At 45.7% G+C, this 252,845-nt stretch overlaps 4 protein-coding genes across 9 annotated transcripts; 1 reads left to right on the top strand and 3 right to left on the bottom strand.

Moving 5' to 3' along the window:
- Window positions 1–9,933: 9,933 nt before the first annotated feature.
- On the bottom strand, window positions 9,934–29,716 carry acer1 (alkaline ceramidase 1). Its single transcript, XM_078423875.1, has 6 exons — window positions 29,624–29,716; window positions 24,994–25,108; window positions 21,514–21,652; window positions 16,182–16,319; window positions 14,692–14,829; window positions 9,934–10,111 (listed from the first exon to the last, which is right to left on the bottom strand). Exons 1-6 carry the CDS (start codon window positions 29,714–29,716, stop codon window positions 9,934–9,936), a joined length of 801 nt encoding a protein of 266 aa, XP_078280001.1.
- A 5,251-nt stretch (window positions 29,717–34,967) lies between these two features.
- LOC144607085 (acidic leucine-rich nuclear phosphoprotein 32 family member D-like) lies at window positions 34,968–53,331 on the bottom strand. The gene is made up of 7 exons (XM_078423674.1): window positions 53,148–53,331; window positions 45,436–45,585; window positions 42,591–42,713; window positions 40,762–40,978; window positions 39,229–39,344; window positions 38,370–38,412; window positions 34,968–36,534 (listed from the first exon to the last, which is right to left on the bottom strand). The coding sequence occupies exons 1-7, from the start codon at window positions 53,199–53,201 to the stop codon at window positions 36,461–36,463; spliced, it is 777 nt and encodes a 258-aa protein (XP_078279800.1). The 5' UTR covers window positions 53,202–53,331; the 3' UTR covers window positions 34,968–36,460.
- A 5,340-nt stretch (window positions 53,332–58,671) lies between these two features.
- Window positions 58,672–138,802, bottom strand: LOC144607264 (excitatory amino acid transporter 1-like). Of its 2 annotated transcripts, none has more exons than XM_078423985.1 (10): window positions 138,719–138,802; window positions 92,417–92,679; window positions 83,745–83,882; window positions 78,147–78,351; window positions 73,768–73,810; window positions 72,865–73,169; window positions 71,109–71,342; window positions 69,283–69,477; window positions 66,782–66,916; window positions 58,672–65,305 (listed from the first exon to the last, which is right to left on the bottom strand). In XM_078423985.1, exons 1-10 carry the CDS (start codon window positions 138,796–138,798, stop codon window positions 65,107–65,109), a joined length of 1,797 nt encoding a protein of 598 aa, XP_078280111.1. In that variant the 5' UTR covers window positions 138,799–138,802; the 3' UTR covers window positions 58,672–65,106. The 2 variants fall into 2 exon arrangements, with proteins under 2 accessions (XP_078280111.1, XP_078280112.1); XM_078423986.1 differs by lacking the exon at window positions 138,719–138,802 and adding an exon at window positions 112,724–113,192.
- A 19,628-nt stretch (window positions 138,803–158,430) lies between these two features.
- LOC144607265 (ran-binding protein 3-like) lies at window positions 158,431–247,933 on the top strand. 5 transcript variants are annotated; one of them, XM_078423987.1, is made up of 19 exons: window positions 158,431–158,448; window positions 161,959–162,025; window positions 172,851–172,909; window positions 180,482–180,526; window positions 184,339–184,375; window positions 185,030–185,119; window positions 190,527–190,598; window positions 190,931–190,996; window positions 201,457–201,549; window positions 206,588–206,706; window positions 213,890–214,039; window positions 218,655–218,764; window positions 221,383–221,467; window positions 222,027–222,147; window positions 224,538–224,662; window positions 231,198–231,318; window positions 233,128–233,270; window positions 237,862–238,045; window positions 246,562–247,933. In XM_078423987.1, the coding sequence occupies exons 2-19, from the start codon at window positions 162,001–162,003 to the stop codon at window positions 246,603–246,605; spliced, it is 1,689 nt and encodes a 562-aa protein (XP_078280113.1). In that variant the 5' UTR covers window positions 158,431–158,448; window positions 161,959–162,000; the 3' UTR covers window positions 246,606–247,933. The 5 variants fall into 5 exon arrangements, with proteins under 5 accessions (XP_078280113.1, XP_078280115.1, XP_078280114.1 ...); XM_078423989.1 differs by lacking the exon at window positions 201,457–201,549 and having other exon boundaries at window positions 158,432–158,448; XM_078423988.1 differs by lacking the exons at window positions 158,431–158,448; window positions 161,959–162,025 and adding an exon at window positions 164,044–164,155.
- The last annotated feature ends 4,912 nt before the right edge of the window (window positions 247,934–252,845 follow it).

Raw genomic sequence — 252,845 nt, 5'->3', positions numbered from 1 at the left:
CCCCCTTCTCAGTGTACCTTCCTGTATCTAACCACTTGCCAAATGAATCTCCAATCTCACCTTTACCCACATAAAAGGCATGGTTCTACTCACTCACTCACTCACTCACTCACTCACTCACTCACTCACTCACTCACTCACTCACTCACTCACTCACTCACTCACTCACTCACTCACTCACTCACTCACTCACTCACTCACTCACTCACTCACTCACTCACTCACTCATTCACTCACTCACTCACTCAACCATCAGTAAAAAGGCAATTTGAATTAATTGTGCAATTTTAATTTTAATTTATTGTGCAAAATACAAAGAAGATAATTGTCGCTGTATGTAGCACTATATTGATTCTGGGGAAGTGTATCTCAGGAAGGATCAATATGTTTTGGAATGGGTGTAACAATGAACGATATCCCAGCAGAATAAAGGTCAATTAAAAAGGAAGAAAGAGAGCTTTGGCCCATGGTCAATCTTTGGTTCTGGGCAAATTATTGACTAAATTCTAGGGAACAATAGAAATCAACAGAGAGTTCAGATTAATCACAATCAGTGTGGATTCGTTTAGTTTAGTTTAGAGTTACAGCGTAGAAACAAGTCCTTTGGCCCACCGAGTCCACTTTGACCAATGATCACCTGTGCACTAGTTATACCCTACACACCAGGGACAATTTACAGCAGCCAATTAACCTAAGATAGACACAACAAGCTGGAGTAACTCAGCGGGACAGGCAGCATCTCTGGAGAGAAGGAATGGGTGACGTTTCGGCTCGAGACCCTTCTTCAGACTGGGGACCAAGGGAAAGGGAAACGAGAGGGGCCGTATGGCCTACTCCTGCACCTATTGTCTATTGAGAGATATAGACGGAGGTGTAAAGAGATATAGAAGAAATCACCTACATGTTTCCCAGTCAACATATTTCTTAGCCAACAAATTCACAACAAAAAACTTTTCACTGTATGTGATAATAAACTAAACTAAAGACAAAAAATCTAGTTCTATATAATTAGTGGAGCAAGTGAAAAGTAATGGAACAAATGGCATAACCACTGTAATTTTATGTTAGAGAGAATATATTTATGCTAAAGTTATCCAATTGTAAACACACAAATTATAATGTAATAAATGCTCAGATTAAATGACGCACAAAGATGGAGTGGGAAGACGTGCAGGTTTGTAGATTAATTGGCTTGGCATAAGTGCAAATGGTCCCTATTGTGTGTTGGATAGAGTTAATGTGCGAGGATCGCTGGCCGGTGCGGACTCGTGGGCCGAAGGGCCTGTTTCCGCGCTGTATCTCCAAACTAAAAATAAAATGTAAACCATTATCAATGGGAAATTATTAAACAAGGCAAGGTACAACTCAAATAGTTTCAGAGGTCTTACATTCCGCTGACTGGTTAGCACGCGACAAAAGCTTTTCACTGTATATCGCTACACGTGACAATAAACTGAACTCAACGTTTAGACATTATCTGGAGCTCAAAGTCAGTGGACGGTCTCTTTCTCGATTAGAAGTGCATTTTTCTTGTCCAATATTGTCATCTGTAGAATTCTCTGCCATAGAAGGCAGTTTTAATGGCCAATTCACTGGATGTATTCAAGAGAGAGTTAGATACCGTTCTTCGGGCTAACAGAATCAAAGGGATATGGCGAGAAAGCAGGAAGGGGGTACTGATTCTGGATGATCGGCCATGATCATATTGAATGGCGGTGCTGGCTCGAAGGGCCGAATGGCCTACTACTGCACCTATTTTCTATGTTTCAAACTGCAACGTAAGGTGGGGAGTGGAAGCATTTTTGCTGCATATTCATAACAGCTACGTTATACATGCCATTATATACAGTTCCTTGTCTTTATGTGTAGGAAAGAACTGCAGATGCTGGTTTAAATCGAAGGTAGACACAAAATGCTGGAGTAACTCAGCGGGTCAGGCAGCATCTCTGGAGAGAAGGAATGGGTGACGTTTCGGCTAGAGACCCTTCTCCAGAATCATTCATTCATTCCTTTGGATTTATTCTCCAGTTGGAATCTCACAATTTAGGAACACGAAAACACTGTAAACGAGCAAAATTGTAATGCCAGTAAAAAATCTACAATGTCATCCAGGCAAAATACTAAAAATCAGTTGGGGAAGGGCAGAACAGAGATGAGGTGCCAAATGAGGCAGGGGCTGAGAGAATGGCAAAGATACCACAGTAACTGCGATATCGCAGCTCCTGCAGAAGGGTTAGCAAGCGATATTGTGGAACCGCCTGCAGTGAATTCCAGGAAACCCTGCAGAGCTCATAGCAATGGTGTAAGGAAGCTGAGGTCTGAAGGTGGTGAGATGCAGGAAATCACACTAGAGAGAGGCAACAAGTTGCCGACACAGGGACTGTCCATGTCGTAAAACCGACAGCGAGCCAAGAGACAGATTGATGGCCCCACGATTGTTTGTGAAGTTAGCCATGAGATAAATAACAGAGCTGGTTTATGGCCCTCTATAGCTGATTGATCTGAGACACAGTGCGTGCTGAGGGAACGCACTGAAGCTCAGTGCAGCCAACGCCAAGGCTCTGTGGGGGAGGACCACAGTCTAGGGTCTTTCCGCTGTTGCACATTGGGGGGGGGGGGGGCAGGGTGTGGTGGAGACACCCCTCAAACAAGTCAAGTCAAGTCAAGTCAAGTCAATTTTATTTGTATAGCACATTTAAAAACAACCCACGTTGACCAAAGTGCTGTACATTTGATTAGGTTCCAATAGAAAAAAAAATGAAAACATACAGTAGCACGCAAACAGTTCACAGCGCCTCCTCAATGAGCCTCAAACGCTAGGGAGTAGAAATATGTTTTGAGCCTGGACTTAAAGGAGTCGATGGAGGGGGCAGTTCTGATCGGGAGAGGGATGCTGTTCCACAGTCTAGGAGCTGCAACCGCAAAAGCGCGGTCACCCCTGAGTTTAAGCCTAGACCGTGGGATAGTGAATAGCCCCAAGTCGGCCGATCTGAGGGACCTGGAGTTAGAGAGGGGGGTTAGAAGATTTTTGATGTAGGGGGGGGAGTGTCCATTTAGGGCTTTATACGTGAATAGGAGGAGCTTGAAGTTGATTCTGTACCGTACAGGGAGCCAGTGGAGAGAGGCCAGAATCGGGGTGATGTGGTCCCTTTTACGGGTACCCGTCAGGAGTCTCGCTGCGGCGTTTTGGACCAGTTGCAGGCGGGACAGGGAAGATTGGCTGATCCCAGTGTATAGGGAGTTGCAGTAGTCTAGGCGGGAGGAAATGAAAGCGTGAATGATTTTTTCTGTGTCGTCGAATTTGAGGAAAGGTTTGATTTTAGCTATGGTTCGAAGTTGGAAGAAGCTGGTTTTTACCACAGCGTTGACTTGCTTATCAAATTTTAATGCAGAGTCAAATATCATGCCGAGGTTTTTGACATGCGGTTTGACTAGGCAGGATAGGCTTCCAAGACTGCCTGTTATCAATTTGATGGAGTCGGGGGGGCCGAATAGGATGACCTCAGACTTGCTCTCATTTAATTGGAGGAAGTTCTGTGCCATCCAACATTTTATGTCCTCAAGGCAGTGTGACAACAAGGGACGGGATATCACCCCAGTGGCCACATGAGTGGCAAGGGTGACAGGTATAATTATGATGTTTGGGAACACAACCAAATGGAACGACAGATAGTCTGAAGAAGGGTCTCGACCCATTCCTTCTCTCCAGAGATGCTGCCTGTCCCGCTGAGTTATTCCAGCTTTTTGTGTCTTTCTTCAGTTTAAACTAGCATCTGCAGTTCCTTCCTACACATTCAGTTTAGTTTAGTTTAGAGATACAGTGCCGAAACAGGCCCTTCAGCCCACCGAGTCCGCTCCGACCAGCATTAACACTATCCTACACACACTAGGGACAATTTTTAAAAAACATTTTATACCAAGCCAATTAACCTGCAAACCTGTACGTCTGTACAGGGTAAATGGTAGGGAATTGAGGAATGCAGTGGAACAGAGGGATCTGGGAATAACTGCATTGTTCCCTGAAGGTGGAATCTCATGTGGATAGGGTGGTGAAGAAGGCGTTTGGTATGCTTGCCTTTATAAATCAGAGCATCGAATATAGAAGTTGGGATGTAATGTTGAAATTGTACAGGGCATTGGTGAGGCCGAATCTGGAGTATGGTGTGCAGTTCTGGTCGCCAAATTATAGGAAGGATGTCGACAAAATGGAGAGGGTACAGAGGAGATTTACTAGAATGTTGCCTGGGTTTCAGCACTTAAGCTACAGAGAGAGGTTGAACAGGTTGGGTCTTTATTCTTTGGAGCGTAGAAGGTTGAGGGGGGACTTGATAGAGGTTTTTTAAATTTTAAGAGGGACGGACAGAGTTGACGTGGGTGGGTTTTTCCCTTTGAGAGTGGGGAAGATTCCAACAAGGGGACATAACTTCAGAATTAAGGGACAAAAGTTTAGGGGTAACATGAGGGGTAACTTCTTTACTCAGAGGGTGGCGGCTGTATGGAATGAGCTTCCGGTGGAAGTGGTGGAGGCAGGCTCGATTTTATTATTTAACAGTAAATTGGATAGGTATATGGATGGGAGGGGATTGGAGGGTTATGGTCTGAGAGCAGGTAGATGAGACTAGGTCAGAGAAAGTGGTCGGCGTGGACTGGTAGGGCCGAACGGGCCTGTTTCCGTGCTGTAATTGTTATATGGTTATATGGTCTTTGGAATGTGGGAGGAAACGGAAGATCTCAGAGAAAATCCACGCGGGTCACGGGGAGAACGTACAAACTCCGTACAGACAGCACCCGTAGTCGGGATGGAACCCGGGTCTGGCGCTGTGAGGCAGCAACTCTACCGCTGCACCACCGTGCCACCCCTTCTATCCTTCCATTCAGAGTTGCTGCCTGTCCCGCTGAGTTTCTCCAGCATTTTGTGGCGAACGAATGTATGTATAGCCGTGGGGAACATTGGAGGAATTTTGCACATTTCTAGTTTTGTACATATTTTAAATTTTGATTAAAGTTTTTTTGATTATTAAAAAAAAACATCGGAGACGCTAAGAGACGTGAACAAGCTAGGGAAGTGTAGCTTTCATTAAAAAAATGTTGTGTTTGCTGGAGCAAAAGATTACATCATAGCCAATGTTAACTGTTCATCATAGTAACTTCATCATTGTTAATTTTTACTGCATTATCCCAAATGATGACTGCTGACCAAACTGTAATATTTTTTCCTAAACTGTAATATTCGTTCTTAGGACACAAGACACTACAGATGCTGGAATCTTGAGCAAAACATAAATTGCTGGAAGAACTCAGCAGGTCAGGCAGCATCTGAGGAGATGGAAAGGCGATGTTTCGGGTCAGGACCCTTCTTCAGACTGATTGTGGTAAGGGGGGGGGGTGGAGAAAGCTAGAAAAAGAGGGGGGAATGGAAAAATGTAGCTTTCTCCTTAATGACCCGTGATATACATGGAATGGAGTTAAACTTAGAAGAAAAGGGGTGGCACGGTGGCGCAGCGGTAGAGTTGTTGCCTTACAGCTAGGGGTGTCAGCTATCTCACTCCCAAATACGGGACAAGGTAACATCACCGCCCCCGCGCCCCACGTGACCTCACCCAGCCGGGCCGGGAGGCGGGTTGCTATGCAACCTCCACTAGGCGGCGCCCGGGTCTCCAGGCCGAGAATGTCCAGAGCTAAAATGTCGGAAACCTAGAGTGTCGGGATCTAAACTGGCGGGACCTACAGCGTTGGGGTCTAGTGTCGGGGCCTACAGTGTCGGGGCCTACAGTGTCGGGGCCTACAGTGTCAGGGCCTACAGTGTCGGGGCCTACAGTGTCCGGACCAACAGTGTCGGGGCCTACAGTGTCTGGGCCTACAGTGTCGGGGCCTACAGTGTCGGGGCCTAGTGTCCGGGCCTACAGTGTCCGGACCTACAGTGTCGGGGCCTACAGTGTCCGGACCTACAGTGTCGGAGCCTACAGCGTCCGGGCCTACAGTGCCCCCCGGGCCTAATACGGGACAAGGGCGGTCAAATCAATTTAGCCCAAAATACGGGATGTCCCAGCTAATACGGGTCAGTTGGCAACCCTACTTATGGCGCTTGCAGCGCCAGAGACCCGGTTCAATCCCGACTACGGGTGCTGTCTGTACAGAGTTTGTACGTTCTCCCCGTGGCCTGCGTGGGTTTTCTCTGAGATCTTCGGTTTCCTCCCACACTCCAAAGATGTGCAGGTTTGTAGGTTAATTGGGATGGTGTATGTGTAAATTGTCCCTAGGGTGTGTGAATGTGCGGGGTTGCAGACTTGGTGGGCCGAAGGGCTTGTTTCCGTGCTCTAAACTAAATTAAACTAAAAATGCTGTGGAGGCAGCAAACACTCAGTAGGCACCTGGCATGTTCTATATATATTGATATTGCGGGCCAATAATCTTGTACCAGAACTAGAAAAATCTATAGACTTAATACAGAGGATGTACACCAAGATTTAAGATTCAGGGAAAGAGGGAAGCTGGAATGTGACAGGGTGGAAAGCACAATAGACAATAGGTGCAGGAGGAGGCCATTCGGCCCTTTGAGCCAGCACCGCCATTCAATGTGATCATGGCTGATCATTCACAATCAGTACCCCATTCCTGCCTTCTCCCCATACCCCCTGACTCCGCTATCTTTAAGAGCTCTATTTAACTCTCTCTTGAAAGCATCCAGAGAATTGACCTCCACTGCCTTCCGAGGCAGAGAATTCCACAGATTTACAACTCTCTGACTGGAAAAGTTTTTCCTCATCTCCGTTCTAAATGGCCTACCCCTTATTCTTAAACTGTAGCCCCTGGTTCTGGACTCCCCCAACATTGGGAACATGTTTCCTGCCTCTAACGTGTCCAATCCCTTAATAATCACGGTGGCACAGCGGTAGATTTGCTGCCTCATTGCACCAGAGACCCGGGTTCTATCCTGACTACGGGCGCTGTCTGTACGGAGTTTGAATGTTCCCCCCGTGACCTGCGTGGGTTTTCTCTGAGATCTTTGGTTTCCTCCTACACTCCAAAGACGTGCAGGTTTGTAGGTTAATTGGCTTGGTTATAAATTGTCCCCAGTGTGTGCGCGCAGGGTAGTGGTAATGTGCAGGGATCGCTGGTCGGCATGGACTCGGTGGGCCGAAGGTTCTGGGATTTTGCACTGTATGTCCATACTAAACTAAGCTAAACTAAACCAAGTACTGCTATGCAAATGTGTAGGGAGGAACTGCAGACGCTGGTTTACGCCGAAGTTAGACACAAAGTGCTGGAGTAACTCAGCGGGCCAAAAATGAATGTTGAAATGATTCTGTGGTCAGTCGCAGTGAGTGCAATTTACAGAAATGTAGATTTACAGCAAAGAGGGAGGTCAACCTTCTCCTGAAGTTAGACACAAAATACTGGAGTAATTCAGCGGGTCAGGCAGCATCTCTGGAGAGAAGGAATGGGTGACGTTTCGGTTCGAGACCTTTCTTCAGACTGAGTTCTCCAGCATTTTGTGTCAACCATTCCTTCTCTCCAGAGATGCTGCCTGACCTGCTGAATTACTCCAGCATTTTATGTCTACCTTCGATTTAAACTAGCATCTGCAGTTTTTTTTATAGACAATAGACAATTTTTCCTTTCACCTGAAGTTGTTTCCCAACATTGTCCCTTCTGCCACTTCAGGCCCTCTGCCTTGCACCAAATCCTACACTTCCCCTTTAAATTCTTCTCTTCCCTTAGCACTTTTTCTTCTCGGCATAACGCCGCTGATCTGAAACGCCCACTGTTTATTTTCCCACAGATGATGCCTGACCACCTTAGTGTTTCCTACAAGCTTCTGCTTTTTATATTGACATTGGGTGACAAAGGTTTTAATAACAGAATCTCTAAACCTCTCATTGAAGTGAGAATTTCACAAAAGTCACAATCAATCGAATGCAATTAAAGCAGAAATAAACCCGGTCGGATTTAAAATTGACAACATTTAAATCCCCTTAATAATAAATAATGTAACTAAAAGAGAAATAAATCATTTTCAGATTACTATCCTTCCAACAACCGTAATTAAAACTACAGATACTGGTTTACACCGAAGATAGACACAAAATGCTGGAGTAACATAATGAGACGTTTTGGGTCTCCAAGTGAATTGGATAGATCATAAGGTCATTTGGCCCATCAAGTCTACTCTGCCATTCAATCATGGCTGATCTATCTCTTCCTCCTAACCCCATAGATGATGGGAGTTCTTCTTACTGCCCATTATGCCTCCTAGGGCAACAACGAAGGTCCTCCACTCCTGTCTGTTCTGGGTTAGTTTCTGGACACTACCCCAGGTCAATTCCATAGTTTTCATTTCCTCCTCTACAGTTCCACGCCATGTGGTTCTGGGTCTCCCTCTTTTCCTTTTCCCTTCTGGTGTCCAGTGCAGGGCTATTCTTGGGATGCTGTCTGGTTCTCTTCTCAGTATATGGCCAATCCAGTCCCAGCGCTTTCTCATGATGATGGTATCCATACTCTCTTGCTGGCATTGAGCAAGGAGATCTTGGTTGGATATGGTGTTTGACCAAAATATTCTAAGGATTCTTCTCAGGTTCTTAGTATGGACGACTGACAGCTGGTTGATGTCACTCGCTGTCATTCTCCAGCATTCCGAGCCGTATAAGAGGGTGGAGAGGACACAGCTCCTGTATATCTTCAGCTTGGTCTTGCTGTTGTATTGCTGGGCCCTCCATACATTGTTTAGCATTCTGAAAACATTCCTAGCCTTGTTTAGCCGGTTCTTAATGTCATTTTGTGCTCCGCCATCGTATATGACTTTACTACCAAGATAAATAAACTCCTCAGTAATGGGAAGGTAATTTCCATTCACCTGGATTTGTAAGGGGTTTTGGATGTTTAGTGTCATTAATTCAGATTTTTTCTGGTTTACCTTCAAGCCAATTTGTTGTGCAAAGTCACTAAGACGGGATGTTTTTTCCTGCATGTGTTTGTGAGTGTGGGAGGCCAGAGCTATGTCATCAGCAAAATCAAGATCTTCCAATGTTGAGAAGAGGGTCCATGGTATGCCTCTTGCTTGATCTTCGGTTGTCTGACTCATCACCCAGCCAATAGCTATATTGAAGAGTAGCGCTGACATCACACACCCTTGTCGAACTCCTGTCTTCACCTGGAATGTGTGGTTACTATTCCCTACTCTGCAAGAGAGGTTGGCGTAGAAGCTCTTAATTACTTTGACTGTGTGCTGTGGGATCCCATACATTTGTAATATGCCCTAGAGACTGTCCCTGTGGATGCTGTCAAATGCTTTCTCAAAATCAACAAAGTTGATGTATATCTGTCTCTGCCACTCTGTGCACTGTTCTATAATGTTTCGCAGGGCAAATATCTGGTCATTGCATCCCCTCCCATCACGAAATCCTGCTTGCTCTTTCCTGAGCTGTTTGTCTACTGCTTCTGAGGTACGTTGTGTTATAATCTTTGCCAGAATCTTGCTTGGAATTGATAGAAGAGTGATCTCTCTCCAATTGTTACACTCTCTTAAGTTTCCTTTCTTGAAGTTGCCTTTCTTCCTTCTGACCAGTCATCAGGTATCTCCTTTCTTTCCCAAATAGCTGTGAATGATGGAGTTCAGCAGCTGTTAATTGCTGCCTTGATTCCTGTGTCGTCTGCTTGGATTGTTTCACTGTTTCCAGATCTCAGACTATCTGTAATAGAGGAATAGGTGACGTTTCGGGTCGAGACCCTTCTTCAGATCGAGTGTCAGACTGAAGAAGGGTCACGACCCGAAACGTCACCCATCCCCTCTATCCAGAGATGCTGCCTGTCCCACTGAGTTACCCCAGCATTTTGTGCCTATCGGCCGTAATTTAAATTCCCTTGACAGGTAATAACTGTAGGCATAGATGAATAAAGTGTTTTTTCATTATTGAGCAATGCGCATAATCCTTGTCAACAGATCTTTTGGAGAGAGTCCTTGGTTTTGATGGCAATGTATGGCAGTCCCAGGTATCCCCACTGTTCCGGCCAATACTTCACCTCTGGGCTGAACTCAGGAATTTCACACAACGCGTCGAAATACGCAAACAGCGTTATCCCATGGATAACCGCTATGTTGATTAGCACGTGCCTGTAAAAAAAGGGACGCAGAAATAAGATAAGCTGCGTGGAAACTGTGGATTGCGTTTGTTTATTACCTAACCAAAGTCTTCTTCACACACAAAGAACGAGAGCAAACTCTGTACCGACATCTGTAGGGAGGAACTGCAGATGCTGGTTTATGCCGAAGATAGACACAAAGTGCTGGAGTAACTCAGCGGGGCAGGCAGCATCTCTGGGGGAAAGGAATAGGCGGCGTGTCAGTCTGAACAGGGGTCTCGACACAGAATGTCATCTCTTCCTTTTCTCCAGAAATGCTGCCTGTCCTGCTGTTACTCCAGCATTTTGTGTCTATCTTCCGTACCAAACTTTCCTAGCCATGTAAGCTGACTAGCAAACTCCAGAGTTTGTGATATTCATTTGTAATTTGTCAGAAAGCTGCACAGATTGTTCAATTAAATATTTCTTTGTCGAGAAGTCCGATGCGAAACACTGTAGTTAATAAGTTCTTCAGCTCTAGGAGCAGAATCAAGCCATTCGGCCCATCGAGTCTACTCCGCCATTCAAACATGGCTGATCTATCTTTCCCTCTCAACCCCATTCTCCTGCCTTCTCCCCAGAACCCTTGACACCCGTACTAATCAAGAATCTGTCAATCCCCACTGTGGAAGAAAAATTAATGTCCTTCCTTACTTAATTTTGATTGGAATAGAACAAAGTAACGAAAGGGTGCTTGGATGTGACAATAGGCATCTCTTGTTGACCAGGTGCAGAAGAGGTTCGTGGGAATCGGCAAAGTAAGATTAGACGTGTGACCTCTTATCTGGGAGTGTGTTGAAGGGTGGATGGTAAAGGTGAACATGAAATAGTAGAGGAGATAAGGAAGCTTGTTTACACTCGGGTTAAGATGTTACAGTAGACCACCCACGCCCCCTACCGCTAGTGGCGTAGAAATGCTACTGTAAATGGGGGGCTTATGATTGGGATGGTGGTGCGGGTCACCTAAAAGGTGAGATAGAATAACGTCAAGATGCCCTTGTATCGTGTTTGACTTGTATTCACCATTTATTGTTGAATAAGATTAACATAAACACAAAGTATGTTATGACTAATGAAATAATTGGTACCCATGTAGTTGATGGAATATTTTCGTAGAGTAGTATCTAGCAAAAAACAAGTTGTTTACTGCACAGTATAACTGTCGGCTAATTCTGCTGTGAAGTCAGAGAACTGGTGGGCAGTTTACTGCCGCCATTGCTCCATGATATCATGCAATACAATCTTGAAGCAAACCTGGAAAGTCTCCGCTTTTCATTTTCCTTTAATTTCCCTCTTAAATTAATTTCTTCCACACCCACCTAACAAATACCCAATGACTTGCCCTCCACAACCGTCTGTGAATGAATGAATACGTTTCTTGGCCAGGTATGCAGATACAAGGAATGTGCCTTGGTGCTCTGCTCACAAATGACAACACAAACATACAGTTAACAATTAAGAATAAAGCATAACCACATCAAACCAATAAGGATACAACATTACGGTCTAAACATGTGGGTGAAAATAAACCAGAGCAAAAAAGAGACTACAGACTTTGGTTATTGAGTAGAACTACCACTCGTGGGAAAAAAGATGTTTTTATGTCTGGCTGTGGCTGCTTTGACCGTCCGGAGTCGCCTTCCAGAGGGAAGTGCTTTGAAGAGTTTGTGGCCAGGGTGAGAGGGGTCAGAGATGATCTTGCCCGTTCGCTTCCTGGCCCTTGCAGTGTACAGTCCATCAATGGGGGGGATGGTTGCAGCCGTGCGAACGATCCGTTGCAGCCTCCGGATGTCGTGCTTGGTGGCTGAGCCAAACCAGACCATGATGGAGAAGGTGAGGGCGGACTCAATGATAGCAGTATAGAATTGGCAGATTGTGTTTCTTCAGTTGCCGCAGGAAGTACATCCTCTGTTGGGCCTTTTTGACTGTGGAGTCGATGGTGGCCCCCCATTTAAGGTTCCTGGAGATGATGATTCCAAGGAACTTAAATGACTCCACAGATGTGACTATGTTGTTGTTGATGGTGAGTGGATGGAGGGGAGGGGGATCTCTTTGAAAGTCTACAATTAGTTCCACTGTCTTGAGAGCATTGAGCTCCAGGTTGTTGCGATGGCACCAGGACGCCAGCTGAGTTAGTTCCCCTCTGTAGGCAGATTCCTCCCCATCCTGGATCAGTCCAATCAGGGTAGTGTCATCCGCAAACTTGAGGAGCTTGACAGAGGAGTCTGTGGAGGTGCAGTCGTTGGTGTAGAGAGAGTAAAGGAGAGGGGAGAGTACGCAGCCTTGCGGTGCTCCTATGCTGAGGGTCTGCGGGTCCGAGATGTGCTTTCCCAGCCTCACATGCTACTTCCCGTCCGTCAGGAAGTTGATGATCCACTGACAGAGGGGTTCAGGCACAGTCAGCTGGGAGAGTTTGGAGTGTAGTAGCTCTGGCACAATGGTGTTAAAAGCAGAGCTAAAGTCCACAAACAGAATCCTGGCATAGGTCCCCTTGTGGTCTAGGTGCTGGAGGATGAAGTGCAGGCCTAGATTGACTGCGTCATCCACCGATCTATTGGCCCTGTGTGCAAACTGCAGGGAGTCCAACAGGGGGTTTGTGATGTTTTTCAGCTGGGCCAGCACAAGTCTTTCAAAGGTCTTCATGACTACAGAGGTAAGTGCGACAGGCCTGTAGTCATTAAGACCAGTGATCCTTGTCTTTTTGGGTACAGGGACAATAGTGGAGACATTGAAGCAGGCAGGGACTGTGCAGGTTTGCAGGGACTGGTTGAAAATGTCTGTAGATCGGTGCCAGTTATTCTGCACAGAGCTTGAGGGTAAAGGGGGAAACATTGTCCAGTCCTAGAGATTTCCGGCAATGAATTCCACAGATTCGCCACCCTCTGAGGAAACTCACGTGGTCACGGGGAGAACGTTGAAGCTCCGCACAGACAGCACCCGTGGTCAGGATGGAACCCGGGTCTCTGGCGCTGTGAGGCAGCAACTCTACCGCTGCATGCCCAAGGAGCAAATCAAAGACCAAACCCGCCACTAACGTTTCCCAGCCATTTCAGCTGACAAGCAAACTCCAGTGTTTGTGACACTCATTTGTAACGTGTGTGAAAGCTGTGTAGACTGTTTAATGAAATATCTCTATTTTTTACCAAAAATAAATTTTCTCTATTCAACTATTTACAAAAATGCACACAAAAGTAAACAAACCCACCACCATAATCCAAAATAAACAAATATTCTTAAACATTAAATCACTATTTCCCCATCCTTATTGAGGATCATTCCACCCTGCCCCCCCCCCCCCCCCCCCGGTGCCCAGCGGTCTCGGATATCCCCTTGGGCGCCCGTCGACAGCGCGTAGTCCCTCTCTAGTGCCACCTGGGCACGGACGTAACCCCAGAAAAGGGCAGGCAGCCGGCTCGGGAAGAGCCGTCTTCCGCCTGGCGCCGTGACTCACGGATGGCCAGCTTGGTCTTGGTTGAGAGAGAGAGATGGATGCAAAGCATTGTGCCCCTGCATAGGGCAGCATGTACTAACGTACCAAGAACGCAGACTCGCATTATACGTATGTGGAGCAATGATTGAATGTCATCATTTGCAACAAAGATCACTGGCAAGGTAAACGATCGCAGGCTACAGTCGATAGGAACAAGCTTCAGCTAAACCTTTTGCCAAGGTTATAATGTTACTGTCACAGTGGCGCAGCGGTAGAGTTGCTGCCTTGCAGCAAATGCATCGCCAAAGACCCAGGTTCGACCCCGATTACGGGTGCTGCCTGTACGGAGTTTGTACGTTCTCCCCGTGACCTGCGTGGGTTTTCTCCAAAATCTTCGGTTTTCTCCCACACTCCAAAGACATATATGTTTGTACATTGTCCCTAGTGGGTGTAGGATAGTGTTAATGTGCGGGGATCGCTGGTCAGCGCGGACCCGGTGGGCCGAAAGGGCCTGTTTCCGCGCTGTATCTCTGAACTAAACTGACAATTAATTGGGGACACACACAGAATGTTGGAGTAACTCAGCGGGACAGGCAGCATCTCTGGAGAGAAAGAATGGGTGACGATACCCTTCTTCAGACCCGAAACGTCACCCATTCATTCTCTCCAGAGTTGCTGCCTGTCCCGTTGAGTTACTCCAGCTTTTTGTGTCTATCTTCGGTTTAAACCAGCATCTGCAGTTTCTTCCTACACAATTAATAATTGGGTCTAGTTTTCCTGGAAGGTGTTGGGTTTTGATTTAGTTTAATATAGTTTAGTTTAGAGGTACAGCATGGAAACAGGTCCTTCGGCCCACCGAGTCCGCGCCGACCAGCGATCCCCGCGCACATTAGGTACCTTGCTGCTGCCCTCTTTGGGATGTGGGAGGAAACAGGAGCACATGGAGAAAACCCACGCAGGTCACGGGGAGAACGTACAAACTCCGCACAGACAGCACCCGTGGTCAGGATAGAACCCGGGTCTCTGGCGCTGTGAGGCAGCAGTTCTACCTGCTGCACCGCCGTGCCGCCCCTAAGGTACTCCAGAATAACCTGTAATAAACCTGCTAAATAGATTTTATAAGTTTAGAAATGTTTTTTTACCAGAAGCTATGGAGGTAGTAAAAGTTGATCTGCCTCCAGAAAGCGCAGAGAAAGCGATCGCTGAGCCAGCAGGAGATCGCTATAAACCACCAGGCCACAGTGGCAAAGGCAAGGTGAATTATTCTTTGATCTGTACACCTGAAAGACAATGAGGATAGAGGTCGGTATGCATGCGGTAGGCTGTCTTAGAATGAGAGTCAAAGAGTGACACAGTGTGGAAACAGGCCCTTCGGCCCAAATTGCCCACACCGGCCAACTTGTCCCAGCTACACTAGTCCCACCTGCCCGTGTTTGGCCCATATCTCTCCAAACCTGTCCCATCCATGTACCTGTCTAACTGTTTCTTCAATGTTGGGATAGTCCCAGCCTCAACTACCTCCTCTGGCAGCTCGTTCCATATACCCACCACCCTTTGTGAGAAAAGGTTTCTCCTCAGATTCCGATTAAATCTTTTCCCCTTCACCTTAAACCATGCAGGTACAGCAGGTAGTGAAGAAAGCTAATGGCATGTTGGCCTTCATAACAAGAGGATTTCAGTATAGGAGTAAATAGGTTCTTCTGCTGTTGTATAGGGCCCTGATGAGACCACATCTGGAATATTGTGTACAGTTTTGGTCTCCTAATTTGAGGAAGGACATCCTTGTAATTGAGGCAGTGCAGCATATGTTCACAAGATTGATCCCTGGGATGGCGAGACTGTCATATGAGGAAAGATTGGAAAGACTAGATTTGCATTCACTGGAGTTCAGAAGGATGAGAGGGGATCTTATAGAGACGTATAAACTTATAAAAGGACTGGACAAGCTAGATGCAGGAAAAATGTTCCCAATGTTGGGGGAGTCCAGAACCAGGGTCCACAGTCTTAGAATAAAGGGGAGGACTTTTAAAACTGAGATGAGAAGCAACTTTTTTACCCAGAGAGTTGTGAATTTGTGGAATTCTCTGCTACAGAGGGCAGTGGAGGCCAAATCACTGGATGAATTTAAGAGAGAGTTAGATAGAGCTCTGGGGGCTAGTGAAATCAAGGGATATGGGGAGAAGGCAGGCACGGGTTACTGATTGTGGATGATCAGCCATGATCACAATGAATGGCGGTGTTGGCTCGAAGGGCCGAATGGCCTCCTCCTGCACCTATTTTCTATGTTTTTATGTCCACTGGTCATCGATTCCCCTACTTTGGGCAAGAGACTCTGTGCATCTACCAAATCTAATATTTTTATTAGTTTCAATGCAAATCACATCACCCCTCCTCCTTCCCAGATCTCCCTCTATCTTCCTGTCTCCACCTATATCCTTCCTTTGTCCCGCCCCCCTGACATCAGTCTGAAGAAGGGTCTCGACCCGAAACGTCGCCCATTCCTTCTCTCCCGAGATGCTGCCTGACCTGCTGAGTTACTCCAGCATTTTGTGAATAAATCGATTTGTACCAGCATCTGCAGTTATTTTCTTATACTACCATGTTTAATACTGTTTTCCTGAAAAGTCCTTACCTTTTCAGTTCGAGTATGATCACATAAATGATGTGCAAGGCTACACCGTTCAGGGCGTACGCATTTACTGTGGGCTTAAAGAACGACAGCACTGTGCTAAGCAGTGCCACGAGAAAGACCACCAATGAAAACACCTTCCTGGTGAAAGGAAAACACACGTCAGTAAATGTTGGACCGAGAGTTAGCTTCACAACAACAATGCTCATATTTCGCTTGGGCAGCTTACACCCCAGCGGTATGAACATTGACTTCTCTAACTTCAAGTAACCCTCTCTCTCCTTCCCTCCCCATCCTAGTTCTGCGACCAGTTTGACTGTCTTCCTCATTATATTTTATCTCTGTATGCTTCGTTGTCACCTTCCCCTAGCTAACAACGATCTAGTCGACGTTTTCCTTGAGCTACGTCCCCTTTGATGTCACATTTTCACACCTTACCCTTCCTTATCTCTGTGTCTCCCTCTCCCCTGACTCTCAGTCTGAAGAAGGGTCTCGACCCTTCCCGCTGAGTTACTCCAGCATTTTGTGTCTATCTTCAGTGTAAACCAGCATCTGCAGTTCCTTTCTACTCAATGCTTTTAATTTAGTTTACTTTGGTTTATTGTCATGTGTACTGAGGTGAGCTAGTGAAAAGCGATTTTGATGAAAGACTGCTAACTGGGCGGCTTCTGAACTTTTTCATATCTCTCGTTTCCCTCTCCCCTGACTCTCAGTCTGAAGAATGGTCTCGACCCAAAACGTCACCTATTCCCTTTTCTCCGGGGATGCTGCCTGACCCGCTGAGATACTCCAGCTTTTTGTGACTATCTTCAGCAGAAAGACTATATATGACAACATCTTTCCTATAACATGGTGACCAAAACTGAACATAATACTCAAAATGTGGTCTCACCAACGTTTCATTTAACTGTAACATGACCGCCCAACCTCTACACTCGTTCTTTGGAAACTTGGGAGGAAACCGAAACACCCAAAGAAAACCCATGCAGTCATAGAGGAAATGTGCAAACTACACTAATACAGCATCCAAGGTCAGGATTGAATCCAGATCTCTCACACCGTAAGGCCTACTAGCTGTAGGGGTTGCCAACTATCTCACTCCCAAGTACGGGACAAGGTGACGTCACCGCCCCGCACCGTCATCCTCCTCTCTCCCACCACCTGCACTGAGTCGAGGGGGCAACCCACGACAGAGCCGGCCTTCCTGACCATCTTCTCGAGTCTCTTCCCTTCCGCCGCTGAGATGCTGCTGCTCCAGCAGACCACTAGATAGAAGCTGGCCGATACAACCACCGTGTTGCAGAAGGTCCTTAGGAGTGCCCCCTGCACTCCAAAGGACCTGAGTCTCCTTAGCAGATAAAGTCTGCTCTGGCCCTTTCTGTATAGCGCATCGGTGTTTTCAGTCCAGTCCAGTTTATTGTTGAGGTAGACACCCAGGTACTTATAAGAATCCACCCTCTCGATATCCATTCCCTGGATGTTCACCGGTGTCGGGGGGACCTGGCTGCGCCTGCGGAAATCTACCACCATCTCCCTGGTTTTCCCCGCATTGATACGGGATGACCCGGTTAATACAGGACAGTTGGCAACCCTAACTAGCTCTGATGCTGGAAATTCTGGTTACATCCATTTTGGTTTCATCCATTTTTAACTACAGCCATCTCCTGCCTTTGCCCCAAGCTCTCAAATGTGGGCAAGTCTGGCCAGCTTTGATTCAGAACATACGCAGGGGACAGGAGAGGAGTCAAGAGTTCAGGAGCTACGACGGGGTTTGGAGCAGGGAGCCGAAACGTTGGAAGATGGAATAGAAACCAGATGACACCAAAGGGGTGAGGCCAAAGGTCAATAAGACGTTGCCCCTGGACTGGGCCGAAGACAAACCTGCAGGGTAGTGAGGAGACAATCTCCTCAGGAAGTAGGCCTCTTATGTCAGAGGTCACGGATATGTGGGAGAGAAAAGGCCGAGGATTCTGACAGGAGTCGCTGGGGGTGACCTACCGGGCAGGGACGGGAAGGAAATGGGGACCTGATGCAGGAAGAAAGTGTAGACACAGTACGGAAGATAGACAGACCGTCGCCAATAGCAACCACAAGGAAGGAAGGCTGAAAGTTCACATGAAGAACAACAACGTTATAGATAGACGGTTTCAGCAGATAATTCCCGCTCTAGGTTGTTAGGTGGATAATTACGGTTGTAAATTATGGCAAAAAAACCTCATTCGGAACAACAATCCAGAAAACGGAAAAATAAATGCAAGCATACAAATGAAAAATGAAATGCAAAACAGTGAATTTTGAAGTAAGACAGTCACTCTTGCCATGAAGTGTGGAAAATGTGCACGGTGAGGAAGTAATTAATATTACTCGTGGTAATAGTGCAACGTAGAACATGGAACAGTTCAGCACAGGTACAGGCCCTGTGGCTGGGGCTCGCCAACTGTCCCGCATTAGCCGGGACATCCTGTATTTTGGGCTAAATTGGCTTGTCCCGTACGGGACTGCCCTTGTCCCCGTATTAGTAGGGTTGCCAACTTCCTCACTCACAAATAAGGGACAAAGGGTGACGTCACCGCCCCGCGCGCCCCCACGTGACCTCACCCAGCCAGCGGCCACGTGCTCCCGCTCCACCAATGGCGGCCGCCATTGGTGGAGCGGGAGCACGTGGCCGCTGGCTGGGTGAGGTCACGTGGGGGCGCGCGGGGCGGTGACGTCTACCCTCTGTCCCGTATTTGTGAGTGAGGAAGTTGGCCAACCTACCTGCAGCCCACAATGACTGTGCCAAACATGACGCCAAAGGTAAACTAATCGCCTGTGCCTGCACAAGGCCCATACTCATCCATTCTCTGCATATCCATGTGCCTATCTAAAGCCGTCTTAAAATGCCTGTACCATATCTTCCTCACCACCACCCCTGTCAGCGCGTTCCAGCCACCCACCACCCTTCTGTGATTGGTGCCTGGAACGCACATCTCCTTTCAGTTTTGCCCCTCCAGCCTTAAAGGGCAGCTCGGTGGCGCAGCGGTAGGGTTGCTGCCTTACAGCGCTTGCAGCGCCGGAGACCCGGGTTCGATCCCGACTGCGGGTGCTGTCTGTACGGAGTTTGTACGTTCTCCCCGTGACTTGCGAGGGTTTATCTCCGAGATCTTCGGTTTCGTCCCACACTCCAAAGGCATGCAGGTTAATCAGCTTGGTATATAAGTGTAAATTGTCCCTAGTATGTGTAGGAGAGTGTTAGTGTGCGGGGATCGCTGGTCGGAGCGGACTCGGTGGGCCGAAGGCCCTGTTTCCGTGCTGCATCTCTAAACTAAACTAAACTACCCGATCTATTCCTCTCATGATTTTACGTGGTTGGTGAAAGTAATCTAACAGCGATCCAACAGTTTGCGCAGTTTCTCCAGGTTTCCTGGGCTGACGCACACTGGCACTGCGCCAGAGGCTTACTTTATCCCGCAGCTCAGCCACAAGAATTTAGCTTACTGTAGTTTAAAGAAACAGCGTGGAAACAAGACCTGCGGCCTACCGAGTCCGTGCTGACCAGCGATCACTCCGTACACGAACACTATCCTACACACACTGGGGACAATTTACAGAAGCCAATTAACCTACAAACCTGGACGTCTTTGGAGTGCGGGAGGAAACCGGAGCACCCGGAGACAACCCACGCGGGTCACGGGGAGAACGTGCAAACTCCGCACAGACAGCGCCCGTAGTCGGGATGGAACCCGGGTCTCTGGCGCTGTGAGGCGGCAACTCTACTGCTGCGCCACCGTGCTGCCTGCAATTTATTTTGTGTGGCAAGATTTTTTACATTACATCTCCTTTAACACAAAAATGTTGCCCATTGTTACAATTTGAGGTTGGGCAATTAAATTAAAGTGTGGCCATTTTTCAAGTGCTGCATTTAATTAATCTATAAAACATAAAAGCATTCTTCAGTAGTTTAACTTAGAAATACAGCGCAGAAACAGGCCCTTCATTCCGCACTGACCAGTGATCCCTGCACATTGACGCTATTCTACACACACGAGGGACAATTTACATTTAGAGCAAGCCAATTAACCTACAAACCCTTGGAATGTGGGAGGAGACCGAAGATCTCGGAGAAAACCCACGCAGGTCACAGGGAGAACATACAAACTCTGTACAGACAGCACCCGTAGTCGGGAATAATCCCGGGTCTCTGGTGCTGTGAGGCAGCAACTCCACCAAACTCCAGAGCTACAGCATATGGTGGACGTTGAATTAGTATTAGGGCTGCTAACGAGGCCATTGATTTTCCCAAACGTGTTGCGTTGGGACCCATCTGAGATGCTGAATGGTATCCAGGCAAACTCCTGATCCGGGCCTTGCCCATGGTGTGTGAGCAAGGGGATGGGATGTGTACAGGAGCCACACGTGCCATATCTAATCTCCTTGTCGGAGAAGGTCTCGAGGATGTCTAAATGGGGAGACCAGCGCTGAGCATGTCCACATAAACTCTGGCCGCCCCAAAGGTCTTCACACTAGAAAGTTAATGCACCAGCTCACTGTCGGCAGACCAGTAGACTTGTGGCCACCGTTACCAACACTAGCATTTGATGCCAAATGTGTTTAATTGCTCGAAGTTAAATTCTCCAGTGTTTGCGGTGGGATTAGACCTCGTATCTCCAGGTCAATGTTTCTAAAGAGACGGTTAGCCAGGTACATGGATGGATAGGACAGGTATGGAGGGATATGGACCAAAATGCAGGCAGGTGGGACCAGTATACTGTAGATGGGGCATGTTGGTCGGCATGGGCAAGTTGGGCCGAAGGGCCTGTTTTCACACTGTGTAACTTTGAGCTTAGGCATCTGGTGACTATAATACTCTGCTGCACACACAGCCACACACACTACATTGCAAGACCATTTGAATATCGTATGTTGTGTGTTATCTGAATTCCCAGTTTGTACATTCTCATAAGATCATAAGTGATATGAGCAGAATTAGGCCATTCGGCCCATCAAGTCTACTTCGCAATTCAATCATTGCTGATCTATCTCTCCCTCCTAACCCCATTCTCCTGCCTTCTCCCCATAACCCCTGACACCCGCACTAATCAAGAATCTATCTATATCTGCCTTAAATATATCCACTGACTTGGCCTCCACAGCCTTCTGTGGCAAAGAATTCCACAGATTTACCACCCTGACTAAAGAAATTCCTCCTCATCTTCCTAAGAGAACGTCCTTTTATTCTGAGGCTGTGCCCTCTGGTCCTAGACTCTCCCACTAGTGGAAACATCCTCTCCACATCCACTCTATCCAGGAGTTCTGAACCAACTAATATTGGAAAAAAAAGGTTAAATGAAATTACCTGCTTTTCATGTGCTTGGGCAAATGTCTTTTGGGAAACCATAACATGTAAGCAAAGGCCAAGACCCACAAGATGGACAATTCATCGAGTAACTGACCAACGTAGCTCAGAGTCATGTGGTAGTATGCGGAAAAGGAGCCTATTGTTGTTGGAGAAAATATATTGTTTTGATTAAATGGGGGCTGTAGCCGTTTATTGTCTCATTTTCCGACATATAGTTTTCAAAAAATACTCATGCAAAATCATCTCTTGACATGGTACAAAATCTTAATGTCAAGAAGGACTAGCTACAGGTGTGAGATTAATTAGATTTTTGTGTCAGGTGAAAGAGACGATCTCACGGGTAGACACAACATGCTGGAGTAACTCAGCGGGACAGGCAGCATCTCTGGAGAGAAGGAATGGGTGACGTTTCGGGTCGAGACCCTTCTCCAGAATCATTCATTCATTCCTTTGGATTTATTCTCCAGTTGGAATCTAACATTTAATGTGCAAGAAAACACTACAAACGAGCAAAATTCTAATGCCAGAAAAAAAATCTACAATGTCATCCAGGCAAAATAGTAAAAATCAGTTGGGGAAGGGCAGAACAGAGACAAGGCACCAAATGTGGCAGGGGCTGAGAGAATGGCAAAGATACCACAGTAACTGCGATATCGCAGCTCGGAGAGAGGAGGAAAACATCTTCAAATTTCTGAAACGTCACCCATTCCTTCTCTCCAGAGATGCTGCCTGACCCGCCGAGTTACTCCAGCATTTTGTGTCTACCTTCGATTTAAACCAGCATCTGCAGTTCTTTATATAATATAAGAAAATAACTGCAGATGCTGGTACAAATCGAAGGTATTTATTCACAAAATGCTGGAGTACCTCAGCAGGTCAGGCAGCATCTGCAGTTCTTTCCTACACAAGATGATCTCACTACAGTTTCTGGTTGCTTGTTCTCATTGACTTCACTATTCCTTGCAGGAGATGTAGTTTGGTTTGGTTTAGTGTAGTTGAATGTGGTGGAGTTTACTTTAGGGTAGTGTAGGAAGTAACTGCAGATGCTGGTTTGCGCCAGAGATAGACACAAAATGCTGGAGTAACTCAGGAGAGAAGGAATGGGTGACATTTCGGGTCGAGACCCTTCTTCAGACTGGTTGCCGAAACGTCACCCACTCCTTCTAGGCTGCCTGACCCACTGAGTTACTCCAGCCTTCTGTGTCTATCTTTGGTTTAAAGCAGCATCTGCAGTTCCTCCCGACACATGGTGACTTGATTGCCACTAGGTGGCAGGTCAGGCAAATGCAGACAAGTGTAAGTCTAGGAACTAGGTCCGGCTGAGTTCCTCCAGCACTTTGTGTTTCAGAGACGTCTCCAAAACCGGTTGTGTTAAATGGAACAATCACACTGCACTAACAGTCCGGAAATAAAGTGGAGTTTATCGTGGAGAACTCTTCAAAACATGACACCGCTGGATCAGTCAATATTCTAACATTTGGCAGTGCAAGATATGTAAACAGTGCAAACTTCAAAATCATTCATCTATTTGGTGAGAATATCTAATGCCTATCGGAGTAAGGACATTCCTTGCACCACGTTTAAGTTTGGAGATACAGCACGGAAACAGGACCTTTGGACCTGCCGACCAGCAATCCCCGCACACTAACACTATCCTGCACACACTAGGGACAATTTACCATTTTACCCAAGTCAAGTCACCTGTCAAGTCACCTACGAGCCTGTACGTCTTTGGGATATAGGAGGAAACTGGAGAAAACCCACGCGGTCACGAGGAGAACGTACAAACTCCGTACAGACAGCACCCGGAGTCAGGATGGAATTCTAGCGCTGCGAGGCAGCAACTGTTTGTTTAGATGTTGATGATTAGCTCCTGGCTGTATGACCAATGAGCCTGGATATGCTGACTACACACCTTCTACGGATTAATTCGTTTAGAGATACAGCGTGGAAACAGGTCCTGACCAGCGATCCCCGCACATTAACACTATCCTACACCCACCAGGGAGAATGTTTACATTTATCAAGCCAATTAACCTACATACCTGCACGTCTTTGGAGTGTGGGAGGAAACCGAAGATCTCGGAGAAAACCCATGCAGGTCACGGGGAGAACGTACAAACTCTGTACAGACAGCACCCTTAGTTGGGATCGAACCCGGGTCTCTGGCGCTGCATTTGCTGTAAGGCAGCAACTCCACCGCTGCGCCACCGTGACCGCACCTAACATTTTCTTACATTCAGTAATATACTAGACCAAATGGACCCGTTGCGTCCATTCCTCGTAGAGGGAGGGTAGAGGGTGTGACTGAGAGGGTGAGCCCTGGACCCGAAGTCTCTCCTGTATTGGTGTAGCACCCTCAATTCCCCCCCCTGCACTCAATGCCCCTTATGCCCCCTCCTCCCCCCACTGACCCACTCCATTCCCCCTAGCCCACCCCAACTTGCCCCTCCCCTGCCCCCACCCCCACTCCCCCATCCCTGCCTCCACCCCCAATCCCCCCTCCCCTGACCCCCACCTCCCTTCCCCCCACCCGCACTCTCTCCTCCCCCCAACCCCCTCCCCTCCACTCACTGGGCCGCCAAGCCCACTCCCCTCCGTGGAGCCTTTGGCTGCGAAAGGCACTTACCAGTGCCCATGCGTTCAACGCTGACTGCCGACGTGCGAGTCAATGCCTGGGCGGGCCGGGCGAGAGGAGAGACGAGGTGCGAGGAGAGAGGGGGGAGGTGCGAGGGGAGAGGTGCGAGGGGAGATGGAACGACTTAGCATGGGCGGGTGGCGGCGCTGCCAGCGGCCATCTTGTTTTGGCTAGTGAGGAGCAAATTAAGTGGAACGTGGAGCATTGTGACGTCAGACGCTGAGGAGTTTCAGGAAATGGGTTAGAAAGTGAATTTTTTAACTTTAAAATGTCTCTAGCTTTAAAAATGTAGGTTCAATTTGAATGAGAGTTGTTACATAATATGCCCAGGATAATGATGAGTAACGTGATACAACAATTATGGCGCTATGATGTACTGTTTTGGCTGTGCGAAGCACCAAAGTTATGGTGTGCACAAACACACATACACACGGACAGAGAGTTATAGTAATATACGAGACAAAGTGGACCTGTTGGGCCAAAACCTCCCCTGCATTGGTGCAGCACCCTATCCTCCCCCCCCCTCCCCTCTACCCCCCCCCCCCCCATCCCCTCTCCCTTCTCCCCCACTCCCTCCTCCCCCTCCCCTACTTTTAAACATAAAAATGTGAATAACTTAAAAAATATAACACCGATTTCAATAAAACTACTTGCATTATCACTGAAGTGACAATGGTGAGTAAGGTGGGCCTAAAATTGTCGCGCTGTCGTGTACCGTTTTGGCTGAAGTTCAGTCACAAACAAGATAACAAACGAGAGTTTTAGGACAGACAGACAGACAGACATCATGTCATTCACTAACAGATCCCACTTTGACAACTGTTATGTTGTGTACTTACCGACTAACATGACCATGACCCAGAGGAGGTACACAGCTCTGTTCCTCTTTTGAGCATAAGGATGTAATAGATACATCATTATGGGCGCAGATATAAAGAAACTCACATTGCTGACCTGTAAATTAAAGCAATATTAATAACTTGTAACAATGGTTGAATCCAATTTCACATGGGACGAGCTGCCAGAGGAGGTAGTTGAGGCTGGGATTATCGCAACGTTTAAAAGACATTTGGACAGGTACATGGATAGGACAGGTTTGGAGGGATATGGACCAAATGCAGGCAATAGACAATAGGTGCAGGAGGAGGCCATACAGCCCTTCGAGCCAGCACCACCATTCAATGTGATCATGGCTGATCATTCTCAATCAGTACCTCGTTCCTGCCTTCTCCCCATACCCTCTGACTTCGCTATCCTTAAGAGCTCTATCTAGCTCCCGGGCAGGTGGGACTATTGTATGGGCATGGGCAAGTTGGGCCGAAGGGCCTGTTTCCACACTATGACTCCATGGGTGTCAAGGTTTATGGGGAGAAGGCAGGAGAATGGGGTTAGGAGGAAGAGATGGACCGAATGGCCTAATTCTGCTCCGATCGCTTATGACCTTATGACTCAATCTCCTTTAACAAAGTTTAACGAAACAAAGTGTGTAAATCTCTGCTCGATATGAGAAGGCACAGCATCCAGTGATGGGAATAACAATGAGTTAGCTTTGCCAACCTGTTGTGCAGGCAACAGCAGAGAGATCCTTATTACTGTGTGCCTTCCCAGTGGAGTCATGATGCTGGGAGGCAAGGTGAGGCAAGGTGAGGCCGGGCACAGGTGCCAGTGCCCGGGAGAGGAAGGCAGATGAGAGATCCGGCAATGGGGAAGGGGGGCGGAGGGCTTGTGATATTTCCAGCCGCTGATCATGCCAGCCTCCTGACCCGCTGCAGGATGCCCACTGCCACTCTGAAGACCGAGACACTGGTCGCCGCGTTTATTGCAGATTGACCCCGCGCTGAATGTGCCCGCGCTGCATTGTTCCACGTGCCGCAATGCCCTCAAGATGGCATCGGTATGGAACATTCTAGAATGCGGCATATACCTCCAGTGACACCGCATGGATACCAGCACATGGACCAAATGCCGCCTTTCATCCCACATAGCAACATGATACTGAAATGAGTAGGAAGGAACTGCAGATGCTGGTTTACACCAAAGATAGACACAAAGTGCTGGAGTAACTCAGCAGCATCTCTGGAGAGAAGGAATGGACGACATTTCGGGTCAAGACCTTTTTTCAGACTGAGAGTCGGGGAGAGGGAATCTAGAGATCGTCTGAAGAAGGGTCTCGACCCGAAACGTCACACATTCCTTCTCTCCAGAGATGCTGCCTGTCCTGCTGAGTTACTCCAGCTTTTTGTGTCTATCGTCGGTTTAAAACAGCATGTGCAGTTCCTTCTTACACAAAGGTTCAGAGGGATATGGGCAAGTGGGATTAGTGTAGCCCAGACATGTTGGTTGACGTGGGCAGGTTAAGCTGAAAGCCGTTTCCACGCTGTATGACTCTTTGACTCTATCTGTGACTCCATCACCGTTACTCTCAGCAGTTGCAAAAGTGAAAGATAGAGTGATAGAGAGATTACAGTGTGGAAACAGGCCCTACGGCCCAACTTGCCCACGCTGGGCAACAATGTCCCAGCTACACTAGTCCCACCTGCCTGCGCTTGGTCCACATCCCTCCAAACCTGTCCTATCCATGTACCTGTCTAACTCTTTCCTAAACGATGGAATAGTCCCAGTCTCAACTATCTCCTCTGGCAGCTCGTTCCACACACCCACCACCCTCTGTGTGAAAAAGTTACCCCTCGGATTCCTATTAAATCTTTTCCCCTTCACCTTGAACCTATGTCCTCTGGTCCTCGATTCCCCTACTCTGGGCAAGAGACTCTGTGCATCTACCCGATCTATTCCTCTCATGATTATGTGTACCTCTATAAGATCTCCCCTCATCCTCCTACGCTCCATGGAATAGAGACCTGGCCTACTCAACCTCTCCCTTTAGCTCACACCCTCTAGTTCTGGCGACATCCTCGTAAATCTTTTCTGAACTCTTTCAAGCTTGACAATATCATCCCTATAACATGGCGCCCGGAACTGAACACAATATTCTAAATGCGGTCTCACCAACGTCTTATACAACTGCAACATGACCTCCCAACTTCTATAATCAATACTGACTGATGAAGGCCAAAATGCCAAAAGCCTTTTTGACCACCTTATCTACCTGTGACTTGGCCTTCAAGGAACCATGCACCTGTACTCCTAGATCCCTCTGCTCTACAACCCAGAGGCCGACCATTACTGTGACCTTGTTTGACATCCCAAAATGCAACACCTTGAATTTTCCATCAACCATTCCACCGCCCACTTGACCAACCGATCCAGATCCTGCTGCAATCGTTCACAACTATCTTCACTATCTGCAAAATCACCCACTTTTGTATCATCAGCAAACTTGCTAATCTTGCTCTGTATGTTCAGATCCCACTCTCAATCTAAAAAAGTAAAAAAGATATAAACGGCTAAACAGAGCACCATGAAGCCAATGTGGGCCTTAAACTTTTATCTGTTCATCTCCATTAACAACTGTAAATCTCCCACCGCTCCCCTCCCCCAAGGTGTCCCCCAAGGCTCAGTCCTTGGCCCCCTCCTCTTCATCCTCTACCTGTTCCCCCTTGGTCAATTAATCCGCCGTCATGGTCTCAACTTCCACTGCTTCGCCGATGATATCCAGCTCCTCATCTCCACCAAGTCAATCTCCCCCACCACACACTCTACACTGACAAACTGCATCACTGAAATAAAATCTTGGCTTCAATCAAATTTCCTCAAACTCAATTGCAACAAATCTGAAATCATCATCATTGGTCCAAAAACGCTCACCAAATCCACCCAAAACTTCATCCTCAACATTGATGGTCTCCCAGTATCCACCTCACCTCACATCCGGAATCTTGGAATCATCTTTGATCAAACCCTCTCCTTCGACAAACACATCACAAAGACAGCCTTCTTCCACCTCAAAAACATTGCCCGTCTCCGTCCATCCCTCTCCTCCACATCTGCAGAAACCCTCATCCACGCCTTCATCACCTCCCGTCTGGACTACTGCAACAGCCTATGGCGCACCCTCAAAAATCATCAGTAAACTTCAATACATTCAAAACTCCGCTGCCCGTCTACTCACCCACACCCCGATCCGTGACCATATCACCCCCGTCCTTTATAAACTCCACTGGCTCCCCATCCCCCAGAGAATCCAGTACAAAATCCTCCTCATAACCTACAAAGCCCTCCATAACCTGGCCCCATCCTACCTGACCGACCTCCTCCACAGGCACACTCCCACCTGCACCCTCCGCTCTGCTGCTGCCAATCTCCTATCCCCCACATCCGGACCAAACTCAGATCCTGGGGGGACAGGGCTTTCTCCATCGCTGCTCCCACCCTATGGAACTCACTAGCCCAAACCGTTAGAGACTCCTCCACACTCACCACATTCAAAACATCGCTGAAGTCTCACCTGTTCAGTACTGCCTTCAACCACTGAAGGTCACCTCACCTTCTGTCTCCTTTCTCTGTTCGTTTATTTATTTACTTATTTATCTATTTATTCATTTCCCTATGTTCTCTAAATCTCTGTAAAGCGTCTTTGAGTATATGAAAAGCGCTATATAAATAAAATGCATTATTATTATTATTATTATAAACTTGTTTTTAAGAAGTTTAAGTGTATCTTTTCCATGGTTATCTTGGAAGTCTGTTTGAGATGTGAAAATTCATGTGGCATATTCTGAGCATGAACGTAAATCTATAAACAGTCAACTAGCTGGAAGATCATCTCTTGAGACATTCATTGTTTCTCTCTCTGCAGATGCCGCATGTGTTCAGTATCCCCTGCATTTTGTTTTGGTGACAGGTCCATAATTGTGTTTGTTGACTACCTTAAGGCAGCGGTAGAGTTGCTGCCTCACAGCGCCAGAGACCCGGGTTCGATCCTGACTACGAGTGCTTCCCATGCCCTTTCTCCAGAGATGCTGCCTGACCCGCTGAGTTACTCCAGCATTTTGAGTCTGTCTTGTTCAAATTCCAGTTTGTTCATCAAGTTTAAAATGCTCAATTCTGGCTCTGTTTGGTTTAGTTTAGTTTAGTTTAGAGATGCAGCGCGGAATCAGGCCCTTCGACCCACCGAGTCCGTACTGACCCGCGATCCCCGCACACTAACACTATCCTACACACACGAGGGACAATTTACATTTATACTGAAGCCAATTAACCTACAAACCTGCACGTCTTTGGAGTGTGGGAGGAAACCGAAGATCTCGGGGAAAACCCACGCAGGTCACGGGGAGAATGTACAAACTCCGTACGGACAGCACCCGTGGTCAGGATCGAACCCGGGGCCCGGGTCTCTGGAGCAGTAAGGCGGCAACTCTACCGCTGCGCCACCGCCTGGCCTTTCATCGATTACAATTCTAATTTATACTCTAAATTCTGGGCTGTGAAAGTTTGAAATACCACAGACCAACTTTATACTTCAAATTCTTTGTCACAACTGTGTGACAACACACGCTTGTTGGCACTTACCGTGTTATAAAACTCGGCAACTGTCTCTGAAAACTGGAAATTGTCTTCGCACCAGTCTACCTGAGAACTCTGATAAGCAAACACGCTGACCATCCCGAAAGGTTTTTTTTCCACTGAAAAGATTTAAGGTTTATCTGAATAAATTGCAGCGTGAATCTGTAACAAATTCAAATTCATCTGGTGTCCTGGACCAAGGAGAGAGAGGCAAACGCGACGAATGGTTTAAATCCAACCTGGTCGGTATTACAAATAACCAGAACTATCATCAGGTGTTTTCAGTCTCAATCTGTCCCTGGAGTTTCAGTTCTTGCTCACAAACAGAACAACTGCAAGCAAACAGATGCGGATGTAGTGAAACAGAAATCAGGTTCGACTTGAACTGGGGAGGTGTACTACCACATTCCAAAATAATTATCTGACCCACCTCAGAGCCCTCATATCTTCACATCATTCCTAAAATAACTAAAGATGGATACTCCCATTGCTAATTGAACCTGAAAATATTTCATTTTTATCCAAGGTGTAGAAGGCAAGTTTTAGATTTTAGATTCTTCACTGAAATTTAGAAGGATGAGAGGGGGATCTTATAGAAACGTTCAAAAATTATAAAAGGACTGGACAAGCTAGATGCAGGAAAAATGTTCCCAATGTTGGGGGAGTCCAGAACCAGGGGCCACACAGTCTAGGAAATAAAGGGGAGGCCATTTAAAACTGAGGAGAGAAAAAACTTTTTCACCCAGAGAGTTGTGAATTTGTGGAATTCTCTGCCACAGAGGGCAGTGGAGGCCGATTCACTGGATGAATTTAAAAGAGAGTAGGATGGAGCTCTAGGGGCTAGTGGGATCAAGGGATATGGGGAGAAGGCAGGCACGGGTTACTGATTGTGGATGAACAGCCATGATCACAATGAATGGCAGTGCTGGCTCGAAGGGCCGAATGGCCTACTCATGCACCTGTTTTCTATGTTTCCATGTTTCTACTTCTAAGGCTACCAATAAATTGTAATATCCGAAATCATATTTGACTGATTTTTATTTTGGATATAAAACAAAAACACTTCTACCATAGCATGTGGGTGTAAAAAGACCGTGTTTGGAATCTTGGTCTTGTCAAACCTGTTTTTGTGTTTCCACCATCTCTTTCTTGCTGAATAAACGGACCATGGTTAAGAAACTATATTGACACAAAATGCGTATAAAATCACGAGAGGAATAGATCGGGTAGAGACACGGCCTCTTGCCCAGAGTTGGGGAATTGAGAACCTGAGGGCAAAGGTTCAGCGGGTAGTCCATAGAGCTCAGAGGACCATCGGAACACAGCTACCAGCTACCCACTCTGTTTGCAGGTTCCCAATTGAAGAGACCTTGAATCAGCGGGTAGTCCATAGAGCTCAGAGGACCATCGGAACACAGCTACCAGCCTTGGAGGGCACCTACAACACACGATGCCTCAGAAAAGCTACCAGCATCCACAAAGACTCTTCACACCCCTGCAACAGTTTGTTCGAACTCCTTCCATCGGGCAGACGATACAAGGCCTTCTACGCCCGCACCTCCAGACTCAGGAACAGCTTCATCCCCAGGGCCATAGCTGCCATGAACCGGTCCTGCTGAGCCGGATGGTCACATCGCACAGTGAACCGGCACAGATCTACTTGCACTTTATTCTGTCTTAAAACTGTTACAATTTGTTTCGTTGGGTTGTTGTTGTTTAAATTAATTAAATTATTGCTTCGTATGGGAGGCGCATTCCCAATCTCGTTGTACCCCTGTACAATGACAATAAAGATATATTGTATTGTATTGTTTAAGGTGAGGGGGGGCGAAAGATTTAATAGGAACCTGAGGGGTAACTTTTTCACGCAAAGAGTGGTAGGTGTATGGAACGAGCTGCCAGAGGTGGTCATTGAGGCAGGGACTATCGCAATGTTTAAGAAACATTTAGATAGATTCATGGATTGGACAGGTTTAGAGGGATATGGGCCAAACACAGGCATGTGGGACTAGTGTAGATGGGACTTGTTGGCCGGTGTGGGCAAGTTGGGCCGAAGGCCTTGTTTCCATATTGTAAGACTCTATGATATAAAATAGAGATGAAAGATAAATGTGCCATTAGGAACTTTGTACACAAAATTAATCCCATTAGCTGTATATTCACAGAGACAAATGGGTAGGTGCTTTGATTTGATATTTGCTTAAGAATTTGAGTCTCTGAAACAAGATCTTCAGTCAGTTACTGCTACGTAGCAGCAAAAACATGCAGTTATAGAATGCATTTAATGCAGCAAAATGCCCCAAAGGGCTTCAGACAGGTAAAATGTGACAAATGTAAAAAGAACGAGGAGGAGATAAGACTTTGCCTTCCATCACAGTGAGGGTATGCCTAGAGCAATCACTGTGATGGCTGTTTTGTGTAAAAAATTGTATCTGTGTGTCTTGTGTTCTTTAATGTCTACTGCCGGACCCTGACGTGAGAGGACGCTGGCGTTGAGTATTCGCCGCTTTTCCGTCAGGATAGTTTGACTGTTTGTCTGTTTGTTTCTATGTTAATTGTATTTGTAAAGCGCTTTGAGCATGTGTTAAGGCGCTATATAAAATAAATATATTATTATTATTATTATTACTGTGCTATGTATGGAGATATGATCAAAAGCTGGATCAGAAGGTGGTTTGAAGGGTCTCGACCCGAAACATCACCCATTCCTTCTCTCCAGAGATGCTGCCTGTCCCGCTGAGTTACTCTGGCATTTTGTGTCTATCTTAGTGGTTTGAAGAAGTTTCATGAACGACAAATGTTGGGGGATTCAAGGAAGGAATTTGTGTTTAGGGCATTTGAAATTGATGACAAGATCAATAATTAGAATTGGAGGTGAAGGAAGGCAGAGTGGGATTCAAGTGACAGGTGACTCAATCTCAAATTTGAGAAAGGACATTCTTGCTATTGAGGGAGTGCAGCGTAGGCTCACGAGGTTAATTCCTGGGATGGCGGAACTGTCATATGATGAAAGAATGGAGCGACTGGGCTTGTATGCACTGGAACTTAGAAGGATGAGAGGGGATCTTATAGAAACTTATAAAATTATGACAGGCTAGATGCAGGAAACATGTTCCCGATGTTGGGGGAATCCAGAACCAGGGGCCACAGTTCAAGAATAAGGGGTAGGCTATTTGGAACTGAGATGAGTTTAAAAAAAAAATTCACCCAGAGTTGTGAATTTGTGGAATTCTCTGCCACAGAAGGTAGTGGAGGTCGATTTACTGGATGCATTCAAGAGAGTTAGATAGAGCTCTTAGGGCTCCAGAGAATTGGCTTCCACTGCCTTCTGAGGCAGAGAATTCCACAGATTTACAACTGAGTGAAAAAGTTTTTTCTCATCTCCGTTCTAAATGGCCTACCCCTTATTCTTACTGTGGCCCCTGGTTCTAGACTCCCCCAACATTGGGAACATGTTTCCTGCCTCTAGCGTGTCCAATCCCTTAATAATCTTATATGTTTCGATAAGATCCCCTCTCATCCTTCTAACTTCCAGCGTATACAAGCCGTCGTTCCAGTCTTTCAACATACGACAGTCCCACCATTCCGGCAATTAACCTAGTGAACCTACGCTGCACTCCCTCAATAGCAAGAATGTCCTTCCTCAAATTTGGAGACCAAAACTGCACAGTACTCCAGGTGTGGTCTCACTAGGGCCCTGTACAACTGCAGAAGGACCTCTTTGCTCCGATACTTAACTCCTCTTGTCATGAAGGCCAACATGCCATTAGCTTTCTTCACTGCCTGCTATACCTGCATGCTTACCTCCTGCGTGGTCGTGTGTTGGAATTGCCGTACCAGGCCATGATGCAGTGTCAGAATACTTTCTATGATGCATCCGCAGATGTTTGTTGTGGAGTGTTCGATGACGCACCGAATCTCTGAAAACTTCAAAGAAAGTTAGGTCACTTCTTTGTGATGACATCTGGGTGCTGGGACCAGGACAGCTCATCCAAAATGTTAATTCCCAGCAATCTGAAACTCGTTAGTCTCTGCACTGTGCCACATTGAAAACTGGCACGTGGACCTGCGACTTCCCCTATCTGAAATCAACATTCAGTTCCTTGGATTTTGTTAATGGTGAGCAAGGAATGGTGGTTGTAGCACCACTTAACCAGATGTTCTACTGCACGCTAATTCGCCACCACCCGTAATTTTGGCAACAACAGTGGTGTGGTTCACACCCAAATTAGATCTTGGGGCAGCACAGGGACAGAGTTGCTGCTTTACAGTGCCAGAGACTCGGGTTGAATTAAAGGGCCAAAGTTCCATTTGTTTCTGAAATGTTAATTGCATTTCCAGCACTTACATCGACCAGAAGATAAGACACAAAATGCTGGAATAATTCAGTGGGACAGGCAGCATTTCTGGGGAAAAGGAATAGGTGAAGTTTGGGATCGAGACCCTTCTTCAGACTGAGTCAGGGGAGAGGGAAACTAGAGGTGAGATAAGGCTCAGAACAAATCAGAGCCGGCACCGACGACCAAGGAAAGACGAAGCTCACAATGGTCCATTGTTGGCTGTGGAAGAGGTGATAGAGAAGAGATATATGGATGCAAACAGTGGAACGAGCAGGACGACCAGTGTGGGGAGGGACAGAGTTTAGGTTGTACATACACCAATCAGCCAAAACATTATGACCACTGACAGGCGAAGGGAATAACATTGATTATCTTGTTACAATGGCACCTGTCAAGGGGTGGGATATATTAGGCAGCAAGTGAACAGTCAGTTCTTGAAGTTGACGTGTTGGATGCAGGGGAAATGGGCAGGAGTAAAGACCTGAGCGACTTTGACAAGGGCCAAATTGTTATGGCCAGACGACTGGGTCAGAGCATCTCTGAAACGGCAAGGCTTGTGGGGTGCTCCCTGTCAGCAGTGGTGAGTACCTACCGACAGTGGTCCAAGGAGGGACAAACCACAAACTGGCGACAGACAAGGTGTTGGGCGCCCAAAGCTCACCGATGTGCGAGGACAACGAAGGCTATCCTGTCTGGTCCGAACCGACAGACTGTCGACTGTGGCACAAGTCACAGAAAATTTTAACGGTGGTCACGGGAGGAATGTGTCACAATACACAGTGCATCGCACCCTGCTGCATATGGGGCTGCACACGGAGGACCAACAGCATAGTAGGCATGTGGTCATAATGTTTTGGCTCATCAGCTCATAATGTTTCAGCTGATCAGTGTACATTGAACATGTTGAAAGTAACTTATTGCACGTGCCTACTCCAGAAGACAGCCACAACTAAAAACAGTTTTTATTAAAAACCCATTTATTTCGAAAATTTATAACAAAACTAGATACATTAACATGAAATAGGTCTTCTGAACTTATTTTCTGTACAGAAATAACCTGAACAGCAACATTTGAAAGTTTAATACATTTGTAAAGTTACTACACTGAAAATTTATATTCAAATTCATCTTGGCTCTAAAAAATTCACACCACACTAAAAATAAAAAGTAACAAATTACCTAGTTTCTAATCTCAACATTTAGTTTTCTTTAAAAAAGTCCCAGAGTTTATAAATATCCATTTTTCAATGGGTATCTAGAACTAATTCCATAATATACTGTTATTATACAAAGTGACTGTTGACCGTGTTTATACAAATATTTGAAAGCCGTTTACTTTCCTCTTTATACGTTTTTTTTGCATTTGTACTTCAAAACTGAACAACCTTTTTCAGAAAAACTGGTAAACTATTGCAAGGCTTTTGAGCACCTCTGATTCTCGACAATCGTGGTGACGTTTCTAATGGATCGGTTTTGAATTCCGGCAGTAGAGTCAACAGAAATGGCTAGAAGACCCCCTGCCTCAAAAGTCAGGGCCTCACCAAGTGTCCCATTGCCTCGACTATAAAATATACCTCAATTGTGAATCTTGTTTCGTATACTCAAGATTTCTGAAAAAAAATGACAGCTTCCTAAAAGAGTTCTGCTCTCTGTTCTTGTGTCAGTTCTGTTGCTATGGAAATGCTAAAACAATAAGTAGTCAATAGTGGACGCTGGCATTTAAAAAAAAAAAGACATTTCTGACAGATCGCGCGTGCAGTCTGTCCTATCGTACTTCCTAAGACGTTAGTACGGCAACAGCTCGGTAATCCTAATCACACATAACAAAAACCTGTCCGCTCTACCAACTACACTATAAGGCACAGTAAAGGCAAATTCTAATTTGAATGCAAAGGGCTCAAGACTGGTCTTTGTGAGAGTAACCACAAGAATCATTCGGACAAATCAGCCCGCTTGTTAACGCCGATGTCACCGCATTCTGCTATGGCAAAGGAACGGAAGCACTTGCACTTCATGACAACGTTTAACTGCTCGGCACTGAGAGCAACTCAATCGCCACTGCCACTCTTTGGAATATCAGTCCGTGGGCGGGGACGGGGAAAAATATTCAAAGTGCAACCGGGGAGGGAGTGGGATTTGGGGGAGGACTCCACTGCAATAAAAATTGGCATGCCATCTGGGATTGGAAAGTGATTCTTACTAAAAAAAAAAGGGGAAGAGATGATAAAACAAAATTCACCACTACTTAAGTTTTTGTTGTACAAATTTGGTTCAACATTGGCGGCAACTCTGATCAACCTAAGGCAATATTCCAGCAATCCAGATAGTGTATCCAACTTGTCAGAAATGTGATCATTAGTTATAAATGCACTTTTAAACAGAATAACTTATGAAATAGAGTATATTTCATGAATACACATCACCATAGCTACAGATACTGTCTCAGAGGAATGTCACTTGATGTGAATATCAACCACAGTCACAGTCTACACGTTTACTGAGCTCACTCATCGTCCTCAGTATCTTCTTCCCCGTCATCCTCTGGGGTCCTCTTCCGTTTCTCGCCTTGGGCTGCTTCTGTGAAGGCAACGTTCAAACATATTAAGACGTGTAGGAAGGAACTGCAGATGCTGATTTAAACCAAAGATAGACACAAAAAGCTGGAGTAACTCAGCAGGTCAGGCAGGATCTCTGGAGAAACGGAATCGGTGACACTTTGAGTCCAGACCCTTCTCCCGACCTGAAGAAGGGTCTCGACCCGAAACATCACCTATTCCTTCTCTCCAAACATATGAAGACGATGGCTTGGGTTAAACAATTGCTGTCTTGCGATGCACAAGACAAGCCAGCAATACTAGCTTCACACAGACCAGGTTAGAATAGCAGATACAAATGAGGGAAATGATCTTTAAATACTGGCGCATTTGGAGATGATATTGGAAACCTGCATACATGCGATATGCTCGATTTTAAATTATGACAGTGCAAGTGTGGCACGGTGGTAGAGTTGCTGCCTTACAGCGCCAGACATGGGTTCCAGCCCAGCTACTGTCGGTATGGAGTTTGTATCTTTTCCCTGTGACCTCGTGGGTTTCTTCCAGGTGCTCTGGTTTCCTCCCACACTCCAAAGACATACAGGTTTGTAGGCTAATTGGCTTCTGCAAACTGTCCCCAGTGTGTAGGATAGTGCAAGTGTATGTATAATCGCTGGTCGGCGGGGACTCGGTGGGCCGAAGGGCCTGTTTCCACGGTAGATCCCTAAATTCTAAAGTAAAAAACGGGTGGGAAATCTGACAATGGTCTCCAAGAACGTGTTGACGGGGGAAGGCGAGAGAGTGGAATATAGGGATGGGGGGCAGGCGAGCAAGAATGGTTTTCAGACACTAAATGGAAGTGATAGGAATGGTCTAAGAATTGGTATAGACTCTCAATGTTGAAAGATCTAATTCTGTGTCACAAGAAAATAGGAATAAAAAATGAACAAGCCCTGGAAAGTAATATATGTAGGAAAAAAAACTGCAGATGCTGGTTTAAATCGAAGGTAGACACAAAATGCTGGAGGTATACTCAGCGGGTCAGGCAGCATCTCTGGAGAGAAGGAATGGGCGACGTTTCGAGTCGAGGTCCTTCTTCAGTCTGAAGAAAGGGTCTCGACCCGAAACGTCACCCATTCCTTCTCTCCAGAGATGCTGCCTGACCCGCTGAGTTACTCCAGCATTTTGTTTCTATCCTGGAAAATAATGTTTGTCTTAAAAGGTTGTTGCCAGAGTGTGGGAGCAGGGTTTAAAGTAGTAACGTGGCAACCACACTGTAGCCAAAAATGTACTGCTTACAGCATCCTTCTTTCAACCCACTCCCATCGGGCATGAGGTACAGGCACTTGAAAGCGTGCATTAACAGGCTCAGGAACAGCTTCTTCCCCCCGTTATCTAGCTTATGAACTGTCCTTCCATAAGCTAGGAGGTAGACATAAAATGCTGGAGTAACTCAGCGGGTCAGGCAGCGTCTCTGGAGAGAAGGAATGGGTGACATTTCGCGTCGAGACCCTTCTTCAGACTGAGGGCTAGGGTACCATCTAATTAATCTTTACCCTACTGCGGACATTAGACTTTGTCTATGGAACTGATGCACTAACAATGCTGAAAACTACATTCTGCACTCTGCACCTTCCCCTTCGCACTATCTATTGTACTTGAGTTTGACTTGATTGTGTTTATGTAGTGTTATCTCATCTGATAGCACGTAAAACAAAGCTTTGCACTGTACCTCAGTACACGTGACAATAATAAACCTAAACGCAAGACCAGCCCACGTTCAATAAGGTCACTAAAGTTTGGGATAGATAGCTTAGCTGCAAGCAGAAGCACATTGTTCGTTGGTTAAGTCTAAACCAAACATATTTTGTAGCTTACGTTTGGGCTCCTCTTCATCTTCAGCTTCTTCATCCTCATCATCCTAGAGAAAAATAAAACATTTTACTCTTCGGGGTCAATTATAACAAAAAAAAGCATATATTTCCATCAAAGAATTAAAATGATGACGAGATTCTTTGCCGAAGCTACCCAATATGCGATGACAATCTGGTCAGAATGTCAATGGATTTCCCCCCAACTAAAATCTGAGACAGAAGTTGTTTTGTAATTGGACTCGGCAAGTATGGATCGCAACAAAAACATTTCACTGTACGTCGGTAAACGTGACAATAAACTAAACTATAAAAGCCATCACAGGCACATTAATAATAAGGCGACCAAAGCAGGTGTTGGATGCCACTAAGGCTGTGGAGGCCAAGTCGATGGATATATTTAAGGAAGATAGATTCTTGATTAGAACGGGTGTCAGGGGTTATGGGGAGAAAGCAGGAGAATGGGGTTAGCAGGGAGAGGTAGATCTGCCATGATTGAATGGCGGAGTAGACCTAATGGGCCGAATGGCCACATTATGCTCCTATCACTTATGAACATGAGGTTCTTTGAAAATACGGTCTTCTATTTAGGGACGGCACGGTGGCAGACTTGTTGCCCTACAGCGTCAGGGACCCGGGTTCACTCCTGACTACGGGTGCTGTCCGGTCGGAGTTTGTACGTTCTCCCAGTTGACCTGCCCCGTGAGCTCCGGTTTCCTCCAACACACCAAAGATGTTTGCAGGTCAGTTGGCTTGGTATGAATGTAAACTGTCCCTAGTGTGTGTGAGATAGCGTTAATGTGCGGGTATCGCTGGTCGGGCCTGTTTCCGCACTGCACCTCCAAACTAAACTCAAATGTACTTACATCCTCACTGTCGTCTTCATCCTCGTCATCATCTTCACCATCTAGTTCATCTTCGTCCTCCTCGTCCAAGGCATCAAACTCGCCCTCCTCTTCATCATCTTCATCCTCCTCTTCCACTGCAAGGTTTAAATGTTAGCAAATTAAGTCAGGCCAGATCATTAACTACTATTGATAATGCCAGTTTTTGTAAGAAAATCATAGGCAAAGCCAGCACTTACCTGAAACAACTGCCACGTTTTCCAAGAAAATGAAGGGGGAAAAAAAGCAAAAATTACTACATTTAATTTAGAATCCAAATTTGTGCATAAAAAACAGGGGAAAGGCCAACAAAAGGATAATAGACAAAAATCAAAAAGCCAATAAAACCGATTTTACAATTATGCTAATTTTATCATTAAATAGTTTTTAAAAAAAGAAGAAATATTGAAGTATCTATGTGCATCCTGATGACAAATAAAACTAAACAAGTCACGTTTTCTTGAACACATTGAGAATATGTAAGTTAATGGGACACGCAAAAATCATGTAGTATTTTAGTTCAGTTTAGAGATACAGCGCGGAAACAGGCCCTTCAGCCCACCGAGTCCGCACCAACCAGTGATCCTGCATACTAACACTATCCAACACACACTCGGACAATTTACAATTTGCTTATTCTAAAGCGAGCAGCATTCAATTCCATTCTGAATGTCTAAATTAGATCTACATACCTGGACGTGCATTCCAGGTCCCAGCTACCCAGACTAAATCTAGTTCTTGCTTAAGTCACTTTGGTTCTTTGCCAAATACAATCAGTCCATGCCCTCTTGTCCTAACCATGCCACCCATAGGAATAGTATCTCTCTAGTCGGGTGACACAGCGGACCCGGGTTCGATCCTGACTGTGGGTGCTGTCTGTACGGAGTTTGTACGTTCTCCCCATGACCTGTGTGGATTTCCCCTGGAATCTTCGGTTTCCTCCCACACTCAGTAAAATTGTAAATTGTCCTGAGTGTGTGGGATAATGTAAATGTGCAGGGATCGCTGGTCGGCGTGGACTCGGTGGGCCGAAGGGCCTGTTTCCTTGCTATATCTCTAAACTAAACTGCCCAGTTATCTTTTGGATTTTCAGTACCTCTATCAGATCCCCACTGAATTTATTTTTCCAATTAAAACATAGGCAACTTCCCCAGACCATCCACGATTAAAATCTCATTCCTGGAAGCATTCTCAATCTATTTTAACCTCACCCACATAATGATCCTCAACACACAGTGACCAGGTAGATACAACCCCAATTTTAGAATAAAAATAGTGTATTACAAAGGTTTCTCAGAATGTTCTTACTCTCGCACGCTATGCCTCGCTTTATAATCCCCAGGAGTCATGAGTTTTGCTCATTCCCGGATTAGATCCTGTGTAAACAGAGATCTGACCCGTAACGTCACCCATCCCTTTTCTCCAGAGATGCTGCCTGACCCGCTGAGTAACACCAGCACTTTGTGCCTATCGTCGGTATAAACCAGCACCTGCAGTTCTTTCCTAAACGCCTACCTTCCTCGTTTTCCTCATCCTCATCTTCCTCCTCCTCGTCGTCAAGACCATCCCCATCACCCTCTACGTCAGAATCAGGTGCCTCCTGGTCATCCTGGTCGTATCCATCGAGGTACGTGAGCTGGGGCAGCAGCGTGAACATGCTGTCTCGGTAGTCGTTTAAATTGGTTACTTCACAATTAAATAAGTCGAGACTCCTCAAATTCAGAAGTTTCTTCTGTCAAAAGAAAATTAATTCCAGAGAAATATGTCATGCAGTTACAATTCACAGTGCTAGATATTCCCCCCAGCTATTCTGATGCATCTCTAAGGGATAAAGAAGTACATTAAAAATGCAGAACCTCTTTAGATTTATTACATTTCTCAGAAGTATTGGAAGAAACGATACTGGGCGGCACGGTAGCGCAGCGGTAGAGTTGCTGCTTTACAGCGAATGCAGCGCCGGAGACTCAGGTTCGATCCTGACTACGGGTACTGCACTGTAAGGAGTTTGTACGTTCTCCCCGTGACCTGCGTGGGTTTTCTCCGAGATCTTCGGTTTCCTCCCACACTCCAAAGACGTACAGGTATGTAGGTTAATTGGCTGGGTAAATGTAAAAATTGTCCCTAGTGGGTGTAGGATAGTGTTAATGTACGGGGATCACTGGGCGGCACGGACTTGGTGGGCCGAAAAGGCCTGTTTCCGGCTGTATATATATGATATGATGATACTTTGCAAAAAACACATCTTAAATTTTAATGTACACGGGCAGAAAATGGGTTTGATTTTCTTTCACACAACCATTATACACTATAAAAAGAAATGTCAATAAAACTCAAATTAAAAATACGTCTAAGCTCAAAGTTCAAAAACTTTTGGCAGTATGGTGGTGCAGTGATAGGGCTGCTGCCTTACAGTGCCAGAGACCCGGGTTCGATCCTGACTACGGGTGCTGTCTGTGTGGAGTTTGTCCGTTTTCCCCGTGACCTGCGTGGGTTTTCTCCGGGTGCTCCGGTTTCCTCCCACACTCCAAAGATGTGCAGGTTTGTAGATGAATTGGCTTCTGTAAATTGTCCCTAGTGTGTAGCATAGAACTAGTGTATGTGTGATTGCTTGCTGCTGGCAGTGCAGACTCAGTGAGCCAAATGGCCTGTTTCTATGCTGTATCTCTAAACTAAAAAAAAAAAATTCTAATGTTAACTATCAAAAGCATCTAACCAGAGAAGTAGAGTTTTACAGACAGTAAAAAAGTGCTAGGGAGAGTCTGAGGAAGGGTCTCGACCCGAAACGTCAAGTTACTCCAGCATTTTGTGTCTACCTTAATAAAGTGCCATGTGGCACAACATAATTGTTATCACTATCCTCGCCTGCTACTGGGATATACAATAGCATTTGAAGTTTGCTTTCTGTTTGCTTTACACTCAAATTGGCGGTTGATAGGACCAAATACTGAACCAAACGGGAGGGATTTCATAAGTCTCAAACACGTTCACTTAATCATTTGCATTTGCCGTTCTAATGGCAATCATCTCTCCTGAAAAGCATTGTTATTGATCCCCATTATCCTGGAGTAGTGTTTTGATGCACATCTACAAGGCATTAGAGACTGGACAATGACAGCTCCTTCAAAACCATCACTCTTCCACAATTAAATCAGCAGATTTAACCGTATCAACTCTCCCAAGGAAGAAGATCATTATTGGGGAAAATCATCCACTTATTTCTCAGAGGCAAGGCTTTGTTATAATGACTTGGCAGCCACATAAAGTATTAGCTATATAACTCCATCCAAATGACACACTGCTCTGGGTTTCTGACCTTCAATCTTCATCAATTGCTAAATCCTTACCAAGGGCTCCAAAGTGTTGATGTCTTTGATTTTATTTCCACTGAGGTTTAAATGTGTAAGACTCGGGGTTCTTTCCGCCAGAACCTCAAGGCCTCCAGATATTCTGTTATCGCTTAGTTCAAGCTGAAAAATTAAAAACACAACTTTTACAAATCACAAATGTGACTCTATGTCAAACTAGTTTTTTCTTACACACATTTAAATTCAGCAAGCCAAAATTATTAGTCATGTTTCACAAAGACCTCCATGACAATGAGAATTTTTAAAATACTGCCCACGAGTTGATGGTAAAATGCGTACACGTGACGTTTGAACCTCAAAATAATTGCAGCCAACAAAAATACAATGAAAATATCAGTAACTACATATCGTGAAGGCAGAAATGAAGGCCATAGCCAATTCTATTTAGAAACTGGCTTAATTCCATTAATGCGTTGGGTCAAATAAATGGTATAACTGTCACGTGTTCGAGAAATCTAGAAATCACTTCTAATTGCTGAAAAGCTAACTTGAGTTTTGCCTGAAAAGCAAGTCATATTATAGTGACTATCACATGGAAAATCTTTGCCATGTGAATAAACTAACAGGATAGCATGATAGAGTTGCTGCCATACAGCGCCAGAGACCTGGGTTTCATCCTGATGACGGCTTCAGTCTGTACGGAGTTTGTACGTTTACCCTGGGACCGCGTGGGGTTTCTCTGGGTGCTCCGGTTTCCTCCCATTCAAAAGACATACAGGTTTGTAGATCAATTGGCTTCTGTAAATTGCCCCTAGGGTGTAATATAGAACTAGCATACGGGCGATCATTGGTCAGCGTGAACTGAAGGGCCCATTTCCACACTTTATCTAAACTAAAAGACTAGGGACGGATATGGGTAGAAAGGGATAAATGGAAAACATGTGACTCGTGGATGGGAGATGAGCTTACATCTTACTGGTAATATGCCAGGCAACTGCTTCACACTGGTGACCCATCGACCAGACAAATATAGGAGGGACAACACAGCAGGAGGGAAGTCCCCAATGATGACTCCGAGCCCCAGAAGGTCGCATGGAATGTCAAACACAAGCAAGGACAACCCCTCCCAATCATTATGTGCACTCTTCGCTCAAACTAATGAATAAGCTCTCTTTCACGCTGAATACTCGGGATAAGTACTAAATACATGGCCAGAGAATGTATTCCGGGTAGGGACCAAGATGCCCGTCACTGAGAATGGTGGAGTAGCACAAACAATGACAGGTCTCATGGGACATAACAGACACAGCGGGAGAACTAACAAAGGGTAAGCTGCTGAACCTGTACTCACCAATCTGCCTGCCGCAGATACACATGTATCAGGATCTGCCTTACACAATGCTTACGTTGATGGTCTGTGGTGCCTCAAGGTCATTCATCTATCTCGTTCAGTACCATGGTCATGGCACTAATTACAATGAACTTACAGCACCAAAGACCCGGGTACGAAGTTTGTATGTTCTCCCCGCAACCTGCGTGGGTTTTCTCTGGGAGCTCCGGTTCCTCCCACACTCCATAGACGTACACGTTTGTAGGTTAATTAGCTTCAGTAAAATTGTAAATTGTCCCTATTGCATGTCAGATTAGTGTTAGTGCGGGGATCGCTGGTCAGCACAGGCTAAGTGCGCCGAAGGGCCTGTTTCCGCGCTGTATCTCTAAACTAATCATTGTCAGCTCTAAAGTAGCAGATGAATTGACTAACATTTTACAAATAATTTACACCAGAAAGGGAAATTGACAATTCACATATTATAGTGCATGACTGTAAACAGTGGTGCTCAAATTCATTTTAATCGTCTTCCAAAGCTCCAAGTCATTAATTTTTATACTTGTACACATCACAAAGGACACAGTAATTACTGGCTGTCAAAGATGAAATCACACAGCATGTTAATACTACCAACTACTGTATAAATATTGCAAGGTAGTACACCAGATTGTCACATGGGTTTGACCCTGACTTCTGGTGTTGTCTGTGTGACGTTCACACTGCAACTGAACATGTCCAACCCTCCCTTCCCCTCAAAAATGTTTGTTTCCCCCAACTCCCCCCAATGATGCGCTGCTTAGTAGGTTAATTGACTCAGTGATTTGCCCCTAGTGTTATTAGAAGAGAGGATAAATGGCGAGTTAATGGATATTTCAGAGAAACTAGGTTACAGGAAATAAGTAGGGAGAGATGAACTGTTTGGAGACCCAGCATAGACGCAATGGGTCAAACAGGCTGGTACCTTAGTATGAGGAAAAACATTATGATCAGTTTCTTCCAAAATAGTCTAGTATTGTGAATGTCTGGACTAATTAATTTAAATTGTTACAGATGTTGCGACATCTTACCACAGTTTAGTTTAGAGATACAGTGTGGAAACAGGACCTTTGTCCCAATGAGTCCGCGCCAACCAGCGATCTCCCCGTACACTACTTCTATCCTGCACACCAGGGACAATTTACAGAAGCCAATTAGCCTACAAACCTGCACTTCTTTGGAATGTGGGAGGAAACTGGAGCACCCGGAGTCAGGATGGAACCCGGGTCTCTGGCGCTGTGAGGCAGTAACTCTACCGTTGCGCCACCGTGCCGCTCTTAGATCTCAACCAAGTTGCGTCATAATTATAGTAAATGCTGAGAATCAGTAAAACAGCAATACAACCTAACTACATAAATTTATTATCACCGACATGCTTTCTACGAGGTAGGTTTATTCTGTACATGCTGATTATGGACCACGTTTACAATATGGCATGATTTTAGGGATTTTTAGCTTTGACTACTTTGACTTTTTGTGAGATAATCACCTGCAACCAAGAAGAGTTCAGAATCTTACCTTTCTTAGTTTAATCAACCTTGGGAGGTTTGATACAGATGTCAGCATTACGTTGATCATGCTGAGAAATTCTAAGCTCTCAAATGCTGCCGACAGTCCTTCAAACTTGCTATCATTTGACCTGCAATTGTCAAGAACAAGTTCTTTAACCTGTAAAACAAAAACATAAGTAACGCATTATTTATAGGAATTGCAGATAGAATCACACGATTCTCACATTAGCCTGTGTATGGTATGGTATACGAGATGAAAATACTTGAGAATTGAAAATAAAATTGAGAATTAGGCCATTTTGCAGGTAATATTGCAATGTTTAAGAAACATGTAGACAGGTACATGGATAGGGTTAGAAGGATATAGGCCAAATGCAGGCAGGTAGGACTAGTGTAGATGGAGCATGTTGGGCGGTGTGGGCAAGTTGGGCCTGTTTCCACCCTGTATGACTATGAATTACCATCCTACTGAAACCAGAGAGCAGTCCTGAACTATTATCGACCTCATCAAGAACTATCTTTTATTGGACTTTACTGGCTTTATCTTGCACTAAATGTTATTCCTTTATCATGTATCTGTACACTGTGAATGGCTCGATTGTTATCATGTATTACAAAAAAACAATACATAACAATCTGGCATTCACAGGGTACAGATACATGATAAACGCAACAAAACGCGCTAACACGCAACAAAACACACTAACATGCATCAAAAGCTTTTCACTGTACCTCAGTACACGTGACAATAAACTAAAGTGAACTGATTTAAGATTTAGGGCAGACGTCCTGGGCTTAGGGTAACGACAGTACCAAAGGGAGATACCAATGGCAGATGGTAGAATTGTTCACAGCACACTGGGTCTTCTAGTCCAATAAATCTGGCCTGATGTGGGACGGGTATTTATTCTCATTGTAGAGGTGGGTCACAGAGAGTGACATTAATCAATACAGATCATGTTGTGCTAAATCACAGGGCAATACTCTCTCTACTCCACTGTAAATAGGAATCACGTCTCTTAGTTTTAGGTTTGGAGGCTAAATTGAAGTATTTGCTTTGGGACCGTTACATTTTCATATGCATATTCTGCATCTGACCATGACAACCCCATTCATGCATTTAACAATCTCTGCAGCTGAAAATTATACAAAATACACTGCCCTAGATTACACTGCTGTGGTTTCCAAATCTTTGATTTTATTTTAATATTTTGTATTTAATATTCAGCTTTGTCATTGGCCACTTCTTTTAGGTTTCTCACTATTGACTCCTGGTAATTGTGGCCTCAAAGATGCAAAAAAGTTAAAAAATTTCAAATTCAAAATACGTTATGGTCTGTCGTGGCCACTATTGAGAATAATAGGAGGAAGTGGTTTTAGTTATAAATTAGAAATGGGGACAAATGTACAACTAACACAGAGCAACATTATTGGCAACAGCAGGTCAGCCTGGATTAAGACTGAAGTCTTAGAGACAAGTCCCATGATATCTCATAAGTTAGATGAGGAATCAAGCCATTCGGCCCATCGTCTACTTCACGTATCTGAGACATCTGAGCTATGTTCTCTGAACCAGTCAGTCTGACATTTTAAATGGCATAAACAAAGTCTTCGTGGAGCCGTAGAGCACAGGGCAATTGCAACAAAATAGTCATAATCTTGCAAACTATCCTGCAAAGGTACTTTTGACTTTGAGGGGTCAAACCCAATACGATAACTGCCGCAATACTTGACCACTGACCCTGGCTCTGCACTGCACTACAAAGGCTTCCACTGGTGTAACTGGAGTAAGATAAGATGGCAAACCTATCTCTAATGTGGCCAGATGCGATAATGAATGGGCCCTTGGATTTTGCACCATTTACCGTACCACAAAGAAATGAAAATCAGAACAGTTTCACACCCAATGCGGAACCTACAGTTGTTTTGCAATTTAATTTGTGGGGAATACATTGCTTAGGACACAGAACTGTGCGTTCCTGGAATAATAGGATAGGATCTTTGGTGTCCTTCCAGGTGGAAAGAAGAAGCTATGAGCTCAATGCTTCACTTGCTCTAAGGTGCCTCTTACAATCTGCAGTGACAGACAGGAGGCAAAGCGTTACCATGTGCAGACTGGAGCCCATGTTTGAGATTTTCGTCAGACCAACCATGATCTTGCCAAATACCAGAATAGCACTGAGTGACTTATTCCTACTCCAAGTTCAAATGAGTAATTATAAACTCAAAGAGCCAATTTGCAAAAATAGAATTTCACTGTACTTGGGTACACCCTGACAATAAAGCACCATTTTAAGCAAGTTTTTAAAGAGCCCGTCGGCTGTTTAAATACCTGCAATCTTTTATCAACAGTTCCAAGGCAGCATTGAGCCAAAGTATTTTCATCGATGTTAACAGCACACCTGGACTGTTTCACTAATAGAAGCTAACTTCCATGGTGTGCAGAAGAGATATACGAGGTGCAAGGACAAAGGATTGAGTTATTTGGGGAGGTGATTGGCTAATTAGGAGTCAAAAGGCTTTGTTATAAGAAAAGGAAAATGTGCAATTTGGTGCGGGGATAAGTGGGCGAAATAGGAGATGTGTGTCAAAGAGGAGAAAGGAGCAGGGTGACTTTATCTCCCCCCCTCTGGCTTTACATTTCACTCCCCCTCCTCTTTCCTTATCTGATACCCATTTGCTTCCTTTTCACCTCTAGCCTTTGTCACACACTCTACCCATCTGATAATTAACCCCTTCACCAGGATCCACCTATCACTTGCTAGGCTTGGTCCCACCCCACCTCTCTTTTCCAGCTTTCTCTCCCTCTATTCCAGTAAGTCAGGATCAAACCAAAGTATCTTCTGTCCGTTTCCCTCCACAGATGCTGCCTGACCTGTTGAGTTCCTCAAGCACTTTGTTTTTTGCTCATGATTCCAGAATCTGCAATTCCTTGCACCTCTATGCTTTTGAAAGAATTATCCTCAACATCCTTAACTAAGTTAATCCCTTAATCAACATAATTAAAACAGATTATCTTGTCATTTGCACCTTAGCATCTGGAAGCAGCATGTTTGTAAATTAGTTGCTGCGATTATGTATTTTTACAGTGGCCACACCTTAACTTTCATGCGTCCTGAGGCACAGACTGTCAGGTACTGTACAAACCCATGTTACCAGAGTTTTGGTTGCCAAGTACACGGTGATCTGGATGGGCAAGTTAAGACTCTTCGAGTTTCTGCACAAATCCTAGACAAACCAGAGGATGCCCCAGCCTTGACCTTTACCAGCCTTGCTTGCATCCTTATTTACTCTGATACATGATAATAGGTTAGTATTTCAATCAAAGGTAGACACAAAATGCTGGAGTAACTCAGCGGGTCAGGCAGCATCTTGGGTGAGAAGGAATGGGTGACGTTTCTGGTCGAGACCCTTCTTCAGAATGATGTCAGGGGAGGGGATGGGACAAAGATAGAATGTAGTCGGAGACAGGAAGACTAGTGGGAGAACTGGGAAGGGGAAGGGATAGAGGGGGAAAACAGGGACTATCTCTCACTACTAGTATTTCAACCATCTGCTTATCAACACCACCTCCCCCGCTTGTGTGTACACTGACACACTGTCCTGCCTCTCCTCCCAGCTTTCTTCCCCTTCACAATCGGTCTGCAGAAGAGCCCCGACCCGAAACTTCATCTATCCATGTTCTCATGCTGCCTGACCCGCGAAATTACTCAAGCACTCTGTCCTTTTTTGATAATAAACAAACTAGTTGTCCCATAGAAAATAATTTGAATAAACTTAACGCCTCTTTCAGACTGGAAGCATGCAACTGTTGAGACTGTTCCAAGGTTCAGTTCTTGGTCCTCAATTGTTTATAATTTATATTAATGACCGGGGGGACGGGGACGGACAGTGCACGGAATTCAAGTTTGCAAATGACATGAAAACAAGTAAAAGGGCAGATTAAAAAAGATGAAGATATCAGAACATTGCAACTGGATAGAGATGGGTTAAACAAGTGAGCAACATTTCAGCAAATGCAGCTTGATGTGGGAAAGTATGTGACTATGTATTTTCAGTAAGTATAACAGTGGAATATTATCTCTGATTGAAGATTAGCAAAATACAGGGAATTAGGCAATTTGCTCAATTTTAGACACAAAACGCAGGAGTAACTCAGCGAGACAGGCAGCATCTCTGCAGAGAAGGAATGGGTGACGTTTCGGGTCGCGACCCTCCTTCAGACCCAAAGAAGAGTCTCGACCCGAAACATCACCTATTCCTTTTCTCCAGAGATGCACTTTCACCAACATCTTCTGTGTAAACCAGCATCTGCAGTTCTTTCTTACACATTACTCTGCTCAATTTTGGTCTGTTGATTTAAGACGGGATAGGAGGGTGATTGAAAGAGATTGGCTAGATTAATACCTGAGAGGAGAGGGTTGTCCTATCAGACACAGCTAAATAAATTTAATTATATTCTTTGGAATAATAAGACGAGGGATGATTTTTTTAAAACGTAAAATACTACGGGTGCATGACAGAGTACATGATGAGAGGTTTTCAGTCATTGTTGAACCTTGAACGAGGGGACAGTTACAAAATTATGGGAAGGCCATTTAAAAATCAGGTGTGTAGGAACAACCCTTTGCAGAGGGCAACACAGAGGAGCATAGATGCTAAATCACTGGGGATATTTAAAGGTAAGATTTTAAAAGACAGGGCTACGGGGTAATAGGGACTGAATGGTCACCCAATGCTCCCACTTCCTTATGTACTTATACCATTTTATCTCCCGAACCAGCTTCACCATACATTCAGATAATCAAAAAACAGACCATTTTTAATTATCTTAATATATGGGAAATATTGCAGTTAAGATACAAGGTGGCAGTTTTGTTGGTTTACATCATATTAACGAGTTTTAAAAGTGCAACAAATACAACTTCTACATCTTTATACTCCTCGCTTAACGACAATCCCAAACCCATCCACATTAATCTGCAGATACTGGATTACACTGAAGATAGACACAAAATGCTGGAGGAGCTCAGCAGGACAGGCAGCATCTCTGGAGAGAAGGAATGGGTGACATTTCGGGTTGAGATCATTCTTCAGACTAGACCCGAAATGTCACCCATTTCTTCTCTCCAGAGATACTGCCTGGCCCGCAGTCACTCCAGCATTTTGTATCTATCTTCCCTTTAATGCTGTTGCAGTAATCCAACAAAAGACTGTGAATCTTGGTATATCAGGGGTTATGGGGAGAAGGCAAGAGAATGGGGTTGAGAGGGAAAGATAGATCAGCCACAATTGAATGGTGGAGTAGACTTGATGGGCTGAATGGCTTAATTCTGTTCTTTAAACTAATGATTTTATGAATGCCTCCTAAAACACACAAATTGTCAGGTTCGATCCTCCTGTGACTCGAGGATATTTTAAATGCAATAAGTTAATTAGAACCAAAATGCAAAGTACTGGAGTAACTAAGTGGGTCAGGCAGAATTAGAAATTTGAGAATGTTAAAATAATACTGATTTTCCAACAGGTGTATTTTAAAACAGTTAGGGCAAAAAAATGAAACAACAGAATTCAATAAAAATCCATAGTAATACAGGGGAAATAAAAGTAAAGTGAGCCAAACAAATAATTGAGTAAATTTATATCCAATTGATTAGGTGACTGGAGACGGAGGATGCTGGAACCTTGAAGTTTAAACTTGCAATGGCTTGCAAGTGAAGTGCTGGAGAGTAAAAGCTTTTCACTGCAGCTCGGTACACGTGTTAATAAACCAAACTGTACAGAGACACATGGAACTGCAGGTACAGGAGGGATAGACACACAGTGCTGGAGTATCTCAGCGGGTCAGGCAGCATTTTGGGAGAAAAAGGGATAGAGTGATAGTGCGGAAACAGGCCCTTCAACCCAACGCCCACACCGGCCAACATGTCCCAGCTACACTAGTCCCACTTGCCTGCGCTTGGACCATATCCCTCCAAACCTGTCCTATCCATGTACCTCTCTAACTGTTTCTTAAATGTTGGGATAGTCCCAGCCTCAACTACCTCCTCTGGCAGCTTGTTCCATACACCCACCACCCTGTGTGTGAAAAGGTTAACCCTCGGATTCCTATTAAATCTTTTCCCCCTCACCGTGAACTTATGTCCTCTGGTCCTCGATTCCTCTGGGCAAGAGACTCTGTGCTACTCTGGGCAGGGAGATCAATTTCTCATGATTTTGTTCACCAATTGATGTCTTAGCTTGCGACTTTTCTTCAGACCTCTTCTCTCAACCTGAAATGTCATCCACCCTTTTCCCCAGAGATGCTGTCTGACCTACTGAGTTACTCCAGCACTTCGTGTATCTTCAGTGTAAACCAACATCTGCAGTTCCTTCCTACACAGCGTGCGCTGGAGTTTGAATTCAGTGTGGAGGGTCCAGACCCCAATAGGTCGCCGGCCTATCTTCACCTGCCCTCTATTCCCTCCTCCAAAGACGCCGCCTAACCCATCAAGCAACTCCAGCACTTTGTGTCTTTTTTGTGTGAAGCAGCATTTGCAGTTCCCTGTGGCTCTCTGGAGATTAATGGCTGGAAGAGGTTCCCCACTCAGTGGGACGATGACAAAGGATCGAGGGGACAGACACACAAACACCCCCCACCGCCGGCCAACACATGTTGGCGAGAGAATATTGGAGGGAGGGGGGATGAGGGGAATGAGTGAAGGACAAGTGAGTGTGGGGATGAGTTGTAAGTGAGGGAGAGGGGTGAGTGAGTGAAGAGGAGTGAGGGGGAGGGGAGCAGAGAGGGGGGGGGGGTGAGAGGGGGAGGGGAGTGAGAGGGGAAGGGGAGTGAGGGATGGGGATGAGGGAGATGAGGAGTGAGAGAGGGTGGGATGAGGGGTGAGTGATGGGGTGGGGGTGAGGTGAGTGAGGGGGTGAGTGAGGGAGGGGGTGAGTGAGGGTGAGGGGGTGGGTGGGGGTAAGGTGAGTGAGGGGGTGGGTGTGAGGGTGAGTGAGGTGAGCAGTGAGTGAGGGGGTGGGTGGGGGGAGTGGGGGTGAGTGAGGGGGTGGGTGGGGGTGAGGTGAGTGAGGGGGTGGGTGGGGGTGAGCAATGAGTGAGGGGGTGGGTGGGTGAATGAGGGGGTGGGGGTGAGTGAGGGGGTGGGGGTGAGTGAGGGGGATGGGGGTGAGTGAGGGTGGGGGTGAGTGAGGGGGTGGGGGTGAGTGAGGGGGTGGGGGTGAGTGAGGGGGGGTGGGGGTGAGTGAGGGGGGGTGGGGGTGAGTGAGGGGGGGGTGGGGGTGAGTGAGGGGGGGGTGGGGGTGAGTGAGGGGGGGGTGGGGGTGAGTGAGGGGGGGGTGGGGGTGAGTGAGGGGGGGTGGGGGTGAGTGAGGGGGGGTGGGGGTGAGTGAGGGGGTGAGGGTGGGGGTGAGTGAGGGGGGGTGGGGGTGAGTGAGGGGGGGTGGGGGTGAGTGAGGGTGAGTGAGGGGGGGGTGGGGGTGAGTGAGGGGGGGGTGGGGGTCAGTGAGGGGGGGTGGGGGTGAGTGAGGGGGGGTGGGGGTGAGTGAGGGGGGGTGGGGGTGAGTGAGGGGGGGTGGGGGTGAGTGAGGGGGGGGTGGGGTGAGTGAGGGGGGGTGGGGTGAGTGAGTGAGGGGTGAGGGGGGGTGCGGGCCCGGCGCTGCGCGGGTGGCGGGAGGTTTGAGGGCGGCCCGGCCACGCGGTCCCCCCCGTCCCCGCCTCACGTCTGCCGGGGTCCTGTTCCTCAGCTCCAGGTTAATCCTCTTCTTCATGTCCATGGCGCCGAGGGGAATCGCTGGCTCCGAGTGGAGGAAGGAAGGAAAGATCGGAAAGCCGGCCTCGCCCGCGCCAACCACCCGCCCGCGCCAAATGCTGCTGCCGCCTCCGACCCGCGCTGCTGCTGCTGCTGCCCGCCAGCGCCGCGCTCCTCCGCGGGCTCCCAGCGGTACTCCAGCCCCGGGGAGACTCCCAGACTAGCGCCAACCTCCTGGGCTCCCAGCAGTACTGCAGCCCGTCAGCGCCGCCCCGCTGGGCTCCCACTGGTACTACAGCACCGGGGAGATTCCCAAACCAGCGCCACTCCCCTGGGCACCCAGCGGTACTGCAGCCTGGAGCCTTCAGCCAGTGCCGCCCCATTGGGCTCCCAGCGGTACTGCAGTCCGTCAGCGCCGCCCCACTGGGCTCCCACTGGTACTGCAGCCTGAGGGAGACTCCCAAACTGGCGCCACCCTCCTGTCCTCCTAGTGGTACTGCAGCCTGGAGCCGCCAGGCAGCGCCGTCCTGTCGGGCTCTCAGCAGTACTGCAGTCTGTCAGCGTTAGCGCCGCGCTCATCCCGGGGCTCCCCAGGGCCGCTCGCCAGCGCCGCCCTCCTCCGCCGGCTCCCAGATGCACTGCAGCCCCGGGGAGAGACGCCAAAACCAGCGCCGTCGCTCGGCACCAAGCATCACTGCGGCTACAGCCTGGACGCCGAAAGCAGCGCCGGCCTCTCGTACTCCCAGTGTTACTGCAGCCTGGAGTCGCCCACTGGTTACTGCTGCCCGACAGCCCCGCCCCACTGGGCTCCTGGTGGCACTGCAGCCCAGAGCCGCCCGCCTGCGCTGGCACCGCCCCTGAGGGTCACAGCGCCACTGCAGTCCCGGGGATGAGAGTCCGAAACCAGCGCCGGCCCCCGGGCTCCCAGTGTTACTGCAGCCTGGAGCCGTCCGCTAGCGCCGCCCCCCGGGCTCCCAGTGTTACTGCAGCATGGAGCCGCCCGCTACCGCCGCCCCCCGGGCTCCCAGTGTTACTGCAGTCTGGAACCGCCCGCCAGCGTCGCCCCCCGGGCTCCCAATGGAACTACATCCCAGAGCCGCCCTCTAGCTCTAGCGCCGCCCCCCGGCTCCGTGCGGGATTGCAAGAGCCGCAGTGAAGTTCAGTCCCAGTGGCTCATCAGCGCCCCCTCTCCTCCAGACCTTGTCCTCCATGGAGCTGCAACCAGCCCACATTGTTCACATTGTCCCAAATATTGTCCCTTGTTCCCCCACTCTGAGCAATCTTGTGAAATTGTGCAAAAGCACACTTGATTTTCCACATTCTTTCACCCACCGTGTCCGGAGATCACGCGTGGCAATAGACAATAGACAATAGACAATAGGTGCAGGAGGAGGCCATTCGGCCCTTCGAGCCAACACCTCCATTCAATGTGATCATGGCGCAGCCAGGGCCCTATTGGTCACACGAGGGAGCAGCTGTTAGCGCTCCGTAACCCAGCGGTTGCTGCCTCGGGAGAGACCCGACGTGCCCCGTGAGCTGAGGAGGAGGAGGAGAAGAGGGTGCTGTGCTGGAATCCAGCGTTGAGTCGGGAGGAGACGCTACAGACCCGTGCTCCCGTCCATCGTGATGGGAAACGTAAGATCTCTCCCCAACAAGATGGACGAGTTGGCGTCGTTGACCCGGCACCAGAGGGAATATCGGGAGTGCAGCATCGTGCTGCTTACAGAGACCCCTGGCTGAACACGTTAACCCCGGACACCAACGCCCCACTGGGCGGTTTTCACCTGAGGCGGGCGGACAGAACAGTGGAGAGTGGTGAGAGAAAAGGAGGAGGGCTGGCTGTGTTTGTAAATGATAGATGGTGTAACCCTGGGCACTTCACTGTTAAAGAGCAGCTCTGCTTCAGGGACATCGTGCTGTTAACTGTTAGCGTGAGGCCTTACTATCTACCGAGGGAATTCTCACATGTTGCGGTGATAGCAACATATATTCCCCCCCTCTGCTAATGACGACACGGCCTGTGATGTCCTGCACTGAGCTGTGAGCAGGTTGCAAACACAGCACCCACACGCCCTCTTTCTAATCTCCGGGGACTTCAACCACTCACCCCCATCATCCACTCTGCCCAGGTTCACCCAGTACATCACCTGCCACACCAGAGACAACAAAATACTGGACTTATTCAATGCCAACACCAAGGAGGCATATAACTCAGCCCCCCCCCTGGGAGATCTGACCACAACATGATCCATCTCCAGCCTCTGTACAAACCTCTCGTGCACAGGCAACCAGCGGTGACCCGCACAGTTAGAGGATGGTCCGAGGAGATGGAGGAGGCTCTGAGAGACTGTTTCGAAACAACTGTGTGGGAGGAAGTCTGTGACCCCCATGGGGAGGACATTGACGGTCTAACCCAGTGCATCACGGACTATATTAACCTGTGTGAAGAACACTGGACCCACCAGGACTGTAAGCTTTTTCTCCAACAACAAACCCTGGATCAACCCTGACATAAAGGATCTCCTTAAGGAGAAAAAGAGGGCCTTTAAGTTGGGAAATAAGGAGGAGCTGAAGGCTGTGCAAAAGGAGCTGAGGAGGAAGAACAGAGAGGGGAAGAACAGCTAAAGGAAGAAGTTGGAGGACCAGCTGCAGAGGAACAACATCAGTGGAGTCTGGAGAGGCCTCAAAACCATCTCTGGGTACAAGGACATGGACTCCCGGGCCGTGGGGGACCAGAAGTGGGTGAACGATCTGAACCTTTTCTTCAACAGGTTTGATCAGTCACCTACCCCTCCCCCGGTCCAGTCACCCCTGCTGTAGCCCCCCTTGTCTGCACGTCCAGTACACTGCCCCACCTCCCCTCCCACAGCACTGGGGTCACAGTCACCACCCACTGCTTCTGCTTCTCCTGCCCCAACCCCACCACCCCCACCCACACCCCCTACACTCCCTCCTCTCACACCCTCAGGAAGATCAATGCGAGGAAGGCGGCTGGTCCAGACGGCATCAGCTCGAGGCTCCTCAAGTCCTGTGCAGACCAGCTGTGCGGAATAGTGGAGCACGTCTTCAATCTGAGCCTGAAACTGGGGAGAGTTCCACAGCTGTGCAAAACATCCTGCGTGGTACCGATACCAAAGACACAACACCCGAAGGAACTCAACAGCTACAGGCCGGTGGCACTGACATCACACCTGATGAAAACACTGGAGCCTCTGGTCAATTTTCCTGGTTAGATCCTCAAAGAATTCCAGAAGATTAGTCAAGCATGATTTCCCCTTAGTAAATCCATGCTGACTCGGAACAATCCTGTTACTACTATCCAAATGCTCTGCAATTTTGTCTTTTACAATTGACTCCAGCATCTTGCCCACCACTGATGTCAGACTAACTGGTCTATAATTTCCCGTTTTCTCTCTCCCTCCTTTCTTAAAAAGTGGGACAACATTAGCTACCCTCCAATCCACAGGAACTGATCCTGAATCTATAGAACATTGGAAAATGATCATCAATGCGTCCACAATTTCTAGCGCCACCTCCTTAAGTACTCTGGGATGCCGACCATCAGGCCCTGGGGATTTATCAGCCTTCAGTCCCATCAGTCTACCCAACACCATTTCCTGCCTAATGTGGATTTCCTTCAGTTCCTCCGTCACCCTAGGATCTCTGTCCACTAGAACATCTGGGAGATTGCTTGTATCTTCCTTAGTGAAGACAGATCCAAAGTACCGGTTCAACTCGTCTGCCATTTCCTTGTTTCCCATAATAAATTCCCCCGCTTCTGTCTTCAAGGAACCCACATTTGCCTTGACTATTTTTTTCCTCTTCACGTACCTAAAAAAGCTTTTACTATCCTCCTTTATATTATTGGCTAGCTTACCCTCGTACCTCATCTTTTCTCCCTGTATTGCCTTTTTAGTTATCTTCTGAAGCTCTTTAAAAGAGTCCCAATCCTCTGGCTTCCCACTCTTCTTTGCTATGTTGTACTTCTTCCCTTTTATTTTTATGTTGTCCTTGAATTCCCTTGTCAGCCACGGGTGCCTCTTACTCCCCTTAGAATCTTTCCTCCTCTTTTGGATAAATTGATCCTGCAACTTCTGCATTATTCCCAGGAATACCTGCCATTGCTGTTCCACCGTCTTCCCTGCTAGGGCCTCCTTCCAGTCAATTCTGGCCAGCTCCTGCCTCATGCCTCTGTAATCCCCTTTGCTATACTGTAATACTGACACTTCCGATTTTCCCTTCTCCCTCTCAATTTGTAGAGTAAAACTTATCATATTGTGATCACTGCATCCTAATGGCTCTTTTACCTCAAGTCCCCTTATCAGATCAGGTTCATTACACAACACTAAATCCAGAATTGCCTTCTCCCTAGTGGGCTCCAGTACAAGCTGTTCTAAGAATCCCACCCCATGCAGGACACTGTCACTGCTCTGAGTAGCTCCTTCAGTGACAGACTCCTTCACCCCAAGTGCATGAAGGAGAGATATAGGAGGTCCTTCCTTCCCGCTGCTGTGAGACTGCACAACCAGCACTGCTCCCAGCGGACGAGTCAACAATAACAGCTAAGAACACACAGAAAACTGATGACAATTCATGTATCTTTTATTTATAATGAATGATCTCTTGCTCTCTTGCTATCCACTTTGCTGCTGTAACACTGTGAATTTCCCCGGTGTGGGACGAATAAAGGAATATATTATTATCATTATTATTGAATGCTGGAAATTAACATTTCAAACTAATGTGCAAATTGTGAAGCTAAGTCGGAACACAAAATGATTTACATTTTAGTTTATTACGGTTCAATGGTCCTTTATTGACACGTGTACCGAGGAACAGAGAAATTTGATTTACCATACAGTCATATCAAAAAAAAGCTACAAGATACATGACCACATTAAAGATTAAACATAAACAGCCACCACAGCAGCGTGTGAGAGTCCCTAGGGCACAGGAGCATGAGCGGAGACTCACAGCCTTCAGTTCAATGTCCGGGCCACACACACGCTCCTTCACCGTGATGTGACCAGAGTTGTACCGACCGCTGCCACTCTCTCTGCAGTCCCTGTCCGCCCGAACAGTCACAAAGCCGTCCCCACTCGCACTAGACTCCGGGTAGTCCTCATGGAGCCATGTCCCTGCAAAACACCGAGATCACCGCACTCACGGCAGGACCTCCGAGTCCTCACCAGCGCAGGCAGCACGGCCATCTTGTTTTTTCGGCGACCCCATTGTGATAGAAGGCCAATAACTTTTACCTTCTTTCCTCCTTTTCTCCCGTGATCAGGGCGGTCGAGGCTCCCGTGATGGGGCGATCGAGGCTCCCGCCGTCGGGGCGGTCGAAGCTCCTGCGGTTGGAGCTCCCAAGGTCGATCCCTAACAAACGGACCGTCAGCTCCACGATGTTAAGGCCGCAGTGCGGACGGAGATACGATTTTACGGAAAAAGTCACATCTCCTTCGAGGGAAGAGGTAATAAAAGTTTCCCCCAAACCCCTTCCCCCATCCCCCACCCCCACATGAAACAAAGACTAAAGACACACTAAAACATACAAGTAGACACAGACTAAAAACAACAAGAGAAGAAAGGGACAAGTCAGGTTTGGCTGCCATGTACGGTGCCACCCGGTGGAAGATTATTGTCGTGTGGTGCAGTGAAAATGCTTTTTGGTGCGTGCTGTCCAGTCAGTGGAAAGTTAGCAAAATAGAGCTGAGACTCTACAAGTCGCTGGTCAGGCCACATTTGGAATACTGTGAGCAATTTTGGGCCCCATTTCTGAGGAAGGACGTGCTGGCTCTGGAGAGGGTCCAGAGGAGGTTTACAAGAACGATCCCAGGAATGAGTGGGTTAACATATGATGAGCGTTTGTTGGCACTGGGCCTGTACTCGCTGGAGTTTAGAAGAATGAGGGGGGACCTCATTGAAACTTACAGAATAATGAAAGGCCTGGATAGGTGGATGTGGAGAGGATGTTTCCACTGGTGGGAGAGTCTAGGACCAGAGGGCACAGCCTCAGAATTAAAGGGCGCTCTTTTAGAAAGGAGATGAGGAGCAACTTCTTTAGTCAGAGGGTAGTTAATCTGTGGAACTCATTGCCACAGAGGGCTGTGGAGGCCAAGTCAGTGGATATTTTTAAGGCAGAAATAGACAAATTCTTGATTAGAATGGGTGTCAAGGAGAAGGCAGGAAAATGGGATTAGGAGGCAGAGATCAGCCACGATTGAATGGCGGAGTGGACTCGATGGGCCGAATGGCCTAATTCTACTCCTATAACTTGTGAACTTGTGAACTGTTCATGATTACAATTGAGCCGTCCACAGTGTACAGATACTGGATAACGTGAATAACGTTTAGTGCAAGGTAAAGTCCAGCAAAGTCCGATTAAAGATAGTCCGAGAGTCTCCAATGAGGTGGATGGGAGGTCAGGACTGCTCTCTAGTTGGTGAGAGGACGGTTCAGTTGCCTGATAACAGCCGGGAAGAAACTGTCCCTGAATCTGGAGATGCGTGTTTTCATGATGGGAGAGGGGAGAAGAGGGAGTGGCCGGGGTGAGTCTGGTCCTTGATTATGCTGCTGGCCTTGCCGAGGCAGCGTGAGGTGTAGATGGAGTCAATGGAAGGGAGGTTGGTTTGTGTGTGTGATGGTCTGGGCTGCGTCCACAATTTCTTGCGGTTTTGGATGGAGCTGTTCTCAAACCGTGCTGTGATGCACCTGAATCCCCCTTCACATTGCTTCAGTCAGCACCATGACTAGTGGAATAACTATCACCAGAATGGACAGCAGGCAACCAAACAACTTCTCACTGTACCTTGGTAGACTTGACACTGAACTAAACGGAACGGAACTGAACGGAACTGAACTAAACGGATCTAAACTAAACTAAACTAAACTAACCTAAACTCCTGCCTTGTGGAGTCTGCCTCTGGTCCATCAAATGTCATTTGAGGAATTTTGTTCCCTGTAACAAAACCCCAAAGAAACTGCAGATTGCTGTTTTCCTCGTGATCTATCTCCTACTCCCAATTCCTCCGTCATCGCCGCATCTGCGCCTGGGATGAGGTGTTTCACACTAGGGCTTCAGAGATGTCCTCATTCTTCAGGAAATGGGGCTTCCCCTCTTCCATTATAGATGAGGCTCTCACTAGGGTCTCTTCTACATCCCGCAGCTCCGCTCTTGCACCCCCTCCCCCCACTCGCAACAAGGACAGAATCCCCCTCGTTCTCACCTTCCACCCCACCAGCCAGCGGATCCAATAAAAAAGGACATCAGTCTGAAGAAGGGTCTCGACCCAAAACGTCGCCCATTCCTTCTCTCCTGAGATGCTGCCTGACCCACTGAGTTACTCCAGCATTTTGTGAATTAATCAATTAATTGATAATTAATTGGTGGCGCAGCGGGTAGAGTTGCTGCCTCCCAGCACCAGAGACCTGGGTTCGATCCCGACCACGGGCGCTGTCTGTACGGAGTTTGTACGCTCTCTCTCCGTGTGACCTGCGTGGGCTTTCTCCGGGTGCTCCGGTTTCCTCCCGCACTGCAAAGACGTTTGTTAAATGGGTTGCGTAAGTTGTAAAACTGGCCCCAGTGTGTGTAGGATAGTGCTAGTGTGTGGGTATCGCTGGTCAGCACGGACTCGGTGGGCCGAAGGGCCAGTTTCCGCGCTGTATCTCTAAAGTCCAGGGCCCGATCTAAATACAATTAGTTTCACAAAATGCTGGAGTAACTCAGCAGGTCAGGCAGCATCTCGGGAGAGAAGTAATGGGGGACGTTTCGGGTCGAGACCCTTCTTCAGTCTGAATTCCTCCATTCCTTCTCTCCTGAGATGCTGCCTGACCCGTTGAGTTACTCCAGAATTTTGTGAAATAAATACCTTTGATTTGCACCAGCATCTGCAGTTATTTTCTTACACTCTAAATACAATTAGTAATCAGTTCATGGACTATTAAGAAACTGTTGGGAGGGAGGGTAAAGCTGAGAGTGTTGTATAAGTCTAAAGTAACCCGGTATTAAGCTGCAAGAGGTTGCAGACTGATCGCCACTGGAAAGGAGGAACAGAGGAAACTTTACTCAGAGACCACTGTGGGAGTACAACGCTTTGATTGGATTTGAGTACAAGTTTCAGATCTTATGCCACATATCATTTAGAGATTAGAAATACATCACAGATATCATACACTTTACATCATCTGACAACGAGACCGTCTGAAGATAAGGAAACGTTATTTTCGTAATACCTAGAGATTTTACTCGCCTTTTACATTGGAAGTGTGCAGTCAATCACTGTGTCTAACTGATACTGTTCCTGCAGCTTCTCAAAGGAGCTATTTTAACACGATTAATCGGGGGGGGGGGCAGACTTAATAATCATTCGACCTGCCATCGACTCAGTGTCCGCATAACCCTGCCTGATTAATGAGTCAGGGTTGTTTGTTTGTTTGTTACGAGAACCTAATGGATTATATTTATTCACAAAGTGCTGGAGTAACTCAGCAGGTCGGGCAGCATCTCGGGAGAGAAGGGATGGGTGACGTTTCGGGACCCCAAACGTCACCCATTCCTTCTCTCCTGAGATGCTGCCTGACCTGCTGAGTTACTCCAGCACTTTGTGAATAAATACCTTCGATTTGTACCAGCATCTGCAGTTATTTTCTTATACTACCTAATGGATTATATTTTGCTTAGTCGCGTGCCTGGCCCGATGACCAGAAAGCATGGTAAATAGGACAGAACAGTGTGGTGGTGAAGGAGGGGAAGCTCGTGGGCTCCTTGTTAGGAGGCAAAGACGATCTGAAAATGTGAGCGGGCGTTATGGAGACAGGGCAGGTATTACACCATGGGTTTCCCCCCACTCTGGTCACCGTTTCAGCATTGCTACACAGTGTTGCAGTGCTGAGTGTTTTGGTCAGCTCTGGTCAGCTCTGGTCAGCACTGGCCCTCTCTTGTTACGTCACAGTTCCCAACATTCAAAAAGTTGGAATTTCACTGCACTGTGGGGAGGGGGTGGGGGGTAGGTGGGACACAGGGTCTGGAGCATTATACGCCCCCTTTCACAAGTTCGTAAGCGATGAGAGCAGTATTAGGACATTCGGCCCGTCCAGTCTACTCCGCCATTCAATCAATGGCGGCTGATCTCAAGAGAGAGAGAGTCAGATTTAGCTCTTAGGGGCTAACGGAATCAAGGGAATCAACCTTTTTTCAGTCAGAGAGTTGTGAATCTGTGGAATTCTCTGCCTCAGAAGGCAGTGGAGGCCAATTCTCTGAATGCATTCAAGAGAGAGTTAGATAGAGCTCTTAAGGATAGCGGAGTCAGGGGGTATGGGGAGAAGGCAGGAACGGGGTACTGATTGAGAATGATCAGCCATGATCACATTGAATGGTGGTGCTGGCTCGAAGGGCCGAATGGCCTACTCCTGCACCTATTATCTATTGATATGGGGAAAAAGCAGGAACAGGGTAGTGATTTTTGGATGATCAACCATGACCATATTGAACGGTTCAAAGGGCCGAATGGCCTCCTCCTGCAGCTATTTTCTATGTTTCTATGTTTCCTCCCACACTCCAAAGACGTGCAGGTTTGTAGGTTAATTGGCTTGGTATAAATGTAAAACTTGTCCCTAGTGTGTGTAGGATGGTGTTAATGTGCGTGGGGATCGCTAGTTGGTGTGGACTCGGTGGGCAATCTCTCCCTCTCAACCCCATTCTTCTGACTTCTCCCCGCAACCCTGACACCCGTACAAATCAACAGTCTATCAATTTCTGCCTTGATAACACCCCCCTCTTCCACCCTCCTCTGGAGCTGTGCAAGGCAGCGATTGATTCTTGCTATTGAGGGCGTGCAGTGTAGGTTTATTAGGTTAATTCCCGGAATGGCGGGACTGTCATATGTTGAAAGACTGGAGCGACTAGGCTTGTATACACTGGAATTTAGAAGGATGAGAGGGGATCTTATCGAAACGTATAAGATTATTAAGGGGTTGGACATGTTAGAGGCAGGAAACATGTTCCCAATGTTGGGGGAGTCCAGAACAAGGGGCCAGTTTAAGAATAAGGGGTAGGCCATTTAGAACGGAGATGAGGAAAAACTTTTTCAGTCAGAGAGTTGTAAATCTGTGGAATTCTCTGCCTCAGAAGGCAGTGGAGGCCAATTCTCTGAATGCATTCAAGAGAGAGCTAGATAGAGCTCTTATTGATAGCGGAGTCAGGGGGTATGGGGAGAAGGCAGGAACGGGGTACTGATTGAGAATGATCAGCCATGAACACATTGAATGGCGGTGCTGGCTCGAAGGGCCGAATGGCCTCCTCCTGCACCTATTGTCTATTGTCTATTGATGCCCTGGGTAGCTTGGGGAGGGGGGTCTGATGGATCTAAAACCAGGGGGGTGCTGTTCCACCAAACTCCACTGATAACGCTCGAACTGACTCAACGGCCTCTGGCAACAGCCTCGACGTGACTTGCAGTGAATGAAGGAACCCCTCCAGTTGGACCTCTGCCGACACAGTGCGGTCTGACCAGTTTAACACCGGCAAATATCACAGGCTGACCACACAAACGGCGGTACAGCTGGAGTCTGTTCAGCCCGTCGTTCTTGTTGAACGACAGTCTATTCTCATCCCACCTCCCTGCCCTCTCGCTGGCCCTTTAATGTCTGTCTTCTTCAAGCGTTTCTATTGAAAGTTGACTCCCGTTCTGTCCAAGTTCTACATCAAGCTGGGCAGAGCAAAGACAGGAACATATTCATGACTTAACGCCCAACTCTCCCAGCTACGAAAGTGCTACTGGAGGAAGCTACCAGTTTAAAACGTTACCCTTTCCAGTTTAAACACTCCATGCACACGCATGTACAAAGACACACGAAGGTGGAGAGACCTGTACGCATGCATATGCACGAACACATGTCACGTATGCTTGATGCATGTAACATACACATATATGAACTGATGCTGGGACTAGTGTACATGGGACATGGTGGTTGACGTGGGCAAGTTGGGCGGGACAGGCATGTTTCTATGCTGTTTCACTCTATGTTTAGAAACGTAGGCCACGTACTGCATTCATAGACATGTACCTAATGGTGTCAGATTAGACAAAGGGGAAGTGCAACGAGACCTGGGTGTCCTTGTACACCAGTCACTGAAAGTTGGGAGTTGTGAATTTGTGGAATTCTCTGCCACAGAGGGCAGTGGAGGCCAATTTACTGGATGAATTTAAGAGAGAGTTAGATAGAGCTCTAGGGGCTAGCGGAATCAAGGGATATGGGGAGAAGGCAGGCACGGGTTACTGATTGTGGACGATCAGCCATGATCACAATGAATGGCGGTGCTGGCTCGAAGGGCCAAACGGCCTCCTCCTGCACCTATTTTCTATGTTTTCTATGTTTACCTGCAAATATAAGGCTTGTGTATGAGGAGCTTTTGATGAAGTCATTTGTTGAGTTCATCAGTATCAGGGATACATGCTGTAGACTGTTGGGGCAAGTTGGGCCGAAGGGCCTGTTTCCATGTGCTCTGTGTCTCTGTGACTCTGTGTCTCTGTGTCTCTGTGACTCTGTGACTCTGTGTCTCTGTGTCTCTGTGACTCTGTGACTCTGTGTCTCTATGACTCTATGAGTCTACATGAACTGATGAATGGCAGTTCTGACAAGGTGTTCACCTGCACAGAAACGCATTAAAAACACGCACAATGAACATTGGCAGTGTGTACACGCACAAACATGGGCACCATGCGTACATGCAGGCATGCACACACACACTAACATGGACGGCACGCCTGACAAACACATGCGCACAGGTCTGCCCCTAATTTTGCAGGGATACTCGCTGAAGTAATTAGATAGTTTAGATTTGTCGTTTGATTAGGAACGCACAGAGACACACAATTGACAGGTTTGTTGTTGGTGTTGATGCCTTGGCTTGGGGTCTATCCGAGTCCCGGTCACATCATCGTCTCGCTGTCCACGTGCTTCTGGTTTTCGTGTTCCTGGCAGATCAGCTGGTAGGGTTTCTCGTTCTCCTCGATGACCGAGTTACCTGCTTCCTTGTTGTTGGGGTGAAGTTCGTGCCGGGAGAGGTGCTCCACGATGCCGGCACCCAGCGAGTCGCCCAGCACGTTGGTCGTGGTCCGCAGACGGTCCCTGAACAACCAAAGCATCGCCCAGTTTAGAACATCCCACTGAATATCCCGCAGTTTACAATATTTAATTTCTTGCCCAGAGTTTGTATGTTTTCCCCGTGACCCACGTGGGTTTTCTCCGGGTGCTCCGGTTTCCTCCCACACTCCAAAGACGTGCAGGTTTGTAGGTTAATTGGCTTGGTGTAAATGTAAAAACTGTCCCTAGTTGGTGTAGGATAGTGTTAGTGTGTGGGTATCGCTGGTCGGTGCGGACTCGATGGGCCGAAGGGCCTGTTTCCTTGCTGTATCTCCAAACTAAACTAAACTAAAGTAGGTGAATCGAGGACCAGAGGACATGGGTTCAAGGGGAAGAGGAAAAGACTTAATAGGAATCTGAGGAGTAACTTTTTCCACACAGAGGGTGGTGGGTGTGTGGAACGAGCTGCCAGAGGAGGTAGTTGAGGTTGGGACTATCCCATCGTTTAAGAAACAGTTAGATAGGTACATGGTTAGGACAGGTTTGGAGGCTCAGACAGGTAGGTGGGACTAGTGTAGCTGGGACATGTTGGCCGGTGTGGGCAAGTTGTGCTGAAGGGCCTGTTTCCACACTGTATCACTCTATGACTCTTATGATTTAGTTTAGTGAGGTAGAGCTGCTGCCTCGCTGCTCCAGGTTCGATCCTGACTACGGGTGCTTGTCTGTACGGAGTTTTTAACGTCCTCCCCATGACCTGCGTGGGTTTTCTCCGGGTGTCGAGTTTCCTCCCACACTCCAAAGACATTCCACAGATTCACCACCCTCTGACTAAAGAAATTCCTCCTCACCTCCTTCCTAAAGGAACGTCCTTTAATTCTGAGGCTGTGCCCTCTGGTCCTAGACTCTCCCACTAGTGGAAGCATCCTCTCTACATCCACTCTATCCAGGCCTTTCACTATTCGGTAAAGTTTCAACGAGGTCCCCCCTCGTGCTTCTAAACTCCAGTGAGTACAGGCCCAGTGCCGTCAAATCCCACTCATTCCTGGGATCATTATTCTCGGGTTTTCTCCAGGTGCTCCGGTTTCCTCCCACACTCCAAAGATGTGCGGGTTTGTAGGTTAATTGGCTTTGGTATAAATGTATGTGTGTGAGTGTGTGTGAGTGTGTGTCTGAGTGTGTGTGTGTGTGAGTGTGTGTCTGAGTGTGTGTGAGTGTGTCTGAGTGTGTGTCTGAGTGTGAGTGTGTGTGAGTGTGTGTCTGAGTGTGTGTGTGTGTGTGTGTGTGTGTGGTGTGTGTGGTGTGTGTGTGGTGTGTGTGTGTGTGTGTGTGTGTGTGTGTGTGTGTGTGAGTGTGTGTGTGTGTGAGTGTGTGTGTGTGTGTGTGTGTGGGGTGTGTGTGTGTGTGGGATAGTGTTAATGTGCGGGGATCGCTGGTCGGTGCAGACTCGGTGGGCCAAAGGGCCTGTTTCCGCGCTGTATCTCTAAACTAAAAACTAAAAAGTGCAATACTGAGTGTGCGTACAGGAACCAGTCCACAGCGATAATGAGGGTGATGTCCTCAGTGGGAAGTCCAACTGATGTTAAAACTATCACCATGGTAACCAGGCCGGCCTGAGGTATTCCTGCAGCCCCAATGCTGGCTGCCGTCGCTGTGATACTGTGTCGGTAAAAGAAAGCTCACAACGTCAATCCATTCGATTAGAACAAAGATTTACACAAACTGAAATCATTACAACTTTTTTCCCAAGAGAGACACAAATAGCGGGAGTAACTCAGCGGGACAGGCAGCATCTCTGGAGAGAAGGGATGGGTCTCAACCCGAAACGTCACCCATTGTTTCTCTCCAGAGACGCTGCCTGACCCGCTGAGTTACTCCAGCATTTTGTGTCTGCCTTCAATTTAAACCAGCACCTACAGTTTTCTTTCCGATTGAAAGATGCAACACTGTTCACGATCTATAATATTTAGAATCATCTTGTCACTAAATACGATTGGGAATCTCTTGCGGCGAGCTTGATTAAATATGTCCACTATTTGACTCACTCAACTATCTAGTGCTCCTTATTTTTGTCTATTTAATAAAAAAATTATTGAAGATGAACAAGCATTTGATAATGTAAGAAAATAACTGCAGATGCTGGTACAAATCGAAGGTATTTATTCACAAAATGCTGGAGTAACTCAGCAGGTCAGGCAGCATAGAAGGGTCTGAAAAAGGGTCTTGACCCGAAACGTCACCCATTCCTTCTCTCCTGAGATGCTGCCTGACCTGCTGAGTTACTCCAGCATTTTGTGAATAAAAGCATTTGATATTTGTCACCTGTCTTCCCCAGTAAACGGTTGTACGGATTGTACCTGCATTTTTCAATGGTCTCTAAGTCAACTAAGTTAGACTTGTGGATTTTATTCTGTTATCAAGACTAGTTAAATACCTAATCGTTTAACCTCCATTCTACAATCAAGACCTCGTTTTACTGTTAATCAAGTTTCTGTGTACTCTTGTCAGCTGGGAATGTGAAAGCTGTACCACAGTCTTGCTCAGGAGATCAGGAGATCACCGATTTCCCGGCACCCTTTGGTTCCGGGGTCTTCCTGGATTATCCCTTTTGCCGGGCCGACAGAGGTCGGTCACCCCAGCAAAGTTGGCCTCGGACGTCGGCTGTGGGAACGGATCTGCCAGTTCCGGCCGGGCCGGAGTTCCATACGCCTGGCTGCGGGGGGGGGACAGATTCGACCCCCCCCCCCTCCACCCCCGATCGGCCGCGGATGTCCCGATGAGGTCGAGATTGGCCGCCTCACACGGCCCATTTTTGGGGGGACTTCTGAGGGGGGGGGGGGAATCTCAAGTGCGCTCTGGTAATTTTGTCCGGATTGCAGTGGGCGCTGGACTGCCAGTTCAGTTTAGTTTATTGTCATGTGTACTGAGGTAGAGTGAAAAGCTTATTGGTCAGCGCTAACCCAGTAGGTTGCCGGCAAAATCGTTGATGGACCTGCAATTGGACAAGGATTTAACTCGAACAACCTGCAACTTGGTCCATTTGAGTCTGGGTGAGTTATCTCCATCGCATCTTAAAGCAACGGCCTCCAGGATTTTGAATATTCTATCCTGGGTAAAAATGTCCTGACTGTCCACCTCATCTGTACTTCTTATAATTTTGTATATCCTGGAACTCCAGAGAAAGCCATCAGGTTTCAGAAAATACCTGTCCCATTACCTCCCCCCTTGACTCCAACCAAGGACCCAAGCAGTCTTTCCAGGTGAGGCAGAGGTTCACCTGCACCTCCTCCAACCTCATCTACTGTATCCGCTGTTCCAGGTGTCAACTTCCCTGCATTGGCGAGACCAAGCTCAGGATCGGCGATCGTTTCGCTCAACACCTTCGCTCAGTCCGCCTTAACCTACCTGATCTCCTGGTGGCTCAGCAATTTAACTCCCCCTCCTTTTCCCAATCCGACCTTTCTGTCCTGGGCCTCCTCCAGGCCCAGCGCAAATTGGAGGAACAGCACCTCATATTTCACTTGGGCAGTTTACACCCCAGCGGCATGAACATTGACTTCTCTAACTTCAGATAGTCCCTTGCTTTCCCTCTCTCTCCATCCCCTCCCCCTTCCCAGTTCTCCCACTAGTTTTCCTGTCTCTGACTACATTCTATCTTTGTCCCGCCCCCTCCCCTGACACCAGTCTGAAGAAGGGTCTGGAACCGAAACGTCACCAATTCCTTCTCTCCCGAGATGCTGCCTGACCCGCTGAGTTACTCCAGCATCTTGTGTCTACCTTCAGAAAACAATGTCTTCTTGTGACTAATACCCTTTAATCTGCTGAACCTCCTCTGCATCCTTCCTGCCTGTCTTGTGGCATCCACAACTGCAAGTATTCTGGATATTTTAAGACTAATGAACTGATAAATAATATTTTCATTACTGGAAAATCGTTGATGGACCTGCAATTGAACAAGGATCTAACGTGAACAACATCCAACTTGGACCATTTGAGTCTGGGTGAATTCTCCGCTCATACTCTACCTGATGGTCATGATCTGTCCAAAGTTGAGGTCATAGTTGTTGACCTGGGCAATAAAGATGGCCGCCAGGGCCTCGTAGAGGGCGGTGCCGTCCATGTTAATGGTGGCCCCAACTGGCAAGACAAAACGTGTCACACGTCTGTCCACACCGTTGTTCTCTTCCAGGCATTTAAAGGTGATTGGGAGTGTGGCTGAGCTGGAACAACAAACAGATTGAACGACTGAATCCATTAGTAAGTTCAGTTTAGTTTATTGTCACGTGTCCCGAGGTACAGTGAAAAGCTTTTGTTGCGTGCTAACCAGCCAGCGGAAAGACAATACATGGTTACACTCAAGCCATTTATAATGTACAGATACATGATAAGGGAATAACGTTTAGTGCAAGGTAAAGCCAGCAAAGTCCGATCAAGGATAGTCCGATGGTCACCTCAGAGGTAGACAGTAGTTCAGCACGAGAGTAGAGTTCCCCTCCCAGAGTAGAGGAATCAAGAACCATAGGTTTAAGGTGAGGGGGGTGGGGGGAAAGAACAGGAACCTGAGGGGCAACGTTTCCACTCAGAGGGTGGTGGGTGTATGGAACGAGCTGCCGGAGGAGGTTGTTGAGGCAGGGACTATCACAACGTTTTAGAAACATTTAGACAGGTGCATGGATAGGACAGGTTTAGAGTCTGATGGGTCAGGTGAGGGCAGGTGGGGCTACATGATCTACCATGTTTTGTCCAAGATTTGTATAAGATGATGAGGGGGATAGATAGGGTGAATGCAGGGTATTTTGCCCAGACAAGGGGATTGAGAAGCAGAGGACATAGGGGGAAGAATTTACATTTAAGCTGACGGGTAACGCAGGATTATGGGTGTATGGAACAAGCTGCTGGTGGAGGTAGTTGAGGCAGGCACTAACAAAGCGTTTAAGAGACATTTGGACAGGTACATGGATAGGACAGGTTTAGATGGGTGTGGGGCAAACACAGGTAGGTGGGGACATGTAGCTGGGGCATAGACACAAAATGCTGGAGTAACTCAGCGGGTCAGGCAGCATCTCTGGAGAGAAGGAATGGGTGAGGTTTCGGGTCGTGACTCTTCATCATACTGAAGAAGGGTCTCGACCCGAAGTTCAGTCTGAAGAAGGGTCTCGACCCAAAACGTCACCCATTCCTTCTCTCCTGAGATGCTGCCTGACCTGCTGAGTTACTCCAGCATTTTGTGTCTACCTTCGATTTAAACCAACTTTCTCAGTTCTTTCCTACACATTTTGTTGCTGGGGCATGTTGGTCGGCGTGGGCTAGTTGGGCCAAGGATCCTATTTCCACTAGGGTTGCCAACTGTCCCTTATTAGCCAGGACATCCCGTATTTTGGGCTTAATTGATTTGTCCCGTACGGGACCACCCTTGTCCCGTATTAGGCCCGGACAGTGATGTAGGCCTGGACACTGTAGGCCTGGATACTGTAAGCCTGGACACTGTAGGCCTGGATACTGTAGGCCCGGACACTGTAGGCCCGGACACTGTAGGCCCGGACACTGTAGGCCTGGATACTGTAGCCCGGGGGCTGCTGTCGTCCCGGACAGTGTAGGCCCAGGTGCCACCCGACGGAGGTTGCGTAGCAACCCATCTCCCGGCCTAGGAGGCCGCCATTGGTGGAGCGGGAGCCCATGGCCGCTGGCTGGGTGAGGTCACGTGGGGCGTGGGGCGGTGACGTCACCATGTCCCGTATTTGGGAGCGAGGAGGTTGGCCACCCTAATTTTCATACTGTGTGACTCAATGACTCTGTGGCTCTGTGACTCTCAGACCAACGTTGCCCCAGTAGCTGGGACAGACGGCCTCACCTGGATGAAGTGCCGATGGCTGTAATCAAGGCCTGCAAGATGCCACCGATGAAGACCCAAGGGTTCTTGCGGGTGACCACAAAGTAAAGCAGGGGCAGGACAATGAGCGCGTGGATGAGCAGCCCGATGATCACTGTCACTGTGTACATGCCCAACTGCCCCCCCATCACACTCAGGTCCTTCATCTCCACGATCTTGCCCGCGATCAGGAAGAGGATGCCGATCGGCGCGTACCTGAAACGGACAACACATTCCCTTCAATACCTCCTCACTACAATTACCGAAGAAGAGGTTGCTGGAGGTATTCACCAACAATACTGTGGCGTGGCGGTAGAGTTGCCGCCTCACAACGCCAGAGACCCGGGTTCCATCCCATCTACGGGCGCTGTCTGTACGGAGTTTGTACGTTCTCCCCGTGACCTGCGTGGGTTTTCTCCAAGATCTTCGGTTTCCTCCCAAACTCCAAAGACGTGCAGGTTTGTAGGTTAATTGGTTTGGTATAAATGTGAAAATTGTCCCTAGTGTGTGTAGGATAGTGTTAGTGTGCGGGGATCGCTGGTCGGTGTGGACTTATAGACAATAGACAATAGACAATAGGTGCAGGAGGAGGCCATTCGGCCTTTCGAGCCAGCACCGCCATTCAATGTGATCATGGCTGATCATTCTCAATCAGTACCCCGTTCCTGCCTTCTCCCCATACCCCCGGACTCCGCTATCCTTAAGAGCTCTATCTAGTTCTCTCTTGAATGCATTCAGAGAACTGGCCTCCACTGCCTTCTGAGGCAGAGAATTCCACAGATTCACAACTCTCTGACTGAAAAAGTTTTTCCTCATCTCTGTTCTAAATGGCCTACCCCTTATTCTTAAACTGTGGCCCCTTGTTCTGGACTCCCCCAACATTGGGAACATGTTTCCTGCCTCTAACGTGTCCAACCCCTTAATAATCTTATACGTTTCGATAAGATCCCCTCTCATCCTTCTAAATTCCAGTGTATACAAGCCTAGTCGCTCCAGTCTTTCAACTTGGGCTGAAGGGCCTGTTTCCGCGCTGTATCTCTAAACTAAACTAAACTAAACTAAATCTCATCAATGTAATGAATTTTTACTGAAGAAGAGATTGAAGAAGGTGTTGACCAACAATAAATGGCAAACACTAAAGTTTGAAGTTCAGTTTAGTTTAGTTTAGTTTAGTGATACAGCGCGGAAACAGGCCCTTCGGCCCACCGGGTCCGCGCCGACCAGCGATCCCCGCACATTAACACTATCCTACACACACTAGGGACAATTTTACATTTACACCAAGAGAATTAACCTACAAACCTGCACGTCTTTGGAGTGTGGACAGCCTAATTATGTTGGACAAAGAGAGACCGCAAAGACCAAGTGCAGAAACACGGCGTGCAGCTGGAAACATCACTTTGGTTTCAGGAAAATCAGAAGCGTTTTGTGTTATTTTATGTTTCTGCCCATCTGAGACAGTTAAAGATGATTGAATGTTTTGAGGCATCCAGCGGTCTGACAGGCAGAACGAAATACAGATGCTCCCCAACTTACGATGCTTCGACTTACGATATTTCGACTATGCGACGGTACCAATCGGCAGTGGCCCTTAGCGAGCCGCAGTGGCCACGTGATCGCGTATATTCAATGCATTTCGAGGTACGATATTTTCGGTTTGCGATCTCGGAGCGTGACCCCCCCCCCATCGTAAGTCGAGGAGCGCCTGTTAGAGAGCGATACCTTTCTGGAGACGTACCAGATGATAATTGCGACCAGTCTCATGATGGCTTCGTTCAGACAGTCGAAGAATTCCTTCAGCGGCTTGCCTTGCTGCTTCATGTTGCCGATGACCAGGCCGAAGGCGATGGAGAAGACCACTAGACCCAGGGCATTGACTGAGTTGGAGGAACCTGCGACTGGAATGATCTCCTCAAGCAGCATCAGCTCCTGCAGCTTCCTGACCGCGTTGGTCACGTTGTCAATGACGGAGGGCTCCGTGGCCGTGGTAAGGTTGACAGCCGTTGGAGACAGGATTGATCGCGTGATGTAATTTGTTTTGTACTGAGAAAATAAAAAGTAAACACACTGTTGGCATTCTGAGGGTTACGTTGAAACCTACCGCCCAGCGAAAGAAAGGCCCGGTTAGAGTGGATGTGGAGAGGATGTTTCCACTGGTGGGAGAGTCTAGGACCAGAGGTCACAGCCTCAGAATTAAAGGACGTTCCTTTAGGAAGGAGATGAGGAGGAATTTCTTTAGTCAGAGGATGGTGAATCTGTGGAATTCTTTGCCACAGAAGGTTGTGGAGGCCAAGTCAGTGGATAACTTAAAGGCAGAGATAGAGAGATTCTTGATTAGTGCGGGTGTCAGAGGTTATGGGGAGAAGGCAGGAGAATAGGGTTAGGAGGGCGAAAGATAGATCAGTCATGATTGACTGGAGGAGTAGAGTTGATGGGCCGAATGGCCTAATTCTACGCCTATCCCTTATGACCTTATCATTTTGTTTAGTGACTACTAATCTTGTGGAATCAAGGGATATGGGGAGAAGGCAGGCACGGGTTACTGATTGTGGATGATCAGCCATGATCACAATGAATGGCAGTGCTGGCTCGAAGGGCCGAATGGCCTCCTCCTGCACCTATTTTCTATGTTTCTACTCACCTGCTTGAAACAAGCCTCTACTAGATTGGGTGGGAACATATTCCTGCGGGAGATAAAAGTGAGACAATTAGCACAGTGATAATAATTTGGCAACTTATAATGGGACTTAGGCTGTGTAAATGTGCTTGATGCCCCAGATGTTAACAGCATGAGAAGAGAATGACCATTTTATTGCTACTTTGGGCAGTCTAGTTTACTTTAGTTCAATAGTATTTTCTTCCACATTATTGTATGTGTCGATACATTAGGAGGCCTGAAAATTGTAGGCCCGGACACTGTAGGCCCGGGGGCCGCTGTAGGCCCGGACACTCTAGGCCTGGACACTGTAGGCCCGGACACTGTAGGCCCGGACACTGTAGGCCCAGACACTGTAGGCCCGGGGGCGGCTGTAGGCCCGGACACTGTAGGCCCGGGGGCGGCTGTAGGCCCGGACACTGTAGGCCTGGGGGCCGCTGTAAGCCCAGACACTGTCGGCCCGGACACTGTAGGCCCGGGGGCCTAGTGTAGGCAAACGGAATGTGTTTGGGGAGCGGGGCCGAGTGTGTTCGCCTGACGGAGGTTGCGTAACAACCCGCCTCCCGGCCCGGGCGGCTGCCATTGGTGGAGCGGGAGCACGTGGCCGCTGGCTGGGTGAGGTCACGTGGGGCGCGGGGCGGTGACTTCACCTTGTCCCGTATTTGGGAGTGAGATAGTTGGCACCCCTACGATACATCTTAGGTAAGTATCTCAGATACAGTACGTGTGTATTGTAGTTTATTCACGAAATGCTGGAGTAACTCAGCAGGTCAGGCAGCATCTCAGGAGAGAAGGAATGGGTGACGTTTCGTAGTATTGTAGTAGTACACTGAGACAGTAGGCAGAGTCTGTGGGAAGGAACCGCAGATTCTGGTTTGAACCGAAGATAGACACAAAAAGCTGGACCAGTCTGAAGAAGGGTCTCGACCTGAAATGACATCTATTCCCTTTCTCCAGAGATGTTGTCTGAGCCGCTGAGTTACTCCAGCTTTTTGTGTCTATCTTCAGTGTATGGAGTCACTAGTTTTCTATCTTCGCTTTAAACCAGTATCTGCAGATCCTTCCTGCAGAATGGAGACTATCCCTGATAGCTTTCACTGAAGCAGTGAACCAGGAGTCAGCCATTCAAATCCTGGACTTTATTCAGTAATTCAAGACCACCTCCTTGAGATGAAAGGTCATCTAATCCACTGCTTTGATATTTATCTGATTAATGGTCAATAAGTTTTTGTTGAATGTGGCACCACAGGTAGATGGGCTTGTCAAAAAAGCTTTTGGCACGATTCGGCCTTCATCAGTCAGAGCATTGAGTATAGAAGTTGGGCGATCATGTTGCAGTTATATAAGACGTTGGTGAGGCCACATTTCTGTTCAGTTCTGGGCACCGTGTTATCGGAAAGATGCTGTTGAGCTGGAAAGGGTGCGGAGAAGATTTACGAGGATGCTGCCAGGACTAGAGGGGGAGGTTGAGTAGGCTGGGTCTCCATTCCTTGGAGCGCTGGAGGATGAGGGGAGCGATCTGATAGAGGTACATAAAATGATGAGAGGAATAGATTAGATAGAAGACCAGAGTCTCTTGCCCAGAATGGGGGAAATGAGAACCAGAGGGCATAGGTTTAAGGTGAGGGGAGGAAAATTTGGGCGGCACGGTGGCGCAGCGGTAGAGTTGCTAGCTTACAGCGAATACAGCGCCGGAGATTCAGGTTCGATCCTGACTACGGGTGCTGTCTGTACGGAGTTTGTACGTTCTCCCCGTGACCTGCGTGGGTTTTCTCCGAGATCTTCGGTTTCCCCCCACACTCCAAAGACGTACAGGTATGTAGGTTAATTGGCTGGGCAAATGTAAAAATTGTCCCCAGTGTGTGTGGGATAGTGTTAATGTGTGGGGATCGCTGGGCGGCACGGACTCGGTGGGCCGAAGGGCCTGTTTCCACGCTGTATCTCTAAATCTAAAAATCTAAATTTAATAGGAACACGAGAGGTAACTTTTTCAAACAAAGGGTCGTAGGTATATGAAATGAGCTGCCGGGGGAGGTAGTTGAGGCAGGTGCGTTTAAGAAACATTGAGACAGGACATGGACAGCATATGTTTAGAAGGGTATGGGCCAAACTCTGGCAGGTGGGACTAGTGTAGCTGGGGCATGTTGGTATGCATTTCCCAGCTGTTATCAGGCAACTGAACCATCCTACCACAACCAGAGAGCAGTCCTGAACTACTATCTACCCCATTGGTGACCCTCGGACTATCTGTGATCGGACTTTACTGTCTTTACCTTGCATTAAACGGTATTTTTCCCCAGTTTAGTTTATTGTCACATGTACCGAGGTACAGTGAAAAGCTTTTGTTACGTGCTAACCGGTCAGCGGAAAGACAAAACATGATTACGATCAAGCCACTTACAGTGTACAGATACATGATAAGGGATATGAAATGGCTCGATTGTAATCACGTCTTGTTTAGTTTAGGAAAATAACTGCAGATGCTGGTACAAATCGAAGGTATTTATTCACAAAATGCTGGAGTAACTCAGCAGGTCAGGCAGCATCTCAGGAGAGAAGGAATGGGTGACTTTTCGGGTCGAGACCCTTCTTCTGACTGATGTCAGGGGGGCGGGACAAAGGAAGGATATAGGTGAAGACAGGAAGATAGAGTTTAGTTTAGTTTAGTTTAGAGATACAGAGCGAAAACAATAGACAATAGACAATAGGTGCAGGAGTAGGCCATTCGGCCCTTCGTGGCTGATCATTCACAATCAGTCCCCCGTTCCTGCCTTCTCCCCATACCTCCTGACTCCGCCATCTTTAAGAGCTCTATCCAGCTCTCTCTTGAAAGCATCCAGAGAATTGGCCTCCATTGCCTTCTGAGGCAGAGAATTCCACAGATTTACAACTCTCTGACTGAAAAAGCTTTTCCTCATCTCCGTTCTAAATGGCCTACCCCTTATTCTTAAACTGTGGCCCCTGGTTCGGGAAACAGGCCCTTCGGCCCACCGGGTCTGCGCCGACCAGCGATCTCCGCACATTAACACTATCTTACACCCATTAGGGACAATTTTTACATTTACCAAGCCAATTTACCTACAAACCTGCACGTCTTTGGAGTGTGGGAGGAAACCGAAGATCTCAGAGAAAACCCACGGGGGAGAACATACAAACTCCGTACAGACAGCACCCGTAGTGGGGATCGAACCCGGGTCTCCGGTGCTGCATTCGCTGTAAGGCAGTAACTCTACCGCTGCGCCACCGTGCCGCACTCTTGTCTTTCCGCTGACTGGTTACCACACAACAGTGCTAACGCTTTTCACTGTACCTCAGTACACGTGACAATAAACTGAACGGAACTGAACTGAAGCTTTTAGCACCATGTTAGTGGCTGCTTCCTGCTCATTAGTAATCCCATCTTTTATTTCTCTCTAACACCACCAAACAAATACACGTCTCATCATAATGACTCACGATGAGTCGGCATAGGCAAGTGGGGCCGAAGGGCCTGTTTCTACGCTGTGTGACTGTATATGTAGGAAGGAACTGCAGATGCTGGTTTAAATCGAAGATAGACACAAAACGCTGGAGTAACACGGTGGGACACAGTGGGCCGAAGGGCCTCTTTCCGTGCTGTATCTCTAAACAAAACAAAACTAAGCTAAAGTAAGCGAAACTAAATTAAACTAGAAGGAACGATTTGAGTCTGAAAAAGGGTCCCGACCCAAAACACCAAACGTCACCCATCCATGTTCTCCAGAGATGCCGCCTGACTCACTGAGTTACTCCAGCACTTTGTGTCATTATTTGGCAAATAAAATGTTTTAGAAAGGAATTTTATAAGTTAAATGTTAAGGGAGGTAGAAAAGGTAAACATTCCAATATTGCAAAACAGACAAACAAGTAAATAGAAGGTAGGCACACAAAGCTGGAGTAACTCAGCGGGTCAGGCAGCATCTCTGGAGAGAAGGAATGGGTGGCGTTCAGACTGAAGAAGGGTCTCGACCCGAAACGTCACCCATTCCTTCTCTCCAGAGATGCTGCCTGACCCGCTGAGTTACTCCGGCATTTTGCGCCTGTCTTCGGTGTAAACCAGCGTCTGCAGTTCCTTCCCACGCATGTAATCAAAATGTATTTTGAGTTCCGTTAACCTCTTAATCATTGTTGGGGGAGCTGCAGATGCTGGCTTGTTGCATGATCTTAATGATTACTTTCAGAAGTCTCTAAAGCTGGATAACCTCTGAAGAAGCGTGTCAAGTCTCGACCTGAAACGTCACCCGTCCCTTCTCTCCAGAGATGCTGCCCGTCCCGCTGAGTTACACCAGCGTAGTTGTGTCTATCTGTGACTGGGTAAGTGACTTCTCCCGTTGAGACTGACTGACCTGATCAGGTCCATGAAGGCATCCGCTGCCTGAACCTGCTCGATCTTGCCCTCCCGGTGCAGGTCGACCTTCGATCCTTTGCCCGGGTGGATGATCATCACCATGACGATACCGATGAAGACAGCGATGATGGTGGTGGTCATGTAGAAGACCACCGCTCGTAGCCCCATCTTCCCTGACGCTTTGCTGTCCAGCGCCGCCATTCCTGACCCACAACACAAAGAGCAGAGAAAGGTCAGACGGAACTGAGGGAAGGAAGCAGGTTTACACCGAAGACAGACACAAAAATGCTAGAGTAACTCAGCGGGACAGGCAGCATCTCTGGGGAGAAGGAGGGGCCTTCTTCAGAGGCTACGTCATGAGATTAGGATCAAGGAGAGATGAATGGCAAGATGATGTCAAGGCTTTCTGCCATTGCAACGATGGAGAGTGACTTCTTGAGTCTCTGCCCTGCTGAAGACAGATTCCACAAAGACTCCAAAGGGTGATTTTTCACTTTGGCCTCTGCACAGAAAACAAGCATTCGCTGCTCAGCTGCCTGCTTACACTCCAGCAAGTTTCTGAAGGAGGGTCTCGACCCGAAACGTCACCTATTCCTTCTCTCCAGAGATGCTGCCTGACCCGCTGAGTTACTCCAGCACTTTGTGTCTGTCTTCAATTTCAAATGAGGTTTCACTCACATGAACAGGTGAAAATTCCACACCTCATGTTTCCTTCAGCTTTATTTTTAGTGATTGTAACACCATTAATACACTTCATGTGCCAATTATTGTACCTCGTGTACAGCCATTATCCATAATTAATTTAATCTGTCATTATTCTGCAACGCCTGCATTTTATCTAACGCATTACACCGTTTCTAAGTTGTTTTTATTTCCAGTGACTCTTTCGTTTAGTTATCATGGAAACATTTGGTAAAGTTGCCTTGAGTTTATGAATCAAGATGATGAATGGTCCATTAGAGATGGCTCATGCTCATCAATGAGTTCCAGACGTCTGTGCAGGAGGGAACTGCAGGTGCTGGTTTATACTAAAGGTAGACACAAAGTGCTGGAGTAACTCAGCGGGTCAGGCAGCATCTCTGGAGGAAAGGAACTGGTGACGTTTTGGGTCGGAACCGTTAGAGTCACAGACTGATACAGCGTGGAAACAGGCCCTTCGGCCCAACTTGCCCACACCGACCAACATGTCCCATCTACACTAGTCCCACCTGCCCGCATTTGGCCCAAATCCCTCTAAACATGCCCTATCCATGTGTACCTGTCTAGATGTTTCTTAAATGCTGCAATAGTACCTCCCTCTGCTTGACAACACTCCGGCAGCTTATTCCACATGCCTACCACCCTATGTGTAAAAACGTAACCCTTCAGGTTCCTATTAAATCTTTGTCCTCTGGTTCTTGATTCCCCTACTCTGGGCAAGAGACTGTGCATTTACCCGATCTATTCCTCTCACGATTTTGTACACTTCTATAAGATCACTCCTCATCTTCCTGCGCTCCAAGGAATGGAGTCCTTGCTTGCTCAACCTCTCCCTGTAGCTCAGACCCTCGAGATCTGGCAACATCCTCGTAAATCCTCTCTGCACCCTTCCAACTTGACAACATCGTTCCCATAACATGGTGCCCAGAACTGAACACAATACTCTAAATGCGGCCTCACCAACGTTTTATATAAGTGCGACATGACTTCCCAACTTCTATGACACAAAATGCTGTAGTAACTCAACGGGACAGGCAGCATCTCTGGAGAAAAGGAATAGGTGACCTTTCCAGTCGAGATCCTTCTTCAGACTGACTTCTACACTCAGTACTCTGACTGATGAAGGCCAAAGTACCGATAACCTTCTTGACCCCCTATCTACCTGTGATCCCACTTTCAAGGACCTATGTACCTGCACTCCCAGATCCCTCTGCTTGACAACACTCCCCAGAGTCCTACCATTCACGGACTCCTGTGTAAACATAGAAACATAGAAAATAGGTGCAGGAGTAGGCCATTCGGCCCTTCGAGCTAGCACCGCCATTCAACATGATCATGGCTGATCATTTAAAATCAGTACCTCGTTCCAGCTTTCTCCCCATACTCCTGTAGCCCTAAGAGCTAAATCTAAATTTTGAGCGGCACGATGGCGCAGCGGTAGAGTTGCTGCCTTACAGCGAATGCAGCGCCGGAGACCCGGGTTCGATCCCGACTACGGGTGCCGTCTGTACGGAGTTTGTACGTTCACCCCGTGACCTGCGTGGGCTTTCTCCGAGATCTTCGGTTTCCTCCCACACTCCAAAGACGTGCAGGTTTGTAGGTTAATTGGTTGGTAAATGTAAAAATTGTCCCTAGTGAGTGTAGGATAGTGTTAGTGTGCGGGGATCACTGGTCGGCGCGGACCCGATGGGCCGAAAGGGCCTGTTTCCGCGTGGTTTCTCTAAACTAAACTAAACTAAACTAACTCTCTCTTGAAAACATTGTCCATCTGATGGTCAACCTATCTGAGATACATACGTCCTCAGTACTCACCGTCATTGAATGTATTTGTAATTACATGAGGTAATCCCTCTTCAGCATCCCTCTACCAGAAATATTGTTACTATTTGAACCCCATTTGGCGTTTAAAAGAAAAATTGCAATTTATCTCATAATGTCCAAACAATCAAATGACGATGGCCCCAATCAGTGGGTTCGTATGGCAACCAAATCAGCAATGACTTGGCAAATCACAGCCATGTATGATCCAAATTAAACCTGAGGCTTCTGAATGAAATATTTATCAGTCCAGCCCTGATTAGTGTAATTGCTGCTGACTCTCTGAATGTTAATTACCACTTTGAACAAAGGATTCTGTGCATCTGACTGAGGACAGGCAGGGTTTGGGACAGCGAAAAGCTCTTGGACAAAAGACTGATTGTTTTGTGAGGTTCTGGGGCTCGTGCCAGGAAAATATTTCCACACTGCTGTGTCCCTCAGTAAACATTCCCAGCGGGCGGTTAAGAAGAGAATTGGCACCTGCCCCAACTGCACTGACCACTCTCCATTGCTGAAGCAAAAACAACTGAATAAGTTATTAGCATTCCTCACGGATTAAAACAGGGGGAAACGGAGGGAGTGAGAGGGGAGATGAAAGTGTGTGTAGGAAGGAACTGCAGATGCTGGATTACACTGAAGAAAGGCACAAAATGCTGGAGTAACTCAGTGGGACAGGCAGCATCTCTGGAGAGAAGGAATGGTGTGTGTGCATGTGCGTGTCTGTGTGCATGTGTGCGTGCGTGTGTGCATGTGCGTGCATGTGTGTCTGTGTGTATGTGCATGTGTGTGTGTGCGTGTGTGGGTGCATGTGTGTGTGTCTGTGTGTGACAATAGACAATAGGTGCAGGAGGAGGCCATTTGGCCCTTCGAGCCAGCACCGCCATTCAATGTGATCATGGCTGTTCATTCTCAATCAGTACCCCGTTCCTGCCTTCTCCCCATACCCCCTGACTCCGCTATCCTTAAGAGCTCTATCTAGCTCTCTCTTGAATGCATTCAGAGAATTGGCCTCCACTGCCTTCTGAGGCAGAGAATTCCACAGATTCACAACTCTCTGACTGAAAAAGTTTTTCCTCATCTCAGTTCTAAATGGCCTACCCCTTATTCTTAAACTGTGGCCCCTTGTTCTGGACTCCCCCAACATTGGGAACATGTTTCCTGCCTCAAACGTGCCCAACCCCTAAATCTCCTCTCATCCTTCTAAATTCCAGTGCTGGTTAATACACAATAGGACACAAAGCGCTGGAGTAACTCAGCAGGTCAGGCAACGCTAATTAGCCTACAAACCTGCACTTCTTTGGAGTGTGGGAGGAAACCGGAGCACCCGGAGAAAAACCCACGCAGGTCACGGGGAGAACATACAAACTCTGTAAAGGCAGCACCCGTAGTCAGGATTGAACCCGGGTCTCTGGCGCTGTGAGGCAGCAACTCTACATGCTTTAAGTGGTTTAATGGTAAAAGTGGTTTACAATACAATATATCTTTATTGTCATTGTACAGGGGTACAACGAGATTGGGAATGCGCCTCCCATACGATGCAATAAATTAATTAGCAAGTCAGTATTAATTTAAACAACCCAATGAAACAAATTGTAACAGTTTTAAAACAGAATAAAGTGCAAGTAGATCTGTGCCGGATCACTGCGCGATGTGACCATCCGGCTCAGCAGGACCAGTTCATGGCAGCTATGGCCCTGGGGATGAAGCTGTTCCTGAGTCTGGAGGTGCGGGCGTAGAAGGCCTTGTATCGTCTGCCCGATGGTAGAAGTTCGAACGGACTGTTGCAGGGGTGTGAAGAGTCTTTGTGGATGCTGGTGGCTTTTCTGAGGCATCGTGTGTTGTAGATGCCCTCCAAGGCTGGTAGCTGTGTTCCGATGGTCCTCTGAGCTCTATGGACTGCCCGCTGAAGAGCTTTCCTCTCTGCCTCCGTGCAGCTGAGGTACCACACAGGGATGCCACGGGCGCTGTCTGTACGGAGTTTGCACGTTCTCCACGTGACCCGCGTGGGGTTTCTCCAGGTGCTCCTCTTTTCTCCCACATTCCAAAGTCGTGCAGGTTTGTTGGTTGATTGGCTTGGTATAAATGTAAACTGTCCCTAGTGTGTGTAGGATAGTGTGAGTGTGCGGGGATCGCTGGTCGGTGCGGACTCGGTGGGCCGAAGGGCCTGTTTCCGTGCTGCATCTCTCAGCTAAACTTAAATACTGAGCCTGCGTACACCGTATCTCTAAACTAAACTAAACTTGGTTAGTTAGATTTCAATTATCCCTTGTGGATCCAATTATCCGTGAGGCGCCTGTTTATGGGATCCCCTTCCCAGGTATGATGTTTCCCTGAGTACATATCTTGCTTCTGGTTTCAGCAAGATCTCGGAGAAAACCCACGCAGGTCATGGGGAGAACGTACAAAACTCCCTACGGTCGGGATCGGGATCGGACCCGGGCTTCTGGCGTTATGAGGCGGCAACTCTACCGCCCATTATCCTGTATCTGTACACTGTAGATAGCTTGATTGTAAGCATGTATCGTGGTTCCGCTGACTTGATGGCACGCAATGATAAAAGCTTTTCGCTGTTCCCCGGTACACGTGACAATAAACGAAACTAAACTGAGGCAGTAACTCTACCGCTGTGCCACTGAACTGCCCATAACTGCTTTCTCTCTATTTTCCTTTTCCTAAATAGTAAGGAACCTCTATTATTTAAGCCCTTTTCCTGCCATATCATCTATCTGTCTTCTCAGTAAATTGTTTGGTTGAATTTATTGTTGAAATGGACGGAGCTAGAGTTCACAAATTCATAAGTGCTAGGAGCAGAATCAGGCCATTCGGCCCATCAGGTCTCCTCCGCCATTCAATCATGGCCCCATCCCCTGACATCAGCCTGAAGAAGGGTCTCGACCCGAAACCTCACCCATTCCTTCTCTCCTGAGATGCTGCCTGACCCGCTGAGTTACTCCAGCATTTTGTGTCTACCTTCGATTTGTACCAGCACCTGCAGTTATTTTCCCACACCACATTTGGAGATGGTGAAGCCGAGGAAATGCCCTGGTCATGGAAACCAACGATCGGTTTAACCTCTTACCGGACACCAGACTGGACACGATGAGTGGCAACACCAACATCTGCAGCATTCGCATCAGGAGTTCGCCAGGGAAGGAGAAGTACTTGATCTCACGGTAGGAGAACTTGTAGGGCCGCAGGGTGAAGCCCAGAATGATACCTGTCAAAGAGCAGAGGGAACTTCAGCCTCAATCCAACACATTGACATTCAATTAAGTCACAGAGTCAGAGAGCGATACAGTGTGGAAACAGGCCCTTCAGCCCAACTTGCCCCTGAAGGGCCTGTTTCCGTGCTGTGGGACTTTATACAAAATCAGATGTTACTCTGGGTGCTAATTTCTGATGGATACCCAGTCCAGTTCAGTATGATGTACCGACTTTCACCTCCTCTGTGCATGACCAATAGCAATAAATAGTCAATGAAATAGGCATCATAGAGTCATAGAGTGATACAGTGTGGAAATGGGCCCTTCGGCCCAACTTGCCCACACTGACCAACATGCCCCATCTACACTAGTCCCACCTGCCTGCGCTTGGTCCGTATCCCTCCAAACCTGTCCTATCCATGTACCTGTCTAACTGTTTCTTAAACGTTGGGATAGTCCCAGCCTCAACCTCCTCCTCTGGCAGCTCCTTCCATACACCAACCACGCCTTTTGCGTGAAAAAGTTACCCCTCAGATTCCAATTGAATCTTTTCCCCTTCACCTTGAACCTATGTCCACTGGTCCTCGATTCCCCTACTCTGGGCAAGATTCTGTGCATCTGCCCAATCTATTACTCTCATGATTTTGTACACCTCTATAAGATCACCTCTCATCCTCCTGCGCTCCAACGAAGAGAGACCCAGCCTACTCAACCTCTCCCTGTAGGTCAGATCCTCTAGTCCTGGCAACATCCTCGTAAATCTTCCCTGAACCCTTTCAAGCTTGACGACATCTTTCCTATAACACGGTGCCCAGAACTTCAGTAATTTCCAACACAATTGCTTCCAAGATGGCGTCCAACCCAGGCGACTGTCTGCGTGCTAGCCACGGAAGCAGATCTACAGTCACACATTACAATCGCTCCACACTCTTAAATCTCTGCTCCTACACCAACATTTCTTACTTTAACTATAATTCCCCTTATCATGTATCTGTACACTGTGAATGGCTCGATTGTAATCATGTATTGTCTTTCTGCTGGCTGGATAATACGCAACAAAAGCTTTTCACTGTACCTCAGTACACGTGACAATAAACTAAACTGAAACTGTACATATGCTGGAGTAACTCAGCGGGTCAGACAGCATCTCTGGAGAAAAGGAATAGGTGATGTTTCGGGTTGAGACCCTTGTTCAGACCTTGTGAAAAACTTTTTCAGTCAGAGAGTTGTGAATCTGTGGAATTCTCCGCCTCAGAAGGCAGTGGAGGCCAATTCTCTGAATGCATTCAAGAGAGAGCTAGATAGAGCTCTTAAGGATAGCAGAGTCAGGGGGTATGGGGAGAAGGCAGGAACGGGGTACTGATTGAGAATGATCAGCCATGGTCACATTGAATGGCGGTGCTGGCTCGAAGGGCCGAATGGCCTCCTCCTGCACCTATTGTCTATTGTCTATTGAAAAGTCAGCCATTCCTTCTCTCCAGAGATGCTGTCTGACCCGCTGAGTTACTCCAGCATTCCGTGTCTGTCTTTGGTGTAAACGAGCAGCTGCACTTCCTTCTTACACGTTACTATGGGTGATTTTCTGCAACAACGATTTAATAGTAGTATTCAATAAAAACGGGTGAAATAAGAAGCATAAACAATTGTAAGTTGGTTTTTACTCCACTATTAAAACAAGAGGAAAGGTGTAAATAAGGGGGGGAGTTTTGTCACGATGAATGGAGGAGGATAATAAAATGAAGCAGCCCCTCTGGCAAACGCCCGCTGGTTATGTGCAGGAAGGAACTGCAGGTGCTGGTTTAAACCGAAGATAGACACAAAATGCTGGAGTAACTCAGCGGGTCAGGCAGCATCTCTGGAGAGAAGGGATGGGTGACGTTTTGGGTCGAGATCCTTCTTCAGACTGAGAGTCAGGGGAGAGGGAGATCCGAGACCTGAAATATCACCCGTTCCTTCTCCCCAGAGATGCTGCCTGTCCCGCTGAGTTGCTCCAGCATGTTGCGAACAGCTGGTTAATCTTTATTGCCATTCCTAAAGTGCATTCCTTGAAAGCGATTATTATGATTGTTCCAGACCTTTAATTCCGTGAACTGATTCTGTCTTCTGGCTTGTGATTAAAAAAAAGTGTGTCAAATTTCAGCCAGTATTTCCCAGGATGTGCCAATATTTGTAGCAATGATGGAATAACTTTCTCATTTCTACTCGAAAACTTTTTTGCAAAAGGGCCATGCTTCAAAATCTTTAGCAAAAGCTTTTCACTGTATTCAAGAGAGAGTTAGATTTGGCTCTTCGGGCTAACGGAACCGAGGGATATGGGGAGAAAGCAGGAACGGGGCACTGATATTGGATGATCAGCCATGACCATATTGCATGGCGGTGCTGGCTCGAAGGGCCGAATGGCCTACTCCTGCACTGCACCTACTTTCTATTTTTCTGCCTCGGTACGCGTGACAATAAACTAAACTAATCTAAACGAAACAAGCATAGTTTACATAATTCCAAGCAAGCTGTGTAAAAAAGAAAGATTTAAAAAAATATATACTGCTGTGGCCCTATGTGTGCTGCAACCACTCATCTGCATTCCACAAATGTTGGAGAGCATATGAAGTTGCTAGAGAGCCGCTGGAGGAGCGGAAGGGCAGAATATAAACCATAATATTTTGCTTGGGCAGCTTACACCCCAGCGGTATGAACATTGACTTCTCCAACTTCATGTAACCCATGCTTTCCCTCTCTTTCCCCCCCCTCCAAGTTCTCCGACCACTCTGACTGTCCCCCTGATTACACGCTTGACCAAGTCCAAAAACATTATTAAACATTATTTAGGGCGGCACGGTGGCGCAGCGGTAGAGTTGCCGCCTTACAGTGAATGCAGCGCCGGAGACTCAGGTTCGATCCTGACTACGGGCGCCGTCTGTACGGAGTTTGTACGTTCTCCCCGTGACCTGCGTGGGTTTTCTCCGAGATCTTCGGTTTCCTCCCACACTCCAAAGACGTGCAGGTATGTAGGTTAATTGACTGGGTAAATGTAAAAATTGTCCCTAGTGTGTGTAGGATAGTGTTAATGTGCGAGGATCGCTGGGCGGAGCGGACTCGGTGGGCCGAAGGGCCTGTTTCCGCGCTGTATCTCTAAATCTAAAAAAAATCTAAATCTAAAGACCCCACCCATCTCCATCACGGACTGTTCGCCCTGCCTCCCTCTGGTCAAAGGTACTGCAGCACACGGAGCAAAACAGCCAGGTTCTGCAATACCTTCTTCCCCCGAGCCATCAGACTCTTGAATTCGCAATAATCCACCGCCATTATTTTATGTGCGAGTTAGTTATTTATTTTTTTAATCAATTTTTATTATTTGGCGTTACATTGTGATCCAGGTGCAACGGAATTTTGTTCAAATATGCACTCGTCTGGTGTATAGTTTTGAATGACAATAAAGTTATATTCATTCATTCATTCATTCATTCATTCCTTTTATCTCTGTTTGCTACGTTGCCACCTCTCCTAGCTAACAATGATCTATTCTACATTTTCATTGATCCCCATCTCTTTTGATCTCTTACACTTCCTTATCCCTGTGATTCCCTCTCCCCTGACGCTCATTCTGAAGAAGGGTCTCGACCCAAAACATCACCAATTCCTTCTATCTAGAGATACTGTCCGACCCGCTGAGTTACTCCAGCATTTTGTGTCTGAGACGACTTTGAAGTTCGTACAACTTGGGTGGGGGAGTTGATGGAGAGAGAGGGAATGCAAGGGTTACTTGAAAGTTAGAGAAATCAATATTCACATCAAATCTCAATTAGAAACATAGAAAATAGGTGCAGGAGGAGGCCGTTCAGCCCTTCGAGCCAGCACCGCCATTCATTGTGATCATGGCTGATCATCCACAATCAGTAACCTGTGCCCAACTTCCCCTCATATCCCTTGGTTCCACTAGCCCCCAGAGCTCTATCTAACTCTCACTTAAATTCATCCAGTGATTTGGCCTCCACTGCCCTCTGTGGCAGAGAATTCCACAAATTCACAACTCTCAAGTGAAAAAGTTTCCTTCTCACCTCAGTTTTAAATGGTCTCCCCAGGCTATTTCTTTTGCAACTGAAGGTTTGGCATGAGGACTATGGTGGAATACCAGGCCAGTTTTACAGAGGGACTGGGAGTAGTGGCGGAAGTGGCGGCGCCTAACGGCAGCGGCTCGCTAGCAGTCTGTTCGTCTTTTTTCCTTTTTTTTTGGTTGTGTGTCGGTGTTGGGATGGTTTTTGTATTTCTTTTGGTTGTGTATGTGTGGGGGGTGGTGGTGTGGGTGGGGGTGGCGGGGGGGGGGGGTGGGGGCAGGGTGCGGCTCGGCTGCGGGGCCTAACATCGCCCGGTGCGGCTCGGCCGCTGGACTTTACATCGCCCGGTGCGGCTTGGCCGTTAGACTTAACAGTGCCCGGTGCAGCTCGGCCGCGGGACTTAACATCGCCCGGTGCGGCTCGGCTGCGGGACTTTACATCGCCCGGTGCGGCTCGGCTGCGGGACTTTACATCGCTGGTGCGGCTCGACCACGGGACTTTTCATCGCTGGTGCGGCTCGGCTGCAGGGCTTAACATCGCCCGGTGCGGCTCGGCTGCGGGACTTTGCATCGCCCGTTGCGGCTCGGCTACGGGACTTTACATCGCCCGGTGCGGCTCGGCTGCGGGACTTAACATCACCCGGTGCGGCTCGGCTGCGGGACTTTACATCGCTGGTGCGGCTCGACCACGGGACTTAGCTGCGCAAGGCTTGGTCGCGGGGCCTTTCATCGCCCGCCTCGGCCACGAGACGTTTTAGTGCCCGGTGCGATTCGGCCGGGGGGACTTCCATCCCCTTGCGGGGACTGTGCGGGTCGGTTGGGGACGAGCTGTCTGTCCGTGGGCGTGGGGAAGAGAGTGGAAGTTTTGTTGCCTCCATCACAGTGAGGGGGTGTTTGGAGTCACTGTGATGGACGTTTGTGTTGGGGCTATGTGTCTTGTGTTCTTTTTTTCTGTGGCTGCTATGTAGTTTCGTTCGGTACTTCGGTGCCGAACGACAAATAAAGCTCTGTTATACTGTTATAGAGGGTTATGTGCGTACATGAGCACAAATCCTTGCAAGTGGCAGGATGTGGCGATAGAATGGTAAGCAAATCAATCATGTGTAAACTTGGAACTCATACATAGACGCTCAGTATTCAAAAGCAGTGAAGTCGTGTTGAGCTGATGTCCAATTCCAGCCACACAACATTAGGAACAACATGAAGGTCCAAGTGAAGGTGGTGGAAAGATCTTATCATAAGAGATAGGAGTAGAATTAGGCCATTCGGCCCATCAAGTCTACTCCGCCATTCAATCACGGCTGATCTATCTCTCCATCTCAACCCCATTCTCCTGCCTTCTCCCCGTAACCCCTGACATCCGTACTAATCAAGAATCAATCTACCTCTGCCTTAAAAATATCCACTGACTCGGCCTCCACAGCCTCCTGTGGCAAAGAATTCCACAGATTCACCACCCTCTGACTAAAGAAATTCCTCCTCAACTCCTTCCGAAGAGAAGGTCCTTTAATTCTGAGGCTGTGACCTCTGGTCATGGACTCTCCCACTATTGGAAACATCCTCTCCACATCCACTCTATCCAAGCCTTTCACTATTCCTTACGTTTCAATGAGGTCCCCCCTCATTCTTCTAAACTCCAGCAAGTACAGGCCAAGTGCTGACAAACGCTCATCAACATGTTCCTAAAGGTTTACTAGAACGTTTCAAGTGATGGGAAACTTCAGCCAAATGGTTCAACTGGAGAAGCAGGGACAGGCAAATTTAGTTTACAGATACAGCATGGAAACAGGCCCTTCAGCCCACCGAGTCCACACCGACCAACGATCGCCCGTACACCAGTTCTACGTTGGCCCAGTGTGGACCAAAGAAGGCAGAGAGGAGATTCCGTAGAAATGTGAGAGGATGAGGGGGAAAAGTTGTTTCCATTAGGCTACCCCCTCAGACAGTTGAGGAAATTCAGAGTCTCTCTGAGGATCCTTTGGTGCTTCTACTCTGGGGCTGTAGAAAGCATCTTGTCCGGGAACATCACAATCTGGTTTGGGAACAGCTCTGCCCAGGACAGGAAGGCCCTGCGGAGAATAGTGCGTTCGGCTGAACGCACCATGGGAACTACACTCGCCCCCCTGCAGGACCTATACATCAGGAGGTGCAGATCCAGAGCCAGCAACATTATAGGGGACCCCTACCACCCCAGCAACGGACTGTTCCAGCTGCTACGGTCAGGCAAACCCTCCGCTGTCACGCTGTGAAAACGGAGATGGAGTTTCTTCCCACAGGCCATCAGGACTGTTAACTCTCATATCACCAGGGACTAATTGAATTTACTGTATTAATTTATTTTTTGTGTTCAAATTTTTTTTTTCTATTCTGTTTTGTAGTTTAGCACAATCCGCAGGCATTGCCACTTTCATTTCACTGCACATCTTGTATATGTATGTAACAAATAAACTTGACTTGACTTGACCCCTGCCATGAGGAGTGGTGTAGGAAGGCACTGCAGATGCTGGTAAACACTGAAGATAGACACAGAGTGCTGGGTGATGTTTTGGGTCGGAACCCTTTCTGACCTGGATTCCAAAACGTCACCCATCCTTTTTCTCCAGAGATACTGCCTGTCCCGCTGAGTTACTCCCGCACTCTGTGTCTAGCCTTCTATTAGGAGATGGGCTCAAGGCGGGCCAGAGGACACAGATTTAGAATTTTAGGCAACAGAAACAAAGGTAGCGTCAGGAGATTTTTTTTTCCCGTGCAGGGAATAGTTGTGTTTGGAATTTCCTAACTGTAGGAATGGTGGAAGCATAATCAATCAGTGCTTTGAGAGAGATAACCACTTGAAAGATAGACACAAAAAGCTGGAGTAACTCAGCGGGACAGGCAGCATCGCTGGAGAGAAGGAATGGGTGACGGTTTGTGTCGAGACCCTTGTCTGAAGAAGGGTCTCGGCCTGAAACGTCACCCATCCCTTCTCCCCTTTTCACACAGCTTGCTTTGAATTATGTGAACAAAATGTTTAACTTTGTTAAAGATTTTGAAGCATGGCCCTTTTGCAAAAGGTTTTCGAGTAGAAATGAGAAAGTTATTCCATCATTGCTACAAATATTGGCACATCCTGGGAAACACTTGCTGAAATTTGACACACGATTTTTATCACAAGCCAGAAGACAGAATCAGTTCACGGTGTTAAAGTTCTTGAACAATCGTAATAATGAGTTTTGAAAGAGTGTGTGCTTTCAAGGAATGCACTTAAGGAATGGTAATAAAGATTAACCAGCTGTTCGCAAGATGGTGGAGCAACTCAGCGGGACAGGAAGCACCTCTGGAGAGAAGGGCAGTCACGGTGGCGCAGCGGTAGAGTTGCTGCCTTACAGCGAATGCAGCGCCGGAGACCCGGGTTCGATCCCGACTGCGGGTGCTGTCTGTACGGAGTTTGTACGTTCTCCCCGTGACCTGCGTGGGTTTTCTCCGAGATCTTCGGTTTCCTCCCACACTCCAAAGACGTACAGGTTTGTAGGTTAATTGGCTTGGTGTAAATGTAAAAATTGTCCCTAGTGGGTGTAGGATAATGTTAGTGTGCAGGGATCGCTGGTCGGCGCGGACCCGGTGGGCCGAAAGGGCCTGTTTTCACGCTGTATCTCTGAACTAAACTGGTGGTCTGAGAAACATGGAAGGCACTTGTCAATCATGTAGAATGCTGGTTGTATTTAGAACCATAGAGTCATACTGCATGGAAACAGGCCCTTCAGCCCAACGTGCCCTTTCTACACTCGTCCCATCTGCCTGCATTTGTCTGATGAAGGGTCTCAACCCGAAATGTCACCCATTCCTTCTCTCCAGAGATGCTGCCTGTCCCGCTGAGTTACTCCAGCTTTATGTGTCTATCTGCATTTGTTCCATATACCTCCAAATCTATCCTATCCATGTACCGATCTAAATGTTTCTTAAACGTTATCATAGTCCCTGCCTCAACTACCTCACCTGGCAGCTCATTCCATACACCCGCCACCCCTTGTATAAAAAATAGTTACCTCCCAGGTTCCTGTTAAATCTTTTCCTCCGTCAGTGGATATTTTTAAGGTAGAGATAGATTCTTGATTAGTACGGGTGTCAGAGGTTATGGGGAGAAGGCAGGAGAATGGGGTTAGGAGAGAGAGATAAATCAGCCAGGATTGAATGGCGGAGTAGACTTGATGGGCCGAATGGCCTAATTCTACTCCTATTCCTGATGGCCTTATGACCTTAAACCTACGTCCTCTGGGTCTCGATTCCCCAACTCTGGGCAAGAGACTGTGCATTTGCCCAATCTACTCCCCTCATGATTTTGCACACAAGTCTAACGCTGAGGTTATTTTGAGTTGACCATAATAAACATTGGTTTGAAACAGTTTAGTTGAGATGAAGTGCTCCCATGGACACACGCCACAGTTTTCACTGAAGATTGTTTAAGGGGATGGTGTGTGGATGTTTCTGTAGGTTGCCCCGTGCAGGGCGGGTTCTCACCCAGTATGACGGCAAGGACGGTGAGAAGGACAAACGCGTTTCTCTTGAGGAAGCTGAGGACGTTCTGCCAGGTGATGTTGCTCAGGCTCTTCTTGGCCCGCCCTGCCCGCTTCCTCAGGACCTTCTGCAGCTGCTGGACCCTGCTGTCCGCGGCACTCCTGTTGCCCGAGTCCTCATTCAGGAAGAGGCTGTTGACGTTGGTCTGCCGCTCGCTCATGTTCGAATCCCGCGCCCGCTCCGACACAACTCCGGCTGGGAGGAAACTGGAGAGAAGAGGAGGGGGAGGGGGGTGAAATCAAATATGCTGAAGTATCAACATGGAATGGAATGGAATACTTTATGGAATGAAATACTTTATTGTCACAGTGAAATTCTTTGCTTGCAAACCCAATCTACACCGATGAACCAAAACATTATGACCACTGACAGGCGAAGTGAATAACATTGGTTATCTTGTTACAATGGCACCTGTCAAGGGGTGGGATATATTAGGCAGCAAGTGAACAGTCAGTTCTTGAAGTTGATGTGTTGGATGCAGGAGAAATGGGCAGGAGTAAAGACCTGAGCGACTTTGACAAGGGCCAAATTGTTATGGCCAGACGACTGGGTCAGAGCATCTCTGAAAAGCCAAAGCTTGTGGGGTGCTCCCGGTCAGCAGTGGTGAGTACCGACCGACAGTGGTCCGAGGAGGGACAAACCACAAACCGGCGACAGACAGGGTGTTGGGCGCCCAAGGCTCATCGATGCGCGAGGGCAACGAAGGCTATCCCGTCTGGTCCGAACCGACAGAAGGTCGACTGTGGCACAAGTCACAGAAAATGTTAATGGTGGTCACGGGAGGAATGTGTCACAATACACAGTGCATCGCACCCTGCTGCGTATGGGGCTGCACACGGAGGACCAACAGCAGATTGGGCAGGTGGGCATAATGTTTTGGCTGATCGGTGTATATATTACTGAACGTCTCATCTTGTATGTATGTATCTATCTATCTATGCATGTTCCCAAAATACAGCCAAAACGGTACACGATAGCGCAACACTGTTAGGCCCACCTTACTCAACATTCGCCCGCGGTGTGCAGTAGCAAGTTTTGTTACATTTTAAAAGTAATTAACTTTATAAACTTTAATAAATGCACTCTCCCCCTGCGCAACAGTGTCAGGAGGACCAGCGCCCGTCCCGGCTTGCCCCGTGCCTGACCTTCCTCCCATGGTGCAGTGTGGCGGCAAGGATCAATGAAGATGGCCGCCAGCGGAACGAACATGCGGCAGTGCCTTGCTGCCGCTCTCCTGCTGCTGGCCGCCGCGTTGGCCGCCCGGGGCCGGGTGGGGGGGGGGGTTGTGGCCCCCTCTCCCCTTTCCTCTACCCCCCCTCGCCCACCCCCACCCCCGCCCCCGGCCCCGGAGGAGACTTCCCGGCCAGCAATGGGTTCACGGGTGGTCAGTTGGGGGAGGCTTGCCGGGCCCGGCGGCGGAGGCCCATCGACCCTGGGATCTCGCTGAGCGTTATTGGGGTAAATAAAATTGTGTTTAGAAGTTCATCAATGCAGGAGAGACAATAGACAATAAACAATAGGTGCAGGAGGAGGCCATTCGGCCCTTCGAGCCAGCACCGCCATTCAACGTGATCATGGCTGATCATTCTCAATCAGTATCCCGTTCCTGCCTTCTCCCCATACCCCCTGACTCCACTATCCTTAAGAGCTCTATCTAGCTCTCTCTTGAATGCATTCAGAGAATTGGCCTCCACTGCCTTCTGAGGCAGAGAATTCCACAGATTCACAACTCTCTGACTGAAAAAGGTTTTCCTCATCTCCGTTCTAAATGGCCTACCCCTTATTCTTAAACTGTGGTCCCTGGTTCTGGACTCCCCCAATATTGGGAACATGTTTCCTGCCTCTAACGTGTCCAACCCTTATACGTTTCGATAAGATCTCCTCTCATCATTCTAAATTCCAGTGTATACAAGCCTAGTCGCTCCAGTCTTTCAACATAGGACAGTCCCGCCATTCCGGGAATTAACCTAGTAATCCTATGCTGCACGCCCTCAATAGCAAGAATATCCTTCCTCAAATTTGGAGAGGTTTGGAGACAACAGGTCCATGGATCGTCTAGTGTAGACTAACAGCGGCCACCTACATACAGCGCTGACAAAGTTACAACGAATGCCAGCTCCTCCTTTGTTCTCCCCCCCTCACAGCGCCCCCCCCCCCACACCGCGTCCCCATTGACCATTGTTCTCCCCCCCCCCCGACCTCCCACCCCACACCGGTTCCCCCCCACACTGGGTCCCCCTTTGTTCTTCCCCCTCCCCTTGTTAGTGTCATCTAATATGCACCGGTGGGAAGCGGTGGGTCTCAACGCAACACCATTGCAGGACGATTAGAGGGGCCGTTGAGGGCAAGCTGCAGCCAGCTGCAATGAAAGTCCTGACCTTCCTGTTCCCTGGAGAAGTTCCACATAGCAGGGTGTTCCACTCTATGGCAAGACATACATGATCCCTTGACACTTGCAAGACTTAAACATTGGCTTTCACAGCAAATATCAATATTGCCCAATATTTTCCCCAAGTGTATTTTCTTCTTGCCCAGAAGTAACATACTAATTTGCTTAAATTGTCTAATACAAAACAAAATGCAAAACATATCTGTTGCGAAGACCTTACTATTATGCGGTAGATAGGACACAAAAAGCTGGAGTAACTCAGCGGGTCAAACAGCATCTCTGGAGAAATGGAGCAGTTGACGTCTTGGGTCAAAATACGTCTTCCATCTCCTACTCTCAGGCTGGTTTTGACCAGAAACGTCACCTATTCCTTTTCTCCAGAAATGCTGCCTGCCTGCCGAGAGTCAGATACTCTAGGGGCTAGCGGAATCAAGGGATATGGGGAGAAGGCAGGCACGGGTTACTGATTGTAGATGATCAGCCATGATCACAATGAATGGCGGTGCTGGCTCGAAGGGCCAAATGGCCTCCTCCTGCAACTATTTTCTATGTTTTTTATGACCCGCTGAGTTACTCCAGTATTTTGTGTCTATCTCCGGTGTAAACCAGCATCTGCGGTTCCTTCCGACACATTACTATCACGAGGGTCTCGATTACAATAGACAAGACAATAGACAATTGGTGCAGGAGTAGGCCATTCGGCCCTTCGAGCAAGGCCTACGCCTCCACCCCCACCTTAGTCGTTGTACTCGTTTCACTGTGGTCTTGTTTAAGTAAAATGGGTGGCATGGTGGCGCAGCGGAAGAGTTGCTGCCTCACAGCGCCAGGGACCCGGGTTCGATCCTGACTACGGGTGCTGTCTGTACGGAGTTTGTACGTTCTCCCCCGTGACTGCGTGGGTTTTCTCCGGGTGCTCCGGTTTCCTCCCACACTCCAGAGACGTACGGGTTTGTAGGTTAATTGGCTTGGTATAAATGTAACGTTGTCCCTAGTGTGTGTAGGATAGTGTTAACGTGCGGGTATCGCTGGTCAATAGACAACAGACAATAGGTGTAGGGGTAGGCCATTCGGCCCTTCGGCCCTTCACAATCAGTACCCCATTCCGGCCTTCTCCCCATACCCCCTGACTCCGCTATCCTTAAGAGCTCTATCTAGCTCTCTCTTGAAAGCATAGTGTGGGAAAATAACTGCAAATGCTGGAGTAACTCAGCGGGTCAGGCAGCATCTCAGGCAAGAAGGAATGGGTGATGTTTTGGGTCGAGACCCTTCTTCAGATCTCTTGAAAGCGTGGTCGGTGTGGACTCGGTGGGCCGAAGGGCCTGTATCTGCTCTGTTTCTCTAAACTAAACCAAACCGTTGAATTTCGCTCTGTGTATAACTCGTGATCGCCCTCCCCTCAACCAACAATGGACCATTGTGGGCTCCACCTTTCCTTGACCATCGATGCCTTTTGCATGTCTTCCATTCATTTGTTCTACAATCTCGCCACATCACATTTTTTTTAAACTGAAAATTAAAAACGAGAAATTCTGAAAGTACTTGGCAGATTGATCGCCATCAATGGAGAGATAAAGCAAATTTAACGGTCCGGGTTGATGAACTTTATAGACAATAGACAATAGGTGCAGGAGGAGGCCATTCGGCCCTACGAGCCAGCACCACCATTCAATGTGATCATGGCTGATCATTCTCAATCAGTACCCCGTTCCTGCCTTCTCCCCATACCCCCTGACTCCGCTGTCCTTAAGAGCTCTATCCAGCTCTCTCTTGAATGCATTCAGAGAATTGGCCTCCACCGCCTTCTGAGGCAGAGAATTCCACAGATTCACAACTCTCTGACTGAAAAAGTTTTTCCTCATCTCAGTTTTCCCTGGCAGCAACTCCCCCGCTGCGCCACCGTGCCGCCCCTGGCTGTCTGGATGCCATCTGTGAGGCCGTTATGCTCCAGCAGAAGGCAGACGGAGGAACGATTGATCGTCCTCGCATGTGTCTGTGTCAACATTCCACAAAAGATGGATCTTCTGATCTTCGGCGCGAGTTGAAAGCACGATAGATTTCAAAGCAACTTCCAGGGAAGGGCCTTTGGGGAAACACATCAGGCTTTCTGATGAGCAAGACCATTGTTTCTGTTGGAGACCAGAGGTCAGGGTGAAAATCACCCCCCCACCCCCCAGAAGCTATTTGTGAGGGGAAGACAAACACAACGTGGAACGTTTTGTTCAAAGGCATCAATAGAATGCAATTGAACCATGTCGTGACGATGGCCAGAAGTGAAGCCAGTGGTGGAAGCAGCTGTGTGTCCCCCCCCACCCCAAGCAAGAGGGGGCCCTGGCGAGAGGGGAGGGTGCAGGGGCGAGTGGAAACTCCACTCTTCCATGAGAGTTTGGCATTCAACAAGTCCAGGGTGTCAGAAGTCAGAAAGGGAGGACCCGGCATGGGGGGGGGGGGGAACCAACATCAGGGAGGGTTGGGGGAAGAACAAAGGAGAACGCAGCGTGGGGGGACCGCCACGGCAGGCGGGCTTGGGGGGCTGAGGGGAACAAAGAAGGACCTGGCACTTTGTAACTTTGTCGGCGCCCTTCATGTGGTGACTCTTTGCATACCTTGGGCGTGCAAAGCGAAGATTATCACTGTGACAATAAAGTATCATTCATTCAATTCACGAGCCGATTTCAGCGAGCGGTGAAATTAATACATAAGTTCACGCCGACGGTGATGATCACAAATACACATTTGCTGTTCACGCACAACTTTGCAGAGAATTTGGATAGACACAAAATGCTGGATTAACTCAGCGGGACAGGCAGCATCTCTGGAGAGAAGGAACGGGCGACGTTTCCCAGTCGAGACCCTCCTTCAGACTCTTCAAACTCTAAATTCAAGAGAATTGAGCTTTGAATGGGAATGAAGGTTTGCAATTTGCAAGCCAGTGTAAAGGTTGATACAGGTGGATCTGACCAATTGTGTAGGAAGGATCTGCAGGTGCTGGTTTACACCAAAGATAGACACAAAGCGCCGGAGTAACTCAGCGGGTCAGGCAGCATCGGAGAAAAAGGATGGGGACAAAGTTTGAAGAAGTGTCCTGAACGGAAACGTCACCTATCCATGTTCTCCACAGATGCTGCCTGACCTGCTGGGTTACTCCAGCACTCTGTGAAACGTCATCTATCCATGTTCTCCTTAAATGCTGCCTGACCTGCTGAGTAACTCCAGCACTCCGTGAAACGTCACCCATCCATGTTCTCCACAGATGCTGCCTGACCCGCTGGGTTACTCCAGCACTCTGTGAAACATCACCTATCCATGTTCTCCAGAGATGCTGCCTGACCCGCTGAGTTACCCAGCACTCTGTGAAACCTCACCTATCCATGTTCTCCACAGATGCTGCCTGACCCGCTGAGTTACCCAGCACTCTGTGAAACCTCACCTATCCATGTTCTCCACAGATGCTGCCTGACCCGCTGAGTTACTCCAGCACTCTGTGTCTTTTCCATAAAGGTCTTAGTTTCCCGATAACCCTTCAGTATTCAGTCGAGGTTATTTTTAGCATTGTGTATCTCTACTTCATCATTGACTCTCGCCCAACAAGACGTGATCCTGTGATGGGTGAAACACAGGTAACTGTCCCGTTTGCAACACTTCAAACAGCACACAGACTATTGATGCAGTCACGGTTAACCCACTTTGTTTGGAAATACTATTTGCCAGGTAGATTTATTCCGTCTACAAACCATGATGTTTCTGTTGAAGATGATGCCAAATTAAACTAATTCCTTCTGGATTCACGAGATCCATGTTCCTTTATTCCCAGCGTACTCATATACCGATCGGAATGTTTCTTAAACACTGCCCTTTGTATCCGCTTCCACCACCATCCCTGGATGCGGGTACTATACCATTCTCTGTGTAAAAAAAACCCGACCTACACATCTCCTTTAGGTTGTCCTCCCTCTAATTGGAAAGCTATTTCCTTTAATATTCGTCATTTAAGTCATAGCAGTAGAATCAGGCCATTCGGCCCATCAAGTCTACTCTGCCATTCAATCATGGCTGATCTATCTCTCCCTCCTAACCCCATTCTCCTGCCTTCTCCCCATAACCCCTGACACCAGCACTAATCAATCCCTTAGAAAATGTCTCTGACTGTCGACCTTAACTATGCCTCTCATAGTCATAGAGTCAAAGAGTGATACAGTGTGGAAGCAGGCCCCTCGGCCCAACTCGCCCACACCGGCCAACATGTCCCAGCTATCCTAGTCCCACTTGCCTGCGCTTGGTCCATATCCCTCCAAACCTGTCCTATCCATGTAAAATAATAATGTTATCAACTTTAATCACGTCTCCTCTCAGCCTGTGGCCCTCCAGAGGAAACAATCTCAATTTGTCCACAGGACTGGTTATGGCGAATTACCTGTAATCCAACCTCCTCTGCACCCTGCAAAGCCCCTAGCAACCATCCTGCTGTCGGATAGAGCTCTTAATGATAGCGGAGTCAGGGGGTATGGGGAGAGGGCAGGAACGGGGCACTGATTGTAGATGATCAGCCATGAACACGGTGAATGGCGGTGCTGGCTCGAAGGGCCAAATGGCCTCCTCCTGCACCTATTGTCTATTGTCTATTGTAATGGGGCGACCAGAACTGCACGCAAACGCGGCCTAATCAAAGTTTTATAAAGCTGTAACATGACTTCTTGACTCTTACACTCAATGCCCTGAATGCTGAAGGCAAGCACATCATATGCCTTCTTTATCACTCTATTTACTTGTGTTACCACTCTAAGGAGACTATGGGTTTGGAGCCCAAGGTCCCTCTGTGCATCAGTGCAGTTACATGTCCCGGCATGAACTTCACAGTCCACGTTTCTATCACAAGCTCACAAGTACTAGGAGTAGAACTAGGCCATTCGGCCCATCGAGTCCACTCCACCATTCAATCGTGGCCGATCCCTGCCTCCTAATCCCATTTTCTGCCTTCTCCCCATCACCCTTGACACCCGCTCTAATCAAGAATTTGTCCATCTCTGCCTTAAAAATATCCACTGACTTGGCCTCCACAGCCCTCTGTGGCAATGAGTTCCACAGATTAACTGACCCGCTGACTAAAGAAGTTCCTCCTCATCACCTTTCTAAAAGAGCGTCCTTTGATTCTGAGGCCGTGACCTCTGGTCCTAGACTCTCCCACCAGTGGAATCATCCTCTCCACATCCACTCTAACCATGCCTTTAATGTGCGTGTCATCTGCAAATTTATTAACAAGCCTATCTACATCTTTGTCCAATTCGATGGTATATACGTCACCATCAACAGAGGTCTCGGCAGTGATCCCTGTCGACATTTCACCAAGAATAACATCACCACCCTGTTATTAGTTTGGTTTAGTTTAATTTAGAGATACAGCCCTTCGGCCCACCGAGTCCGCGCCGACCAGCGATCCCCGCACACTAACACCATCCTACACACACTAGGGACAATTTTTACATTTACCAAGCCAATTAACCTACAAACATGTACATCTTTGGAGTGTGGGAGGAAACCGAAGGTCTCGGAGATAAAACCCATGCAGTTCACGGGCAGAACGTACAAACTCCGTACAGACAGCGCCCGTAGTTGGGATTGAACCCGTGTCTGCCGGGGCTGTGGGGCAGCAACTCTACCGCCGCACCACCGTGTTGCCCATCTTCTATGGGTAGACCAGTTCTGCATCCAAACTACCGAGTCACCCGGACCCCATGCAGCTTAATCTCCTGGATCAGCCTGGCATGAAGGACATTGTCAAAGCCTTGTGCCATGTGCCACCGTCTACAAAATCATAGCTTCTTGTGGCAGTGGAGTGGGGGAACATAAGCTGGCACATCACGTGATGGGGAGGAAGACCTACTACAAACTAGCTTTCAGTATATATTTTAGCATCACAGAGTGATACAGTGCAGAACCAGGCCCTTCGGCCCAACCTGCCCACACCGGCCAACATGTCCCACCTACACCAGTCCCTCCTGCCCGCGTTTGGTCCACATCCTTCCAAACCTGTCCTATCCTTGTACCTGTCCACTAACTGTTCAAAGTATTCCGGTGAGATATTCATTCAAAGAATTTAAAAGCCACGTTGAAGCTAAATAGAGTATCCCAGCAGAAAGCACATTATTTCTTGAATCATTGAATAAGGGTGGCGCAGCGGTAGAGTTGCTGCCACACAGCGCCAGAGACCCGGGTTCCATCCTGACTGCGGGCGCTGCCTAAGCGGAGTTTGTACGTTCTTCCTATGACCGTGTGGGTTTTCTCCGGGAGCTCTGGTTTCCTCCCACACTCCAAAATATGGTACAGGGTTGTAGGCTGATTGGCTTCGGTAAAGTTGTAAAAATTGTCCCTAGTGTGCGCAGGATAGTGCTAGTGTACCGGGAGATCGCTGGTCGGTGCGGACTCGGTGGACTGAAGGGTCTGCTTCCACGCTGTATCTCTGAAGTCTGACGTCTAACGTCAAATTACCACAATCTCCCACACCTCCTCCAACCTCATCTATTGCATCCGCTGCTCTAGATGTCAACTTCTTTACATCGGCGAGACCAAATGCAGGATCGCCGATCGTTTCGCTCGACACCTTCGCTCAGTCCGCCTTAACCAACTGATCTCCCGGTGGCTGAGCACGTCAACTCCCCCTCCCACTCCCAGTCTGACCTTTCTGTCATGGGCCTCCTCCGGGGTCATAGTGAGGCCCACCGCAAATTGGAGGAACAGCACCTCATATTTCGCTTGGGCTGCTTGCAGCCCAGCGGTATGAACATTGACTTCTCTAACTTTAGATAGTTCCTCTGTCCCTCTCTTCCCCTCCCCTCTTCCCAGTTCTCCCACTGTCTTCCTGTCTCCACCTACATCCTTTCTTTGTCCCACCCTCCCTGACATCAGTCTGAAGAAGGGTCTCGACCCGAAACATCACCCATTCCTTCTCTCCTTAGATGCTGCCTGACAATAGACAATAGACAATAGACAATAGACAATAGGTGCAGGAGTAGGCCATTCAGCCCTTCGAGCCAGCACCGCCATTCAATGCGATCATGGCTGATCACTCTCAATCAGTACCCCGTTCCTGCCTTCTCCCCATACCCTCTCACTCCGCTATCCTTAAGAGCACTATCCAGCTCTCTCTTGAAAGCATCCAACGAACTGGCCTCCACTGCCTTCTGAGGCAGAGAATTCCACACCTTCACCACTCTCTGACTGAAAAAGTTCTTCCTCATCTCCGTTCTAAATGGCCTACCCCTTATTCTTAAACTGTGGCCCCTTGTTCTGGACTCCCCCAACATTGGGAACATGTTTCCTGCCTCTAATGTGTCCAATCCCCTAATTATCTTATATGTTTCAATAAGACCCCCCCTCATCCTTCTAAATTCCAGTGTATACAAGCCCAATCGCTCCAGCCTTTCAACATACGACAGTCCCGCCATTCCGGGAATTAACCTAGTGAACCTACGCTGCACGCCCTCCATAGCAAGAATATCCTTCCTCAAATTTGGAGACCAAAACTGCACACAGTACTCCAGGTGCGGTCTCACCAGGGCCCGGTACAACTGTAGAAGGACCTCTTTGCTCCTATACTCAACTCCTCTTGTTATGAAGGCCAACATTCCATTGGCTTTCTTCACTGCCTGCTGTACCTGCATGCTTCCTTTCATTGACTGATGCACTAGGACACCCAGATCTCGTTGAACTCCCCCTCCTCCTAACTTGACACCATTCAGATGATAATCTGCCTTTCTATTCTTACTTCCAAAGTGAATAACCTCACAACTGACCTGCTGAGTTACTCCAGCATTTTGCGATACTTTCGATTTGTACCAGCATCTGCAGTTATTTTCCTATGCGATCTCTGTTCAATCAGATTTGTGAAAGTTCAGTCTCTCAACATTGGAAAGCAACAAAGTCTACGCTTGTGACAAGATTCTTACGGAGTTCATTAGATGGTTCCAGTTTGGCACTTGGACACCAAGTGACTGTGACATACACCCCCGTGCCAGATGCCACAGACTACTTAGTTCTAATTAACAAGTAAAATAACATTTATTTCAGTTTTGTGGTGACACCTTTACAATGCCGGTTAATTGCTTGAAAATGATATTTTACTGCACTGGATGTGCACTTCAAACCTACTGGGAATATTTTACACGTGTTGGAAGGAACTGCAGATGCTGGTTTAAGCCAAAGATAGACACAAAGTGCCAGAGTAACTCAGCGGGTCAGGCAGCATCTCTGGAGAGAAGAAATGGGTGACGCATCGGGTCAAGACCCTTCTTCAGACAGTCTTCCCTCCACACTGATGTGCTGCTCGACAAAAGTACGTCAGTGTAATTACTGTGTAGGAAAAAAAACTGCAGATGCTGGTTAAAATCGAAGGTAGACGCACAATGCTGGAGTAACTCAGCGGGACATGCAGCATCTCAGGAGAGAAGGAATGGGTGACGCTTCTTCTGAAGAAGGGTCTCGACCCGAAACGTCAGCCATTCCTTCTCTCCTGATCTGCAGCCTGACCTGCTGAGTTACTCCAGCATTGTGTGTCTACCTTAGTGTAATTACAGTCTCGGCCTTAGTTTTAGTTTTAGTTTTACCTTTAGGAAACAAGCCCTTGGCCTACAGAGTTCACTGGGGACAATTTACCGAAGCCAATTAACCTACAAACCTGGTGGACACAAATGCTGGAGTAACTCAGCGGGTCAGGCAGCATCTCGGGAGAGAAGGAATGGGTGACGTTTCGGGTCGAGACCCTTCTTCAGTCTGAAGAAGGGTCTCGACCCGAAACGTCAACCATTCCATCCCTCCCGAGATGCTGCCTGACCCGCTGAGTTACTCCAGCATTTAATTTTGAGCTCTTAGGGCTAGTGGAATCAAGGGATATGGGGAGAAGGCAGGAACTGGGTACTGATTGTGGATGATCAGCCATGACCACATTGAATGGCTTGAAGGGCCCGAATGGCCTATTCTTGCACCTATTGTCTGTGTATCTATGTATCGTCAACTTTGACTGCACATTATGTGAGGAGAGGCCTTACATTTAACATCAGCACAACAGGGTCACTACCAACTTATTTCTGTCACCATCGCTGAACTCTCCCCAGTCCCAACAGTAAAAGTCCACAATAAAATCTTGGAAAATATGAACAACTTTCCATAATTTGGGATTTTGCCTCATGGGAGAAGGCAGGTACTGATAATGAAACTCACCATTATGTACAATATGTCCACATAATTCTTTGTCTTCTGAGGAAAAGCGGAAAAGGGCGCAGCGGTAGAGTTGCTGCCACACAGCGCCAGAGACCAAAGTTCCATCCTGACTACGGTTGCCAACTTTCTCACTCCTAAATAAGGGACAAGGTGACGTCACCGCCCCACGCCCTGCCCAGCCAGCGGCCACGTGTTCCCGCTCCACCAATGGCGGCCGCCCTGGCCGGGAGGCGGGTTGCCACGCAACCTCCTTTCGGTGGTAACCGGGCCTACACTGTCCCGGCCAACAGCGGCCCCTGGGCCTACACTGTCCGGCCTATAGTGGCCCCCGGGCCTAATAAGGGACTAGAGCAGTCCCGTACGGGACAAACCAATTTAGCCCAATATAAGGGATGTCCCGGCTAATACGGGACAGTTGGCAACCCTAATCCTGACCTCGGATACTGTCTGTGTGTGGAGTATGTACGTTCTCCCCGTGATTGCGTGGGTTTTCTCCGGGTGCTCCGGTTTCCTCCCACATCCCAAAGACGTGCAGGCTTGTAGGTTAATTGGCTTCTGTAAATTGTCCCTGGTGTGTGTGTGATAGTGTTCATGTACGGGGTGCTCGCTGGTCGGCGCGGTCATGGTGGGCCGAAGGGTTTGTTGCCACGCTGTATCTTTCAAACTAAAACTCAAATTAAAGTACAGTATTGAAGACGAAGACCTTAAACCTGCACGGTGGGCCACTCTTCAGCGCGTTTAATCGCACAATGGACAGACCACATCAATTGCCCAGTGTAATATTTCCTTAGAATGAATTCAGATGAAGATCAGATTAGTTTGTTTTTATGTACTGTACGCTACAATGAAATGCCTTGTTAGCTGAGGCTCCCAACAGTATACATGGTAATGATATATACGACAATGAATAACGTGCCTGTTTTGGCAGTCTGATGTTCAGTATGGAAACAGCCTGACCTGCCCATGGGATGATCGGAGCCTAATTAGAAACAAGGAACTTTGGCGGCACAGTGGTGCAGCGGTAAAGTTGCTGCCTCACAGCGAATGCAGCGCCGGAGACCCGGGTTCGATCCCGACCACAGGTGCTGTCTGTATGGAGTTTGTACGTTCTCCCCGTGACCTGCGTGGGTTTTCCCCGAGATCTTCGGTTTATTTCCTCCCACACTCCTAAGACGTGCAGGTTTGCAGGTTAATTGGCTTGGTGTAAATGTTTTTTTTAAATTGTCCCTAGTGTGTGTAGGATGGTGTTAATGTGCGGGGATCGGTGGTCGGTGTGGACCCGGTGGGCCGAAGGGCCTGTTTCCGCGCTGTATCTCTAAACTGAACTGAACTGAACTGCAGATGCTGGTTTATACCAAAGAGAGACACAAAATGCTGGAGTAACTCAACGGGTCAGGCAACATCTCTGGAGATAAAGGAATGGGTGACGCTTCAGGTTGGGACCCTTTTTCAGATCCAGTCCATGTCCTCCAGAGATGCTGCCTGATCCACTGCGAAACTCCAGCACTGCAGGTTCTCCAGCACATCGTACTGAACTGGACTGTGCCTCTCTCAGAAATTAGCACCCAGAGGTCCATCTGATTCTATATAAAGTCCCACAGCACGGAAACAGGCCCTTCAGCCCAACATGCCCATGCCGACCAAGACTCCACATTTATGCTAGACCCACCTGCCCGCGTTTGCCCATATCTCTAAACCTTTCCTGTCCATTTACCTATCAATATGTTGTTACAGTCCCTGCCTCAACTACCTCTGGCAGCTCCTACCATGTACCCACCACCCTCCGTGTGAAAACGTTGCCCCTCGAGTACTTATTAAATCTTTCCCCCACGCTGGTAAAAGACTCTGTGCATCTGCCTGATCTATTCCCCTCATATCCCTTGATTCCGCTAGCCCCGAGAGCTCTATCTGATGTGCAAGTACCCTGGAAAGGGCAAGCCAGCTTCCAGCTCACGGCAAGTTTCTGCATCTGATTCTTAGGTCCAGTGCAGCATATTGCTCAATGGGAACGGTATTTGCCACTTAGCTCAAGCCCTGTTTTACGCTAGGTCGAAGCAAGGAAATACAGATGCTGGTTTACAACAGAACTACACAAAATGCTAGAGTAACTCATTTGGTCAGGCAGCACCTCTGGAGAACATGGACAGGTGACGTTTCGGGTCAGAACCCTTCCTCAGACTATGTATGGGGGTTGGGGGTGGGGTGAAGGCTACAATAGAGGACGGGCAGGACAAAGTGTGGCTGGTAATAGGTGGGCGTTAGCGAGGGGAGGTTTCTGATCGGCAGATGGTTGAACAAAGGCCAGAGATGAATGGAGAGGTGTGAGACGGAGTGATTGAAGAGTTGCGAATTGTGAAGCCAGAGAAAGGAATGTAGGTGGAGCAGGAGGGTGGGGGGGGGGGGGGGGGTAAAGGAGATATAGGGGCGAGTCTAGGTGGGGCAGGTTGGAGGGCAGATAGAGGGGAGTGGGGGAGAAAGAGGAGGGGGAGGGGAGGACTTGTTAGAGGTTACCTAAAATTGGAGAATTCAATGATCATACATTGCGGTTGTAAGCGTACTAATCAAGAACATGTCAATCTCCACCTTAAAAATATCCATTGGCTTGGCCTCCACAGCCATCTGTGGCAAAGAATTCCACCGATTTCTGATCACGGTGAATGGCGGTGCTAGCTCGAAGGGCCGAATGGCCTCCTCCTGCACCTATTGTCTATTTCCCTCCCTATCATTGCTCCATTCACTCCTCATGTCAGTAGTTGGGGGGTCAGTAGTTCGCCCCTTTTCTTTCATTGGGGGGATCTGCTGACTCCATCCACCAGCAAGGTCTCAATAGTTTAGTTTAGTTTCCGAGATACAGCGCAGAAACAGGCCCTTCGAACCCACCGAGTCCGCGCCGACCAGCGATCCCCGCACACGAACACTATCCTACACACACACACACTGGGGACAATTTGCATTTACACCAAGTCATTTAACCTGTAAACCTGTACGTCTGATGTAGTTGAGGGCGGAACAAGGAATGGAGTGTGGGAGGAAACCGAAGATCTCGGAGAAAACCCACGCGGTCACGGGGGGAACGTACAAACTCCGTACAGACAGCGCCCGTGGTCGGGATCGAGCCCGGGTCTCTGGCGCTGAGAGGCAGCGACTCTACCGCTGCGCCACCGTGCCGCCGGTTTCAGCTCCATTCACAGTTCAAATAGTCAGCTTCATCCCACCATCCACTTCAACCGTATTGGCTGAGTAAATTAATTACCACAGCCGTCTCTGCATGAAAATTCTCTGTGGGATTATTCTTTGAATCAAAGACTTCTTCTTCTTCCGACGTTTCCCTCTACTGGACTAAAGAGCTTCACAGTATTTACCCTGTTGAATCTGTTACCAATTTAAATAGCGTAGGAAGGAACTGCAGGTGCTGCTTTAAACCGAAGACAGACACAAAAAGCAGGAGTAACTCAGCGGGACGGGCAGCATCTCTGGAGAGAAGGAATGGGTGATATTTCGGGTCGGGACCCTTCTTCAGACTCCTGAAGAAGGGTTTCAACCCGAAACGTCACCTATTGCGGCACGGTAGCGCAGCGGTAGAGTTGCTGCTTTACAGCGAATGCAGCGCCGGAGACTCAGGTTCGATCCTGACTACGGGTGCTGCACTGTAAGGAGTTTGTACGTTCTCCCCGTGACCTGCGTGGGTTTTCTCCGACATCTTCGGTTTCCTCCCACACTCCAAAGACGTACAGGTATGTAGGTTAATTGGCTGGGTAAATGTAAAAATTGTCCCTAGTGGGTGTAGGATAGTGTTAATGTACGGGGATCGCTGGGCGGCACGGACTTGGTGGGCCGAAAAGGCCTGTTTCCGGCTGTATATATATGATATGATATGATGATATTCCTTTTTTCTCCAGAGATGCTGTCTGATCCGCTGAGTTACTCGAGCTTTTTGTGTCTATCATCATTTTAAATAGTTTAATCAGGTCATCTTAAGCTTCCAAATTTGCCACATGAGCCAAGTTTATGAATGTGATCCCACAACTTAATCCTTTCTATTTTCACTTGAAGCACAATCAACGTTTTGTAGTCTCCTCTCAAAAAAAAAAATTTAATTCCTAGAAACTATCAAATTAACTTTCACAGCCTTGATGTTTCCCCTAAACGCAGGTGCCAGAAACGCACTCAATGTTCTAATTGTAGACTAACCAAAAATCTATTAGGCGCGTGGAATTCTCAGTGGAATAGCCCGAATAATGAGTCTGTATCACAGTTCTTGCTGCCCCTTTCTTTCAATCTATCTTCAGCATATTTGTGCAAAAGGACGCAGAGTGCTGTATTAACTCAGCGGGTCAGGCAGCGTCTGTGGAGAACATGGATAGGTGACGTTTCACAGAGTGCTGGAGTAACTCAGCGGGTCAGGAAGCATCTCTGGAGAACGTGGATAGGTGACGTTTCACAGAGTGCTGGAGTAACTCAGCAGGTCAGGCAGCGTCTGTGGAGAACGTGGATAGGTGACATTTCACAGAGTGCTGGAGTAACTCAGCGGGTCAGGAAGCATCTCTGGAGAACGTGGATAGGTGACGTTTCACAGAGTGCTGGAGTAACTCAGCGGGTCAGGCAGCATCTCTGGAGAACATGGACAGGCGACGATTTGGGTCGAGAACCTCCTTCAGACTGATTATGTGAGGGGGAGGAGAAGAGAGCTGGAAAAGGGGGGGAGGCAGGACAAAACGTGGCAGGTAATAGGTGAACACAGGCGAGGGGGGGAAGGGTTTGACAGGCAGATGGTTGGAACAAAGGTCAGAGATAAGAACAACAGGTGTGAGACGGGTTTGAGGAGTTTTCGACTGTGAAGGGAGAGGAATATGACAGGGGTGACTGGAGAGGGGGGGTTGGAGGGAAACAGGTGGGGGTCTAGGTGGGGGTCTATGGGAGGGAAGGGGATTTATGGGGGAGGAAAAGGGAGGCGGGAGGTGAGGAGGGGGCGGGGGGGGGGGGTTAGTTGGAGTTGATCTAAAATTGGAGAATTCAATTTTCATGCTTAGAAAAAAGCCTGCAGATGCTGGTTTAAATCGAAGGTAGACACAGAGTGCTGGAGTAACTCAGCGGGTCAGGCAGCATCTCTGTAGAACAGGCGTGGGTGACGTCACTGGTCAGGACCCCTCTTCAGAGATGTTGCCTGAGCTGCTGAGTCACTCCAGCACTTTGCGTCCTTTTGTGTAGTAACCAGCATCTGCAGTTCCTTGCTTCTACTCCTTCCATGAACCTCCATCCCCGAGGATATTTATTCACAAAATGCTAAAGTAACTCAGCGGCTCAGGCAGCATCTCAGGGGAGAAGGAATGGGTGACGTTTCGGGTCGAGACCCTTCTTCAGGCACCAATCGAAACGTCACCCATTCCTTCTCTCCTGAGATGCTGCCTGACCTGCTGAGTTTTTCCAGCATTTTGTGAAATAAATACATTAGAAGGTGCTGTATGTTATAAGGTCATAAGGAGTAGGAGTAGAATTGGGCCATTCAGCCCAACAAGTCCACTCCGCCATTCAATCATGGCTGATCTATCTCTCCCTCCTAACCCCATTCTCCTGCCTTCTCCCCATAACCCCTGACACCCGTACTCATCAAGAATCAAGAATCTATCTATCTCATGTTCCCAGCAAGAAGTGACCTGTAACAGTGTCTGAAGAAGGGTCTCGACCCGAAGCGTCACCCATTCCTTGTCTCCAGAGATGCTGCCTGACCCGCTGAGTTACTCCAGCTTTTTGTGTCTACCTGCAATGTTCATGCTGTTGGGTTGGAAGCTTCCCAAGCGGAATGTGAGTTGCTGTTCCTCCAGTTTGCGTGTGGCCTCTCTCTGGCAAAGGAGGAGGCCCAGAGTAGAAAGGTTGGTGTGGGAATGGGAAGGAGAATGTCTTTATTTTCGGCCTCCCTTAAGTTTGCTAACCTCAGTCCCTCCATCTTTTCTGAGATTTGGTGGCCCTTGCCTTTCATTGTGTTGGTTTCATCGTAGAAACATAAAAACATAGAAAATAGGTGCAGGAGGAGGCCATTTGAGCCAGCACCGCCATTCATTGTGATCATGGCTGATCATCCACAATCAGTAACCCGTGCCTGCCTTCTCCCCATATCCCTTGATTCCTCTAGCCCCTAGAGCTCTATCTAACACTTTTTAAAATTCATCCAGTGAATTGGCCTCTACTGCCCTCTATGGCAGAGAATTTCACAAATTCACAACTCTCTGGGTGAAAAAGCTTTTTCTCACCTCAGTTTTAAATAGCTTCTTAGACTGTGTGGCCCCTGGTTCTGGACTCCCCCAACATTGGGAACATTTTTCCTGCATCTAGCTTGTCCAGTCCTTTTATAATTTTATGTGTCTCTATCATCCTTGTATACTTTGCTTGGATTTGCCTTCGATGATTTACGTTTTTCTTCCTAAATCCTGCAATCCCTCAGATTCTATCCAGATTGGATACAGCCCTAAAGTCTCTCTTAATCATCTGTGCTGGCTATCCACTTAGATGTCTTAACTGCACAATATATCAATCTCTTTGATTTGTTAGGTGACACTTGACAAGTGATTTGGCATTTGTCATTGGTTTGCCTCTCTTAATTTAGAGTCACAGAGTCATAATCTGATACAGTGTGGAAACAGGCCCTTCGGCCCAACTCGCCCACACTGGCCAACAATGTCCCAGCTACCCTAGTCCCACTTGCCTGCGCTTGGTCCTTAACCTTACAAACCTGTCCTATCCATGTACCTGTCCAACTTTTTCTTAAACGTTGGGATAGTCTCAGCCTCAACTATCTCCTCTGGCAGCTCGTTCTATACACCCACCACCCTCTGTGTGAAAAAGCTACCCCTCGGATTCCTATTAAATCTTTTCCCCTTCACCTTGAACCTATGTCCTCTGGTCCACGATTCCCCTACTCTGGGTAAAGGACTCTGTGCATCTACCCGATCTATTGCTCTCATGATTTTGTCGACGAAATATATAATTTATCTTATATTTGCAACTTTCAGTTTGTTAGATTTCATGAACTGTTTCTTATTTCCTCGAGTCTGTTTTCTGAGTTTCATCTCTTTATCCCTGAGTCGTCACCAAGATCTCGATAATATCTAATGCACTGCATGCCTCTCAGAGTCGTAGGTAACTGTGCCTCTCCATCAATGCTCGATTTAATAATAGACAATAGGCAATAGGTGCAGGAGGAGGCCATTCAGCCCTTCGAGCCAGCATCACCATTCAATGTGATCATGGCTGATCATTCGCAATCAGTACCCCGTTCCTGCCTTCTCCCCGTACCCCCTGACTCCGCTATCCTTAAGAGCTCTATCTAGCTCTCTCTTGAATGCATTCAGAGAATTGGCCTCCACCGCCTTCTGAGGCAGAGAATTCCACAGATTCACAACGCTCTGACTGAAAAGGTTTTTCCTCATCTCCGTTCTAAATGGCCTACCCCTTATTCTTAAACTGTGGTCCCTGGTTCTGGACTCCCCCAACATTGGGAACATGTTTCCTGCCTCTAACGTGTCCAATCCCTTAATAATCTTATATGTTTCAATAAGATCCCCTCTCATCCTTCTAACTTACTAAAATAACTTAAGCCTTAGCATCTCATGCATTCCTACTCAGGCTTTGTTTGTTAATTTGATCTATAATGAATATGGGTGAGACTGTAGAACGCACAGTCAATTTGATCATGTCGAGTTCGCTGAAGCAAAGAAAAAGGACAGATCTCCACAATCACAATTCTCTCCGATGTTCTATTTATTGTTATTTTTTGATTTTTGATTTTTCGATTTTTGATCTTCATCTCCCTTGGATTTGGGTGCCAAGTGATTCACAACATCACAAGGTCATTAGTGATAGGAGCAGAATTGGGCCATTCGGCCCATCAAGTCTACTCCGCCATTCAATCGTGGTTGATCTATCTATCCCTCCTAACCCCATTCTCCTGCCTTCTCCCCATAACCCCTGACACCCGCACTAATCAAGAATCTATCTATTTCTGCCTTAAAGATATCCACTGACTTGGCCTCCATCGCCTTTAGTGGCAAAGAATTCCACCGATTCACCACCCTCTGGCTAAAGTAATCTCCTTCCTAAAAGAACGTCCTTACATCTATCTCTGCCTCCTAACCCCATTCTCCTGCCTTCTCCCCGTAACCCCTGACACTCTTGTTAGTCTACGCCGAGTTTGTTTCAGGGTAGTTCTTAGCCCTTGTCATGTTTGGTGAGCTGTATCTTTCCATGCCTCTCTGAGACCATCATCAGCTGCATCTCAGTTGCTCATCGACTTCATCACCTCTATCACTCTGTGGTTTGGTTCCAACATTTCATCGTATCTTGGAGATCTTCAACTAATTTCTCTACCCCACAGACATAATGCTCTGTACACCAGCACCTGCCCCAAACACAGTAATCAACAGTGTACCGAAAGTCACAAACCTAACGCTGAGATGAAGGTGTTTGGAACTTTTCACTGAACACCACACGTCGCCAGAGATACCTACATCACGTCACACTCCTGTAGACTGTACAAACATTAAATCATATGGAATTGCAAAGTTCCTTTCCCAAAATCCATTTACTTATATTTTACTATTCAGAACAAGAACAATCAGTCTCACAATTTCAAATATATATTTTTTTGTCTTACTTACATGAATAGTCACTGTGATATTGGATCTTTTCTTTTTCTATCAATGAACAGTGGGGAACTGTTGCCTTAGCTGAGCATTCACTTCAATTTGATGTTGATGTTGAACTTTTTCAGCTGGTGTACTAATACACAGAGAGAGAGAGAGAGAGAGAGAGAGAGAGAGAGAGAGAGAGAGAGAGAGAGAGAGAGAGCTGGTTTGGGAATCTCTTCAGAACGGCTTCAGACTGTTTGGTCGTCAGTTGGCACTGAATTGTGTTTGAGAGAGAGAGAGAGAGAGAGAGAGAGAGAGAGAAAAAAAAATTAATCACACACTCTCAGCGTTCTAGCTCAGCAAGTCAGAGCAGGAAATAGGGGCAGAAATGCAGAGTCTCTCTCCATCCCTTTTTGCTCTCCTTCTAACTCAGAATGGGTCCACAGATGACATTCAATTACACATGGTATAAGCATCAGGAAAACGAGAGCCAACCCTCTCTGAGACTGAAGTGGGAAGGCCACTCGCGCGGTTGATGCTTATCAGCAGCCAATGAGAAAACCCTGGAATTAGCAACTGCGACAATACTCATTATCCCCCCTCTCGCTCTCAGCACTGGAACTACCTCAAAGAGCGGGCGATAATGAAGACACCATCCCAGTGTGAAGCAAACAGAATGTTACTGTGAGGCTTCTATTTATGAAACCAGTGCATTCTTCAAATCCCTGTTTAAAACACACACGTTTTAACACAGGAATTGGGGGGGGGGGGGGGGGGGGATAAACATGGGAACATTTCAAGGCTCAAACATAAAATGGACAATTAAACTCTGCTGCTATTTGCAAAGGCAATATGTGTGGATTATTTTAAAAGGCGTGATTTTAACAAGGCTGCAGTTATTCTGGGAGAGGGACAAAACCAGGCAATAAATCATCTCTCATTTGTATTATCGGGCGTGAGGAATTAATAACTCTCAAGATTTATTTTGCAAATTAAAATGACGGTAAAAGCATTTTTTGTTACGGGGCTAGCAGGTGGCAAATGTTGAGCTGCATGAATCCAGTTCCGAGAGCTGAGAAACTGGCTTCAGCATTGAGGGTCGTGTTCAGCAGCGTTTTAGTGAACTAACAGTGAGAAGTGGAGAATTGGATCCAGCGATGAATGGGTAAATCCACTGTAGGAGACCTCCTCGACAGAGCAGTCCTGACCAACCATCTACATCATCGGAGGCCCTCGAACGATCTTTGATCGGACTTTACTGGACTTTACCTTGCACTAAGGGCATGCAGCGTAGGTTTACTAGGTTAATTCCCGGAATGGCGGGACTGTCATATGTTGAAAGACTGGAGCGACTAGGCTTGTATACACTGGAATTTAGAAGGATGAGAGGGGATCTTATCGAAACGTATAAGATTATTAAAGGGTTGGACACGTTAGAGGCAGGAAACATGTTCCCAATTTTACCAAGCCAATTAACCGCCGAACCTGCACATCTTTGGAGTGTCCTGTGATGTCCTGTGGAGTTGCGTCACGACTTTTTAGTTTAGAGATTCAGCGCGGAAACAGGCTCTTTGGCCCGCCGAATCCACACCGACCAGCGATCCCCGCACATTAACACAATCCTACACATACAAGGGGCAATTTACACTTATGCCAAGCCAATTAACCTACAAGCCTGTACGTCTTTGGAATACGGGAGCAAACTAAAGATCTCGTAGAAAACCAATGCGGTCACGGGGAGAACATACAAACTACATATAGACAGCGCCCGTAGTCGGGATTGAGCCCGGGGTCTCGGGCGCTGTAAGGGCAGTAAGGCAGCAACTCTACCGCTGCACCACCGTACCGCCCAAAACAAAATATTTTAACAGTGACTGGCCACTATGGTACTGGGAAGAAAGGCTACAACTACAAAGATCGACAGGGTGCTAGGGGGCTTATTTACTTTGGAGAAGGCTTTGTAGAGACTAGCTGGCAGTATAGGAAATGATAGGGGGTCTGGATAGTGGATATTTGATGGAGCAGTCCGAGACCAGATGGCACAGATATAATGGAATTCTCTGCCACAAAAGGCAATAGAAGCCAATTCACTGGATGAATTTAAAAGAGAGTTAGATAGAGCTCTAGGGGCTAGCGGAAATGGGGATATGGGGAGAAGGCAGGCACGGGTTACTGATTGTGGATGATCAGCCATGATCACAGTGAATGGCGGTGCTGGCTCGAAGGGCCGAATGGCCTCCTGCACCTATTTTCTATGTTTCTATGTTTCTACGATGAAACCAACACAATGAAAGGCAAGGGCCACCAAATCTCAGAAAAGATGGAGGGACTGAGGTTAGCAAACTTAAGGGACCCGCCCCCTCCCCTGACATCAGTCTGAAGAAGGGTCTCGACCCGAAACGTCACCCATTCCTTCTCTCCCGAGATGTTGCCTGACCCGCTGAGTTACTCCAGCATTTTGTGTCTACCTTTGAGGCAGGGAATCTTGCACTTTGAGAGGAAATGTAACCACACAGAATGTGTAAGCAATGGGAGATGAAGGAATTGGGCACCTGAGTTAATTTGGGATTTTTCGAGCAAAGGGGAGATTTGATGAAGAAATATTCTCCTCCAGTGCATTAAACTGCTATAAACCTCCATGTTACACACACTAATTGAAACAACTTATTATCACCATCTGCTTGCGTGAATTGTTCTGAAACTGCTTGGTACTTTGGTCTTTCAAATGAATCACTTTCAGTTGCAACAAGTGGGTAAAGGATATCTTATGTTCGAGCAATACTGAGCATCTGTTGAGCAGTGCTTCCCTGCACAAAAATGCTGGAGAGGATTTACATCCTCGTAAATTCTCTCTGTACGCTTCCAGCTTGAAAACATTCTTCATTTAGACACAACACTCTAAATGTCCCGCCCCCCTGACATCAGTCTGAAGAAGGGTCTCGACCCGAAACGTCACCCATTCCTTCTCTCCCGAGATGCTGCCTGACCTGCTGAGTTACTCCAGCATTTTGTGAATAAATCGATTTGTACCAGCATCTGCAGTTATTTTCTTATACTCTAAATGTGGCCTTGTCAACGTATTATATAAGTGCGACATGTCCTCCCAACTTCTATGTGTAGGAAGAAACTGCAGATGCTGGTTTCCACCAAAGATAGACACAAAATGCTGGAGTAACTCAGCGGGACAGGCAGCATCTCTGGAGAGAAGGAATGGGTGACGTTTCGGGTCGAGGCCTTTCTTCAGAATGAGAGTCAGGGGAGAGGGAGACACAGAGATAAGGAAGGGCAAGGTGTGACAATGAGACATCAAAAGAGATGTAGTTTCAGACAAGAAGGGTCTCGACCGGAAACGTCACCTATTCCTTCTCTCTAGGGATGCTGCCTGTCCCACTGAGTTACTCCAGCTTTTTGTGTCTTTATATATATATATATATATATATATATATGTGTGTGTGTGTGTATCTATATACAGTATATAGTGTATATACACACATTTGTATATATATTGATTAGTACAGGTGTCAGAGGTTATGGGGAGAACGGGATTAGGAGGGAGAGATAGATTAACCATGATTGAAACCAAAGATAAACACATACTGCTGGAGTGACTCAGCGAGTCAGGCAGCAGCTCTGGAGAGAAGGAATGGATGACGTTTCGGGTCGAGACCCTTCCTCAGGCTGGGTCCACCCGTTCCTTCTCTCCAGAGATGCTGCCTTAGTCAGGCCAGCATTTTTGTGTCCATCTGTTGCCAGGGAAGGGGTCTGCTCAACAGATGTCCATCTTTGGTTTACACCAGCATCTGCTGTTCCTTCCTACACGTCCCCTGGCAGCACACGCATTGTCTCCTTCACGAGGGATTGTTTCAAAGCCATCTACAAATCATTTTTAAAAAACCCCGTCAATTGAATTGGCAATAGTACATTTCCCTCTGGCAGCGAATCAAATTCTTATTGTACAACAGCAAGTAATAGAAGCCACTAGTTCCGCCATTCAATATCATCTTACCCAGACCTCAACTTCCCCACTCTGCCAGTCTCCCAGAGCCCTCAGTCATAGAGTCACACGGCGTGGAAACAGGCCCTTCGGCCCGACTTGCCCACAACGACCAACATGTCCCATCCACACTAGTCCCACCTGCCTGTGTTTGGCCCATATCCCTCCAAACCTGTCCTATCCATGTACCTGTCCAAATGTTTCTTAAACGTTGCAATAGTTCCTGCCTCAACTACCTCCTCCAGCAGCTCGTTCCGTAGGCCCACCACCCTTTGTGTCAAAAAGTTTCCCCTCGGGTTCCTATTAAATCTTTCCCCCCCTCACCTTAAACCTATGGGGTCTGATTCTTGCTTCCCCTACTCTGGGCAAGAGACTCTGTGCATCTACCCGATCTATTCCTCTCACGATTTTGTACACTTCTATAAGATCACCCCTCGCCCTCTTGTTCAAATGTTTCAAAGGTCTTTTATTGTCACGTGTACCAATTAAGGTACAGTGATATTCGCATTACCATACAGCCATCCTACAAAAGAAAGCAACAAGAGCCACAACTACATAAAAGTTAACATAATCATCCACCATAGCGGATTCCCCACGTACCTCACTGTGACGAAAGGCAATAAAATCTAATTGTCTTCCCTCAGGTCGGCCGACTTGGGGCTACTCACTATCCCGCGGTCTAGGCTTAAGCTCAGGGGTGACCGCGCTTTTGCGGTTGCAGCTCCTAGACTGTGGAACAGCATTCCTCTCCCCACCAGAACTTCCCCCTCCATCCACTCCTTTAAGTCCAAGCTCAAAACCTGTTTCTACTCCCTAGCATTTGAGGCCCTCTGAGGGGGCGCTGTGAACTGTTTATGTATGTGCTGTTATGTTTGTGTGCCATTGTATGTTCGTTTTTCTTAGTACCTGCACTGGTGTACAGCACTTTGGTCAACGTGGGTTGTTTTTAAATGTGCTATACAAATACAATTGACTTGACTTGACTTGACTCACTATTCTCCCGTGGTCGGGGCAGTTGAACCGTCCGCAGTCGGGGTGATCGAAGCTCCCACATCGGTGCGATGAAAGTTCCCGTGATTGGGGCGGCTGAAGCTCCTGCGGCTTGGAGCTCCCGACGTCGGTCTCTAACCAGGGACCGCCAGCTCCACGATGTGAAAGTCCGCAGCCTCCCGCGGTTGGAGCTCCCAAATCAATATCCAGCAAGTGGCCGCCAGCTCCTCGATGTTAGGCCGCAGTTCCATTCACCCACCACCCTTTGTACAATGAAGTCACCCCTCAAGTTCCTATTAAATCTTTCCCCTCTCACCTTTAACCTATGTCCTCTGGTCCTTGATCTCCCTAACCTGGGCAAGAGACTGTGCGTCTACCCGATCTATTCCTCTCATGGTTTTATACACCTCTGTAAGATCACCCCTCATCCTCCTGCGCTCCAAGGAATAGAGTCCCAGCCTACTTAACCCCTCAATCCCCTTATCTTTCAAATATTTTTTCCAACCTTCACTTGAAACCAACCTCCACAACTCTTTGAGGCAGAGAACACAGAACCATTTATTCACAAAATGCTGGAGTAACTCAGCAGGTCAGGCAGCATCTCGGGAGAGAAGGAATGGGTGACGTTTCGGGTCGAGACCCTTCTTCAGAACACAGAACCATCACCCTTTGCAAGGAGAAACTTCTATCTACTTTGGTTTTGAATGACTGAGAGAGAGAGAGCTAGATAGAGCTCTTAAGGATAGCGGAGTCAGGGGATATGGGGAGAAGGCAGGAACGGGGTACTGATTGAGAATGATCAGCCATGATCACATTGAATGGCGGTGCTGGCTCGAAGGGCCGAATGGCCTACTCCTGCACCTATTGTCTATTGTCTATTGTCTAATGACTGGCCCTTTATCTTAAAACTATGACCCCTTGTTTGAGATTTTCTATCAGTAAAAACATTTTGACATCAGCCCTGCCATGCCCCTGAGGATCTTATAGGTTTTAATAATATCACCTTCCATATATTAATGTACACACGGCTCTGTCTTCCTCACCTCATGTTCTGTTCCTGACTGGATTCATGTCATTAAATCAGGTCGTTTCATCAATACTAGTTTTTTTACTAAAGCAGATATCTTTGAATTTCATTCATGCTGGATTCCGATTTCTCCACAAAGTTTTCTTTGCCTTCTTCTATGACTTACAGTCTGAACTTATCGGGGAGAAGGCAGGAGAATGTGGTTGAGAGGGGGAGATAGATCAACCATGATTGAATGGCGGAATAAACTCGATGGGCCGAATGGCCTAACTTTGTTTCTATGACTTGCGAACTTACATTAAATATTTATTTGATTTCTTCGCTATTTCCTTATACCTCAACATAATTTCATTGTTGAAGGCACCCACATTAACAAATGCCAATCATTTCCCTTTTATACGTCTGTAGATTTTTTTTTAGATGGAGTAAGAGTGGCCGGGCGGCCGCCATTGGTGGAGCGGGAGCACGTGACCGCTGGCTGGGTGAGGTCACGTGGGGCGCGGGGCGGTGACATCACCCTTTGTCCCTTCTTTGGGAGTGAGGAAGTTGGCAACACTAGTCCTGTCTTTCTGGATACTGAAGGTTCCCCGATCCTCCGGGCTCTTTATGTTTTGGCAACATTACAAGGCCTCTCTTGGACCACTTTTCCTGGTGTTTTTAAGAGAGCTAAATGGGAACAAAAGTTAACTACAAACTGTACATCAATTCCTTAAGCATTAGTCATATCTTTTAACGCAGTTTCACCATCAGCGAGAGCCAAATCGCACCTCAAGCTTGTGCTACAAGACTTTACTCACGTTTAAAATCCTGGTTTCAGATTAAACTGATTCACTTGAGATTTTTGGATGAAATTTAAATTATTTTTGGTGTAGCTTGCTTTCGAGATTTTCAGCGCAGAAACAGGCCCTTCAGCCCACCGAGTCCGCACTGACCAGCGGTCCCCGCACACTAACGCTATCCTACACACACTAGGGATCATTTAGAATTAACCTACAAACCTGTAAGTCTTTGGAGTGTGGGAGTAAACTGAAGATCTCGGAGCAAACCCACGCAGGTCACGGGGAGAACATGCAAACTCCGTACAGACAGCGCCCGTAGTCAGGATCGAACCCGGGTCTCCGGCGCTGCAAGCGCTGTAAGACAGCAACTCTACCGCTGCGCCACCGTGCCACACTTCGATATAATTTATAAATTATACCATGGTAACTGTTTCTTAATGGCCCCTCAACTTCCCGATCCCCAGTTAATCTGTTTTGAGGCTAAATAAACTTTACTTTAGACTTTAGAGATACAGCGTGGAAACACTGAGTCCGCGCCGACCAGCGCCCACCCCATACACTAGCATTATCCTACACACACCAGGGTCAATTTACAATATCACAAAATTATAACTTTACAGAAGCCACAAACCCTGCACGTCTTTGGAATGTGGGAGCAAAACGGAGCACCCACTGAAAACCTACGCGGTCAGGGGGAGAACGTGCAAACACCGTACAGACAGCACCCTAAGGGCAGCTCAATGGCACAGGTCAGGGGGGATGGTACATTTTTATCTCTGTTTACTTTGTTGTTACCTCCCCCTAGCTAACAGCGATCTGTTCGACATTTTCCTTGATATCCATCCCCTTTGATGTCTCGTTTTCACACCTTACACTTCCTTATCCCTGTCTCTCCCTCTCCCCTCAAGAAGGGTCTCAACTCGGAACGTCACCCATTCGCTGCTGCTGCTGCTGCTGCTGCTGCTGCTGCTGCTGCTGCTGCTGCTGCTGCTGCTGCTGCTGCTGCTGCTGCTGCTGCTGCTGCTGCTGCTGCTGCTGCTGCTGCTGCTGCTGCTGCTGCTGCTGCTGCTGCTGCTGCTGCTGCTGCTGCTGCTGCTGCTGCTGCTGCTGCTGCTGCTGCTGCTGCTGCTGCTGCTGCTGCTGCTGCTGCTGCTGCTGCTGCTGCTGCTGCTGCTGCTGCTGCTGCTGCTGCTGCTGCTGCTGCTGCTGCTGCTGCTGCTGCTGCTGCTGCTGCTGCTGCTGCTGCTGCTGCTGCTGCTGCTGCTGCTGCTGCTGCTGCTGCTGCTGCTGCTGCTGCTGCTGCTGCTGCTGCTGCTGCTGCTGCTGCTGCTGCTGCTGCTGCTGCTGCTGCTGCTGCTGCTGCTGCTGCTGCTGCTGCTGCTGCTGCTGCTGCTGCTGCTGCTGCTGCTGCTGCTGCTGCTGCTGCTGCTGCTGCTGCTGCTGCTGCTGCTGCTGCTGCTGCTGCTGCTGCTGCTGCTGCTGCTGCTGCTGCTGCTGCTGCTGCTGCTGCTGCTGCTGCTGCTGCTGCTGCTGCTGCTGCTGCTGCTGCTGCTGCTGCTGCTGCTGCTGCTGCTGCTGCTGCTGCTGCTGCTGCTGCTGCTGCTGCTGCTGCTGCTGCTGCTGCTGCTGCTGCTGCTGCTGCTGCTGCTGCTGCTGCTGCTGCTGCTGCTGCTGCTGCTGCTGCTGCTGCTGCTGCTGCCCAGTCAGTCCCCAGTCAGTCCCCAGTCAGTCCCCAGTCAGTCCCCAGTCAGTCCCCAGTCAGTCCCCAGTCAGTCCCCAGTCAGTCCCCAGTCAGTCCCCAGTGTAAATGCTCGCCGCCCACACACAGGTGTTGTTCTCGTCATCCATTACTCGCCCGCAGGTGTGTGTCTCTCCAGCGCCCACGCCCACGGGGAGGAGCCTGATCCCTTCAATCCAAAATATAACACTCGCACACCTTCGCTTCTTACACCGCCCCTTTTTTTTTTTTTGCTCATTAAACATCATCACCATCTTTTTACAGGGGGAGGGAGCCGTCGGCACCCATGGCAACGGCGCTGTAGACCGCAGCACCACCCATGGCAACGCCGCTGTAGACCGCAGCACCACCCATGGCAACGGCGCTGTAGACCGCAGCACCACCCATGGCAACGCCGCTGTAGACCGCAGCACCACCCATGGCAACGCCGCTGTAGACCGCAGCACCACCCATGGCAACGGCGCTGTAGACCGCAGCACCACCCATGGCAACGGCGCTGTAGACCGCAGCACCACCCATGGCAACGGCGCTGTAGACCGCAGCACCACCCCATGGCAACGCCGCTGTAGACCGCAGCACCACCCCATGGCAACGGCGCTGTAGACCGCAGCACCCCACCCATGGCAACGCCGCTCTGTAGGCCGCAGCACCACCCATGGCAACGCCGCTGTAGGCCGCAGCACCACTCCCATGCAACGGCGCTGGTAGGCCGCAGGCTCCGGTTAACACTGACTCACCCACGAGTTTCCCTCTCATCTCCCTTTCCCCATCCCATCCCCTGAGTCCGCCCCTCCCTCCCCTCCATCCCCCTCCCTCCCCCCTCCCCCTCCCTCCCTCCTCCATCCCCCCTCCCTCCCCCTCCCCCTCCCTCTCCCCCTCCCTCCCCCTCTCCCTCCTCCATCCCCCTCCATCCCCCTCTCCTCCCGCCATCCCCCTCCATCCTCCCCCTCCCCTCCCCTCCCTCCTCCCAACCCCCTCCAATCCCCCTCCCTCCTTCCATCCCCCTCTCCATCCCCCCTCCCCCTCCATCCCCCTCCCACCCCTCCCACCTCCATCACCCCTCCCTCCCCCTCCCTCCTCCATCCCCCTCCATCCCCCTCCCTGCCTCCCATCCCCCTCCCTCCTCCATCCCCCTCCATCCCCCTCCCTCCTCCATCCCCCTCCATCCCCCTCCCACCTCCATCCCCCCTCACCTCCTCCATCCCCCCTCCATCCCCCTCCCTCCTCCATCCCCCCTCCATCCCCCCTCCCCTCCTCCATCCCCCTCCATCCCCCCTCCCTCCTCCATCCCCCCCTCCCCCTCCATCCCCCTCCATCCCCCTCCCCTCCTCCATCCCCCCTCCATCCCCCTCCCCCTCCATCCCCCTCCCTCCCCCTCCCTCCTCCATCCCCCTCCATCCCCCTCCCTCCTCCATCCCCCTCCTCCTCCATCCCCCTCCATCCCCCTCCCTCCTCCATCCCCCTCCATCCCCCTCCCCCTCCATCCCCCTCCCTCCCCCTCCCTCCTCCATCCCCCTCCATCCCCTCCCTCCTCCATCCCCCTCCATCCCCCTCCCTCCCCCTCCCTCCTCCATCCCCCTCCATCCCCCTCCCCCTCCATCCCCCTCCATCCCCCTCACCCCTCCATCCCCCTCCCTCCCCCTCCCTCCTCCATCCCCCTCCATCCCCCTCCCCTCCCCCTCCCTCCTCCATCCCCCCTCCATCCCCCCTCCCCTCCCCCTCCCTCCTCCATCCCCCTCCCCCTCCCTCCTCCATCCCCCCTCCATCCCCCTCCCCCTCCATCCCTCCTCCAACCCCCTCCCTCCGCCTCCCTCCTCCATCCCCCTCCCTCCCCCTCTCCCTCCTCCACCCCCCTCCATCCCCCTCCCTCCCCCTCCCTCCTCCATCCCCCTCCATCCCCCTCCCTCCTCCATCCCCCTCCATCCCCCTCCCTCCCTCCACCCCCCTCCCTCCCTCCACCTCCCTCCTCCCTCCATCCTCCCTCCATCCCCCTCCCTCCATCCCCCTCCATCCCTCCATCCCCTCCCCTCCCTCCATCCCCTCCCCTCCCTCCATCCCCTCCCCTCCCCGTGGAAGCTGGTGCACTTGTTGTACACGGCCGTGCATCCATAAGCCGCGCAACTGGTCGGCATTATCTTTAAAAATAACAAATCCCCCCCCCCCCAAAACCTCCTCCACAAAATAAGCCAAGTTTCCATCACGCATTTATAACCCCTCTGGTGCCCTTTTCCTCCTCCCCTTCGTTTCTCAATCTCTCTCTCTTGCATTCCTTCCCCCCACCCTTACTAAGATGGCGGGTTGGTGAGTAGAGACCTTGCTGTGGGTGGGTGGGGAGTAGAGACCTTGCTGTGGGTGGGTGGGTGGGGAGTAGAGACCTTGCTGTGGGTGGGTGGGTGGGGAGTAGAGACCTTGCTGTGGGTGGGTGGGGAGTAGAGACCTTGCTGTGGGTGGGGAGTAGAGACCTTGCTGTGGGTGGGTGGGGAGTAGAGACCTTGCTGTGGGTGGGGAGTAGAGACCTTGCTGTGGGTGGGTGGGTGGGGAGTAGAGACCTTGCTGTGGGTGGGTGGGGAGTAGAGACCTTGCTGTGGGTGGGGAGTAGAGACCTTGCTGTGGGTGGGTGGGGAGTAGAGACCTTGCTGTGGGTGGGGAGTAGAGACCTTGCTGTGGGTGGGTGGGGAGTAGAGACCTTGCTGTGGGTGGGTGGGGAGTAGAGACCTTGCTGTGGGTGGGGAGTAGAGACCTTGCTGTGGGTGGGTGGGGAGTAGAGACCTTGCTGTGGGTGGGGAGTAGAGACCTTGCTGTGGGTGGGTGGGTGGGGAGTAGAGACCTTGCTGTGGGTGGGTGGGGAGTAGAGACCTTGCTGTGGGTGGGGAGTAGAGACCTTGCTGTGGGTGGGTGGGGAGTAGAGACTTTGCTGTGGGTGGGGAGTAGAGACCTTGCTGTGGGTGGGTGGGTGGGGAGTAGAGACCTTGCTGTGGGTGGGTGGGGAGTAGAGACCTTGCTGTGGGTGGGTGGGGAGTAGAGACCTTGCTGTGGGTGGGGAGTAGAGACCTTGCTGTGGGTGGGTGGGGAGTAGAGACCTTGCTGTGGGTGGGGAGTAGAGACCTTGCTGTGGGTGGGTGGGGAGTAGAGACCTTGCTGTGGGTGGGGAGTAGAGACCTTGCTGTGGGTGGGTGGGTGGGGAGTAGAGACCTTGCTGTGGGTGGGTGGGGAGTAGAGACCTTGCTGTGGGTGGGGAGTAGAGACCTTGCTGTGGGTGGGTGGGGAGTAGAGACCTTGCTGTGGGTGGGGAGTAGAGACCTTGCTGTGGGTGGGTGGGTGGGGAGTAGAGACCTTGCTGTGGGTGGGTGGGGAGTAGAGACCTTGCTGTGGGTGGGTGGGGAGTAGAGAACTTGCTGTGGGTGGGTGGGGAGTAGAGACCTTGCTGTGGGTGGGTGGGGAGTAGAGACCTTGCGGTGGGTGGGTGGGGAAAGTGGGACATTCACGTTTAAGTGCATGGCGTGAGCAGGGATGTCTTTCTCCTCTCCATGGGCAAACGCCATATTCCAGCTCAAGGTAAGGGTGACGTTTGTTTTACCTTGAACACAACACATAAGTGCTGGGGCAATTCAGTGGGAAGTTGGGAAGGAATTCCCTCCAAAGATGCTGCCTAAACCACATAGTTCGTCCAGCACTTTTAAGCGCAACTCAAAATTTCCAACATCTGCAGTTCCCTGTGTTTGTCTCTCTCTTTGTTTTTCTTTTAACCTTGGCTGTACTTAGGCAGGAGAGTGCGGAGGATGTAAGATAAATTGCATCTTGTTCTCATTGGAGGCCCGAACACTTGTATGTACAGAACAATTAAAAAATAATAATTTGGCATCTCCTGCCTACTCTACAATTCAATGATAGATCAGCCATGATATTATCTCTTTACAACTCGCCCTCACTAACCCTATATCGTTTCATTTGCTCCAAGTTAAATTTTGCAAGTGCTGAATTCTGTTCACGAACTTAAAATGTAGTGGCCAGTTGGAGTCACAAGAGACTGTGGGTGATGTAATTTAGAGAGAAAAAAACAGACTATTGTATGAATTCAGCATCCGTGGCACCTCATCAGGACTGATTGGCTAGTTTTTATGTGCTGCATGTGTTCTTTGCAGAAATTATGTATTTGCATTCTTGGACACCTGTTCATATATACATTTGTAACATTGGGCCATTTTTCAAAATTATTTCTGTTGGGATTGAGCAATGTTCTGAGATTTGGTTTGTTTAAAAAAGTACTGATTAAAACTGATGAAAATGCTCCCTTGAGACACCACCTGATAATTGCCACACTTTGGGAGGGTTTTGTGGTGTTAGATTAAACCTTTATAACAATACTAAAAGTATAAACAATAATAAGTGTAATCCTTTTTTTCATTCTACCCCCTCCCTTGTTACCACCTATCCTTGTACTTAACTCTTTTCTATATTCCTTAAATTCATTACTTTTAACAAAAATCTTAATTTTCACTGACTAAACAACTGACAAAACCTCCGTTCACAAGGCAGACAACTGCACATTTCCACTGTCATAAAGAGAAATGTGCTTACTGACATCATCCACAGACAGATAAAACGCTATCAAAAGATACGTCCAATATTCTTTGCTCTTCCATGACAGAGCAGATAGCTTCTCTTTGTTAGTTCTTCAATCAGTTTTAATGCTGAATATAGATAATATCTAAAGTTTCAGGAATACAGGCCTAGCCGACACAACTATCCACTATAGTCCCAAATCATCGTTGCTAATTAGCATTTTATGCCACTCCAAGGTCATATTTCCTTCCTGGTTTATTTACCGGCACTGAACAGAATAATCTAGAAGAGAGTGCACGCATTAATTTTAGAGTTGTATCCTTGATGTTATGGCAAAAATCCATTTGACCTTTTTATATATTTTGCCTTTCCACAAAGGGTTCTTCAGTTAGATTCTTGCTCGTCCATAGTTCTTGTCTTCTTGGAAAAAAAATCTGTGGTGTTTAATTAGAATCCAAAATGGATGACTCCACATTCAATGCTGAACTCCATTGTCATCGTTTTCATCACTCCCAATTTGTTAATGCCGTTTCTCAATTTTCTGTTTCTATCTATACTATTTTACTGCACGAGGGTATTGATCTGAAAAGTCACCTATCCATATTCTCTTGAGATGCTTGACTCACTGGGTTACTTCAGCATTTAAAAAAAATCTTTCTTTGGTAAATCAGCATTTGCAGTTACTTGTTATTACACTATTTACTGTTAGCAATGTCATTAAAAGGTTTTACTGGTTTGGGAACTATCCAAGTCTGCAAGAAATTGCAGTGAGGTGGGGATATAGCCCAGTCCGTCACGCAAACCAGGCTTTCCGCCTCTGACTCCATGTGCACTTCACGCAACCTCGGAAAAGCAGCCAACGTAATCAGAGACTTGTATCACCCTATATAGACAATAGACAATAGACAATAGGTGCAGGAGTAGGCCATTCAGCCCTTCGAGCCAGCACTGCCATTCAATGCGATCATGGCTGATCACTCTCAATCAGTACCCCGTTCCTGCCTTCTCCCCATACCCCCTCACTCCGCTATCCTTAAGAGCTCTATCCAGCTCTCTCTTGAAAGCATCCAACGAACTGGCCTCCACTGCCTTCTGAGGCAGAGAATTCCACACCTTCACCACTCTCTGACTGAAAAAGTTCTTCCTCATCTCCGTTCTAAATGGCCTACCCCTTATTCTTAAACTGTGGCCCCTTGTTCTGGACTCCCCCAACATTGGGAACATGTTTCCTGCCTCTAATGTGTCCAATCCCCTAATTATCTTATATGTTTCAATAAGATCCCCCCTCATCCTTCTAAATTCCAGTGTATACAAGCCCAATCGCTCCAGCCTTTCAACATACGACAGTCCCGCCATTCCGGGAATTAACCTAGTCATTCCTTCTTCTCCCTGCTCTTTTTGGGCAGATCCCCATCTGTTATCAGGATTCTGAATAGTCCTTCCATAAGCTAGGGCACTGTCCGATTCACCTCTACTACTTGCGCTGCCCCCCCCCCCCCCCCCCCCCCCAACAATTCATGCAGATATATATAAATATATTGGTATGTATGTATATTTCTCTGAGAGACAAGTGGACCTGCAGCCAAAACTGTCAACCACAGCGCCACAATTTCAGCGCCACCTTAATCACCACAGTCCTGGCGACTATTTATAACAAGTTTTATTTACATTGGTCGTATATTCTTTAAGTTAGAGACATTTTAAAGTTAAGACTTTCATTTCTAAACACATTTTTTTTAACGTGCTGTGCGTCTGACGTCACCAGAGAGTCATGCACGGCCTCTCCTCACTCGCACCAACAAGATGGACGCGCGTAACACCAGACTTAAGAACAGTTTCTACCATCAGGCCATCAGGCTTCTGAACTCATAAACACATTTCAAATCATATATGTTGATTATTTTTAATATTGTCTTTTTTTATCTTACTAAGGTCTTTTTAATCTTATTTATCCTTGGAATATTACTGCTGAGGTGACCCGTTGTCTTGTCAAATACATTTCATTGTACCGTCGACCTTGTACCAACCTACATATGACAAATAAAATTAAAATTAAATTAAATTAAAATTAAATTAAATTAATATATATATATACCCATATTAAATATCATTATGTATTATATATTACATATCTCCCGTCCTTTTTTGTTGTTTATTTTATGGGTTTCACAGAATACTACGTTCACATATTCTGTTGTGCTGCTGCGTTTGAATTTCATTGTTGTGTTTCGGGACATATGGCAATAAAACACTCTTGACCCTTGATGCCTTTTTTGGTTCTGCACTTTGTCTCTGGTAAGTATCTTTGTGTTTGTTGTTTCATGGTCACCTGTACTTAGGCCGCCATTGGTGGAGCGGGGGCATGTGTCCGCTGGCTGGGTGAGGTCACGTGGGGGTGCGGGGCGGTGACGTCACACTTTGTCCCTTATTTGGGAGTGAGGAAGTTGGCAACCCAACTACTAATACGGGACAAGGGTGGTCCCATACCGGACAAACTAACGTAGCCTAAAATACGGGATGGCCCGGCTAAAACGGGACAGTTGGCAAGCCTACTGTCACAGCCACAGTTTAAGAATAAGGGGTAGGCCATTTAGAACAGAGATGAGGAAAAACATATTTTCATCCAGAGAGTTGTGAATCTGTGGAATTCTCTGCCTCAGAAGGTAGTGGAGGCCGATTCTCTGGATGCTTTCAAGAGAAAGTTAGATAGAGCTCTTCAAGATAGAGGAGTCAAGGGATATGGGGAGAAGGCAGGGACGGGCTACTGATTGTGGATGATCAGCCATGATCACGGGGAATGGCGGTGCTGGCTCAAAGGGCTGAATGGCCTCCTCCTGCACCTATTGTCTATTGTCTATTGTCTACCCTGTACTCCCTCAGGGAGCTCCAGATGGAGGCAAGATTCGATGACAGATGCGAGCTGCGCCAACATGCGAGCTGCTCGAATGCAGTTTTATAACAGTTAAACGCTGTAATGTTCCCTGTTTCACCCGTATTTGTTACAGTTTTAATTTTGCAGGTGAGAGAAAGGAGAAGCCTGTGAACATGTCAGAGGCTGGTAAGGTGAACTGCTGGTGAGAGCCCCATCACCATGGCTGAAGAATAGATCGACTCAGACACAGAGAATCGCGTTTCAGCCCATTGTGATACGGGTTTGATTCGACTTCACATTTGTTCAAGAGATGGCCACCTCCACAGCTAAATGAGACCAAAGTGAATCAATTGAAAATTGATCTGCATTGAGGCCGCATAGTTTGATATCTCCGAGCGTTTTGTGAGCTACCGGGCTTACAATGGGCATTGTGCTGCTGTGGAAAAAAGCAACAAACCCATCAGGAGCCTCTCTGCATGTTCTTACTCTGAAGAAAGATACAACCCCATTAGCAGCCCTGGTAGCATGAACTGGGATAATGAGTGAGGGGGGGGGGGGGGAGGGGGAGATTGAGTAGTTACCCGCTCAACCTAAGGATTAAAGTTGAACTGAACTGAACGTAGGTTCACCAGGTTAATTCCCCGGATGGCAGGACTGACGTATGATGAAAGAATGGGTTGACTGGGCTTGTATCCCATGTTATCGAAACATATAAGATATATTAAGGGGTTGGACACGTTAGAGGCAGGAAACATGTTCCCAATGTTGGGGGAGTCCAGAACCAGGGGCCACAGTTTAAGAATAAGGGGTAGGCCATTTAGAACGAAGATGAGGAAAAACGTTTTCAATCAGAGAGTTGTAAATCTGTGGAATTCACTGCCTCAGAAAGCAGTGGAGGCCAATTCTCTGAATGCATTCAAGAGAGAGCTGGATAGAGCTCTTAAGGATAGTGGAGTCAGGGGGTATGGGGAGAAGGCAGGAACGGGGTGCTGATTGAGAATGATCAGCCATGATCACATTGAATGGTGGTGCTGGATCGAAGGGCCGAATGGCCTACTCCTGCACCTATTGTCTATTGTCTATTGTATCCGCTGGAATTTAGAAGGATGAGAGGGGATCTTTTGGAAACATATAAAATTCTTAAGGGATTGGACAGGCTAGATGCAGGAAAAATGTTCCCGATGTTGGGGGAGTCCAGAACCAGGGGTCACACAGTTTAAGAATAAGGGGTCGGCCATTTAGGACTGAGATGAGAAAAAACCTTTTTACCCAGAGAGTTGTGAATCTGTGGAATTCTCTGCCACAGAAGGCAATGGAGGCCAATTCACTGGATGTTTTCAAGAGAGAGATAGATTTAGCTCTTGGGGCGAACGGAATCGAGGGATATGGGGAGAAAGCAGGAACGGGGTACTGATTTTGGATGATCATGTTGAATGGCGATGCTGACTCAAAGGGCCGAATGGCCTACTCCTGCACCTATTTTCTATGTTTCTGTGACAACGATTTCCAAAACCTGGGCATCTGCTGTAAAATGTCACAGGAGCAGCAGACCTCTCCGCTCATTAATTCATTATTAATGGGAGGCCTGAGGTGCCTTGGCTCACAACAGGCAGCGATGTAAATGAAGTGGACGTCTCTGCATTACCTTCACAGGAGCAAACAATCTGATAGAACCACAAGCTTTCATTTCCGCACGTCTTAAATAAAAGACGTATGGGGGTATGGGGAGAAGGCAGGAACGGGGTACTGATTGAGAATGATGAGCCATGATCACATTGAATGGCGGTGCGTACAGGCTCGAAGGGCCGAATGGCCTACTCCTGCACCTATTGTCTATTGTCTAAAATAAAATCTGTAATTAGAAATCGGCACTTTTTCCCCCCAGCTACAGTATTAGACAATGTGTGCAAGGCAAGAGCTACTATCTACCCCTTTGGTGACCCTCGGACTATCATTGATCGCACTTTGCTGGCTTTACCTTGCACTAAACGTTATTCCCTTATCATGTATCGACACACTATCAATTGATCGATTGTAATCATGTATTGTCTTTGCTGGCTGGTTAGCACACAACAAAAGCTGTTCACTGTACCTTGGCACACGTGACAATAAACTAGGCTGAACTGAATTGAACAAACAGTTGTATGCTTTTAGTTTAGTTTAGAGATACAGCGTGGAAACAGGCCCTTCGGCCCACCAGATCCGCTCCGACCAGTGATCCCCGCTTAGTAACACTATCCTACACACACTAGGGACAATCTTTACATTTACCAAATTAACCTACAAACCTGCACGTCTTTGGAGTGTGGGAGGAAACCGTAGATCTCGGAGAAAACCCATGCTGGTCACGGGGAGAACGTACAAACTCCGTACAGACAGCGCCCGTAGTCAGGATGGAACCCGGGTCTCTGGCGCTGCATTCGCTGTAAGGCGGCAACTCTACCGCTGCGCCACAGTGCCGTTTTTTTTGTCAAAAGGTGAAGTGAGAAAAGTTTATAATTAGGAGTGGAGAATTCAATGATACAATATTAGTATTTCATCTTGCGGGCCGTTTTGTACTCTGCCACTTTGCCTCCTCTTCAAACTGCCCTGTCTTCTTCTTTTGTCTGGGGTGTCTATTCTTTCCTCTACACAGCAATGGAGATGTTTTCTAGTTGTTTTTTCTCTGTTGACTCTGTTTTAGGTTGTAAACTTGGTGTTGTATAACCATTTTTATACTTGCTACCCTTTGTAGTAATCTATACTCCCTCAGTGAGGGCTAGATTGAGGCATGATTGGTGATGAATGCTGACATTCCAGTAAGTTGATTGTAATGCTCCGATTCACTGTTTAGTCCCTGATTTGTGGTGGTGTTTCACCTGTATTTGTGAACTGTTTTGATTTTGCTGGCGAGAGCAGAGAGAATCCTGCAAACATGTCAGAATCTAGGATGCAAATTACTGGTGAGAACTTCATCAAGGCGCTTTGAAAGAATGGGTTGACTCAGACACATGAAGAATCATGTTACTCCTCTTTGTGATACTCCGCGGGTTCAACTCTTCTCGTTTGTGGAGAGTCGGGCACCCCGGGAACTGAACAAGACTAAAGGGAATCAATTGAAATTGATCCGCATTGAAAGAGCCGAGTTTGATATTTCCGAGTCATTGTGGCAGATGAAGGTACAATACTCCATTGTGTTACCCATGAAGAAAGCCACAAACAAACCCATTACAAGCCTCTTTACATTCTGTTACCGTGAAAGTAGAAACAATCCCATTAGCAGCCTGGCAACATGACCATGGATAATGAATGGGAATCATGTAGGGTCCATGCTCTCTCTGGGGATTCAAGTTGAACTGAATGACCAGGGGTTTCTAAATCTAAGAGTTATCTATGAAATGTCACAGGAGTGACGGACAACGCCTTGAACGAACTAGTTATTAATTATGTGCAGGAAAGAACTGCAGGTGCTGGTTTAAATCGAAGGTAGACACAAAAATGCTGGAGTAACTCAGCGGGGCAGGCAGCATCTCTGGAGAGAAGGAATAGGTGACGTTTCGGGTCGAGACCCTTCTTCTTTGCCACAGAAGGCTGTGGAGGCCAATTCACTGGATATTTTTAAGGCAGAGATAGATACATTCTTTATTTGTACAGGTGTCAGGGGTTATGGGGAGAAGGCAGGAGAATGGGGTTAGGAGGGTGAGATCGATCAGCCATGATTGAATGACGGTGTAGACTTGATGGGCCGAATGGCCTAAATCTACTCCTATTCCTTTTAACCGTATGACCTTATGAACAATGAGACATTACTACCACATGGAGGTCTGGGGTGCCATGAATCCTTTTGCTCCAACATGGGGCAGTGTGAATGAAGTGGGTGTTCCTGGGCCTCGTTCAAAGAAGCTAATCTTGTCAACAACAGAAACTCCGGTTTCCCGATCTGAAGTAAAATCAATAATTGGAAATCCACGCCAGAAGGTGGAGGAGTGAGAGTTGGAAACGCAGCCTCTCAAAAGTGCTCCCTGCATCATTCCAAGATGGCGCCCAAGCCAGGCCACTCTGTGTGTGCTGGTCACAGAAGTGGATCTGCCACCAGGCCTTACAACCGCTCCACTCTTTTAAACCTCTATTCCGACAGCGGAATATCTTACTTCAACTATCAGACCTTACTGGACATTATCTTGCACTAAACGTTATTTAGTCAATGTTAATCCTTTCATCATGTATTTGTACACTGTGGACGGCTCGATTGTAATCATGCATTGTCTTTCTGCTGACTGGTGAGCATGCGACAAGAGCTTTTCACTGTACCTCAGTACATCTTCTTCTTCTTACATCTTCATCTTAGGCCCCCTCGGTCATGGCTGACCATGGGTGATGCATCCTAGTTGGCTGCTTGCTCCACACCTCGGCTACAGCAGCGTCGCTTGTGGCTGAAGAGACCAATGCGGGAGTGACAGTCTCTGTCGCAAAGGTCACATTTGTGTGTGGTCTCTGGCCTGTTGAAGTTACTGCGCTCCTTTCTGCGTGCCCGCTTGTCTGCCTCTGCGTTCATCAGTTTCTCTTCCCCCGTTTTAAGATGTTGGTTCAGGGTACCTCTCCACCTCGTGCGGTCAGCTGCAAGGCTCTCCCAGGTCTCCACATTGATGTCGAGCGCCTTCAAATCTCTACGGTACATGTGGCAGTAAACTAAACTCAACTCAAACGCTTTCAATAAGATCGTGGCGGATCTTTTGCCCACGGGCTATTTTCTCGCGCTGACCAATATCCATTGATTTCCTGAAGGAGATGAGGAGATGAGGAGATCTGGTGGAAGGGACATTGAAGAGGTGGGAGAACCGTGTACAAGGCCCTGGTGAGACCACATCTGAAGTATTGTGTGCAGTTTTGGTCTCCTAATTTGAGGAAGGACATCCTTGCTATTGAGGCAGTGCAGCGGAGGTTCACCAGGTTAATCCCGGGACTGTCTTATGAGGAAAGATTGGAAAGACTGGGCTTGTATTCACTGGAGTTTAGAAGGATGAGAGGGGATCTTATAGAGACGTACAAAACTGTAAAAGGACTGGACAAGCTAGATGCAGGAAAAATGTTCCCAATGTTGGAGGAGTCCAGAACCAGGAGCCACAATCTAAGAATAAAGGGGAGGCCATTTAAAATTGAGGTGAGAAAAAACTTTTTCACCCAGAGAGTTGTGAATTTGTGGAATTTTCTGCCACAGAGGGCAGTGGAGGCCAATTCACTGGATGAATTTAAAAGAGAGTTAGATAGAGCTCTAGGGGCTAGTGGAATCAAGGGATATGGGGGGAAGGCAGGCACAGGTTACTGATTGTGGATGATCAGCCATGATCACAGTGAATGGCGGTGCTGGCTCGAAGGGCCTAATGGCCTCCTCCTGCACCTATTTTCTATGTTTCTGCGTTTCTATGGTTGGAGATGAGAAGAGTCGAGAAGGGACAAAGGATGAGTGGGGACATAGTTGAAGAAGGGAGCAAGGAGTGCCTGAGCCCACCAATGTGGATGTGTGAACTCAAATGCTCAGACGGTTTCTTATGTTCATGTCTATGAATGTATGTACAGTCTGAAGAAGGGTCTTGACCCGAAGCGTCACCCATCCCTTCTCTCCAGCGATGCCCGCCCATCCCGTCTGAGTTACTCCAGCACTTTGGGTCTATCTTCGGTTTAAACGAGCATCTGCAGTTCCTTCCTACACTTGTGCTAATGTCCATGTGGTGGAGTTTGATCTTCAGTCATCATTGACCTCCTTGCGGCTGGACCGAAGCTTACTCTGGCAAACCCATGAGGCAGAATACAGAATACAGAATACAGAGCTTTATTTGTCATTCGGTACCGAGGTACCGAACGAAATTACGTTACCAGCAGTCACACAAAAAAAAGAAACACAAGACACATAACCCCAACACAAACATCCATCACAGTGACTCCAAACACCCCCTCACTGTGATGGAGGCAACAAAACTTCCGCTCTCTTCCCCACGCCCAAGTCCCCACGACCGAGCCGCACCGGGCGCTGAAACATCCCGCGGCCGCGCCGGGCGATGTTAGGTCCCGCGCCCGAACCGCGCCGGGCGATGGAAGGCCCCGCGGCCGAGCCGCACCAGCGATGTTAGGTCCCGCGGCCGAGCCGCGCCGGGCGATGGAAGGCCCCGCGGCCGAGCTGCACCTGGCGCTGAACCGTCCTGCGGCCGTACCGGGCGATGGAAGGCCTCGCGGCCGAGCCGCACTGGGCACTGTTAAGTCCAGCGGCCGAGCCGCACCGGCCGATGGAAGGCCTCGCGGGCGATGGAAGGCCCCGCGTTAATTTTTTTTGTTTAGCGCAAACGGAGATACGACTCGGAAAGGGTCGCATCTCTGTTGAGGAAGAGATTTTTTTAAAGGTTTCCCCCACCCCCCACCACCCCCCACATGTACACAGCTAAAGATAGTCTATTTCATACATCTAACACTAACAAATAGACAAAGAAAGAAGAAAGACAAACAAACTGCCGGCAGCTGATGTGCGATGGGTATGCCTTCGCACGGTGGCGCAGCGGTAGAGTTGCTGCATTACAGCGAATGCAGTGCCGGAGACCCGGGTTCGATCCCGACCACGGGTGCTGTCTGCACTGAGTTTGTACGTTCTCCCTGTGACCTGCGTGGGTTTTTCTCCGAAATCTTCGGTTTCCTCCCACACTCCAAAGACGTGCAGGTTTGTAGGTTAATTGGCTTGGTATAAATGTAAAACTTGTCCCTAGTGTGTGTAAGATAGTGTTAATGTGCGGGGATCGCTGGTCGACACGGACCCGGTGGGCCGAAAGGGTCTGTTTCCGTGCTGTATCTCTAAACTAAATCCCATGGTTAAAGGTTAAATAGTGGCAATTTGCATGCTTCAAAATGTAGTTTGGGATGTGAGGCATCAGGACCTTCAGCGACATACCTGAATACCACATCAACATCACCGCCAGGTCCTGAGACCCATTCCTTTTCTCCAGAGATGCTGTCTGACCCTCTGAGTTACTCCATCTTTTTGTGTCTATCTTCAGTGTAAACCAGCATCTGCAGTTCTTTCCTGCACCTATTCCTTTACTCCAGAGATGCTGTCTGACCCACTCCATAAGTTCATAAGATGTAGAAGCAGAATAAGGCTATTCGGCCCATCGTGTCTATTCCACCGTTCAACCATGGCTGATCTATCTTCCCCGCCTAACCCCATTCTCCTGCCTTCTCCCCGTAATCCTTAACACCCGCTCTCATCAAGAATCTATCTATCTCTGCCTTAAAAATATCCACTGACTTGGCCTCCACAGCCCTCCATGGCAATGGTTTCCGCTGAGTTACTTCAGCATTGTGTGTCTATCTTCGGTTTAATCCAATATCTGCTGTTCCTTCCTACACATCCAGACACTTTGGCATTGATATTGTCACATTGACACACAGAAGCCATGAATAAATGACAGTGCAGACCCGATGGGCCAAATGGCCTAATTCTGCTCCTATGACTTGTGAACTTATGACCAGCTCAAAGGATAAGTACAGTTTAGTTTAGTTGACTGCCAGGTGTACTAAAGTACGGTGAAAAGCTTTTGTTGCGTGCTCACCAGTCAGCGGAAAGACAATACATGATTACAATCGAGCCATTTGCAGTGTACAGATACGTGATAAGGGAATAACGTTTAGTGCAAGGTGAAACCAGTAAAGTCCGATCAAAGATAGTCCGAGGGTCTCCAATGAGGTAGATAGTAGTTCAGCACTGCTTTCTGGTAGCGATAGGATGATTCAGTTGCCTGATAACAGCCGGGAAGAAACTGCATGATAATGGCAGACCTGTTCAAAGACATTAACACTCACACATGTAGACTCACACACTGAAGACTAGGGTTGCTAACTATCCCGTATTAGCCGGGACATCCCGTATATTGGGCTAAATTGGATTGTCCTGTACTGGACCGCCCTTTTCCCGTATTAGGCCCGGGGAGCGCTGTAGGCCCGGACGCTGTAGGCCCGGACAGAGTAGGCCCGGACAGTGTAGGCCCGGACAGTGTAGGCCCGGACAGTGGAGGTCCGGACACTGTAGGTCCGGTCAGTGTAGGTCCGGTCAGTGTAGGTCCGGACACTGTAGGTCCGGTGGCCCGGGCGCTGCCTAACGGGGGTTGCGTAGCAACCCGCGTCCCGGCCCGGGCGGCTGCCATTGGTGGAGCGAGAGCAGGTGACCGCTGGCTGGGTGAGGTCGCGTGGGGCGCGGGGCGGTGACGTCACCTTGTCCCTTATTTGAGAGTGAGAAAGTTGGCAACCCTACTGAAGCCTGCCAACATGTACCCATGTGGGCATGCTCAGACACAGATGGCCTTGCCACCTCCTCAAACGCTCCAATCTACCTTGACTTCTTTTCACCCTGAATCGCCTCTATCTTGTTCAGTGTCTCCCCCTATCCTCCCTCCACCCCCCCCACTCTCCACCCCTTACTCCCCATCTTCATGTTAGGCCTCAGCCCCTTCTTTTTTCTTCCACAAACTCCTCTTTCTTCCAATTTCCTCGAATCCTTTGGTCTTCACTCTCCTCATCTTCCCTCCAAACTCGCTGCTCCCCCACTACCCCCCCCTCCCAACCACGACAAACCCCTCCCCATCTTCACTCTCCAGCGCTGAGAAAAGTCTCAGGAAAAACCGTTCACAATGGATTGAATCTCAGATAGACACAAAATGCTGGAGTAACACAGCGGGACAGGCAGCAGCTCTGGAATGAAGAAATCTCTGGAGAGAAGGAATGGGCGACGTTTCGGGTCGAGACCCTTCTTCAGATTCTTCAGAATCTCAGGTAAGTTTTCATACAGTCAGTAATTATACCCCACATCCTCACTACGTCTGGACAAATCCACCTCCATCAACGCATAATGGATGCTCCAACACTCAACACACTGTTGGCAGCACACCAGAAGACCTGACTTTAATGACCTCAGGCAGTGTCGAGTGAGCATCACAGACTTAGCAAAGGTGTTATAGTAGGCCTGGAAGGTATCCCTAGCACACCAATGACATTGACTCCATCTACACCTCACGCTGTCTCGGCAAGGCCAGCAGCATAATCAAGGACCAGTCTCACCCTGGTCACTCCATCTTCTCCCCTCTCCCATCAGGCAAGAGGTACAGAAGTGTGGTTACGTACACCTCCAGATTCAGGGACAGTTTCTTCCCAGCTGTTATCAGGCAACTGTTACCATCCCACCACAACCAGAGAGCAGTGCTGAACTACTATCTACCTCTTTGGTGACCCTCGGACTGTCCTTGATCGGACTTTACCGGCTTTACCTTGCACTGAACGTTATTCCCTTATCATGTATCTGTACACTGTAAATGGCTCGATTGTAATCGTGTGTTGTCTTTTCTGCTGACTGGAAGCCACGCAACAAGAAAGCTTTTCACTGCACCTCGCTCGGTACATGTGACAATAAACTAAACTGATCTGAACATTGGACAGCATGCACGACTGGGCCAGAAGAGACGTGTCTCAGTCTTCTTCCAGCACTGTCAGGTCCTGCACTGACACAATTGAATTAAAATACTTGAATATTGTTCAAAGAAAGTGGGGGTTTTTTCGCAATAAAATGAAACCCCAGCAGCATTTCAGGCAGCATCTCTGGATTTTAACCAGCATCTGTAGTTCTTTTCCTATATCCTTCTCTCCAGCGATGCTGCCTAACCCGCTGAGTTACTCCAGCATTTTGTGTCTGCCTCTGATTTTAACCAGCATCTACAGGTTTTTTTTTCCTACACCAGCAGCATTTCCTTCTCTTTGGAGAGGCGTAAAGTTGTTAATTGCCAATGGCTTATCAGAGATAGGTTCACTGTGGAATTAATTTGCTTTACATCAATGGGAAAGAGTGATGTTTCCGCAAAGTTGGTCACTTTTGCTGTTTGGTTTTGACGTAACTGATTTGCTGCAGTTGAAGTCGTTACGCGGAGTTAAGGTGCCGGAGTCTCCAGGTGCTGTGAGTTGAGTGAATCACAAGAGGCACAAACGCAAAGCGATTCATCCACTCAGCCGCTCATTCACAGTCACGATACACAGAGTTCACAAAGTTACACTTACGGATCTGGGCTCTGCCCCTCAGCCGAGCTTTCCAAACTCCTCGGAAATATGACACTGTGCCGGTCCACACAGGCGTTCATTATGCAACACACAACATCAGAGGATGGGTCAGCTGAAAGGAGAGAGGGTGGAACATAAGCCCTTCAGCATTCCCTTTCTGTCAGGCTACTCAAAGCAAAACTTTGACGAAGGTAAGCATCGGGTTTGATCAGATAGAGGGAGGTCAGCGACTTGGCAGCAATCCCGAACGTAATTGAAAAAATGTCCCATGTGTTTCTTTTTTACACACACTGCCACGTCTCACACAGTCCTGAACTGAGTGGGGGCTGTGCCAGCAATAACAGCAATACATGACAGGCTTCCGAACGGAGAAGAAAAGTACCGAGATGAAGACTCCACCTCCAGTTTAAATTCCATTTGGAATATTTTGGAGGACCAAGAACCAAGAACCCAACCAGATGTCAGAAGCCCATCAGAAGATCCAGTCAGTCACAAAACCTTTCATTCAATCTGTTGTAGCAAATAATTAAGCTGCTAAAGGAAGCGCTGGATAAGATACACATAGAGTCATAGAGTCTTAGAGTGAGATAGTGTGGAAACAGGCCCTTCAGTCCAACTTGCCCACACCGGCCAACATGTCCCAGCTACACTAGTCCCACCTGCCCGCGCTTGGTCCATATCCCTCCAAACCTGTCCCATCCATGTACCAGTCTAACTGTTTCTAAAACGTTGGGATAGTCCCAGCCTGGACCCATAGCAGAAGCATCCACGTAGTGGGGCTGGAAACTGGAAGTGGCCTGAGCTAATTCTGCTACCACCATCATCTATTGTACAAGTGATGGCTCCCACTGACTGTCGCTGGAAGCTTGTGCCCTTTTCAGGACGGACGATGACAGTGATGTAACATTTGAAACATAGATGACGGGCGTGAAAGAAAAAAGCACTTATTGAACCTACATTTTTAAAGTAGTATTTATTTATTGCAAGTCACTTAACATACACAGATCAGCATGGGGCCCCTATGCTCGTGGGCCCCCGGGCAAGTGCCCATCAGGCCCATGCGTTAAGACGGCCCTGAGGACAGGCAGCATCTCTGGAGAGAAGGAATGGGTGGCGTTTCGGGTTGAGACCCTTCTTCAGACTTGGCTTCCTCTCAAGTAGCATCTACCCGATTTATTTGGGAAATATTTGGGAAAAATGTGGGTGGGCGTTCAGTTACGATGCGATGCCATGGAACTTTATTTATCCCAGGATGGAAATTGATCTTATGAAATTATCATCAAATGAAATGATGAGGATATTTTCCACACAGCGATGGGTTTGTGGCAAGGATTGCCTTGTCTGTTCGCCCTGAATTGCACGCTTCCCAGAACCTTGCACAAATCTAATGGGGAGGAACGGGGTGACGATCCGGATCGAGACCCTTCTGCGGACCGAGAGTCAGGAGAGAGGGAAGCTCTGACTCTCAGTCTGGAGAAGGGTCTCGACCCAGAATGTCACCCATTCCTTCTCTCCAGAGACGCTGCCTGTCCCTGGCATAAGAGGCAGCGGAGGTATCGGACAATGGGAAAGCCTCCGGCCACCGGGTGAATCGATCCACCACCGTGAGCAGATAGGTGTAGCCCCGGGAGGAAGGTAAAGGTCCAACTAAATCCACATGAATATGGAAAAAACGGACCGCTGGGACCGCAAATTCTTGTACCAGGGGCTGGACATGGCGTTGAACTTTAGCGGTCTGGCAGGGAACGCAGGAACGGGCCCAAGCGGCTACCTGCTTTCACAGGCCATGCCACACAAACCGAGCGGCCACTAAGGCAGAGGTGGAGCGGATGGACGGGTGCGCCAGCCCGTGAATGGCATCAAACACCCGGCGCTGAAGGGAGGCCGGCACCACCGGCCGGGGACGGGGAAGGGAAACATCACACCAGACTTTTGTGCCCGCCGGCCCGCAGGCCACCTGAGCCAACTTCAACCCTGAAGTGGCGGACTGGTATGTCGAGGCGGTGTCCGCCAGGAGCTGTGCCTCCGCAAGCTCTTGGGGATCCACTGCGCAGTCCACCGCTGAAATGGGGGAAACAGCAGGCCGAGACAGGGCGTCAGCAACGGCATTAAGCTTACCCGCGACATGACGGACATCGGTGGTAAACTCAGAGATGGCAGTCAGGTGCCGCTGCTGGCGGGCCGACCATGGGTCGAACAATTTGGAAAAAGCAAAAGTCAACGGTTTATGGTCCGTAAAGGCCACAAACGGGCGGCCTTCTAGGAAATACCTAAAGTGACGGACAGCTAAGTAGAGAGGCAGAAGCTCTCGGTCAAAGGCGCTATATTTCAGCTCAGCCGAACTCAGTTGCCGGCTGAAAAATGCCAAGGGCTGCCAAAGGCCACCGACCTGCTGCTCCAAAACCCCTCCCACCACCACGTCTGACGCATCAACCGTCAGGGCCGTGGGGGCGGAGGCGCTCGGGTGGACAAGCATGGTGGCGTCTGCCAAAGCCGCCTTAGCTGCTGCAAAGGCCGACTCCGCGGCCGAGGACCATACTATCTCTACAGGTTTGCCCGCGAGGCACTGGAAGAGCGGGCACATGACCCGTGCTGCTGCCGGGACGAACCTATCGTAGAAGTTCACCATGCCCACGAACTCTTGCAGACCCTTCACTGTGGTGGGCCGCGGGAATGCACGGATAGCCTCAACCTTCTCGGGCAAAGGGGTGGCGCCGGCAGGGGTGATTCGGTGCCCTAAGAAATCAAGAGAATGGAGGCCAAATTGACACTTGGAGGGTTGGATGATGAGCCCGTGGTGTTGGAGCCGCTGGAATACAGCCCGCAAGTGGGCCAGGTGTTCCTGCTCCGAGGGGCTGGCGACCAGGATATCATCTAAATAAATGAACACAAAAGGCAAATCTCGACCAACATGGTCCATGAGTCGCTGGAAGGCCTGTGCCGCATTTTTTAAACCGAAAGGCATGCGCAACCATTCGAACAACACGAACGGAGTGATCGTGGCAGTTTTTGGTATGTCCTCCGGACGCACAGGGATCTGGTGGTAGCCCTGCACCAAATCGATCTTGGAGAACACCACGGCACCTTCCAGCCCAGACGAGAAGTCCTGGAGGTGCGGTATGGGGTAGCGGTCGGCCGTGGTGACGGCATTGAGGCGCCGGTAATCGCCGCATGGTCTCCACCCCCCAGATGGTTTGGAGACCATATGCAACGGCGAGGCCCACGGGCTGTTGGACTGACGGACAATGCCCATTTCTTCCATCTTCCTGAATTCTACCCACGCCACCACCAGCTTGTCGGGCGGTAACCTCCTGGCCCGAGCGAAAACGGGGGGGCCCTCGTTGCGGATGTGGTGGACTACGCCGTGCCAGGCAGAAGGGACGTCGAACTGTTGGACGAGCAGCTCTGGAAACTCTGCCAGGACCTCAGCATACGGGTCGGGGGCCGCGACGACGGCCTGGACAGTCGGGCTGGGTGGGGTGGCGGCCGGCGGAGCGGCGGACTCATCGCTGCTGGCGGAGGGTCGAAGGTCGTTACCGCGGACATCGGGGACTAGTGAAAAGGCCCAGAGGAAATCTGCGCCTAGGATCGCCTGGCTGATGTCCACGATAATGAATGGCCATTCGTACGTGCGGATGCCGAAAGCCAGGGACATTGTCCGTGTACCATACGTGCGGATGGGGCTGCCGTTAACCGCGATGAGGGTAGGACCTGTCTTACCCGATCTGGTCTCGAGGTCGGTTGGCGGTACGATACTCACTATGGCTCCCGTGTCAACCAAAAATTCTGTGTCCGTGAATCGATCTCGGACGTAGAGGCGTCGGTTCTGGCCAATCGCAACCGCCTCTATGTACGATCGGCCGAGGCATTTCCCGAGAAGGTACAAGGTGAGCGGCAGTTGCGGGATTCTCCACCCCATCGTAGATGGTAATAACACCAGCCGCGCTTGTACGGATCCTTTTGGCGGGCTTTTGGAGAAATGGCGGGAGACGCGGCGCCATTTTGCTGCCGCTGTGGCTCGCCCACTGATGCCGAGACCTTGTTGATCGAACTGCTTCTTTTTGATTTGGACGCCATGAGCGCATCAGCTTTTTCTGCATATGCCACGGGGTCCTTAAAAGAACAATCCGTGAGCATGAGTTTGACATCTTCGGGAAGCTTCTCTCGGAATGCCTGCTCGAACATGAGGCACTCCGTGTGTTCACCTGCTAGCGCTAACATTTCAGCCATGAGAACGGACGGCAGCCGATCTCCGAGATCCGGTAGGTGCATAAGCCTCTTAGCTCGGTCATGCCTACTGAATCCGAAGGTTCGTAAAAAGAGTACCTTCAGTGCCTCGTACTTGTCTTCTGCGGGAGGGTTGACGATGAACCGCATCACCCGCGCGGTCGTCTCCGGCGGTAGAGCGCTGACGAGGTAGTAGTACTTTGTCGCGTCCGTTGAGATGTTTCTTAAGTGAAACTGGGCTTCGGCATGGACAAACCAAGATTGTGGTTGATGTGCCCAAAACGACGGGAGGTGAACGCTGACCACGCTTAGCTGCGGTGTGCCGGGCGTAGGAGCCAAAGACGAGGCGTCTTGTTCACTCATGATAGATGATCGGCTGGATCACGTCGGGGTCACCAATATGGCGGGTCTGGAGGCTCGTTCTTTGTTGAAGAAGTTTATTGCGACAGCAATATTTGATCACAAAGTTTACTGAACGAGATTACAAACAACCATTAATTCTAACTGCTCACTTCGAAGAAGTCTCCCAACTACTGGTTTTTGGGCGCCAAAACGACACGTGACGACGCTGTCCAATCAGCGGTCTCACTCCCTGAACCAATCCCTACGGTCGCACCCACACGTGACCTTGCTGGCCAATCTGAGGGTTCGACACCCAGGACCAATCTCTATGGTCGCTACACTGGGTTTTTATCCGGTTTTCCGCCTCTCCCAGGAGATCACACGGTTCTTTTGGGTGGGAAGAAGGGCGATAGTGGGAAGGGGGTTGGGGTGGGATCAGCCATGATCGTATTGAATGGCGGAGCGGGCTCAAGGGGCCGGTTGGCCTACTCCTGCTCCTATTTTCTTGTGTATGTCAAGCCCCTTCGATTTAACCTCAGCAATAACACCTTTCTTGAGAAAAGTGACAAAAGCCAAATGCCAAACATGTACGCAAGTGGGTAGACACAAGATGCTGGAATAACTCAGCGGCATGGGTAGCATCTTTGGAGAGAAGGAATAGATGACGTTTCGGGTCAAGATTCAAGATTCAATTTATTGTCACATGTACCAATTAAGGTACAGTGAAATTTGAAGGGTCAAGACCCTTCTTCAGTCTGCAGGTTAATTGGCTTCGGTAAAATTGTAAATTGTTCCTAGTGTGTGTAGTAGGATGGTGCTAGTATGTGGGGTGACTGGTGCTCGGCATAGACTCATTGGGCCGAAGGGCCTGTTTCCACCCTACGTCTCTAAAGTCTAAAGTAAAGGGGGGGGGGGGGGGGGAAGGATGGCAAGTGACCTCGATTCTTCTCTTTTTCTTTGAAGTTATGGTGTTGCAGGAAAGCCTTGGAGAGTTGAATCTTTACACTCTTCCAAGGATTCTGGAGAATGGCATCAATTTCCTTGGCCTCCAAAATAAAACAGAACAAAAGCAGGTGGGGCCCCACACAGAGCTGCTTTCATCGCTCTGCATTGAATACCAAAAAGGTAGATAGCCAGTTTTTAAGTCAAAAGGACAAAATTAATTATCTCTCTTAACAATAGCTGCCTGTTCCCTCCGATGAAACCTAAACTCCCGTTCAGGAAGCTGCACTACCAGATTTAAATTTAAACAAGTCTATTAAGGGGTCTGGACCCGAAACGTTACCTGTTCCTTTTCTCCGGAGATGCTGTCTGACCTGCTGTTATTCCAGCATTTTGTGTCTGTCTGCAGTTTAAAACCAGCGTCTGCAATTCCTCCCTGCACAGGTTTGTAGGTTAATCGTGGTGACCAGCGATCCCCACACATTAACACTATCCTACACACACGAGGGACAATTTACAATTTTACCAAAGCCAATTAACCTACAAACTGCACGTTTTTTGAGTGTGGGAGGAAACCGGAGCACCCGGAGAAAACCCAGGCGGTCACAGACAGAACGTGCAAACTCCGCACAGACAGCACCCGTAGTCAGGATCGAACCCGGGTCTCTGGCGCTGTGAGGCACTAATCTTGTTGCACTACATTACCCAAGGATTGAGTAAAATTATTAGAACCAGCTGCTTTTCTTCATGGCATATATATTTTCTCAAATAAGAAATGAGTCAAAATTGCATTTAATTTCTTCAATGATTCAGAGATTTGTGCTTCAGAACAGACTGGAAACTGGTCAATGTGGAGCCCAGGTTTAAAACAGGATTTTAATGATATACAGACAATTCCATAGCAATTCACCTTTATTCTGGTAAATTGGGTAAATGAAGTAAATAACTGTACGGAAAGCATGTACCTGAACAATCTGCTCATGTATTTGGAGAAAGCCTAGGGCACTATGGGAAATTCTACAACATTATTTGTCATCAATTAATGAAAAACAGTTGGCACTCTGCTCTTTCCCGACTTGCACTAATTCCGATGAGGATAAAATGGTTTAAAGCGACTATAATCCTTGACTAGAATACTTACAATTAAAAAAAACTAGACCTAATGGACCCGTTGGGCCCAAACCTCTCCTGCATTGGTGCAGCACCCTGTCCACCCCCCCTCCCCTCTCTCCTCAACCCCCCCTCCCCTCTCCCTTCTCCCCCACTCCCCCTTCCTTCCCTCCTCCCCTCCTCCTCCCCTCCTTTTAAAATTTTAAAATGTGAATAACTTAAAAAATATAAGACCGATTTCAATAAAACTACTTGCATTATCACTAAAGTGACAATCCGAAGGTATTTATTAACTCAGCAGGTCAGGCAGCATCTCAGGAGAGAAGGAGCAACAGGTAGTATAAGAAAATAACTGACAATGGTGAGTAAGGTGGGCCTAAAATTGTCACACTATCGTGTACCGTTTTGGCTGAAGTTCAGTCACAAACAAGGTAACAAACGAGAGTTTTAGTATATAGATGTGTTGAAAGGAACTGCAGATGCTGGTTTACACCGAAGGTAGACACAAAATGCTGGAGTAACTCAGCGGGTCAGGCAGCATCTCTGGATAGAAGGAATGGGTGATGTTTCGGGTCGAGACCCTTCTATTTAAAAAAAGTGTCTAACAGAGGTGTGATAGCTATAATTGTTAAAAAAAAGAAAACTATTTTTAATTGCATTGTGAAAGTAGAAAAGTTGGTGTTGGTTCAAATAAGTATAAGATAGTTTACTTTAGTTTAGAGATAGTGTGCAGAAACAGGCCCTTCGGCCCATCGAGTCCGCGCCGACCAGCGATCACCCCGCACATTAATACTACCCTACACACTCTAGGGAAGTTTTACACATACACCAAGCCAATTAACGGTCTTTGGAGTGTGGGGGGCAATCGAAGATCCCGGGGAAAACCCACGCAGGTCACGGGGAAAACGTACAAACACCGAACAGACAAGCACCTGTTGTCAGGAATGAACACGGGTCTCTGGCGATGTAAGGCAGTAGCTCTACCACTGCGCCACAGTGCCAGCCTTTAAGACTAATGATCAGAAACGTGGAGAGTAATCAACACATGCAGCAGATGTGGTAAAGTCAACAAATTGGATGGATTTAAGAAATAATCCGGTGCTATGAAGGAAAGTCTGCAGGGTGATTGTGAATGGGTGAACAAAATTTGGTTGAATGGTTTTCCTCATTGTTAATGAATTTGTGATCTAGTGAAACTTGCATAATTCACATGGAATTATGTTGTGGGAGTGGGCAGGTGCCATAGACCTGCACGGGAAGGTAAACGCTCCCACGAGTCTCGGGCAGATGAGGCTGGTCAGCCTGGGAAGGCAGTCCATCTAGGAGAGGGAAACTCTGATCGACAACCTCCACTGCCTTGTGGCCATATCCAGTCACGGAAAAGGCTCCAGGAGTAAACCTCAAGAAAATCCGGAGTTGGAGACCCTGGGGCAGTTCGTCGTTGTCTACAACCTCGTTCTGGCAGCTCCTGCGACGGCGTTGGTGCCAAACTGTAACGGCTCTGCTGTTCCTTTGGATCGATCAGCGACGTGGAGAGGGGGGACGTGCCGCATGGACAACAGCCTGTTCTTCATATGACATCGCCCAGGCTTGCATCTGACCCACACATCACTGCAAACCTACTCCTACACGAGGAGTGGAGCAAGCAGCCAACTAGGCTGCATCACCCATGACCGAGAGGGGCCTAAAATAAGTTGGGGGGTAGGATTCTCACTTTGCCCATTTTCATTTTTATAACAGCTTATAATTAGAAATTAAAAGAACCCCAAGATGGCTAAATCAGAGAGCTTTTATCTTTTTTTTTTTACACATAACTGTGTTTCCAACCCATTGATACAGACAAGGAATCAAGCAGTTCCCTAAATCAGGCGCCAATGACCTCGGTTCGATCCTGCTTACGGCCACTGTCTGCTCAGAGTTTGTACGTTCTCCCTGTGACCGTGTGGGTTTTCTCCAGGTGCTCTGGTTTCCTCCCACACTCCAAAGACAGACAGATTTGCAGGTTGATTGGCTTCGGTAAAATTGTAAAATGTTCCCATGTGTAGGATAGTGCTAGTGTACGGGGTGATCGCTGGTTGCCGCGGACTTGGTGGGCCGAAGGTTTTATTTCCCTGCTGTATCTCTAAAGTCCAAAGTGAAGTCTAAAGTGTCTTTCCAACCTATCGATATGGACAAGGATTCAGGATGGGCAGTGACTCAGAAACCACACTCCTTCATTTCTTCAGTTATCAAGGCAGCAGAAAAATTATAGGAGCATGTGAAAGTGGTTGTTTATATAATTTCTCTCTGTTTTCCAATGGTTTCCTGTTATAATTCGAGAGGCAAACTGGGATCATCATATTAAGTTCCGGCACCTCGATAAGGAATAGGACTTTATTCCTTGGCGCACATGAGGATGAGGGGTGATCGTATAGAGGTGTACACGATCATGAGAGGAATAGATTGGGTAGATGCACAGAGCCTTTTACCTGGAGAAAGGGAATCGAGAACCAGAAGACATAAATTTAGGGTGAGGGGGTAAAGATTTAATAGGAACCTGAGGGGCATCTTTTTTTACACACAAAGTGTTGTGGGTGTATGGAACGAACTGCCGGAGGAGGTTGCTGTGCCAGGTACTATCATGGACAGTGGATAGGATAGATTTAGCGGGATATGGGCCAAACTCTGGCAGGTAGGGCTAGTATAGATTGGGAATGTTGGTCCGTGTGGGGACTTTGTGCATAAAGGCCCGTTTCCACACTGTATGACTCTATGACTATGACTGTTCTTATTCATGTTTTTATGGAAAGACGGCTAATTAATAGACAAGATTGATGAAAAGATCAAAAGCACGTGAGAGATGGTGTGGTAACCTAGATAGAATAATTATCAATATTCATTTTGTTCAGATCTATTCAATTTAACGTAAAATAATATACTTATTGTTTTTTATTTAACAAATATGAAGCAGAAACGGTCTTACGTAGCATCTACCATCAACACTTCTGCAACTGTTGAATTCTAGAGGATTGGTCAGATCGCAGGTATTAAATTCAATCTTCCATTAATAGCAACTTGCGAACTGTCCTCTGAGACAGCAGCTAATAAAAAAACGAGCTCCTTCTGGATGTGCAATGAAGTATGACAGGTGTGAGATGTGGTGCGAATCCCAACATCTGTAAAAGGAGGAGAATTTAGAAAAAAATTGAACGTTTAGCAAGTTCAGAAGGAGTTTCTCATACCCCAAACTTTTAATCATTTGATAAATTATAGCCAAGGTCAGATAAGATGTTGGCCGGAATTCGTGTTAATTTTGGGAGAACACAGGGCAAGTTGAAGTGTCTGCCAATGTAGTATCTGGGTAACTTCGCTTTTCAAATTACTGCCTTCTTTCTCATGCCCCGTAGTTGGCATTAATGGCTTCTGTAAGGTCAACTGAAGTGTAGCTTATGTGTGCGTAGAAAAGAGGCAATTGTTCCATTGAATTTCCAAGGGGGAAGACCTCAGAACGTTGAAGGTCCAGTCAAACATTCCTCACATCAGCCGTACAAAGGTCACAGTGTTGGGGAACGCTCCCATGGCCATTTGCATTCTCTCTTTGCGTGGATTGAAACAGGTAAACAGAAGAATTCAATGATAGACACAAAAGCCGGAGTAACTCAGCGGGACAGGCAGCATATCTGGAGAGAAGGAATGGGTTGAGACCCTTCTTCAGAGTAGTTAGGTAAAGGGAAGCGGGAGATGTAGACAATGATGTAGAGAGATATACCGTAGAATAAATTAATGTGGTTAATCTGAAAGGGGGAGGTCAGGGAGGGGATGGTGAAAACATGAATAGGGTGGGGGTTGGGGTCGGAGGTTAATCATAAAGGGGGAGGTTGTTGTTACCTGTTTGCTAGGTGAGAACAGGAACGGCACGACTTGGGTGGAGGAGGGATGGAGAGAGAGGGAATGCCGGGGTTACTTGAAGTTAGAGAAATCAATATTCATACTGCTGGGCTGTAGGTTGTCCAAGCGAAATATGGGATGCTGTAACTCCAATTTGCGTTTAGCCTCACTCTGACAATGGAGACCGAGGACAGAAAGGTCAGTGTGGGAATGGGAGGGGGAGTTAAAGTGTTTAGCAACCGGGAGATCGGGTAGGTTCCAACGGACTGAGCGAGAAGAATCCATCTCACTTTGAATACACAATCGTTGACACTTCCTTAATGCAGTGGTGTCACAGGTTACCAGGGTTTAGTTTACTGTAATGTGTACCGAGGTACAGTGTAAAGCTTTTTTGTTGCGTGTTATCCAGTCAATGGAATGACTTTACATGATTACAATTAAGCCGTCCACAATGTACAGATGCAGGATCAAAGGAATAAGGTCTGTGCCTTGATAATGGAGGTATGGTCATCACCTAATCATCATGTATCTTGTGACAATCCTGAAACTTCTCACCATTATCTCGCCATCCGTGGAGAGGATGCCTACCATCAAATAGGTCACAGTCATCACATCAAAATGTTGGTCTCTTTAACTCCCAGGATACACATTTATCTGATGAACAGAATGTCTTCATTGTAATCCAATCCCAGCAAGAAGGTACGTTTTCCAAGTGTTTCAGAACTTGAAGCTTTTGCATTACAATGGTGCATCAAAAGCGACGCCAGTCTGAACAAGTGGCATATGGTTTCTGCCTGGCAATGAGAAAAAAGTGTGAGAAAAACAACAACAAACTACTATCCCTACAAATAACCGAAGCCACACAAACCATCTCTATGGCATCATTGCTTAAGTGGCCAAGTTGCCCTGATCCTGGCTCTCCATTTGGGACATAGCCACCCATCACGAAATCCCCCAGAGTTTGGTGCTGTCCTACTCAATTGTGCATAAGTGGCTAATTATCCATCGTTCGACTTCTGCGAATGCTAACACAATATGGACCACGGCAGGAAATACCTGGACTTTTGAGAGCGCTATCTGACTAAGGCATGGCGCATCTCATCACAAACGCGTACGTTTTTTTTTGCAGAGTACTTCACAAAAATATAAAAGGAAAAGAAAATTCAGAAACTTAATGTTAATTTATTCCAGGCTGAGATTGAATTGAATCCAACAGAAAGATCATGTGGTTTTAATTTGAATTGCCTCCATTCATAGAGGGTTACATAATCTAAATGTGCAGTCAATCATTCCAAACACAGATTCTGAGTGGAAATGGCCTCATTGTTTTTTCTATTCAGAGTTTTCCCTGCACAGTTTGGTCACTTGCCTTTGATTTGGTCATGCGATGAAAAATGTATCCCTTCAAACATGCCAATTCTCAATGAAGACTTTAGTTTTAAATAATTGTGTGTCAACATCAATTAAAGAATCTGCATCTCGGCTAAAGTGTTAAGTGGAAGTGCTGGAGCTATGATCAGGAGAAGCGTATGTGTGATTTGCAGAAACACAGTGCCTGCTATTTAAGCAACTGTAAAAGTGAGTTACCAACGAAGCCATTTAAAACGTGCATTGTAATTTAAACACACAAATTGCTTTAAATCCACCTGATCATAAGTGATAGGAGCAGAATTAGGCCATTCGGCCGATCAGTTTAAGAATAAGGGGTCGGCCGTTTAGGACTGAGATGAGGAAAAATCTTTTTCACCCAGAGAGTTGTGAATCTGTGGAATTCTCTGCCACAGAAGGCAGTGGGTGCCAATTTACTGCATGTTTTCAAGAGAGAGTTAGATATAGCTCTTTGGGCTAATGGAACCAAGGGATTTGGGGAGAAAGCAGGAACGGGGTACTGATTTTGGATGATCAGCCATGATCATGTTGAATGGTGGAGCTGGCTCGAAGGGCATGGTGGCCTACTCCTGCACCTATTTTCTATGTTTCTATGTCTATGTTTCTAAGTCCACTCCACCATTCAATCATGGCTGATAGTGATTATTACAGAATAATGAAAGGCATAGAATGGATGTGGAAAGAGGTCAGAGCTTCAAAATTAAAGGGCGCTCTTTTAGAAAGCGGGTGAGGAGGAAATTCTTTACTCAGAGGGTGTGGAAGATTTAACAGAATCTGTGGAATTCATTGCCACAGAGGGCTGTGGAGGCCAAGTCAGTGGATATTTTTAAGGCAGAGATAGACAAATTCTTGATTAAAACGGGTGTCAAGGGTTATGGGGGGAAGGCAGGAAAATGGGATTAGGCAGCAGAGATCAGCCATGATTAAATGGCTGAGTGGACTCGATGGGCCGAATGGCCTAATTCCACTCCTACAACTTGTGAACGTAATCCATCTCTCCTTTCTAACCCCATTATCCTGCCTTCTCCCCATAACTCCCCTTGACACCCGTACTAATCAATAATCTATCTATCTCTGCCTTCCACTGGTCATGTGGAAGTGCGTTAAAAACTGATCTGCAAAAAAACCCGATTATAATTGGGATTTTAAGGTTGGCCAGAGTGAAAAACTGCTTCAGGGAAAGGAACAAAGGATGTCTACTTTACCTCCCAGTTTAGAATCAAGTCTTTCAAGTTGTCCTGCACTGTTAAGTGCTGGGTGGTCGGTGCTAATTTGGGGAAGAGCCAAGAAATAAAGATGTGGAAGGGAATAGCGGAGGTGCAGCTGAGAATTGGGGAGCACAACATTGAGAAAAAATGAATGGTGAAGCAGTGCCAGGGATGGGGAGGGAGCATGAGGTTAAAACATTGGAGCAAATGCAGAGCATAAGATTGCTGTATCATGGGGAGTTGATGAGAGCCTTTTAGACTTTAAGCTTTAGAGATTTATAAAAGGACTGGACAAGCTAGATGCAGGAAAAATGTTCCCAATGTTGGGGGAGTTCAGAACCAGGGACCACAGTCTAAGAATAAAGGGGAGGCCATTTAAAACTGAGGTGAGACGAAACTTTTTTACCCAGAGAGTTGTGAATTTGTGGAATTCTCTGCCACAGACGGCAGTGGAGGCCAATTCACTGGATGAATTTAAAAGAGAGTTAGATAGAGCTCTAGGGGCTAGCTGAATCAAAGACTGGAGCGACTAGGCTTGTATACTCTGGAATTTAGAAGGATGAGAGGGGATCTTATCGAAACATATAAGATTATTAAGGGGTTGGACACGTTAGAGGCAGGAAGCATGTTCCCAATGTTGGGGGAGTCCAGAACCAGGGACCACAGTTTAAGAATAAGGGGTAGGCCATTTAGAACGGAGATGAGGAAAAACTTTTTCAGTCAGAGAGTTGTAAATCTGTGGAACTCTCTGCCTCAGAAGGCAGTGGAGGCCAATTCTCTGAATGCATTCAAGAGAGAGCTAGATAGCGCTCTTAAGGATAGCGGAGTCAGGGGGAACGGTGAGAAGGCAGGAACAAGGTACTGATTGAGAATGATCAGCCATGATCACATTGAATGGTGGTGCTGGCTCAAAGGGCCGAATGGCCCACTCCTATTGTCTATTGTCTATTGATATGGGGAGAAGGCAGGCACAGGTCACTGATTGTGGAGGATCAGCCATGATCACAATGAATGGTGGTGCTGGCTCGAAGGGCCAAATGGCCTCCTCCTGCACCTATTTTCTATGTTTCTATACAGCGTGGAAACAGGCCCTTTGGCCCACCGTGTCCATGGCGACCAGCAGTCATCTATACACTAGTTCCATCCTACACACTAGGGACAACTTACAGAAGCTAATTGACCTACGAACCTGAACGTCTTTGGAGTGTGGGAGGAAACCGGAGCCCCTGGAGAAAACCCATGTGGTCACAGGGAGAACGTACAAACTAGAATTTATTGCCGCAAGTGGAGACAAGTCAATGGATATTTTTAAGGATGAGATTGATAGGTTCTTGATTAATAAGTGTGTCAAGGGTTATATGGAGAAGGCAGAAGAATGGGGCTGAGAGGGAAAGATAGATCAGCCATCATTGAGTGGCAGAGAAGACTTGTTGGGCCGAATGGCCTAATTCTGCTCCTACAACTTATGAAACCCCTTACAGACAGCACCCGTAGCCAGGATCGAACCCGGATCTCTGGGTGCTGTAAGGCAGCAACTCCACCGCTGCGCCAATGTGCTGCCCATATGTGGGTGAACAAAATATGGGAAGTGGGTATAAATGAGGCGCAGGTAATGGGGGCAGGCACAGACATGGGAAAAGGACTAGAATGAATGAAGAGTCAAGATGTGAAAAATGCTGGAATTAAATTAAAAATTGAGCATGGACAAATAAGGAGTTTTGGGGAATAAATGGACAGATGTGGAACACAGTGTGTTGAAAGATATAAAAAATGTGCAGAGAAAGGTCAGGGAACACAGGTGGTGTGGGCTGAATCACCTGCAGCTCGACACCGACAAGACTAAGGAGTTGGTGGTGGACTTTAGGAGATGAATACTCCTGTCCCGTGTCTCCATCAAGGGTATGGAAGTGCAGTTTACCAAGGAGTACAAGTACCTTGGAGTTTACCTGGACAGTAAACTGGACTGGTCCAGGGACGCTGAGGCACTGTATAAGAAGGGACAGAGCCGTCTGTACTTTCTGAGGAGGCTCTGCTCCTTTCAACGTCTGCAGTAAGATACTGCAGATGTTCTATCAATCGGTGGTGGCCAGTGTCATCTCTTCGCTGTTGTGTGTTAGGGTAGCAGGGCGAAGGCCGCGGAGCCAACAGAATTAACAAGCTGTCCCTAGTGGGTTAAATTGTCCCTAGTGGGTGTAGGATAGTGTTAATGTGCGGGGATCGCTGGTCGGCGCGGACCCGGTGGGTCGAAAGGGCCTGTTTCCGTGCTGTATCTCTAAACTAAACTAAACTATCGCGGTGATACACATGGTAGTTAGTGCTGGTTGGTTCTTGGGAGTCTTGTTCTTCATTTATTTTCTTTGGTAAAGCGATCTAGTAAATATAATGTTAGTATTGCCTCGGTGTCTGAGACAAATACAAGTCTCAAAATGAAAACAAACAATCATTTCAAAGTCAAGAGACAATTTTATTGGGGTAATTCTACAGCAGCAAATCATAAACCAAGTGTGTGCTGCCAACAGTTGTAGCATACATTAAAGATTTTACTTTAAAGACATCTTTCCAAGCTAATTCACTGATCCTATGACAAGTATACACGACTTCCACTGTGGAATCAGTCAGGTTGAAGCAGTGGCAGCAGAGCAGGTGGGTATGAAGGATGATTGCCGGCAGCTTTGGGTCTGGTTGGTTCTTAGTTGGGAAGGCAAAGTGATAAATGCAAAGGCTCTCCCTACTCCATCCATTTTACAGACTTACAGGTGCTAAAGAGTTGGTGACAACGCTGCATACTTGTCAAAGGACAAACAACGAAACCTCTAACAAAATGTAGGAACAAGGAACTCCAGATGCTGGTTTACACCAAAGGTAGACATAATGCGCAGACACAATGCCTCAGCGGGTCAGGCAGCATCTCTGGAGAAAAAGGCCAGGTGACGTTTCGGGGCGGGGAGATTCTGAAGAAGGATCTTGACCCAAAACGTCACCAAACCTTTTTCTCCAGATGCTGCGAAACCACTAACAAGTTGACTACTGAAAGAACATAAAGAAGGAGAAAATGCATGGTCTAATATCAGAGTGTCCAATATCATCCCACCAATTTTCTGGAACCATTGTAGGTTGCTGAAGTCTGCACATAACATCATTGGAAATATGAAATATCTGGACGCCACTTTTCTTTCTTAGACCAGAAGATATGTTGCAGCTGCATAAGACGTTGGTGAGGCCACATTTAGAGTACCGTGTTCAGTTCTGGGCATCATGTTATAGGAAAGATGTTGTCAAGTTGGAAAGGGTACAGAGAAGATTTACAAGGATGTTGCCAGGACTCGAGGGTCTGAGCTATAGGGAGAGGTTGAGCAGGCTGAGATTTTATTCCTTGGAGCACAGGAGGATGAGGGGTGATCTTATAGAGGTGACTAAAATCGTGAGAGGAATAGATCAAGTAGACGCACAGAGTCTCTTGCCAGGAGTAGGGGAATCGAAGACCAGAGGACATAGGTTTAAGGTGAAGGGGGAAAGATTTAATAGGAATCTGAGGGGTAACTTTTTCACACAAAAGGACTTTTGCAACATTTAAGAAACAATTAGACAGATATATGGATAAGACTGGTTTAGAGGGATATGGACCAAACGCGGGCAGGTGGGACCAGTGGAGGTGGTGGTGTGGGCATGTTGGGCCAAAGGGTCTGATTCCACTCTGTACAACTCTGACTCTATATACAATCTGCCTCTGGCACATTTACTATGCTAAATTTGTCTAGCACAAATGGCAACCAGTGGAAGAATGGCTATGCTAGGTTTCCATCTACCTGATTGACATGGTGCTGACCCTGGTGAATTTTCCAGGGTCAGTTTCATTTAAACATTTGAAGCAATCTCCCGGAAATGTGGTTGCTTTTGATTGTGGATTCTTCAGAGAAGAGTGTGGGAAACGCCTGTTGCAGCTTGAAGCCTCCTTGTGAATTGTTTTAATTCCAGAGAGAAAAAGCAGCCACAGAATATCAGAGAAAATAAATTCAATACACTAAGTGCTTAAATCTTCAAAGCATGCAATCCAGGCTTTGATACAGGGACTCAGGATTAGGAAGCAGACGCTGCTGGGGGTCTTCAAATAATAAATGATCTATTTGTGAATGGGGGGAAAAAAAAGAGACGGTTTTGGCAATAAGATCCAAAAATCATAGCCCTGCCTCATTAGTCATGCTTTGTTGAAACTCTGCCATGGTTGTCCCACACTTGCATAGTTTCTCAGCTAAAAACAAATAATTCTCTTTCCTTATGCAGCAACGCTAATTACACTTCAAAAGCTCTCCACACACTTAAAAAGATTCTTTCCATTTTGCCAACATAGAATTTCTCTTTGGCCATACATCTTGCAATTGCTCGAAGTGATAATAAACAATGTCTACATGCTTGCAAACACAGCTTTCTTCAAAATTACTATTGCATATTATTTTAAATAATCCTGTTGTTCCCCCCGTTGCTTTTGAACATTGGAGGAAAATGCTTTATGCTTTGGCACTCCCTGCTGGAAAATAAAATGTATTGCTCCATGTGTTAAAATTCTTTGATGGCTTTTATAGTGGTAATCAGCTCGGACATATTTTATATTTCGATTATTTTTATGATTAAATGATCCAATGGAAGTATCTGAAACAAGAGTTGTAAATATCTTATATCTAGAGTTTGCATATGTCATCTGACAGAGAAAGTACGTGACACATGTTAATTAGTCACAGGAGCAGTAGTATAAGAAAATAACTGCAGATGCTGGTACAAATCGAAGGTATTTATTCACAAAATGCTGGAGTAACTCAGCAGGTCAGGCAGCATCTCAGGAAAGAAGGAATGGGCGACGTTTCGGGTCGAGACCCTTCTTCAGACTGATGTCAGGGGGGCGGGACAAAGGAACGATAAAGGTAGAGGCAGGAAGATAGAGGGAGATCAGGAGCAGTAGTAGGCCATTCGGCCCACTGAGTCTACTCCGCCATTCAATTATGGCTGATCTATCATTCCGTATCAACCCCATTCTCCTGCCTTCTCCCCGTAACCCATGACATCCTAACTAATCAAGAATCTGTCAATCTCCGCCTCAAAAATACCGAATGATTTGGCCTTCACAGCCCTCTGTGGCAATGAATTCCACTTATTCACCGCCATCTGACTAATGAAATTCCTCCTCATTTCCTTTCTAAAGGTGCATCCTTTTATTCTGAGGCTATGCCCTGTGGTCCTATCCCTGAGTGATTCAAGAGCAATGTCATGCTATGTGCACAGCTATTACATCTGTATTGTCTCTAAAGTGATGACATATTAATAAAGATCTATGTGGTCTTTTGAACACCTATCTGTCACACAGCAAAAGCGGGTGGGGGGGGGGGGGAAGGAATTAAGTGAACAAGTACAGCTATTTTGGTAGAGGAAAGGATAGTTCACTCAACTCTATTCCTTTTGGAAGCAGATCCAGAAATGGGTTCAAAATGGGACTTCAAAAATAAGAAACCGTGCCTTGACACAGTGAATTTTACAACCTCAGGACCCTCTAGTTGTGTTTTATGGTCAATGAATCTCTTTTAAAACAGTGGTCACTGTTACAGCAGCCAACTTCTCTGTAGCAAGGTCTTACAGCAGCAAACCAATAGACCAAATAATCTGCTTTTAGAGATGGTGCCTGAAGGATATTACCCAGGGTACTGGGGAAGAACTCTCCGACAAAATAAGGTCACGGCATCAGTCACATTAAGCGACAAGGCAAGCAGACCGTAGTTTATTGACTCACTCAAAAAACAGCAATTCCAACAATGCAGCAGTTCTTCAGTGTTGAGTGTCAGCTAGGATTTGATGCTCATATTCCCAGGGCGGTTCATAAGCCACGACCCCTTCCAGTTCAGAAGCAAGACAGCTACAATTGGGCAATAGGTAAAACTCAATATGCTCTAGGTTGCACTAATCTATACCTGGTAGTTTAATAATGTTTTAGAAGACTCACATAAGTTGTTTAGTATAATTTAACAATTTCACATTTGAATGGTGGATTTATAATTATGCTTTGGCACTAAATTGTTATGATATATGTAGGGTGAGGTAGAGATTAGAGTAAATTTTTGTGGCTGAAAATATGTCACCTGAACAATGTTATAGGATAGCTTTTTCACACCTTAACAATAACATAACTGATGCTTTGGGTAAGATAACGTAAATAAAATGCACAAGCAAAGTTATAGCACCCATTGGGGAAGGACTGCTGCTTCAGATGAAGACAGCAGAAAGTGAAGATGGGCTTGCTTTCACAAGTGTGTTGGAAAGAACTGCAGATGCTGGTTTAAAATCGAAGGTAGACACAAAATTCTGGAGTAACTCAACGGACAGGCAGCATCTCTGGAGAGAAGGAATGGGTGACATTTCGAGTGTGAAGAAAGGTCTCGACCTGAAACGTCACCCATTCCTTCTCTCCAGAGATGCTGCCTGTCCCGCTGAGTTACTCCAGCATTTTGTGTCTAGCTTGCTTTCATAAGCATGGGTTCTTTCTTAAAAGATTTTTTTTTCACCAGAGCACTAGTTTGCAAACTGCTGCACGAGCCTCAATGCAAATGTGATCATGTTAGAAGGAAATACTGGACAAAATGAACAAATACAGGCTGTCCCCAGGTAATGAACAGGCTCCTTCTTTACAGATGTCCATAAGTTGATTTTGTCCATGTACAAAAATGTACTTGATATGATAGGCATACCTCCACAGCATTGTAACGAATGGCATAAAAAATGGCGAATTTAGTTTAGTTTAGAGATATTGCGTGGAAACAGGCCTTTCAGCCCATCTAGGCCGCGCTGACCATCAATCATCCGTACACTAGTTCCACGTTTTTCCAGTTTCACGGCCTACACACTAGGGCCAATTTACAGAAGCCAATTTAATCTACAACCCTGCATGTCCATGGAATATTGGAGGAAACTGGAGCATTCGGAGAAAACCCACACAGGGTCACAGGGAAAAAGTACAAACTCTGTACAGACAGCAGGGGTGCAGTGCTGCCGGAGCGCTGCTCCGTCACCTCTGTGAAAAAACCCCAAAATAAACAGCGGGGAATTTTACCTAGGGGGGAATTTAACAGCGGCCGCTCCGGCACCAGTGAAAGCTCCGGCACGTTAAAAAATTACCACTGCAACACTGACAGACCGGGACCGTGGTCAGGATCCAACCTGGATCGCTGGCACAGTAAGGCAGCCACTCTACCGCCGCGCTACTGTGCCACCATGCCGGGCGCCCATGTAAGGGCAATGCAAAAGAACAAACACGAAGAAGAACAAGAACAAACAAGGATGAGAGGGGATCTTATCGAAACGTATAAGATTATTAAGAGGTTGGACACGTTAGAGGCAGGAAACATGTTCGCAATGTTGGGGGAGTCCAGAACAAGGGGCCACAGTTTAAGAATAAGGGGTAAGCCATTTAGAACTGAGATGAGGAAAAACTTTTTCAGTCAGAGTTGTGAATCTGTGGAATTCTCTGCCTCAGAAGGCAGTGGAGGCCAATTCTCTGAATGCATTCAAGAGAGAGCTAGATAGAGCTCTTAAGGATAGCAGAGTCAGGGGGTATGGGGAGAAGGCAGGAACGGGGTACTGATTGAGAATGATCAGTCATGATCACATTGAATGGTGGTGCTGGCTCGAAGGGCCGAATGACCTCCTCCTGCACCTATTGTCTATTGTAAAAGTGGAGAGAAGAAACTGGTTCCACCATTCAAAGAAACAAATGTTTATACTATCTCATACTTTTAAATCAATAATAATAATATAGGAGCTCACTCACATGTAGGAGTGTCTATAAGTTGTAAATTTAATAAGCATGGACAATGGGAGTGGCAAAAATATTTAAATTTTTGAATTAGGAGTCAGCAAAACATTGGGAAGCACCCCCTTGGAGTAAATGATCTTTTTACAGCTGACTTGCGTGGAAACAATATTTTTCCATGTTAGTGGATTCCATGTTCATCATTGCTTCTCTTAGACCGCAACCCCTCTTAGGCACAGTCACAGAGTGATACAGTGCGGAAACAGGCCCTTCGGCCCAACTTGCCCACACCGACCAAGATGTCCCATCCACACTAGTCCCACCTGTCTGTGTTTGGTCCATATCTCTCCAAACCTGCACTATCCATGTACTTGTCTAACTGTTTCTTAAACATTGGGATAGTCCCTGACTCAACTACCTCCTCTGGCAGCTTGTTCCATACACCCACCACCCTTTGTGTGAAAAAGTTACCCCTCAGATTCCTATTAAATTTTTTCCCCTTCACCTTAAACCAATGTCCTCTGGTCCTCGATTCCCCTACTAGAAACATAGAAAAATAGGTGCAGGAGTAGGCCATTTGGCCCTCGAGCCAGCACCGCCATTCAATATGATCATGGGTGATCTCTGGGCAAGAGACTTTGTACATCTACGCATCTATGCAAAATCAACAGGGTCTTCATGCAGAGAGAAATAGAGAATCTCCAAAATGTCCATGCTTTGTCATTAAGGGCGCATGACCAGCAGAAGAATCTGCCAGTTCACTTCTGGTGCTTCAAGTGCACAAATCAGATGTACAGTAATTTAAGGTAGACACAAAATGCTGGAGTAACTCAGCGGGACAGGCAGTATCTCTGGAGAGAAGGAATGGGTGACGTTTTGGGTCGAGACCCTTCTTCACACTGTATGTACAGTCCCATGTACAGTAATTTAATTTGACCAAACATGTAAATACAATTTCCTGCATTATAAACAAATGAATAAGGTGACAACATCAAATACAAAGGGTGACAGTGCATAATATTGATCCTCACCTCATTCAAAACATATTTAAAATAATTCAATGGATCTTTGAACTGCAACATATATTCCAGATAAAATTCAAGATTTTGTCTCTGACATTATTTCCAGTGCCACAAGACAAGGTAGTGTATAATTAATTAAATGATATTGAGTGGTGTGGAGGAACAAAGGACAAGACAACAGCGGCACAGTGGCGCAGCGCCGGAGACTCAGGTTCGATCCTGACTACGGGTGCCGTCTGTACGGAGTTTGTACGTTCTCCCCGTGACCTGCGTGGATTTCTCCGAGATCTTCGGTTTCCTCCCACACTCCAAAGATGTACAGGTATGTAGGTTAATTGACTGGGTAAATGTTAAAAAAAATTGTCCCTGGTGTGTGTAGGATAGTGTTAATGTGCGGGGATCGCTGGGCGGTGCGGACTCGGTGGGCTGAAGGGCCTGTTTCCGCGCTGTATCTCTAAATCTAAAAAAAATCTAAAAAAGTAAATACAGTGATTAGAAAACACATAGGTTTTTGTGCTTCTTAATAGCTGAGGCACAGAATACAGGAACAGGAAGGTTATATTATAGACAATAGACAATAGGTGCAGGAGTAGGCCATTCGGCCCTTCGAGCAGCACCGCCATTCAATGTGATCATGGCTGATCATTCACAATCAGTACTAGCTGTACAAGCATTTGTTAGACAATAGATTGAATTCTGTCTGTAGTTATTGTGACCACAGTACAGGAAAGATGTGATTGTTCTGGAGAGCTATTATGGAAGCTTCTAGCTATTGGGAAAGATTGGATAAGCTAGGACTGTTTGCTTTGAAACAGTGGAAGCTGACACCCAAATAACCATTCTGATGGATGGCCCAGCATCCTAGCAGGACACACGATGGGCAATATTCGGAACATTTGCTCTAATTCAGGGATGCTAAAAGCAGCTGCTGTAATCTCTTTCTCGGTTCTAATTAATGGTCCATGTCTCGAAACGTTAACTGCTTCACTTCCTGCAGGTCAAGAGAGTCAAGAGTGCTTTATTGTCATGTCCCAGATAGAACAATGAAATTCCTACTTGCAGCAGCATAACAGAATATGGAAACATAGTGCACTGTAAACAATATAATAAACAAGAAAAAAGTTCAGTGAGCGTATAGACATACTCCCATACAAAACACACACGTAAATATATATATATATACACACACACACACACACATAAAAACAAACAATAATAGTGCAATAACAATATTAGTTTATGTATTTCAGAGCTTATTGGAGATTGGAGTGCTTAAGAGCCTGATGGCTGTGGGGAACAAGCTGTTCCTGAGGTCTTTGCTGACCTGCTGATTTTCTCTTTCAGATTTCCAGCATCCCAGTTAAAAAAAATACTGAACAGCAGCACATGCGAAACAGCAGTGGTAAAGAAGGTATATGGTATATTTGCTTTCATAGGTTAGGCATTGAGAATAAGAGTCCGGAACGGTGGCGCAGCGGTAGAGTTGCTGAGTTGCTGCCTTACAGCCTCACAGCCCCAGTAGACCTGGGTTCGATCCTGACTATAGGGTGCTGTCTGTACGGAGTTTGTATGTTCTCCCCGTGAGCCCCTGGGTTTTCTACGAGATCTTTGGTTTGCTCCCTTTTTCCAAAGACCTACAGACTTGTAGGTTAATTGGCTTGGTACAAGTGTAAATTGTCCCGAGTGTGTGTAGGATAGTGTGAGCGGGGATTGCTGGTTGGTGTGGACTAAGTGGGCCGAAGAGCATGTTTCCGCGCTGAATCTCTAAACTTAAAAAGTCATGATGTAACATCACAGGACTTTGGTTAGGTTGCATTTGGAGTATTCTTTGGAGCATTTAGCTCTTAGGGCTAATGGAATCAAGGGATATGGGGAGAAAGCAGGAACGGGTACTGAGTTTGGATGATTAGATTGAATGGCGGTGCTGGCTAGATGGGCCGAATGACCTCCTCCTGCACCTATTTTCTGTTTCTGGTCGTCTCATTCATTACAGGAAGGATGTGGAGGCTTTGGAAAGGGTGCAGATGAGGTTTGCAGCAGAATGATGCTGGGATTTGGGGGGGGGGGGGGGGGGGTACGGGGAGCCCTGGAGAGGTTGGACAGATTTGTGACGCTGGAGGTTGTGGGAAGAGCTGATGAAGTACATAAAATTATGAGAGGCACAGATTTTTCTGCTATTTTTGAAGTGATCTGAGGACTGTCTTGTAAATTTCTTGGTATTGGATTGAATAAAGTGAGATATGTTACTGGGGATGATGCCATGAATCTCTTTGTACACAAGCGGGCTTTGGTGCGCCTTGACTCCAACGACTCCCAGCCAAGGCGATTTATCATATTGGAGACGTTAGACTGTCTTGAGTAGTCGTCGCAAACAAACCGTGCTGCACGCCTCTGACCTTGTCAAGGGTGTCAATGTTATTTTTCTGGTGAGGGTCCCATATTGTTTGGCAATATTCCAACAGTTGGGCGGACTAGTGTTTTGTACGCTACCTCCTTCCTTCGTGGATTTGTCACAACTGGATAAATTTCTCCGGAGAAGGCCCATTTGCTTTTGTGTGGTTTATGTGCCTGTTCCAGGATGGGCCACATGTGTGAGTTCAACTCCCAGGGATGGGTGGTGATCAACTTCTTTAAGCAGACACACAAAATGCTGGAGACGTAACTCAGGGGGTCAGGCAGCATCTCTGGAGAGAAAGAATGGGTGACGCTTCTTCAGAAGGGTCTCGACCCGAAACGTCGCCCATCCCTTCTCTCCAGAGACGCCGTCTGACCCGCTGAGTTACTCCGGCATTTTGTGTCTACCTTCGGTTTAAACCAGCAGCTGCATTTTTTCTTTCCTAAACTTCTTTAAGCAGATAGGGTAGACTGTATAGGATAGACTGTGTGGCAAATCAAATTCCTTGTGTGCTTTTACATACTTGGCAAATAAATTAATTACGATTACAAGTTTCAGGCGGCGGCGGCGACGACGACGACGAACATGGCGAGGGGCGCGCAGGCGCACTGTCTGCAGGGCTGTCCGCCGGCCAGCGAGGGCGCATGCGCAGGACGGAGGCGGACTCAAAGTGGCGCGGCCGGGGCAGCAGCAGGAGCGCGCGTGCGCACTGCGATCTTTCTGTCCCGCCGGCGGCGCCCGGCCAGCGAAGACGCATGCGCGGGGTGAGGTGAGGGGAGCTTAGCAGCAGCGCGGCGCGCGTGCGCACTGCAATCTTTCAGTCCCGCCGGCCAGCGAGGGCGCATGCGCGGGGTGAGGGAGGGGGCAGCAGCGCGCGTGCGCCCTGCGATCTTTCTGTCCCGCCGACGGCGCCCGGCCAGCGAGGGCGCATGCGTGGCGTGAAGGGGGAACAGCAGCAGCAGCGCGCGTGCGCACTGCGATCTTTCTGTCCCGCCGGCGGCGCCCGGCCAGCGAGGGCGCATGCGTGGGGTGAGGGGAGGGGGCGGTGGCGGCAGCAGCGCGGCGCGCGTGCGCACCGCCACCTTCCGTCCGACAGGCATTGTGGGGACGCGGAGAATCCTAAAATGGCGGATCTGGCGAACGAAGGTAAGCGAAAGAAAAACGGACACGGCGTTCCGGGAGATGCGAGACGGGCCGGGCCAAGGCGCACGTTCGGCCGCGTAATTCGCCATGCACAGGGCGGAAATATCGATCCATCTGCCTGCCAGCCAGCCAGAAGGGTGACGGCAGCCCCTCCCAATGAATGGGAGCATCAGGGGAGAAGAGTAGGACACACACCCACAACAACACCGGCTAACCAGGCCTCGTTGAGTTCCAGGATGGGGGTCACACATTATTAATGACAAAATTAAGTGGAAACAATCCATTTGATTATTTTGGAAATTACGGATTATACGGTTGGAAAAATAGAACAGGCTACACCAAAGTAGGTGACAGAAAGAGACTTCTGAGATGTCTGAAAAAGAAAGGGGGAGGTATGCGAGGAGTCTAGGACGAAAAAGTGAAGTAATAGGAAGGGAGAAGGTGACACCAGGATAAAACTGATCAGGAGAAAGGAGAGGAACCGCTGTCTGTCTTTGTACTCAACCTGAGAAAGACAATTAATCCCTCTTAGATTTTTCTCTGTTAACTAAATTTTAATCAATGACAATATATTACTAGTCATTCCATGTGCTAGTCATTCACTGCACATCGTGTATGTGTATGTGACAAATAAACTTGACTTGACTTGATAATCTTGGTCTAGGAAGGAACTGCAGATGCTGGGTTAAACCAAAGATAGACACAAAAAGCTGGAGTAACTCAAGGGGTCAGACAGCATCTCTGGAGAAAAGGAATAGGTGACATTTTGGGTTGAGACCCTTCAGTCGTTTTCAGTCTGAAGAAGGGTCTCTACTCAAAATGTCCCCTATTCTAGGGAATAACTAGGAAAATTGACAGGGGAGAGTCAGTGGATGTGGTGTACCTCGACTTTCAGAAAGCCTTCGACAAGGTCCCAAATAGGAGATTCGTGGGCAAAATTAGGGCACATGGTATTGGGGGTAGAGTACTGACATGGATAGAAAATTGGTTGACAGACAGAAAGCAAAGAGTGGGGATAAATGGGTCCCTTTCGGAATGGCAGGCAGTGACCAGTGGGGTACCGCAAGGTTCGGTGCTGGGACCCCAGCTATTTACGATATACATTAATGACTTAGACGAAGGGATTAAAAGTACCATTAGCAAATTTGCAGATGATACTAAACTGGGGGGTAGTGTGAATTGTGAGGAAGATGCAATAAGGCTGCAGGGTGACTTGGACAGGTTGTGTGAGTGGGCGGATACATGGCAGATGCAGTTTAATGTAGATAAGTGTGAGGTTATTCACTTTGGAAGTAAGAATAGAAAGGCAGATTATTATCTGAATGGTGTCAAGTTAGGAGGAGGGGGAGTTCAACGAGATCTGGGTGTCCTAGTGCATCAGTCAATGAAAGGAAGCATGCAGGTACAGCAGGCAGTGAAGAAAGCCAATGGAATGTTGGCCTTCATAACAAGAGGAGTTGAGTATAGGAGCAAAGAGGTCCTTCTACAGTTGTACCGGGCCCTGGTGAGACCGCACCTGGAGTACTGTGTGCAGTTTTGGTCTCCAAATTTGAGGAAGGATATTCTTGCTATGGAGGGCGTGCAGCGTAGGTTCACTAGGTTAATTCCCGGAATGGCGGGACTGTCGTATGTTGAAAAGCTGGAGCGATTGGGCTTGTATACACTGGAATTTAGAAGGATGAGGGGGGATCTTATTGAAACATATAAGATAATTAGGGGACTGGACACATTAGAGGCAGGAAACATGTTCCCAATGTTGGGGGAGTCCAGAACAAGGGGCCACAGTTTAAGAATAAGGGGTAGGCTGTTTAGAACGGAGATGAGGAAGAACTTTTTCAGTCAGAGAGTGGTGAAGGTGTGGAATTCTCTGCCTCAGAAGGCAGTGGAGGCCAGTTCGTTGGATGCTTTCAAGAGAGAGCTGGATAGAGCTCTTAAGGATAGCGGAGTGAGGGGGTATGGGGAGAAGGCAGGAACGGGGTACTGATTGAGAGTGATCAGCCATGATCGCATTGAATGGTGGTGCTGGCTCGAAGGGCTGAATGGCCTACTCCTGCACCTATTGTCTATTGTCTATTGTATTCCTTTTCTCCAGAGATGCTGTCTGACCTGCTGAATTACTCCATATTTTTGTGTTTTTCTTTGCTATAACCTTGGTGATAACCTTTCTTTATATGACCTTATTAAAGGCGTTCTGAAAATCTAAATACATCTTGGGGCAACACTTGGGAGCAGCAGTTAATGTTGTTATCTCATAGTAATGCAGCTACCTTATATTTCCAGTGAGCCAGGATCAATCCTGCCCTAGGTTTTATCAATGTATTAGTTTTGTATGTTTTCTCTGGGGCAGTGTATAAATTCCCATGTGCTCTGCTTTCCTCCCATCAATAATTGGTAAAAGGCAATTAAAAAAAGAGCAGAACCCATTAAAAGCACATTTTAGAAGTGAATGGCAACACTGAAATATGATATAAATAATTTGCCTTCATTGAAGAAGGGGAGTTAACAGAGATTGAATAGGACACAAATATAGGAAAGGCACATTAAATACTTAGGTAACAAAATGCTGGATGACGTTTCGGGTCGAGATCCTTTTTCAGACTGAATCGGGAGAGGGAGATACAGAGATAAGGAAATGTAAGGTGTGAAAAAGAGACAAAGGGGATGGAGCTCAAGGAGCTCAAGAATAGACCATTGTTAGCTAGAAGAAGGTAACAGTAAAGCACACAGATAAAATGTAAACGAGGACGGTCAGACTTGTCGGAGAACTGGGAAGGGGGAGGGACGGAGAGAGAGAGAGGGAAGGCAAAGGTTACTTGAAGTTAGGGAAGTCAATATACCGCTGGGGTGTAAGCTGCCGATGCGAAATATTTGCGCTGACAATGGAGGAGGCCCAGGACGGAAAGGTCAGTGTGGGAATGGGAGGGGGAGCTAAGGGTTTAGCAACGGGGAGATCAGGTAGGTTTAGGCGGACTGAGTGGAGGTGTTCAGCCTCCAAATACTTCAGTCTGAAACAGGGTCTCGACCTGAAACGTCACCCATTCCTTCTCTCCTGAGATGTTGCCTGACCCACTGAGTTACTCCAGCATTTTGTGTCTACCTCCCAAATACTTTGAAATAGCTTGAGGGGAACCTCTATTTGGATTTCTAGATGGCATGTGAGAATGTGCGACATAAAAGGTTGATGCACAAAATGAGAGCTTTGGGCAAGTGTGTTAGTATGGATCGAAGATTGGTTGTCATATCGAGGGCAAGATGTCAGAATAAATAGCCTTCTTTAGGTTTGAAGGATGTAACTAGTGGCTTTTTCCAAGATTCATTGCTTGATTCTCAATTATTTATGACTTGGAGTAACATATATTTGCTGATCAGACTAAAATAGGCAGGGGTGCATGTTGCACTAATAACTTTTGCACGAAGTACAAATGATCTCAGTGCACTTAAATCACGTAACATTATCAGGCAGGTACTGCGAGTGGGTTCAAGTGGCACATTGATTTTTTTTGCAAGAGTATTGGAGTTCAGAAATAAGGACGTACTATCAATTGTATTAGACGTTGCTGTGGACACACTTGGAGTACTGTATTTGATTTTGCACTTGTTTGAGAAAATATATACTTGCATTGGAAGCAGTAAAAGATTCACAAGGTTAATTCTTGGGAAGAGATGGTTGTTCTATAACAAAATGCAAAACAAACTGTACCTGTGTTCTTTGGAATTGAGAAGAATAAAGGGCGATCTTACGAAAAGATTTATAAGATTCTGAGGAAGGCCGTCAAAGGATACTGTGGGATATGGATTGGTTTCAGTATGGTTGAAGAAATTGCAGAGTGAGTTTATTCTGAGCAAGTGTGGAGTGTCACCATTTGGGAGGACAAATATAAAGGGAAAGTATACAGTTGATGACAAGACCCTTACCAGCATTGATTTACAGAGGAATCTTGTGGTACAAGTCCATAGTTCCCCAAGAGTGGTAAAGAAAGCATATGATATACTTGTTTTCATTAGTTGTTCTGTAAGGAAAAGTTGGACAAACTTAGATTGATTTCTCTGGAGCGTTCTAGGTTGAGGGGAGACCTAGACTGTTGGAGTCAAGCAGCATGGAAATGGTGGAGAAACCTGATGAAGGTGTGTGACATGATAAAAAGGCATAGAAAGGTAGGCAGACATTTCCTGGGGCGGAGATGTCAAAGATGAGAAGGCATAGCTTTAAGGTGGGAGGGGCAAAGTTTAAAGATGTGTGGGGCAAGCATTTTGCATAGAGAATGGTGGGTGTGTGGTATACCAGGGGTGGTGGTGGTGGAAACAAATAACATTGTAATATTTAAGAGGCTTTTAAATAGGCTGTCTATGTCCCATTGGCAGGATAGACCTCCCAGAGGTGGTGGCACAGTAGTATGCAGCTGTTAGAGAGATTCCTTAGGGCATTATCTTCGGCCCAACCATCTTCAACTGCTACATCATTTTCTTTTGTCAATAGATCAAAAGTGTGATGTTTGCTGATAAAGGTGCTATTGAAATTGAACGTTGCGATCCTCATCAAATGAAACAGTCCGTGCCTGCATGCAGCAAGACATATACAACATGCAGGCATGGGTGAAGTGGCACATATCATTCATGCCAGACAAGTGCCAGGCAATGATCATTTCCAAAAAGTGAGAATCCAACTTACAATGCCTACCATTGACATTCAAGATTGAGCCACCCACAATCAATATCCTGGGATTATCATTAACCAAGGACTCCACTGAACCAGCCATAATACTGCGTGCGGTTGTACGTGCAGATCAGAGACTTGTTGTCTGTGAGTGACTCGCCTCCTGACGCCCAAGGCCTTTCATCTGCATTGCACAAATCAGGAGTGTGATGAAGTATACCACTTGCCTGGATGCGTTCGATGAATGCCGACAACTCGAAGCTCTACACCATGCAGGACAAAGCTCGAGTGATTGTCACCACGTCAATCACCCTGAACATACATTTCCCCCACCACATTCACTGCATCATGTACCAAGTCAAGAGCGTTTAATTGTCATATGTATTGACAACAGAACAATGCCATTTTTACTTGCTGTAGTTTAACAGACCTATAAATGCAATAACACACATACGATAATCAAACATATTATAAATTAATAGCCATAATACTAGGTAACAATAACTGCAAAAAAAAACAAATCTGTGGTGCAACCAAAGACAGTTCATAGAAAATCAAAGTTGCTCGGATTAGTGTTGTGCAACTTTCAAGAGCCTGATGATTGCTGGGAAGAAGGACTGCAAATGCACTACAATTCCTTGCAAGTAAGAATTTAATGGTTCTATCTGGGACATATGACAACAAAACACTCTTGCTCAGGCTTCTCTGACAACAGCTCAGAACCTGTGCCCTCTGCTAGCAAGAAGGACAAGGACAGCAAGTGCACGGGGACACCTCGTACACGTTCCCCTTCAAGTCACTATCTCCAGACTTGGCAATGTATCGTCGGCCCTGCATCGCCGCTGGATCGACATTTTAGAACTTCTTACCCAACCACACTGTGAAGTGTCACACCACCAACTCAATTCAGGATAGGTAATAGTAATGACCTTGCTGGCAGCACCCAAATTCCAAAAATAAATATAAACGGAAAAATCAGCTTCCCATTTTAGAAACATCAACTGTGCCAATCTGAAATGAAATTAATTGGCACTAGGAAATATCTGAGTTAACAAAGAAAAATTGTGTTCAGGAAGTTAATTGAATTATTTGGTGTAATAGATAATGAAAGGAGTTTTTTGGAATATAACATGGAAACACAATTTTAGTGCTAGAAATAGGCCATTTAGCACCTATGGGAAGAAAGACTTCAGAACACAAGTACTCAAAGGCGTTGAATGTGGAGGAAATGTTGAGAAGGGTGTTGAAGGCATGCAGACTAGCTGGCTTCATAAATAAGGTTATCAACTACAAGATAAATTATTCATAACTAAAACATTGCCGCGTCACCAACTGCAGTACTTTGAATACTGTACTTTGGGAAATGTCAAAGTTTCAGAGGGTGCAGGGAAGATTTATAGAATGGTGCCTCAGATGAAAGATATAGGGAGAAACTGGATGGAACAATTTTAAACCGAACTTAATAAAACTGATAAAAGTTATAATTTAGGTGGTACTATGGTAGATTTGCTGCCTCACAGCATCAGAGGTTTGGTCCTGACCGTTGGAGTACTCTGTGGAGTTGCATGTTCCCCATTCGTGGGATTACTCTGGGTGCTCCGTTTCCTCCCACATCCCAAAGACATGCGGGTTTGTAGGGTGATTGGCTGCTGCAAATTGCTCTTCGTGTGTAGGGAGTGGATGTGAAAGTGGGTTACGTTGCTAAAAATTGGTTGAAACATTCCGAACAATCTATCAAAGTGGAGCTCATTGAATAATTGAATATTAGTTTACAGATCTCTAAGAAAAAGAAACAATTGCTCTTTCAAAAAAAACAGAACAAATAATGGACTGGTAGACTTCTGTACTGCACAGATTTGCAGTTGCTCAGTTAAACCAGCAATGCCCATGTACATTTTGCACGTTTCCAAAACATGAGAAAACTCCTGATCATTTCCTCATGAAATATTTCACTACTGTTAAACTAAAAGCAAATTTTACAGTAGTATTTTCGAGTGAAAGTGTGTTCTTATGTCCAGGGGATAAATTAGAGGGAGCATGCGTGTAAGAGGTATGTGTTCAGTATTGCATATGTGTTATTGGATATGGAAAGCATGAATCTTCATACCATAATGGCATGGGATGTCTATGTTTGGTAGCAAGGTTGAATATGAGTGGAATGTTAGCGACTGTGTGAGGACAGTGTGAGACAGAGAACTATATGGTGTTGGGCATCTGTGCATGAAGTGAGGACAGGAGTGAGAGAATAAGAACGTAAGAGAGGTTCAGGAGCAGCCCACATAGCCAATGAGCTTGTCCCTCCATTCAGTGATAATACATCGCTAAACTTTTACATTAACTGCGTCTTTCTACTTTTACATTAACTGCGTCTGCATTTTTTGTTTTATTAACACAAAATCCATTGATGTTAATTGTGAATATACTCTTCTACTGTGTCTCTACAAGCACCTGGGGCAATCCTATGAGAACATTCTGCTCAGTATTTTCTGTGGGACTGTCCTTGTTACAGGAATCAATGTCCGGAATTAGTATAAGAAAATAACTGCAGATGCTGGTACAAATTGAAGGTATTTATTCACAAAATGCTGGAGTAACTCAGCAGGTCAGGCAGCATCTCAGGAGAGAAGGAATGGGTGACCCTTCTTTGGAATATACAGAATTAGTATATTATTTTGTGCTGTTTACTAACTCCCTTGTAATCATTTTTTTTCTTGTGTGAGGGGTAGAGAGTGCACATGAACTTCAGACGATTATGGCAATATGTTTGGTATGATAGTATGTGTAAGAGAAACTTTTGGAAAAGATTTAAGTGAGAAACATGAAGAGAATGAGACCACAAGGAATTGTACGTGCAAGGGTGATGTAAGGCAATTGTGAGTGAGTGCAAGCACGTTAGAGTGGTGATTATGAGTATGATGTCACAATAATGTGCTTAAAGAAGCAAGGTATGGCATGGAGAAATCTATGTAAGGTTTGAGTGGGCGGTAGAATGCATGCAAAAGTAGCTGAGGATTGAGCTGAACCTTATTGACTGATGTTGGCAGTTCCAAATATAGTTGGTAGCACTGGAATGACTGACAGATTTAATATATGAGGGGATAAGAATGAGGCAAGCGTATGGGTGAGAATGCAAAAGAGATGATGTGCTTGTAAATACTAAATTAAATCGTACGAGACTCATATGTTTTGTATTGTCATTTAGTCTTAAAGGGTGGAAAAAGGCCCTTCGGCCCAACCTGCCGACACCGACCACCATGCCCCATGTGCACTAGTCCCACTTGCCTGCCTCTGGCCCATATCCCTCTAAATCCGTCCTATCCATGTACCTGCCTAACTGTTTATTAAATGTGATAGTCCCTGCCTCAACTACCTCCTCTGGCGGGGGGGAGGAAGGGGGGGGGGGGTAGATATATATGTCAGAGATAAAATAAGGAGTCCAGAGGTAGCCACAAAATGCTGGAAAGAGAAGGAATTCCTTCTCTCCTGAGATGATGCCTGACCCGCTGAGTTACTCCAGCATTTTGTGTCTACCTTCGATTTAAACCAACATCTGCAGTTTATTTTCCTACAAATAAGGAGTATAGAGTACTTAAGTGTGATGAGTGTGCTTGATAGTGTATGTGATGGCATTGGAGATCATATGAAGATAGGATGTGCAACTAGGTTATGCGTGGCACATTGTCCATGACGAGCATTCTGTCGAGAGGATTGAATGGGGTAAGTGTTATTGCATGAGCTGCGGAAGCATGTGGAGTTTTGGAGGGTCCTGTGGTTCAGATGGAAGCGGAAATGTGAGGGAGAAAGGATATGCTGTTTGGACTTGTGCACATGTGTGACAATGTACCAGTAAAACAGAAGTATGAGATATATGTTGGAGAAAGTGAAGAAATGCGATTCATGAACGAATGAAGAGAACGTGGAGTAAGAGCAATCGGTTGCAGATGGGTTTATTGGACTGAATATTTTCAGCAGTTTTCATTTGGTTGAAAGGTATTTGTGATTTAAAATGTACATGCTAATTTCTTGTCTGTTCTTTGTTCACAGAGAAGCCTGCCATTGCACCGCCTGTTTTTGTATTCCAGAAAAACGAGAAAGGACAGAAGGTAAGCATTCTGCCGCGGCACTGATTTCATTATACTTCATTTTTTGAAACAACAGATCGGCAATGAATTATAATTTGGTTATCTTTGGTTATCGTTTTATGAATATGAAATGCAAAGCACCTTGCCTTAGAGTTTTCACTTCTCAACCAGCATCTTGATTCTTTTTAGAGGAGTCTCTTGAGTCCAAATTAAGTGATTGCTCTGGAAATGTGTTTCAGCCATCCATTACCTGGAGCAGGGTAATTTTAGTTTCTTATTTATAATCCTTGTTTTATTATCAGAAAATTTGATATATTTCCTAGACTGAATCTGCATGTCAGGTTATATTTGAAAAAATATTGCCGTCGCCCATTTAACATGATAATGAACACTGCTTTTTTGTCACACAAATACTATTGTAAGATCATCTTCATTAATTTTCTGTTAATCAGCAATTACAAAAGTAATCTATCTTTGGATGTTTTTCCTGTTGAGTGTTAATGGGAGAAGAATTTCGCAAATTGATGACTTTCAATCCAGCATACTTTATGAGTTTTGTGAATACTTTGTTATGTTTAGTCACCACGTATCAATGTGACAGATACATGTGAGTGTTTTGAATGTGAGTTGTGTATTTCAGGATAGAAGGAGGGCTTACCAGAAATATTTAAATTTAAGTTTCAGAAATAAATTTCATCCTGGACATGGTTCTGGTTGTGTGTGATTGACAGTAGATTCTGATAGGTTTTAACTTGAATAACATTGTAAGATTATCTTTATTACTCTTTCTCTCTGCCCTTTGGGCTTTCTGTTCCTCTCCCTCACTCCTTTGTCCCGTCATTGGCTGCAAAAGTTTCTTCCAGCTGAACACTACGTTTTGGGGACTTTCAACTAAAATGTTCTATCCTAATGTGCAGGAAGGAACTGCAGATGCTGGTTTACACCCCCAGCTTACACTCTGCTTACACCCCAGCGGTATGAATATTGGCCTCTAACTTCAAGTTAGGAACAGCACCTAATATTTCGCTTGGGCAGCTTACACCCCAGTGGTATGAATATTGACTTCTCTAACTTCAAGTACCCTTGCTTTCCCTCTCTCTCCATCCCTCCCCCTTCCCAGTTCCCCGACCAGTCTGACTGTCCCTGGTTACATTTTATCTCTGCATTGTTATTACCTTCTCCTAGCTAACAATGATCGATTCTACATTTTCCTTGATCTCCACCCCCTATGGTGTCTCGTTCTCACACCATACACTTCCTTATCTCTGTATCTCCCCCTTTCCTGACTCAGTCTGAAGAAGGATCTTGAGCTGAAACGTCACCCATTTCTTCTCTCCAGAGATGCTGTCTGTCCCACTGAGTTACTCCGGCATTTTGTGTCTATCTTGTTCTGTCCCAATGCTGAACCTCTGTTTTTGAATAAGCTTTTGATTAGGTCTCTTAACCTTCCTCTTCCAGTTGTAGTGTTAAATTTTCTGGTTCTTTTTGAAGCAGGCTGGCTATTTTGTTTTAACAATAAAGCATTATTAATAGGCAAGTTGTTATGGAGTGGATGAATTGGGAGAGAAGGAGAAAAGGAATTGGCATGTGTTGGGAAATGTGAGAGCAGAGGTGAGGCGGTAGGCTCGAATGAACTGAATGGTGCATGAATGGTAGTGTCTTTTTGCTGCCTGGTTAGCACGCAACAAAAGCTTTTCACTGTACCTCGGTACACATGACAATAAACGAAACTGAACTGATGAGTTGAATTGGATAGTGGGCAGGCAAGTGCTTGAAAGTGCTTGAGCAAAGGCAGTAATGGAAAAGTGCCCAGAGTATGCTTAGTGTGGGTTGTTACGCAAGGCTGAAGGCAAAGTATTTGAAACAAGAACAAATCAGTACAATTCATAGCATTGGAGGCTGAAAGAATGCACTTGAAAATGAGTGGGAGATGGGTCTAAGTTGTGGAAGAAAGGAGAGAGCGGAACATCAGTTAAAATTAGCAAAAAAGCTTTTGGGTGGATACAATGTGCAATATTAGAGGGGCGGGAGGTGGGCATGGCAGGATTGTAGTGAATTCCTGTACATCAGGCAAGTGTTGTTGATTGCCAGAGCTATCTTTCTTCAGCAACTGTGAACTCATTGCATGTAAAATCACTGTTGGAAGTGCATCTGTCATTGAGATAAATGCTTTACATGGTCAACATATTATGTTGCTATGATCTTTAGACTTTAGAGATACAGCGTGGAAACGGGCCCTTCGGCCGACATAGTTCGTCCGCGCCGACCAGCGATCACCCGGCGGCACACTGACGCTCTCCTACACACTAGGGACAATTTTCCAATTTTACCGAAGCTAATTAACACAAACCTGTACATCTTCGGAGTGTGGGAGGAAACTCGAGCACCCGGAGAAAACTCACGCAGGCCACAGGGAGAACATACAAACTCCGTAAAGGAAGCACCTGTAGACAGGATCGAACTCAGGTCTCGGGCACTGTAAGACAACAACTCTACTGCTGCACAACTGTGCCGCCCATCTTAATATTGTGCTAATTTTAATTTGGTAGTAAGGATTTCGCGAACTCAACTGTTATATTTTCAAATGGTATGTGTTTATTGCCATTAATGTTTAGTTTAAAAAGGATAGCATATTGATGAAGAATATCACTGCATTGCCAATCGCTCCCAAGCTGATCTTTTTAGGTCTAAATGGGATATTCATTACTTGCACCATGACGTGGAGGTGCTGATATGGACTTTATATCTGATTATAGCAGTCTGCTACAGATGCTCCCCTCTAACGATGCTTCGACTTGCGATATTTCGACATGCGATGGTGCAAACGGCAGCGACCCTATAGCGAGCCGCAGCTCGCTTCCGGCCGCGTGACTTGGACAGGTTGTGTGAGTGGGCGGATGCATGGCAGATGCAGTTTAATGTGTATAAGTTTGAGGTTATCCACTTTGGTGGTAAGAATAAGAAGGCAGATTATTATCTGAATGGTGTCAGGTTAGGAAAAGAGGACGTACAACGAGATCTGTGTCCTAGTGCATCAGTCACTGAAAGGAAGCATGCAGGTTTAGCAGGCAGTGAAGAAAGCCAATGGAATGTTGGCCTTCATAACAAGAGGAGTTGAGTATAGGCGCAAAGAGGTCCTTCTGCAGTTGTATAGGGCCCTAGTGAGACCGCACCTGGAGTACTGTGTGCAGTTTTGGTCTCCAAATTTGAGGAAGGATATTCTTGCTATTGAGGGTGTGCCATGTAGGTTTACTAGGTTAATTCCCGGAATGGCGGGACTGTCATATGTTGAAAGACTGGAGCGGCTAGGCTTGTATACACTGGAATTTAGAAGGATGAGAGGGAATCTTATCGAAACATATAAGATTATTAAGGGGTTGGACATGTTAGAGGCAGGAAACATGTTCCCAGTGTTGGGGGAGTCCAGAACCAGGGGCCACAGTTTAAGAATAAGGGGTAGGCCATTTAGAACGGAGATGAAGAAAAACCTTTTCAGTCAGAGAGTTGTAAATCTGTGGAATTCACTGCCTCAGAAGGCAGTGGAGGCCAATTCTCTGAATGCATTCAGGAGAGAGCTAGATAGAGCTCTTAAGGATAGCGGAGTCAAGGGGTATGGGGAGAAGGCAGGAACGGGGTACTGATTGAGAATGATCAGCCATGATCACATTGAATGGTGGTGCTGGCTCGAAGGGCCGAATGGCCTACTCCTGCACATTGTCTATTGTCTATCAGGTGTATTAAAAGCATTTCGACGTATGATATTTTCGGTTTACGATGGGTTTCTCGGAACGTAACCCCATCTTAAGTTGAGGAGCACCGGTACATCACCACAGTTGTGCAAGTGGTCCACAGTTGTGCAAGAACAGTAGTTCCAGCTGCAAGGTGGCTGCAGCGGGGCCTTTATGGCCAGCTGCAACTTGGACTTTGAAAATGGTGCCAAAACCTGGCCACTCTTGCATATGGTCTCAATCGGCTATTTCTATACACTTTGTACTTAATCTGGGATAGTACTTATGTATGGTAATAATTTATTGAATTTATGCAAAAAAGGATTTCACCATACCTCGGTACATGTGATAATAAAGAACCATTGAACCTCCCTGTTTACATGTGTAAATGGGGAAAAGAGATTGCCTGTCTTTTTTGACAAACGCCCAGGAATTTGAAGCTGCTAACTCTGATCCACCAACATACTAATGGAAACTGGCACATGGTGTTCCAACGTACCTTTTCTGAAGTCAACAATCAGTTCCTTGCATCTGTGAGTGAGGGTGTGTTATTGTGGCACCACTCAAACTATCTGTCTCCTTGCGCTGACTCATCACCCTTGATTTGTCCAACAACAGTGATGTAGTAGGTGAATTTGTGGATGCCATTGGAGCTCTGCTTAACCACATAGTTAAGTATATAAAGAGAGTCGAGCAGTAATACTTTTGGGACTTAAACCAATTAGTCAATTGAGTGACTTAAATAAATGTTTACATATTAAAATGCTGAGTTGATTGTTGGTTTGCAGCACAAAATATATACCAGTTGTGTAGGAAGGAACTGCAGATGCTGGTTTAACACCGAAGATAGACACAAAATGCTGGAGTAACTCATCGGGGCAGGCAGCATCTTTAGATGGAAGGAAAGGGTGAAGTTTTGGGTCGAGACCTCTCAGTCTGAAGAAGAGTATACCAGTTGTATCTGGCAATAGTTACATCTGACTGATTTGCATTTGAAGAGAGGCACTTAATGCTAACTAGAAATGGAATGGGGTGTTGACAGTTTATAGACAGCAATATTCTATAAACAGTAGTGTTATAATGGCCAGATATCTATTCAGATATTTGTCATTTACTCATTTGTGGTATGCAAGGAAAGCAGTCTCTTCTAGAGACACAGAATATATTAAGTAAAGACATTTTATTACAGTGATGTTGGCTGAAGAATAAATATTAGCCAAAAGGAAACCTATTGCTTCCCCCATTATATTGTCAAGGGAATGGAATAAGCTTGGGAAGGGATTATCAGGTTTTCAACAAAAAAAAAAGGATTCAAGGATTAGCTCACTGCCATGTTAAAGAATGCACCATTCCCACGACACTCGAGAATCTCTGTCCCGTAAATTATAAAATTATAAAAGGATTAGACAAGCTAGATGCAGGAAAAATGTTCCCAATGTTGGGGGAGTCCAGAACCAAGGGACATAGTCTAAGAATAAAGGGGAGGCCATTTAAAACTGAGGTGAGAAGAAACTTTTACACCCAGAGAGTTGTGAATTTGTGGAATTCACTGCCACAGAATGCAGTGGAGGCCAATTCACTGGATGAATTTAAAAGAGAGTTAGATAGAGCTCTTGGGGCTAGCGGAATCAAGGGATATGGGGAGAAGACAGGCACGGGTTACTGATTATGGATGATCAGCCATGATCACAATGAATGGCAGCGCTGGCTCAAAGGGCCAAATGGCCTCCTCCTGCACCTATTTTCTATGTTTCTATGGTTCTATATGTGACTGCTCAAAGTGGAGAAGAAATGTTGTTGGGAACATTGCGTTCATCCTCTGAGAAACCTTGTGTAAGCAGCTGGAGGAGAATGATACCATCAGTCTAAAGAAGGGTCCCAACTTGAAACGTTGCCTGACCTGCTGAGTTTGTGTTTTGGTCAAGATTTCAGCATCTGTAGTTCATTGTGTCTCCATTTTATTGCTTAATAAACAGATGCCAAAATGGCGGCGCTGCCATAGCAGCTGCGGCTTACCTGCGGTCCATTTGTCTTTGTGTTTTTGTTGTTTTTTTGTCTTAATTGTAGTTGTGATGTCGTGTTTTTGTGTTTGTGTACTATGTGTGTATGTGGGGGGGAGGGGGGGAACTGTAAAATTGTAAATAGGTGTCCCTTCCGAACGGAGACCCGACCTTTGTTTTCTGGGTGGTGTCTCCGTTCCTGCTGCAGCCTACCATCGGCCCAACTCCTGGAGCTGGCAGCCTCCAGGGCTCCGGTTCGCAGAGCCCGCGGACCGGACTTACCATCAGCGGAGCCGGCCGTCTTCGGAGGCTGCGGGAGCAGCTGCGACTCGCCTTAGGTTCGGGCCGCGTGGATGCCGACATCGGGAGCTCCGGCAGCGGCAGCGTGTTCGCCCGCCCCGGATCGCGGGGCTTGGGTCGCGGACATTTCACCGTCCGGCGCGGCCTAAGATAGGCCGCGGGATATTTCTCTGCTGGGCGGGGGCTTCAATGTCGAGAGCCACGACCGCCCCGACGTGCAGCAACCGGCAGCAGCAGCGTGTTCGCCCGCCCCGGATCGGACTTATCATCGGCGGAGCCGGCCGTCTTCGGAGGCTGCGGGAGCGGCTGCGACTCGCCTTAGGCTCGGCCCGCTGCGGACCGTTCGGCGCGGCCTGCAACCACAACAACCTGACCGCGGGAGAGGACAGCAGGAGAAGGGAAAAGACATTGTGGCCTTCCATCACAGTGAGGAGAGGACTGGAGGAGACTCACTGTGATGGATGTTTTCTTGATGGATGTTTCTTTTGTGTGTTTTGGGGGTTGTGTAATTTTAATGCCTATTTTGATGCTTTTGTTGTTGGACTGTGGGTGACTGAATTTCGTCCAATTTGGATGACAATAAAGCTATCTTGAATCTTGAATCTTGAATCTTGAATGTGCATGCAGATCAGCAAATTCTGCATGTTTACCTGTTTACTAGTTTCGTATCATTATGAGGGGCGAATCAGAAGGCTCTACAGGCCAAGTCTGGATATTTTTACAGCAGAGATAGATTCTTGATTAGCACAGGTGTCGGAGGTAATGGGCAGAAGACAGGAGAATGGGGTTAGGAGGGAGTGATAGGTCAGCCATGATTGAATGGCGGAGTAGACTTGATGGGCCGAATGGCCTAATTCTACTCCTATTTCTTATGACCTAATCACCCATGGCTTTGTCCATTGGAACAACTGTAAATTCTTGGAACACTGTAAATTCCAGATGAAGGCTGGGTATGGCTCAGGAGTATTGTTTAGTTTAGTTTAGTTTTGAGATACAGCGCGGAAACAAGCCCTTCAGCCCACCGGGTCCGCGCCGACCAGTGATCCCCGCACATTAACACCATTCTACACGCACTAAGAACAATTTTTATCTTTACCAAGCCAATTTACCTGCATACCTGTACGACTGGAGTGTGGGAGGAAACCGAAGATCTCGGAGAAAACCCACGCGGTCACGGGGAGAACGTACAAACTCCGTACAGACAGCACCTGTAGTCGGGATCGAACCCGGGTCTCCAGCGCTGTAAGGCAGCAACTGTACCTCTGCGCCACCGTGCCACCCTGTTGTTCTCCCTGCTGTTTCCACTCTGCCTCAAACTCATTAGTCCACCTTCCAACAGTTGGACAATTCACCCACATTTGAGAACATTTAAAAAAAGACAAACCTTATGGCCACTCAAGCATGCAAAGTGTGTTGAATAAATGTTGAATATTACCTGGTGTCATACATGTTAACTTGTGATTTAATTTCACATTGTTCAATATTATGACTTTTTTTTTGAAAAGTAAAATGTTCTGATCTCATATTTAGAACTTCTATAATATTTATCATAACTGTGTTTATAGGACAAACTTGAACCAATGACCTCGCCTGCACCGCCGTCAAACAAGGTAACAATAAATTACGTTGCAAGATATAAAGATTAATTGTTGGACTAATTTAAAACCGGAGGCAAAAGAGAACAAACTGCTGTAGTCAACATAGAGTTTAGGATTGGTTTTTACGGAAACTCAAATTAACAGTGATTATTCACAAAATGCTGGAGTAACTCAGCAGGTCAGGCAGCATCTCGGGAGAGAAGGAATGGGATTAACATTAACAGTGACATTAACAGTGTCAAATTAACAGTGACATTAGTGACTTTTTTGAAATGCTGAGGCACTTTTGGATTCTGACAGTAAACGTATCTAGATTAGGAGAGGTATTGAGAATGTGAATTAGACTTGTTTTAAAGTGAATGTGGGTACATTCGCAGTGCTTTAATGATGTGGTGCATTTCATGGTAATCCCTTCTAAACGTTTATAAAACTTTTTAAGACCCACATGTATATTTTATGATTTTTAGTTCACAAGTGCTGCATGTGCGTTGATATGGCATAGAAACGGCAAAAAAGGTGTGGCCAGAACAATGATTATATAATGAAATAGAAGTGTCTCAGAAAAGGGACTTGAATTTATTGTTAACTTAGCACGTGAAAGATAGTAAAGAGGAAGGAAAGTATCTGTGAACCGCTCGATTGTAATCGTGTATTGTCTTTCTGCTGACTGGATAGTACTCAACGAAAGCTTTTCACTGTACCTCGGTACACGTGACAATAAAGTTTAGTTTCAGTAAGAGAATAAAAGGAAAACAAAAGTTTTTAAAAAACCGTTTAAGTTGATGTTTTAAACGTCTTCAGCAACAATTCGCAGTTTGAAGGAACGTGATTAGATTTTCTTAACTGATCACTGTCTGGAATAGCTATATTGTTAAAACAATATTTTAGCTCTTAATCACAGTGGTAGTTTAATGCAACATCTTTAAGAAATTAAATATGAGATGCTGTTTGGATGAAGCTTTGACACAAAATAATTTGACTTCAGGCAAATTGCAATTGAACATTTCCTCTTGTTCATTAATTGTTAACACATTAGTAACAGTAATCAGATTTTCCAATGAACCATGCAAGCTCACTATCAATATTGTTTTGGAATTTCAATTGATAAAAAAGAGAATATCATAAACAAGAGATTTAATTTCCTGCCTTTTGAAGCTTCTGATTGCCTGCAGTGAGCTTCTCGTGTTTAAAGACATTTAAAAGTATTAACAATTTATAATGTTAAGGTTAATTTAAAAATACTTAATGTTTAGAAACAATTGAATAAATTATTATCGGGGTTGCACGGTGGCGCAGCGGTGGAGTTGCTGCCTTACAGCACTTACATCGCCAGAGACCCGGGTTCAATCCTGGCTACTGGTGCTTGTCTGTACGGAGTTTGTACGTTCTCCCCGTGACCCTCGTGGGTTTTCTCCGGGATCTTCGGTTTCCTCCCACACTCCAAAGACGTACAGGTTTGTAGGTTAATTGGCTTGGTATGAATGTAAAAATTGTCCCTGGTGTGGGATAGTGTTAATGTGCGGGGATCGCTGGTTGGTGTGTACTCGGTTCACCGAAGGGCCTGTTTCTGCGCTGTATCTCTAAACTAAACAAAATAAATTCAACTTTAATAGTGGAAATTAGGTTACCCTTGCATCTGCAGACTTTTCTGCCATTTGAGGTGAATGACCCTCTGGACCTCAAAGCACAGATTTCTTGATGTGAGTACTGGGAAACGTGCGGAAGGTTGCACTTCAGTCTGAAGAAGGATCTCAACCCGAAACATCACCCTTTCCTTCTCTCCAGAGATGCTGCCTGACCCACTGAGTTACTCCAGCATTTTGTGATACCTTCGATTTATACCAGCATCTGCAGTTATTTTCCTACAGTAACACTAAACTAATATCACTTAAATGTTGTGAGCGTGTCTGCTTCCTCCACCCGCTCAGGTGGAGAATTCAGATTCCAGCCAGTCTTTGTAGAAAACAGAAGCTCTCACTTCTAACTCAATAGCCATTGCAATGGAGAAACATTTCTTAACATCAAATCTATCAATGTTCCTCATTATTATTTGTATATCAGTCAAGTTCTTCTTCAGCCTCGCAAGGAAAACCATCCTTTCCAATCTCTCCTCATAATAGAAACTCTACATTCTAGGGAGAATTTAGTTCAGAATTAAAGGACGTTCTTTTAGGAAAGAGATGAGGAGAAATTTCTTTAGTCAGGGGGTGGTGAATCTGTTGAATTCTTTGCTACAGAAGGCTGCGGAAGCCATCAGTGGATATTTTTAAGGCAGAGATAGATTCTTGATTAGTTACAGGTATCAGAGGTTATGGCAGGAGAATGGGGTTAGGAGGGAGAGTTAGATCAGCCATGATTGAATGGCGGCGTAGACTTGATGGGCCGAATGGCCTAATTCTACTATTCGTTATGGCCTTAATGTTGGTGAATCTTTTCTGCACCCTCTCCACTGTGGCAACCAGATAATGGTGCATGATACTCAAGACCACGGCCTAATCATTTTTGTAGCTATACTGTTATTTCCATGCCCTTATATTCTGTATCTTGGCTAATTAAGGAAAGTATCTCTCTTGTGCCCTCATAGCCACCTTATCTATCTATACTACTGCCCTCAGTGGCTCTTGAAAACTAACTGTTCCTTAATGCTCCCTAGAGGCCAACCAGTCATTGTGTATGTCTCAGCCTTAAAAGTCTTCGCAAAATACATAATCTTACACTTATTAGGATCAAATTCCACCACTGCTCCATCATCCATGCTACCAACTCGTCAATATTGGTTTGTTGCCAAAACCTATCCTCCTCACCATCGATAAAACCAGCAATTTTCATCCCATATATAAACTTGCTCTATCATTTTTCCAGCATTCACATCCTAATTATTACTGTCTGTAACGAATTGTAAGGATCTCGGGATCGATCATTGCAGCACACATATATTTTCAGTCACAAATAACAAACTTTCACCATTACTCTTTGCTTTCTATTATCAACTATGGGCAGGGGGGGTCATCTTTATTACTGACAAGAGCATATATAATATATTATATATATAAATATATAAGTACATTGCAAGAAGAATTTCTGTTACACTTGGAGCACACGCGTAATGTATGCACTTAGCTGTTCTTGCCTTCCTTTGGCCATGCGCCTTCTCAGTGCTTGAGAAAACCATATATTTACTCACAGTAAAACCTGCAAAACAGGTTAAGTCGGATACTTTCACCTTCTTTAAAATACTTAAATGAAAGCTGCTCTCCTGAGGCAGATTGGTTATCATCCATTCCTTGATAAGCTTTCGTAAAACCCTAGAACTTGCTGTCTGGACCTAACTTGCACTTAGGACTTTACCTGTCACCTTCATTCCTGATCTCATCCTGAAGAAGGGTCTCGACCTAAAACATTACCCATTCCTTCTCTGCAGAGAGGCTGCCTGTCCCGCTGAGTTACTCCAGCTTTTTGTGTTGCTCTTCGGTTTAAACCGGCATCTGCAGTTCTTTCCTACAGGTTAAGAAAGCACTGTTGATTTTGCACTGATTGATCTGTGGGTTTAGTTGTTATCTAGGCACATAAATTAATGTAAAGTGTAGGAAGGAACCGCAGATGCTGGTTTAAACCGAAGATAGACACAAAATGCGGGAGTAACTCAGTGGGTCAGACAACATCTCTGGAGAGAAGGAATGGGTGACGCTTCGGGTTGAGACCCTTCTTCAGAATGTAAATCTTATTTTCGTTGTTATTTTGTATATTGTAATTTTTGCTGTGTAATAGGAAAATCTATACACAGCCAGGAGTATTTGAAATTATTTTTTTAATATATATTTTAGAGGCCTGTGGATACCTCGACCCCTGAAGACGGAGAAGGTGAGTGAACAGCCGATTCTAATATTCTTTTGAGTTCTTATTTGTTCAGGAATATAGATATTTAGTTGATAAACTAGGAAACCTGATCTCTGTCAGGCAACATCTGTGGCAGTAGCAAATAACAATTCAGATCACCAAATCCTTATTTGATCTGAATTTCGTATTTCTTTCCACAGATGTCGCCTAATCTGTTTTTTATGGTTTTTCGATTTTACTTTGGATCTAGTATTTGGAGTATTTTGGATTAGCTAATGCTAATCTTTTCATAATCAATATTAGAATACTTTCTGTGGGACACTGTCGATAAAGATAATCCCTGGGAATTGTAGTCGTGGAAATTGACCAGGTTATTAAAATTGTTGGCTGATTATAGTTAAACATATCTTAAAGTGCAGAAGCTTTTCTTTACCAAACTACTACGTGCATTTAATATAATACAAGCACTTGTATAATTACTGCAGAATGCTAAGAATGCTTTCAACCATTTCTTTATTGCAATTCCTATCAATGATACAAATTGTTCGCAGTGCAAAAACAGCTGAACACTTTTTGATCAGAGTAATTGCACTTATTTATTAAAAATGGTTTAATATATGATGGATGTGTCTTAAAATGCACAGTATTCTTATCAGTTCAATTAATTTATTGCTTCAGATTCTGATCGAGATGATGGAAATTACCCGCCACCCGTTAAAAGGGAGAGATCATCATCTTTCACACAGGTCTTCCCTCCTTCTCAGCCAGGTACATCCTTTCCGTTTGAGTGACAAACATTTTAACGTTTTCTATTGTTTGTACTCCTTACCTCTATCATGGGGTTTATGCATTTGATTCTCTTGCTGGTGATACAAAACAGTTTATTTTTTGTTGTATGTTATATTTTTGTTATATGTGTGCGACATGGTGGTGCAGCGGTAGAGTTGCTGCCTTACAGCCCTTGCAGCGCCGGAGAACCGGGTTTGATCCCCACTACGGGTACTGACTGTACGGAGTTTGTACTTTCTCCCCGTGACCGCGTGGGTTTTCTCCGAGATCTTCAGTTTCCTCCCACACTCCAAAGACGTAGGCTAACTGGCTTGGTGTAAGTGTAAATTGGTCCTAACGTGTGTAGGATAGTGTTAATGTGTGAGGATCGCTGGTCGGTGCGGACTCGGTGGGCCGAAGGGCCAGTGTCCGCTCTGTATCTCTGAACTAAACTAAACTAAACGTAAGAGGGAATGAAAGGTAAGCAGGTCTCTACTGATAAATGAGGACAATAGACAATAGGTGCAGGAGTAGGCCATTCGGCCCTTCGAGCCAGCACCGCCAGTCAATGAGATCATGGCTGATCATTCTCATTCAGTACCCCGTTCCTGCCTTCTCCCCACACCCCCTGACTCCGCTACCCTTAAGAGTTCTATCTAGCTCTCTCTTGAATGTATTCAGAGAATTGGCCTCCACTGCCCTCTGAGGCAGAGAATTCCACAGATTCACAACTCTCTGACTAAAAAAGTTTTTCCTCATCTCTGTTCTAAATGGCCTACCCCTTATTCTTAAACTGTGGCCCCTGGTTCTGGACTCCCCCAACATTCGGAACATGTTTCCTGCCTCTGACGTGTCCAACCCCTTAATAATCTTATACGTTTCGATAAGATCCCCTCTCATCCTTCTAAATTCCAGTGTATACAAGCCTAGTCGCTCCAGTCTTTCAACATATGACAGTCCCGCCATTCCGGGAATTAACCTAGTAAACCTACGCTGCACGCCCTCAATAGCAAGAATATCCTTCCTCAAATTTGGGGCCAAAACTGCATTCAGTACTCCAGGTGTGGTCTCACTAGGGCCCTGTACAACTGCAGAAGGACCTCTTTGCTCCTATACTCAACTCCTCTTGTTATGAAGGCGAACATTCCATTGGCTTTCTTCACTGCCTGCTGTACCTGCATGCTTCCTTTCAGTGACTGATGCACTAAGACACCCAGATCACGTTGTATGTCCCTTTTTCCTAACTTGACACCATTCAGATAATAATCTGCCTTCCTATTCTTACCACCAAAGTGGATAACCTCACATTTATCTACATTAAACTGCATCTGCCATGCATCCGCCCACTCACACAACCTGTCCAAGTCACCCTTTGGCAATTGTAGAAAAAAAGCAATAGGAATTGGCAATTATAGAAAAAAAGCAATAAAGCATATCTATTTACAGGCCTATGCTTTTGGCTTACTAAGCTTAAAGTATAGGCCCTTCTATATTATACTCATTCATTATTTAGTGAAACATTTTAAGAAAATAAAGTAACCATCTATTTAATGTTATTTGTCAATCCACGATTCTCAGTTTCATCTTTTTAAACTGTCATTGACTGACTTGCATTTTTAGTTGGTCGCGTTACTTTTGTGTGCATGCCCAGTTACTGCACGATTAGCAAATGATGGATGATGACTGCTTCTATATTATCAAAAGGTACTTGTTCACTGATGTTCAGTTTGGTTCCATCGGATCCTTTGCAATTCAAGACCTTGGAGTCTTTATCAGGAATACAAAAGCTGAACTCCAGAGATGGGAGTGGAAGTGACTCTTGACATTGAAACATCCAGAAGGATTATTAGAATTGAAATAATTTAGTGCCCAAGATGAACAAGGTGACTCACGTCAATGGCCACCGATCGGTGGCACTCACATCCGTTGTGAGGAAGGGGCATTATTTGGTGTAAATCAACTGCCTTAGTAGTGATCTGGACCCATTTCAATTTGTCAACCATCACAACAAATTGACAGCAGATGCAATCTTGTTGGCTTTCCGCTCTGCATTGGACTACTTGGACATCCGAAATATGTTTGTAATGCTGTTGTTCATTGAATACAACTTGGCATTGAACGCTGTCATCTCTTACAGCTCATCATGACACTGTGTCTCTGCTGGTCCCCATGCAACTGGCTCTTTGACTTCCCCATCGGCAGGCTGGGATGCAACACCTCCTCCTCATTGACCATCGGCAGAGGGGCATCCCTAGGCTGCATGTTCAGCCCCCTGCTCTACTCACTCTATACAGAGATCTTGATTTGTGCAGGTGTCAGAGGTTATGGGGAAAAGGCAGGAGAATGTGGTTAGGAGGGAGAGATAGATCAGCTATGATTGAATGGGGGAATAGACCTGATGGGTCGAATGGCTTAATTCTATTCCTGTCACTGATGACCTTATACCTGTGACTGTGTACCCTGACACAGCTCGTATGCCATCTTTAAATTTGCTTTGATACCAACCATCGATGGACAAATAATGGTTGTCGACATTTCAGAGTAGGGGAGGGAGATCGATAATCTGGTTGAATGGTGCTAGAACGACGATCTTAGTTTCAATGTAGCAAGATCAAGAGGCTAATTGTTGACTTCATAAAGGGAAAGCCAAGGGACTATGTGTCTGTTTTCGTCAGTGGGAATTCTGTGGAGATAATCAACAGCTTCAAGATCCTGGGCATACACATCTCTGAAAATGCCTACTGTCTGGTTGCACCAGGGCATGGCTCAGGAAGGAAGGAAGGAGACTGCAGAATGTGGTGGACATTTCCCGATCCATCATGATTATTGACCTACTCACCATTGAAGGGATCTGCACAAAGCGCTGCCCTGAGAAGGCAGCCAATAATTATCAAAGACCCACACACCAGCATGGTCATGCTCTCGTTTAACTGCCGCCTTTGGGAAGGAGGTACAGGAGCTTGGTAATCATTATCGCCAGGCTCGTGGACCGCTTCTCCCCATCTTAGATCTCTTCAACCATCGGGCTCCTTAACCATCCTGTGTAACCCTACCTGGCAAGCGAACTATTGTGGACTTTGCACTGTTACACTCTGTGCTTTGGTTTGCACTATTATGGCCTTTTTTTAGTTTAGTTTAGAGGTACAGTGGGGAAACTGGCCCTTCGGCCCACCGAGTCCGCGCCGACCAGCGATCCCCGCACACTAACATTATCCTACATACGGGAGCGACGATTCACAATTTTTAAACGGAAATTAATGAACCTACAAACCTGTGCGTCTTTGTAGCGTGGGGGGGAAACCGAAGCACCCGGAGAAAACCCACGCAGGTCACAGGGAGAACGTACAAACTCCATACAGACAGCACCTGTGGTCAGGGTCGAACCCGGATCTCTGGCGCTGTGAGGCAGCAACTCTACCGCTGCGCCACCGTGCTGTCTTGTTTTCGTAGAATAAGTGATAATTTATCGCATATTTATTTATTGTTATGTTGTATTTAATGTGGCTATAAATTAGCAGCGTAAGAATGTTGTTCCCGTCCTAATCCATGTGACAATTAAACGCTCCTGCGCTTGCTCTCAGCTGGGCTGTGGGGCACACTGAGGAAACCAGGCTGTACTAATGGAGGGACATGAACTCAGCCAAAATAACAGATGGATGACTGGAGCATAAATAGCTAGTTCTGATGCTGTTGAAAGTGATCCCATATGTGATATTGGCTCAGCTCTTCATTCCCATTAGGAAAATCTGATCTGCTGGGCATGTCCCACAGCTATCCTATCAGCAGCATGTAACAAAGAAGCATAATTAGCTTCTACCTGTTCCCATTAGTCCATTTGACCTATATTTGACCTGTTTGTGTTGATGTTTCAGTTGAAGAAGGGTCTCGACCCGAAACGTCACCCATTCCTTCTCCCCAGAGATGCTGCCCGTCCTGCTGAGTTACTCCAGCATTTTGTGTCTATGATGTTTGTGTATTCCCTTTGTCTCATCTGTCCCTTCTGCTGCTATCTCTGTAACTGAAAGCCAACTTTTTTAAATCTCTACATGTAGGAATAAAACTGCAGATGCTGATTAAAATCGAAGGTAGACACACAATGCTGGAGTACCTCCAGCTAGATAGAGCTCTTAAGGATAGCGGAGTCAGGGGGTATGGGGAGAAGGCAGGAACGGGGTACTGATTGAGAATGATCAGCCATGATCACATTTATTCACAAAATGCTGGAGTAACTCAGCAGGTCAGACAGCATCTCAGGAGAGAAGGAATGGGTGACGTTTCGGGTCGAGACCCGAAAAGTCACCCATTTGTTTTTTAAAATCTCTTTTACCTACTTTGGAACAGGAGTCTCCAACCTAAAATGTTAACTCTATTTCTTTTTCCATAAATGCTGCCTGACCTCCTGAGTGTTTCCAACATTTTCTTTTTTATAATTTCTTGGTTTCTGGAGTCTCAAGTATACATTTGTTTGTAGTAGGACTGACCAATATTTAGAAGTATTTTGTTTGCTTCTGTCAAGCAGACTATTGTAAAATCCTTTTTTTCTGGTAACACGCCCATCTTGAAAATTCTTCATGCGGCCTAGTCCAAAGTAAAGTGAATTTATCTTTTCAATTGCTCAACGATAAGCGAAACAGAGCTGCTGCCTCACAGCTCCAATGACCCTTGTTTATTTCTGACCACTGTCAGTGGTGTTTGTGCATTGTCCCAGTGACATTCCAAAGACAGTGGTTGGTTGGTTAACTGGCTATTGTAAATTATCCCTTTAGTGTAGGTTGTGTAGGAAAATAACTGCAGATGCTGGTACAAATCGGAGGTATCTCACAGCTCAAAATGCTGGAGTAACTCGGCAGGTCAGGCAGCATCTAGGAGAGAGGGAATGGGTGACGTTTCGGGTCAATACAGTCTGAAGAAGGGTCTCGACCCGAAACATCACCCATTCCCTCTCTCCTAGATGTTGCCTGACCTGCTGAGTTGCTCCAGCATTCTGTGATACCTTCCTTTAGTGTAGGTGATCAGTCAAACAAGGGGCTTTGTAGCATGGATTTGTAGCGAATGCGGTTGTTTTGGTCACCGTGCTATAAGAAAGATATTGTCAAGCTGGAAAGGGTGCAGAGAAGATTCAGACCCAGGTTCGATCCTGACTAATGAACTGTCTGTCTGGAATTTGTACGTGACCACGTGGGAGGTGCGACTGGTGTAAATGGGGCATGTTGGTCGACGTGGGCAAGTTGGGCCGAAGGACCCGTTTCCAAGATGTAGGCTGTGCTTGCCTAATGACTTGTTTATTCGGTTGCCTTTGTAGGTTTTTAATATGTTTCTACTAAAATTATGTGATAATGTTTGGCAGCCTGCAGAACTGGAGGTGTTTGATCTGTTGACGCTAACGGCAGCTGTCTTTATCTTGCAGTTCCAAAGAATAATGTCTTTATGCCATTGAGTTTCTGCCAGGCAGCGGCCAGCAACTCTGACTCAGAGCCAGGTAATGTCCTATAATCTATCACTCGGAAATGTTTGCCCTTTCTTTGTTCCCTTTGTGCCTTATTTGTACATTTGTATATAACATCTGGAGGCGGGAAAGATGTGCCCCTGTTGTAGACTTCGATTAAGCTTTACATTTACTCTTTGCGGGATGCCAAGTGTAATAATCCTGAAAGGAAGCGGGTAGGTGTGCATGAGTCTAAATACACATCTTGGACTTGCACAAGGACTTTACAAGGTATGAGAAGTGAATTGGTTGTGCTGCTAGATTTACGTTTTATCTTTACTTCATTGGTGCAACATATTAATTTAGTGGTTTCCTTAACTATTTAGATGAAAAGAACATTGGCTTTCGGCTGAAACCTCCGACTTTAATCCATGGCCAAGCTCCCAGTGCTGGTGAGTAATATATAAAGTTGTAGAGAGACAGCGATTGTAGAAGTGAGGCCCACCAAATTCTGTGCCTGAGGTGGTGGATAACTGGAACGCATTCTGACTTTGTTGCATATGTAGGGCCTTAACCCAATGACTCAATACAAACATGTTTGCTGGGTTATATCCTTGCTGCAACAGGAATTGAAAATACAATTGCCAATCGCGCTCTGCATTTTACTGAGATTGAACAAATCATTTGGGTGTTGCACTTTAGCAGAAGCAGATGGACTTCTCATATTGAATGGTTTCCTTTGAAGCTGAAACCACACATTTGCCAGGCTCTTCAGTGCTATAATATTTCCTTGAGCAAAAGAGACAAAAGTTCTCTGGTGTTGTAGTTTCCTCAATACTGGAAGCAAGAGGAAATAAAAAGTTTCATTGTTGCATGGCCCCTATTAGAACCATATGCAAGATAATAGAGCAAAATCTGTCCAGTGTGCCGTATGTTCACAGTTGCAGCAAAGACCTGTCATTGTTCAGCACCGCAAAGATCTGTATTTGCTACATTGGACACATGGTCCTTATAAATTACTGATTAGTTAAGTATTCCAACTTGACTTTGTTACCTTTTACAGGTGGCTAAGGCTCAAATAATTTCCTGCTTATGGTCTTTTTATTAATATCGTTGGTTTGCAATTTTCATATAGGTAAAAATAATATCCCATTCACCTGGGACAGCAATTTAATTTGAAAATGTGTAAGAACATTGTAATGTAAGATCTAATAGTTCCTACAACAGCAATTTTGCCTCAGCCTCAGCGCGGTGGTGCAGCGGTAGAGTTGCTGCCTCACAGTGCTTGCATCGTCGGGTTTGATCCCGACTACAGGTGCTGTCTGTACGGAGTTTGTACGTTTTCCCCGTGACCTGCATGGCTTTTCTTCGAGATCTTCGGTTTCCTCCCACACTCCAAAGATGTGCAGGTTTGTAGGTTAATTGGCTTGGGTTTGTATACTTGGTGTAAGTGTAAATTGTCCTTAGTGTGTGTAGGCTTGTGCTAATGGGCGGGGATCGCCGGTCGGCACGGACTTGGTGGGCCGAAGGGCCTGTTTCCGCGCTGTATCTCTAAACTAAATTATAAAATATTTTTAGTTAACAAAGATATTTTGAGGATATGTAGATATTTTAAACTAGGCAACTATTTTAAACTAGGAAAGTACAGTCGGGAAAAAGAGCATTGAAAGCTTGGCATGTTACTTTTTCCTGAAGTAATTTGAAATGAGAAACTTGCTTTATAACATTTATGGGCAATGTAAAAAGCACTGTTAGTGGAAGTAACCCAAACAACGGTACTGTATTGGGTTTAAAAACCTGTTGAATTTCTAACTTGTAGTAAAGGATGAGGGGGGATCTTATTGAAACATATAAGATAATTAGGGGATTGGACACATTAGAGGCAGGAAACATGTTCCCAATGTTGGGGGAGTCCAGAACAAGGGGCCACAGTTTAAGAATAAGGGGTAGGCCATTTAGAACGGAGATGAGGAAGAACTTTTTCAGTCAGAGAGTGGTGAAGGTGTGGAATTCTCTGCCTCAGAAGGCAGTGGAGGCCAGTTCGTTGGATGCTTTCAAGAGAGAGCTGGATAGAGCTCTTAAGGATAGCGGAGTGAGGGGGTATGGGGAGAAGGCAGGAACGGGGTACTGATTGAGAGTGATCAGCCATGATCGCATTGAATGGCAGTGCTGGCTCGAAGGGCTGAATGGCCTACTCCTGCACCTATTGTCTATTGTCTATAAATACCAAATCATACAGTATTGAGCAGATGCATCTTCTAATGTCTTTTAAAGAAGTAAATTTCTGTGCAAACAATTATTTATTTTGAAGGTAGACACAAAATGCTGGAGTAACTCAGCGGGACAGGCAGCATCTCTGGAGAGAAGGAATGGGTGACTTTCAGGTCGAGACCCTTCTTCAGACTGATGTCAGGGGAGGGGGCGGGACAAAGATAGGATGTAGTCGGAGACAGGAAGACTAGTGGGAGAACTGGGAAGGGGGAGGGGATAGAGAGGGAGAGAAGGGATTATCTGAAGTTAGAGAAGTCAATGTTGATACCACTGGAGTATAAACTACCCGAGCGAAATATGAGGTGCTGTTCCTTCAATATGCGCTGGGCCTCACTCTGACAATGGAGGAGGCCCAGGTCAGATTGGGAATGGGATGGGGAGTTGAAGTGCTGAGCCACCGAGAGATCAGGTAAAGACGTACTGAGCGGAGTTGTTGAGCAAAACGATCGCCGAGCCTGCACTTGGTCTCGCTGATGTAGAGAAGTTGACACCTGGAACAGCGGATAGATGAGGTTGGAGGAGGTGCAGGTGTACACATTATTTATTTTGTGTTCTTTTATTATAATTTGATTTTATATAAACCAAATTATGGCATTAAACTGCAAATATCAATATTTACAGGCTTGCCTAATTGTTGCAAGAGACTGGTGTACATGTGTGAGCAGGTTTAAGTGGTGTATATAGGACTGACCTATATATCAGTATTGGCTTTGTATCTAAGTAAACTTTTCCCAGAGATTCGATATGCCCGTGTGCATGTATCCCTAATTGTAGTAACAAACTCTGTGTCTGTGTGTGTGTGTGTGTGTGGTTATATGGTTGTATTTACAGGCATTTTTGTTGCAAAAATAAATGAGAACATTTATGCTGTTGGGCATTATATTTGATATTGTTTAAACATGATTGAAGTTATTAACGGAAACATTTCCTCCGTGGAAAAAATTGTTGCATTCTTCGCGTTTCTAACAACATAAATAATGGATAGCAACCTCCTGATCTGACACATTCTTGAATTTGCAGCACCACTGTGTGTTTCAAAACGTAGTGGGAAATGATTACTGAAACAATACCCAGATAAGAGATTAATTTTGTTGTTTTACACTTTCACTCGAGGAATAAGTTGATTTGCTACTGAGTGTGCTGTGCTCTGATAATTTTGCACAGATAGCATTACTATTAATGGGGGAAGAAACTAGCGCAATTACAGTAACTTGCATTAATAGGTTAATATTGGGTATGCCTTTGCAGTTGATTTCCAGGCATGATTTTTAAGGCCGCACATCTCCAAAAGTTGGCATCAATGTTGATTTATGAGGCGTGGCAGGTGTTTTTAATAGGATATCAAGGCAATTTGGAATCTTTAGTGTTGTGATTTAATTTTCTGCACTTTGAAATCTTCTGAATTAGGAATGTTTTGGTTAATGTGGCGCAAATGTTAAATTTACTGCAATCTAAGAAGCACCATATTTGACTCATCAAACTCCGTTAGTTTTCTTCTGAGCATCTTATTTAATTTCATTTACCTTGTTGCACGCAGCCCATAATAATTTTGTAATGAAAGATCGAAGACATAAAATAGTTTTGCAATATTTTGTGACAGAATATGCATTCCAATGGGCCTCTGGGTTAAGAAATTGATTTCAATTCCAGTTTAGTTATTTTTGTGATTTATTTAAAATTTGGGCATTTTGCTTCATGCAGTGGAAATAACTTTGATAATTTACCTCACCATATCCTAAATGTTTTTCTGGGGGAAAATAGGGAGACTCTAGGCCTGTTGCCTCTAGCTAATCATAGAATATCATACTTTTAAAATATTTTTTAAAATTGCAATAACTTTTGGTGTTTGGAGTTTTCGTTAAAGGAATACTTGAATTAAATAATCTAGTTCTCTGCAGTGTGTGATTTGCCATTGAATTCCTACATCAATAGCAAGTTCAGGATCCACTACAATTTAATTGTAGGCATTAGCTGCCCCCCGTTCTTGGAAATGGAAATATGTGTTGTTGAAGCTTCCTAAATTGGTGACCTGTCCGCTGTATTTGCTTAAATGGTGTCTCGGTTCCTTTTTGGTAGATACTTTTATTAAAATGTAATTTACCAGTTTAGTGTTTTTCCAATTCTCTGAAAACATCAATACCAAGGGGCTGGATTTGTTATTAAGGCTGTATTCTTCATTGTCAGGTGCAAATGTTTCATTCCATAGAATATAAAGCTAGGAAGTACACTATTTGGACCAAATATTCCATATTGGCTTTCATTCTCCACGTGATCATGAATCCTAAATGCATATATTCACTTTGTAATCATATATTTCTCCTTTACCTCAGTCATATATCTATTGTTAAATGTTGTCATCGTTTCCGCTTCATTGACCATCTCTGCTCTCCTAGTCTGTCAGTATCGGCACCTGTTAACCTGATGAAAGCCATCTTAAAGTCGATCAATCACCTACTCTTATCAGGAAGTAATAATGTTTAAGTTGCTACTTTGATCCATCCATCTTATTCCGTGTTACTAGTCACAATTGTCAACATTGTTTAACCAAATCGCATGCAAGAAATGTGTTCGTTTGTACTTGGTGTCAGTGGATCAAATTGGCCCAGGTTAAAATGGTTACTTGATAAAGGCCTTCAACAACCGGAAAATGTCATCATAATTTTAAACTCATTCATCAAATACTTTCTTAATTTAAGGTGAACAAATAATTTCTTAACATCTCATATTTCAACAACAATTGTCAAAACTCTCCAGGCACTTGGTTTTCCTGTTATCTGTGTTCAGCTCTCTTAGTTTATTCCAATTGTGTTATGTAGCATTCTATGCTTCTCTGTAAGATTGGCATATCCTCCATTTATTGCAGAGCTATCATTTATTTAGCTTTTCAAAAATAAAATGAATCTGTTGATAGAACATCCACAATAGTTTTCTGGGTTTGCAATATATCTTGTAACTGGATAAATATAATGGCATATATTGATATTGTGTTCACATGCCAATTTTTTTAAATGTGTGTATCTGCATCTTACAAGTTCTTTCCAAATGCATGGGAAATGAGTAGACTACAGGGAGAGCATATTGTAAAAGACATTTACCTTATGTGCGTTAATTTTTTAACAATTCTGACTTTCAATGGCAAATTTTAGTATTGTTCTGAGGACCAGATCACGGGCATTCAAGCCTGGCGATGCAGAATCACACAAGAAGTCCAGACGCCACCTTGATCAGGACATCGATAAGGCTACAAGGGGCTTTTGTTCTAAACTGGAGGATGAGGGGGATGTTCGGCAGCTGTGGCAGGCTTTCACGCCATCACTTCCTACAAGGCGAAACCAGGGGGCAGCTCAAGCGACAGTGAAGCATTGCTCCCAGATGAGTTCTTAGTGATCTCCGCACTTTGATAGAGAGAACCCCTCCCGGACCCCCATAGCCCCCAAAAGTATTACAATCACAGTCGCAGAGGCAACGTCAGAAAATCCTTCAGGAGGGTGAACCCTCGGAGAGTGCCTGGACCAGATGCTATACCTAGTCATGTTTGTCAAAGTTGTGCCGACCAACTGACTGAAGTTTTTGCGGACATCTTCAACCTCTCACTACTGAAGTTTGAGGCTTTTCCTGCAATAATTCTGGTGCCCAAGAGGAATAAGGTGACGTACCTCAGTGACTACCAACCGGTGGCATTAATGTCCATGTGAGGAATTGCTTTAAGAGGTTGCTTATGGCCTGTGTTTAGGTGGCACTTTCCTGGCAGCTTTAGTGAGTGATTGCAGTGCACTGCAGGCATAGTGTGCCATTGTTGGAGAGAGTGCATTTTGAAGATGGTGATAGGGTAGCAGTAAAGCAAGTTGTTCTGTACAGGATGATGCTCATCTTCTTGGTTCTCAGCTATTTGGTGTTAAGCAGACCATAAAATCTGCTTCCTCTAAAGTGAAAAACAAGGTGTACAGAAAGGAACTGCAGATGCTGATTTATACTGAAGATAGACACAAAGTGCTGGAATAACTCATCGGGTCAGACAGCATCTCTAGAGAACAAGGATCGGTGCCATTTCAGGTCGGGACCCTTCTTTAGACTGAAAGTAGAGGGCTCCTGTTCCCTCCCCTCTACTTTCAGTCTGAAGGAGGGACCCAACCCAAAACGTCACCCATCCTTTTTCTCCAGAGACGCTGCCTGACCTGCTGAGTTACTCCAGCACTTTGTGTCGATCTTCGTGAGGAACAAGATACCAAGGCAATTTCATTGAGCAAAATATTCAATAATTTATTTTGGAAGGTAATATATTTCCTTCCTTCCTTTGAGAAGATTCAAACATTGCTATTAATAACCAACCTCAACATATGTGGATCAGATTCTAAATACCAAATTAGGGAATTTTTTCATTTTTGAACTTGCCTGGGCCATCTGTATTTTGTTTTCGCTTTACTATCCTAGTTAAGGTCCTTGTATCAATATGATCTTTAGCATTTTAATACTTGTCATGCGTCTTCCAAGACATTTTAATAGCAAATAAGGTTGAATATTTTCTTTCTTTGTAATGTAATAATAATAATAATAATAATATTCATTTATTGTCATTGCAACGAGTACAACGAAATTAAAAAAATAGCCAATCCTATATATATATATATATATATATATATCCCTAGTCTTGAAACTTTTCATTCTTAAGTGACCCTTTATCTTTTGTGCTTTTATGTGGTTTTGAGGGAATTATTCAAAGAGCTTCCTTATCCAAAATTGCAACTGCTATTAATTTGTAACAAGATAACATTTTGATTTGTCATAACTGGGTCTCTTTATTGATGACTACCTCATGATAGGGCTTGTCTTCAGTAAGTGATTAATAGTAACCCAAATTCTCTTGGTTTTCAAGTTCTGTCAAGAATGACAAATTATTGTTTCATCTGTGGTCACTCGGTGAACAGTGGGTTGACCTGCTATACAAGCCATAAGCATGGCAAAGAAAATTTGCCTGCTACAAGTCCTGAATATTTGGATCATTTTCTACCTACATTTTGCATTTTGAATCATGCTGAAGTAACCCTTAAATGGCATCTGATGGCGGATTTGTGTTGACCGTTTCAGCATAACTTGTAGAGAAAGAAATTTCAATGAGGTTTTCTTCCATGAATCATCTTTGGTGCCATGCATCGAGTCATAGTTACACAGCAGAAAAATGGGCCCTTCAGCCCAAATCGTCCTGCTGACCAAGATGTCTAAGTTAGATAGTCGTATTCGCTTGCATTTGCTCCATAACTTTTGTGTTCCCAGAGATACGTATTGCTTTTGGAAAGCCCACTTATGTTGGTTTCTCTGATGATCAATACATCTGCAGAGGAAGCAATAAATGGAAGTTGTTAAGGCAGTTCAAGTGTTGGTTCTCTAACTTATTGGATTTCAAAGATTAGGTAACGAATGTATTTGAAACCTTTGTATCAGTAATTCCCTCTACATAAATCCTTGTTACCTTACTGCATTTTAATTATTTGATGAAGCACAACAAAATTGAGTCATAGGGTAATACACCGCTGAAACAGAACCTTCGGCCCAGCTCATCTACGCCAAAACAAGATGACATTAAAGCTCGTCCATTTGCTTGCATTTGGCCCATATCCCTCCAAACGTTTTCTATCCATGTACCTGTCCAAATATCTTTTTAAATGGTATTTTTGTGCCTGCCTCAACTACTTTCTCTGGCAGCTCGTTCCGTGTACATACCACCCTCTGCTCCCTTGCTTGTCCCATGCTGCCCTTCATAAATAATGGTACCCGCATTAGCCACACTCCATTTTCTGAAACCTGAACTGTGGCTAAAAACAATGCAAATATCTCTGCAATGGCCTCTGCAATTTCTTCCCCAGCTTCTCACGAGGTTTGAGTATACGAAGGTGGTCAGGCCCTGGGCTTTATCCACCTTAATACACATTAAGACCATCCATGCCTCCTCTTTGATAATTCGTCCATGGTCCAAGACATCACAATCCCTATGCCGCAGTTCCTTAGCATCCATGATCGACTCCACAGTAAAAACTCATGAGAAATATTCATTAAACTCTCACCTATTACCTGTGAACGCACACATAAATGGCCATGTTGATCTTTAAGGGGGCGTTTTTCTCCCTAAGCACCCTTAAATTAATGTGTACCACATATATTTACCTTCTTTAAAAACCCTGAAAGGAAATGAGAATTAGGCACTGTTGATCCTGTAATCAACTTCCCTAATAGAACTGAAACGTGACCCAATTCCATTAAAATGGTTTACAGAGGATACAGAGCTACAGCCTTTGATGAGTACCCTTTTCATTTTAAGTGACAACGTTGAAATTTATTTGAGGTTGGCTGAAATAAATAACGCTAATGGAGTCGCAAAATGAAATACGTCCTCTGCCTCCTACAAGGATGCCATCCTTTTTTCAAACGTTTTCGTCTCATCTGCTGTCAAGATAAGGTCTCTACTCTTCGAAATGTCCTCCTTGTGGGAACGTGGCTTCCCCTTTGCTGTAGTTTGTGTTGCCTCACGCGCAGTACCTCCATTTCCCACAATTCTGGTCTCACGCCACCCCAGACAAAAACAGTAATAGAGTTTCCTTGGCCCTCATCTTTCATCCCACCAGTATCCATACGCAACATATCCATTGCCATTTCCGACAGCTCTAACATTATCCCCTCTACCCCTAACTAGTCTTCCCCTCTACCCCTTCCCCCCACCACCTTCCCTTTCTGCTTTTGCAGAGACTAGCTTCTTTGTTAATTTCTGTTATTTGGTACTCATGTTGTGGCCTCTTACATTCACAAAACCAAGCATCGACAGTCATCTTTTTGTCTTATTTGCTCTTGTCTGCAATGGCCACCCTGAACTTCTGATTGCATATCATGAAAATTCTCCTTTCTATTCCCACGCTAACCTGTCAATTCACTGCATTCTCCAATGTTACAAAGAAGCCAAACACACAGTGGCGCAGCGGTAGAGTTGCTGCCTTACAGCGCCAGAGACCTGGGTTCCATCCCAACTACGGGTGCTGTACGTTCTCCCCGTGACTGCGTGGGTTTTCTCTGAGATCTTCAGTTTCATCCCACACACCAAAGACGAACAAGTTTGTAGGTTAAATTGGCTTGGTATAGATGTAAATTGTCCCCACTGTGTGTCGGATAGTGTTAATGTGCGGGCATTGCTGGTCGGTGCGGACTTGGTGGGCTGAAGGGCCTGTTTTCGCGCTGTGTCTCTAAAACTAAAAACTAAAACTAAATGGAAAATAATATCTCAAATTCAACTTGGGTAGCTTGCAGTCCAAATCTGCGAACACTGTATTTTCCGATTTTAACCCATAGCCCCTTTGTGCTTTACTCCCATAGCACTCATCCATTCACCTAGTTTTCTTTTCCTCTCTGCACATTTCCCATCTTCTCCTCCACTCGATTCCATCATCCACTTCCTATCGGGTTCCATCTAACACCTACCAGCCTCTGTTCCACACCCCTCCCCATCTCTTGCTGGTGAATATGGCAATCATTCCTCTTCCGTCTTGATCCTGATGCAAGCTTCTGCCCAAAATATCAAATCACATCCTTATGACTTAATAGATGCTGCTTGACCACCTGACTTAGAGTCATAGAGTGATACAGTGTGGAAACAGGCCCTTCGGCCCAACTCGTCCATACCGGCCAACAATGTCCTAGCTACCCTAGTCCCACTTGCCTGCGCTTGGTCCATAACCCTCCAAACCTGTCCTATCCATGTGCCTGTCCAACCGTTTCTTAAACAATAGGATAGTCTCAGCCTCAACTACCACGTCTGGCAGCTTGTTCCATACACCCACCACCCTCTGTGAAAAAGTTACCCCTTGGATTCCTATTAAATCTTTTCCGCTTCACCTTGAACCTATGTCCTCTGATCCTCGATTCCCCTACTCTGGGTAAAAGACTCTGTGCATCTACCTGATCTATTCCTCTCATGATTCTGCACACATCACCCAGACTTCTTCCAGAATTCTAATTTTAGCAAGTATCTGTTTTCACGGGTGTTTCTAGACTGGTGGTCATTTGCACAATCTAATGTTATGTCTCCTCATGGTCTAATGACCATTTTCTCTCTCGAATATGCTGGTGAATTGTATGCCACTTGTACTTTATTCATGTGACTGCAGCATTGCATTCGCCATCGAGCTTCAGAGCTGCTAATATTTGAAGAGTAAACTTTAGATTTGAGCTCCAAAATAATAGCAATAATTGCATCCTCCTTTCTGTTAGGCATCTTTTTTAGCATTAAACTGCTGTGTTCATTTTAAACATCTTACTAACCAAAGCAGTACAGCTTCATTTCACACTTCAGTCATGCCACTGCTTGGAGCTTTCATCTCCTTGTGGAGATTTTCCCAGATAGTGATGCTTTGGTACAGTAAAATTCATAATTCACTTATTTTGGTTTTTTTCGAACTACCAGTTGACATCCCCATTTTACTTTATAGCACCATGGCCTGCAGCGGACACTGTCCAACAGGAGGAATGACTGTCTTCCTACAGTGCTCCTTAACACGACAACATTATGTTGCACTATACTAGAATTGCAGCTTTACTCAACGCAGTATGCTTGAATGAGAACAAAGCTGAGGTGATGTAAATCAGTTGTTTGGTCTTGCAGGTCTTCCTAGTCAGAAGTCCAAGGAGCAGCATCGGAGAGTGCTACGTCCAGCAGTCCTGCAGCCACCACAGCCGAAGTCCTTTACACAAAACGGTAACTGGTTGGAACTGCAATTCCTCTTTGTACTGTCTAGCCTCTCAGAAAATTTGTTGCCAATCTGCATATGCTACTAAAGCTGCATTTCCCCTTACAATATCCATCTAATTTATTAAAAGTAAATCTCAAAATAGCCTCGCCTGAAGTATGAGTTATGAAATTCAAATTCCATATGTTTGCTCAAATAAGCACAATTGTTTCGTTGGCGTTTATGTTGAGATCTGTCAATTGTCAGAATTGTGTAATATTTTAGCTGCAGCTGCAATCAGCTGTGAACCTTCCCATCAATTTTCCATTTTCTGTATGCTTGTTTTTCTTTCCTTTCCCCCACATCACCTCCCCCAGTACGTGAGACCAAATAACTATTCTGCAAGTGACTATTTTTGTTCAAAGAACCAGCAAAAGTAAAATGATGGGATTTATTTGAGAATCTTTCGGCTTACATTTTAACTTGCAAAGGAACGTCAGTTTAATCTTCTTCTGCAAAATGACAGGTCGTCTAATTGACTTGAACGACTGACACAATTTAAAGGTTATTCAGACATATCATGTCCTTCGTAAAGCCAGGATTCAGTCAGAGCATTGAAGAAAGTATGGGAGTCAGCATGAAGATAAGTTAATTTGCACTGTGTTTAGGATCCGGGGCCTAACCAGTGAGCCAATTATAATTGAATGCATGAGAAAGTTTGAACAGTGCAAAGTTCAAACTCTGAATTATTGTTTTGTAACAGGTACATAAAACCGCCTGGATTACAGTATAACAGTATAACAGTATACTGAATTGAATTTTTGAGAGACAAAATTGTTCTTTCCAAGGGTCAGTCTTCATCTTCATCATCCACAGGTTTCATAAGCAGAATTCCATATAAAATTATTGCTTTGCACATACATTCTTCATTAGCACATCCCTTTTTGCTGCTCGTACGTCATTCTGAATTTAAATGATCCTTGTGCTTAAGACTTCAGTTTGCGAGAAGCGCAAGGACAATTGCTACTCGTGATTTGACAGCAGTGGCTGATGGAAAAGGTTCTATTCCTACAGGAGTTGTAAAAGAGAAGTACAATAATAATGAGATGGGATGAAAAAAAGGGTGGAGATAATGGTTTTAGAAACAAAGCAAAGAAATAGAATTCAACATTGGTGGTAAACAGTGAAACAAGATCAATAAGAAAAAGTAACAGTACAAAAACCACTGGAAATAGTAATGAAATTTGAAAAGTGAGGAAAAACTAAGGAAGAAAAGAGAAACTTGCATGCTCTGTGGAATCTTGATTTGGAATTCATGGGATCATTCAATTTAATCTCTTGTCTTTGTTGATGGAAGATCATTGGCACAATTCTAGATGAATGGTTTTGAACGCGGCACAGTATATGACTTGCACCACTGTAAAAATCCAGAATCATGTAAAAAAAAATGTACACGAAGGGAAAAAAAAGTGGCAATGTTTATTTTGGCAAAAGGATAACTTGTTTTGTGCATTTCTCATCGTAATTTCTCTAATTCTCCATTTTGAGCATTGGGTGGTTATTTATGTTTTGATTATTGAATTAGTATATTGTCTAAATAACTAATTTCCATGAAGTCCCAGACTAGTTGTTTCAGAAATTTGTATCGTGTTGCATATTGAGTGCGTTTTAAAAGATTGCCACCCTTGAATTAAATATCGTGAATCCTGGAGGTGTGTGTGTAAAAAAAAATATATATATTGTTTCGTATGCAAGAGAACAATTTATCGATGAGCTGACCTTGTGGAAGAAAGTTAAAGTAGTGACTGATGATAGGAGATCTTTCTCTTCTTCAGTAATGTAAACACTGAACTTTTGGTTAATTGCAAGCATTCAAAAGTTTCAACTGTTCTTTTTAGAAAGCTGTTCACATAGTTCTAACCATCGATGGACAAATGTTTATTCAGATGCATCGGACCCATAATGTGACCAGTCGTCTGTGATCCCATTTTCTATGTTCTAGGTCCAGTCAAGCGTGGGTTCTGGATCTCTGGTGCAGTGCACACCTCACACACTAGTTTAATTGTTTCTGCAGAGAAAAAAACCCTCAGATGCTGGTTTAAATCGAAGGTAGACACAAAATGCTGGAGTAACTCAGCGGGTCCGACTGAGGAAGGGTCTCGACCAGAAACGTCACTCATTCCTTCTCTCCCGAGATGCTGCCTGACCCGCCGAGTTACTCCAGCATTTTGTGTTTACCTTTAATTGTTTCTGCATTTCTCCAACATGTTAGCATGAACCTTAAAAGGCTCTTTGGTATTAACCATACAAATATTTCTATGTGAATTTCCAGATATGAAATGCAAGGAAGATGAGCCTACTTGATGGTACATGGATAGGACAGGTTTGAAGGGATATGGACCAGATGCGGGCAGGTGGGACCAGTGTAGCTGGGACACGTTGGCCGGTCTGGGCAAGTTGGGCGGAAGGGCCTGTTTCGAAGCTGTATCACTCTTATGATTCTATGACTCTACTTGTGTAAAATTGGTTTTAAAAGTTGATTCCTCATTGTCTTTTAGAAAAATGCAGGACATGTTGTACTGTAATATATTTTGCCATACTTGAAATTCTGATAAACTCTGCAATTTAAATCAATCCATTAAGTGCAAATAATGTTATGTTTTGCTGGTCCAATTTACCTGCACTCAATTTTTTTCAGTGGGTGGAGTCTTTCAAACGTCAGAAGTTTCAGAGATACTGCATATAACTATTGCAGTATTTGTAGCATGCACTGCTACAAGCAAAACTAATTGTACTTTGTGTCTATATGATTGAGGCATTGTTTGTGAGAGGATGTATAGAATGCTATTCAAGAAGGATTTACAGCAGTGATTTGTTAAAGAGCATGGCACGAGTAAATAATAATTCTGCTGATAGTTATTAAGGAATTACTCAGAAACCCTCGAAATTAATCTGTTTGGAAAATTATTTTTTCAAGGGTTAATGATTGTGATGCTTTTAAGTTGAGAATCCAGGCAGGGGTTATTTTTGGACAGTTAGGATGAAGTTTATCAACAGAATATATTGCAGTTTTCATAAGCTCAGAACGTCAGTACAGATGCTCCCCGATTTACGATGCTTCAACTTACGATATTTCGACTTTACGATGGCGCAAACGCTGGGCAACGGCAGCGAGCCGCAGCTCGCTTCCGGCCACGTGATTAGGTGTATTAAATGCATTTCGACTTACGACATTTTTGGTTTACAATGGATTTATCGGAACGGAACCCCATCGTAAGTTGAGGAACACCTGTAAAAACCTTGCAGCCAGAGTATAGTTATTGTTGCACTACACAGTGCGGAAGAACATTTTATGTAGAAACAAAATATGAAGACATTATTATTGGCCTTATCATCCTCTGCCTTATTATCCAGTTTTCCCAAACATTTACCGAGCTATGCCTTTTGACCTGCATCAGGAATAATTTTTAAAAAAACAAATTTTCCAAGAAATTTCAAAATGGTTATTAAAAAGCAATTAATCCCATTAGGCCTGTTTCATCAAGTCCTTGTGTGATTATTCATCCATAACCACCCAAAGAAATCATCTACTGAACAGAAGATAGACACAAAATGCTGGAGTAATTCAGCGGGTCAGGCAGTTTCGGGCTGAGACCCTTCTTCTGACTGTATCCGAAGTCTTAAGAAGGGTCTCGACCTGAAACGCCACCCATTCTATCCAGAGATGCTGCCTGTCCCACTGAGTTACTCCAGCATTTTGTGTCTATCTTTGGTTTAAACCAGCATCTGCAGTTCCTACCTGCAACATCTCCTGAATAGAATTCTTTCCATCTGTAAGTAATAAATCGCTTTCTATAGTGTAATGCCAGAGTTACCTTTCAGTTTTTAATGGCCTCGTTTTCTGCTGATATTATGGATTAATCTTATCTGTTCTTACCATCAACATTAAAGTAATTATGAAATTAGAAGAATGCAATGTAATTTTGTTGATGTACTCTTTTGAACCCTTGGACTTTAAGCGGAGCCATGGTCTGTTGATATTTAAACATTACATGGATAACTGGAAGTTTACTTTGCCTGGAGGATAGCGATTGGATTGCAATTTGGCTTGCTTGGATAGATGAGAAATACCATCTACCCAAACTGTTAATTGTCTTGACTTTCCCTGTATTTCCTCCTTGACTGTTCTGCTCTTCAACTATAATCATGCAGCTGGGAGTAACGAAAAGCTGCAGAACGGCACGCTCCTGGATTGCTCACTACATTTCCTTGGTACTGTGTATCCAGGACACTCTCAAAAGTGGGAGTCACAGAATAAATACTGGGTAAATTCAACAAAGCTCTTATTGCTAGCATGACTCTTGGAATAGGAGTATGTAATATCAGAAAATCGCCTTCTGATTTCTTCCCGTCAGTTGTCCACGCCAGGTTTTCAGCAAAACTCAGTCTTAATGTTAAATCATTTCAAAAACTGCAGGGACATCTAAGTAAGCAGAAGAGGTGGATGGTGATAAAGGAGTTTGCGGGTGTTCAATTTTGGTGAGGAGGCAGTACTCACTGTAGCCTCCCAGGCCCACTGTTGGCGTTTATGGCTGTTGGCAGGTTGTCCGCTTGTTTAGGTCTATGATTGTTTTATAAACACACGAATGAACGAGGAAGTTGAAAAATAAGAAATGGAGGTTATGGTGAAGCCATGCTAAATTCCAACTGGATTTTTCTGCCGTGACATAGTTGAATCCATGCAAGGAAATATCTCCATTAACGCTCCTGCAAGTGTGTGCTGTGCAAACCAGTCTCTTGTATGGCAGAAGATTTATTTTGCTGATGAATCCCATCTGGAGAATTTGCTCCCGATTTTTCACTTGGATGAATTCCATTGTGTGGTGCCAATATTCTGCTTTTGAAAATGGATGGGGCATTTATAAATGCAGTACTGAATAAGCTGCATTCTACGGCCTTAACTTTTGTCTATATCCACACCCGATAACTATCTTAATTAATCCAAAGCCAAAGTTCTATAAAACTGTAAATGGATCTGATTGTCGTCCAATTTGTTTTTATTTTCAGTTAACAGCAGTGGAACCAATGGTGTGAGCAAGCAAACCGAGGAAGGTGCCATGGCCTCATCCATAAACCTGAATAGTACATCAGACAAAGAGAGTTCCACGACCACAATTAGCCACATGGTATGTAACATTGTTCTCAGTAGCTCAATTTATTGAGTTTGAGACGAAAAACAAGAGTAATCCTCCTATAACACCAGAGGTTGTGTAGTGCATTATGATATCAGGGGCATATTGTTTATGTCATAGATGTTGATGCACCTGGTAACTCAAATTGTAGTTTAGTTATCTCACTGGTCTTTCTGCATTTTATAGCTGTTGCACATTGGGCAAAGTTGGTTTGTGGCTGCCTGGTCATGAATATGTAACAGAGAGAATAGTTGAGTTGGGTCACTCAAAGTACCACCATCGCCATCATCGCGAGTGTACAATAATAGCCCAGCAAGGACTCTTGTAATTCTCACATGCATTTTGGCATCAATGAAGTAGGAAAGAGGGTGAGAGTCAACCATGCTCCATTATTGCTGCGGTCATTCAAAATTGTACCATAGTGACCCTTGTGTTTTGAAGTAGGTATGTAGAACCCAATGTAAGCCAATTTGAGATGTCAGTTCTTTGAATGTTAGATTTTGTTAAGAGTTTGCTGTGAATGCAATGGTGCAAATTGTTTGGACCTCTGAAGAGATGGCTGTGCCCGGGAACGTAGCTTTCTGACCATTTAATCTTCACCAGAAAAAGGCACAAAGTGCGGGAGTAACTCGGCGGATCAGGCAGCATTTCTGGAGGACGTAGACAGACGATGTTTCGGGTCGGGTGGGGTCGCTTCTTCAGACCAATTGTAGTCAGGGGATGAAAGCTAGAAATGGGGATGAGGCAAAGCCAGGCAGGTAGATACAGGAGAGGGGAGTTTGATGGGCAAATGGATGGACAAAGGCATGGATAAATAGGTTGTGAGGCAGGAGATGTTGCCTGGCCTGCTACGCTACTCCAGCACTTTGTGTCTTTCTTTGTAAACCATCATCTGCGGTTTTTTGTGTCCTCAATCTTTTTCATTCCAGACAAAATTGTTGAATACTGATTAGATAGGAGTCGTAAGGAATAGGAGTAGAATTAGGCCACTTGGCCCATCAATTTTACTCGGCCATTCAGTCATGGCTGTTCTATCTCTCCCTCCTAACCCCATTCTCCTGCCTTCTCCCCATAACCTCTGACTTCTGAATCCTTACTAATTTACTCAGTAAATGTAAAGTTGATGTCCAGCCACACCACGTTCTTCACTCAGTTTGCCAAATTCAGAACCGGTGATTAGTCATTCTTAAATTGCTTAGGTGTGCCTTGTCTTGCCACAGATTTAACAGTTGTCCAAATTGGAATGAAACGTGCTATAGAATAGGTAGAATGTCAATGTGGATCAGATTTTAATGGATGAAGGGACTAATAATGTTATGCAGAGGCTAAGGTGAAAAAAGTGACAGATTTTGCAGGTGTAATACTAAAGCTGATGAACAAGCCATAATTTTTTACTTAATATTGATTTCTGAAGATCACTGTTTGGAAAAGTAGACCTTTAACTACAATCCCAGTATTGCACTACAGAAGTAATCGCCTTTCTTTTCTTTCAACTTTGCCCGTGATTAATTGGAATTGAAAAGTTATCTTTATAACTCAAACCACTTATTCAAAAGTGGACTTGTGTTTAACCAAAATCGGGAATTTTAAGTTTCTAAGCTTTTGTTTTTGCTGTATTTAAAATTCTGCGTGAATGCAAAATTCAATAAATCATATCCAAAAAATATCCAGCAGCGATACACTTGAAGTAGACAAACCAGTTGCAATAACTTATATTTCTTAAGAAATAAGAACAAATTAGGATGAATTGGATGTAGAAATTGGTTATTTGCACTGTTCTAATCGAGTCAAATGTGTTTAATTGTTATCTTTACCTGGCCAGCAATAACGGTTATATCCAGCCAGAAGGGTCTCGACCCGAAACGTCACCCATTCCTTCTCTCCAGAGATGCTGCCTGTCCCCGCTGAGTTACTCTGGCTTTTTGTGTCTGCCTAATATAATTTTCAGTAAAAGTATGTCGTTAAATTTATCGTTTCCTTCTTCAAATTGGTAGTAATTCCAATATTCCAAATGCACATAATATGGCTGATAAATCCCTCAGTTGTATATTTTTTTGTTCCTAAGTATGCAAAATTATTTTGGTCAAACTAGGCCACAGAGATTTTTGTTAAATTCCCATAACAGAATAATTTCTGACCACTACACACAAATTCTCCTGTGGTAAAAACTTGAAGGTCTTGAAAACAAATGTGTGACCCTCTACTTAAATTGTTTATTTGACTCAGTACATTAAACTGAGGCATCTAAGTAGAAACCCCTAGGAAAATCAGAAAAGGACTAAAATGCATTGGTACAACGTTGACATAGAAACATAGAAAATAGGTGCAGGAGTAGGCCAGTCGGCCCTTCGAGCCTGCACCGCGATTCATTATGATCATGGCTGATCATCCAACTCAGTATCCCGTACCTGCCTTCTCTCCATACCCCCTGATCCCTTTAGCCACAAGGGCCACATCCAACTCCCTCTTAAATATAGCCAAAGAACTGGCCTCAACTACTTTCTGTGGCAGAGAATTCCACAGATTCACCACTCTCTGTGTGAAAAAAAACTCTCATCTCGGTCCTAAAAGACTTCCCCCTTATCCTTAAACTGTGACCCCTTGTTCTGGACTTCCCCAACATCGGGAACAATCTTCCTGCATCTGGCGATCAGTGAAACATGGTTGCAGGAGGGTTGCGATTGGCAATTAAATATTCCAGGATTTCATTGTTTCAGATGTGATAGAATCGGAGGGGCAAGAGGTGGGGGTGTTGCATTGCTTGTCAGGGAGGATATCACAGCAGTGCTTTGGCAGGACAGACTAGAAGGCTCGATTAGGGAGGCTGTTTGGGTGGAACTCAGAAATGAGAAAGGTTTAGCAACACTTATAGGGGTGTATTATAGACCGCCAAATAGGGAACGAGAATTGGAAGAGCAAATATGTAAGGAGATAGCAGATATTAGTAGTAAGCACAGAGTAGTGATTGTGGGCGATTTCAATTTTCCGTATATAGACTGGGAATCACATTCTGTTAAAGGGCTGGATGGTTTGGAGTTTGTAAAATGTGTGCAGGATAGTTTTTTGCAGCAATACGTAGAGGTACCTACCAGAGAAGGGGCAGTGTTGGACCTCCTGTTGGGAAATGAGACGGGTCAGGTGACGGAGGTATGTGTTGAGGAGCACTTTGGGTCTAGTGATCACAATGCCATTAGTTTCAATATAATTATGGAGAAGGTCAAATCTGGACCAAGGGTTGAGATTTTGGATTGGAGAAAGGCTAATTTTGAGGAGATGAGAAAGGATTTAAAAGGAGTGAAATGGGACTTTTTGTTTTATGAAAAGGATATAATAGAGAAATGGAGGATATTTAAAGGTGAAATTTTGAGAGTACAGAGTCTTTATGTCCCTGTTCGGTGGAAAGGAAAGAATAATAATTTGAAAGCCGTGGTTTTCCAGGGAAATTGGACACTTGGTTCGGAAAAAGAGGGAGATATACAATAAATATAAGCGGCAGGGAGTAAATGAGGTTCTTGAGGAATATAAAGAATGTAAAAGGAATCTTAAGAAGGAAATTAGAAAAGCGAAAAAAAGATATGAGGCTGCTTTGGCAAGTAATGTAAAAGTAAACCCCAAGGGGTTCTAAAGGTATGTCAATAGCAAAAGGATAGCGAGGGATAAAATTGGTCCATTAGAGAGTCAGAGTGGACAGCTATGTGCTGAGCCGGAAGAAATGGGGGAGATATTAAACAATTTCTTTTCTTCGGTATTCACCGAGGAGAAGGATATTGAATTATGTGAGGTAAGCGAAACAAGTAGAGTAGTGATGGAAATTATGAGGATTAAAGAAGAGGAGGTACGGACACTTTTGAAAAATATAAAAGTGGATAAGTCTCCAGGTCCTGATAGGATATTCCCTAGGACATTGAGGGAAGTTAGTGCAGAAATAGCAGGGGCTATGACGGAAATATTTCAAACGTCATTAGAAACGGGGATGGTGCCGGAAGATTGGCGCATTGCGCATGTTGTGCCTTTGTTTAAAAAAGGTTCTAAAAGTAAACCTAGCAATTATAGACCTGTTAGTTTGACGTCTGTGGTGGGAAAATTAATGGAAAAGATACTTAGGGACAATATATATAATTATTTGGATAAACAAGGCCTGATTAGAAACAGTCAACATGGATTTGTGCCTGGAAGGTCATGTTTGACTAATCTTCTTGAATTTTTTGAAGAGGTTACCAGGGAAATTGATAAGGGCAAGGCTGTGGATGTTGTCTATATGGACTTCAGTAAGGCATTTGACAAGGTTCCACATGGAAGGTTGATTAAGAAGGTTAAATCGTTGGGTATTAATAGTGAGGTTGCAAGATGGATTCAACAATGGCTGAATGGGAGATACCAGAGGGTAATGGTTGACAATTGTATGTCAGGTTGGAGGCCAGTGTCTAATGGAGTACCCCAAGGATCTGTGTTGGGTCCACTGTTTGTCATTTACATTAATGATCTGGATGATGGTGTGGCAAATTGGATTAGTAAATATGCAGATGGTACTAAGGTAAGTGGTGTAGTTAATAATGAAGTAGAGTTTCAAAGTCTACAGAGAGACTTGGGCCTTTTGGAAGGGTGGGCTGAAAGATGGCAGATGGAGTTTAATGCTGATAAGTGTGAGGTGCTGCATTTTGGCAGGACAAATCAAAATAGGACGTACAGGGTAAATGGTAGGGAATTGAGGGAATGCAGTGGGACAGAGGGATCTGGGAATAACTGTGCATTGTTCCCTGAAGGTGGAATCTCATGTGGATAGGGTGGTGAAGAAGGTATTTGGTATGCTTGCCTTTATAAATCAGAGCATCGAATATAGAAGTTGGGATGTAATGTTAAAATTGTACAGGGCATTGGTGAGGCCGAATCTGGAGTATGGTGTGCAGTTCTGGTCGCCAAATTATAGGAAGGATGTTCACAAAATGGAGAGGGTACAGAGGAGATTTACTAGAATGTTGCCTGGGTTTCAGCACTTAAGCTACAGAGAGAGGTTGAACATGTTGGGTCTTTATTCTTTGGAGCGTAGAAGGTTGAGGGGGGACTTGATAGAGGTTTTTAAAATTTTAAGAGGGACGGACAGAGTTGACGTGGGTAGGCTTTTCCCTTTGAGAGTGGGGAAGATTCCAACAAGGGGACATAGCTTTAGAATTGAGGGACAAAAGTTTAGGGGTAACATGAGGGGTAACTTCTTTACTCAGAGGGTGGTGGAGGCAGGCTCGATTTTATTATTTAAGAGTAAATTGGATAGGTATATGGATAAGAGGGGATTAGAGGGTTATGGTCTGAGAGCAGGTAGATGAGACTAGGTCAGAGAGAGTGGTCGGCGTGGACTGGTAGGGCCGAACGGGCCTGTTTCCGTGCTGTAGTTGTTATATGGTTATATCTAGCCTGTCCAACCCCTTAAGAATTTTGTAAGTTTCTATAAGATCCCCCCTCAATCTTCTAAATTCCAGCGAGTACAAGCTGAGTCTATCTAGTCTTTCTTCATATGAAAATCCTGCCATCCCAGGAATCAATCTGGTGAACCTTCTCTGTACTCCCTCTATGGCAAGAATGTCTTTCCTCAGATTAGGAGACCAAAACTGTACGCAATACTCCAGGTGTGGTCTCACCAATGCCCTGTACAACTGCAGCAGAACCTCCCTGCTCCTATACTCAAATCCCCTCGCTATGAATGCCAACATACCATTCGCTTTCTTCACTGCCTGCTGCACCTGCATGCTTACTTTCAATGACTGGTGTACCACGACACCCAGGTCTCGTTGCATCTCCCCTTCTCCTAATCGGCCACCATTCAGGTAATAGTCTGCTTTCCTGTTCTTGCCACCAAAGTGGATAATATTGTTAAGCAAGGACTGAAGAAAAGTGAATATTTGCCATTACAAAGGAGGATGATATTGAAGGTGGATTACATGGATCGTATGAAATTAATTAGAAATCAGAACGAGATGAAAACAAAGTTGGCACAATTTTTTTGAAGTACAGTGGAGAACAGGAGGAAAAATTAGATATGGTAATATAGAGAATCCATAACTAGAACACTTGAGGGGCGGCATGGTGGCGCAGCAGTAGAGTCGCTGCCTTGCAGCACAAGGTACCCGGGTTTGATCCTGACTACAGGTCTGAAGAAGGGTCTCGACCCGAAACGTCACCCATTCCTTCTCTCCCGAGATGCTGCCTGACCTGCTGAGTTACTGCAGCATTTTGTGAAAATAAATACCTTCGATTTGTACCAGCATCTGCAGTTATTTTCTCACACTGACTATGGGTGCTGTCTACAGAGTTTGTACGTTCTCCCCGTGACCGCATGGGTTTTTCCCTGGGTGCACCGGTTTCCTCTCGCACTTCAAAGACATCGGGGTTTGTAGGTTAATTGGCTTTGGTAAAGATTGTAAATTGTCCCTAGTGTGTACGATAGTGTATGGGGATCGCTGATCAGCGCAGACTCGGTGGGCCGAAGGACCTGTTTCTGCACTGTATAACTAAACTAAACACAAAGCATTAGTAGTAGGAGGAACAACAGCCAATCCAAAGATGTCCGATGACCACAAATTTATTTTATAGCAAGACGCTGGGTGATGATCAGGAGCGGGAACTGTGGCCGATTTATTTTCTTCTCCCTAGTTCATGCGCACTAAAGTCAATTGGAGAACCTGATGCAGTAAACTTGGGATAAACCAGGAATCGAACCTGGGGTGATCTTTGTTTAGGAAAAAAGCTGCAGATGCTGGTTAAAATCGAAGGAAGACAGAAAATGCCGGAGTAACTCAGCGGGTCAGGCAGTATCTCGGGAGAGAAGGAATGGGTAACGTTTTGGGTCGAGACCCTTTTATGGTTCAGTCCTACCCTGGGCACTGGATTGCCAGTGGAGCGGAGCCATACCTTAACCGTTGGTGTGCAACTGTCTGTATGTTGAGATTGACCAAATGAGGAAGATTATTTAACATTTGCCTGCAAAGATTCTGTGTGTATGCATATTAAATGTTTCCAGTCATAATAATGTTGAACCTTTGAGATGATCATTCTTTTTGCTTGGCATGGCACCCTGAACTGTAATTTGAAAAGTTTACTTTGTGTATCAATCCTTATTGCCTGTAGATTTTGGTTTGAGATGGTATGCAGAGTTTACTTAAAAATGGTGTCCCCACTCTTCCAGGAGAACACAAAATCAGCACTTCCATCAGAGACCAAGAGCAACTGTGAAGTAGATGAGAAGAAAAAGGAGGCGGATAGTCAGGAACCGCCTGAGAAGCCCGAGGAGCAATCCAACTTCGTATTTGGGGAAAATCTTCGAAACAGAGTGAAGGTTTGTGTTATTACAACATTAACAATTCTCCATGTTTTAGTTTTAGAGATACAGCGCGGAAACAGGCCCTTCGGCCCACCGAGTCTGCGCCCACCAGCGGTTCCGCGCACATTAACACTATCCTACACACAATTTACATTTATACCAAGCCAATTAACCTACATAGCTCTACGTCTTTGGAGTGTGGGAGGAAACTGAAGATCTAGGAGAAAACCCAGTCAGATCACGGGGAGAACGTACAAACTCCGTACAGACAGCACCCGTAGTCAGGATCGAACCCGGGTCTCTGGCGCTGTAAGGCAGCAACTCTACCGCTGCGCCCCTGTGCTGATTCACTGACCAGTAAGGTCTTGCTTGAGCACTTATTCTTTGGGTAAATTAAAATGAAAGCAGTACATAATCTGTGAAATTATCTGCTTGAAAATGTTACTGTTGCTTGATAGACAAGAACGTTGATGCATGAGATGGGGAATGTACGAGCAATATGCATCTAATGCTTTAGTGAGAATATTGGAGATGCTTCCAGTAATGAAGTAAAACATCCGTTGTGTCCAAAGAATTAAATAAGAGTGGGAAGAAATTGAAAAGATTACACTGAATAATAAAAAAACACTTTACAATGTGAAGATAATTTTGAAAATTGATGGTAGCCATGAAGCATTTAGAAAAAGTGTAAATTCGGAATAACCTGTAGAGGAAGTAAGTGACAGTAAATTAAGAAAAGAAAAATTATCATATGTGAGAAGTGGGATTTGTGAAAACATGAATAAACATAGAAACGTAGAAAAATAGGTCCAGGAGTAGGACATTCGGCCCTTTGAGCCAGCACTGCCATTCAATATGATCATGGCTGATTATCCAAAATCAGTACCCCGTCCTGATTTTTCCCCATATCCCTTGATTCCGTTAGCCCTAACAGCTAAATCTAACTCTCTTGAAAATATCCAGTGAATTGGCCTCCACTGCCTTCTGTGGCAGAGAATTCCACATATTCACAACTCTGGGTGAAGAAGTTTTTCCTCATCTCAGTCCTAAATGGCCGACCCCTTATACTTAAACTGTGACCCTTGGTTCTGGACTTCCCCAACATATCATATCATATACATACAGCCGGAAACAGGCCTTTTCGGCCCTCCAAGTCCGTGCCGCCCAGTGATCCCCGTACATGAACACTATCCTACACCCACTAGGGACAATTTTTACATTTACCCAGCCAATTAACCTACATACCTGTACGTCTTTGGAGTGTGGGAGGAAACCGGAGATCTCGGAGTAAACCCACGCAGGTCACGGGGAGAACGTACAAACTCCTTACAGTGCAGCACCCGTAGTCAGGATCGAACCTGAGTCTCCGGCGCTGCATTCGCTGTAAAGCAGCAACTCTACCGCTGCGCTACCGTGCCGCATCGGGAACATTTTTCCTGCATCTAGCCTGTCCAATCCTTTAAGAATTTTATATGTTTCTTTAAGATCCCCTCTCATCCTTCTAAATTCCAGTGAATACAAGCCCAGTCGACCCATTCTTTCTTCATATGTCAGTCCCGCCATCCCGGGAATTAACCTGGTGAACCTATGCTGCACTCCCCTCAATAGCAATAATGTCCTTCCTCAAATTCAGAGACCAAAATTGCACACAATACTCCAGGTGCGGTCTCACCAAGGCCCTGTACAACTGCAGTAAAGGACCTCCTTGTACCTGAACTGAAATCCTCTCACAATGAAGGCTGACATGCCATTAGCTTCTTCACTGCCTGTTGTACCTGCATGCTTACTTTCAGTGACTAATGCACAAGCACACCCAGGTCTCGTTGCACCTCCCCTTTTTGTAATCTGACACCATTCAGATAATAATCTGCCTTCCTGTTCTTGCCACCAAAGAGGATAACCTCACATTTATCCACATTAAACTGCATTTGCCATGCATCTGCCCACTCACCCAGCCTGTCCAAGTCACTCTGCAGCCTCATGGCATCCTCCTCGCAGCTCACACTGCCACCCAGCTTTGTGTCATCCGCAAACTTGGAAATGTCACATTGAATTCCCTCGTCTAAATCGTTAATATATATTGTAAATAACTGGGGTCCCAGCACCGAGCCTTGCGGCACCCCACTAATCACTGCACCCCACTAGTCACTAGCCTTATTAATAAAGCTGTGAACTTTCTTCTAAAGTTAAGGTTACTGCAGTGGCAGAAGAGATGAATGAGTTTGTGTGGGGTTGGAATGCAGGTGGCAAATAATTCCCACTTTTTTTTTTGCTGCTTCTTACTTTAATAGTTTCTTTTCCCTTGGCCCTGACCCTATTCCCTGCTCTAATTATAAATACTGAATAAAACAAGAAATAGTAACACATAATATCTGGAGCAGCATTTACTCAGTGAAAAGAATGAGCCTGGTTGCTGGCGGTCTTTCACCTGTTTCCACATTTAGGTATTTTCAACCTGTAACTTGGCAAAGAAAAGTCTATCTTTATCACTGTGCATGAAAACATCTTTGTACGTCTAGATATCACTGATAAGGCACGCACTTACTGTGCAACCCCTGTTGTCCTTGAAAAGGTAGTGGAATGCCACCATCTTGAGCTGCTCTGTCTTTATTTGGGAAAATTGCATCTATGGTGCGATTGGGCAGGAAAGTCCAGGGTGTTTCACTGATAAAAAATGGAGATAAGTTCTAGGAGTAGAATTAGACCATCTGGCCCATCAAGTCTACTCCGCCATTCAATCATGCCTGATCTATCTTTCCCTCTCAACCACATTCTTCCTGCCTTCTCCCCTTAACCCCTGACACTCAAGAATCTGTCAATTTCTGCCTTAAAAATATCCATTGACTTGGCCTCCACAACCGTCTGTGGCAATGAATTCCACAGATTTGTCACCCTCTGACCAAAGAAATTCCTCCTCTTCTCCTTTCCAAAGGTGCGTCGTAAATATAACAATGTAGTTCTAGATCAGGGTGGCATCTGACTTAAAAAGTCAACCTGTCAATGTGCTGTGCACCTGTTGACGTGACCTTCATCATGGTTAAGGTTGTTGGCTTGGGGAAGTACTGTTGGAGTTGGCCCAGGGAAGTAAAATTCAGGGAATTCTGCAGTGGTGAATCGTGCAATCACTGTGCCTGTGCTACTGTGAGTGAATGTTAAGGTTGGTTAGCGTGGAGCGATGTGCCTAACGTCACATGTTTATTGATTGTTTTTATCAAGAATACATGTTTGTCCTGGATGTATTGAGCTTCTCGAGGGCTGTTGCAACTGCATTCATCCAAGTGGATGAAGAGCACTCTATCACATTCCTGCTTTGGATGGCAGAAAAATGAGTCTGTTGCCACAGTATATCTAGGCTCTAATCTGTTCTTATAGCCATGGAATTTGTTTGACTGGCTCTGCTGAGTGTCTGGTTATTAAAGAGCCCCATTGGATATTGCCTCATCGAATGGCCTTATTACCTTATTGCAGAGTATATATATATATATGCTTTTAGTTGTCAATATCATGAAGACTTTTTTTCCATGAATTTGTACACGAACTGAAACCATGATTTAAGATATTCAAAGGTTAAATTATGAGACAGGAAGGTAGACTTGTTTGTAAACTTATTTGACCAGATTCTGAGGAGTTTGGACAGTCATGATAAAGAGATGATGTTTCCCCTTGTGAGCAAATCTCGGGGCTGACTGTTTAAGACAGAGATGAATGAGTATTTAATCTAGAGCCTTCAGGAGGCTCTCTTCTTCAAAGAGCAGAATAGAAGCATAGTCTTTCTATGATGAGGTAAATAGAGTCTAAATATGCAAGGATATGGAAGTTTACTAGGCTACGCAAGAATGCTTGTTTGAGGCTGCTTTCAGATTCCCTATGATGTTATTGAATGCGAGAATTGGCTGGAGCTGATGGCCTCCTGTTTCTAATTCATGTATTTGGAAGAAATGTTGAGATGATTAATTGTTTTTTGAAATAATGAAGGAAGCTGATAGATTTGTGGCAACTTCTTTACTCTAATAAGAGGTTTTTATACTAGATGGGTTTGGAATGAAGGGAAATTTAACTGTTCAAGGTACATTAAAAGTACATAAATTGTACAAGCCTACATTAATGTTTTTGCTCACCCTTCCATCTGTTTATGATGAAGAAGGTTTCACTGAAAGAAGCAGGAATGAAAATTATGTTGAAAAGGATGGGGTGATTTAAAAAGGATGGGTTTCTTTGGGATTCCTGCTCCTAAACATGTATTCTTGATAAAAAAAACAATCAATAAACTGTAAAAGAAGGAATGGGTGACGTTTGGGTCGAGACCCCTTCTTCAGACTGGTCCTACCAACCTGTGTACGTCTTTGCAGTGTGGGAGGATACCGAAGATCTCGGAGAAAACCCACACAGTCACTGGGAGAACGTATAGACAGCATCCGTAGTCGGGATCGAACCCGGGTCTCTGGCGCTGTAAGCACTGTAAGGCAGCAACTCTACCGCTACGCCACCGTGCCTCCCACAATACATCTACAATATGTCAGAGCAAGAGCTGTGTAAATATAATTAATGGGGGATTGTGTTATAAACGTTTGCTTGTCTGGTGCTCTGCATTGGCTTGTGCCTGCACTTTCATATCTATGGTCTGTTACAGATAGTGGAAGGCAGCGACAGTTCAGGTGACATGAAGGAAGGTTCTGTGGATGGAGAAGCATTGCCAGCAACCAACTATTTTCTCCAGTACATCAAGCAAAATACCGCAAAGTAAGTGTTTCAATCCATTCTTCACAGTGGCTGATGAGGCCAACGTGAGTTTGCGGATTCTATCGCAGGCGGGGCAGAGAGTGCCTGGCAGGATAAGTTTAATTTTTAGTTTAGTTTAGAGATACAGCAAGGAAATACGGTCCTCAGCCCACCGAGTCCACGCCAACCAGCGATCCACGAACACTAACGCTAACCTACACACATCAGGGACAATTTACAATTGTACCTACAAACCTGTAGGGCTTTGGAGTGTGGGAGGAAACCGGAGAAAACTCACTCAGGTCACGGGGAGAACGATCAAACTCCGTACAGACAGCACCCGTAATCAGGAACGATCCTGGGTCTCTGGCGCCGTGAGGCAGCAACTTTACCGCTGCGCCACCGTGCTGCCCTGAGCGAGTGAATAGTATAGGAAGATGATGGAAGATGGTGATCTTCCTTGTGCTTCTGACAAGGAGACTAGGTTCTTAGTGCTGTCTTGCACGCTCCTCCATTTCGATTGTTCACGGGCAGAACTCTATGAGTCAGCGATGCTGCACCTAGAGAACATCAATGAAGCAATTCTCTCTCCCACCTGGTGATCTCTTCCCTTAGAAAAGCTTGAACAGAGTGCCTGCATTGGAAGTCCACAGTAAACAAAGAACCCCAATTAGTCTATTATGCATTTGAGGGCAAGTTGGTCGAGGACCTTTGATTTGCAGATGGACTTAAGGGAACAAATTGCTGATGACTTGGAGCTTAGCTTCTGATTATATGTATGTGCAGTCATCACCAATGTGCTACATCTTATCGATAGGGACTCAAGAATTTTGTTTGAAAAGTCATAAAGTACTGTGGCACATTGGTGTATGGTGGCAAAGAGGTAGAGTCGCTGCCTCACACCGACCCGGGTTTGATCCTGACTAGGTGATATCTGTACTGGGTTTGTGCATTTACTCGAGCTATTCCTCTCATGATTTTGTACACCTCTATAAGAGTTCCAGCCTGCCAAACCTCTCCCTGTAGCTCAGGCCCACGAGTCCCAGCAACATCCTCATAAATCTTCTCTGCACCCTTTCCAGCTTGACAAAATCCTTTCTATAATATGGAACCCAATACTCTAAATGTGGCCTCACCAGTGTCGTACATGACTGTAACATGAGCAGCTCTTTAGAGAACATGCAGCTGCTGAGGCTGAACTGTTACAGGAAGCTACATCCAACTCTAGTTCTTTCCCTATTTAATAAGTTAAAAAAGCAACCTTGCAAACTGTTGACAGATGAAAAACCACCGACGTTAAACAGCAACTTGTCAACTGTGCACAAATGTGGCTCAATCAGCTTTGCTTTTAAGTGTGTAGGAAAAAAACTGCAGATGCTGGTTAAAATCGAAGGTAGACACGAAATGCTGGAGTAACTCAGCAGGTCAGGCAGCATCTCGGTCGAGAAGGAATGGGTGACGTTTCGGGTCGAGACCCTTCTTCAGTTGAAGAAGGATCTCGACCCGAAACGTCACCCATTCCTTCTCGACCAAGTTGCTGTTTCAGTTGAAGAAGGGTCTCGACCCGAAACGTCACCCATTGCTTCTCTCCCAAGATGCTGCCTGACCCGCTGAGTTACTCCAGCATTTTGTGTCTAGCTTTGCTTTTAACATGGAGATCCATGGGTATCCTAACAATTACTGTTACTCTGCTTTCTTCTACTGGGCTGGTGCCTGGGGAATTATTGGTGATAGATAAAACAGCATTTAATATGGGTAACCAACTAAAATGCATCACTCTCTGCAAAGAAAACCCCTACAGAATTAGTGTCTTGATCTTATGGATGTATACAGAATACATTGTACATCTACTACTACTATAAAGAACTGCAGACGCTGGTAAATGCACAAAAGGACACAAAGTGCTGGAGTAACTCAGTAGATCAGTTCAATTAAAATATGTACCAAAGAAAAAAGTGCATCCTTTAGCAATGTGTGCAGATAGAAGATTCTGAGGTTTTGCAGTCTTCTCACATGATCCAGGGATCCATTCCTTGAGTAGGAATCGAACTGCAGAAACTGGTTTACACCATAGATAGACACAAAATGCTGTTAGCTAGGAGAATGATCTATTCTAACAATGATTTATACATTATCCTTGATCCTCATTTCCTTTGATGTCTCATTTTCAAATCTTACCCTGCCATATCTCTGTGTCTCCCTCTCCCCTGACTCTCAGTCTGAAGAAGGGTCTCGACCCGAAACGTCGCCCGTTCCTTCTCTCCAGAGATGCTGCCAGTCCCGCTGAGTTACTCCAGCATTTTGTGTCCACCCCTTGAGTCTTTCTCTGCACCCATCCTGAGGTTGAGAAATATGCTTTATGATATGACCAGTGCTTTTAGTACAGCATTATGAATGGTAGTCTTAGACATGACTTGGTGTTAAGCTCCACTTTCTCTTTGCTTTGCTTTGAACGTGCTTGTCCTGGGATTCACTGTCGCTTCCAGATCATTTTCAGGTTCCCTTAAAACCAATTCATCACGAATTCTTCAATGTCTCTATTTTTTCAACATGCAATATTTTGCCTTACATTCTCTGTCAATAGCATAAATATTTAATTTTTTTTATTAATTTAATTTTTTTTTCTCACCCGACTGCAGTCTTCTGGACTCTGGAGAAAATGCCGAGAGCAATGCAAAAAGCCCCAAGTTTGTTTTTGGAGAAAACATGAGTGAAAGGGTATTGGTAAGTAGTGTGAACTCGGCCATCTTGTTCCGCATCTTACCCACATTCCCCATCACTTTGACTGAAACGTTATCGCAATTATTACACTTTCTCTTAAGAGTTAAGAGCGATACTAATGCACGTGAATGGTTTATTCTGCATATTGAATACTCTGACATTTTTATAGCATGATGTAGGTGTCCATTGGGAAGGATTGTTATATGAGAATAGAACACAATGAAGTAGGAATACGGGGAAGGACCTGGCGCGGTGGGGGGGGGGGGGGGGGGGGGGCGCCGAGAAGAGGGACCTGGCTGGGGGAGGGGCCACCGAGAGATAAAAGGGACCCAGTGGGGGGGGGGGGGGGGGGGCGCTGAGAACGAAGAGAGAACAACATGACTCTAATGAGTACTTTTTGTATCTTCGTCGGTGCCAGAAACGTGGCGACTCTTTTGTGTACTTTATCTATTGCATGCAAAAAAACATTGTAGTACCTAGGTACATGTGGCAATAAACTCTCATCATCAAGTGAACAGTCTTGCACATGGGATTTCTAATCACAAGTGAATTATCTGTGCAGAGTTTTCCACGGCCTGGCGACGCATGTATTGAGAGCAACAGTGACCAACTCTTTGCAGAAAATGCCTCTGCTGCATCAGGATCTGTATCTGAACCATTGCAGGAAACTACATCAGATAAAGGTAATAACTGATGTATTGCAGATATTGAACTGTTCTCGTGCATGTCGATGCTACTAATGGTCTGATATGTAATGGATTCAACTTCTACATACGAGTTATTGTTTTACAGAAAATTTATTGTTCTATCATAGAACATAGAACAGTACAGCACAGGAACAGGCCGTATGGCCCACCAAGTCTGCACCAACAATGATGCCAGTCTAACTAATCCCATCTGTCTGCATATGGTCCGTATCCCTGTATTCCCCACCTATTCACATGTCTGTCTAAATGCCTCTTAAATTATGTTACTGTATCTGCTTCTATTACTTCCCCGGTAGTGCATTCCAGGCACTTACTGCACTGAGTGTGTTAAAGAAATAGGTTAGCCTTGCATGTTTCCTGTAAACCTGCCCCCCTCTCACCTTAAACCTAGGTCCTCCAGTATATGATATTTCTCTATCCTAGGATAGATTCTGTCAAGTCCTGGCAACTTATCCACCTTAATGTTTTTCAAGGCACCCAACGTCATGTCCTTATTAATATCAACAAGCCCATCATAATCTTCCTGGTGACTACTGATGCAAAGTACTCATTTAGGACCTTGTCCAATGACCTCCATTGTTCTTGAGTGAACCGTCCCTTTCCCTAACTACCCCGTGGCCCCTTTTAGCCCTGCTAATTCCTTATTTATTTTTCCTGCTTAAGGGACTTAAACCATATAAGTGATTTTCCTCCAGAACATTGCAATCTTTATCTTTCATCCTTGCGATTGGGAACTCTGACCTGCTGGCCTTTTAAAGGATTCATGTAAGATGTAGAATAATTCCCAAACAGCCACATTCAATCTACTATACCAAGCTAATCTCCCAGTAGCTCAGCACTTCAACTCCCCCTCCCATTCTCAATCCGACCTTTCTGTCCTGGGCCTCCTCCATTGTCAGAGTGAGGCCCAGCGCAAATTGGAGGAACGGCACCTCATATTTCGCTTGGGTAGCTTACACCCCAACGGAATGAACATTGACTTCTCTAACTTCAGATAGTCCCTGCTTTCCCTCTCTCTCCCCTCCCCCTTCCCAGTTCTCCCACTAGTTTTCCTGTCTCCGACTACATCCTATCTTTGTCCTGCCCCCTCCCCTGACAACAGTCTGAGGAAGCGTCTCGACCCAAAATGCCACCCATTCCTTCTCTCCCGAGATGCTGTCTGACCCGCTGGGTTACTCCAGTGTTTTGTGTCTACTTTACCCAAGCTCCTGCCTATTGCTGTAGTGATTAAACTTCCCCTCCAAATTAACACTTTCGCTCAAAGGCCAGTCTTATCCATATCCTGTGTTAAAACATATTTTGAAAGGACACAAAGTGCTGGAGTAACTCAGCAGGTCAGGCAGCATCTCAGCAGAACACGTATAAGTGGCGTTTTGGGTCGAGACCCTTCTTCAATCTGAACGGAAATGTCACGTGGCCATGTTCTCCAGAGATGCCGCCTGACCTGCTGAGTTACTCCAGCATTTGGTGTCCTTTTGGATATCAACCAGCATTTGCAGTTCTTTGTTTCTACATTAAAATGTACTTCATTAAATTATTCCCATAACTCTCATTTTGGAAATAGCGCACTTCTACAGTTTGCCTCTGTGCAGCAGATTAGCATTTGCTCCTCTGGAAGCAACTTGCTCTTTTATAAGATAGGTAAGTAAGTGCTCAGTGCTCCAGTTTGAAAACACAGACATTTCTTACATTTTAAAGCCATGTCATTATTTTTTTCTCTTTCATTCTCCTGGTAACTGTTAATTTATTATTGTTATAAGTTGCAAATTCTAAGAAATATTTCCTTTAAGGTGCATCCCTCTTTAGCATTCTTTGGAGCAATCTTGATTGCAGTATTTACTTCTTGTCAATCTGCCTGGGTTTATCTCGTGCCGCGTGATATAAATCTCGCCAAAGTGCACTCTGTGGTAAATTTCTACCATCTTCAGGGCAAATGAAACTGGTAAAGGCTGTTTTCGGGTGCTTGTGTGAAAACTCTTGAGTTTGGCTCAACTCTGTGTTTGCAAGAATTCCTTCTTTCAGAGATTTTGAAATATGTACCGACTTGACATTGAAGATAAAAGTGATCATTGATTATTTTTGGCCAGAAACTAATCAATGTATTCATGTGCCAAAACAGGACCCTGATTCAAGCTGGATTGTTATAAATCCCATCCACAGATAAGATATTAAGTCCAGCAGACCTCCTATAATCAATGTTAAATACGTTGTATGGAGATCACGATTAAGTTGTCATTTTGATTTACTGTTATGGGATGATTGTCTCGGTAACACCAGTTACTGTATTTAAAGAGCAATGAATATCATGTTATGTTCACTGAGGACCTAACAGTACCAAATTCATGTAAATATTAATTAACTTCCAGTAAACAATGTGACAGAATCACTGGAGGAGTCTGCAGCTGCTTACACCAAAGCAACAGCCAAGAAATGTTTGTTGAAAAAAGTTGAGGTTATCACAGGAGAGGAAGCAGAAAGTAACGTCTTACAGGTATGTGAGTGAAATTCCAGAAATACCTGTTCTTTGAGTTTGAGTTGACTATTTGGAAAATGCTACACATAGCATTTAAATTTAAGTTGGTACATTTTAAAATCTTTATCATTGTCTCCTTTGTAGCAGTTCCAGTTGGAAACCCACTTTCAAGGCCACCATTAAAAGTGGGTAAAAGCAGCCAATATAGATTGGTCAACCAGTCCCCCAGAAGCAGTTCGACACACGATGCTGGAGTAACACAGCGGGACAGGCAGCATCTCTGGATAGAATGAATGGGTGACGTTTCAAGTCGAGACCCTTCTTCAGACCTTCAGGTCTGACGAAGGGTCTCGACCCAAAACGTCATCCATTCCTTCTATCCAGAGACGCTGCCTGTCCCGCTGCGTTACTCCAGCATTTTATGTCTCCGGTATAAACCAGCACTTGCAGTTCCTTCCTACACTCCTCAGAAGCAGTTGTTGTTCAGTTAAGCTGCTCTGTTGCATTTACTCTGCAATTTTGTTAGCTTTTACAGATTCCTGATCTCAATTTCCCCCATCCGTTCCATTTCCCTGAACATTTTGTTTCTGCCTCTTTTTAAAAACTTAAATCAAGCCTGTGGTTCACTATTTCAGGGTTTGAATAATTTTTTAACTAATCTTAATTCTATCTAAGGATTCAAATCATCATCTGGTAAAGTACATGAATTCTTTTCAGAGCTGTTTTGTTATTGGTATTACAGATTGTTTTGTTCAAGAATTGACAATGATCATTAGTAAAGATTTTTTTATTATTCGATCAAAGTTTTGTATTTTCATTCAGGTGTCTTTTTGGACCATTTTGTGTACCTTTCGATATTAGATGTAGTTATATTGTTGAATTAATCTCCTTGATTAATATTTCCGATGTTATTGATATGGTGACCACCATTCCTCATGGACATTGATCCAGGCACCTTAAAATATAAAAACTAAATCTCCTGTCAATTGTGAGAGTTGTGAATTTGTGGAACTCTCTGCCACAGAAGGCAGTGGAGGCCGATTCAGTGGATGCATTCAAAAGAGAGTTAGATAGAGCTCTTGGGGCTAGCGGAATCAAGGGATATGGGGAGAAGGCAGGCACGGGTTACTGATTGTGGATGATCAGCCATGATCACATTGAATGGCGGTGCTGGCTCGAAGGGCCGAATGGCATACTCCTGCACCTATTTTCTATGTTTCTATGTCAGTACTTTGTACTCTTTTTCCAGACTGGCATTAACATATAACATATATAACATATATAACATATAACAACTACAGCACGGAAACAGGCCCGTTCGGCCCTTCCAGTCCACGCCGACCACGCTCCCTGACCTAGTCTCATCTACCTGCACTCAGACCATAACCCTCTAATCCCCTCTTATCCATATACCTATCCAATTTACTCTTAAATAATAAAATCGAGCCAGCCTCCACCACTTCCACCGGAAGCCCATTCCATACAGCCACCACCTTCTGAGTAAAGAAGTTACCCCTCATGTTACCCCTAAACTTTTGTCCCTCAATTCTGAAGCTATGTCCCCTTGTTGGAATCTTCCCCACTCTCAAAGGGAAAAGCCTACCCACGTCAACTCTGTCCGTCCCTCTCAAAATTAAAAAAACCTCTATCAAGTCCCCCCTCAACCTTCTACACTCCAAAGAATAAAGACCCAACATGTTCAACCTCTCTCTGTAGCTTAAGTGCTGAAACCCAGGCAACATTCTAGTAAATCTCCTCTGTACACTCTCCATTTTGTCGACATCTTTCCTATAATTTGGCGACCAGAACTGCACACCATACTCCAGATTCGGCCTCACCAATGCCCTGTACAATTTTAACATTACATCCCAACTTCTATACTCAATGCTCTGATTTATAAAGGCAAGCATACCAAATGCCTTCTTCACCACCCTATCCACATGAGATTCCACCTTCAGGGAACAATGCACAGTTATTCCCAGATCCCTCTGTTCCACTGCATTCCTCAATTCCCTACCATTTACCCTGTACGTCCTATTTTGATTTGTCCTACCAAAATGCAGCACCTCACACTTATCAGCATTAAACTCCATCTGCCATCTTTCAGCCCACCCTTCCAAAAGGCCCAAGTCTCTCTGTAGACTTTGAAACTCTACTTCATTACTAACTACACCACCTATCTTAGTATCATCTGCATATTTACTAATCCAATTTGCCACACCATCATCCAGATCATTAATGTAAATGACAAACAACAGTGGACCCAACACAGATCCCTGGGGCACTCCACTAGACACTGGCCTCCAACCTGACATACAATTGTCAACCATTACCCTCTGGTATCTCCCATTCAGCCATTGTTGAATCCATCTTGCAACCTCACTATTAATACCCAACGATTTAACCTTCTTAATCAACCTTCCATGTGGAACCTTGTCAAATGCCTTACTGAAGTCCATATAGACAACATCCACAGCCTTGCCCTTATCAATTTCCCTGGTAACCTCTTCAAAAAATTCAAGAAGATTAGTCAAACATGACCTTCCAGGCACAAATCCATGTTGACTGTTTCTAATCAGGCCTTGTTTGTCCAAATAATTATATATATTGTCCCTAAGTATCTTTTCCATTAATTTTTCCACCACAGACGTCAAACTAATAGGTCTATAATTGCTAGGTTTTCTTTTAGAACCTTTTTTAAACAAAGGCACAACATGCGCAATGCGCCAATCTTCCGGCACCATCCCCGTTTCTAATGACGTTTGAAATATTTCCGTCATAGCCCCTGCTATTTCTGCACTAACTTCCCTCAATGTCCTAGGGAATATCCTATCAGGACCTGGAGACTTATCCACTTTTATATTTTTCAAAAGTGTCCATACCTCCTCTTCTTTAATCCTCATAATTTCCATCACTACTCTACTTGTTTCGCTTACCTCACATAATTCAATATCCTTCTCCTCGGTGAATACCGAAGAAAAGAAATTGTTTAATATCTCCCCCATTTCTTCCGGCTCAGCACATAGCTGTCCACTCTGACTCTCTAATGGACCAATTTTATCCCTCACTATCCTTTTGCTATTGACATATCTGTAGAACCCCTTGGGGTTTACTTTTACATTACTTGCCAAAGCAGCCTCATATCTTTTTTTCGCTTTTCTAATTTCCTTCTTAAGATTCCTTTTACATTCTTTATATTCCTCAAGAACCTTATTTACTCCCTGCCGCTTATATTTATTGTATATCTCCCTCTTTTTCCGAACCAAATGTCCAATTTCCCTGGAAAACCACGGCTCTTTCAAATTATTATTCTTTCCTTTCTACCGAACAGGGACATAAAGACTCTGTACTCTCAAAATTTCACCTTTAAATATCCTCCATTTCTCTATTATATCCTTTTCATAAAACAAAAAGTTCCATTTCACTCCTTTTAAATCCTTTCTCATCTCCTCAAAATTAGCCTTTCTCCAATCCAAAATCTCAACCCTTGGTCCAGATTTGACCTTCTCCATAATGATATTGAAACTAATGGCATTGTGATCACTAGACCCAAAGTACTCCTCAACACATACCTCCGTCACCTGACCCGTCTCATTTCCTAACAGGAGGTCCAACACTGCCCCTTCTCTGGTAGGCACCTCTACGTATTGCTGCAAAAAACTATCCTGCACACATTTTACAAACTCCAAACCATCCAGCCCTTTAACAGAATGTGATTCCCAGTCTATATACGGAAAATTGAAATCGCCCACAATCACTACTCTGTACTTACTACTAATATCTGCTATCTCCTTACATATTTGCTCTTCCAATTCTCGTTCCCTATTTGGCGGTCTATAATACACCCCTATAAGTGTTGCTAAACCTTTCTCATTTCTGAGTTCCACCCAAACAGCCTCCCTAATCGAGCCTTCTAGTCTGTCCTGCCAAAGCACTGCTGTGATATCCTCCCTGACAAGCAATGCCACACCCCCACCTCTTGCCCCTCCGATTCTATCACATCTGAAACAATGAAATCCTGGAATATTTAATTGCCAATCGCAACCCTCCTGCAACCATGTTTCACTGATCGCCACAACATCATACTTCCAGATGTCAATCCAGGCTCTAAGCTCATCCACCTTTCTTACAATGCTCCTAGCATTAAAATATACACATTTAAGGGACCCATCATTTCTTATTCTCAGTTTATTTCTTTTCCCTTCTTTTCTCCTACATATTGGGTCTGAGTGTTTCCCTTTTCTGCCTCCTGCCTCTCACACTGCCTATTAGCTATCTGTGTTTGAGTCCCTCCCCCCAACCGTACTAGTTTAAAGTCTCCGCAATTACCTTAGCAAATCTCCCTGCCAGGATATTGGTTCCCCTCTTAATCTTTTTACTTTCTTCTTAAAAAAAGCAGGATTTTGATTTTAAAATGAGAGCTGTGTCCATTCATGGAAGATTTTTGATGATTTTGAAACAAAATTCAGTGTCTCAGGACTTTGAAACCAACCAGCGTTTTAGAGTTAGGTATTCGGACGACCTCAAAGAAGCAAAGACTGGTTAGAAAGTTTACTTTTTTTTTAAAAGGAGCATCGAACCAACTGATTTTTGTCCAGTCAGTATGCAAACTTTGAATATTGTTGATTCATTTTATTGGTAAATCAGGTTAAGGAAAATGGCTCTATTAACCTGCCACTGTGAAACTCAAAGTTCGTAAGTTTTTTCTAAGATGGCAGCATTGTCATGAGAAATTGCTGTGAACATAGAATGCCAAATTTTGCAGCAGGTGTAAAGAAGTCAATGGGTTCTTCGTGAGATGTTGGTTACAGTGAATGCATGGAATGCATCCAGTGAATTTGCCTCCACATGCATTCAAGAGAGAGCTAGATAGAGCTCTTAAGGATAGCGGAGTCAGGGGGTATGGGGAGAAGGCAGGAACGGGGTACTAATTGAGAATGATCAGCCATGATCACATTGAATGGCGGTGCTGGCTCAAAGGGCCGAATGGCCTCCTCCTGCACCTATTGTCTATTGTCTATTGTCTATGGACATACTGAGGTGTGTGTGGTTGCTCTGTGCTTGTTTCCCCACTTCCATCTTTAAATTTGAGAGCTTCTTAAAAAAGCTTGTGGAAAGGAATGATGCTTTTGTTGGCTAAATAAACCTTCCATTCAAATATCTCCAGAAGGAATCAGTAGGGCCTTGAAACACCACCCTTGCAAGGGAAAAGCTTCTCAGCACTTGATACATGGGTCTTTGAATGTTGCCATTTCTGGGACTTCCCAAGATTATAATTTTAATATTGGGGGTGCATACATTGTATTTCCTAGGCAAGAAGTCTATGTAAGAATTAGTAATAAGCTGTCGAGAGTGGAAGAGTGGGAGTGTCAGGTTGCCGGCTCTTTACTATCACCTCTTAGAATCAGGTTATACAGCGCTGAAACAAGCCTTCGACACAAATCATCCAAGCAAAGGTGTCTTCCTGAGCTCATCCATTGTGCTTGCATTTGGCCCATACCTCTCTAAATCTTTCCTCCCCACATACCTGTCCAAATGTTCTTTTAAACATGGTAATTGTACCTGCCTTTCCCACCTCCTTTGACAGCTCATTCCACATATCACCACTCTGTGGAAAAAATGTGCCTCTCAGCTGGGTATGCAAAGATGCTCACCTGCTTCTGAAAGGTCTGTTCTTGTGTATTTCCTGTCCTGTGGATTCCATTTGTCTCTTGCCTCTTTCAAATGTCCAACCAACCTGGATGCTTGTAATATGTACTACTTACAGGGATGCTGCAAGTTCATGCCCATACCTCATGATAATGTGTCATTAAAGATGGAAGAGAAATTCAACAATTGTTAATAGACTCAAAAAGCTGGAGTAACTCAGCGGGTCAGACAGCATCTCTGTAGAACAGGAATAGGTGGCATTTCAGATCGAGACCCTTCTCACAATTATCTTCTTCAACATGTGTAGGAAGGAACTGCAGATGCTAGTTTACATTGAAGATAGACACAACATGCTGGAGTAACTCAGCGGGTCAGGCAGCATCTCTGTATAGAAGGAATGGGTGACGTTTCGGGTTGAGACCCTTCTCACAATTGACTTCTTCATTAATTGTTAGTTTATTTTTCTTGCCTGCATTACCTGGTCCTGCTTTACTCTGGTCTCAGAGCTAAAAAAAGAGTTGCTGTGACATTCTCTTAATTCTTTGTGGCACTCTTTTTGGTACAAGATATTGGTCTCCATCAGAACTCTCTCAGATATGATTCTGATAACAAATTGGCAATCTGTTAAAAACTAAACAAACTTTCAGCTCCCCCATGAACATTAAGAAGGAATCTTCAGTGTTAAAGTCCTACTAGGAGAGGAAATAGAGAAATGCACCAACTAATGCAACTTTTCGACTGAGAACAAAACATTGGAAACGGATTTTAGTGACATATACAGTTTGGAATCATGTGCTTTCTTATTTCATGATAATCATTTTTCTTTTTTTTTCATAGTTGCATATCAATCTGTGTGTGGGAGGCTAATATTCCTTGGCTTCAGAATCTTCTTGATTAATTTCAGATGCAATGTAAGCTGTTTGTGTTTGACAAGACATCACAGTCCTGGGTTGAGAGGGGAAGAGGTCTCTTGAGGCTCAATGACATGGCATCCGGTGATGATGGAGCCTTGCAATCAAGGCTAGGTATGCTTTCATCTTCTGTACTTTTTGATAATTTAATCAATGACAATTTATAGTACTTCCTAAATTAATACATAGTCTATAAAGGTGCACATTTAGGTTTTCTTAATCTTGCAATACCTGGTGAAAGGTTCAATTTGGTTTAGTTCAGTTTATTGTCATGTGTACCGAGGTACAGTGAAAAGCTTTTGCTGTGTGCTAAGCAGTCAGCAGAAAGACATATGATATATTATTACAATCGATCCATTTATAGTCTATCATAGTTAAAGTAAGAAATGTTGCTGTAGGAGTAGAGATTTAAGAGTGTGGAGCGATTGTAATATGTGATTGTTGATCTGCTTCTGTGGCTGGCACGCAGACAGTCGCCTGGGTTGGGCGCCATCTTTGCTGGTTGAAGCTTTCATGATTATTAACTAGATTGCGTGATGCAAAAATTGTGATTTTGTACATACCAGCAAAAAAAAACGTGATTGATACCCTCTGATCCAGCATTTAGTGATTCTTTATGAACATTTAGCAATTTTACGTTTTGAGTGTGAAGTAAAGAATCTGCAATGATAGGAATTGTCTCTGATTTGTTCTGTATTTGGATTTGTGAAATAACTTACTTGTAGAAGCATTGAACTTTGTTTCATACAATACAATACAATACAATATATCTTTATTGTCATTGTACCCAGGGGTACAACGAGATTGGGAATGCGCCTCCCATACGATGCAATAATTTAAGTAATTTAGACAGCAGCAACCCAACGAAACGAAACAGTTGTAACAGTTTTGGACAGGGTAAAGTGCAAGTTGATCATGCGTTGTGGCCATCCGGCTCAGCAGGACCGGTTCATAGCAGCTATGGCCCTGGGGATGAAGCTGTTCCTGAGTCTGGAGGTGCGGGCGTAGAAGGCCTTGTATCGTCTGCCCGATGGAAGGAGTTCGAACAGACTGTTGCAGGGGTGAGAGACTGCCATAAATAAGACAGAGAGAGACTGCCTGTGAAACTGTAGAAAGATTTCAGGTACTTCATGGACCAACAGTAGAAAGATCTCAAATACTTTAAGGAACGTGAATGTGTGTCTAGTTGTCAGAACTGATGGAAATTGTGAAAGTTGATCCATTGAATGTAGAGGCTGGTGGGGTTGAAGGTGAGGACCTGAGAAGTCTGCTTCTATGTTGTCCCAAGAGGGGGGAGGATGAGAGCAAAGATGTAAGAAATAGTCCGCTTTGGTGGAGGGAAGCCGAGGCACACAAAGAAGAAAGACATTTCAGAACCACCCGTGTGAAAATTGTCCCTTTACCAATGCAGTGAAAACAGAGAATCTGGAAGAATGGAATGGAGTCTGCAACGTGGAAGAAATATAATACAGTGAATTGTGACATGTATGGGTTTGTAATGGGATGTTTGTGACTAGCCTATAACGTGAGATGAAGAAATCAGGACAAAGGAAGGGAAGAGTGGTCTTTGTGGTTTTTCAGTTTGCAAGAGAGTCTGTCTTCTAACCAGCTAATGCACTTTTGTTTAACTTTGTGGTTTAAGGAACCAGAGCAAGAGAGAACTGGCACTAGCTACCAAAGCAAACATAGGTCTGGCATTGTTCATGAGAAAAATTAGTCATTGTAAAAGACTTTCTCTGAACCAAGACTCCCAAAATATCAGATCAGTTTCAGCTGAGCACTTATTGACTGCAATCTTCAAACAGAGTTGTCATGGGCACTCGGATACCAGTTTAAAATATAGTGGTATAGTTCTTATTCTAAAGGTACTGAAAAGGATGCCACATTGACTATACTTCCATTGCTCTCCTTACTCCATTGCAGTGATGCGGACTCAAGGCAGCCTTCGGTTGATTCTAAATACCAAACTCTGGGCTCAAATGCAAATTGATAAAGCCAGTGAAAAGAGTATTCGGATCACAGCCATGGATGCAGAGGACCAAGGTGTCAAAGTCTTTCTAATCTCGGTATGTCTGCTTCATTTATTTTAAGAACTCAAACTTCAGGCTTTATTCCCTTGTTTCAGGGTGTTCAAATGATATCATCACAGGCAGAAAGGGAATAGGGCTTAACGACAAACACACTGAAATAGGAGATGGTGGGGAACGAAATGGACCAGGAGAGAAGGGTGGGAGTGGAAATGGACATGGAACATGCAGAAAGGGATAAGAGGGAATTTATTGGAAGTTTGACAGGTGAACGACCAGTTAACATTTCAGCTTTGGAGTCCCCAAAATATTATGATCCAAGTAGAACAAAACATCGCGAAGGCCAAGGATTAACTTACAAATGCAGGATCACAGATATGAGTGCAAACAGACGCACTGGCACACAACACATATATAGTGACATGAAGTGTGTAGGACAGAACGGCAGATGCTGGTTTACTCCGACGATAGACGCAAAATACTGGAGTAACTAAGCGGGACAGGCAGCATCTCTGGAGAAAAGGAATAGGTGGCGTTTCGGGTGGGAACCCTTCACACTTTATTGACAAAATGGAAGATAGTGGATGGTTAACTAGCAAGTGTGTGATTAAAATGAGAGGAGTAACAGAAAATGTTGAAGGCTAGTAAAAGATATGAAAGCATATAACTGAGAAATGGGACGCTGAAGCAAATGGAAATGGAAGCAGGAGGAAACCGCCAACACAAGATGTTCTTGGAGAAGGGGAAAAAGTGCTAGGTTTATACTCCTGCCCTAGTCCAACATCTGCCAGAAACCAGACCCCATGTACACCCACTTTCAGAGATTGAGGTATAAACTGTGGAATTAGTGTGATTGCTTCAACTCAACTGGTGAGAGTGAGTTAAATGTGAACGATTGTACGGACACATAATTAAATTGATGGTCTTGGTAAGAGGCCAGGCCTTGGCTTGTCTCAAGGTAATTATCACATTGGTGCTGTTGTGGCGGATCTCTTTGATCAGGTACATTTTTGGACAATCCAGAGGGAAATCTACCATGGACCTGATCTGCTAAAAACGTGCTCAGAATAACAGCGCATCAAGCCGACCTAATTGCATGCCGAGCCTGAGAATGCTCCAGGATTCCAGTTTGGAAATAATTCCATCCCTCAGTTTATTCATCACAAAAGCAAGGTTGGAGAATCTGGAATTCATTGCCACGGACTTGTGTGGAGGCCAGGTCATTGGGAGTTTTACGATGGAGATCGACAAATTCTTGATTCGTAAGGTTATCTGGAGAAGGCAGGAGAACAGGGTTGAGAAGGAAAAAAAGATAATGATTGCATGGCAGAATAGACTCGATGGTCTAATTCTGCTCCTATGACAGCACCTATAAACTTACATTACACCATAGGATGCACAAATATATATATATAAACATAGCACAAAAAGTAAGGAAATTTGTGTTTGGTAGATTATTTCTTTGTTGTAACAATGCTTCTTGGCAATAAATCTTATACCGTTGGAAAGCCTGTTTATTTCCCTTTTAAATGGTGCCACATTTGTAAGGAACATGCATTTGTGGGATGAGCAGCCGAGCTGAGTATGTGGGTTGTGCCCATGAAAAATCTGCCAAATCTTCTCTGCCAATGCCAAACAGCTTATTCTGCCATTGACTCTTGTTCGGTGTTGTTTGGTGGATTGGATGATTGAACTCTGAAGAAACAAGACATATTGGCAATTTAATAATAATAATAATAATGCATTACATTTATATAGCGCTTTTCATATACTCAAAGACGCTTTGACAATTTAACAATTTATTCATTTAATAAACAGGAGCCTCAGTAGCATGTGGAAGAACCATACACAGCCACAACAGCCTGGCACCTCCTCCTCATGCTGGTCACCAGCCTGGTCACACACTGTTGTGGGATGGCATCCCATTCTTCAACCAGCATTTGTCGCAAGTCAGCCAACGTGGTTGTGTTGGTCACTCTGGCACGAACAGCACGCCCAAGCTGATCCCACAAGTGTTCAATGGGGTTGAGGTCAGGACTGCTGGCAGGCCATTCCATCCTCTCCACTCCCAAATTCTGGAGGTAGTCTCTGAGAAACCCTGCTCTGTGGGCGCGAGCATTGTCATCTTGAAGGACAGAGTTCGGTCCCAGACTGTGGAGATATGGGATTGCCACTGGTTGCAGAATCTCATCTCGATATATCTCTGCATTGAGATTGCCTCCAATGATGACAAGCCTCGTTTTTCCAGTGAGGGAGATGCCGCCCCACACCATCACACTGCCTCCACCAAAAGATGTTATTCTATCGGTGCAGCAATCAGCATAGCGTTCTCCGCGTCTTCTCCACACTTTGACCCTATGATCCAACTGCCGTAGGCAGAAAGAATCTGGACTCATCGCTGAACATAACGTTCCTCCACATGTTCAGGTTCCAGTGCACGTGTTGCCGACACCAGCACAAACGGGCCTGACGGTGAAGGGCAGTCATGGCAGGCCTCCTGGCAGCCCTATGAGACCGGAGATCGGCTGCGTGCAGTCTGTTCCGAATTGTCTGGGCAGAGAGCCGTCGGCCATATCGTCCTGCAAACCTTGACTGCAAATCAGTAGAAGACAGCCTACGGTTCCTAAGTGCTGACAGGGTGAGGAAACGGTCTTCTTCGGGTGTCGTCTTCTTGGGACGCCCACTTCGCGGCCTGTCTCTGACATCCCCCGTTATATGGAACTTGGCCTTCACTTTGGAGATGGTACTAGGGCTCACTCCAAATAATGCCGCAACTTGGTTTTGCGGAACACCAGCTTGAAGTTGCCCTATCTCACGGGCCCTATCCAGATCAGTCAAACGTGGCATGCCGATTCTTGGAGCAGACACCTACTGACCACTGTAGCAGGGCCCATGCTCACAGATGCTGCTAATCAGGTGCCAATCAGGCACCTGATTGTCAGCACCTGGGGGTACCAGAAGCTCAAAACAAGAGTCAATAGCAACAGCAGAATAAGCTGTTTGGCATTGGCAGAGAAGATTTGGCAATTTTTTCATGGGCGCAACCCATATACTCAGCTCTGCTGCTCATCCCACAAATGCATGTTCCTTACAAATGTGGCACCATTTAAAAGGGAAATAAACAGGCTTTCCAACGGTATAAGATTTATCAGGTCTAGTGATAGAGCTCTATACAGTGCTGCTGGAACCAACCTGAAGCGAGGCATCAAGGATGCCAAAGTGTCCTACAAGAGGAAGATTGAGGACCACTTTACCAACAATGACCCACGGCGGGTATGGCAAGGCATCCAGCACATCACCAACTACAAGACCAGCAACCGCACGACTGCCGACGGCGACGCCTCGCTGGCAGAGGAACTTAACTGTTTCTTTGCTCGTTTCGAGGTGAAAGCTGCAGTGGCAGACATAACACCCTCTCCAGCACCTGACAGCAACACCTTCACTGTGCAGGAGTATGATGTTAAGCGCGTGCTCAGAGCAGTGAATCCCAGGAAAGCTGCAGGCCCCGATGGTGTGACGGGAAGAGTGCTGAAGGAATGTGCAGACCAATTATCTGAGGTCTTCACAAAAATCTTCAACCTATCCCTTTTAAAATCCACCATCCCTCCCTGCCTGAAGTCCGCCACAATCATCCCACTGCCGAAAAAGTCTGTCATCAGCGGCCTTAACGACTACCGTCCGGTAGCACTCCCACCGGTCATCACAAAGTGCTTCGAGAGAATGGTCCTGCAGCACATCAAAGCCAGCCTCCCACCCACCTTCGACCCATACCAGTTTGCCTACAGAGCAAATAGGTCTACAGGGGATGCCATCGACAGTGCTCTTCACACTGCACTGACCCACCTTGAACACCAGGGGAGCTATGTGAGGATGCTCTTCCTCGACTTCAGCTCTGCCTTTAACACGGTCATCCCGAGCAGACTGGTCACCAAACTTTCTGACCTTGGATTTTCCCAAACCATCTGCAAATGGATCAAGGACTTCCTGACCAACCGCCCCCAGACCGTCAAAATAGGCCCTCACCTCTCCTCCACCATTACACCATTGAGCCCCATCCTTTACTCCCTCTACACTCACGACTGCGCCCCCACCCATCCCACCAACACCATCATCAAATTCGCGGATGACACGACTGTGGTTGGACTCATCTCAGGAGGAGATGAGACAGCCTACAGGGATGAAATCCAAAGGCTGGCAGCATGGTGTTCAGTGAACAATCTTGTCCTGAACTCCTCCAAAACAAAGGAACTTATAATTGACTTCAGGAAAACCAGTGCAGAACACGACCCACTCTACATCAATGGGGTCTGTGTGGAAAGGGTACCCGCTTTCAGGTTCCTGGGTACGCACATCGCAGAGGATCTTACCTGGTCTACCAACACCATCACCACAGTGAAGAAGGCACAGCAGAGACTCCACTTCCTGAGGATCCTCAGGAAGACCAACCTGCAGGAGAAGGAACGAGTGACGTTTTGGGTCGAGACCCTTATTCAGACATTAGAAATTATGTTAGTAATTGAAAATAGATCATTCTACTCTTCTCATTGGGAACTGCCCTAATTGTGTTATGGATTTTGTTGCTTAAAAGTCAGGAAAAGTAGACATTTAATTTGTTTGGGACTGTTTGCAGGCCAGTTCAAAAGATGCTGGGCAACTGTATGCAGCACTACATCACCGTATTTTGGCATTGAGAAGTCGCTCTGAGCAGGAGCCGGAACCTCCGTGCATAACTTCAGAGTCAGGAGTGACACAGTCAAATGAGGAAGATAGTGATGACGACGATGAAGTTATTGTTCCTGCTACATCAACAAGTGGTAAGTGTGACGTTGGGTGATCAGCAATGAGTTGCATAAGTTGCAGAACACATTAATGTATGGTAAGCAATTAAAGCAATTAAAGCAAGCATCTCCAACATGAGGAATAGGAGTAGAGTTAGGCCATCCGGCCCATCGTCTACTCTGCCATTCAATCATGGCTGATCTATCTCTCCCTCCTATCCCCAATCTCCTGCCTTAACATAGAAACATAGAAATAGCTTCAGGAGTAGGCCATTTGGCCCTTCGAGCCAGCACCGCCATTCATTATGATCACGGCTGATCATCCAAAACCTGTACTAAATCAAGAATCTATCTATTTCTGCCTTAAAAATATCCACTGACTTGGCCTCCATAGCCTTCTGTGGCAAAGAATTCCACAGATTCACCACCCTCTGACTGAGGAAATTTCTCCTCAGCTTCCTAAAAGAACGTCCTTTAATTCTGAGGCTATGGCCTCTAGTCATAGACTCTCCCACTAGTGGAAACATCCTCTCCACGTCCACTCTATCCAAGCCTTTCACAAGTCAAGTCAAGTCAAGTCAAGTCAAATTTATTTGTCACATACACATACACGATGTGCAGTGAAATGAAAGTGGCAATGCCTGCGGGTTGTGCACAAAAAGAATTACAGTTACAGCATATAAATAAAGTTAATAAGTTACTATTAGTGTCGACAAAAAATTAGTCTCTGGGGTTATAAAAGTTGACAGTCCTGATGGCCTTTGTATGTTCCAATGAGGTCCCCCCTCATTCTTCTAAACTCCAGCGAGTACAGGCCCAGTGCCGACAAACGCTCATCATAGGTTAACCTGCTCATTCCTGGGATCATTCTTGTAAACTATGGTAACTACTATCTATTCTGATTTTAAACAGACACATGGCTAACTCCAGTAGACTTCCCTAAAATATATGTAAAGACTGCCAATATAAAATTAATTTTATTTCATTTGTTTATCCCTTTTTGAGTTTAAAGAGACATGGTGAGTGGTGAGTCTGTGGAATTATCTGCCACAGAAGGTAGTTGAGGCCAGTTCATTGGCTATATTTAAGAGGGAGTTAGATGTGGCCCTTGTGGCTAAAGGGATCAGAGGGTATGGAGAGAAGGCAGGTACAGGTTACTGAGCTGGATGATCAGCCATGATCATATTGAATGGCGGTGCAGGCTCGAAGGGCCGAATGGCATACTCCTGCACCTATTTTCTATGTTTCTATGGGGGCCAGAGGACTTTTAATGTGGCATTATTATGGGCTGTGCTGATATTATATCCTCTGCTTGCAAACTACAGAGATCAAATAAAATGTTATGGATACCTCTTAGGCCTCCTCCAGTGCCATAGTGAGGCCCACTGGAAATTGGAGGAACAGCACCTCATATTTCGCCTGGGCAGCTTGCAGCCCAGTGGTATGAACATTGACTTCTCCAACTTCCCCTCACCCTTCCGAGATCTCCCTCTATCTTCCTGTCTCCACCTATATCCTTCCTTTGTCCCGCCCCCCTGACATCAGTCTGAAGAAGGGTCTCGACCCGAAACGTCGCCCATTCCTTCTCTCCTGAGATGCTGCCTGACCTGCTGAGTTACTGCAGCATTTTGTGAATAAATACCTTCGATTTGTACCAGCATCTGCAGTTGTTTTCTCATACTACCTCTTAGGTACCAAATTCAATCTAGTTGACTTTGAAATATAAGAGAAATGCTAAAAGTCAAAAGGCTTTAAGATTTTGATTTAATCCTTTCTTATAAAGGGGCTTTGAGTTCCTGATGACCAATTTTACGTCATAAAGGAAATAGTACTTTCATTGTAGGGGGATATTGCCACTGACAGCCAGGGAGGCCGTTTCATCGGCTATTTTTAAGGCAGAGATTGACAGATTCTTGATTAGCAAGGGTGTCAAGAGTTATGGGGAGAAGGCAGGAGAATGGGGTTGAGAGGAAAAAATAGATCAGCCCTGATTGAATGACGGAGTAGACTCGATGGGCCAATGACCTCATTCTGCTCCTATGACTTATGAACTGATATTCCTAAAACTAAAATGGAAATAAACACAAGAAATCTAACCTGCTGAACTTTTACAAAATCTGTCCCGTTTTTAGTTCAGATTTTCAGCATCTGCAGATTTAATTATCCTTTGTTTTAATACAGAATGTTACACTAATGATTATAATGCTCTATGTGGTTATTTAAAAGTCTTGGTATCAGAGCAGATTGTACCTCATTGTAATGCCAGGACAGATATTGTCCTGGGAAACTAACAATGACGTTTGGCTGCCCAGCCCATGTAATGTTATGGAGCTGTGTGATGGTGCTGTCCAGCTGACATCAAGAATGCAAAGGACATTGGATAGCTATGGAGTTGCTGATTAAATGCAGGTTTGAAATGACCGTGTAAAAATAGACTGTCCACACCTACAGAGCTAACATCAATTACACTCTGTTCCTGTGCACAATGAAACCAATGCTGACTTTGTAGAGGAAGATTTGGATGGTTGAAGCGACAACCAAATCCAACATGGGGCCATTTCAGTTCAGTTCAGAGATACAGCGCGGAAACAAGCCCTATGGCCCACCGCACCGACCAACGATCCCCGCTGTAGGTGGATCAACACTATCCTACACCCACTAAGGACAATTTACATTTATACCAAGTCAATTAACCTACAAACCTGTGCGTCTTTGGAGTGTGCAAGGAAACGGAAGATCTCGGAGAAAACCCACGCAGGTTACGGGGAGAACGTACAAACTCTGTACAAACAGCACCCGTAGTCGGGATCAAACCCGGGTTTCCGGCGCTGCATTCACTGTAAGGCAGCAACTCTACCGCTGCGCCACCGTGCCGCCATCTCTTGGATAATGCTGGGAGAATATTTTAAGAAGTGTTTAATTGTCCATTTAAGGTGTAACTTGCATCCATATTTTCCTTGATTAATGTCAGGGAAAATTTCCAAATGCTTTAAAAAAAATGTGATTGTTTATTGACTGTATTTTCTTGTCCCATGATGATTTATGTGGAAAAGCAAACATAAATCCAAAAGTTGGGCGGCATGGTGGCGCAGCGATAGAATTCCAACCATACAGCGCCAGAGACCTAGGTTCAATCCTGGCTACTGGTGCTGTTTGTATGGAGTTTGTACGTTCTCCCTGTGACCTGCGTGGGTTTTCTCCAAGATCTTCGGTATCCTCCCACATTCCAAAGACGTACAGATTTGTAGGTTACTTGGCTTGGTATAAATGTAAAAATTGTCTCTAGTGTGTGTAGGATAGTGTTAATGTGTGGGGGGGAGGTCTCTGGTCGGTGTGGACTCGGTGGGCAGAAGGGCCTGTTTCCACACTGTATCTCTAAACTAAACTAAACGAACATGTAACTTGTTCGGGGAAATTGGAATCAAATCAGAAAAGGATCTAAATGCTCAGTAGGGCATTTCTGTAGAGTGAGGAAGAGATTTAATACTTCAAGATAATGGCCTTCATTGGGAATTGTGAAATGATAAACAAGTTGTTGATTGAAGGCATGTAGATGGAACAACGAGAATAAAAACGAAACTTGCATTAGAGTGGAGAGGGAGAGCTTGAGGGTTACAAGTGGAGGTGATACCAGCTGAAAGAGGGTGCTAAAGACTAGTAAAGAACAAAATGTAGGCTATACAGAGGTGCACAGAAGAGAGGACAAATGAAACGTGCAATTAATAGAAGAGGAGAGAGAAGACAACTAAATGCTCGAAATGTGCTGTCATATAGCTCCAACAAAAGAGGTTGAATACTGACCTCAGATGGCCACTCTGGAGTTTGCATGTTCACCGTGATGGTTTCCCCCAGTTTCTGTCCACATCTCACGCGGCGGCACGGTGGCGCAGCGGCAGAGTTGCTGCCTTACAGCGAATGCAGCGCCGGAGACTCAGGTTCGATCCTGACTACGGGCGCCGTCTGTACGGAGTTTGTACGTTCTCCCCGTGACCTGCGTGGGTTTTCTCCGAGAACTTCGGTTTCCTCCCACACTCCAAAGACGTACAGGTATGTAGGTTAATTGACTGGGTAAATGTAAAAAATTGTCCCTAGTGTGTGTAGGATAGTGTTAATGTGCGGGGATCGTTGGGCGGCGCGGACTCGGTGGGCCGAAGGGCCTTTTTCCGCGCTGTATCTCTAAATCTAAATCTAAAAATCACAGACATGCAGATAGGTTACTTGGTGACTATAAGTTGTTCCTGGTGTGGTTGGGTGGCAGAGCAGTTCCAGGGAAGTTGAGGCGCACGAGAGAGAATAGCTTACTGGAGGATATGTGGTACAATGCAACAATCAGTTTATCATCTGTGTTTGAAATTTGGTACTGTGTCCCTTTCTGGTTGTCACTAAAGCAATGGCGTTTCGCCGACTACTTTCACTTTGGTACGGGATTCCAGGGCATGGAACACCAGGATATCCAAGGTGAAATCATGTGAATCAGACAGGAATCTGAAAGTTATTATCTTAAAATATTGCTCATTTTCTTCTTGGAGTTCGGAGCTGGAGGGGAGTCGCTAACAAGGTAACCTTCATGCGTTATTGCACTGCAGTCCTGTAGATGGTGCCTGTCACAGGTACCAAATCTCAGTGCTGAAGGTGGTTATTGAGAGTAGGAAAGAGAACTGCAGATGCTGGTCTAAACTCGCGTTGAAGAGACGAGAAGGACTTCTTCAAAGTAGACATACCTTGAGGAGAATTCACAGTGGAGCAGCAAGATGTGTAGGAAAGAAAAATGCAGATGCTGGTCTAAACTCTCGTCATTTGTGACAAACTTGATTAATTAGCCTTGATAGAAAACAAGCAGCTGATCCAGATTAACCAGCCCCTGCCCTACTTTGGTAATGGCGTCGTAGTAGGTTTAGTTAAGCATCACTGCTGAAACCCTTTCCCCTATGACATTAATGAGGAACTTATGTCAGTGAGGGTATGAATGTGAACGTGATCACTAAGGTGGTGCCACTGCTAACTTCTGTTCCTCAGCCCGATACTGAATGTCTTTCAGGTTATATGTTATGGGCTGATGTTTGCTTCATGTTGTTGGAGCGGTTTCAGTGAAGTTGAATGCTCAGCCAGGGTCAATGAGCATCCTTGCTTCTGGCATGATGGTTGCAGTAGCCGAAGATGCTTCAAGTGTCAAGAGTGTTTTAATGTCATGTGTCCAAAAACAGAGCAATGAAATTCTTACTTGCAGCAGCACAAGGAGATATGTAAACATAGCATGCTGTAAACAACCAATGCCCAAGTCTCTATATGCAGTTCAGAGCTTATTTGGAGGTTGTAGTGGTTAATAGCCTGATGGCTGTAGGGAAAGAAGCTGTTTCTGAACCTAGACGTTACAGTGTAGGAAGGAACTGCAGATCCTTGCGGAACAGCCAGCATCTCTGGATAAAACAGAATATTAAAGTGCCTTCTTTTAATTGAGCATGAACATAGGATTATCCAAAGGTGTATAATAAAATAGAATGTGCATTTGACCTGTGCTTAGCTCATCAACAAGACAACCCAGAAATCTGAAATTTTGTTGAGTTCAAAGGATGTTTTCTTTTTCTAAAACCACTTTAGGCTGTTTTTTCTCCTAAAACCCATTTAGGAGGCCTTCCATAGCACAAGGCGGACCTAATTTTAATATTTCCTATTGAAAATGGATGAGGTTTTTTTCCAGATCAATTTGTCAATTCAGATCAATCAGATCAAATACTAAATATTTGGGGACCTGACCCAGGTACTTGTTGTTTACCTGAACCAACAAAAAGAAACGGAAAATTTCCACACTGTGAGACACCAGCTCTGATCTAAAACAGTTAAACGAGTCCAGCACATCAAAGGACATAGTTTAGTGAGGTGCCAGGGCGAAAAAAGCCTTAGATGCTATTGCCGAGGCTGTTGACAATGACTAAAGAATCATTTGTTTTTAATGATTCTAGTGGAATTGAAAAAGTTTTCTTATTAATGTACTTTTGTCTATAGATCAAAGTCAAAGCACGAATGCCCTGGTCATGTCATGTCGTCATCTGCAATTATTCAACACTTTTTTGATGCGGAATAAACTCCACATTTGGCTTTTAAAATCTCATTCAATTAAGAAATGGGGAGACTCTATAACGTGTCACTGATTGAAGAACTTGCAAAAATTGCCTGGAAGAACATACAATAGCTCAGCAAACAGCCACTGACACATCAGAATGAAAATGATAAGATTTTAGACATAATGATAATTTAATGGAGGGTTTAGTGCTAACTGGAGATTTTCGTTAAATGCGACCAATATTTCCACTAGGTACAATAGCGGATGAGTTAAAGCTTGTATTAAAACACAATATACTTGGGAAAATGTTAACCGATGCACTTGAAATGTGAGCACAATAGATGAGCAAGCCACAACTGTGAGAGAGTTTGGGAAAGAAAACTGCAGATGCTGGTTTAAATCGAAGGTATACACAAAATGCAGGCGTCTGAAGAAGGATTTCGACCCGAAAAGTCACATAGAAACATAGAAAATAGGTGCAGGAGTAGGCCATTCGGCCCTTCGAGTCTGCACCGCCATTCAATATGATCATGGCTGATCATCCAACTCAGTATCCCGTACCTGCCTTCTCTCCATACCCCCTGATCACTTTAGCCACAAGGGCCACATCTAACTCCCTCTTAAATATAGCCAATGAACTGGCCTCAACTACCTACTGTGGCAGAGAATTCCACAGATTCACCACTCTCTGTATGAAAAAAAACGTTCTCATCTCGGTCCTAAAAGACTTCCCCCTTATCCTTAAACTGTGACTCCTTGTTCTGGACTTCCCCAACATCGGGAACAATCTTCCTGCATCTAGCCTGTCCAACCCCTTAAGAATTTTGTAAGTTTCTATAAGATCCCATTCCTTCTCTCCATAGATGCTGCTTGACCCGCTGAGTTACGTCAGCATTTTGTGTCTACTTGTGAGAGTTTTCTTTGAATATACTCAAACTAGGAAGTGGACAAATTAAACACAAAGCCTGGACAGGACTGATCTCAATGGAATACCTAGGTCAAATTATTGCATCAGTTCACGATCTGACGCAAAGCTATTTTCCCAGATGTCGTTGAACACTATTTGAATTACCAATGGTTGCGTGGCAGAGCACTTTTTAGCACCAAAAAATGACGCAGTACAGGCCACGAATAAAGACCTTCTTTAAAAGCACCTTGGCCCACCTGCACAATATAAATCTATTGAAAATGGCAGGCAGAGATGCAGCTGTACATTGTCCTGTTGAACTTTTAAACACTGTCACCACCTGGTGTCCATTGCATTAATCTTGAACTAAAAGAAGAAATCATGCTCCCCAGGAATTTGGATGCAGCAATAATATGCAACAACACATGGTCAGGAATCACCGCCACATGTAACTGAGACTACAATCATCCCTGGTAATAAATTTATACGTTCTAGGAACAGAATTAGGCTGTTCGGCCCATTCAATCGTGGCTGATCTATCTTTCCCTCTCAACCCCCCTTCGTCCCATAAACCCTGACACCCGTACTGATCAAGAATCTGTCCATCTCTGCCTTAAAAATATCCACTGACTTGGCCTCCACAGCCCAGTGAAGGGGGTAAAGTGGGGGCTAAGGCCGGGTCCCTTCTCTCGGAAACCCCACCACTGACGTATGACTTATTGGGCTTTAGTTCCTTCGCTTTTCTGTGCAAACTTTCTTAAATAGAGGCACACATTGAGCCACCCTCGAGTCTTCCGACACATCATCCATGGCTATCAGTTATAAACATGTGTGTGCAAGGGTGTGGCAATGTCTCGTTTCCCACCTTGTGCAATATAAATTGAAATTACTCTAGATATTCAGGAATGTTTAAATATCTCGCATCGGGAACATTTCCTGGTCCAACGAACTTGTTAAGATTATATCCAAAATGCCAGAGCAGAGATTTCTTGCACCAATATGTTAATTATGTCTCCAGATGTCTGTTCTAAGCTCGATTAAGAGTCATGCGAAGAAAGGAACTACAGATGCTGGTTTATACTGAAGAAAGACACAAAGTGCTGGAGTAATTCAGCGGGTCAGGCAGCATCTATGGAGAAAAAGGATGGGTGACGTTTTAGCTTGGGACCCTGTGGTCAAGAGTCACGTTCTTAATCCTGTTGCCACATTTAAGAAAGAAACGATGGCAGGTTTGGATTCCAGTCTGAGTGAAACAGTCTCGACCCGAAACGTCATCCATTCCTTCTCTCCAGAGATGCTGCCTGTCCCGTTGAGTTACTCCAGCTTTCTGTGTCTATCTTCGACTTGATTTGATTTTTTGACTACAAGAATTGGTGTCATTTAAAAAATACTTGACAAAACAAGAGTTGAAAATGATATTACGCCAGGGCCTGTTTTATTTTGCTGTCTTAGTGGATTGACCTTTTGGAATTTTTGGGGTAATATTTCCCACGCATTTTTGGAATTTCAAGTTATGATTTTGAAAAAGCAAAACATCAGAGTGTATCCGGATTAACTAATACTTCTTTCCTTATTTATTTTTAGGCCCTTGTGACACAGATGACAAACAGACTGTAGGAAGCACATAGCAACATTGGAACTCATCCGCTTGCAAGGTTTCCGCTCCAGGGACTTGCAGGCAACTCTGTGGACACCCCAGACCAGTGTTTTATTTTTCAGGCATTGTTGAAGATGAACTCCAGACTGGGCCCAGCACATCTCACTGGCGGCCTGTGCCTTCCTATCCTTGTGTTTTGTCCGAATTAATGGCTTTCACATGGTAAACTGAGAAACGGCTGATTTTCTGTTTGAGATGCGGAGGCTCATCATATTGATGAGTGAAACTTGCTCTCTGTCTCTTGAATGGCTCAGCAAGGCACTTCACTTTTCCGATGGGACTTTATTCAGTACAGCCAGTGTGCACAAAGTTCTGGGTTGTTATCAGTGTCTGTCTCTTTCACACACCTATCCACATGCGCATTTTAATGTTCTGGCAAATGAGTGCACAGAGGTCAGATTTTTTTGCAACTTAGAAAATGGAGAATTTTCAAGGATTGCATCTCAAAGCAGCAGTAATATTAACAAAACTGTGACTTACAACGGACTGTAGGCAAAGAGCCCCGATTTCTCATTTTTCCAATGTTATTACTGGGACTTGTGTTGTGCTGGTTTTTTTTAAATTTCTTTGAAGAGTTACGCTTGTGTATTCACAGAATCCTGCAATTTGGGCATTTTTGTACACAGTAATATTTTTGTTCTTGATGTAACCAAGAACTTTGGTAAATTTGGGGGGGGGGGGGGAGTAAACAGGGAGATGCTGGGAGGTTACCGAGCTGTAAATTTAAAGTGTGCTTTTCCCTTTACTGTCTACTTGCTTTTGCAGCAAGCCTTGGAAGCGGAAAATGTGATAGTTAAATTTTAGCACAGAAATGATTAGTATGTAATGTTTCCTGTTCATAAAAGAAAAAGACAAAAAAACCTCCAAATTATTATTTTTTTGTTTATTTCTTCAGAGCCGCTTCATATAATTTGAGGTCGGATCTGCGTAGGTCAGTTTGTGTTTTTCGCTGTCTCTGTAACTTGTCCTTTTTGGACAGATAGTAACTTTCTTTACACTGAATCGCCGAGAGTTCTGATACAAAAGGATGGAATAAAATCCATCCTATCCTCTCCCGACCCCTCCCAATCTGACCGAGCTGAAAAGTGGTTTCTTTTTTGCTAAAAAAAAAAGCCTTAGCTCCTAGAGGAAATCATTACTGATGTGGTTGAAAAGTTTGTGTAAGATTACTATATCAAAATGTATTTCTGGATTACATTAAAACATTTAACAAAACACATTGTTTATGTTATATAGGTTATGTGCGCTTTATATTTCTTGAGCTGCTTTTTTTCCCAGAATGCCCATCTGTAAAATTACAATTAATAATAAATTCGGGACTTTTTTCTAATTCTAATATGACATTCTGTGAAGACGAGGATTGGCAAATAGCCCCCTACAGTATCTTAATCTTCCAAAAGCTAAATTTATACTTCTAAATGGAATCAGCCTTTCTGAGAACAGGTAAAGAGAGAGAAGTTTTTACATTTTTGTTGTAGTCTGACTTCTTTGAAACTGAGAGGCGTCGATGGTTCTCTCAAATTCACGTTCAATCTGACCAATGGTATGTAAAGTATTCTTGATTGAAGAATGGCACTGATGAAATAAAGGCTGCGTTTATGTAAAAATATTGTCCCAAACCTCAGCTGTGAGAAAATAGATCGAGTAGATTGCTAGTGATTCCCCATAACATGACATTCCAATTTTTATTCAAGTGTGGGGGTCTGGTGAGGGTTTATTTCAAGCAAGGATAGAGGTAATAATCACGATATTAACAGACCTCTCTATAACGGATTTCGGTTATAGCGGACTGACCCACCGGCGACCACCCCTGGCCCGCACCACCTCCCTGGTCCGCACCACCTCCCTGGTCGCTTACAGCTCTGGCCACCCTCTCCGCCCCCGGCTCGTGCAGCTCCCAGGCCTGACCTACTGCCGCCACCTCCGGCCCACACAACTTCCCCGGCCTCTTCCTAGCCACGCCTGCAGCCACCACCACCGACCCTTACCAGCCACGACCATTGACTCCGCCGATCCTCGCCTCTCCCCCCGCCGCCAGCAGTCCGGGGCCGGCAACTTGCCTGGATTCCACGCCCAGTTCCAGACCGAGAGCCTGAAGGGGGGTCTCGTCCTGAAACGTCACCCATCCAATATTCTACAGCAGTGCCTCTTAAACTATTTCAGTGTCGTTTACCCTTGAGTCTTTATTACAAAATTTCATTCACCCTCGACTAAAGTTTCTTATGTTTTTTTTGGTAATTTCCGTCTTATTCTCCCTTGTGTGTAATTTTATATATATTAAGTCATTCATCCTTCCTTCACCCCAAAATAATTTCATTCACCCTTGGGTGAACCATTCACCAGTTTAAGAAGCACTGTTCTACAGTGGCGTTGCCTGACCTGCTGAGTTACTCCAGCGCTTTGTGTCCTATTGTGTATTAACCAGCACTGGAATTTAGAAGGGTGAGAGGAGATTTAGGGGTTGGGCACGTTTGAGGCAGGAAACATGTTCCCAATGTTGGGGGAGTCCAGAACAAGGGGCCACAGTTTAAGAATAAGGGGTAGGCCATTTAGAACTGAGATGAGGAAAAACTTTTTCAGTCAGAGAGTTGTGAATCTGTGGAATTCTCTGCCTCAGAAGGCAGTGGAGGCCAATTCTCTGAATGCATTCAAGAGAGAGCTAGATAGAGCTCTTAAGGATAGCGGAGTCAGGGGGTATGGGGAGAAGGCAGGAACGGGGTACTGATTGAGAATGATCAGCCATGATCACATTGAATGGCGGTGCTTGCTCGAAGGGCCGAATGGCCTCCTCCTGCACCTATTGTCTATAACTGCTGTTTGTTTCTACTACTTTTATGATAATAGCTTACTTGGTTACAGCGGACAATTGTCAATAACGAACACTATTCCCCCCCCCCCCCCCCCAACTATCCGTTATAACGAGGGTTTACTATATTATAAAGGTTTTCATTAAGAATTGGACTTCTTATTCATCCTTTTAGTTTTCTCCTCCATCCATTTTCCCACCACACAGCCATTTCGTTGCACACCTGATCTATTATAATGCATTTTCAGAAACATGTGTCTCTCTCATTGACTTGACTCGCAACTCTTTCTTGCATGCTTTAATATCCATCCTTCTTCCTTTTGATTAAATTGACCGAATCTGCCCCAATTGTCGCTTGTGTGTAGGGTTGCCAACTTCCTCACTCCCAAATACGGGACAAGGTGACGTCACCGCCTCGCGCCCCGCGTGACCTCACCCAGCCAGCGGCCACGTGTTCCCGCTCCACCAATGGCTTTCACAAAGTGCTAAATGTGAGGCTAACTGGAATTGTTCATATTTTGGGGAAATTACAAAACCACCTAGTCTATCGAAATTAACCTGATACGTGTCATCTCTGGAGAGAAGGCAGCATCTCTGGAGAGAAGGAATGGGTGACATATCAGGTCGAGACCCTTCTTCAGACTAATGTATTGTCTTTCCGCAACAGAAGCTTTTCACTGTACCTCACCTATACGTGACAATAAATTAAACTGACCTGTCCAAAAGTCTTTTTAAAAAGACATAATTGTAAACCAGTGAAGAAGAATGCGAAATCCTGCATGTTTACAGGATGAAAGATTATTATTATTAGTTAATAATTAACAATATTAATAATTAAAAGTATTAATAATTATGGCAGATACTAATAATACTAATAATAATTAGTATATATGTACACAACGAACCCTGGCAGTACAGTACTTTAAAGCTGCAATGATCATATATATTATTGAGAGAATTTTCCTAATAAGAATTTCCTAATAATAATAATAAATTATTATTAATCATTATTATTAATCATTATTATTAGGATGAATCTCACTCAATTATTATTCAGTTATTTTTTATTATTAGGAAATTATTACTAGGAAAAATCTCACTCAATAATATATAATATAATAATGATTAATAATAATTAATCATTATTATTCATTATTATTAGTATTAACCCATTTTCCTAATGCTCACATGCTCTATAAACCCTGGCAGAACAGTACAGTTAAGATGCAATAATCACAACATATATTATTGAGTGAGAATTTTTCTAATAAAAATATAACTGAATAATAATGAATTATTTTTATCTGTTATCCTTTACAGTGCATGTGTCATGCAGCATGTCACAGCTCGGGAGATGTTCCATAGTCTGGATCTTGCAGAGGCCAACGACGTGGCACTCAAATTTGCTCGCTATTGGCAAACAGTTGTGTGATGACACGAATAAATAAATTAACTTATTATTCAGTTTTTTAAAATTATTATTTTATTATTATGAGGAAAAATCTCACTCAATAATATGTAATGTTGAGATCATTGTAGGTTTAAAGTACTGTAGGGCCAGACAATAATCACATTATATATTATTGAGTGAGATTTTTCCTAATAATTTCCTGATAATAAAAAACAACTATTAATAATAATTTATGATTATTATTAATAGTTAAATTCTTATTATTAATAGTTAATTTATACATTATTATTAGGAAAAATCTCACAATAACATAATGTGATTTTTCCTAATAATAATAAAAATATAACTATTAATAATAATTATTAATAGGTTTTTAAAATTATCATTAGGAAAAATCTCACAATAATATATAATGTTATATTTTTCCTAATAATAATAATAAATAACTGAATAATCATGATTATTAATAAACTTATTAATCGTTAATTTTTAAATGATTATGAGGAAAAATCTCACAATAATATATAACGTGATTTTCCTCAATAATTTCCAAATAATAAAAAAATAACTGAATTACAATTTATGAATATTATTAATAGTTAAATTATTAATTATTATTAATAATTGTTCAAAAAATATAATGAAAAATCTCTATATAATGTTATTTTTCCTCATAATAAAAAAAATAACTGAATAATAATAATTTATGATTATCATTAATAGTTAAACTATTATTATTAATAGTTAAAAAAATATATAAGGAAAGATCTCATTCAATGATATATAGTGTTGTGATTATTACATCTTTAACTACTGCACTGCCAGGATTTATTGAGCATATGAGCCCTGGGTGGCTTTGAATGTGTGCATGGACCGTTAGCTTTTTTTAATCAAAAAATGTATTTAATTATTTAAAATAATATTTACAATAAAACAAAACAGAACCCACCACCATAATACAAGACAAACAAATATACTAAATGAACTACTATACAACTGGAGACACAAAATGCTGGAGTAACTCAGCAGGTCAGGCAGCATCTCTGGAGAGAAGGAATGGGTGACGTTTCGGGTCGAGACCCTTCTTCAGACTGATGTCTGAAGAAGTATAGGAAAATAACCGTAGATGCTGGTTCAAATTGAAGATAAACACAAAATGCTCAGTCTGAAGAAGGGTCTCGACCCGAAACGTCACCCATTCCTTCTCTCCAGAGATGCTGCCTGTCCCGCTGCGTTACTCCAGCATTTTGTGTCTACCTTTGATTTAAACCAGCATCTGCAGTTTTCTTTCCTACTGTACAACTGTGTTACAGTCAAAGATACTAGAGGAGCAAGATAGACCACTTGACTCTAAAAACCATAGTAGGTCTTGGGTAAATTTCTGCTCCACTCTAGTAAGCAGATTCTGTGTGTTAGACTGGACAGTGTTCACAACTCTCTGCCATTTCTTTGTATATAAAATGTTTGCAAACAATTATTTTGTTCAACTTCTTGGATAAGTTGATAGTTGACATTTATAACTATTTCTTGAAGAGTTACTATTTCGTGATCTTTAAACTTTGGATGTACCTGATTGAATATTTGCACTAGAGAATCCACTCTGTCTATCAGGCCAATTGATCAAACTTAATGAACTGTTCTTTGCTTTCTCTGTTAATTTTAATTTCACCTCCACGAGCTGTATCTCTTTTTGTTTTATTTTAAAAAGTCATGGAAGCAGAGATTAGGCATTTGCAAACAATAGAACTATCCACAGTATAATTGAAAAGACATTTAACTTTATACTTAGAGCCAAGAAAATTTGAATTGGTGAATTGATTAGTTAAAAACCCTTGACAGCCACTAAAATGGCCAATGCTGCCTGACGTGGTACAGAAGCATGAATCCAATTCAAATAGACACAGTGGTGGAGTAAATCACTGGGTCAGGCAGTATCTCTGGAGAAAACGGATGGGTGATGTTTCAGGTTGGGACCCTTCTTCAGACAAGAGGCG

This window comes from Rhinoraja longicauda, chromosome 28 (genome assembly GCF_053455715.1).
Source record: "Rhinoraja longicauda isolate Sanriku21f chromosome 28, sRhiLon1.1, whole genome shotgun sequence".
In the NCBI taxonomy this organism is placed as follows: Eukaryota; Metazoa; Chordata; class Chondrichthyes; order Rajiformes; family Arhynchobatidae; genus Rhinoraja; species Rhinoraja longicauda.
The sequence above is the reverse complement of the archived record's forward strand: the minus strand, read 5'-3'. Positions and strand labels throughout refer to the sequence as shown.

What these genes read in the sequence shown, in the direction of transcription:
- LOC144607264 (XM_078423985.1), bottom strand. Translation starts at nt 138,798, where the DNA reads ATGAACGCCTGTGTGGACCGGCACAGTGTCATATTTCCGAGGAGTTTG. An exon ending in GCCATCGGCACTTCATCCAG is followed by an intron (nt 69,478 to 71,108) that starts GTGAGGCCGTCT and finishes TTGTTGTTCCAG; the next exon opens with CTCAGCCACACTCCCAATCA. An exon ending in ATCGCTGTGGACTGGTTCCT is followed by an intron (nt 65,306 to 66,781) that starts GTACGCACACTC and finishes TTGGTTGTTCAG; the next exon opens with GGACCGTCTGCGGACCACGA.
- acer1 (XM_078423875.1), bottom strand. Translation starts at nt 29,716, where the DNA reads ATGGTCAGCGTGTTTGCTTATCAGAGTTCTCAGGTAGACTGGTGCGAA. An exon ending in TTGCCGAGTTTTATAACACG is followed by an intron (nt 25,109 to 29,623) that starts GTAAGTGCCAAC and finishes TTTAATTTACAG; the next exon opens with GTCAGCAATGTGAGTTTCTT. An exon ending in CCCAAGCACATGAAAAGCAG is followed by an intron (nt 16,320 to 21,513) that starts GTAATTTCATTT and finishes TCCTTTCACCAG; the next exon opens with GAAGGTGTTTTCATTGGTGG.
- LOC144607265 (XM_078423987.1), top strand. Translation starts at nt 162,001, where the DNA reads ATGCGAAACAGCAGTGGTAAAGAAG. An exon ending in GGAAACTACATCAGATAAAG is followed by an intron (nt 222,148 to 224,537) that starts GTAATAACTGAT and finishes ATTAACTTCCAG; the next exon opens with TAAACAATGTGACAGAATCA. An exon ending in TCCTGCTACATCAACAAGTG is followed by an intron (nt 238,046 to 246,561) that starts GTAAGTGTGACG and finishes ATTTATTTTTAG; the next exon opens with GCCCTTGTGACACAGATGAC.
- LOC144607085 (XM_078423674.1), bottom strand. Translation starts at nt 53,201, where the DNA reads ATGGACATGAAGAAGAGGATTAACCTGGAGCTGAGGAACAGGACCCCG. An exon ending in GGAACAGGACCCCGGCAGAC is followed by an intron (nt 45,586 to 53,147) that starts GTGAGGCGGGGA and finishes TTTGTTTTACAG; the next exon opens with GTTAAAGAACTTGTTCTTGA. An exon ending in GGATGAGGAAAACGAGGAAG is followed by an intron (nt 39,345 to 40,761) that starts GTAGGCGTTTAG and finishes TAAACCTTGCAG; the next exon opens with TGGAAGAGGAGGATGAAGAT.